General features: G+C 43.4%; 5 protein-coding genes and 1 pseudogene across 10 annotated transcripts; 5 read left to right on the forward strand and 1 right to left on the reverse strand.

Moving 5' to 3' along the window:
• The first annotated feature begins 277 nt into the window (after positions 1–277).
• LOC129829151 (retinol-binding protein 4-A) lies at positions 278–2,103 on the forward strand. The gene is made up of 6 exons (XM_055890723.1): positions 278–363; positions 565–684; positions 849–985; positions 1,090–1,196; positions 1,405–1,617; positions 1,814–2,103. The coding sequence occupies exons 2-6, from the start codon at positions 583–585 to the stop codon at positions 1,831–1,833; spliced, it is 579 nt and encodes a 192-aa protein (XP_055746698.1). The 5' UTR covers positions 278–363; positions 565–582; the 3' UTR covers positions 1,834–2,103.
• A 5,242-nt stretch (positions 2,104–7,345) lies between these two features.
• Positions 7,346–19,926, reverse strand: LOC129829150 (centrosomal protein of 55 kDa-like). Of its 2 annotated transcripts, none has more exons than XM_055890722.1 (9): positions 19,820–19,926; positions 19,051–19,250; positions 18,417–18,689; positions 13,030–13,083; positions 12,764–12,914; positions 11,759–12,075; positions 8,162–8,233; positions 7,900–8,031; positions 7,346–7,769 (listed from the first exon to the last, which is right to left on the reverse strand). In XM_055890722.1, exons 2-9 carry the CDS (start codon positions 19,234–19,236, stop codon positions 7,566–7,568), a joined length of 1,389 nt encoding a protein of 462 aa, XP_055746697.1. In that variant the 5' UTR covers positions 19,237–19,250; positions 19,820–19,926; the 3' UTR covers positions 7,346–7,565. The 2 variants fall into 2 exon arrangements, with proteins under 2 accessions (XP_055746697.1, XP_055746696.1); XM_055890721.1 differs by having other exon boundaries at positions 11,759–12,081.
• Positions 19,927–20,872: 946 nt separating this feature from the next.
• On the forward strand, positions 20,873–43,990 carry LOC129829152 (myoferlin-like). The gene is made up of 53 exons (XM_055890724.1): positions 20,873–21,238; positions 21,610–21,665; positions 21,897–21,988; positions 25,010–25,118; positions 25,809–25,902; positions 26,255–26,421; positions 26,518–26,646; positions 26,788–26,850; positions 26,956–27,006; positions 27,146–27,176; positions 27,543–27,658; positions 27,902–28,028; positions 28,281–28,384; positions 28,479–28,547; positions 28,643–28,686; positions 29,241–29,323; positions 29,550–29,588; positions 30,311–30,435; positions 30,555–30,668; positions 30,860–31,037; positions 31,133–31,257; positions 31,443–31,552; positions 31,701–31,893; positions 32,183–32,470; positions 32,575–32,738; positions 33,058–33,172; positions 33,252–33,354; positions 33,475–33,611; positions 33,685–33,855; positions 33,991–34,084; positions 34,171–34,248; positions 34,362–34,543; positions 34,654–34,812; positions 34,909–35,010; positions 35,120–35,281; positions 35,410–35,572; positions 35,692–35,765; positions 36,496–36,507; positions 36,595–36,693; positions 36,815–36,943; positions 37,125–37,280; positions 38,965–39,056; positions 39,157–39,327; positions 39,477–39,625; positions 39,775–39,914; positions 40,001–40,089; positions 40,171–40,266; positions 42,240–42,381; positions 42,488–42,587; positions 42,725–42,918; positions 43,072–43,181; positions 43,300–43,447; positions 43,573–43,990. Exons 1-53 carry the CDS (start codon positions 21,148–21,150, stop codon positions 43,609–43,611), a joined length of 6,168 nt encoding a protein of 2,055 aa, XP_055746699.1. The 5' UTR covers positions 20,873–21,147; the 3' UTR covers positions 43,612–43,990.
• Positions 43,991–48,397: 4,407 nt separating this feature from the next.
• Positions 48,398–52,605, forward strand: LOC129828519 (NAD(P)H pyrophosphatase NUDT13, mitochondrial-like; annotated as a pseudogene).
• A 14,966-nt stretch (positions 52,606–67,571) lies between these two features.
• Positions 67,572–70,834, forward strand: LOC129829153 (zinc finger protein 501-like). 2 transcript variants are annotated; one of them, XM_055890726.1, is made up of 5 exons: positions 67,572–67,943; positions 68,198–68,375; positions 68,479–68,537; positions 68,710–68,812; positions 68,898–70,834. In XM_055890726.1, the coding sequence occupies exons 1-5, from the start codon at positions 67,752–67,754 to the stop codon at positions 69,944–69,946; spliced, it is 1,581 nt and encodes a 526-aa protein (XP_055746701.1). In that variant the 5' UTR covers positions 67,572–67,751; the 3' UTR covers positions 69,947–70,834. The 2 variants fall into 2 exon arrangements, with proteins under 2 accessions (XP_055746701.1, XP_055746702.1); XM_055890727.1 differs by having other exon boundaries at positions 68,482–68,537.
• A 531-nt stretch (positions 70,835–71,365) lies between these two features.
• On the forward strand, positions 71,366–177,694 carry LOC129829154 (serine-rich coiled-coil domain-containing protein 2-like). Of its 4 annotated transcripts, XM_055890730.1 has the most exons (12): positions 71,367–71,907; positions 101,909–103,438; positions 103,702–103,907; positions 119,514–119,616; positions 121,584–121,668; positions 122,350–122,512; positions 140,904–140,990; positions 142,534–142,620; positions 149,845–149,970; positions 158,671–158,758; positions 160,359–160,398; positions 171,566–171,730. In XM_055890730.1, exons 2-12 carry the CDS (start codon positions 101,950–101,952, stop codon positions 171,633–171,635), a joined length of 2,544 nt encoding a protein of 847 aa, XP_055746705.1. In that variant the 5' UTR covers positions 71,367–71,907; positions 101,909–101,949; the 3' UTR covers positions 171,636–171,730. The 4 variants fall into 4 exon arrangements, with proteins under 4 accessions (XP_055746704.1, XP_055746705.1, XP_055746706.1 ...); XM_055890731.1 differs by lacking the exon at positions 160,359–160,398 and having other exon boundaries at positions 171,566–171,757; XM_055890729.1 differs by lacking the exons at positions 158,671–158,758; positions 160,359–160,398 and having other exon boundaries at positions 71,366–71,907; positions 122,353–122,512; positions 171,566–177,694.
• Positions 177,695–288,358: the final 110,664 nt, after the last annotated feature.

Consider the following 288,358-nt stretch of genomic DNA (forward strand, 5'->3'; position numbering starts at 1 on the left):
GTGAGCTGAAACATGCCTTTTAAAAGTCTGGATCTGGACATTAACGTGGGGCTCGTACTGCTGAAGCGAAACATTTCACGGTTAGTGATTGATAGTGAGTATGTATAGCGTTTCAGATGTGCTCTTGGCTTTACCCACAACAGCTCTTTCATAAGGCAGCAAAAACACATGTGTGGGGCTAGGGTCAAATGGGAGTCTTGTTTGGAGTTATGTAATGTTTGCCCACTTTGAGGGGAGGCTCCTGCTTGGGGGCTGTCTCACATCTGCAGCTGTTCTTACGCAACCCTGGCTGTGGCGAGACCCTACACTATAAAAAACCCTGTCTGGAGAGGCAAAGTACCTCGGCCCTTTTTTTTGGACAAGGTATGTACTACATGGAAATGGGTAGTAGGTTCTACATCTATTCCGCTTGTGGTTTAGTTATTAAAAAAAAAAGTTTTGTTTGCATGCTTTTTAGAGTGAAGCTGTAATGGAGCGGGATATGGCTCTTCTATTTACCTGATGGGATGTACTGGTGGTAATGTTGTGATATTTTCTCATGACTCTGGGCTCTGTCTTCCACAGATCCATCAACAAGGCAACATGCTGAGGATCTGTGTGGCCCTCTGTGTCCTGGCGACATGCTGGGCACAGGACTGTCAAGTTTCAAACATTCAGGTCATGCAGAACTTCGACAGGAGCAGGGTAAGAACACAATTCTAATTTCGGGAAATGTAACTTCTCATAAAGTATCTCTGCTCTTGTCCAATTTGATCTATCAGCCTTGGAATGTTAAATGTTGTAGAATGGAACTGGAATGTCATTGTATGGTATGCCGGGATTGATAGAGCTCTTATTTCATCTTGAAGTATACTGGTAGGTGGTATGCTGTGGCCAAGAAAGATCCTGTTGGCCTGTTCCTCTTGGACAATGTCGTCGCTCAGTTCTCAGTAGATGAAAGTGGCAAAATGACTGCAACTGCCCACGGCAGAGTTATCATCCTGAAGTGAGTTCTGTTTACTTACAAATGATAAAAATTGATCCTGAACTTCATTATGCTTTCACTTTCACCGAACTTCCTCATTTATCCTCCCCTTTTCCTCCCTTTAGCAACTGGGAAATGTGTGCCAACATGTTCGGCACCTTCGAGGACACTCCAGACCCTGCCAAGTTCAAGATGAGATATTGGGGCGCTGCTTCGTACCTCCAGACTGGAAGTAAGAAAGACTACAGGCTCAAACTCAAGACTAATGTCTCCTATTGTTGTGCAGAATATTCCATTGAGTTACTCCACCGCACGTTGAGGATAACTTAACTCTTCCTCATTAGTATTTAATAGCATGCCATTGATGAAGCTGCCTGCTGTCAAAGCCTGCTGTTAAACCAACCATTGCTATGATTCTGTCTCCTCTCTCCTCCACATAGACGATGACCACTGGGTCATTGACACCGACTACGACAACTACGCCATCCACTACTCCTGCAGAGAGGTTGACCTGGACGGCACCTGCCTGGACGGATACTCCTTCATCTTCTCCCGTCACCCCACCGGCCTGAGGCCCGAGGACCAGAAGATTGTCACAAACAAGAAAAAGGAGATCTGCTTCCTCGGCAAATACAGACGCGTTGGACACACTGGTAAGAGTTGCAATAACTACATTTAAAAATGAAAAGTAATACTTTCCAAACAAACGATCGTGTAGCAAGCAATTGTGCGACTTTTGGTCTAACTTTTGGAAGCTAGTGTGTATGACGAACTCTTATTGAATCCAAATATCAGTTATAAGTTCATTATATGCAGCATGTGTATACACGTTCTATTCCTCCGTCGCAGGTTTCTGTGAAAGCAGTTGATCTTTAACTACTCAGAGGGATGTCGCGGGAGTAGAATTCCACAAGACTGTAAATGTAAACCATGTTCCACAACAACGACAAAAACAAACCGACCGTCACGGGCCAGCCCCTTCTAGCAGTTGGGAAACTTTTCCATTACCAAAGATGACACCAATCAACCAAAGCAAATGTGTGTCTGAATGTACAAGGGAATGGGATACTTCACTGATTGGCATTGTATGATGTAGTCTTGAACGTCTTTTTGAAATAAAAAAAAACACACACGTACTAGTTCAGTGTTTATTTTGTATTATTAAGTAGCAATGGTTTCGGTCATAATTGGTGCTCTGATGTCATCAGGTTTGCTTGCTATCCATACGACTGCATTGTACCGCGTGGTTTCCATTCGACTGTGACAAACAGACAACGAATACTCAACGATTGTGTCGATACAGGACAAAGGCTATGATCTTTATTGCAAATGTTTGTAATGTGCATAACAAATAAAGAGCAAAGAAAGCTTTTGTACACAGGCCAAAACAAAAATAGAATCAAAGCTACCCAATTATCTGAAAAAAAAAGGTAAATGATATATGTTTCTCTGACTCTGTTGCAAGTTGTCAAAAAATTGGCATCAAACTGACAGAATTATTCATAACACAGTGCTTGGAACCAACCAGATGAATATTCTGCAGCAGTAACCTTACAGCTAAGACCATGTTGTCACATTCCTTGAATAGAGACACCTCAACCTCTTTTCCACTACCCAGAGGAGCCTCGCTAATCCTTGGCCTTAAATCGTTTCAGTCTGGGTTATAGGATTTGCTCATGCAATCTCATTCGAGCTTTAGTTCTGCTGGTTTGCAAAGTAAGAACTGAGGCGGATGTGGGCCTCGTTCACACATATTACAGTACCTTCAGAAAGCAAGCACAACCCTTGACTTTTTCCAAATGTAGTTTTGTTACAGCCTGAATTTTAAATGATTTTGTGTCACTGGCCTACACACAATACCCCATAATGTGAAAGTGGAATTATGTTTTTAGACATGGTTTAAAATGTATTAAAAATGTAAGGCTGAAATGTCTTGAGTCAATAAGCTTTCAACCCTGTTGTTATGGCAAGCCTAAATAAGTTCAGGAGTAAATATTTGCTTAACAAGTCACGTAATCAATTGCACGGACTCTCTATGCAATAATAGCGTTCAGCATGATTTTTGAATGACTACCTCATCTCTGTACCCCACAAACAATTATCTGTAAAGTCCCTCAGTCGACCAGTGAATTTCAAACACAGATTCAACCACATAGACCAGGAAGGTTTTCCAATGCCTCGCAAAGAAGGGCACCTATTGGTAAAGGGGTAAAAAAAGTTGGAAAAAATCCCTTTGAGTATGGTGAAATTATGAACTACACTTTGGATGGTGTATCAATACACCCAGTCACTACAAAGATACAGGCGTCCTTCCTAACTCAGTTGCCGAAGAGGAAGGAAACCACTCAGGGATTTCACCATGAGGCCAATGGTGACTTTAAAACAGTTACAGAGTTTAATGGCTGTAATAGGAGACAACTGAGGATGTATCTCCACAATACTAACCTAAATGACAGAGTGAAAAGAAGGAAGCCTGTACAGCATGAAAATATTCCAAAACATGCATGTTTGCAATGTGGCAAAGACATTAACTTTATGTCCTTAATACAAAGTCTTATGTTTGGGGCAAATCTAACACAACACATCACTGAGTACCACTCTTTATATTTTCACGCATTGTGGTGAATGCATCATGTTATGGGTATGCTTGTTAACGGCAAGGACTATGGAGTTTTTTGGGGATAAAAATTTACGAAATAGAGCTAAGCACAAGCAAAATCCTAGAGGAAAACCTTGTTCAGTCTGAAACTGGGAGACAAATTCACCTTTCAACAGGACAATAACTTAAAACACAAGGCCAAATATACATGTTTTGCTTAAAATAGACTTGAGAATCTATGGCAATACTTGTAAATGGCTGTCTAGCAATAATCAACAACCAACTTGACAGAGCTTGAAGAATTTTTAAAAGAATAATGTGCAAATCTAGGTGTGCAAAGCTCTTAGAGACTTACCCAGACAGACTCATCTCTGTAATCCCTGCCAAAGGTGATTCTAACATGTATTGACTCAGGGGTGTGAATGCTTATGTAAATGAAATATTTCTGTATTTCATTTTCAATAAATTGGCAAAAAAATTCTAAAAACATGTTTTCACTTTGTCATTATGGGGTATTGTGTATAGATGGGTGAGAACATTTTGAATAAGTCAAGGGGTATGAATACTTTCTGAAGGCACTGTACCATTGACTATTTAACATTACCCAGTGCAGCTGTTTTTATCTCAATATCAAATAATTTCTGGGTAACAATCTAGTAACTTACTGTGATAGTTTTCCATTAAAATTGTCAAAGAGAGAAAAATAGCTATTTTGGAGAAAAAAATTCTCAAGCAAAAAAATTGCTAGGACTAACTGAGAGTGGTCTGAGTGGAGAGCACCAACACGGTGCATTAACCACAGTTAGGATTGTGGTGTGGGTATCAATCCAGCAGTCAGATTTATTTCATACTTTTACAGTGTTAGTTTCATCAGCTGTCAACCAGAAAAACAGAATTTTGACATCCCTGGGCCTTTAACATTTTGATGGAATACAACTTATGGATACAAACATTGCTTATACAGACAAAGTACAACTTAAAAAATATTTTGGCCATACTTGCAAACATTGCAAACAAAGTTTACTTTTAACCTGGACCTCAAAATACGCATCAGCCAATTACAATCATTGACGTAGATGCATATGATATAATGCTACATTGTAGCTGGTCCCATCAGCTAACCTGGCACACCTTAGCCCTATGGTAACATCACCAGTTGACAGTGATTATTTCCTGTAACAAATTCCTCATCAAATACCTTTGACTTTATATCCACCAACCAATGGCATTTCTTAAAGGTCATTCTGAGAAGTAATGTTTCTCTCATGGCTAACTACCAGGAAGTTTGAAAAGGCAGGCTGAGTGGGCGGGGAGCTTATATTCATGAGCTCGCCTTGACTGACAGCTCTTTGAAACACCTATGTCAAGCAACTTGGATGCAGTGAGCAGTGTTGCAATAAAACCATCTCAAGCAAATGTTGTGATACAAAGGAACTCACATAATATTGAAATTGCATCAATGATATATATGTGATGTGGTTCACAGCAACACTGATGCATGTGTTGACTTGACAGCTGTCAGACTTTTGAACAACCCTTCCCCCCGTTGTGTTACATGCTGGCTGAAGACCTAGCTAGCCAGTAACTAGCAAACGCCAGACACAGATGAAGACCTAGCTAGCCAGTAACTAGCTAACGCCAGACACAGATGAAGACCTAGCTAGCCAGTAACTAGCTAACGCCAGACACAGATGAAGACCTAGCTAGCCAGTAACTAGCAAACGCCAGACACAGATGAAGACCTAACTAGCCAGTAACTAGCTAACGCCAGACACAGATGAAGACCTAGCTAGCCAGTAACTAGCTAACGCCAGACACAGATGAAGACCTAGCTAGCCAGTAACTAGCTAACGCCAGACACAGATGAAGACCTAGCTAGCCAGTAACTAACTAACGCCAGACACAGATGAAAGGGGAAACATAAATACTGTAACGACCCTGGGTTTATAAGCGCGGAAATCGACTCTGCCGCTTGAGCATGCTTTTGCGGCACAGTCGATAGCGCGCCGGACCTCGGGCTAGAAGGTCGAGGGTTCGAGACCTGCTCCCTGCCTGTTTCATTACACTGGTGTCAAATGCCATAGATGAATAGGGTACATAAACTCAACATTTGGCACCAGTATAGTAGCTTTCTAGCTATATAAACCACGGCCCTTTGCAAACACGTCTTCTCCGATGTTCGTTACAAGGTGGTACTAATGTAACAGTATAAACTTTACGGCGTCCCCTCGCCCCGACACGGGCGCGAACCAGGGACCCTCTGCACACATCAACAACGGTCGCCCACGAAGCATCGTTACCCATCGCTCCACAAAGGCCACTACTTAAGTCTCAGAGCAAGTGACGTAACTGATTGAAATGCTACTAGCGCGTACCCGCTAACTAGCTAGCCATTTCACATCCGTTACACTCACCCCCCTTTCACCCTCCTCCTTTTCCGCAGCAACTAGTGATCCGGGTCAACAGCATCAATGTAACAGTATAACTTTAAACCGTCCCCTCTCCCCGACACGGGCGCGAACCAGGGACCCTCTGCACACATCAACAACGGTGGCCCACGAAGCATCGTTACCCACGGCCCTTGCAGAGCAAGGGGCAACCCTACTTAAAGTCTCAGAGCAAGTGACGTAACTGATTGAAATGCTACTAGCGCGTACCCGCTAACTAGCTAGCCATTTCACATCCGTTACACTTATTTAAATTAGATAATTTCGATGTGAAATGTATCTCCCTCCATAACCGTTGTGGGTTGTTGGTCTGTAGCTGTAAATAAATGTAATTCTACATTTAAAAGTAGAAAAATACTAATGTGGGATTTAAACCCTTGCCACAATCTGCGACAACTGTGAGCTATATGAGCAGTCAGTCAAATGCATGTGATCCATACTGAACAAAAATAGAAAAGCAACATGCAAAGCGTTGGTCCCATATTTCATGAGCTGAAATAAAATATCCCAGAAAACTCATTCTGATTGGCTGGGCCTGGCTCCCCAGTGGGCGGGCCCATGCCCTCCCATGGCTGTGCCCCTGCCCAGTCGTGAAATCCATGAATAAGTGTTGGATCACGTTGCCGATATTAATTCGCCGAAACGGAATTTGAACCGGATATAATCACGGCCAGCTGTGCAGGTTATCACAGGGCAAAGTCTGACAGGTTATCTGATGGGAACAGCTAATGTAACGTTTGATCACCTGTACATTGACGATTGTAATTCGAGGAAGACTTTGAGACTGAGCAAGTGTTTAAACTTAGACTTTTCTAATGTTCGCAAGTATGGCCTGTAATGGGACATTTTAATTCTGTGTGTCTAACCTTGTGAAACCGTCCTATTATAATCTCCTGTTCTTGGGAGTATCAACCTGCATTGCAATCCAGCATGCACCTTCGTCCTTGTATAGATAAAGTTCTGCCCAAGAACAGGAAACTATAAAGATATGCGCTTATCACCAAATACTTCAGAATTCAGACTGTCTACACTGCGCTGTGTTACTTATACTCAGAGCTCAGAAATAAAGAATTTTGGTTTGACTTGGACTCCAGCAGATCCTTATTTTATAATATCCATTACAGGCCCCAAAGAAACTATGTGGGGAATACTTGTTTCATGTGGTTCTAAATCAGCTTCAGGTAGCCTAATCTGCTCTAAACAAAAACCTTTCCAAAAAACACAATATACACACACTCACCCTTGCAGATAGACAAAGGAAAACCACGTACAAATCCATAAATAACTGTTTTACATAAGTTATATATCAAAACAATCCACACAACATTTTCCATCTAAAAAAAGATTTCAGAAAATAGTTTATTCTTGTCAAAAAGTCACTGATTTCTATTGAAACAAAAGACTGGTAAACAAATCTTCAAGATCTTACAGCGGATCCCTGACGTTTCACCTTAAAAACAACATGACATGAAAAAAAATGTAAAAATAATATCTTAAAGACAAAAGCAAGACAGACTGGACAGATGTGCTCCCTTTTTAATTCCCTATAGGCTGTTCAAGTGAAACAGTAGTCCAGGTGGGCCAGCAGTTCTCTGTGCTGACTGGTGGCGTATGGAGCTCTGCACTTTGGACACTCCAGGAAACTCTCATCCAGGAGGCTTTTGGAGGTTGAGGTGGGGATGGGATCCTCAATGGACAGCCTCTCGAACTCAGGCTTGTAAGAACTTGGCTCAGAGAAACGAGACTCGCTCTGCTGTTTCTATAATAAAAACAAATACATTTGTCGACAATTGCTTATCTGAAGATAGTAAATGTACTCATGACGACTCATTTGAAAAGCAGAAATGTCAAAAGAATTGATGCGTAAAGCAACAGTACACAACGCTTACTTCATTGCTAGATTCTAGTCTTGTGATTTGGTCCCGAGCCTTGCGCAGCTCTTTCAGCACCTTGTGCAGCTGATGCTGTAAACTCAGTCGATCAAGCTTCTCGTTCTCAAAGTCTTTGGCAGACAGCTGGATCTGGGGGGAATAGACAAAAGAAAATCAAGAGAGCACAGCAGATCTTGGATGTTCCATTGCATAAGAGATGTTATATAACTGATTATTTCACCATCTAGAGTCAGGAACGGTCTACGTTGGCAATACATACATGTTGCTCCAGTATAGCAACTCTCCTCTGCTCCTCCTTTTGGTTTAACAGAGTTTTCTGCAGTAGATTCACCTGAAGAGAAAAGTATTTGTCTTAAAAAAATTAAATAAGGTGATTGGAACAGTGGGAAAGTGTACAGGGGGGCGAAGAAGGTAGAAGGTCATAGACGGGAAAGTGGCAGAGAGAAAGGGATCACTCCCTTCTCCAGAGGGTATACTATATATATATATATATATATATATATATATATATATATATATATATATATATATATATCAGTTGAAGTCGGAAGTGTACATACACTTAGGTTGGAGTTATTAAAACTCATTTTTCAACCACTCCACAAATTTCTAGTTAACAAACTATAGTTTTGGCAAGTCGGTTAGGACATCTACTTTGTGCATGACACAAGTAATTTTTCCAAGAATTGTTCACAGACAGATTATTTCACTTATAATTTACTGTATCACAATTCCAGTGGGTCAGAAGTTTACATACTACACTAAGTTGACTGTGCCTTTAAACAGCTTGGAAAATTCCAGAAAATGATGTCCTGGCTTTAGAAGCTTCTGATAGGCTAATTGACATCATTTGAGTCAATTGGAGGTGTACCTGTGGATGTATTTCAAGGTCTACCTTCAAACTCAGTGCCTCTCTGCTTGACATCATGGGAAAATCTAAAGAAATCAGTCAAGACTAAGGTTTGCAACTGCACATTGGGACAAAGATCATACTTTTTGGAGAAATATCCTCTGGTCTGATGAAACAAAAATATAACTGTTTGGCCATAATGACCATCGTTATGTTTGGAGGAAAAAAGGGGGAGGCTTGCAAGCCAAAGAACACCATCCCAACCATGAAGCATGGGGGTGGAAGCATCATGTTGTGGGGGTGCTTTGCTGCAGGAGGGACTGGTGCACTTCACAAAATAGATGGCATCATGAGGTAGGAAAATTATGTGGATATATCGAAGCAACATCTTAAGACATCAGTCAGGAAGTTAAAGCTTGGTCGCAAATGGGTCTTCCAAATGGACAATGACCCCAAGACCTCAATCCTATAGAAGACTTGTGGGTAGAACTGAAAAAGCGTGAGCGAGCAAGGAGGCCTACAAACCTGACTCAGTTACACCAGCTCTGTCAGGAGGAATGGGCTAAAACTCACCCAACTTATTGTGGGAAGCTTGTGGAAGGCTACCTGAAACGTTTGACCCAATTGTAAACTGAATGAGCCAGTTTACAATTGGCTCATTCATCCCCCTCCTCTCCCCTGTAACTATTCCCCAGGTCGTTGCTGCAAATGAGAACGTGTTCTCAGTCAACTTACCTGGTAAAATAACGGTAAAAAAAAAAATAAAGTTAAACAATTTAAAGGCAATGCTAGCAAATACTAATTGAGTGTATGTATACTTCTGACCCACTGGGAATGTGATGAAATAAATAAAAGCTGAAATAAATCATTGTCTACTATTATTCTGACATTTCACATTCTCAAAATAAAGTGGTGATTCTAACTGACCTAAGACAGGGAATATTTACTTGGAATAGATGTCAGGAATTGTGAAAGTACTAATTTTAAATGTATTTGGTTAAGGTGTAAACTTCAGACTTCAACTGTGTGTGTGTGTGTGTGTGTGTGTGTGTGTGTGTGTGTGTGTGTGTGTGTGTGTGTGTGTGTGTGTGTGTGTGTGTGTGTGTGTGTGTGTGTGTGTGTATATACATACACACACACACACACACACACACACACACACACACATAGACACAAAAACATGTGGACACCCCTTCAAATTAGTGGATTTGGCCATTTCAGCCACACCGTTGCTGGCAGGTGTATAAAATCGAGCACACCGCCATGCAATCTCCATAGACAAACATTGGCAGTAGAATGTCCTTACTGAAGAGCTCAGAGACTTTCAAATGTGGCACTGTCATAGGATGCCACCTTTCTAACAAGTCAGTTCGCCCTGCTAGAGCTGCACCAGTCAACTGTAAGTGCTTATTTGGAAGCAAAAACGGCTCAACCGCAAAGTGGTAGGCCACACAAGCTCACAGAACGGGACCGCTGTGTGCTGAAGCATGTTAAAATCATCTATCCTGGGCCTCCCGGGTGGCGCAGTGGTCTAGGGCACTGCATCGCAGTGCTAACTGCGCCACCAGAGTCTCTGGGTTCGCGCCCAGGCTCTGTCGCAGCCGGCCGCGACCGGGAGGTCCATGGGGCGACGCACAATTGGCATAGCGTCGTCCGGGGTAGGGAGGGTTTGGCCGGTAGGGATATCCTTGTCTCATCGCGCTCCAGCGACTCCTGTGGCGGGCCGGGCGCAGTGCGCGCCAACCAAGGGGGGCCAGGTACACGGTGTTTCCTCCGACACATTGGTGCGGCTAGCTTCCGGGTTGGAGGCGCGCTGTGTTAAGAAGCAGTACGGCTGGTTGGGTTGTGCTTCGGAGGACGCATGGCTTTCGACCTTCGTCTCTCCCGTGCCCGTACGGGAGTTCTAGCGATGAGACAGGGTAGTAATTACTAGCGATTGGATACTACGAAAAATTGGGGAGAAAATGGGATAAAATTTTAAAATAAATAAATAAATAATCAAAAAAATCAAAAAAAATCATCTATCCTCGGTTGCAACACTCATTACCGAGTTCTAAACTGCTTCTGGAAGCAACGTCAGCACAAGAACAGTTTGTCGGGAGCTTCATGAAATAGGTTTCCATGGCCGAGCAGCCGCACACTAAGATCACAATGCGCAATGAAAACTTCCGGCTGGAGTGGTGTAAAGCTCGCTGCCATTTGACTTTGGAGAAGTGTTAACGCGTTCTCGATGGATGAATCAAGCTTCACCATCTGGTAGTCCAACGGACAAATCTGTGAATGGCGGATGCCAGGAGATCCCTACCTGCTCTAATGTATAGTGTCAACTGTAAAGTTTGGTGGAGGAGGAATAATGGTCTGGGGCTGTTTTTAATGGTTCGGGCCCTTAGTTCCAGTGAAGGGAAATCTTAATGCTAAACCATACAATCACATTTTAGACGATTCGGTGACTCCAACTTTGTGGCAACAGTTTGGGGAAGGACTTTCCTGTTTCAGCATGACAATGCCCCAGTGCACAAAGCAAGGTCCATACAGAAATGGTTTGTCAAGATTGGTGTGGAAGAGCTTGACTGGCCTGCAGTCAAGCTCTTCCACAACTTTGGAATGAATTTGAACGCCGACTGCGAGCCACCTAATCGCCCAACATCAGTGCCCGACCGCAGCAATTTCCAACATCTAGTGGAAAGCCTTCCCAGAAGAGTGGAAGCTGTTATAGCAGCAAAGGGGGGGGGATCAACTCCACATTAATGCACATGATTTTGGAATGAGATGTTTGACGAGCAGGCGTTTATGTAGTGTATGTGGTCTGGCACAGAAAACTGTCATTAAATCCCCAACCATATTGAACTGCTAAATTAAACTCCAACCTATACCCGGTAACTTTTCCACAGGCCGTGGTTGCGTTATAATTTATATATTATATATGCTTTATAATCAACTCACCTGGTCAAACAACGTTGCATAATAAACACACCAAGACCACATCTCCCTGGCGTATAACTATACCTGCAGCAGCAGCTCAGCAGACCTCTTCCTCTCCTCCTCCAGCCTGGTGTCCATGCTGTCCAGCTCGGACCGCATTCTGTCGGCGCGGTCTTCCGAGCACTTCCTCTCCTCGCCGACTGTGTGTCTGCTGCTGAGGCGCTCGGCCTGGAGCTGCTCCCGGGCCTCGACCAACTCCATGCACCGCTCCTCGTACCGCCTTTGGAGCTCGCCCAGCTCCCCCTGGGCCCGCGCCGCCGCCTCCTTCTGGGCCTCCACGTCCCGCTTGGCCTGCAGCAGCAGCTTGTCGTAGTACTCCTGCAGCTGGGACGAAGCCTTCTCTGGTGCTGGGGGAAAAGGAAGCAGGGTTAGAGTCTTACATTCAACTCTTACCTTAAGAGGTCCGGAGCATGCTGGTTTTCTGTTCAGCCTGAAACTTAATATTTCACCCGCCTGGTGTCCCAAGTCTAAATCAGTCCGTGACTAGAGGGGAACGATTAAAAAAGCAGTGGAACTGGCTTTGAGGTCGAGTTGAGTTTGAGGGCTCTAAGCAACACTTATAAAACAGCCACTAGGAAATACTATTTTCAAGTAGACTGTGCTTTACCAAAGCAAAAGCTAATTAGTAATGCTTAATAGCTAGTTGATAACAGAAAATTAAGTAACTTTCTTGTCTAAACACAGGTTAATAAGCATTAGCCCCTAGAGTAGGGTTATTCAACTCTGACCCTACGAGGTCCGAAGCATGCTGGTTCTGTTCTACCTGATAATTAATTGCACCCAACTGGTATCCCAGAACTAAAATCAGTCCCTGAAAAAACACAGTGGAACTGTCTTTGAGGTCCACAGTTGAGTTTGAGGGCCCTAAAGGATCATTATTTTAAAACCACATGGGAATAAATGTCTAGTGTTGAATCAGCCTTTATAATGCCTTTTCGGATCTGCCGATTTAACAGTGGATTTACTCTCGACAGCAAACGCGTGCCAAATCCCACACTGAGCTGAAGGCTCACAGGCCCCTTTTTTTACCGTCTGAACAGCCTTCTTTGTGTTGTTGTTGGAGTGCTTGGTTGGCTTGATTTAGTTGCTGCTCCAACTCAAGGGTCCTGGCCAGGACTGCCTTGACATAGACCTCTCGCTGCTGATCATAAACCAGCCACTGTTGGTTCTTCTCCAAAGCCTTTTTGTAAACCGAGGAAAAACACATACTTGGGGGAGTTAGGGTTAGATTATACAATTTTCCTTAGCACTCAAAAACAATGGCATTTTTAATCTGGACAAGTTGTTCAACTCACATCTCTCAAGTGATCCTCAACTACTGGAACCTCACCGGTGGGTCCCTGGCCATTCTATCAAATCGTAAAGAAAACACAGGTATTAGCCTATATCAAAACGAGGACATAGGTGTAAACAACCTCTTTCTACATGAAGACTATGTGAGTCTGTGGGATACTATTCTTGGTTGCTAAGAGACCCTTATAATCAAAACATAAAGGGAAGAAAGCTTAACCCAAAGCATCTTCTAGTGACAGTCTGTACTGCATACAATAATCTAATGCATTGGGTGTCCTTTAACCAGTCAGTGACCAGCCAGCCACCTCTTAGCAGCGGCAGTAGTAAGGCTGGCTATATACACTTACCTCCGTATGCATTTGGACAGTGAAGCATTTTCAAAATATATATGTGGCGCTATACTCCAGCATTTTGGATTTGAGATGTTTAAATATTTCATATGAGGCGACAGTACAGGACATAGTCACCTTTTATTAGAGGGTATTTCACACATATGTGTTTCACCTTTTAAAAATGAAATCACTTTATGTATCTCGTCCCCCCATTTGAAGTCATAGGTATTTGGACAAATTCACTTACAGGAGTGTCAAAATTCATTCCATCGTGGGCCTCATGTCCAGTGGTGTAAAGTACTTAAGTAAAAATACTTTGAAGTACTACTTAAGTAGTATCTGTACTTCACTATTTATATTTTCACTACATTCCTAAAGAAAATAATGTATAGATTTTCCCTGACACTCAAAAGTACTCGTTACATTTTGAATGCTTAGCGGGACAGGAAAATGACCCAATTCACGCACTTATCAACAGAACATCCCTGGGAAACTCTACTGCCTCTGATTTAGTGGACTCAAACACAAAAGCTTAATTTGTAAATGATGAAGGCGTGTTTTAGTGTGCCCCTGGCTATCCGTAAATAATAAAAACATTGTGCTGTCTAGTTTGAATAATAAGCCATTTGAAATGATTCATACTTTTTCTTTTGATACTTAAGTATATTTTTGCAATTACATTTACTTTTGAAACTTAAGTATGTTTAAAAACAAATAATTTTACTCAAGTAGTGTTTTACTGGGTGACTTTCACTTGAGTCACTTTTACTCAAGTATGACAACATCGGGTACTTTTTCCACCACTGCTAGTGTCTGCAGGTTTTTGTTTTTTCCTTACAATTAAGACAGACAACCAGGTGAGAGGAGTTCCTCACTAATTAGTGACCTTATTTAATCAATCAAGTACAAGAGAGGAGTGAAAATACGCAGACACTTGGCCCTCCATGGAATAAGTTTGACACGTGACATACAGGGTTTTTTCTGGATCAAAATGGGGCTTAGGTGGTGGCCGTGGTCATGGACAATGGCACAGTCATCGATCCAAAAATGTTTAAAGGCCCTACTGTTGGCCAGTGACAAAATGTAGTTTAAAGCAAATTTCCTGCAATTTTACCCATTTGGATGTGGCTTATGCTACCTGAGTGACTCAAACATAACAAAATGAATGGGGGCCCCATGCCATGACAAAAATAATCCTGAATTTATGGAATTTTTAATTCTCCGACTGTCTAGCTTTTATTTTGGTGATTGATAGTTCTCAAAGATGATCTTATTTAAAAAATATTAGGTCCATTATCTTTTCTACATACTATATATCTGTTTTTCATCGTTTAAGTTCACACTGAAAAAGTTTTCCATCCAAAGTTACAAGCTTGATGTAGTCACCGGGGCCAAGCTTCCTGCCATCCAGGACCTCTATACCAGGCGGTGTCAGGGGAAGGCCCTATAAATTGTCAAAGACTCCAGCCACCCTAGTCATAGATTGTTCTCTCTGCTACCGCACTGCAAGCGGTACTGGAGAGCTAAGTCTAGGTCCAAGAGGCTCCTAAATAGCTTTTACTCCCAAGCCATAAGACTCCTGAACAGCTAATCAAATGGCTAGCCAGACTATTTGCATTGCCCCCCTCCCACCACCTCTGGAACGCTGCTGCTACTCTGTTATTATATATGCATCGTCACTTTAATACCTTTACCTACATGTACATATTACCTCAATTACCTTGACACAGGTGCTTCCACACATTGACATTGACTCTGTACCGTATATAGCCCTGCTACTGTTATTTACTGCTGCTCTTTAATTATTTGTTATTCTTATCTCTTACTTTATTGGGGGGGGGGGGGGGGGGTTGATTTGAGTGCAAGGAATGTGTGACCAAATAATAAACATTTTACTACTTTAATACGCTAAGTGAATTAGTCAAAAATATTTATGACTTCTTCAAATGGAGGGCGGGGGGGGGGGGGGGGTGGGGGGGGGGGGGTAGATACATAAAGTGCTTTCATTTTCTAAACAGTAAAACAGATATGAAAATATTCAAACATAAGGGTGACAGTCTGTACTGTCGCTTTATATGAAGCATTCTATATAAAATCCAAAATGCTGGAGTATAGAGACAAATGTTAAATTGTAGCTTAAATGTCCAAATACATATGTATTCATTCCTGGAGGGGCACCAGAGCCATATTATATTAATGTTACAGATGACCCCAAGGTTGACGTCGGATCCCCTCGTAAGACCCAGCAAACTGATAACCGCGGCCTAACGAGGCAGAATGTCTACAGGTTGGGCCGCTGTATTGGTCTGCTATAGGAATGGACAAAGTCATTGATCACGTGACACCATTCATTCCTATGTGAAGACTCAATAGTGCATTGAAGCCAAATGAAGTCGGTTATAATGGCTTCTCATGGAGACATAACATGCGCAGTTTGGACTACTCCAGGAAGTGACATTGCAGGCTAGCTCAGTCCTGCCCCCTCTCAGAGTACTGCAGGCTGCCATTAGTAACTAAATTATCCTTGTAACTTCTGTTGTGGGATTTTTTTTATAAATCGGTTCAAAGACATACAGTACCAGTCAAAAGCTAAAGACACCTCCACAATCACCCGACCTCAACCCAATTGAGATGGTTTGGGGTGAGTTGGACCAGAGTGAAGGAAAAGCAGCCAACAAGTGCTTGGCATATGTAGGAACTGTTGGAAAAGCATTCCAGGTGACGCTGGTTGAGAGAATGCCAAGAGTGTGCAAAGTTATTATCAAGGCAATGGGTGGCTACCTTGAAGAATCAAAATTATATTTTGATTTGTTTAACACTTTTTGGTTACTACATGATTCCATATGTGTTATTTCATAGTTGATGTCTCCACTATTATTCTACAATGTTGAAAATAGTAAAGAAAGAAAACCCCTTGAATCAGGTGTGTCCAAACTAATACATCTAGTGTATAAGATGCAATTATTAGTACCATAATTGTCATATATATATTTACACAATGATTGACCACTTTTCCATTCACAGTTATGGGAGATCTTGTCTTCTGCTAACAATGCCTTCTGCTAACAGGGCAGTCGTTCTCCCCTGGCTCAGGCCCTTAACTACACTCCGAGAGGAGAAGTCATGGGTTCATAAGCTCATGAACTTCTTCCAGAAGTTTATCCCATCCTGTAATACCGAGACTGACTGATCATATGGATTATGTACAGTATGGTAATGCCGTCGGTGAGGAGGGCCTGTCAGGAGGCGGATTTCCTTGATCATGACCTCATGGATATTCAAAAGTTGAAGACGGAGAGATGTAAAACGAGCTCTCTCTCGATGAATAAGACTACTGGCTTTCCTCATATCAAAGAGCCACCAGATCTGAGAGTAAACAAGAATTATGTCAGACGACATGACATTCAGAAAGCAACTGCTGACATCTAGAGTGTAAAAAGAGAATTTCACCTTGAGATTTGGAATGCCCACAACATTCATACAGGAAACTGTAACACATCTTAATATGGAGGGGTGTGAACTACAGTGTCTTCTTGTTACACACACACTACATGATCAAAAGTATGTGGCCATGTGCTCGTCGAACATCTCATTCCAAAACCATGGGCATTAATATGGAGTTGGTCCCCTCTTCACTGCTATAACAGCCTCCACTCTTCTGGGAAGGCTTTCCACTAGATATTGGAACATTGCTGCGGGGACTTGCTTCCATTCAGTCACAAGAGCATTAGTAAGGTCGGGCACTGATGTTGGCCGATTAGGCCGGCAGTCGGCGTTCCAATTCATCCCATAGGTGTTCGATGGGGTTGAGGTCAGGGCTCTGTGCAGGCCAGTCAAGTTCATCCACACCGATCTTGACAAACCATTTCTTTACAGTTGCCACTATGCATTGGGGACAGTAGCGTTCTCTTGGCATCCGCCAACCCCATTTTCATTCATCGGAATACAAGATGGTTAAGCGTGATTCATCACTCCAGAGAATGCGTATCAACTGCTCCAGAGTCCAATGATGGTGAGCTTTACACCACTCCAGCAGACGGTTGGCATTGTGCATGGTGATCTTAGGCTTGTGTGCAGCTGCTCGGCCATGGAAACCCATTTAATGAAGCTCCCGATTAACATTTCTTGTGCAGACGTTGCTTCCAGAGGCAGTTTGGAACTCGGTGGTGTGTCTCGCAACTGAGGACAGACTATTTGTACGCGCTACAGCACTTGGCAGTCAGGTTCTGTGAGCTTGTGTGGTCTACCAATTAATTTACACTTCAATAACATCTATTTTTTGGGTACTTTTTGCCTCTTTTTCTCCCCAATTTCATGATATTCAATTGGTAGTTATAGTCTTGTTCCATTGCTGCAACTCCCGTATGGACTCGGGAGAGGCGAAACCCGACTTCGCCAAGCCACACTGCTTCTTGACACACTGCCCGCTTAACCTGGAAGCCAGCAGCACCAATGTGTCGGAGGAAACACCGTACAGCTGACGACTGAAGTCAGCTTGCTTGCCCCCAGGCCCCCACAACGAGTCGCTAGAGCGCAATGCGACAATGACATCCCAGCCGGCCAAACCCTCCCCTAACAACGCTGGGCCAATTGTGCGCCGCCCCATGGGTCTCCCGGTTGCGACAGGCTGCAACAGCCTGGGATCGACCCGGATCTGTAGTGATGCCTCTAGCACTGCGATGCAGTGCTTTTGACCGCCGACCACTCGGGAGGCCCCACTTCACAATAACAGCACTTACAGTTCACCAGGGCACCTCTAGCAGGGCAGAAATTTGACAAACTGACTTGATGGAAAGGTGCCACATTGAAAGTCACTGAGCTCTTCGGTAAGGCCATTCTACTGACAATATTTGTCTATGGAGATCACATGGCTGTGTGCTCGATTATATACACCTGTCAGCAACAGGTGTGGCTGAAATGGCCAAATCCACTCATTTGAAGGGATGTCCACATACTTTTGTATATATAGTGTATATTCTCTCCATAACTCAGCCTTGGCTAACAAAATGGATCAAAGTCTAGGCACCCTCAGCAGACTGAAAATTCCTCTCACCCACCTGTAAATCAGGACCCTGTTTCTCCAGTGCCTGACACCTTGCCGACACTGCCACCAATTTGTTCTTCAGATGCCCTGTCTCCTCCGAGAGGGACTGGAACAGTTTCTCTCTGTACTCGGCATCTCTCCTCCCCAGGTCCAGCTGAGCCTGGAGCGAGGCCACCACCTCTCCCCCATTGGAATGCAGATGTTGTCTCAGAGTCTCCAGCTCCTTGTCCTTAGCCAGCAGCTGCTGAGTGTTCCTCTCCCTCAACGTCTCCAGAGACAGAATCCTCTGCAATCAATTGTAACATTTTAATGAATTGAATGAAATGTGATATGCTCATTTAAGCATTTTTGTGCACTATCACAATTCCATCAAGACATAATTTCAAAAGCAACGGTTTACAAAATGACACACCCATGATGCGCAAAATGCTAAACCCAGACTTCCACAATGTCATATGGTCAAGTTTATGAATATATTGAGTGAAAAGGTTGTTTTGGTTTAAAATATTTGCTGTTTATGAATGTAGGCTACATCAGCACTACTATATCAATCCTATTAAATTTGGACTCTATAACTTTATAATAATCATTAGGCTGGCAATACTGCTTAGCCCAAACGTCTGCACAAACTACTACGCTTTAGCTACCTCCAACAGTTTGCTTTTGTCGGAGTCTGGTGGCCTCGCTGTTCGTTTTGATATGTCATCCATCTTCTGCTTCAGATGAGCATTCTCCTTCCTGAGTCTGTCCATTTCTGCTTCTGCCTGTTTGGAGCCACTGGATTTAAAGCCTAACTTGTTGACAATGGTCTCCTTGGTGCCTTTTGATGCCATGTCTGGAGTGTCACCTAGAAAAACGACTTTGAAGTTTAATGTTTATACTAACGTTAACAATTAAATCACTCACATTTCATTCAATGGCACATTTCCAATCAAGTCTAAATATATCTAGTTAGGTAGGCAATAGAACAGGCAATACTAAAGATTGTTTATTTCATTAGGCCTAAATTAAATTCATTTTGCACCTGCAGTGAGGCCTAGTTATTGAAATTAGCATGCCAGACAAAACAGACACTCAAGCATATAACCAACTGAACAACATGCCTAACCGGAAAAAAAGTTGAATGGGTACTATAACTTCACAACTGAATGTTATAGTTAGTTATCTGGCTAACAAACTACAGAACATAATCTTACCAAAAGGATACAGATAATTTGCTAGATTTTGTCGGCTATATATTTTTCTTGAGTTGGTGACTAATGCTAGCTAGTGACGTTACGTTATGTGCCTGTCAAAAGTATCTGGTCTGGCTAACAACACCGCTAACTAGCTAAGCGTTTGATCGTTCAACCCAAACTGTTTTCTAGTGTTAAGAAAACATGTATCTATCTTTAAATATTTATAAATATAACTCACAATATAGACCACTGTTTCCAAAAAAACATTCTAGGACGCTTGACTTTTGAGAATGAAATGGCCACTTTCTAGCTTCCTAGTTGAACAGTTTGAATACAGCGCGTCTGGGCGTCATATCCGGGAGTCAGATCATGACGCTAGCACTCCTTTTTTTATCAACCACCACTAGACGGAAAATTGCTAACAAATATTGTATCAGTAACAAAGTAAAGGAAGTTTCATTTAAAATGTTACATAGATTTTATCCTGTGAAACATGTTTTGGAAAGATTCAAGCTGAATATTGACTATAAATGTGATTTCTGTGGAATGGAGAAGGAGACCATTTTTGCATTTGTTTTTTGCCTGTATTTATAGTCTAATTTTTTGGATTGAAATACAGAATTACAAAAGAATAGGACCGGTTGTACAATGTAATGGTTTTAATATGATGATTTATTTAAGAAATTCTGACATTGATAAAGATGTAGTATATTTAATTCAACTGCTAATAATATTAGGTACATTTCATATTCACAAATGCAAATGGTCTAATTCAAAACCTAACTTTTTCCACTTTATAAATTAATTTAAACAATATGGCACTACTTTAACTAAAATGAAAAACAAAAAGGTAAATAAAAATGGTATTATTAATGAATATGGTTTGTTTAGGATTCCTGGCAATGTAAATAGGTTGTATGTATGCTTGTTTACATGTGACTATTCCTCTTTTGTTTGTTGATATGTTAATTTAAAAAAAAACACTAGATAGAGACAGAGTACTTTTATTGACCAGTCCAATAACAATAGAGCACCAATTAACTTGTCATGGGACAGAAATTAACGGACAAATATGAATGGAAAAATACGATTTGCTCAGTCTAGATTTATTTTTGTCCTATATATCCTGTTTTAATAGCGCCATGCAAGTACTAGCACTTTTTTTTACAGTATTTTCCTACTTATTTCACTGAGCCAATATTTTCCTCTGTCAACACTTTACACAGGATGGCAGCACACTGCCCTTCCCCCCAAAATCCCCACCCACCCAAAGATATGTATAATGACGAGATGCTCATGTCTCCGTCCTAACAATGGGAATCGTTGCCTCAAAGGCGGGAAGGCAGGCAACAAGTTCAGAAACGCATTGGGCTCAATTTTGGCGAGAGTGAAACCTCTCGCTTAGCCTATTCCTCTCTGACCCACCCTTGTTATTTACCTAAATTAAACACGGGTTCAAATTGGTGCTGTTAGCTTTAGTGATGGGGTGGTGGTGATGATGCTGCGCGCTATTCGGGTTTTAAAGTAATTCCAGAACAATACTGATTCCTATTAGTGAGTATCATAATGTTGCGGGTTGTGGTAGAATCTGCTAACGGTCTGCCTAAAACTAAACTTGGAAGTACACCGGATCCCGTAGCATCTATTATTTTTAAAGGTAAGGAAGTGCTCTTACTTTTTATGTCCCAGAGATTATATTTCTGTATTTTGATCCACAAATCTGATGGGCTGCTTTATTGGGCTACTCCATCACCTTACAAATAGAAATGTCATAACGTTTTCTTTTGTTGCATTCATTGAGAAAAACAAAGGTTGTGAGATGAAGAATGATGATGGTTTAACTTATTGTTTGGTTAATAACTTTTCATTGGACCTAAACTGATGAATGTATCAATTCAATATTACCCGAGTTATATTGACTGCACTGGCATTCTTTAACTCAGTACAAGTTGCTAAGAATGGAATACTTTCTTAGCAACTGTAAAATGTGACTGAAAATAAGTGGAAAAAAACAAATGTTACTTTCAGATGAAAAGAAGAAAACCAAATCAATTGACAGTGAAGTAAACCCAGTTTGGAATGAAGTAAGTACTTTCTGTTCAAACAGAGTATTTGTCCTTGGGAAAGTTGTATTGCCAAAGCAAGACTAGATATGCTCAAAATAGCTACAACTCTGACCGTGTACTATTGTAGGCTTCTGTATAATATTGTCATTGCCTGCTCTCTAATAGGCTTAATAATATAATTTGTGTGTACCTCAAACACAAATCAGTGCCCCTGATTTGATAAGTAATACATGTCATGTTTGATTACAGGTCCTTCAGTTTGATTTGAAGGGCTCTGCGCTTGATTCCTCATCTTACATTGATGTGATTGTGAAAGACTACGAAACTATTGGGAAAGATAAGTAAGTGGCCCACACATACACCTCAATGTTCCTTTTTGCAACTAAAACAAGAGTTTCTATTGGACAAATTCAGGTAGGTCCCTCACCGTTCCATTTGCTTCCATTTTTAAGAAAAGTTTTGCAACAGAATAGGTGTAATGAATACAACCCTGCAGTAATAGGAGGGTTAGGAGAGAGAGAGAAACCCTGTTTGCTCCACCTCATTAAAACAGAGCAGAGCCATCCTCTAAATGAAGTTGCAAAGAGCTGCCTAGTCTGCAATGTGATTACAGGAGGTGCTAGGACTTCCTCAACTACTACAAGATCTCTTCAATCTGTTCAATTTTAATGAAGGTATACTGTAGATTAGACCGACCTCCTGCAAATTAACCCCCAAAAGGAAAGGGTCAACTGCAGTCTTGAAACGGTTCAACAAGAGCTACATAATGACATAAACAGATCAGGGCTTGTAGCATGGCATACGATTCAATTCCCAATATCTACTGAGAGTACTACAATGCGTTGGAGGGATAATGTTCATGGGAAAGTAAGTTAGCATAGCCACTGTTTCAGGAGACCTCATTGTTGGCTCAACATGTAGCTCCCACACCCTACTTGCCATGCTCAGACTTCCTTGCAGTGAGTGGGAGAGGTGATCCATCTTAGGCAACAATGAATGAATCCCTGTTTGTTTTGTTGGGATGAGCTGGATGGCACTTGCTGATAGGGAAAGATTGTATTCATGTAGGATGAAAGAGTTGTGAGAGTTCAGGCCACTAAGTATAGACCAAAGTTAAAATGTTGTGGTGTCTGTCTAGTATTCTCCATTCACAGAGGAAAAGACATATGGTAATGATCTGGAGATGTAACCACAGAAAGAGTTTCCACGGTTTGCCAATTAAAATCATGAAAGCTTTGTATGTTATGAAGAAAACACATACTTTACAGAATGTAAATGTTTTGGTGAGATTAATTCAGTAAAATGATCATGTCTGTGAATCCTGTGTATGTAATGTAGATTAGCTACAGTATTCTGCAGCTCAGCACATTTGAAATTGGATGTCTGATTTTCCAGTTTGTCAGTTATATGCATGCATCAGTGCAGGCCATGTGATGTGAGTAAAGCTTTCCATTGAGTTAGCCTAATCTGACACACACTCTGACGATGTGTGGGAGTATAGGGACTCTTCTCTCACATAGTTTTCCAGGGTCTGTTATGGTACTTTGTAACCCTAGCAACTTGGGAGAGAAATGTTTAAGCTTGTGATTCTGGACTTATTAGATTTGGGCAGGAATTCCTCAAATGACCCAAAAAACCCAACATCCCCAGGTTTATTATCCTGCATTCCAGAAGAGTATCAATCTCCAGAGAATTCAAGTTTCAGCCTCCCAGATGTAGAAGAGATCAGTCTGAACACTGCATAGGAAATGTAATATTCCCCATAAGCAGCGTGACCAGTAAAGATAAATTGCAAAGTGTTAAAAGATCAATAACATTATTAACAATAGCCACTCGGATGTCTGTAAAGACATGAATCATGATTGGAGGGTACAAGTTCAGATCCTTGAAAGAGTTGTAACAATTTGTTCATACATACAGTAGGTGATGTGGTGCAGCAAGTCATGTCATAGTATTTTATCATGGTGTCATCACTTGGCGCACGCGTGCCCACTCATTCCCACAGATCACAGCGAAAGCTAGCAAGTAATATACTGTGAAGATGGCGTAAACTGAGGTTTTGTTTGAAACTGCTAGTGAGTCGGGTGACGATAATAGCACAGAGAGTGAAAAAGGAGTGGGTTACAGTGGTGAAGAAGTCAATCAAGAGAAGGAAAGTTGTGGTGGGAGCTAGGAAACCCCTAGATTAGTGAGGGTGTTGGATCTTTGCTACCTGGGCAATCCATTTAACATCACGAGGAAAATCTGGAATGTGTTGGAGGAAAGTGTCACAAGAATTTGTCTTATTTCGATTTTGTTTGTGTATCTGCGGAGCAGAAGAAGCGTGTTTTAAGCCTCAAAACGATATAGGAGTGGAATGTCAAGGGGGTTATTTCTGGGGTGGCACAAGAAGTGAAGGTCTGATATAACTGAAGACATCGATGGAGTGGTTGGTGCACGTTGACTGGCCTGTATGATGGATGGAGAAAAGAAATTGACTTTATCCATACTACTGTTCTTTGACGAAAAGTCTCTCCCATCTCATGTACAGTTAGGATTCATGAGATACCCTGCAAGAGCTTTTGTGCATAAACCCCTTAAGTGTCATGAATGCAAAATATTTGGTCATGTGTCACTTGTGTGCGGAAGGGAAGAGTATCGTATGCCAGATGAAGTGAAAGGCTGCAATTGCGGAGGCGAACATGCGCCCGAAATCCTGGAGTGCCCTGTTAGGGTGAAGGAGACCGAGGTGGCAAGAGCAAGGTGTGTCCAGCGTGTCTCCTATCTGGAGGCGGTGAGAAGAGTGGAAGGAACAAGTGGCGAGGAAGAAAACAATAGTAGTAGAGGCACCACGACCAGTTAAGGGTTCTCATCAAGCGAGGGATTGTGAAATGTTACATGTTAAAAAGGTGGACTTTGTATAATTTATTGCAATGGTCATAAACTGTACATCGCAAGTGGAGAAAAATTCAGAGAAAATGGAAATCATTGTGCATGCAGTTGAACGTTTCTTGGGTCTACGTGATTCTTGGGTCTACGTGATTTCTCGCGAGGCCTTGCGAGAAATCCTGTCTGTGAATGTTTCGCCCTCACAGGCCCCTCAGCCTTTGTAGGGATGTATTTTGGAAGGGACTGTGATTGAATAAGTGGGATGGGTTTTGTTTGTTGATGTGTCTATTTTGTATGATGTCATTTTCCCCCCTTTGCCGCAATGGATTTTTATTTTCTTGACTACCTCGTCCATTTCTTACAGGCACCTGATGTTTAATCAAAGATTGAACTATTCATTATCAAAAGTAATTTCAACCCTCACCTTTGTATAGTATGAAAGCTGTATTTGTTTTTACACCTAGCTGAATCTGACGTTTGCCCTTGTTTTGTAGGTTTCTAGGCTCTGCAAAAATCTCACTGAAAGACCTTGCAACTGGTCAAGTCAAATCCTCTCCATCTAAAGATGTGGCTCTTGTCAATGAAAAGGGACAGGCTATTGGGGTATGTTTTTCACTGAGGGGATTCTATTAAACTGGCCCTGGGTACACCGGTCTATGGCCCTGCTCAAATCGAACAGCAATCTGCGCCGCTCGGTTATGTTGTCAACAAGGCAGCATGATCCATCGTTCAGAAACATACAACATCTCTGTTTCATAAAATATATGCTCTAATTAGTTTCAATTTGGTAGGCAGATAAAGCGTTAAAAAAAAAATAATAAAAAAAAATCACTTCTGCGTGTGAACACAGAATCCTACTCATTACCCTACGTGCTTAACTTTTGTTTTGAGCAGACTTCACCGGAGGCCAGAACGGAGCAGCCAGCTTATGCCCCGGAGGCAGCCCGGTTCCAAAACAAACGCAATCACTTTCCACCCAGTGCAAACTACGCCTACCCAAGCGATGGGCCAGATTAATGCAATCCTCTCACTAGTTAATAATGGCGAGTGCAGCCACTCACCAGCTACCAAGGATATGGGGAAAACAATCATGCGATCAGCTCAAATTCAAACACCTGTTTTCCCTGCAATCCTTTCAATCCATATTACCCAATTTTAATTCAACAGTTATTATCTTAACTACAATAACCACATGAGCATAAAAAAATCTGGTGCAATTTTCCAATCTGAATTTTGATACCAGCATGTTTTAATGAGATGATTGATTGATTCCACCAATTATTCACCTTCCAGGCCACAGTAAGCCTTTTGATTGGCTATGACCCTCCAGCCAATGCCGCTCCAAAGCCAAATTACCCACAGGAAGGAGCTACAGCTGGTGATTCTGGTACGTCATGTGGTCTGAAGTGCCACAGTAGCATTTGTCTTTGGGATCATGGAGGACTTTTGTTTGCTCAGCTCTGTGGATGAATACTTTGATTGCAAAAAAGAGCTGTCTGGTATGCTTGTCTTAATCATCGAAATAAGAAAGAAACATCATGTAGCTATTAGTATTTTTGCTTTGTTTTCCTGTCAACCATGAAGTGGCAGGATTATGAAAGGCCAATGAGTTTATTTGGATCCTTGTATTAGCTGTTACTTCAGCAAAACATCTTTGTGCAGTTGAATATACTTTAACATCTGGTGACTGGATGTGATGTGATGTGTGTGTGTGTGTGTGTGTGTGTGTGTGTCTGCAGTGGAAGGTGGAGGTGAAGAGCGGGATGAGGACTTTATTGAAGGAGGACAGAGTGGCTGTGCAGGGGGAGTATCCTCCAATGGTCAGCCTGGGAACCCTAACCAAAGACTGGTCAGGAGTACCAGGAAACGGAACCGTCCCCTGGCCAGTAAACCCCAGGACTTTCAGGTGAATTCTCCCAAAGCAGTTCTAACATCTCTCTAAACACAGCTGTCATACTGCGTAACATTGTTTTCACTCCCTATTCTCATCTCTTACCCTCAGATCCGTGTCAGGATCATAGAGGGGCGACAGCTCCCTGGGAATAACATCAAACCTGTTGTGAAGGTGAATTTTTGTGGACAGACTCACAGAACAAGGATAAAGAGGGGAAACAATCCCTTCTTTGATGAGGTAAAGGCAGCCATATTGATTCAACTTGACTAAGTACATGGGTGCTTATCAAATTGAGAAATGACTGGAGCACATTTGTCCTGAAGGCTTATGTGGCTTTGCTTTTCTCATTAAACCACGCAGATTCATTTCTCTTTACAGATGTTCTTTTACAACGTCAACATGTTACCATTAGACCTATTTGATCAATATATCAGCTTTCGGGTAAGTTGAACTCAATGTTGGTCATTTGGCACTAACTGATGAACATTCAGTTACTATGTATAGCATTTCATTCTCGCTTGAATTAACACTACTCTCCTTCTGTAGGTGTATGACTCCTTCTCTCTGAGAGCTGACAGTCTCATGGGGGAGTTCAAGGTACTCCTCCTTTCCCCCCCACCTCTTATTAAAACATTCAAGGATTTAAGGACACAAAGGAGTCCCAACTTTACAATCCTTTACTCGATTTATGTATTTTCAGGGTGAGTTATTTCCCATCTTTCTTTGCCTCCCACAGGTTGATATCGGCTTTATCTATGATGGACCGGGTAAGTTTGTAGAGGTGACTTTCTCTGTATTTGCAGTCTCAATGTTTATTGGAAACATAAGTGCTCATTGTGCAATTAAAAATCTTAAATACATTGTTACAGTTGTTTGGTTGTCTAGCTAGCAAATTTGCGCCATATTAGTATAGACATCAGTCAAAACACCTCTAAACAAGACATGGTATCAATAACAAAATACAACTTGCTGAAATGAGCCATCAATGATTCCCCACATGGCATAAGCTTGTCATTGTTGCTAGCTGTCCGAACGTTAAGAATCATAAAAACTCATCGATACGCACGTCATTTCTGGGATGTTATCAGACAACCCGTCCATGGAGGTAAATGTTGTGCCCTTCTGTCTCTCAGCTCACTCTGTGATGAGGAAGTGGCTCCTTCTGAATGACCCTGATGACAACAGCTCGGGGGCCAGGGGATACCTTAAAGTCAGCATGTTCATAGTTGGGATGGGAGATGAACCACCGGTACAGTAATACAACCTTTAGTTTGGGGTTACCTCCCTCAGTCTTACCTCCCTCATTGGCGCACTGCTACTGCTAAATCGTGGTCGGCACTGCAATTAAAAATAAATAATGGATGGATGTATATGCCCCAGGAGGACCCCCATATGCCCCCCCCCCACCCCCCGGTCAGATTTACATGAAAATAACCTCTGTCCCTACCATAGCAAAGTGTGACACCAGTGTGTGTGTTTGTGACTTCTGCAGGTAGAGAAGAGGGACGTCAGCGATGACCAGGATGACATAGAGAGTAACCTGCTGATGCCAGCGGGGGTCACTCTGCGATGGGTCACCCTGTCTCTCAAAGTGTTCCGGGCCGAGGACATTCCCCAGAGTACACCACTCCTATATCTAATGTCGTAGCTATCACGTTCTGCTGCTGTCGTGGTTGATTTGTTATGCTTTAAGGTTCTTCAGCATTGACTTTTTAAGTGCTTGCTCTACGCTTAAGATGGGTGTGCATCTGTGCTAGCTATTCATTTAGTAAAGTGTCTGTATCTCTTGAAACTGTGAGATTCAGATTGATGTGGTATATACTTGCCTCTCAAAACAAACTTAACCAGTATGTATTTGTTTTTTTTCATAGTGGATGATGCCTTTGCCCAGTCAGTGAAGGATATGTTTGGAGGGGACGGGAACAAGAAGAATCTAGTGGACCCTTTTGTAGAGGCCCGCTTCGCTGGCAAAAAGGTTTTCCCATTCCTCTCCACACAACTCAAATCAAGGGGAGGATTTGTTTATTATGGAAATGGTTGTGAAGTTGATATGTGAATGTTTGTTGTAGCTGTGCACCCAAGTCATTGAGAAGAATGCCAACCCAGAATGGAACCAAATGCTGAATCTTCAGGTTAAGGTAAAAAAAAACACACAAAAAACACACTTGTGCACTGGATTTCTGCTTTGTTAAATTGTGATTCAAAACAACGATTTTACAAAATCTTTCTGCAGTTCCCTTCCATGTGTGAACAAATCAAACTGACCATATTTGATTGGTAAGTCAACAGTATCTCCTCTACTGAACACCAATGTATCCATTTTTAAAGCACTTCATTTGCTCTCTGTCAGTTTTGCTCCACCCTACCTCACTGTTTTAGAACAGTATTCAGATGCATACTTTCTAAGGTCCTGAGTTTCTGCACAAATAGGGCCAGGAATTCTTCCTGGTCACATGGGTCAAAAATACCTCAGGAAAACCCCATATGTAAGTAGTGTATAGGCAGCCCCCTTAGAGTGCCTCCCTAGTGCGCACTCTGCTCCCTGCCTGTATGCTGTGTAATGGTGTCTCCAGAGTGTGGTCAGTCAGTTGTTATTTGGCCTGGGAGGAACTTGGCCGTACTATAGTATGAGTGAGTCAACCGCCACTCCCTGTTCCAGGCTGGGATTCTGTTGGCAGGGAAACACCACTGTAGCCTTAGTCTGTTGCTAGTGGGAATGGTGGAGAATCAGTGCAAGTCAAAGGTTAGGAAAACCGTGTGTCCTCTAAATGTGATGAAAGTGAAGTTGACGGTGGATAATGTCATATTGTGATATTGCACTTCTTATGCAGGGATCGCTTGACTCGGAATGACTCAATTGGCACCACGTACTTGAATCTGGGCAAAATAGCGTCCTCTGGTGGTAAAATTGAAGGTATGGTTCGATTGAGGTCTATTACACTACGCCCCACTATTTCACCATCTATAGCTCAAGTATATGATTCATATGCCATTGTAGCTTCTAGTATAACAGTATTGTCTAATTACAATATGTCCATTCACTTTGGTTGTTAAATGAATAGGTCTACTCTATTCATCTCTATATTCTATTGTTATTGTCTAATATACAGAACATGCTTTTTCTTTTTCTCTTTGTCTAGACGAACATGCGGGATATGGGTTCTCTCAATCACGTGAAGGTTCAGTAGATGTGATGAATTATTAAAGTACCATCCAGTGCAAAAATCTTATTTGGCCCAGTACCACTAACAAGTCATGTCAATTTGCTGTATGCATCACATTAGTCAATTCCTCAGATTATAGCCCAGCATGACGTTTCAAAGAATTTAGAATGGATTGAATTTGACCCCAGACAATGATTACTGCACTGAAGTTACTTTGTGACTGCTAAGAGTTGTGCCCGGTCAATTCATTTCTGTAGCCCTTTGAGTACAATAGCATGATATTTGAGTGTAGTGAACACATATCATTTCCAAGTTGTCCATCCTTGGTACTCAAAAGGTTACAGCAAACAATTTTGCTTCCTGTCTAACTCTTCATATTCAGTTGTGGAATTTTGTGACTTTAATATAATTTGCATGCTCTGTTTGTGCTGTCAGTTGCCTGCGCTCCTTTTGTTTGCCAAAGCATGTGTGTGTTGCATTTCTAAGTTGCTGTGTGAGGCTGAGATTCTTTGTGTAACCTAACACTCCAATAAGGGGGGGGGGGGGGGGGGGAGGGAAACACAGCATATTACCCCTGTGAGTTTACCTGGGTAGATGCCCTAGATTTGCTACTGCTGTGTTAGCCATTCTCCATCCAATACATCAGCTTCTGACATGCAGAACTAACTCCACGGCTTTGTGCAGCTCATCATTTAGACACATTAGTAAAAAAAAAAAGAATGCTTTTTCCTCCACAGGGAAGACTGGGGAGTCTGAGGTGGGTTTTCTGCCAGCCTTTGGGCCTTGCTATGTTAACCTGTATGGGAGTCCCAGAGAGTTTACTGGACTTCCTGACCCTTATGAAGAGCTGAACTATGGCAAGGTAGGTCCTACAAGGGAATTGAATACATCTCTAAGCTTGGCGATGTTGACAGTTCTCTACATTTGGACTTTATAAACTAATGTTGACATTCAAATGATCTATACTTTTCTTTTTGACAGGGTGAAGGGGTGGCCTATCGAGGAAGAATCCTGGTTGAGCTCTCGACTAAACTGGAAGGCAAACCTGACAAGACTGTGGATGCGATCCCTAGTGATGACATCTTGGTGGCCCAGGTACTGTAACCTGTCCTCCCATTGGATCTTAATCAATTTTACCTTACCCTTTTCTCCTATAGGTATGTCCTGTTTTGGTGGTTATGGCCAAAGAAAAACAAAATGCATGCTACGTCTTTGAATAAAGTTATTTGAAATGTAAATCAAATATTTTTTTCATCTAAACCAAACACGTTTTATTTTCTGATCAGAAATACCAGCGTAGGAGGAAGTACTGTCTGTGTGCCGTGTTCCACAGCGCCAGCATGCTCCAGGAGCCTGGCGAACCAATCCAGTTTGAGGTCAGCATCGGCAACTATGGCAACAAACTGGACACCACCTGTAAACCACTGGCCTCCACTACCCAGTACAGCTGTGCTGTGTTTGATGGTAAAGGACCAAGCCACCTTAGAAATTAAGCTCATCTGGTAATTGGTACCTCTACAAGAGTATGTAAATTGGACTAATTTGTTTATTTTCAACAGGTAACCACTACTATTACCTGCCCTGGGCTGACACAAAGCCAGTGGTTGTCATCACATCATTCTGGGAGGACATCAGTCACCGTTTGGATGCAGTCAACATCATTCTGTACATATCTGAACGCCTGGTAAGATGGTGTTTTTTGTTTTTTTTGCCATGGCATATTTTATTTATAGTATAAAAATGTATGCACACTACTGTAAGTCGCTCTGGATAAGAGAGTCTGCTAAATGACTAATGTAAATGGTATTTTAATATTATTCATTGAATGTATGAATACAATGTAACATTTTAGACTATTGCTCCTTTCAGCAATCTAACATCACTGCAATGAAGACGGCCATCTTGGCTAAAGCTTCTGACAACCGTCTGGCAGAGATCTGGCTGAGACTGGTGAATCAGGTGATCGACGATCTTGACAGGTAAATGCTTCCTTGATTTTAAATGGGGTTTAGTTAGTAAACACTGGGATAATCTGTTGGGTTTCAAAGAATAACTCCATGCTGATCTAGCTCAAACACAGCGGCGATAACCCAGTATTTGTATCTAACCCAATCCCCATCATACCAGTTTCAAAGTTCCAGACCTGGAGGGCCAATCCAACCTGACTGCCCTGGACATCCAGATCAAGAAGCTGCGTGACGGCGCCCTGCAGACCATCATGGAGGCGGCCGGCCGTATGAGAGAAGAGCCCACCGAAATCAAGGACACCCTGGTGGACATCGAGGGCTGGCTGGACAAACTGAAGCAGCTTGCTGATGAGGTAGGTCAGAGGTCAAGCTGTTTGTCTGGGCATGATATACTTTTGGTAAAATGCTATCAATAATCTGAGATTATAATGGCTGAAAATTGGGGCTGTAGGCTCCTCACATTTAAGTACAGTAAAAGTCAAAAGTTTGGACACCTACTCATTCCAGGGTTTTTCTTTGCATGTTTCCATGTACAATTCCTTCTAAATGACCCTTGAAGGTAGTGCTACAGTTGTGTAGGGTTGTATTAACTGGGACTGTACAGTAATTGACGTTGTGTGTTTTACATGTGTCCCTCTCCAGCCCCAGAACAGCATGCCTGACGTGATCATCTGGATGCTGAGGGGGGAGAAGCGAGTGGCGTACAGCCGCATCCCAGCCCACCAGCTCCTCTACTCCACCTACAGCGAACAGGCCTGTGGACAGTTCTGCGGCAGGACCAGGACTATCCTCATGCAGTACCCTATGGATAAAAACAAGGGGCGGAAGGTTCCAGTCCAGATCAGAGTCAACGTGTGGTTGGGCCTGTCTGCACACGAGAAGAAGTTCAACACTTTCTCTGAGGGGACGTTCAGTGTGTTTGCTGAATCGGTATGGTTCTATGAAAATGACTCCCTTTTGAGTGTTGAACTTAATACAAATGGAGGAGAGTGTTGTATATCAAGTTTTTTTTTTTTTTTCCCCCCCTTTGGCAGTATGAGAATCAGGCCTACATGCTGGGAAAGTGGGGAACTACGGGTCTGGGTTTACGCCACAAGTACACTGATGTGACTGGCAAACTGAAGCTGAAACAGGAGTACTTCATGCCCCCGCGAGGCTGGGAGTGGGAGGGAGAATGGTTCATCGACCCAGAGAAGGGGTAAGACGCATGTTTGTTTTTTACAATGGTAGAATATTTGAAATCTGCCCTCCTTTATCACAATCAAACGAAACCAGTCATGTTCAGCAGACAGGGCACACCATTGTGAAACGTTATTGGATAAGTCTAGGTAGGCCCTCCCTGTTTCTCTCTTTTCTTCCCTTTAGTGCCTAATGAACATGACCCAGCTGCCAGTTCTTTGGTTGTTTTCATTTTTCTCATTCCATCAACCACCCATTAGTGAGGAGTGTTGTACCAGGTCTTTTTGAGGAGGTTTTAAGTCTGTGTAATAATATCTCTTTGTGTGTGTCTGTACAAGTCTGTTGACAGAGGCAGATGCGGGACACACTGAATTCATAGATGAAGTTTTCCAGACCGAGACTCGCTTCCCTGGCGGAGAGTGGAAGCCTGCTGCCGAGCCCTACGCTGACGTGGTTAGGGAACACACAACAACACACACAAGAACACACAACGGTGATCAGGTAACTGAGGTGTTGTTGGCTGTGTTTGCAGAATGGGGAGAAGACCCAGAGCCCAGGGGAGATGGAGTGTCCTGCAGGCTGGAGCTGGGCGACTGAGTGGACTGTGGATGACAACAGGGCTGTGGATGAGAAAGGTCTGCTATCACACACTGCTTGACCTTGCAGTGGAGGACTTGACTTGAAGTTGGGATTTGTAATGTCTACTACTGTAGAATTGACCTGTATGAATTTCTAAGGTGTTTATCTGAATGCAGGCTGGGAGTATGGAATCACCATCCCTCCAGATGAAAAACCCAAGTCGTGGGTGCCAGCAGAGAAGATGTACCACATCCTCCGACGGAGGAGAGTGGTCAGGCCCAGGAAGAGATCAGCTGCTGATACAACAGCTGAGGTCAGTGCACACTGCCAATAGGAAACTGTAATTAAATGTTGTGTGTGTCAAATATATTCCCCTGCCTTTTCAGAAGCGAGACCAAGGAGACCCGGAGGGCTGGGAGTTCTCCTCTCTGATTGGCTGGAAGTTCCACAGGAAGGCACGTTCCACCGACACAATCCGACGCAGACGCTGGAGGAGGAAGATGGCCCCCGCCGACCGCCTAGGGGCATCCGCCATTTTCAAACTGGAGGGGGCACTGGTGAGCAACTCTGGTCCTCACGGCCTGCAGCTTCTGTTGGTTTTCTCTTTTCCCTGGCACGACGACACTCTTGCCCAACAGTTGTCCATCCCTGTTGAGTGATTCATTCTGAGGATTTCTTGATTGTCTTTGCAGGGGGTTGATACAGATGAGAAGAGAAAAGATGATAAGATTGAGGCATCCAAGCCCTTTGGTGTCAATACTCCAACTGTTTCCTGTTCATTTGACAGTGAGTGCTTTAATTATACATAGTTGGCATGGATTTCTCTCTGTCTGATACTGGCCTTAAACTTGGGTGTTTTTTTCTTTCTGCAGGGTCGCACGTCTACCACCTCCGCATCTACGTTTACCAGGCCAGGAACCTTGTTGCCATGGACAAAGACAGCTTCTCCGGTCTGCATATCTCCCTGTCAAAAATCCTCTTATAATTTGGTGGCAGTTGACACGTGAGATATTATGAAAATGTGGACTTATTATCTAACACAATGTGTTCTATCTCTTCCTAGATCCATATGCCCATGTGTCTTTCCTGCACATGAGTCAAACCACCGAGACCATGAAGGCTACTCTGAACCCCACGTGGGACCAGACCCTGATCTTCCATAACATGGAGATCTACGGGGACCCCCAGAACATCGCCCACTATCCCCCCGATGTGGTGCTGGAGTTCTATGACAATGACCAAGTGGTGAGTGTGATCAATGTCCCGTCAGTTACTCAGGTTATCAACACAGTCCCCTTATTGACAGTGATTTTCATCCTGGCTGTAGTTGGTTAACATGTTGCTCTCTGCCCCAGGGGAAACATGAGCTGCTGGGTCGGAGCATGTGTGTCCCCCTGGTGAAACTGAACCCAGGCATGGACCAGACACCCCAACTGCTGTGGTCCCCCGTCACACACAAGGGCGAGTGGGCTGGGGAGGTGCTTGTGGCTGCTGAGCTCATCCTGAAGGATAAGGTGTAGTACCAGGAGGAGGATGTGGAGCAGTATTGGTTAGTGGGATCGGCTTATAGGAAGAGGGTTATGTGTATTGTGTAAACTCTCTGTCTCCAGGGTATTGGGATGGACCTCCCTCTGGTTCCTCCCAAGAGGGCAGAGAATCTGTACATGGTGCCTCAGGGGATACGGCCTGTGGTGCAACTCATGGCCATTGAGGTAAAACTACTATCCTTCAGTAATGTCATAGCATCCCATAGAAATGGCACGTTTACCTGCAATTTCCCACTATATATATATTTTGTTACCCTGTGTGTGTGTGTTCCAGATTCTGGCCTGGGGCTTGCGCAACATGAAGACCTACCAGTTGGCCACGGTGTCCTCCCCTAGCCTGGTGGTGGAGTGTGGAGGAGAGGTGGTTCAGTCTGCTGTTATCAAGAACATGAAGAAGAGCCCCAACTTTCCTGGATCTGTCCTCTTCCTCAAAGTGGTAAGAGCTGCTTGCTTTGGATCTCAGGCATTTTTTTTTTTTTTTTTTGGTAAAATGTTGAGCGTAGGCATCCTCTCATTCCCTCACTCAGGGGATCGATGTCAAAGTTGTCTCGTCTTTATCCTCAGTTCCTTCCCAAAGAGGAGATGTACACCCCTCCCATCGTGCTGAAGGTGATCGACCACAGGCCATTTGGCAGGAAGCCAGTGGTTGGACAGTGTACCATAGACACTCTGGAGGAGTTTCGCTGCGACCCTTACATCATCCAGAAGTCATCCATGTCATCCAAAGGTGACTTGCCTCTATTGTATACTTCCTACACGTGCATACTACCACCCTATGTTGAGATTGAAATGGTTTTCCAACATATGAGATGTACATAAGAAATTGTCTCGACTTGTCTTTGTTAGTGGCTCTGATGGCCGCTTCTCCTCGGGACATCAGAATTGACATGGAAGACAGGAGGCCTCTGCTTGAAGCTCAGGTATACTCTGGCATTTGAATGGGAAATCCCCTCTCATTCACCATATTTTGTTGGACATTACACTCGGAGCTTTTAAGATATATTCTATCTAATAAGTGTCCGAGTTTCACGTCAACGCTTTGACTTGCAGTTTGTAGAGTATGTCAGCAGCAGTCAACAAAATGGCCACCACCTACTTCTCATCCTTTACGTATGGTCATCTATAGTTTAACTCTGTAGGCTGGACAACGACACTGCAAGGTTGAGGTGTATATATACTGTATATAAACATGGATCACAGCTGAGATTTGAGAGAGGCAACCTCAACCTTGCAGTATATATTACTTCCTACACATGCATACTACCACCCTATGTTGAGACTGTGGCCATATATATATATAGAGAGATGAAATGACAGCTGAGGAAGGAGTGAGTATGAGCAGAGTCAAAATGTGATTCATCCAAAGAAGTAAACAAAATGAAATCTAACTTTGAACCAGTTTTTTTTTTTTAAGTTTGAGTTTAATCTAATAAAACAGGATGTCTGTGTCCCATATTTAGAACAGAACAACAACAAAAAATAAACCCTTATTGAAACTATTCTTTTTGATTTTTAATTCTCACATCTTGCCTACTCATTCCTATAATCCAATTGATATTGCACTAGCTGGCATACGAATGACTGTCTGTGATATTGACTTGACACCTGGTTTACTTATCTTTCCTTTCATCCCGTTCTCCTTCCTTAAAGCATGCAGAGAAGGTAAGATATGAAAACTTCTATGCACAGCTCTCTATCACACTGATGTACAGACTTGAATTTGATATTATCTTCGCTTTTTCACATTAGGAGAAGGAGACAGTTGATTGGTGGAGTAAATTCTACGCTTCCATTGGCGATCAGGAGAAGTGCCGTCCTTACCTTCAGAAAGGATATGACACTTTGAAGGTGAAGCCTTGACATCTCACACAGAATACATCTGAAGTAGCTGCACTGATTAATAGGAATATAGTCCCCCCCCCCCCCCCTCTAGACTCAAATATCATTTTCATATCATCTCTGTTTTCAGGTGTATGATAACGAACTGGAAGAGGTTCCTGAGTTCAAACAACTCACCGATTTCTGCAGCACCTTCAAACTGCAAAGAGGCAAGAATGAAGATGGGGATGATGATCCATCTGTCGTTGGAGAATTTAAGGTGGAACAGCAGTTGATCTCCGTTTCACAAAATCCCTACACGTCTCACGCATAACATGCCACATTGGCTCAGTTATACAAATGGATGGAATGCATCAGTCATAAATCAGGCTATTGCTGCGGTCTAGTGGTAGAGTTGATGCATTGCTACCTGTCAGTGATGGCTGACTGTTTTTTTTCAGGGCTCTTTTAAGGTGTACCCTCTATCAGACGACCCGGGTGTTGCTCTTCCTCCTCGCCAGTTCCGTGAGCTGCCTGAAAGCGGGCCTCAGGAGTGCCTGGTCAGGATCTATGTGGTCAGAGGCATCGACCTGCAGCCCAAGGATAACAATGGCCAGGCGAGTCCTGATGTGACCTTGGAGTTATAAGATTCTATCTGTAAAAATGTGATTCTGAGATTGGCTTTAAAGTTCTAACCCCATATTGGTTTGACATTGAATGGTGTGAGCAATATTCATCTCATATTATTTTTAACTTTACAACATGAATTGGGGTATTTTTGACTTATTCCACATGTTGTTGCAGCCTGAATTCAAAATGGATTTAAAAAATGACACTTCACACACTACCCCTAAGTGAAAACATGTTTTTAGAAATGTGTGCAAATGTAGAAATATCATTTGCATAAGTATTCATACCCCTGAGTAAATGCACGTTAGAGTAAGCTTTGGCAGCGACTACAGCTGTGAGTCTTTCTAGGTAAGTCTCTAAGATGTGCCCACCTGGATTGTGCAACATTTGCCCATTTATTATTTTCAAGATTCTTCAAGCTCTGTCAAATTGGTTGTTGAGCATTGCTAGATAGCCATTTTCAAGCAGATTTAAGTAAACTGTAACTAGGCCACTCGGGAACATTCAACATTCTCTTGGTAAGCAACTCGTGTATATTTGGCCTTGTAAGTGCCTGGTGGAAAGCAGACAACCAGGTTTTCCTCTAGGATTTTGCATGTGCTATTCTGCTTATTTTGATCAAATAAACACAACTGTAGTCCTTGCTGATGACCAGCATACTCATAACATGATGCAGCCACCACCATGCTTGACAATATGAAGAGTGGTACTCATTGTGTTGTATTGGGTCCAAACATAACGGCTTGTATTCGACAACGATAATTTCTTTGCCACTTTTTAAAGTTTAACTTTTTGAAAACAGAATGCATTTTTTTTTTTTTTTTTTTACAGGCTTCCTTTTCACTCATTTTGATTAGTATTGTGGAGTAACTACAATGTTCATGATCCATTCTCAGTTTTCTCCTATAACAGCCAGTAAACTCTAACTGTTTAAAGTCACCATTGGCCTCATTATGAAATCCTTGAGTGGTTTCTTGCCTCTTCGGCAACTGAGTTAGGAAGGACGCCTGTATCTTTGTAGTGACTGGGTGTATTGATACACCATCCAAAATGGAATTCATAACTTCACCATGCTCAAAGGGATATTAAGTGTCTTTACATTTATTTTTTTTACCCATCTACCAATAGGTGCCCTTAAATCTGTGTTTGAAATTCACTGCTCGACTGAGGGAACTTACAATTATCTGTATGTTGGGGTACAGAGATGAGGTAGTCATTCAAAAATCATGTTCAACACTTCTTGCACAGAGTGAGTCTCTGCAACTTGTTAAATAAGCAAGTATTTACTCCTGAACTTATTTACGCTTGCCATAAAGGTGTTAATTTACTGACAAGACATTTTAGCTTGAATTTTTTTGTAATTCATTTGTAAAAATGTCTCAAGACATACCACTTTGATGTTATGGGGTAGTGTGTGTGTAGGCCAGAGACAATTCAGGCAGTAACACAACAAAATGTGGAAAAAGTGAAGGTGGGAATACTTTCTGAAGGCACTATAGGTAGTGAACCTTGTTATGTCTGACTGTTTTTCCCAAAATGAAGATATAACCTTGGAATTCTAAGCTCTTGCATTGTCCATTGACGTGTTTCTGCCCTCTTCCATTTTACGCATACTACATTGAATCGCTTTAATGTTGTGACATGTTTTCTCAATTTGCCTTTCCTTTACAGTGTGATCCTTATATGAAGATTGCCCTGGGGAAAAAGTCAATTGAGGACCGAGATAACTACTTACCAAATACCACCAACCCTGTGTTTGGAAGGTAAAAATCACACATTTTAATTTAGATATTTACTTACCCTCAAGATCTTGTTATGGATAATATTGTACATTACACTTATACTAAATCTCCTTTTTTGCAGAATGTTTGAGATGACATGTTTCTTGCCTCAAGACAAAGACCTGAAGATCTCTGTGTATGACTATGATCTGCTGAGTCGCGATGAGAAAGTGGGAGAGACGGTGATTGACCTGGAGAACCGTTTCTTGTCACGCTTCGGCTCCTACAGTGGCCTACCTCAGACATACTGCATGTGAGGATACTTTTTCCTACTGTAAATCTTAATGTGATAGTTCACTACAAAATGCCCCTTGCCTCCTGTTGTATATCTCCAGATATTATTTTATTTTACCAGGCAGGTCAATTAAGAACTTATTTGTTGTGTTGCTCTCCCTGAAACAGCTCGGGAATCAACCAATGGCGTGACCAGCTGAAGCCCTCTCAGATCCTTCAGAACCTGGCCCGCCTCAAAGGTGTCCCTCCACCCATGACAGAAGACAATGGCAACACACTGTCATTCAATGGGGAACAGTACACCCTGGATCAATTTGGTAATTCATAACCAGTTTTTTTTAAATGCCGTTTTTCTTAACGTTTAATGTTCATTTTTAGCGACCTGAGGACAAGATTGTTTTGTGTGACCTGAGTAGAGCCTTTTTTATGTGACTTGAGGTAACCCACTTTTACCATCTACATTTAGAGGCTAACAACGAGATCCACCAGCACTTGGGCCCTGCCAACGAACGGCTCCCTCTGCATGTGCTCAGAACTCAAGGATTGGTGCCGGAGCATGTAGAGACCAGGACACTGTTCAGCAGCTTCCAGCCCCATCTCTCTCAGGTCACTGTCCATGTTGTCTTCCTCTTTTAATATGTCTACCACTGCTTCCATGTATCTGAGACTAACTATTTTTACTCACTGTATAGGGCCGCCTTCAAATGTGGGTGGATGTTTACCCCAAAAGCATGGGACTTCCCGGACCACCCTTTGACATTGCACCACGCAAGGCCAAAAAGTAAGAATCGTTTCTCAATTTCGTATTTCAAAGGAATCTTGTCTATAAATGTCTATTAATGAATACCCTGTCTCCATTTAGGTATTTCCTTCGAGCTGTTGTTTGGAACACCACTGATGTCATTCTGGACGAAACCAGCATCACTGGGGAGCACATGAGTGATATCTATGTCAAAGGGTATCAATCAATCAAATGTAGATTAACATTGAAATGCAGAGAAAAATAATAACATGAGGAATAAATGCACAATGAGTAATGATAAATTGGCTATTTACCCGGGGTACCGAGTCGATGTGCAGGGGTACGAGGTGACATGGGTGGCTGGAGTCTGACAATTTTAGGCCCTTCCTCTGACACCACCTGGTATAGAGGACCTGGATGGCAGGGAGTACGGCCCCAGTTGCGTTCGAGTGCCAAACAGTTGCCATACCAAGCGGTGATGCAGCCTGTCAAAAAGTTCTCAATGATGCAGCTGTAGAAGTTTTGGAAGAGTTGAGGGCTCCAATGCCAAGTCTTTTCAGCCTCCTGAGTAGGGAAGAGGCGTTGTGCCTTCAAAACTGTTGGTGTGTTGATCGTGATAATTCCTTAGTGATGTGGACAGCGAGGGACTTGAAACTCTCAGCGAGGGACTTGAAACCCACTCCACTACAGCCCCGTCGATGTGAATGGGGGTTTTCTCGGAGCTCCGTTTCTTGTAGTCCACGTTCAGCTCCTTTTGTGTTGAGGGAAAGGTTGTTGCCAGGTCACTGATCTCCCTATTGGCTGGCTCATCGTCATTGGTGATCAGGCCTTCCACCGCAAACCTAATGATGGTGTTTGAGTCATGCGCTGCCACGCAGTTGTGTGTGAACGGGGAGTACAGGACGCACGCCCTGTGTTGAGGGTCAACATGGCAGATGTGGTGTTGCCTACTCTCACCACCTGGGGGAGGTTCGTCAGGAAGTCCAGGATCTAGTTGCAGAGGAAGATGTTCAGTCCCAGGGTACTGAGCTTAGTGATGAGCGTGGGGGGCACTATAGTGTTGAACGCTGAGCTGTAGTCAATGAACAGCATTCTCACATAGGTTTTCCTTTTAGTCCACGTGGGAGAGGGCAGTGTTGAGTGCAGTAGAGATTGTGACATCTGTAGATCTGTTTTGGGGCAGTATGCAAATTGGTGTGGGTCCAGAGTTTCTGGAATGATGGTGTTGATGTGAGCCATGACCAGCCATTCAAAGCATTTAATGGCGACAGATGTGAGTGCTACAGGGCGGTAGTCATTTATTTACTATGGTGGTCTGCTTGAAACCTGTAGGTATTACAGACTGGGTCAGGGAGAAGTTCAAAATGTCAGTGAAGACACTTGCCAGCTGGTCAGTGCATGCTCAGAGTATGCATCCTGGTAATCCTTCTGGCCCTGCGGCCTTGTAAATGTAAAGCTGTTTAAAGGGCTTACTCACATTGGCTACGAAGAGGGAGATCAGTCGTCCGGAACAGCTGGTGCTCTCATGCATGGTTCAGTGTTGCTTGCCTCTAAGCAAGCATAGAAGGCATTTAGCTCGTCTGGTAGGCGTGCGTCACTGGGCAGCTCGTGGCTGGATTTCCCTTTGTAATCTGTGATTAGTCTGCAAGCCCTGCCACATCCGACCAGCGTCAGAGCTGGAGTAGTAGGATTCGATCTTAGTCCTGTATTGATGCTTTGCTTGTTTGATGGCTCGTTGAAGGTTGTAGCGGGATTTCTTATAAGCGTTCGGATTAGTGTCCCACTCCTTGAATGCGGCAGCTCCAGCCTTTAGCTTAGTGTGGATGTTGCCTGTAACCCATGATTTCTGGTTGGGCTATGTACGTACGGTCAGTGTAGTGACGATGTCGTCGATGCACTTATTAATGAAGCCAGTGACTGTGGTAAACTTCTCAATGTTATCCGATGAATTCCGGAACATATTCCAGTCTATGCTAGCCAAAACAACAGTGCTATAGTTTGGCATCCGCTTCATCGGACCACCTCCGTATTGAGCTCGTCACTGGTACTTCCTGTTTTTGCTTGTAAGCAGGAATCGGGGGGATAGAGTTTATAGTGTTGAACAATTATCTGTTAAATATATTAGGATCTAACTACTACAATGGCACATTACAACCTAAATAATTTAACCAGTCAGTTTGTCTTTCCAGTTGGATGCCAGGTATGGAAGAGGACAAGCAGAAGACTGACGTCCACTACAGGTCTCTGGACGGAGAGGGCAACTTCAACTGGAGGTTCATCTTTGGCTTTGAATACCTGCCCGCTGAACAGCTATGTCTGGTCTCCAAGAAGGTATGTTGAGGCTTGACCAAAATATTACAAATGGAGTAGTTAGTAAGATACAATTGAGATGCATTTCATTGGCAACAATTTAACCTGTTTTGCTTTCCTTAAACAGGAGCACTTCTGGAGTCTAGACAAAACAGAGTTCAGAATACCCCCCAAGTTGATTGTTCAAGTTTGGGATAATGACAAGTTCTCATTGGATGATTACCTGGGTGAGACACCTCTCTAGCACTGAATTACCATACAATACTTTCTTTCAACCAAAAATGTTCATATGTTAATGTTGCTTCAGCTGATCAATTCTGCTATTAACACACCGTTCTGTGATGTTGTTCTGCTCATTTTATAGGCACAGTAGAGCTGGATCTGCGTAACCTAACCCCTCCTGCCAAGACTCCAGAGAAGTGCAGTCTGGGTATGATGGAGGTGATGTTGGATGCAGGGCCACACAAATCAGACCTGGCCAACTCGCTGTTCGCTCAGCAGTCTGTCAGAGGCTGGTGGCCCTGTGTCATTGAACAGGATGGGAAGAAAGTCCTTGGTGTGAGTACAGCTTAGCGGTCATCAATTTAACAATGACAAAACTAAGACTATAATTCAACTTGGTTTTAGGGTCTCTGCAGTAGATTACTAAATTGCGAATCAGAGGCGTATGTGAAACTGTGTGGAATAAATCTGAATTAACATCTTGTGTAGGGGAAGGTCGAGATGACTCTTGAAATTGTGGCTGAGAATGAGGTGGATGGGAAGCCTGCTGGGAAGGGCAGGGATGAACCCAACATGAACCCAAAGCTTGACTTCCCTAAGTAAGGATGTCCACTAGTCTGTGTAGATTCACCATTTCATAGGCATATCAGAAATGTTTACCTCCAATACTCTATATACCATATTAAACTCTGTTTCCTCCTCTTCCAACATCAACAGCCGTCCCGACACATCCTTCTTCTGGTTCACGAACCCCTGTAAGACCGTGAAGTTAATTTTGTGTCACAGATTCAAGTGGATGTTCATTGGACTGATCCTGCTGACCCTAGTGCTTCTCTTCATCGGAATCCTGTTGTACTCTTTACCGGTAAGAACAAGCAAGAGGGGAGATGGTCAGATTGTGTTAAAGTAAACATTAAGGAAATAACAAACCGATAACCTACATTTTGATGTTATTAATGTTTGTCTAATTGCTATTTTTCTTTATTCTAGAACTACATTTCAATGAAAATTGTGAAGCCATTCGAATGAAAACTCCAGAGGAGCAGAGACCAAAGTTTTCCGATGTATTTTCAACCAAAAAGATCATGACTATTTTTATGTATTCCAAACTGTATGTGTAATAGTTCAAATGTATTAAAAAAATTAACTGTTTGTCCACAGAATGCACAATTGGTATTGTTCAAACCAACTTCTGCCATATGTTCTCTTTTCAGAAGTTAGTCAGAATTCCTTAAACGTTATGCACTTTTTCACTCTTATTTTTGTAATTTTCTGTGCTTTGCAATTCATATATTGTGCTTATGTACACACTAAATGTTCAAATCTGTTTATGTATTTGAGAAATATATATTTGCACAAACACGTTTGTTTTAAAGGTCATAATAAATGATAATCAGTGCAAAAGAAATTGTTTTGTCTTCGTTGTCATTTTAAAAAATATTAATATTCTTAGTTCAGGTGAAAACCCATGTCAACGGTAAAACCTGCAGGTTGTGTAACCCTAACTCCAGCCAAGCTTAAAATACAACTGGTCTCTCTCTCCACATTTTGGAAATGTCAATTAAAAGCAAATGCATGTTTAGTAATTTGAGCTTGGTTTTCCATCAGTTAAAATGTAATCCAAAAGTTAAAACGAAACTACAGTTGAACGGTGCAAAAATAATCTTCGACTCCACCAAAACCATACAACAGAAGTACTGCCGTTGGCCATACCCTCTGTCAGTGCCAGAGGTCACTGTGCTCTCGATCTACAGTATCTGTCTCAAACATGATTGGTGTGCCTTGACGCAATTTGTTCCCTTTATTTTCGGGTGAATTAGAACTGCAAGCAAGTTGGTCTTATTTGTCTTACGGTATCACTTTTGCAGTTTAATTTAGTTTAGGCTAGTAATGATTTGATAAGATCTTGTGGAGACGCATAATATAAATTACGAAACGACTTCCAATTTTAAAGTCAACGAGGCAGTACAAAGTGTACTGTGAGCACTGATATACCTATTCATGAACATAGACGTGAAGGTCAAACGCATAGAATATCACTGCAATAACATACTTTTAGGTAAATTGATTGTGATGTGGTTTTACGGCATTGATTTTAATTGTGTTCCAAACTAAATGTTTCCTAGTTGAACTCAAGACGCTATGAACGCCTTTGCAGGCTCTGCTCCATTGGAACCATGGCATGTGAGCAGAGTTGAGCGGTTGGAAATCTCGATCATGGACAAGCACTGGTCTGGCGCTCCATGCCCTTTCCTACGTCTCCTGTTTTCAGGCTCACATGGGAAAATAACTGCACTCCAAATTCACTCCATTCATTAAAGTTTAACAAACACCCATCTATTTTCGTGACTACCTTACCAATTGGTTTTTAAGTATTGAAACTAATCCATATGGATTTGAATAAACATGAAAAGGTGAATATCATTTCAAATAGGCGACATGTCATATTAAACAGCATATAAACCATCTAAATAGGGCAGGAGCCAGACAGGGAGCCTAAGAAAAAACGAAAATGATTTAGGCTATATTTTAATTATTTAAAGGCTATAGCCTACAAAGAATTACATTGTGAAGCATTTGCGATTGCGACACATTAGGCTGGTAGGGGCATAAAGCGCTCAGCATTTAAACATTTTGTATTAAATCATTATAGTATATAAATTGCCCATATAGGCTGTGACTGACTTAGAATTATATATAAATTAAGAGAAAAATGACCTATTACTGCCTTTGAATTCATTTTTTGAATTAATTTCGGCCTGTTTGTGGCTTCAGGGCCCCCCCTGCCAGAATGCCCCCCCTGCCAGAATCCCCCCCCCCCCTTCTAATTTCCTTAATTTTGTGGCTAGAGTCAAATACTTTCTATAGAACAAACTTCACGTCAGGATAGGCAACCGAAATTAATAATTCATGTGTGTGTGTTTATTAAACATAGAGGGAGTAAAATGTTGGCAAGCAATAAACATGTCAGAACAACTATGGCTGAATTATTATCCTTACACTTTCAAAAATACTAGTCGAATAAGACCTAGGAGAGATAACGAATTTTGGCAAAGAGATTTATTTATAGACTAATAGAAATCAGTAGTGGATTTGGGGGGGGGTTGCCCAGGGCGCCAAACAAGCTAGAACCTCCACATACACTTGAAACAAATAGCTAAACCGAAAACTGCAGACAAAAATGCTTTCTGCTACTAAGATCAGTGAAATGTAGGCTAAACTGACAACGGGGTGAAGAGAGGAAATCTCAACTAGCAAGCAAGTCGCAGCAATGAAGAACGCGAATGTGGGGGGAATTCTGGCAGGGGGGAGATTTTCGGCTCAACACCTGCCAGCAGCGGAGAATATCCTCTCCACACGTGAAGAGCAACTGGGGATGCTAAACACCCTTTTGGACACTCTTGCCAGGCTGGGCAGAGTTGCAGAGTTGTATTTTTATTTTTCTATAGGTAGGCCTAAAGGTTTATAGGCAAAATAACCCAATCAAAACAGAAAGCTCCTTGAACATGGGAATATGCCAGGCCTATTGGGCCAAAATCAATTATGGCCTGTTGTATAGATGATAGAACGAATATTAAGGAACGTTTAAGAGATCCGTTTTTTTGTTTATAAATACTTTGCTACAATGACACACTTAGTTATCTACCCACCTCCTTCCTTTCTGTTAGCATGTCATGCTTTTGGCATACTCGTCTTTTCGGATTCCACAAGGATTCTTTAGTTGTGAACTCTACATCACCGCACTCCCTTTCTTGATATTGGTCCTCATCTTTATCACCAAGTCACCTTGATTTAGCACCTGTGTGTTTTATCAGTTACAACTTCTTATGGCTTAGATCGGGATCGATATGACAACAGCCAGTGAAAGTGCAGGGTGCAGAAATCTCATAATTAAAATTCCTCAAACATAGAAGTATTTTACACCATTTTAAAGATAAACTTGTTGTTAATCCCACCACAGTTTTTCAAAAAGGCTTTACGACGAAAACACACCAAACGATTATATTAGGTCTGCACCTAGTCACAGAAAAACACAGCCATTTTTCCAGCCAAAGAGAGGAGTCACAAAAAGCAGAAATAGAGATAAAATAGAGATAAAATTAATCACTAACCTTTGATGATCTTCATCAGATGACACTCATAGGACTTCATGTTACACAATACATGTATGTTTTGTTCGATAAAGTTCATATTTATATCCAAAAATCTGAGTTTACATTGGCGCGTTATATTTAGTAGTTCCAAAACATCCGGTGAGAGAGCCACATATATTTACAGAAATACTCATCATAAATGTTGATGAAAATACAAGTGTTATGCATGGAACCTTAGATAAACTTCTCCTTAATGCAACCGCTGTGTCAGATTTCAAAAAAGATTTACCGAAAAAGCACACCATGCAATAATCTGAGTACAGCGCTTAGACAACAAAACAAGCCAAACAGATTTCCACCATGTTGTGTAGTCAACAGAAGTCAGAAATAGCATTATAAATATTCACTTACCTTTGATGATCTTCATCAGAATGCACTCCCAGGAATCCCAGTTCGACAATAAATGTTTGATTTGTTCGATAAAGTCCATCATTTATGTCCAAATACCTCCTTTTTGTTCGCGCGTTTAGCCCAGTAATCCAAATTCATGAGGCGCGAGCAGACGAAAAGTCAAAAAGTTCCGTTACAGTCCGTAGAAACATGTCAAATGAAGTATAGAATCAATCTTTAGGATGTTTTTATCATAAATCTTCAATCATGTTCCAACTGGAGAATTCCTTTGTCTGTAGAAATGCAATGGAATGCAAGCTACCTCTCACGTGAACGTGCATGACCAGCTCATGCCACTCTGGCAGACCTCTGACTCATTCAGCTCCCATTCCCCCCTCCTTCACAGTAGAACCCTCAAACAAGGTTCTAAAGACTGTTGACATCTAGTGGAAGCCTTAGGAAGTGCAATATGACCCCATAGAAAAAATATCAGTTACAGTGTATTCGATAGGCAATGAGTTGAAAAACTACAAACCTCAGATTTCCCACTTCCTGGTTGGATTTTTTCTCAGGTTTTTGCCTGCCATATGAGTTCTGTTATATCACAGACATCATTCAAACAGTTTTAGAAACTTCAGAGTGTTTTCCATCCAAATCTACTAATAATATGCATATATTAGCAACTGGGCCTGAGTAGCAGACAGTTTACTCTGGGCAACTTATTCATCCAAGCTACTCAATACTGCCCCCAGCCATAACAAGTTAATGAAAATATAAAGCGAACTCCATGACAGTAGCTAAAACAAGGGGCTGTATCAGCACACAAGTAGACTACAAATGCATGCTGGGGCAGGCATGCCCTGAGCTCATGAAGTGAGTGCTACTGGAGCGAAATTGGAGCCAGTGAGAAAGCCAATGCTCCAGCCTTTGGGAATCTCGCTCCACCCACCTGTCAAATTGGTCAGGCTCTGCTCCAGCTCCGCTCACATACTCTGATTGGAACCAGCCCTCTCTGGTCAAGCCAGGACAGTGCTACAAAGACAGTTTCGACTATCATCAACTTTGTCTTTCACTTTGATCCTTTTTTTTTATTAGATTGTATAATGTAGAATCATTTGTCAACATAGGATGAGGTCAGTTCAGTTTACTCTCAGATATACCACACCCATTTAATAAGCATACCGCAAGTTAAATAACAGTTGAATGGGATTTGTTATATTAATTACATTCATGCTAAAGTTATGTCTTGTCTGATTCAGGCTCCTGAATAAGATAGAGGATGATGACGCATGTCGAGCAGCGTTGCAGTCTGGGAACATTTTCCCTGTGGCATGGAGGTTAGAATTGAGACGAAGACGTTATACAACAAGGACAGCCCACTCCCACTTCAGAATTTCTCATTTGAGAGTGACATTATTGTAATGATATAAAAGAATCAGTCATTTCTTGACATGAACAACTTTCAACAGAGATTTATATAGTAACACGAAGTTGTAGGTTGCACGTCATGGGAATATGCTTGTTCCTCTCAGATGTAGAAGGAAATTCTGGAAAAGCTTGGAGAGGACAAGGAGATTGTGAATGAATCTATTCTCCTCAACTGCACTGAACAGAATGAAGCACATTTCTCCTTTGATTATTTTTATTTGACCCTGTGGGTCATCTATGAACATTTTAACATCTTGGCCATGTTCTGTTACAATCTCTACCTGGCACAGCCAGAAGAGGATTGGCCACCCCTCATAGCTTGGTTCCTCTCTAGGTTTCTTCCTAGGTTCCAGCCTTTCTAGGGAGTTTTTCCTAGCCACCGTGCTTCTACACCTGCATTGCTTGCTGTTTGGGGTTTTAGGCTGGGTTTCTGTACATCACTTTGTGACATCAGCTGATGTAAGAAGGGTTTTATAAATACATTTTATTAAATTTGATTGATGTTGGTAAGAGAACATCAGTACATATGACAAATTATTTCATGGCATCACTGTTCGAACAGTAAATTCCCGTTTGGAATAATAATCCATCTCATTCTCCAATTAAATTGTCCTCTGTGTCTCATGGGTCAGAGTTCAGGTTGACTGACTGTCTCTCTGTGTTGTTGTAGGGTCTATATGTAACAGTATAACTTTAAACCGTCTCCTCGCCCCGACACGGGCGCGAACCAGGGACCCTCTGCACACATCAACAACGGTCGCCCACGAAGCATCGTTACCCATCGCTCCACAAAGGCCACGGCCCTTGCAGAGCAAGGGGAAACCCTACTTCAGGTCTCAGAGCAAGTGACGTAACCGATTGAAATGCTATTAGCGCGTACCCGCTAACTAGCTAGCCATTTCACATCCGTTACATATAGAGCAGGTTGATGTGGAGAGGCTGTGTGGAGGAACCTTCACAGACCTGAGGAAAGCCTTCTTCCTACTGAGAGGGCCTGAGGCACCGCTTGTAGCCAGAGTGGATATTTGAGTCAAGTCTCTCCAATCTAGTGTTTTACTGTATTTCTAGTATTGTACTGTCCCGTGTGTGTCTCTGTGTGTTTGCTCTTATACCTGGGTGTGTGTTTTGATCGTCAGGGGCTTCTGCAGCTCCACTTGGCTGCCCGCCCATAGGAACCAGTCTGGCAGTCAGTGTGTGTCACAGCAGTGGCATCACTTATTACTCCATGTTCAATTAGCTATTCAGCAGATCTCATAACACGATGGGAAAACGTCAGACTTCTGCGTTGTCTGGATCAGAGCTCTGTCCCTTTGGCTGACGTGGCCTGCACGCAGCCGGGGTCTCAGCAGCGCCTCTTCTCAGGTGAGTTCTGAGGCTCTGACCTCGCAATCAGCTTCGAGACACGGCAGAGGCCGGATCATTCCGGCTATTGTGATAGGGAGTTCCATGGTGAGGCATATATCTGTACCTGGGGCAAAAGTTCAGGATATCATCAGGTTACTTCCCGAGGCTGTGCGTCAGTCACCGGGGGCTGATACTGTCATGGTTCATGTGGGGTCGAATGACATTATGAAGGGCAGCTCAGAACAGCTGAAGATGGATTTTAAAGAACTGATTAGGAAGAAACTCGACACCAACAAACGCCCCATAATATCTGGCCCTCTGCCCTCCCTAAATCGTTGCTTCCCAGTAAAGCAAGAAAAACAATCAAGCATGCCAGAAAAGTGTTAAAAATAGCCCACATTAACATATGTAGCTTAAGAAACAAGGTTCATGAAGTCAATAATTTGCTAGTTACAGATGACATTCATTTTCTGACAATCTCTGAAATTCACTTAGATAATACCTTTGATGATACAGTGGTAGAAATACATGGTTATAAGATCTACAGAAAAGACAGAAATGCCAAAGGTGGAGGTGTGGCTGTTTATATTCAGAACCACATTACTGTTAAGATTAGAGAGGATCTCATGTTAAATACTGTTGAAGTAACATGGCTACAGGTTCATCTGACTCACCTAAAGCCCATTCTGGTGGGAAGCTGCTATAGCACACCAAGTGTTTGATAATTTATATGATATAAATAGGTAGGTATATTTTCTGGGCGGTTTAAATATTGACCGGCTTTCATCAGGATGCCCACTCAAAAGAAAGCTTAAAGCTTAAATAAAGGTGTAAAAAAAAGAATGAAATCGGTGTCCAAAAATACCCGAAAATTCAGATTGTTATGAAAACTTGAAATCACCCTAATTAAATCGGCCATTCCGATTAATCGGTCAACCTGTAGTTTGAACTACTGGCACACATCTCGGACACCCATGCATAACCCACAATAAATGCCAAGTCCAGAATCTGTTGTGAATGTATTGTAATGTTTAAAAAAAAAATGTAACTGTCTTAATTTTGCTGGACCCTAGGAGGAGTAGCTTCTGCCTTGGCGGCAGCTAATGGGGATCCATAATAAATACAGTACAATGGGCTTTGGTCATGAAATATGTAGTTAGTACATTACCCAAGCTGAGAGAAAAGTAATTCCGTAGTCTATTTTGTTTTCTTTTACAGATGTTTCCGGTGGTGATCGTACTAGTGTCTGATGGGAAAAGGTGTTTCCTGGGGAGGCAGTACACTGCAGTACACTGCAGCATGTACACTGCACTAGCAGGCTTCTGTGACACGGGTGAGTCTCACATGTCACATATTTTAAACTAATGAAGCATGTGTACTGACTATTTATAACATAGGCTATAATCCAGGTAATATAAATATGCGTCCCAGCTGTAAACAGCATGAAAGATGGAACTTACTTATCCATAACTGTACTCGTTAAGACTATTATATTACTGTTAGCGTAAGCGCTGGTGTAGGTTCCTGAATGTGTTTCCCGCAACAGCTGAGCCCACGGAGGAGACACTCCGCAAGGAGATAGCTGAGGATGTGGGGTTGGAGTCTATCCAGTACTCAGGCTCTCAGCACTGGCCCTTCCCACAGAGCTCCTTCATGATGGCCTGTCACGCCACCGTCAACCCAGAAAAGACACAGGTAAGTCAGTGGCTGCCTCTCTACGCTAGCCCTCTCTGTGTTTAATACATTCATGTCGCTTGAGTGTGTGCAAGACATCTGGACGAAGCCTTATCCACAGGGCCGGACTAATTTAAATCTGTTTTTTTTTTAGGCCTGTTTCTGGGCCGGTGGAGATAACATTTTAGAGTTCTAAAGATTTTTTCCTGCAATTCTACACATTTCACCATGCTTAATGCAGGTATATGCTACAGTATCTGAGTGACACAAACATAACAAAATCAGGTTGGTAACCCAGCTCTGCTTATCCATGGTTGTAGACATGCACATTTGTGGCCTGCTGGAGGTCATTTTGCAGGGCTCTGGTAGTGCTCCTCCTTGCACAAAGGCAGAGGTAGCGGTCCTGCTGCTGGGTTGTTGCCCTCCTACGGCCTCCTCCACGTCTCCTGATGTACTGGCCTGTCTCCTGGTAGCGCCTCCATGCTCTGGACACTACGCTGACAGACACAGCAAACCTTCTTGCCATAGCTCGCATTGATGTGCCATCCTGCATGAGCTGCACTACCTGAGCCACTTGTGTGGGTTGTAGACTCCTTCTCATGCTACCACTAGAGTGAAAGCACCACCAGCATTCAAAAGTGACCAAAACATCAGCCAGGAAGCATAGGAACTGAGAAGTGGTCTGTGGTCACCACCTGCAGAACCACTCCTTTATTGGGGGTGTCTTGCTAATTGCCTATAATTTCCACCTTTTGTCTATTCCATTTGCACAACAGCATGTGAAATTTATTGTCAATCAGTGTTGCTTCCTAAGTGGACAGTTTGATTTCACAGAAGTGTGATTGACTTGGAGTTACATTGTGTTGTTTAAGTGTTCCCTTTATTTTTTTGAGCAGTGTATGTTGAAAACGGAACTAACTGTATGGTGGACACACAGTGGTTCAGCCTTCATGAAGTCCAAGAGGCTCTGAAGATCAAGGCACCACCTTGGAACAAAAAAAGAGAGCCCACTGTGTTCTGGGTTCCACCAAGCTACGGCATAGCTAACAGGCTGATCCAGGAATGGGCCAATCAACAACCGCTCAAATCATAGGAAGATGGGTAGACGGTGGACAGCATCAAAGCTGCAAATGTAACATACAGATGATTTTAAAAGACCAGGCAGCAATACTGTACTGTGTTAACTGCTTGGTGACATTCACAGACGGGAAGTTTGATTTTGATAAAACCAGTAAACATTCCGGGGTCCATAACAGACACTGTGGGGACCAGTGGACAGGAAATACATCTCATTTGTGTAAAAAATGTATGTGCGATAGGGACTTGCTTTAATTTTTTACCAGTATATCAGTAATTAATTGAACGCCTTTGAAGGGCTAGGATAAAATGCAAAATGTTTCGTTCGTATTCAAGATTGCCATATGTAAAACACATTTTTGCATGCATTTTAAGAGATTCTGCAGTACTTTTGTATACTTTTTAACCAGTAGTCCTGAATGTAGCACTCACGAGCCAAAAGTGGTCCCAAATATGTCATACTACGTCACATACAGTGGCAAGAAAAAGTATGTGAACCCTTTGGAATAACCTGGATTTCTGCATAGATTTTACATAAAATTTGATCTGATCTTCATCTACCTAGGATAGGATAAAGAAATCCTTCTGACCCCCCCCCCCTTAAAAGATTTAGATGCACTGTTGTGAAGTGGCTGTTCCACTGGATGTCATAAGGTGAATGCAGCAATTTGTAAGTCGCTCTGGATAAGAGCGTCTGCTAAATGACTTAAATGTAAATGTAAGTCACAACAATAGACAAACACAGTGTGCTTAAACTAATAACACACAAATTGTATTTTTATTGTCTATATTGAATACATAATTTAAACATTCACAGTGTAATGTCATGGAAAAAGTATGTGACCACCTAGGCTAATGAATTCTCCAAAAGCTAATAGGAGTCAGGAGTCAACTAACCTGGAGTCAAATCAATGAGACGGGATTGGAGATGTTGAATAGAGCTGCCCTGCCCATAAAAAACACTCACACAATTTGATTTTGCTATTCACAAGAAGCATTGCCTGATGTGATCCATGCCTTGAACAAAAGAGATCTCAGAAGACCTAAGATGAAGAATTGTTGCCTTGCATAAACAAACTTACAAAAGTATCTCTAAAAGTCAGTCCACGGTAAGACAAATTGTCTATAAATGGAGACATTTCTGCACTGTTGCTACTCTCCCTAGGAGTGGCCGTCCTGCAAAGATGACTGCAAGAGCGCAGCGTAGAATGCACAATGAGGTTAAGAAGAATCCTAGAGCGTCAGCCAAAGACTTATTTTATTAGGATCTCTTTAAGTCCTCATTTCGACTAATCTTCCAGTAGTCCTTAAACATTAAAATACAACTTATAATACGATCACATTTTCACATATAACACACCGTTACAAACAGACATAATACACTAACATATTGACCAGATACTCTAACAGTCTAAAAAGATAGATTGATTCTTCATCTACCATAGTCCAGCACAACTTTCCTATGCATTATATTTAAATGGTTTTAAAGTATTGTTTAAATGTATATAAATTGAAGGTTTCTGGTTTGTTCAGTTAAATTATTCAATTTCTTTATTGCTCTAAATCAAAATGTTATTTTGCCTATTTCTCTTCTCTGTCTGGATAACACATAGATGGAGGACAATCTATTCCTAGTATTTACTAAATGTCTGTCTCTTACCAACTGAATACTGTTGTTTATAGAGTTTGGCCATTTTAAATGGTGTATATTATGAAATAAAATAAACATGTTTCTTTCAATTATCTTGTTGATTGATGACCAACCAAGAGCATTGCGCATGACTACAACAGAAGAACCACATCTCACCTTAAAACAATCCTTGCTGCTTTGTTCTGTTTAATCTGCAGCCTCCTAATTTCACTTGCTGATGCATTTCCCCAGACCACAGAACAGTAGTTCACCTGACTCTCAATTACTGCTTGTGTTATTTGCTTAAGAATCTTTCCTGGTAAATATGTAGCTATCCTTCTGATCATGCATGCAGTTTTATTTTTACATAGATTAGTTATTTGAGACGACCATGATAAGCAGTTGTCTAGCTGCACTCCTAGAAGTTTTGTTTCTGCCACTTCCTGAATTTGTACTCAAATCAAAATCGAATCAAATTTATTTATATAGCCCTTCTTACATCATCTGATATCTCGAAGTGCTGTACAGAAACCCAGCCTAAAACCCCAAACAGCAAGCAATGCAGGTGTAGAAGCACGGTGGCTAGGAAAAACTCCCTAGAAAGGCCAAAACCTAGGAAGAAACCTAGAGAGGAACCAGGCTATGAGGGGTGGCCAGTCCTCTTCTGGCTGTGCCGGGTAGAGATTGTAACAGAACATGGCCAAGATGTTTTTCTTGGTGTTTAAAACAAGTAAGTTTGTTCCGGCAAAACAAGAATGGAAGACGCTAACATCTCTGTTAACGAGTCTACAATATGTAAAACACTAAACAAGAATGGTGTTCATGGGATGACACCAAGGAAAAAGCCACTGCTGTCCAAAAAACCCCATTGCTGCACGTCTGAAGTTCGCAAAAGTGCAGCTGGATGTTCCATAGCGCTACTGGCAAAATATTCTGTGGACAGATGAAACTAAAGTTGTGTTGTTTGGAAGGAACACACAACACTATGTGTGAAGAAAAAAAGTCACAGCACACCAACATCAAAACCTCATCCCAACTGTAAACTATGGTGGACGGAGCATCATGGTTTGGGGCTGCTTTGCTGTCTCAAGGCCTGAACAGCTTGCTATCATCGACGGAAAAATGAATTCCCAAGTTTATCAATACATTTTGCAGGACAATGTGAGGCTATTGGTACGCCAATTGAAGCTCAACAGAAGTTAGGTGATGCAACAGGACAACAACCCAAAAGATAGAAGTAAATCAACAACAGATTGGCTTGAACAGAAGAAAATATGCCTTCTGGAGTGGCCCAGTCAGTCCTGACCTCAACCCGATTGAGATGCTGTGGCATGACCTCAAGAGAGCGGTTCACACCAGACATCCCAAGAATATTGTGGAACTGAAACAGTTTTGTAAAGAGGAATGGTCCAAAATTCCTCCTGACCGTTGTGCAGGTCTGATCCGCCATTACAGAAAACGTTTGGTTGAGGTTATTGCTGCCAAAGGAGGGTCAACCTGTCATTAAATCCAAGGGTTAACATACTTTCCCCAACCTGCACTGTGAATGTTTACACAGTGTGTTCAAGACATGAACAATTATAATTGTGTGTTATTAGTTTAAGCAGACTGTGTTTGTCTAAATGTTATGACCAATTCATGCAGAAATCCAGGTAATTCTAAAGGGTTCACATACTTTTTCTTCCCACTGTATGTGCACCATGTCAATTGCATTGCTCTTTCTCTCTCGCTCTGCTGTGTGTGCATCTTACTAGCTGTCACTACAATGGTGAGGGGCTGAAGCTCATTGGTTGAAACTCAAGTGGCTAATAGCTGGCCCACGTGGCGGAAAATGTTGCCACACAGCTTGTGGCTAATTGAGGTAAAACAGTAATTCTGCTCATAGATTATGCATGTATGAACTACACATTGACATATCCAGCCCAAAGCGGGAGGTTTAAAAAATACTTACTATTCGTGAACGTTCCGGAGCATGTTTTAATTGTTTCATCACTTGTAATTGTTCTAAAAGTGCCTTTATTAAGGTTGTGTTCGTAAATTCAATCTGGAGTGCCAGAGTGTGTTTAGAGTGCGCTCTGAGCGTTCATAAATTCAGAGCGTTGTCAGATTGTCCATTTGTAAATTCAGAGCGTTTTGCTCTCGGAGCGTTCAGAGCGCACACTGGACGCACTGTCCAACGAGTAGGGTTGACCTGAGCGTTCTGACCTCACAATGGCAGTCAAGCACACAAGCTAACCGGCTAAAGTTAGCTAGCTTCCTATCTAATTCCAGACAAAAATGAGAGAACACCTCAATCTGACCATTTTACTTGCCCTAGCAGAGCTGGTTAGGCTATTTTCATATTGTCTAGAGCGTTGGTGACTGTAAATGTGTTGCTAGCAACAATTTAATTTAAAGAAATTGCCAACGTTTACTGACACCGGCCATATTCAACGCATGCTGAGCGTTTGTAAATCTGCCTTTTTATGCTCTTTATCGACCTGGAAACACATTGACACCTGTCACGGCTGTTGTAAGGAGGAGACCAAGGCACAGCGGGGTATGCGTACATTCTTCTTTATTATAAGAATGAACACTGAACAAAACTAACACAATAACAAAACGTGAAGCTATACAAATGAGTGCTGACAGGCAACTACACATAGACAAGAACCCACCAACACCAAAAGATAAATGGCTACCTAAATATGATCCCCAATCAGAGACAATGATAAACAGCTGCCTCTGATTGGGAACCATATCAGGCCACCATACACATATAAATCACCTAGACCTACAACAACCCTTGACATACAAAAACCCTAGACAATACAAAAACTAACGTACCCACCCTAGTCACACCCTGACCTAACCAAAATATAAAGAAAACAGAGATATCTCAGGTCAGGGAGTGACAACACCAAAACATTACCAGCTTAATGGTGATAGATGCATTTGGTGAACATAAAGATGTTCACATGTATCAGCTAGCTACTGTTTGTCTGTGATAAAACTAACTAAAAATACATTTAGAGTAGTAGGTTAGTTCACACACCTTGCGTTGGTGAAAGCCTTGTGAGCCTGCAGCCCCTTGGAGCAGATGGCACTCTTGAGGATGGCTCTGATCCGTGTCTCATCCTCCAGGGTGGCACACAGCACGTTCTCCATGATCCTGTCCATGTCGCCCTTGTGCTCCACATAGACCCGCATCAGATCATGCTTCTCATCCTCACAGTTCTTGTAGGACTTCTCAAAGTTCAGGATGTCTTGCAGTGTGATTTGCAAAGAGAAAGCACAGTCTTGTCACGATCGTGTGGGGGATTGACGGACCAAAATGCAGCAGTTGGAAAGTAAGCCATCTTCTTTTATTTTAAAAGATGACAAACACGAAACACTTTAACAAAATAACAAAACGACCGTGAAGCTACAAACGTTGTGCACATACATACAGGCTACAAACGTTCTACATAGACAATTACCCACAACCAATGAGAGCCTATGGCTACCCTAAATAAGGCTCCCAATCAGAGACAACCGAAATCAGCTGTCTCTAATTGGGAACTCATTCAGGTAACCATAGACTCTCCTAGACAACTACACATACATAGACAATACTAGAAACATGTACTCCACACAAACCCATATACTAACACAACCCCTTTTCCATAAACAACACCCAAAACCAACAAAACAAAAACATTCCCCATGTCACACCCTGACCTAACTAAAATAATAAAGAAAACCAAGAATACTAAGGCCAGGGCGTGACATAACCCCCCCCTTGAGGCGCGAACTCCGGGCGCACCATACACAGTCTAGGGGAGGGTCTGGGTGGGCTTCCATCCACGGTGGCGGCTCCGGCTCTGGTCGCGGTCCCCACGTCACCACAGTACCTAAACATCTCCTAGGCTTCCTCCAAACGACCCCCCTCCACATTAACCCCATTGCATTAAAGGGCAGTTCCGGACTAAGGGACAGCTCCGAACTAAGGGCCAGTACCAGGGTAAGGGGCAGTACCAGGGTCAGGGGCAGTACCAGGGTAAGGGGCAGCACCAGGGTAAGGGGCAGCACCAGGGTAAGGGGCAGCACCAGGGTAAGGGGCAGTACCAGGGTAAGGGGCAGCTCCGGACTGAGGAATGGCAGCTCCGGACTGAGGAATGGCAGCTCCGGACTGAGGGACTGCAGCTCCGGACTGAGGGACGGCCCATGGCTGGCTGACAGATCTGGCTGCTCATGGCTGGCTGACGGATCTGGCTGCTCATGGCTGGCTGACGGATCTGGCTGCTCATGGCTAGCTGACGGATCTGGCTGCTCATGGCTAGCTGACGGATCTGGCTGCTCATGGCTGGCTGACGGATCTGGCTGCTCATGGCTAGCTGACGGATCTGGCTGCTCATGGCTGGCTGACGGATCTGGCTGCTCATGGCTAGCTGACGGATCTGGCTGCTCATGGCTAGCTGACGGATCTGGCTGCTCATGGCTAGCTGACGGATCTGGCTGCTCATGGCTAGCTGACGGATCTGGCTGCTCATGGCTAACTGACGGATCTGGCTGCTCATGGCTAGCTGACGGATCTGGCTGCTCATGGCTAGCTGACGGATCTGGCTGCTCATGGCTAGCTGACGGATCTGGCTGCTCATGGCTAGCTGACGGATCTGGCTGCTCATGGCTAGCTGACGGATCTGGCTGCTCATGGCTAGCTGACGGATCTGGCTGCTCATGGCTAGCTGACGGATCTGGCTGCTCATGGCTAGCTGACGGATCTGGCTGCTCATGGCTAGCTGACGGATCTGGCTGCTCATGGCTAGCTGACGGATCTGGCTGCTCATGGCTAGCTGACGGATCTGGCTGCTCATGGCTAGCTGACGGATCTGGCTGCTCATGGCTAGCTGACGGATCTGGCTGCTCATGGCTAGCTGACGGATCTGGCTGCTCATGGCTAGCTGACGGATCTGGCTGCTCATGGCTAGCTGACGGATCTGGCTGCTCATGGCTAGCTGACGGATCTGGCTGCTCATGGCTAGCTGACGGATCTGGCTGCTCATGGCTGGCTGACGGATCTGGCTGCTCATGGCTGGCTGACTGATCTGGCTGCTCCTGTCTGGTTGGCGGCTCTGGCAGATCCTGTCTGGTTGGCGGCTCTGGCAGATCCTGTCTGGTTGGCGGCTCTGGCAGATCCTGTCTGACGGACGGCTCTAGCGGCTCCTGTCTGGCTGGCGGCTCTAGCGGCTCCTGTCTGGCGGACGGCTCAGTGGGCTCATGGCAGACGGGCGGCTTTGCAGGCTCATGGCAGACGGGCGGCTTTGCAGGCTCATTGCAGACGGATGGCTCAGATGGCGCTGGGGAGACGGATGGCTCAGATGGCGCTGGGGAGACGGATGGCTCAGATGGCGCTTGGCAGACGGGCAGTTCAGTCATCGCTGTGCAGACGGCAGACTCCTGCCGGCTGAGGCGCACTGTAGGCCTGGTGCGTGGTGCCGGGACTGGTGGCACCGGGCTGGGGACACGCATCTCAGGGCTAGTGCGGGGAGCAGCAACAGGACGCACAGGACTCTGGGGACACACAGGAGGCTTGGTGCGTGGTTTAGACACTGGTGGTAAAGGGCTGGAGCCACGCACCATATAGCTAGTGCGTGGAGGAGGCACTGGTGGTACTGGGTTGGGGCGGGGAGGTGGCGCCGGAAATACCGGACCGTGCAGGCGTACTGGCTCCCTTGAACGCCGAGCCTGCCCAACCTTACCTGGTTGTATGCTCCCCGTCGCCTGACCAGTGCGGGAAGGTGGAATAACCCGCACCGGCCTATGTAGGCGAACCGGGGACACCATGCGTAAGGCTGGTGCCATGTACGCCGGCCCGAGGAGACGCACTGGTGACCAGATGCGTTGGGCCGGCTTCATGACATATGGCTCAACTCTCAGTCTAGCCCGGCCGATACGTGGAGCTGAAATGTACCAAACCGGGCTATGCACGCGTACAGGAGACACCGTGCGCTCTACTGCGTAACACGGTGTCTGCCGTACTCCCGCTCTCCACGGTAAGTACAGGGAGTAGGCGCAGGTTTCCTACCTGACTTCGCCACACTCCCTTTAAGGCCCCCCCCAAGAAATTTTTGGGTTGTACTCACGGGTCTCCAGCCTTGTCTCCGTGCTGCCTCCTCATATCGCCTCCTCTCGGCTTTAGCTGCCTCCAGCTCTTCACGAGGAAGGCGATATTCTCCCGGTTGAGCCCACGGCCCCTTACCATCCAGTATCTCCTCCCATGTCCATGAATCCTGTGTAGGTAGGTCCTGTTGCCGCTTTCCATGCCGCTTGGTCCTATGGTGGGTAATTCTGTCACGATCGTGTGGGGGATTGACGGACCAAAATGCAGCAGTTGGAAAGTAAGCCATCTTCTTTTATTTTAAAAGATGACAAACAATAAACACGAAACACTTTAACAAAATAACAAAACGACCGTGAAGCTACAAACGTTGTGCACATACATACAGGCTACAAACGTTCTACATAGACAATTACCCACAACCAATGAGAGCCTATGGCTACCCTAAATAAGGCTCCCAATCAGAGACAACCGAAATCAGCTGTCTCTAATTGGGAACTCATTCAGGTAACCATAGACTCTCCTAGACAACTACACATACATAGACAATACTAGAAACATGTACTCCACACAAACCCATATACTAACACAACCCCTTTTCCATAAACAACACCCAAAACCAACAAAACAAAAACATTCCCCATGTCACACCCTGACCTAACTAAAATAATAAAGAAAACCAAGAATACTAAGGCCAGGGCGTGACAAGTCTCCTATGACATAACTGTAATCATGTCCAGGCCTGAAACCTGAATGTATCAATCAATCAAATGTATTTTTAGCTGATGTCACAAAGTGCTGTACAGAAACCCAGCCTAAAACCCCAAACAGCAAGCAATGTAGGTGTAGAAGCACGGTGGCTAGGAAAAACTCCCTAGAAAAGCTGGAACCTAGGAAGAAACCTAGAGAGGAACCAGGCTATGAGGGGTGGCCAATCCTCTTCTGGCTGTGCCGGGTAGAGATTGTAACAGAACATGGCCAAGATGCTCAAATGTTCATAGATGACCAGCAGGGTCAAATAATAATAATCACAGTGGTTGTAGAGGGTGCAACAGGTCAGCAACTCAGGAGTAAATGTCAGTTGGCTTTTCATAGCCAATCTTTCAGAGTATCTCTACCGTTCCTGCTGTTTCTAGAGAGTTGAAAACAGCAGGTCCGGGACAGGTAGCACGTCCGGTAAACAGATCAGAGTTCCATAACGTGTAGGTATGTACGGCAGGACCAAATCGGAAAGATAGGTAGGAGTAAGCCCATGTAATGCTTTGTAGGTTAGCAGTAAAACATTGAAATCAGCCCTAGCTTTAACAGGAGCCAGTGTAGAGAGGATAGCACTGGAGTAATATGATACATTTTTTAGTTCTAGTCAAGATTCTAGCAGCCGTATTTAGCACTAACTGAAGTTTATTTAGTGCTTTATCCGGGTAGCCGATTGCAGAGAGCATTGCAGTAGTCTAATCTAGAAGTGACAAAAGCATGGATACATTTTTCTGCATAATTTTTGGACAGAAAGTTTCTGATTTTTGCAATGTTACGTAGATGGAAAAAAGCTGTCCTTGAAACAGTCTTGATATGTTCGTCAAAAGAGAGATCAGGGTCCAGAGTAACGCCGAGGTCCTTCACAGTTTTGTTTGAGACGACTGTATAACCAACAAGATTAATTTTCAGATTCAATAGAATATCTCTTTGTTTCTTGTGACCTAGAACTAGCATCTCTGTTTTGTCCATGTTTAAAAGTAGAACATTTGCCGCCATCCAGTTCCTTATGTCTGAAACACAGGCTTCCAGGGAGGACAATTTTGGGGCTTCACCGTGTTTCATAAAAATGTACAGCTATGTGTCGTCCGCATAGCAGTGAAAGTCAACATTATGCTTCCGAATGACATCACCAAGAGGTAAAATATATAGTGAAAACAATAGTGGTCCTAAAACGGAGCCTAAGGGTTTGACATCTTCTACAGCTCCTCACACTGATCCATTAAACCCACATCTGCTTCCCCTAGCATGTCAACTATGTGTGGGAAAGCTGTCTGCCGCCTGAGCTGAGGGAAAGCCCTGATGCTCAGATACTGCCCAAATGCTCCGTCTAAACGCAAATACGCCTAGCATGCGATACAGTTCTGGAAACATTTGGAACTTAATTTTCATATAAGTGAGAAATATTTGTTCAAATACAACCAATAAACTTACTGTACGCAGTTTAGGAAAGTTACACCCGGCTATATTTTGAGAAACACTAGAAATGTGGAATGGAATGGTCCTATGGAAATGCGAGCGCAAGGTAAGAGGATGTGTTGTAGCCTAAGCGGAGCGTTAATACAGCCAGGTGCAACTTTGCTAAACTGCACACATTAAGTATATTTTGTATTTAAAATATTATTTCTGGCTTATATGAAAGTTAAGTTCGAAAGGGTTACAAAACCGTATTGCAAGTAAGGCATTTTTGCGTTTAGAGCATTGGGATTAAACAGTGTCTGGATTGTAGTTGACATGGAGCCAGCTGGTCAGTCTATGTCATGGAAAGAGCAGGTGTCCTTAATGTTTTGTACATTCAGTGTATATGTAGCTTTCAAGCACCTAGTTGTTGACAAGTAAAAGCATCTTTCTCCAAAATTTGGCCTGGTAGCTTTTTGTGTCACCATGTAAATTCATATGAGCGTGCCACAGATTTTCCAAATAGAGCCTCAAAGACAGTGCAGTATAACAGTACAGTGTGTAGGCGATGTCATGGCGATGTTGGTTAGCTAAGGCATGTGTAGAAACCCGTAATCGGGTCTAACGGGCGTCTCGCGCCAAAATGCGCATGTGTAGTCCGTCAAGTCAAAGGCACTCCTTGATATAAAGTCATTTTTGATGAAAATGAAAACATGACAGATTGTCATTTTCACAAGGTTGGAGTAATAACAATCTAAGCTAGATGCCCTCAATCTCACACAAGTTATCAAGGAACAACCCTAAATCTGTAAACACGGGCACCCTCATAGATATCATCCTGACCAACTTGCCCTCTAAATACACCCCTGCTGTCTTCAACCAGGATCTCAGCGATCACTGCCTCATTGCCTGCGTCCGTAATGGGCCCGCGGTCAAACGACCACCCCTCATCACTGTCAAACGCTCCCTAAAACACTTCAGCGAGCAGGCCTTTCTAATCGACCTGGCCCGGGTATCCTGGAAGGATATTGACCTCATCCCGTCAGTAGAGGATGCCTGGTTGTTCTTTAAAAGTGCTTTCCTCACCATCTTAAATAAGCATGCCCCATTCAAAAGAATTTAGAACTAAGAACAGATATAGCCCTTAGGTCACTCCAGACTTGACTGCCCTTGAACAGCACATAAACATCCAGTGGCGTACTGCATTAGCATCGAATAGCCCCCGCGATATGCAACTTTTCAGGGAAGTCAGGAACCAATATACACAGTCAGTCAGGAAAGCTAAGTCTAGCTTTTTAAAACAGAAATTTGCATCCTGTAGCACTAACTCCAAAAAGTTTTCGTACACCGTAAAGTCCATGGAGAATAAGAGCACCTCCTCCCAGCTGCCCACTGCACTGAGGCTAGGAAATACTGTCACCACCGATAAATCTACGATAATCGAGAATTTCAATAAGCATTTTTCTAAGGCTGGCCATGCTTTTCACCTGGCTTCCCTACCCCGGCCAACAGCACTGCACCCCCTGCAGCAACTTGCCCAAGCTCCCCCGCTTCTCCTTCACCCAAATCCAGATAGCTGATGTTCTGAAAGAGCTGCAAAATCTGGATACCTACAAAACAGCTGGGCAAGACAATCTGGACGCTCTCTTTCTAAAATTATCCACCGAAATTGTTGCAACCCCTATTACTAGCCTGTTCAACCTCTCTTTCGTATCGTCTGAGATCCCTACAGATTGGGAAGCTGCCGCGGTCATCCCCCTCTTCAAAGGGAGAGACACTCTAGGCCCAAACTGTTACAGACTTATATCCATCCTGCCCTGCCTTTCTAAAGTCTTCGAAAGCCAAGTTAACAAACAGATCACTGACCATTTCGAATCCCACCATACCTTCTTCACTATGAAATCTGGTTTCTGAGCTGGTCATGGGTGCACCTCAGCCACACTCAAGGTCCTAAACGATATCATAACCGCCATAGATAAAATACAGTACTGTGCAGCCGTCTTCATCGACCTGGCCAAGGCTTTCGACTCTGTCAATCACCACATTCTTATTGGCAGACTCAATAGCCTTGATTTCCCAAATGACTGCCTCGCTTGGTTCACCAACTACTTCTCTGATAGAGTTCAGTGTGTAAAATCAGAGGGCATGTTGTCCGGAACTCTGGCAGTCTTTATTGGGGTGCCACAGGGTTCAATTCTCAGGCCGACTCCTTTCTCTGTATATATCAATGATGTTGCTCTTGCTGCTGGTGATTCTCTGATCCACCTCCACGCAGACGACACCATTCTGTATACATCTGGTCCTTCCTTGGACACTGTGTTAACAAACCTCCAAACAAGCTTCAATGCCATACACCACTCCTTCCGTGGCCTCCAGCTGCTCTTAAATGCTAGTAAAACTAAATGGGTGCACCTCTTCAACCGATTACTGCCTGCTCCTGCCCGCCCGCCTAGAATCACTACTCTGGACGGTTCTGACTTAGAATATGTGGACAACTACAAATATCTAGGTGTCTGGTTAGACTGTAAACTCTCCTTCCAGACTCACATTAAGCATCTCCAATCCAAAATTAAATCTAGAATCGGCTTCCAATTTCGCAAGAAAGCCTCCTTCACTCATGCTGCCAAACATACCCTCGTAAAACTGACTATTTTACCGATCCTTGACTTCGGCGATGTCATTGACAAAATAGCCTCCAACACTCTACTCAGCAAATTGGATGCATTATATCACAGTGCTATCCGTTTTGTCACTAAAGCCCCATATACTACCCACCACTGCGACCTGTATGGTCTCGTTGGCTGGCCCTCGCTACATATTCGTTGCCAAACCCACTGGCTCCAGGTCATCTATAAGTCTTTGCTAGGTAAAGCCCCACCTTATCTCAGCTTGCAGGTCACCATAGCAACACCCACCCATAGCACACGCACCAGCAGGTATATCTCACTGGTCATCCCCAAAGCCAACACCTTCTTTGGCCGTCTTTCCTTCCAGTTCTCTGCTGCCAATGACTGGAACGAATTGCAAAAATTACTGAAGCTGGAGACATATCTCCCTCACTAACTTTAAGCATCAGCTGTCAGAGCAGCTTACCGATCACTGTACCTGTACACAGCCCTTCTGTAAATAGCAGACCCAACTACCTCATTCCCATACTGTTATTTATTTTGTTGCTCCTTTGCACCCCAGTATCTCTACTTGCACATCATCATCTGCACATCTATCACTCCAGTGTTAATGCTAAATTAGAATTATTTTGCCACTATAGCCTATTTTATTGCTTTACCTCCCTAACCTTACTACATCTGCACACACTGTACATATATTTTTATATTGTGTTATTGACTGTACGCTTGTTTATCCCATGTGTAACTCTGTGTTGTTTTTGTCGCACTGCTTTGCTTTATCTTGGCCAGGTCGCAGTTGTAAATGTGAACTTGTTCTCACCTGACCTCCCTGGTTAAATACATGTGAAATAAAAAATGTAAAAATCCATAAATCAGCTACTTAAGACATTGGCTTGAATCTAGGTTGCGCATTTAGATTTTGAGAAAATCAACATCTAATGAAGAATCTTTCATTTCTCTCATCGACTTCTCAAACCCCAAACCCTGGCCTGGTCTGTTGGTCTGTTTTGCAAGCGTTCCCGGAAGTCTTGCGATGTTGCGACTCTGGGTTTAGAAACTCTGTGGCCTTATCATCAAATATTCTCAATGCCCCTGATTTGTCACTTGTTCTCACAGTCACAAAGTCAAAATTGGTTATAATCCAATTTTAAAAATTTGCTTTTTGGTCTTAATTTAAAGTTAGGATTTGGAGTAATGTTAGCAGTGTGGTTATGTTAGGTTATGTTTAAGGTTAGGGTTAGGTTTAAAATCAGAATTGAAGAAGTGCTCCCAAGTGTCACAAACGGCTGTAATTGGGAGTCCCATAGGGTGGTGCACAATTGGTCCAGCATTGTCTGGGGTAGGCCGTCATTGTAAATAAGAATTTGTTCTTAACTGACTTGCATAGTTAAATAAAGGTAAAAATAGGTGGGGTTATGACTTTGTTGCTATTTTAACTAGTGACAATCATGATTACCAGAGTAATTTACAAAGTTCAATTTTTAAATGCCAAGGGGTTTGCTATAATGTAAAGTATTCTGAAAATACCACATTAGCTACGGTGTGTTTGTATCTAGTCATTGGTTTGTATCAATTCAGAGGAAGGCCCAAAAAATTGTCAAAGACTCCAGTCACACAAATCATAGACTCTTCTCTAAGCTCCCAAGTCTAGGTTCAAAAGGCTCCTTAACAGCTTCTACCCCCCAAGCCATAAGTCTGCTGAACAATTAATAAAATGTCCACTTACATTGTCCATTTACATTGACCCTCCCCCTTTCTTGTTTTTACACTGCTGTCACTCGCTATTTATTACCTATGCATAGTCACTTTACCCCTACCTACATGTACACATTACCTCGACTAACCTTTATCCCCGCACATTGACTCGGTAACGGAACCCCTGTATTTAGCCTCGTTATTGTTATTTTATTGTGTTACTTTTGATTACATTTTTGACTTTTGTTTATTTAGTAAATATTTTCGTAACTGTATTTCTTGAACTGCATTGTTGGTTAAGGGCTTGTAAGTAAGCATTTTACGGTAAGGTCTACTACACCTGTTGTATTCGACGCATGTGACAAATACAATTTGATACACACATTTTTCGGTTACTGTACCACAAACTGAATTTTGTTCTGCCGGGAGTACCTCTGAATACCCACTCATGTGCATTTCACCAGTAGCATATGGTTGCATGAGTCTACTCAAGTACCTCCTGTGGATAAGCCAAGTAACGTTACCCCCTGGGGTTGGGAACCAGTTGGTATAAATATTATTTTCACTCCACTTATATGAGTGCTTTTTCGAAGCAGGTTAAGTGAACCTACGCAGCAGGTTAAGATAAATAATTAACGTAGCAGGTTAGAAGACTGAGGTTGGGGTTAGCGAAAATGCTCACCTAACCTGCTACGAAAAGTCACTTCGTTATCGAAGTGGAGTGAAGAGTGTTTCCCATAAAGATAAAGTAGCTGTCTCTTTAATAAACCCACTTCATTTCTAAACCGGAACTACGATTTGGGAGTTTCAAGTAATACTTCCGACTGGGCACAGACACTATTTACGTTGCGATAGTGTGAAGAAGTCTGTGTAGTCCTAATTCATCAAAAGTATTGATGTAGCTACTAGCTCAATACTTCATCAATGCAAATTTGAAAGAGTTGTCAATTAGCCAAAGGCGTGATAAATACCAACAAACAATGTCAAATTTCATCGCGCTGCAGACACAGCTGGCCTCCGTCATGGATACCCTTGTTCGCGCCGCGGTCGCCGAACTGGGTAAACTTATAGAAGACAGCTCTGTCTTCGTGTTCAGCCTGGAACGGACCCAGGGGCATTGGGAGGATGAGAAATTATCTGCGAAACTACAGACTGAGAGTCAGAATAAGATGGTAAGTCACCATGAGTGCGAGAGAGGAAAGGCCCTGCCTAGCAGCTGGTTAGGATACTGAATCGAGGTAGCTATTAACGTTAGCGTTTTGCCCATATCACATTCACAGATCAGCTGACCTGTTGACCCTACCATGTTTATAAACAGATACAGGTGACGGATACCATACATGAATAGAAAAGCCACCCTCTCAATATTCGTTTTTTATTGTTGAAATAAGCATTGCTCATCTTTATTTTGTTTCTTCATTTACAGACACACTTCGCAACACTTATGGAGGTACTGGGCAGTGAGGCATTGGGTAAAATAATGAAAATTGTGGATGATACTAAGTTTTTGATGGAATTTGAATCCAAGACCTTCAAAGGACATGGAGGGAAAAAAGCTGAATCACAAGCAAGCATCTTGAATATTCTGTCAGTTGGAGGAATGGGTAAGTAGCATAGATGTTTATATTGCTTTATCTGTTGCACTACAAGCTACAAGAAGAATGACCTATTTATCTTTCTAATGCTTCACTTCTTTATTTGGTGTAGCAGAGGAACATTCTTATGGCGGAACTTGTAAAACTGTGGAGCAAACTGTTTCAATGCAGGTAAGCACTTTGCAGATTGCTTCAAGAGCCATTGTTTCTGCAAACACGTTTGCTGGTTTCAATAGGCAAAACGTGAAATGTTTGTAGTCTGTGCCCATTCTGTGCCATTTCTATAACATGATCCAATTATGTTCCTAAAGTTCACACCTAATCAATTTGTTTGTGCCGGTAGTCTGCAGATGTGGAGGAAGTGGACACACCAGAATCTCCCCTCGTCTTGGCTGTCTCTGTCAAAGACGAGCATGGACAAATACACCTGGGGGCCATTGCAGAGAGTAAGTATAAAGCCAGTATTTTTGACGGTCTATATCAAATTATCTCCTGCCACCTAAAATTAGATGTTTTATACATGTCTTACAGGAGCTGCTGATGGTGCTTTTGCAGCTAACTCTTCCTCAGAGAACCGTTATTGTATGATTAGCGATGACCCACCGGTGAACCCCACAGACATCCTATTGGAGTCTTTGTTTGCCCAAAAGAAGCTCTTTATTTGCACAGAGTGTGGGAAAAGTTTCTCCACGCAGAGTAACCTCAAATCCCACCAGCGACTTCACACAGGCGAGAAACCGTTTGTGTGCATGTTCTGCAACAAAGCCTTTGCCCACAAACAGAGTTGTAATGATCACATCCGCACGCACACTGGTGAGAAGCCTTTTATATGTGGCGTCTGTGGGAAATGTTTCGGCAAGCAGGCACACCTCAAGACCCATTCGATAATACACACTGGAGAAAAGCCTTACAGCTGCAGCGTGTGTGGCAAGAGCTTCAACCTGGCTCAAAATCTGTCTAGACATCAGCAAATTCACACAGGAGAGAAAATCTTCACCTGTTTGCTGTGTGGGAAAGGCTTCACACGAGCTGTAACACTGAAGACCCATCAACTCATTCACACTGGACAAAAGCCCTTCCAGTGTAATCAATGTGACAAGAGTTTCCGTCATTCTGTCAATCTGAAGAACCACCAGCGGATTCATACAGGCGTCAGGCCATTTAGCTGTGACTTGTGTGGCAAGACATTCCGTCAATCAGTGAATCTGAAGATACACAAGCGCATCCACACTGGAGAGAGGCCATTCGGCTGCACAGAATGCGGCAAGACCTTCAGTCAGCAGAGTAGTCTTATCTCTCACGGACGCACCCACTCTAGCGAGAAGCCTTTCGAGTGTAGCTTCTGTGAGAAAAGATTTAACAACACCAACAGTCTGAAGTTGCACCAGAGAATCCATACAGGGGAGAAGCCGTACAGCTGTGAAATCTGTGGGAAGACCTTCAGTCAGGGCAGTCATCTCCGAACTCACAAGAAGCATGTCCACGCAGGAGGGAAACAGTACATCTGTGATAAATGTGGGAAGAGGTATTCAGACAAACGGAATCTTAAGATGCACAAATGTGTTTATGCCTCAATCTAACATTGTGATGGGCAAACGGTTTCAATCTCTGACAGGCATTTGTTGTCCTTTGCTTTGCTGTTTTTATGCCTGTTGGTTGAATCACCAGATGTGTCTCTGATGAAAGAGCCTTGAAGCCTGGCAGGCTAATCTAGGGAAACCCCTTTTAACTTGATTTTAGCCTGAGCAAAAATGTATAGTTTATTATGGAATAGGACTTGCTGTCAGGGGCTAGGTATTTTAGTTTGTGTTCCCATTTAAGCAATTATGATAAGTAAAATGCAGAAACAAAATATATTTAAGTTAAATAATGTTTTCATGTTATTGTGTACTGTATATAATAATGGCACTTTTGTAAATATGTAAAATGTTATTTAGCTTAACTAAAAGTATAGCTAACATTTTGGAGCCTGATATGTATTGATATCATTTGTAAAAAGCCAATAAAACAGAAGCCAATAACACAGAAACAGCCTGATATGTATTGATATCATTTGTAAAAAGCCAATAAAACAGAAGCCAATAACACAGAAACAGCCTGATATGTATTGATATCATTTGTAAAAAGCCAATAAAACAGAAACTAAAACAGAAAAGTGTTTGGGATACAAAAAAGGCTGTAGATTGTCTTGTTCTAACAGAATTGCTTGGCTGGCTAGTCTGTACTTCCAAAACATCAGTCCATTTGTATTTATTGCTTACCACATGTACTTGTTTCTGAAGGTTTGTTTCCCACAGACTTGAATTTAAAATTAACACATTTGTTATTTTATAGCATTTGTTGTTTTTATATACTTTATGTAAAAGAGACAAATCAACACATGTCTGTATTTAGTGGGATGGAACAAATTGGTTAAAACAGATCACAGAAAATGACAGGAATGTAATCATTAAAGACATGCAATTTTGGCCATTTCTTCTGTGTGAACTTTGTTTGTTATGGATTCACATTCAAATGGAAACCTTGCTACCATGTTGCTTTATTATTGCCCAATTCACTGCTAAACTCAGTTGAAAGGTTGACATTTGCTGTTGCAGCACTTTGAGGCTCATTGTAGTGATTAATTTGACTGATTTTGTTTGCCTCATTGTTTATTTTGTCAAATTTATTTTGTTACTATTATTTAAGGACGTGAGAACTCTGTTTATCTAGTGTTGCTGTTGCAAAACTGGTAACTTGATCTGTTCAATCTATTCGTTCAAAGAAAGCCTTTATTGATTAAAAAAAATATATATATTGCCACCTGGTGGTCTGGCCGAAATAATTTTATTCAAAACATTTGATTAATGGAAAGTAAATTATTTCACTGTGAATCATCAGTATTATAGAAATGCCAGCAAGAAAAGTGTGCTATTTCTCAGGTTGACATAAAATTCCTATTTTGGGGTCAAGGGAAGGGTATGTTTATATTTCTGACGTCAGGGTCAGCTGTGCTTGAAGCGGTGAGCGTGTGGATGATTCAGAGATTCGAGTGAGCAACCGAGAGCACAGTCCTGACAGCGCCGAGCTTAGCAACACCACAAGGAGCCCTTTAGCTAGCTAGCTAATAAACAAGCGGAAACAAACGTTTTTCCAGACAATGTCACTTTGACAAGACATGGAAACGAACACCAGGAGGGAGGCGACGAGAAAATCTGGATGAATTGGTGGACCATACGCCTGGCTGAAGAAAAAAAACGCCTGCTTCAGAGAAAGCACTCTAACGTTAGTTAGCTAATGTAGATTTGACTTTCTCAGTCATATGGTCGTACGTTTTATATTTAATGGATGGGCTTCGTTCAGCAAGCAGTGTAAGGCTATTTAACTGAACATTAATAATTTAGCGAGCTAGCCAGAGTACTGCCTTGAACTTGCTAGTTAGCTAATTTACTAGGCAGCGTTAGCAATTGGACCAGCACTTCATATTCAATCATCCTGCCTCTTCACTTTTCAATTCATGAATTTGCGGTAGCGCAAGCTGATGCGTCGTCTGCTTCAATAGGTAAGTACGAGTTTGAGTCACCTGTGTGTGTCAGTTTTTCAGTGGAAGTCCTGTCTTGTCATGACTAACTAACCCTTCTCAGGCCTGTTCCAAAAGCTAAGTTACAGCAAAGCCTAATTTACAGTATTCTGAGTCATTAGCCAGCAGATTCAGACCCTACCCTTACGCTTGTTTACACGTAGCGCAATAATGGTTTAACGTTGTTCTGAAAGCCAAAACGGTCAAATACTCAATCTAAACGTGAATCGATTCTCAATTGCGGTACGGTTCTAGAAACAAATCTCTCTACTTTAATATCAAGCAATTATTTCATAACTTCTAAATTTTAATTAACCGTTGCAGCCATTAGTATATTTCAGTGACTACACTTTGTGGCGTCCATCTGCTATTTACACATAGGTGTAAAGCGACGCAGATGGCTAATTAGCAAAGAGAAGGGTGCAACTGCAGCCCGTAATTTGGGGTGTTCCTGCATCTGCAGGAACCCCTCTTAATACTGCTATTGGTCCTTTTTTAAAGCTATGACTCCAATACAGTAGATGGCGGTAATGCACTATAACGTTCGATGACAAATGCCGATAAATCCCACAGGAGGAAGAGGCAGGGCCGACAATGGTAGCTAGCTATAGCTAGTACACACCTGTAGAGTGTCCTTCGACCCCTCCTGTTGGGCACTGTTTTTCCACAGTTCTGTTAATGACGACAAGGGCAGGTGTTCGGTAGGCGAGCGCGAAGGACACTGTGCTAGCTTAGCCAGCTAGTCATAGGGATGGCTTCGGTACACAGCAGGTGGGAGGCGGGGTACGACAAAATGTGCTAGCAATCTAACTAGCAAGCTAGCTAGCAAGCACACAGTGTTGCTCCCGCTGTGTACCGAAGTAGCTAGCGGTAGGCAATGTCCTTTGCCCCTGCCTGTCGGGCATATTTTTCTCCGGTACACAGCAGGCGGGAGGCAGAGGCGACACCATGTGATGGCTAGCTATCACACAGTGTAGCTTCATCCCACTGTACTGTCGGCACTGTTTTTTTTCTGCAGTTTTGGTTACGACGGTGAAGGCAAGTGTTCGGCAGGCTGGAGCAAAGGACACTGTCTACCGGCGGGAAAACTCATAACTGTTACACAGAATAGATAGAACGACTGCTAAAAAACTAGCAGCATTTCAATCTTCTTGATGTATCAGTTTGGATATACATTACCAGTCTAAAGTTAGCACACACACTCATTCAAGGGTTTTTCTTTATTTTGACTTTTTTCAACATTGTAGAATCAAAGTGAAGACATCAAAACTATGAAATAACATATGGAATCATGTAGTAACCAAAGAAGTATTTCATATTTGAGATTCTTCAAAGTAGCCACCTTTTGCTTTGATGACAGCTTTGCACACTCTTGGCATTCTCTCAACCAGCTTCATGAGGAATGCTTTTCCAACAGTCTTGAAGGAGTTCCCACATGCTGAGCACTTGTTGGCTGCTTTTCCTTCACTCTGCTGTCCAACTCATCCCAAACCATCTCAATTGGGTTGAGGTCGGGGGATTGTGGAGGCCAGGTCATCTGATACAACACTCCATCACTCTCCTTCTTGGTTAAATAACCCTTACACAGACTGGAGGTGTGTTGGGTCATTGTCCTGTTGGAAAAACAAATGATAGTCCCACCAAGCGTAAACCAGATGGGATGGCGTATCGCTGCTGAATGCTGTGGTAGCCATGCTGGTTAAGTGTGCCTTGAATTCTAAATAAATCACTGACAGTGTCACCAGCAAAGCACCATCACGCCACTTCCATGCTTCACAGTGGGAACCACACATGCAGAGATCATCCGTTCACCTACTCTGCATCTCACAAAGACACGGCGGTTGGAACCAAAAATCTCAAATTGACTCATCAGACCAAAGGACAGATTTCCACTGGTCTAATAACCATTCCTTGACTTTCTTGGCTCTAGCAAGTGTCTTCTTCTTATTGGTGTCCCTTAGTAGTGGTTTCTTTGCAGTAATTCGACCATGAAGCCCTGATTTACGTAGTCTCCTCTGAACAGTTGATGTTGAGATGTGTCTGTTACTTGAACTCTGAATCATTTATTTGGGCTGCAATCTGAGGTGCAGTTATCTCTACTGAACTTATCCTCTGCAGCAGAGGTAACTCTGGGGCTTCCTTTCCTGTGGCGGACCTCATGAGAGCCAGTTTCATAGCGCTTGATGGTTTTTGCGACTGCACTTGAAGAAACTTTCAAAGTAATTGAAATTTTCCAGATTGGCTGATCTTCATGTCTTAAAGTAATGGTGGACTGTCGTTTCTCTTTGCTTATTTGAGCTGTTCTTGCTATAATATGGACTTGGTCTTTTACCAAATAGGGCCATCTTCTGTTTAACACCCCTACCGTGTCACAACACAACTGACTTGCAAAAACGCATTAAGAAGAAAATAAATTCCACAAATTAACTTAACAAGGCACACCTATTAATTGAAATGCATTCCAGGTAATTATCTCATGAAGCTGGTTGAGAGAAGGCAAAGCTGTCATCAAGGCAGAGGTTGGCTACTTTGAAGAATCTCATATGAAACACTTTTTTGGTTACTACATGATTCCATATATGTTATTTCATAGTTTAAGTCTTTACTATTATTCTACAATGTAAAAAAGAGTTAAAATAAAGAAAAACCCTTGAATGGGTAGGTGTCCAAACTGTTTACTTGTTCTGTCGGTCGAATTTGGAGTACAGTGGCACATCCCATCCTTGCATTAAGGTACATTTTTCGCGTTATCTTAATCTAACCATGACTGCGTTCCGACCCCATTGAAACTCGGAATCTGCTGGCTACTGTAAGCATGTAATAACTTGTAACAACACATGTCAAAAACGTAAATGAGCAATCAGCATCAGGCACAAATGGCCCCTTGCTGGCCATGCATGTGCTAATGAGAGCGCTGAGCTAGCCTGCAACGTCACTTCCTGGAGTAGCTCAAACTGCGCATGTTACGTCTCCACGAAAAGACATCTTAACCGACTGAATTTGGCGTCAATGCGTTATTGAATCTTGACATAGGAAGAAATGGTGTCGTGATGGCTTTGTCCATTCATCTATACAGTCATTGGCTTAAAGGCTCCAGCCACATTGGCCCAGAGGTAAAGAATCCCTTGTTTTACCTCTGCACATTCCTCTCTAAACCAGCATGCCATGCATTCTTCAATTGGAAGTGAGTCTAACTGCAACTTGTAAAACACTGACTGATGGTAGTGTCATTGTTGTGGCCTTGTCATTGTAAAATCCCCCACAGTCTCTGACCAGTTGGATTTAATTGTCTGTGTGGTGGTCATCAGAGGACAGCCACACTGGACACTGTGTCAAGGTCTATGCAACGAAACATAATGTTGGATTTCATGTATGGATTTGGCTCCATAATGGTTAAAAAGACATTAAGAACCTTGATTCCCAGAGGTACATTCTCACACTCATGATAAATTCAACCATTACAGAGGGAGATGGAAGGCCTTGCATGGCGTTATGGAGGTCAGTGAGCCCCAGTGGAGCCACGCAGCCTGGGGGTAATGTGAGTCTCCCGGGAGACTTGCATGCCAGAGCACAGAATACAGACGAGGGATATCTGCATGCACTGACGCAGAGAACCATTAGCCCTCAAGCCTGTCCTAGCTAGGCTACTGTATCCTAAGTTGTTAGTGGATATTTGTCAGTCAAGTTTAGGTATGTTGACTCGTTGGTGTTCTCTTAATGTTAGGTGATTACAACAATGTTCGTCAGTGTTTCTGACATGTATGCTTGTCATTTGTTTGTGCATGATTTACAGTCGCCCTTTACAGTCGGCTATACTACCTTCCTAGCTGTTAAATAGTTTAGCCATGGTGTTTTCTTTCCTCTGAGGTTGAGGTGTATCTGGGTTGTGTTGAGAAGGGTGTAACATGTTAAGAATGGTGAAACGCTGTAGACCTAAAATGTGTAGGCTAATTAGGGCTCTCCCGACAAAAAAAGATATTTGTCGACAATCGTCTGTTCTTTCAACCAATCCATTGGTCTAAATTTTCAACAAAAAAATCATATATAGACACGCTATGTTTGAATAAAATGAACTATATGTAGGCTAATGAGCATGTCTGATGCTTTTTATTAAGCACTGCGATTTAAAAATGAAGTATAAAAAGAGGGAGCCAGATCAATATTGCCTAACCAGAAGCAAAAAATCTGTTCCCTCCTCCCGCTGCTGCTGGCCTTCGCAGATTCTGCCGTTAAGCTCCTGATGTTGCCGGTAATGGTCCACACCAGCGGTCGGCAACGTTCTCCATTTGGAGTGACAAGTTATCGTTCCATTTCAACTGTCCTGCAAGCCAGTTATGATTTTCATATGCACATTTTCGTGGAACAGTTTCATTTAATTTATAATAAAGTCTTCATATCTCAGTCAATCTCATGTGGTTATTCTAAATGAAAATGATACAATCTAAAAGTAACTACTATTGCTATTGCCAACTATGTAAAAATAGCCTACATACATAAAGCCAACAAATAAAAACATTGCAGCCTGCAGTTAGAAAATGTCCTCGTCCAGGTAGAAAAAAATCTATCTATCTTATAAATCACATTGGCTAAGCATGGCCTGTCTTCAAGGAACTTGAAACATTGTATTAACCTTTCACGAGTATCTACCCCGGATCCGGGAGCACCCCCCAACTCCCCCACACTGATTAGCATCGCTAGCATAGCGTCACAATTAAATAGTAGCATCTAAATATCATTAAATCACAAGTCCAAGACACCTAATGAAAGATACAGATCCTGTGAATAAAGCCACCATTTCAGATTTTAAAAATGTTTTACAGGGAAGACACAATATGTAAATCTATTAGCTAAACACGTTAGCAAAAATCACCATTTTTCTTGTCCACCATTTTCTCTCAACATCAGTAGCTATCACCAATTCGGCTAAACTAAGATATTGATAGCCACTAACCAAGAAAAAACCTCATCAGATGACAGTCTGATAACATATCTATGGTATAGGATAGGTTTTGTTAGAAAAATGTCCATATTTCAGGTATAAATCATAGTTTGCCATTGCAGCCAGCATCACAAATCTCACCAAAGCTCCTAGAATTACTAGAGACAGCAACTTGTATTACCAATTTACTCATCATAAAACATTTCTTAAAAATACACAGCACATAGCAATGGACATTTCAGATTTTCTAAGTGTTTTACGGCGAAAACACAATAAATCGTTATATTAGCATACCACATACGCAAACGTTACCCGAGCACTGATTCTAGCCAAAGAGTGCGATATCATATCATCGCCAAAATATATTAATTTTTTCACTAACCTTCTCAGAATTCTTCAGATGACACTCCTGTAACATCATATTACAACATACATATACAGTTTGTTCGAAAATGTGCATATTTAGCCACCAAAATCATGGTTAGACAATGACAAAAGTTGCCCAGCTGGTCAGACAATGTCGTGCGCCATATTAGACAGTGATCTAGTCGTATACATAAATACTCATAAACGTGACTAAAAAATACAGGGTGGACAGCGATTGATAGACAATTTAATTCTTAATACAATCGCTGATTTACATTTTTTAAATTATCCCTACTTTTCAATACAGTTTGCGCCAAGCGAAGCTACGTCAAAAAACATGGCGTCCTAAGCCACTAACATTTTTCGACAGAAACACGATTTATCATAATAAATTGTTCCTACTTTGAGCTGTTCTTCCATCAGAATCTTGTGCAAAGAATCCTTTCTTGGGTCTAATCTTCTTTTGGTCGAAAGATGTCCACTTGTCCGTCGAAATGCCCACTAACGTACGACCGGGACCCCGAAATGTGCCCAGCGCGTCAAAGTGCACAACAAAGCAATGCCTCAAAATCGCACTAAAAGGATATAAATTGCTATACAACGGTTCAAGTTAACTACCTTATGATGCTGTTAACACCTATAACGGGTAAAAACATGACAGGAGAAATATTACTGCCTACACTAATGTTTGGAAAAAGAGCAGCGCGGTGTCCAACGCGCATCCAGTGCAGCTGGAAAAGAGTTCCTACCTACAGGATTTTTTCATTTATAGTGGCTGTGATTGCGCAATCGATACCTTTCAAATCGTCATCACGTAAAGGCATCCAGGGGAAGACGTAAGCAGTGTCCGTATCCTGATAGCGTTCACAGTCGCCTTTAAACTGACTCCAGATCAGGGGCCAAAATGTGTGAAATCTGACTCCATGTCAGAAAATTGCTGTAGAATAAGTTCTGTTCCACTCAGAGACAAAATTCCAACGCCTATAGAAACTATAGAGTGTTTTCTATCCAATAATAGTAATAATATGCATATTGTACGAGCAAGAATTTAGTAGGAAGCCGTTTAGTCTGTAATGCAATTATGCTAATGAGAAAACAGCACCCCCTGTAGTCGCAAGAAGTTAACTTGGTCTGTCCTGAAGCTGGTGCTAGCAAACTTGCAACATTCTATACAATATTCTGGGCCCTCTGTTTCCTGTGCCAGTGAGCTCTGGGACAGACAGACACAGCTGTAGGCTGTTTGTGCAAGGGATAAGAAGTAATCAGGTATGTTTCCACCGGATCAGAGCATGACCCCCCCCCCCCCCCCCCTTCATGCTGATTGGTTATCGAAAGGGAGAGTGCTGGAAAGATAAAAAAAAAAACTTGCTGTTTTGAGAGACAAAAATGTAGTTTTAGAAGGTATAGTGATGGTGAGTTAAGACAATCAGAAATGGTATCAGATATCCAAATGGGAACATTTTATAGGCCTACAGCACATTTTGTGCAGGCCTGGTAGCCTAGGCCTACTTCTATGCGTAATGAGGTGCGTGTCGTTACTCAAGCTTGACAGGAGCACAAGACAATGAATAAATTGACGAATGTAATATTCACAAGTGTAGCCTAGGTTGTGCGCCCTGCAAACAACGTGTGCACTCCTACATCAACGGTAAAACTGTAATAATAATATATTGATTGCTTTAACAGAAATGACCGTAGCCAAACAAACATTGTAGACTTAGAAATTATGGGAATTAACGGTAAATGTACTACTGGTGTGCCATCCCCGTGGCTTCGCAATGGATTAGTCCACTGAGACAGGTGTGAATCAGGCAGGTGCCTCGTGACAATTTAAAATATATTTGCCACTGCTCAACAACAAAAGAATCTCGGTTGACCAAGAGCCTACCGACCAAACAATCAACCAGTGGACTAAATGGGGTCAGCCCTAATGCTAATGTATTAGGGCTAGAGCTCACATGAGTGCTTGCTTATTCTCCATGACAAAGAAGAATGTCTGTTGAACATGATATATAGGCTGTTTCAATGTGAAAATTCTATAACGTTGCACCCTCTTGCATAAGCTCCTGAACTCTGAGCTCTCTGGTGTCTCTCTTAATCACTCCGAGGAAGGGATTAAAGCTCCCCCAGTGCTCATTAACAAGATTAACAATTAGCCAGTGCTGATTCTGCTTTAAAATGTCCCACCAGAGTTGAGAGAGTGGACACGAGCCTGATGAACAACTGGACATCCACTGTATATCTTGCCCAGAATCGTTGAAGCTGGATTAGTACATGAGCTTAAATGCTCTCAGCTCTTCTCCAGCAGCTCTACTTGGAGAGCAGGCTAGGCTAATCCTCTTGAAAATAGCATTCAAATTTGTCCTCTGGTTTTGATTGTGATTTGGTTAAAGAATGGCAGCATGAAGTCCTGGAGCAGGGAAAGAAGAACACAAAGGGCAGGCCTTCCCTCCCTGCCCCCTGGCCTGGCACTCCCCATTCTGTCTCTTTTCTCCTCCAGGCTCTTCCCTGTGGACCAGCCTAGCCTATCTGATATCCATAGATAATTAATGGCCCGGGCCTCTGTTCCTGCTGGGGTTTGGCAGTCTCTGTGTGCTGCCAACTCTGCATGGCCTCATTTAGCTAGGTAGGGCTGTCTGTCTGAGTAACACAGCCTGGGCCATTAACACAATATTTTTGGTTATGGAAAATATATTTCTCAGCGGTTTAGATGATACAATGATTCTCTACTCTAGCTTGTTTTGTCACAAACTGAAATTAGGCGAACTGTTAGGATTTTTGCAACCAGGAAATGGCGGAGTTACTTTTTCCACATTTTGTAACCTTGGTCTTATTCTAAAATGGATTAAAAGTAAAAACAGGTTTTTAGAATTGTTAGCTAAAAAAATAAACTATCACATTCACATAAGTATTCAGACCCTTTACTCATTACCTTGTTGAAGCACCTTTGGCAGCGATTACAGCCTCAAGTTTTCTTGGGTATGACACTACAAGCTTGGCACACCTGCATTTGGGGAGTTTCTCCCATTCTTCTCTGCAGATCCTCTCAAGCACTGCCAGGTTGGATGGGGAGCGTCGCTGCACAGATATTCTCAGGTCTCTCCAGAGATGTTGGATCTGGTTCAAGTCCGGGCTCTGGCTGGGCCACTCAAGGACATTCAGAGACCTGTCCTGAAGCCGCTCCTGCCTTGTCTTGGCTCTGTGCTTAGAGTCGTTGTCCTGTTGGAAGGTGATACTTCACCCCAGTCTAAAGTCCTGAGCGCTCAGGAGCAGGTTATCAAGGATATCTTTGTACTTTGCACCGTTCATCTTTGTCTTATCCTGATTACTGAATAGTCTCCCAGTCCCTGCAACTGAAAAACATCCCTACAGCATGCTGCTGCCACCACCATGCTTCACCGTAGGGATGGTGCCAGGTTTCCTCCAGACGTGACTCTTGGCATTCAGGCCAAAGAGTTCAATCTTGGTTTCATCAGACCAGAGAGTCTTGTTTTTCATGGTTTGAGAGTCCTTTAGGTGTCTTTTGGCAAGCTCCAAGCGGAGTCATGTGCCTTTTACTAGGGAGTGGCTACCATAAAGGCCTGATTGGTGGAGAGCTGTAGAGATGGTTGTTCTTCTAGAAGATTCTCAATCTTTTTGTAAATCTTTTGTATTATACCTTTTGTTAACTCCCATCTCCACAGTCGCTCTGTCAGAGAGACAATCGGGTTCTTGGTCCCTGACCAAGGCCCTTCTCCCCCGATTGCTCAGTTTGGCCGGGCGGCCAGCTCTAGGAAGAGTCTTGGTCTGTTCCAAACTTCTTCAATTGAAGAATATTCGAGGCCACTGTGTTCTTGGGGACCTTCGATGGTGTATACATTTTTTGCTACCCTTCCCCATATCTGTGCCTCAACACAATCCTGTCTCAGAGCTCTACGGACAATTCCTTCGACCTTGTGGCTTGGTTTTTGCTCTGACATACACTTTCAACTGTTAGACCTTAAATAGACAGATGTGTGCCTTTCCAAATCATGTCCAATCAATTGAACTTACAACAGGTGGACTCCAACCAATTTGTAGAAACATCTCAAGGATGATCAATGGAAACAGGATGTACCTGAGCTCCATTTCGAGTCACATAGCGAAGGGTCTGAATACTTAAGTAAATAAGGTATTTCTGTTTTTTTTATAGATTTCCCAAACTTTCTAAAATCCTGGATTAGTTTTGTCATTATGGGGAATTCTGTGTAGATTGAGGAAAAAAATGTATGTATACATTTTAGAATAAGGCTGTAACGTAACAAACTGTGTAGAAAGTCAAGGAATCTGAATACTTTCCGAATGCACTGTAAGACATTTAAGGCAATGTTATCAAATCAAATTTTATTTTATATCATCAGCACCCTGGGGTATGTATTGCCATGTTTTTCACAACACTCACAGATCAGGGTCCATTCATAAGTTTGTTGCACCTGTGTGTTTATCTGAGGTGTGAACCTCATAGGTTGAGTCACAATCTGATAAAATAGGAGTGATAATGGGAATGCACACACGCAAATTATGAGACACCTTGTTCTTTCATTATTTAGTAGAGTCAGAGATGAAGTCATCTTTTAAGCTGGTGTTTCTATGTTAAGGGTCATGAACCTGTACCTGAGCTCTCTCAAACTCGCTTGACTGTGTCTTTTTTAGTTGTTCTCTGTCTGTGTTGTCCCAGCTGGTGCTCTAGAGCCTTGTGTATTGTGTGAACACTGATGAGTGCATTGTCATGCGTTTGTTTACGGCACGGGCAGCTGTACCGCTATTGAGTGAGGGCATTGGTTTTGTGGGTAGTGTCTACCAGTTCGTATGGTGCTGTGAAAGAGTACTGAAGACCGTGGAAACTAAGTTTGAGTTGGGGCTGGGATGATGCTAGTAGTGATAATCCATGGTAACTCGCTGTCCTTGGCTTAACCCTGGTTAGGGCCTGGCAGGGTTTTTAATAGATCAAAAAGGGGCTTAGGTGGTTGGCGTGGCATTTTAGAGGCACCTGTCTTGGCCCTGTAGAGACATTTTAGCATTTCAAAGCCAATTTCCTGCACTTCCACACAGATTTTGTTTTGCCGTTTTAAAGCTAATTTCCTGCAATTATACACATTTTGCCATGCAGCTGAGAGGACATGTTTCAGTTTAAATGCCGTTGATAATGCTGTATTCTTTTTCTCAAACATAATAACAAAATGAATACTGCTAAGTATTTATTTAATTGTTTTTGGACTGTCAAGCTTTTATTTTGGTGATTTGTTAGTTCTCAAAATATATTATAAAAAATTGTATAGGTCCATTATCTTTTCTACATACTTTATATCTGGTTTTAAGTTTACATTTAAAGCGTTCTTCCATCCAGAAAATTATAACATTTGTTTACACTGTTTGGACAAAGACGACCAGAAAAAACACTTAGGTGGCCCGCCCATTGATTACAATCAATTACAACCCTGCCTATCTTAACCCCCAAGATTCGCTGCGTCCTTAATTCAGCATATCGCCTTTCTCGTTTCACCCACATTACTGACACCTGTCTGAGGCACTGGAATGCATACAGTAGACCCAAGTGAAATAAATCCCTTTCTCTAGACATTATTCATTGTTCTGTACATGTTAGTCATCTCCACAGAATGAAGTCATTGTCTATTTGTATACATTGTGTCATTGTTTCACAGGCAGGCCGATTTTAAATGAATCTCTCAACAAGAACACACGTTTTGAACACACGAGTAGGCTACCACCTAACACGTTCTTAGTTTGGCACGCCATTCTCGTAAAAGTGCAGCGGCACATGTCTAGCAGCAAACGTTAGGCCTATCGCTGTTGTGGAACTCTAGTGAGAGCCCTTGAGTGGTGGCTGAGAGAACAAAGACTGGCCTCCTTTGTCTGTGTCCAGTGAAGGGGAGTTCATGCGCTAGAGCGCGGAGCCGTGTGAACACAACCCCAACACGAGGGACTTTGTCCAGCTGTGTCTTTGACGACAGAGAAGCTGTGGGTAGTAAAGGAATATGAGTGCCATTTGGAGATCAATGGCTAAGATACAGGCTGCTACCTATTTATTTTTGTTTTATAATTTTTTTATTTTGTATTTATTATTATTTAAAAAAACATTTTTTAGGAGATTTGTAGTCTATTTTGAATGCTAAGTGTCCTGTTACTTGTGGTTCTGTTCCAATGGAAGTGATGAAGGATCTCAGTAGATTGGAGACTAGAGACTGAATTAGTGTGTGGCTGTTTGTGCATGCGACATGCGTGCATCCGTGTGTGTGTGGGTTCATGATGTGTCTAACAAGAAAGAGCATTCAGTCTGTCTGGATCGGGGTCTCTGTGTACGGGTCCTTAGAGACAACTACAGTGGCTTGCGAAGTATTCATCCCCCTTGGTATTTTTACTATTTTGTTGCCTTACAACCTGGAATTAAAATCGATTTTTGGGGGGTTAGTATCAATTGATTTACATAACTTGCCTACCACTTTTGAAGATGCAAAATAATTTTTGGGGTGAAAGAAATTAGACAAAAACAGAACTTGAGCGTGCATAACTATTCAAAGTCAATACTTTGTGGAGCTACCTTTTGCAGCAATTACAGCTGCAAGTCTCGTAGGATATGTCTCTATAAGCTTGGCACATCTAGCCACTGGGATTTTTGCCCATTCTTCAATGCTCCTTCAAGTTAGATGGGATCCTGCTGGTGTACAGCATTCTTTAAGTCATATGACAGATTCTCAATTGGATTGAGGTCTGGGCTTTGACTAGGCCATTCCAAGACATTTAAATGTTTCCCCTTAAACCACTCGAGTGTTGATTTTAGCAGTATGCTTCGGGTCATTGTCCTGCTGGAAGGTGAACCTCCGTCCCAGTCTCAAATCTCAGGTTTCCCTCAAGAATTTCCCTGTATTTAGCACCATCCATCATTCCTTTAATTCTGACCAGTTTCCCAGTCCCTGCCGATGGAAAAACATCCCCACATCATAATGCTGCCACCACCATGTTTCACTGTGGGGAAGGTGTTGTGTTTGCGCCAGACATAGTATTTTCCTTGATGGCCAAAAAGCTCAATTTTAGTCTCATCTGACCAGACTACCTTCTTACATATGTTTGGGGAGTCTCCCACGTGCCTTTTGGGTAACACCAAATGTATGTGTGTGTGTGTGTGTGTGTGTGTGTGTTTTTTTCTTTTTCTTTAAACAATGGCTTTTTTTCTGACCACTCTTCTGTAAAGCTCAGCTCTGTGGAGTGTATGGCTTAAAGTGGTTCTGTGGACAGATAATCCAATCTTTTTTGTGGACCTTTAAAACACCTTCAGGGTTATCTTTGCTTTCTTTGTTGCCTCTGATTAATGTCGTCCATGGAGCACTTTGCCATAAGGCAAAAGTGATAACTAAGTGGCTTGGGGAACAAAACATCGATATTTTGGGTCCATGGCCAGGAAACTCCCCAGACCTTAATCCCATTGAGAACTTGTGGTCAATCCTCAAGTGGCGGGTGGACAAACAAAACCCCACAAATTCTGACAAACTCCAAGCATTGATTATGCAAGAATGGGCTGCCATCAGTCAGGATGTGGCCCAGAAGTTAATTGACAGCATGCCAGGGCGGACTGCAGAGGTCTTGAAAAAGAAGGGTCTACACTGCAAATATTGACTCTTTGCATCAACTTCATGTAATTGTCAATAAAATCCTTTGACACTTATGAAATGATTGTAATTATACCTTAATATTCCATAGTAACATCTGACAAAAATATCTAAAGACACTGAAGCAGCAAACTTTGTGAAAATTAATATTTGTGTCATTCTCAACTTTTAGCCACGACTGTATATCCACAGTCAAACAAGTCCTATATCGACATAACCTGAAAGGCCGCTCAGCAAGGAAGACGCCACTGCTCCAAAACCGCCATAAAATAGCCAGACTACGGTTTGCAATTGCACATGAGGACAAAGATCGTACTTTTTGGAGAAATTTCCTCTGGTCTGATGAAACAGAAATAGAACTGTTTGGCCATAATTACCATTGTTATGTTTGGAGGAAAAAGGGGTGGCTTGCAAGCAGACAGACCATCTGAAAGAGGGCACTGATGTATCCTATTCTCCTCTCTATCTCCTGATGGGAGCATACAACGTGGTACATGTGTTACCTTTTCTGTCTCAGTGGCTATTTAGGGTAAATCCGTCATAGTATTATTAACATGTTGCTCCTTTGAGGTGATATGGAATGTGAACTAGAATAGGGATGCAGGGATCAATTTTCTGTGTTTTCCGAATGTGTACATAACATGTAGATCCACCACAAGGCATCCTGTGTCCTCTTGTTACGAATAGCAGTGTACTCCTCTTTCCATGGCACAGAGGAGAGAAGGGATGAAAGTGTGGACAGGTTATTGATTTACCATAAGCCTGCGTCTCTGAGGTAGAAGATAATTCTCCCAACACATCTCTTTCCTCATCTTGTCTTAGGTGTCTCTTTATGCAGTGTTGTGATGTGTGTGTTGTCCTATATTTACATTTTTTCCCCCAGCCCCCATCCCCGCATGAGACCTTTTGGTAGGCCGTCAGGTTAAATAAATGAACATTATTCTCTCTGCACTGTGTATGCTGATTTAACCCCACAACTACACTACTACACTAATAATCCCCAGCTTCCAATTGGCTCATTCATCCCCCTCCTCTCCCCTGTAACTATTCCCCAGGTCGTTGCTGCAAATGAGAACGTGTTCTCAGTCAACTTACCTGGTAAAATAACGGTAAAATAAAAAATAAAAAATAAAATATGTAACTTACTCCAGGGGTAGGCAACCAGATTCAGCCCCGGGACGATTTTTGTCTGATCGGATGGCCGGGGTGCAGAAACATATAATGATAATAGTTTGTACGCTGCAAATTGACCACATTTTAAGCCCAAAAATAGATTATTTTCAAATTATAATAATTTCATACCTTGATGACATTGAGATACGATCACATGTTTCTTTTTCTTTTATGCGTGTGAATACCTGGGAACAGACTTCTTAAATTAAACTCCTTTTAGCTATATTCTTGGTGATTTGTAATCTTTAATAAAAAATAAAAAAAAACTACTATATTTTATTTATATAAAGTTTTGGCCCTCGGACCGCCTCTTGCTGACCCCTAACCTACTCGTCTCATTTTCAACATGCGACTTGTGTAAATAGCTTAACACCATCACATGGTAGTGCATAACACTGTAGCCTGTTTAAAAGCCTGTTTTTTAAAATTTTATTTGTGCACTTGTTTGACCCTTTTAGTGCATCGTTAGGAGTTAGTAACGTAAGCATTTCGCTGCACCCGCTATAATATCTGCTAAACTGTAGGCGACCAACAGTAGTAGCCTGGTTACATCTTTGTTGTGCTTTGACTTCGGACTCAAAGAAACTTTTTCATGGGTCAATGACCATTTCTTTCTCTCAGACACAATAAACAAACAAGGTTATGCAACAAGGGCTTAGCTGTATCCCACTCCAGTTGCTGAATGTTTACTTCATGGTGCGCACAACTGGACTCTTCTACTACCTAATGGCTTTGGCCAGTTGGCCATGAGAAACTAGGAACAGCAGGCATGAGCAGGTCAATGAGTGGATCAATAACTTAATTTCTGTTTGCTGTGTTATGCTATTGATCAATAGATTAGGATGTAATGTCATTCTGTGCTTGTTATATTTACTGTTGATTTATATTGATGCATTTTGCTTTGTCAACCTAAGAGGTAGAAGCATCCTTCTGCCATCTAGAGCTGCTAGCTGTAGTATGGATTTAGACCCCCCCCCCCCCCCCCAACCCTTCCTTCAGCCTTATTAGAGGTGAAAGATACACACCACTGACCTCAGAACCTGGCTCACTGGTCACTTGTCTGCCGGCTGGCCGGACACAGCCTGGGGTTCTTTCCATCTGCTCCTCAGACCAGGCACATAACCATCTGTGCTTGCCTCAGCGGTGGCCTGGACTCAAGTTCTGTTTACTGTGAAACGCCTTGCTTTCTTTCATTGTTTAGCTGTACGGTCAACATCATCAATAATCAAATGGCTTGGAAAAGGCCGTCTTTACACCGTGACCGTACCATATCAGTTCAAAGATGAAGTCGAGCATAAATTATAGACCATATTGTCGTCATTAACCCCATCCTTTCCAAAAAAGATTATACAAATTGTACATGGCTCAATTCCTCCTAAGGGAGGGGACTTCTGTTACGTTTGCGTCACTGCTGTGAATTAGAGCATGATGAATTCTCTTCCTCAAAGGATGTAGGGTGGTGACGGGGTGGGGTATACAGAATGCTGAGAAGGACTTGCCTACGCTATGTTTTCATCGGCTAACCTGCGTTACAGATTCATATCGGTGTCTGCTTGGATGGACACGACGTGCACGCAGGCCTAGGCTATGTCTGTAGACCCCTAATACATCAGGGCAGGTCCATAGGTAGCCTTGCTTTAGATCCTTACATCCCACTGCTTATGATCCTGTCAGCCCGACTAGTCAGAAACCTCTCCTGTCCAATTCTGCCCGACAGACAAGCTCCATCATCAAATATTAAAGCACCTGTTTTCCTCAGCCTCATGCTGGGATCCCATTCTCCCAGACAGTCTGGCCAACTGGGGAGTCTGACTGGGACAAGACATCCATCATTCATAACCTTTTAAAGTCAAACCAACGTCTCTGAACTGAGGTGGTCAGTCAGACTTGTTTTTCCAGAGTTTGCCACGCAGTCACGTTTCTATTTCTGAAGGAAAAGGGACAGGCAAGGTAATGCTTCTCTAACTCGCCCAAACCAGTGTTCAAGTTTGTAAGCGACAAGACGACAGTCATGAGAATTCAGAGGGGAAAGATTCTCATTATAGCCTCATTTCCACTGAAAGCAGACTAATGAACTGATGCATCAAGTGGAACCCTATCGGTGTTTCTCGCTCTTATTGAATTACAGATAAAGACGATTTATCAAAAGTCACAGCTTCAGCAGTAGTCGCACTGAAGTCAGAAGCCATATGGAGTTCTAGTGGGACAACAGTACAACTAGTGGGCCTGTGTGGATCCGTGGTACATCATCCAGGACGTTGTCTATTGGGTGAAGGAGAGTGGGAGGCTGTGTCTGTAGCTGTAGAGCTGCTAAGGCCCCTTTTTTACTGAGAATGGTTAGAGTAAGTCTTTCCTAACGTCGTTATCAGGCTCTTCCTCGTCTGGATAGCAGCTGGGTGTCTTATCATACTCATATGACGATCTTCCTCTCTTAGACTGAGCTCTTTCTATGGCTTGAGCCTTTGTAGTTGGTGATTTCATAGTTAGTTTGCTGGGTATTTTAGCTTGCCTGATAAAAAAATAAATAATATAAATATATATATATATTACCTTTTTAATTAACGAGGCAAGTCAGTCAAGAACAAATTCTTATTTACAATGACGGCCTAACCCGGACGACACTGGGCCAATTGTGTGCCGCCCTATGGGACTCCCAATCACGGCCGGTTGTGCTACAGCCTCGAATCGAGCCAGGGTCTGTAGCGACGCCTCATTCACTGAGATGCAGTGCCTTAGACCGATGCTCCACTCGGGAGCCCTGAACATCAGAGGCACTTCACAATCCCACATTGTCACACAGTCCCAGAAAGAAAGGTTCCCTAAAATAACATGACATTCACGTCGGGCACATTGCAATGTCTAGTATTAGACACAATGACTCTGTTACAATGCAGAGGATGACGAAGAGGTCTTTTTGATCTATTTATTGAACAAAGACCTGGGTTAAATCCCAGCTGGCATCCCGTTCCCTGTTTTCTGCACTCCTTTTTGACCAGGGCCTATCCTCTGTACTGTTGCGTCGAGTCATTGTGGCCATCGTGGTTTGTGGTTTAAGGGAGTGGTGTGTCTGTTCTCCCGTCCTCCTCAGTTACAGACTAGAAGAGTGCTGCTGCAGTGAACCCTGCGGCCCCTTTTTAAAACTCTGCTTGTGCTCCCTGGGTGACCTTCTCCCTCCGGACTAGAGGGCCCTTTGCCCTGGGGGTGAGAGCCACTTATAGATAGATGTTAGCCTAATGGTCGTGCACGAGCTAAGGATGAGACTTCTGTGATGGATTGCTTATTGTGGCCAGACGGTGTAGTAGGTCATGGAGAAAGGGAGGCAGCCCTACCGTTTCCGTTCTATATTGCCTAGAATTAGGCTCATTTACGTAGATTTCTGTTTTCGTGGCTTCAGAAGTGTCCACTGCAGTTTTGTACATGTCTAGTAGACAAGATGTTCAATCACAGCCACTCAATACATTGAGTTTTTCGTGAGCGAGCCACATCCGCTGATATGTCGGTTGAACCCAAAGTGATACGCAAAGTAAAAAATAAAGATGTCTTAACAATTCTAACCTTGAACCCTGAAGTAAAATGATCTGGTTTTAAAAAGACAAGTCGTTTCACGTCTCTGGTTGACGTGTGTGTGTGTGTGCAGAACACTGTTGAGTCAGTAAGACAGTCTGGAAAAGCATGCTTTAAATGCTCTCTGAAAAGCAGACACTTGGGCATATAAAAAGGCATTGGTCGATAAAATGATGGCTCCAGCCAGGCTGCTCGTCTGCTGCCGCTGGTCTGCTGCTCCTGCGCTCAAGCTGACAATGTGACCAGTGGGAGTCATAGGGCTGAAGGGAGCCAACTGTTCTCTGCCCATGCGGTGCTCATCTATCCATCTTTAAACTTTTCAAGACTTTCTATCCGATATCTAGGCCTAACTCCCATCAGAATATTGTCTACCTCCTGATAGGGACAGATGAATGGTCTTAGTTTCCCTGTGGTTTGGCCGCAGGTAGCCTACACCTTGCTGTCTAAAGACGTGATGGCGTGACTGTCTCTGAAATGAGAATGAAGTAGAGGGCAAGCATTGGTGGGCATCCACACCATTCCCAATTCAGTAGGCTGTTTGTGGTGAAACACTAGTTCAGGTATAAAAACGTAAGACGCCAGGCTGCCTCAAAAGTGCTAATCTATATGCCGAGAGACTGTAGGCCTGCATTTCTCCTCCTCCCCCCGTGCCTATTCATCCATTAACCCATGTATGGATTCATCCACCACGTGATTCTTGTTGCCGTACCACTGGAAGTCATCACTGGGGAGGGTTCATTGGCTAAACAGGGTTCCGAGGAATGTATGAGCATAAAGCATCACATCTTCCTGTGTTGCTGAAAGCTTTAATGTGTCCCACAGTTGTAATAGATCTCACACTGCTCAATAGTACCGCTGCCCAACTGCCTAGACTTCTCAAGGGCTTTCTGTGTGGTGTTCTGGCCCATTCTATGCCGTGTGTGTGCTGGTGAAGCTGTTTCTCCTGCTGTACTGTGTGTGCTGTTTCCAATTTTTTTTTAAGGTGATCTGTCGCAGAGATATTGACATTGATGCCTGTGAAAGAGTGATGTCCCCTGGAATTTCTGTTAATGAGGCTTTGGCTGGCCTGCCTGTGGCCCGGTTTAGTCTGACCTGCTGTTGAAGTGGGGTTAAACTCTGCTGGCTAGTAGGAGGTGGTGGGGTATCGTACGTTGGGCCTTCAATTTAACTTAAGCGGGGAGAAGGCGTGGGAGAGAAGTGGGTCAGTGTGTGCCACTGGAGTTGGCCTCTGGTCACAAGCCAGGTTGGGGTCGGCAAACTAACGATACTGGCTGAACTCCTGCAGCCTTGTCATATGAGAGAAGTGAATACTGTAACGGTAGTCATAGAATCACTATTTATTATATTTCTAACAGCCAAGGTGATGGAAGGGGAGTCAAATTGACCTCTAAGCTCCACATGTACTCATGTTGCAAGCAGTGGAAAAGTGAAGCCTGGACCTGTGAAAGTGTTATAGATGGCTGCAAAAGATCTCACTGCTCATGCAATCCTGTGCTCGTGGGCTGCCTGGAGGTCACTGCAGCCTGGAGGTCACTGCAGCCTGGAGGTCACTGCAGCCTGGAGGTCACTGCAGCCTGGAGGTCACTGCAGCCTGGAGGTCACTGCAGCCTGGAGGTCACTGCAACCTTACTTGATTTGAGGGGTACATTTTTTTCTTCTTCTACCGTTCTCAAACGATGCGTATATCCGCAATGCTTTAAGCTAGAAACGAGCTGTAAAATGCCCGAGGAAGACGCGGCTGATGCACACGGGAATATATTAGGTTTGGCTCTGACATTCAGAAGCTTCTAAATTCGAGGAGTCATAGAAACTGGAATTTGCTCGGGAAGTTATCTTACACAATGTGTGACTGTCGCTCTCAATTTATCTATTCACTTTCTGTAAAAGAGTATGTATAATTAAGTTGAGTTGATATACGTTTTAATAAAACATTTGGTAGCAGAATAATATTTGGGAAAATCAGGTCAAGAATTGATTTCATAATAATAATTTCTTATTATTTATATATTAGCCTATCTAAAAGTTGTTCCCCAAATTAAACAAATGTCAAGCTGGTGGTGTATTTTAATATAGGCCATCTCAATAAACATCAAGTGGCCCTTGGGGGCAAAAAGGTTGGGAACTGAGGTGGAGAGTGTTGGTTGCAGCCAGGTGCCCAGTGTAGAGTGTATATGGAGGCTTAAGCTCATTGGCACCCTGTGCAAACCCATTCATCTGCTAGCAATCCCTGTCCTTGGCCAACCTTGCAGCAACTTTCCCCTGCAGTATGCAGCATAGCTTACTTAGTTTACTGCCACAAACACACACACACATTTCCTCTGTCTCTCTGTCGCTGTCATTCACCCCTGCCCACTGCCATTACTCTTGATGAGAAGGGGCTGATGGCTTTGAGCCCATTGCTAGCCTACACTGATTGCTGAGTGGCCCCCTAATGGATTTCCCCAGTCAGTGAGCACATCTCCTCTGCCGTGTTATATATAGGTCGTAGTGCCTCAGCAGCACTAGTAGCTAATCAAATGTGCTATATAGTTACTACTTGTGCATATTATTAAGGACCTCACAAATGCAACTGAAAATTGATTGTGTAGGAAGCAGTGATAGGGAGATGTTTTGATATCAGTGGTACAAGTTCTCGTTACTGAATCCCTATCGCCTCTCTTTGTAAACAGAGCTCATTGCAGAGTCATTGCTACGAAAATCAAGGTAAACGATGCACAGAGACAGTTTGAGTTTCTCACTGCTGTGGTATTTCGCAATAAGACTCGAAATACGCGACTGCACATAGGCCTATGGATGTTTTGGAGAGTCACCTTCTGATGGGCCCGATGGCCTAATCTTCATTCTCTACTGAATCGATACTTTGTGCTTCGAACCCCTTGGGAATGATTTACCGTCGTCATACGGTGTCTGGCACATCCATGGCCACGTTGTCATCTCGTGGTTTTAGGGGGGAGGACCGCATGCCCCTCTTGCGCCTGGCACATGTACCTTTTTAAATAATAAAGACCCCTGTTTGGTGGTACCCCTGTGAACACATGCCAGCCCCTACCCGCCTGCCTATCATCCTCCATGCCCACTGGGCATCATCCAGCCTATTATCAGTCTCCCGTAGACATAGTATATGCGTCCCAAATAGCACCATATTCCCTATGTAGTGCACTACTTTTGACCAGAGCCGATAGGGAAGAGGGTGCCATTTGGGACGTGGCCGTGGACTTTACTCCTCTCCTCTGTCTTCACTGTATGTCTCCCCACAGCTTCAGGCTGCTCTGAACTTGTCCTCAGAGTAGCAAATCCTGTTCAACCACATCCATCACTGAACTTTCATGCATGTTAGTACATTGAATCTCTTTCGGTGTTTTTTTTTATTTTTTATACTGTAACTTTGACATTGCATGCGAGGGTGACGGAAGGATTTAGCCTAAAGGTTAAGGTAAATACACTCGGGAACTAGGCTCCTGTTGGCTGAGTAGCATTGGGATAATTTAAGGGTGTGGTATCTGGTATGCATGTGTATGTGGAGATGTGGTTGTGCTCTGACAAGCCCTGACTCTGTTCCTTCCCATCCCAAGTCTGCTCACAGCCTAGTCTTTTCAACAGCAGGGTACTTTAATGGGCAAATTATGTTGTTGACTTGTCCTATACTTCTATTTGTTGCCAAAACATAAATGATTGAAAAAACACTTTAAAAAAATAAAACTCAAACTTGTATCTCAAACAGACCATTTCTAAAATGCTTGCTTTTTCCAGCGGTCTACTCACATTAATATTTGTAATGAACCTTTTATAATGGCGCTTTAGGGGATGGCTGCCGTTTTTACGGGCTCCTAACCAATTGTGCTATTTTGTGTGTTCCTGTTTGTTGCTTCTCTTGTAGATAATATTTCTGCTGCTGTCTCTTATGACCGAAATAACAGCTGGTGCACGATCTCTAATATGAACGAAGTCTCAAGGTTTTCCTCGCCTGAGGTAGAGTATGTCATGATAAGCTGTAGACTAAACTATTTTAAGTTTCATCTATATTTTTAATAGCGGTCTATTTACTACCACAAACCGATGCTGGCACTAAGACCGCACTCAGAGCTGTATAAAGCCAACAAGAAAATGCTCATCCAGAAGTGGCACTCCTAGTGGCCGGGGACTTTAATGCAGGAAAACGTAAATCCTTTTCACCTAATTTCTACCAGCATGTCACATGTGCAACCAGAGCAGGAAAAAAACCTAGACCACCTTTACGCCACACACAGAGACTCATATAAAGCTTTCCCTCGCCCTCCATTTGGCAAATCTGACCATAATTCTATCCTCCTGATTCCTACTTTGAAGCAAAAACTAAAGCAGGAAGTACCAGTGACTCACTCAATATGAAAATGGTCAGATGATGGAGATGCTAAGCTACAGGACTGTTTTTCTACCACAGACTGGAATATGTTTCGGGATTCATACGATTTACATTGAGGAGTACCACATCATTCACCAGCATCACCAATAAGTGCATCGATGATGTCGTCCCCACGGTGATGGTACATAAACTCAGCAAAAAAAAAAAATTCCTCTCACTGTCAACTGCGTTTTATTTTCAGCAAACTTAACATGTGTAAATATTTGTATGAACATAACAAGATTAAACAACTAAGACATAAACTGAACAAGTTCCACAGACATGTGACTGAAAGAAATTGAATAATGTGTCCCTGAATAAAATGGGGGTCAAAATCAAAAGTAAGTCAGTACGTGGTGTGGCCACCAGCTGCATTAAGTACTGCAGTGCATCTCCTCCTCATGGAATGCACCAGATTTGCCAGTTCTTGCTGTGAGATGTTACCCCACTTTTCCACCAACGCACCTGCAAGTTCCCAGACATTTTTGGGGGGAATGTCCCTAGCCCTCACCCTCTGATCCAACAGGTCCCAGACGTGCTCAACGGGAGTGAGATCCAGGCTCTTCGCTGGCCATGGCAGAACACTGACATTCCTGTCTTGCAGGAAATCATGCACAGAACGAGCAGTATGGCTGGTGGCATTGTCATGCTGGAGGGTCATGTCATGGTGAGCCTGCAGGAGGGGTACCACATGAGGGAGGAGGATGTCTTCCCTGTAACGCACAGAGTGGAGATTGCCTGCAATGACAACAAGCTCAGTCCGATGATGCTGTCACACCGCCCCAGACCATGACGGACCCTCCACCTCCAAATCGATCCCGCTCCAGAGTACAGACCTCGGTGTAATGCTCATTCCTTCGACTATGAACGCAAATCCGACCATCACCCCTGGTGAGACAAATCTGCGACTCATCAGTGAAGAGCACTTTTTGCCAGTCCTGTCTGGTCCAGCGACAGTGGGTTTGTGCCCATAGGCGACGTTGTTGCCGGCGATGTCTGGTGAGGACCTGCCTTACAACAGGCTTACAAGCCCTCAGTCCAGCCTCTCTCAGCCTATTGCACACAGTCTGAGCACTGATGGAGGGATTGTGCATTCCTGGTGTAACTCGGGCAGTTGTTGCCATCCTGTACCTCTCCCGCAGGTGTGATGTTCGGCTGTACCAATCCTGTGCAGTTGTTACATGTGGTCTGCCAATGCGAAGACGATCAGATGTCCCTGCTGTCTTAGGCGTCTCATAGTACGGACATTGCAATTTATTGCCCTTGACAAATCCACAGTCCTCATGCCTCCTTGTCTAAGGCACGTTCACGCAGATGAGCAGGGACCCTGGGCATCTGTCTTTTGGTGAGTCAGTAGAAAGGCCTCTAGTGTCCAAAGTTTTCATAACTGTGACCTTAATTGCCTACCGTTCGTAAGCTATTAACCTCTACAGAGTACCTAACCCGGATCCGGGAGCACCCCCCCACACCCCCCACACTGATTAGCATCGCTAGCATAGCGTCACAATTAAATAGTAGCATCTAAATATCATTAAATCACAAGTCCAAGACACCCAATGAAAGACACAGATCTTGTGAATAAAACCACCATTTCAGATTTTTTAAATGTTTTACAGGGAAGACACAATATGTAAATCTATTATCTAAACACGTTAGCAAAATGACACCATTTTCTTACTCCAACAGTTTCTTACTCCATCAGGTGCTATCACCAATTCGGCTAAACTAAGATATTGATAGCCACTAACCAACAAACAAATTCTTAAGATGACAGTCTGATAACATATTTATGGTATAGCATAGTTTTTTTTTTTTAAATGTGCATTTTTCAGGTATAAATCACCGTTCTACATTGCAGCTGCAATCTGATATAGTGCTGATGCAGCTAGAACAATTACAGAGACCAACGTTATATAACTAATTACTTGTCTTAAAACATTTCAGAAAAAATACACAGCGTACAGACATTGAAAGCCCAACATCTGGTGAATCCAAACAATATTTCAGATGTTTTATAGCGAAAACAAAATGTAGCGCTAAATTAGCATAACCAGGCCAGCCAGAACCAGCTGGACGCGCGCGACCAGTTCACATGCACGACAGATATATGAAATAACATCGTAAATTGGGTCTTACTATTGCTGGTCTTTCATCAGAATGTTGATCAAGGTGTCCTTAGTCCTGATGAGTCGTTCAATCCATTCACAATGGCAACTTCCCCTCTTCATTTAGCCTGGGTACTGGTCGACTGGCACGGCCCCTGTCCAAAGTTAAAAAACTCAAAGAACGGAACACGGCAAAACTCCCGAAAAAATTCTAATAATCTGATTAAACTATATTGAAAAAACATACATTACGGTGATATGGTCACATGTATCAAACAAACTTCGAGACGGAGATAGTTTTCATCCGTAACGTCAGCATAACAAAAGACAATGGCACCTCTGAAAACGCGCATCTCAGAAACCGGAAGTTGTCGGTCACGCTAAAGAAATAGGTCTTATTTCACGTCAGTACAAGATAAACAAAAAATTTCTCCTCTGACGTCTTCCAGACACCCAGAGGAAGAAGGAAGTGTGTTTCGGGTCATAGGTCGCGTGACCATATATAGGCAGAGCTTTGAAGCGAGCATACACATCTTGCAATCTTCTTCTGGCTCAGGGAAAGTGCTGTGAAATGACCTGTGTTTTACTCAGAGACAAAATTGGAACGGTTTTAGAAACCATAGCTTGTTTTCTATCCAATGGGATATGGTTATATGCATATAGTAACAGCAATAATTGAATAAGAGGCAGTTTTATCTGTAGAGGCAATTATGCTAATGTGAAAACAGCACCCCCTGTATTCTCAAGAAGTTAACCTCACTAGGGTATGTGGGACGGTACCTTGTCAACAGCCAGTGAACCTGCAGGGCGCCAAATTCAAAACAACAGAAATCCTATAATTAAATTTCCTCAAACATAGAAGTATTTTACAGCATTTTAAAGATACACTTGTTGTAAATGCAGCCACAGTGTCCGATTTTCAAAAAAGGCTTTACGACGAAAGCACATCAAACGATTATGTTAGGTCAGAGCCAAGTCACAGAAAAACACAGCCTTTTTTCCAGCCAAAGAGAAGAGTCACAAAAAGCAGAAATAGAGTCACTAACTAAATGAATCACTAACCTTTGATCTTTATCAGATGACACTCAGGACTTCATGTTACACAATACATGTATGTTTTGTTCAGTAAAGTTCATATTTATATCCAAACTGAGTTTACATTGGCGCGTTATGTTCAGTAGTTCCAAAACATCCAGGGATTTTGCAGAGAGCCACATCAATTTAGAGAAATACTCATAATAACATTGCTAAAAGATACTAAAAGTTATGCATGGAATTTTAGATCCACTTCTCCTTAATGCAACCGCTGTGTCAGATTTCAAAAAAACTTTACGGAAAAAGCACACCATGCAATAATCTGAGTACGGCGCTCAGAGACCAAAACAAGCCAAACGGATATCCGCCATGTTGTGTAGTCAACAGAAGTCAGAAATAGCATTATAAATATTCACTTACCTTTGATGATCTTCATCAGAATGCACTCCCAGGAATCCCAGTTCCACAATAAATGTTTGTTTTGTTCGATAATGTCCATCATTTATGTCCAAATATACCTCCTTTTTGTTTGCGCTTTTAGCCTAGTAATCAAAATTCATGAGGCGCGATCACTAGGTGCAGACAAAGTCAAAAGGTTCCGTTACAGGCCGTAGAAACATGTCAAAAGATGTATAGAATCAATCTTTATAATGTTTTAAACATAAATCTTCAATGTTCCAACCGGAGAATGCCTTTGTCTGTAGAATTGCAATGGAACACAAGCTAACTATCACGTGAACACGCGGGGTCAGCTCATGCCTCTCTGGCAGACCTCTGACTCAATCCCCTCTCATTCGCCCCCACTTCACAGTAGAAGCCTCAAACAAGGTTCTAAAGACTGACATCTAGTGGAAGCCTTTGGAACTGCAATATGACCCCATAGACACTGTATTCGATAGGCAATGAGTTGAAAAACTACAAACCTCAGATTTCCCACTTCCTGGTTGGATTTTTTCTCAGGTTTTTTTCTGCCATATGTCACAGACATCATTCAAACAGTTTTAGAATCTTCAGAGTGTTTTCTATCCAAATCTAATAATTATATGCATATTCTAGCTTTTATGGCTGAGTAGCAGGCAGTTTACTCTGGGCATGCTTTTCATCCGGACGTGAAAATACTGCCCCCTACCCCAAAGAAGTTAACATGTTTAGCATCTCCATGCTCCACTCATACAAGCAGCATACAAGCCTCTGAAGTGCCTTTTGGAACATCTACATTTTAAAAAGTTGAGTAAAGAAATTGAATGTACGTAATCACAGTAAATGCATTATTAGGTTTAAAGAAACATGATATGATATTTTTTTTTTTCAGAGTAAGCCAACTCATATTTTATTCCCTGGCTATGCGCCATGCCTTAGGCTGTAAGTTTTGTTCATTTAGCAGACAAGATATGCTTATAAATACATGCCTTTTTATAGTAAGAAGAATATAATTGAAATGAGCTGAAATAAAATAGTTAGGATATTTTTCCCATTCCAGAGCGAGAGTGCGCGCATGTGAAGTGGCAATGTTGAGTGTAAAAGTGATCATTTGAAACAGGTTTTATATGCTAGATTTTGAGTTATTTGACAACTTTTATTTGTGAATGATACAAACCTTAGAATGCCTTAGAAATCAAAAGATATATGGGCTGCATGATGCGTCTATTGGCTATTGCTGTGGCGATTTTTAGCATGTAAATCTTGGTGGGGCAAGAAAATAAAAAATTTATGCATGCCAGCAAAGCCACTACACTACACAACACTAAACAATACATTAATTGCTCTATAACGGTGACAAACTGTGCCCAGAAACTGTCAGGGCCTACATAAAACTGTCCCAACACCTTACCATTGCTACAGTTCATTCAGCCTCATTTACTGCCTTTATAAAAAAACAAAAAAACATGGCTGACTTGCTTAAACAAATGTAGTTTCTACTGACAATTTGAGATGTACAAACTATGGCATAAGGGGACGACGAGCGGATAAGAGGCAATCGTTGAAATGTACAGCGACAGAATTCAGAACATGGGCCGTTCTTAGTGTTCTCCCTGAACACCAAGTCAGAACCGTAGGATAAATAACGAGGCCATATAAGCAGACAATGAAAGCTCTTACAATATTTGGTTACATTTCTCTAAAACAGGCTATAGTCTACATGTGCACCACCAAGTCAGAACACTAGATGAAAGAGGGGAGAAGGGACCAAATTATTAGCGTGAGGCACATGGGCTACTAACAGGTTACTACCAAACATACACTTAATATTACTTTCTTATCGGCAATATACATACCTCCCTGGCATATTACATAATTTATGCAGCAGCATACAATACATTTTTGGACTCACCTTGTTGTGCTCACTTCCTTCCAAACCACTCATTGTTGAATTTGCGATTTCCAACTTGTGTAATGTTTATGGCCGATGAGCGCGATACGGTTTTTAAAAAATCTGTAATTTCTCTGTTTATCTTCGTATGACAATGTTTGAAAAGGTAGGCTTCGCCGATTTATTTTGTTGTGCCACAGATTATATTTTGCCCAAACTGTGTATGCCATGGGCTCTCCAAACCTGTTCCTTTAGCTACCCAGTGCGTCACTTGGGAAACCATGTGAAATCTGTTCGGGAACGTCGATAGTAACATGTTTTCACAATGCTACGTACTGTTGACAGCCCCTCTCTGCGAGCTGGAGAAGGGAATGAAGGAGAGGGGCGGATATGGAAACACGGTGAGAGTTACTCTAGCTAAAAGTAATGTCCGTCTATTAATTATGGGGGAAAAAGCCCTATTACTAGGCTAAATCTGATTTTGTTTCATTTGGGCTAGACAAATTATGTACCAAAGATCTTAAATCAGTATTACATCTTTTTTTCTTCCAAGTGTAATATACTGTTGGCTATGTTACAACGGCATAATCATTATTTTAATAGTTAGTTTTTTCGGGCTCATGTATAGGCCTATGCTTATGCGTGAGCGCTAATATGCATATGTGTGTTGTGAATGAATCATCCACTTAGAAATCGCTGTCCATTTCGTTGTTAGCCCACAACGACCATGTTTTCCACTCTTTCAACCTATTGTTGAACTTCTTTCTTCACATTGATCAATCACAGCATGGTGAGTTTTCCATTTGCATTAATGCATTGGTGTCAGAGTGGCTAGAGGGACAATAGAGCCCTGCGTACCAGTGTGTGTTAAAGGAGATTACCATGACTCGACAGTCATGTAGAATCTTACTGCGTTCATGACTGCCAGGTTGGCGGTAATATGGTGTCCTAAACAGCCCAGTACATCACTGGGGCAAAGCTTCCTGCCATCCAGGACTTCTATACCAGGCGGTGTCAGAATGGCCCTAAAAAATTGTCAAAGAGTTCAGCCACCCAAGTCATAGACTGTTCTCTCTGCTACCGGACAGCAAGCTGCAAGTCTAGGTCTAAAAGGCTCCTTAACAGCTTCTGCCCCAAGTCATAAGACTGCTGAACAATTAATCAAATGGCTACCCGGACTATTTGCATTGACCCCCCTTTTTTACGATGCTGCTACTCGCTGTTTATTATCTATGCATAGTCATTTTACTTCTACCTACATGTACATTTGACCTCAATCACCTCGACTAGCCCGTACCCCCGCGCATTGACTTGGTACTGAAACCCCGTGTATATAGCCTCGTTATTATTTTGTTTACTTTTTTTACTTAGCATTTTCTTACTCTGCATTGTTGGTTAAGGGCTTGTTACTAACAATTTGTCACATGCACCGAATACAACTGGTGTAGACCTTACAGTGAAATCCTTACTAACAAGCCCTTAACCAACAATGCAGAGTAAGAAAATGCTAAGTAAAAAAGTTACAAAATAATGAGGGCCTCCCGGGTGGCGCAGTGGTCTAGAGCACTGCATCGCAGTGCTAGCTGCGCCACCAGAGTCTCTGGGTTCGCGCCCAGGCTCTGTCGCAGCCGGCCGCGACCGGGAGGTCCGTGGGGCGACGCACAATTGGCTTAGCGTCGTCCGGGTTAGGGAGGGTTTGGCCGGTAGGGATAACCTTGTCTCATCGTGCTCCAGCGACTCCTGTGGCGGGCCGGGCGCAGTGCGCGCTAACCGAGGAGGGCGGGTGCACGGTGTTTCCTCCGACACATTGGTGCGGCTGGCTTCCGGGTTGGAGGCGCGCTGTGTTAAGAAGCAGTGCGGCTTGGTTGGGTTGTGCTTCGGAGGACGCATGGCTTTCGACCTTCGTCTCTCCCGAGCCCGTACGGGAGTTGTAGCGATGAGACAAGATAGTAATTAGTAGCGATTGGATACCACGAAAATTGGGGAGAAAAGGGGATTAAAAAATATATATTAATAATAATAACGAGGCTATATACACGGGGTTCCAGTACCAAGTCAATGCGGTCTACACCAGTTGTATTCGGTGCATGTGACAAATGACATTTGATTTATACGCCAACACCATTCTGTTGTGTACACCCACACCTTTCCAACACAGAAAAGCATATTTTTGACATACAATTTGGAAGGAAAACTATTTCACTCTTAATTGTAATTCATTATTGGTCATATTTCATAGAAATCTGGAAACATTGAACAGTTACTTTCACATCTACCTCTGTAAACGTCAATTTGTGTTTAGAAATAACAGGTTTGGGGGTGTTTCATCTTAGCACGACATGTTCTCACAGCTTCATTTCTCTCTTCCCCTTTCTCATTCTTTTTCCTCTTGTTCTCACTTTTCCTCTCTCGTGTCTCACTCCCATTTCTCTCTCTGTCCTTTTGTTGTCCTCCATCTCTCTACAGCTCAAGCCAGCCCAGCACACCCATGGTCCAGCAGGCAGCTGATGGAAGATCCGGTTCCCAACGTGCCCACCATGGTCTCCAGGCTGCCCAAGTTTGGCTCACGCCCTGCGGCTGTGGCTTGCACCGCCCCACTGACCAATGGGTCCCACCACCAACAAGTCTCCAGCACCACTGGCAAAGGGTTACCCACTGCCACCACCAGGCAGAACGGGACAATACGGATGCCCCCCTCCTTCTCACTGAAGTGGAAGAAGGGGAAAGGAGGAGATGCTGTGGAGAAGGGGTTGGAGGAGGGGGAGGGTGGAGGAACTGGAGCTGGGCATCACCTCCGACAACTGCAGCCCTCACCAGCGGCGGTACGGGAGATAAAGAAGCCATCCACCATGCCTGCCACGGCTAAGGTACGGGGGTGTGCTTCTGTGGTACCCTCTACCTGCCCTAGAACTATACCCTCCAAAACTGGGCCTCACAAGGCCATCCCCAAACAGGCTTTGTCTGGACAGAGTATCTGCAACGGCAAAGCGGGCCTCAACGGCCAGGCAGGTGGTGATGAACGGTTTGGGTCTGGGAATGGCTCCCTCAGGCGTGGCCAGAGCTGTGGTTCCCCCCACAGCAACCTGACCAGCAGCCTGTCCCACTCCCAGTCCAGCGACAGCCTGGAGACCGCCTCGGAGGAGAACATGGTGCGCTCCCGGAGCCTCACCCACGTCAAGAGGATCCCCTCCCCCACCCAGCCGCCCATCATCCGCTCCTACTCCTTCAACAGGGCCTCGGAGCTGGCCAAGGAGCTGCCCAGGCCTCTAGCCAAGTCCCGACTGGTCAAGACATCTCCCCTGGCCAGACCGACACCTGTGCTGAGTAGTGCGGGGAGAGGGAACGGCCTACACCTCAGTAAGGGTGGACATGGACTAGCACCAGGTAGGGCTGTGGTGGGAACAGCTAGCTGCATCTTGCCCCCCAACACACTGAGGAATTCCTTACTACCCAGTTCAGCCTCCTGCAACACCAGGCCCTCGGCCCTCAGCTACAGGCTCACACGGCCCTCCCTCATCAAGCAGCCTCGCCCCATCTTGGCAACCTCCACCAAGAAGATCCAGGGCAACACAGAGAAAAGCGAGGGGAGGAAGAACTCGGTGGAGACGCCCTCTGTCACCCCAGACCCATCCAGCAACACTGACAGCCCAGGGAGCACCCCAGAGTGCCTAACGGAAGGCCTGCAAGAGGAGCCTGCGGCCCCCAGCGAGGTGCGTCCCCTGGGGGAAGGCCTGGAGGACATGTCCCTCTCCTCCACCTCCTCCCTGGAGCGCAACGATACCAGCGAGGAGTACATGGACGACTTTGACAACCTGGGGAACGGAGGAGACGGCCTTCTGCTGCTCCCTGCCCGTGGTCGAGCCCTCCATCAATCACACTCTGTCTTGGCAGATGATGACAACGCCGACGTCATCCACCGTCACGGTGGCACCTCCATGGCGGGCCTAAACAGCTTCATGTCTGACAGTGTAGACTGGGCCGGAATGAGACTCACTGGTAAGAGTTCACATTAATCCAAATAATTGACTTTAAAGTCTAAGGGACGGTTTCCCAGACACAGATTAGGCCTAGTCCTGGACTAGAAAACGCAGTCAATGGAGAACATCGACGATGCGCTTTAATCCAGGACTAGGCTTTATCTGTGTCTGGGAAGTCGTCCCTAAATGACATACAATACTAACCAAAAGGAATGAACCAGATGTCCCTCAGTGACGAGGTAGCAGGTGAGTAAAACCTCTTCTTTCTCCTCTCTGTTATAGGGGGTAGAGGGGGCTTAGGGGCGTTGCCTCGGCGTGCTAGTCAGGCCCTGTCCGGGGGTGCAGACTACCCCCTCGGCTCTTCCCTCGACCTGTCTCCCTCAGACTCCGGCTCGGGGGGGACCTACATGTGGGACGAGGAGGGTCTGGAGCCCTTGGGGACCACCACACAGCCCTGTGGGAGCTACAACTCAGACCTCAACAGCATGGTAAGTCTGGCTAGAATACAATGGATTCAACATTTCTAGTGAGTTGACCACAAAGAATGTCATTCTGTGGAATTGACAGCTCTCAACGGAATGGATTAAGATTTAATTCGCCGTTGGAATGGTAGGCGTCGCTCTTCAGTAGTACTTTGGTTAGTAACGTGTAGGAGGGGGAGGGGGGGGTGAAAGCGGAAGTCAAATTTCGGTTGGACCTTGTGCGAAATTGACCAATAGTGATTTTCATCTCCACTGCACATGTGTTGGAAAACAAGTAAAATATGTGTTTCTGTTTTACTGATGGCCTAATCCCCGCTGACCGTCATAATGTGTTTAACCTGTTGGGGATGGGGGCGCTGTTTAGACTATTTATGCTAATTTGGCTAATTTTTTAAACGGCTTCCCACAAAATCCTTGATCGTACAATATGCATATTATTATTATTATTGGATAGAAAACAGTCTATAGTTTCTATAGGAGTTGAAATTTTGTCTCTAAGTGGAACAGAGCCCATTCTACAGCAATTTCCCTGACATGGAGTCAGATTTGAGAAATGTTGGCCACTCTTCTGAAGTCAGTTAAAAGGGCACTGTCGTTGCTATGACTATACGGACACTTCTTACGTCTTCCCCTGGATGCCTTTACGTGATGACGATTCCAACGGGGTCGATTGCGCGTTCACAGGCCCTACAAATGAAAAAACCCTGAAGCTAGTCATTCTTTGGGAGCTGCGTCATGAGCCTAGAGGACACCGGCGCGCACCTGTTCCAAGCGTTAGTTTAGCCTGTTATATTTCTCCGGTCATCTTTTCACTCGTTATAGGAGTTAAAAACATCATAAGGTAGTTAATTTAAAGCGTTTTATAGCAATTTATATCCGTTTAGTGCGATTTTGGGACATTTATTTTTGCAACGATGTGAAAAGTTGGGCACGCTTTTCAGTTCATCCCGAACGCAGTTGACATTTCCACATGGCAAGAGGACAGCTTTCCACCAAAAGACGATTTCTCCCAAGAAAGGATCCTTTGCCCAAGATACTGATGGAAGAACAGCTCAAGGTAGGACATTTTTATTATGATAAATCGTGTTTCTGTCGAAACATTTTAGTGGCTTAGGACGCCATGTTTTTTGACGTAGCTTCGCTTGGCGCAAACTGTATTGAAAAGTAAGGATAAATTAAAAAATGTAATAACGCAATTGTATTAAGAATTAAATTGTCTATCAATCCCTGTCCACCCTATATTTTTTAGTCACGTTTATGAGTATTTATGTATAAGAGTAGATCACTGTCTAAGTGGCGCAAGGACTTTTTCTTTACTTTCTTTTCTTTACTTTCTTTTCTTTATTTTGGTGGCTAAATATAAACATTTTCGATCAAACTGAATATGCATGTTGTAATGTGATGTTACAGGAGTGTCATCGGAAGAATTCTGAGAAGGTTAGTGAAAAAATTAATATCTTTTGGCGATGTTGACTTTTATCGCTCACTTTGGCTAGAATCAATGCTGGGCTGCTAATTGCTATGTGCTAAGCTAATATAACGATTTATTGTGTTTTCGCTGTAAGACACTTAGAAAATCTGAAATATTGTCTGTATTCACAGGATCTGTGTCTTTCGATTCGTGTATGCTGTGTATTTTTACGAAATGTTTGATGATTAGTAGTTAGGTAAACACGTTGCTCATTGTAATTATTCTAGTCCATTTGTGATGGTGGGTGCAATTGTAAACTATGCCATCTACCTGAAATATGCACTTTTTTCTAACAAAACCTATCCCATACCATAAATATGTTATCAGACTGTCATCTAATGAGTTTTTTTGTTGGTTAGGGGCTATAAATATCTTAGTTTAGCCGAATTGGTGATGGCTACTGGTGTTGGTGGACAAATAAAAGATGGTGGATTATGCTAATGTGTTTTTAGGTAATAGATGTACATCTTTACATATTGTGTCTTCCCTGTAAAACATTTTAAAAATCGGAAATGTTGACTGGATTCACAAGATCTGTGTCTTTCATTAGCTGTATTGGACTTTAATGTGTGAAAGTTAAATATTTAAAAAAAATATTTTTTTTGAATTTCGCGGCACTGGTTTTTCAGTGGGGGGGGGGGGGGTGTGCCGCTAGCGCCACGCTGATCCTAGACAGGTTAACCTTTGCCAAATGAACTTTTACTTTAATTTACACACCTTTTTTTAATAGTCAGCGTTTCACTTTCCCCGTTGCTGGCAAGTACTTCCATTCTGTGGAATTTCCTGGCTGATTTGTATTCTAGAGGGGCAAGGGTTGTCCTGCTGGCTTTGACCTAAATGAGCTCACTGCCGGGCACTGTTTCTGTGTGGCTTCTCTGCCCACGGTATCACTGTCCCCAATCTGACGCCAATACTCAGGACATTGAGCTACAAGACAGGTCTTCAACGGTGCTGCTATTTCTCTGCCCAGTGTACTGTATGCAGTCAGGGCTTTTGCCTTGCGCTGTACCACTCTGCTCCTGTACAGCACAGCTGCGTAGTTGTCTAGTTTCCTCTAATCTGATTGAATGCTTTTAAAATACCCACCCTTCCTTCCTCGCTAATCACTGATCTGAAAGTGATCGCATGGTCTCCAGCCTATTGCTTTCACCAATCTCAGCGTGTCAGATCAGTCATTACTGAAGGAGTCAGGGCCTTGTTCTGCCTCCCGAATGTAAGAACCCAATTTCCTGGATTCCAGCCAAAGAATCAGTTCAACAATCTCTCCTTGAGGGAACTCATTGGCTGTTTCCCCATGTGATTTCCCTGCTGTTTCACAGCAGCCTATCACTTGGCCAGAGAGGAGGACGCAGCCTCAGGACCAGAGGCACGCGGAAGGATGACAGTGTGGTTATTCCTGTATGACGTGGCCTACAGGAGCAGCGTATTACCCTTCTCCTCTCATCAATAACATTGGCACTCCTTTTTATATGGAGACAATATGGGGACAAAAAGTACATTTTGAATGAGCTCATTTTGTATTCCTGGAGGCTCATAATAAGTCAGTGACTCAGACAGTGGGTGTTCCATCTCTGAAGCCACCCAAGTACAGGACACAAGCACTTCTCTGAAAAGTGCTGAATCATCTCTCCCTGGTTAGGGCAGTGTTGGAAGACAAGCTCCAGTACACATTGCAGCTCTCGTTTCCAGGCATTTGTTTTAGCTTGGTCACGCAAAAGCCCTTGATTTGCTCCTTCGCTTTTGTTTCTCCGTTGGAAATGAACTCCTTACGGGCCAGCACCTCTAAAAGCTGTTTTTGGGTTCTTAGTTCACAGCTCTCGCTTATTTCCTTTTTCTCAATACTGTGTTTTTTTTTCAGCACAGCTAATCCGCCTCTTACTGTGATCCGGGTTAGGCTGTATTTAGTCTGATAATGTGGGGATTTTCCAGGAAGCGCACCTTTGGACTCCGCAGACATATTATTATGACGCTGTCCACAGTTGTAATCATTTGAGTCAAGGAGTTGTGTGACCCATATAATCTAAAAAACATTAGCCTATAATCATCTCATGGATTGGGATCTCATAATCTTTTCATGTCTGACCGCAGCTAATAATCAGAGCCATAAACACACTGGGTGCAAATCGTTTGGTAGCCTACGTTTTAAAGTGGTATTTGAGCGACCTCTACAGGAGACTGTAAGTACTGCAACGGTTGCACAGTAGGCTTTTACATTTATGCTGTCTCTGTGCAGTGCAGAAGAATCAAGCTAGAGGGCAGCATTGATCAGCAAGTGTATCCACACACAGTAGGCTATTACTGTTAGTAAATATGTCGGAAGGATGAGCGACGTTATTAGTTTTTATTTATTGGAAATGCTGTACTGAACTCGACACCGGAGGCAGTGGTTGAAAGTTCCGGAACTTAATTCAGAGAATTAAACTGAAATAAATCCAATATAGGAGATTCCTTCAATATTCAGGAACATCAAGTGGAGTTAATTTCCCTGCCGTCTGAACTTGAACGGTCAAGGATAGTTTTCCACAAAAGGTGTCGCCACCCAAAAAAGGCGCTGCATAGTCAATCCGACGTCTGCGGTGGCCGTAGAGTACTTACTGCGATACGGCCTCTGCATGCCTCCAACCACATTTACGAAAACGGACTTCGAAGATCGCAGTGAGCTCATTATTAGAGAAATGGAGGGCATGAACAAGAGAGCGATGGAGATGGGGAGAGAGGCAGCGAACAAGACTGTGTGTTAGAGAGATGAGGGGGAGACTGGGAAAGGGAGTGAGCACAAGTGAGCGAGGGAGGGTGAATAGAGTGAGTGGTGAGAGAAAGGAGAGAGTGTGTGTGTGAGAGACTGTAGAGATGTGGGATGCTAGCTAACAGACAGGCAGGCAGATAGGCAGCCCGTCCCCCTGGTGAGTGTTGGAGCCGCAGGACTCCTGCTGTCGGGGAGAGGTGCTAATGCACTAACACAGAACCACGCCAACGCTGCCCAGGTCTAAAACTGTCGTGTCTGCAGCTCCCCGTCACGCTGAGGGAATTGCCTTTCCTGAAGGAAATTAAATGTATTATGAATATCTGCGGGGGTATGATTAAAGTCAAATAACTTTCATTTGGTCTGCGATTGTGACATGATCAGGCCCAGCTCCCTCAGCGGTTTCTTCAGATTAGCTTTGAAAAATGAACGCCCACTGTGCTACTCTTTTTAAAGAGGACAGAGAGCAAGCAGTGCTGCTTCGCTCGGGACTGAGAGAGAGGAGTGCTGCTTCACTCGGGACTGAGAGAGAGGAGTGCTGCTTCACTCGGGACTGAGAGAGAGGAGTGCTGCTTCACTCGGGACAGAGAGAGAGGAGTGCTGCTTCACTCGGGACAGAGAGAGGGGAGTGCTGCTTCACTCGGGACTGAGAGAGGGGAGTGCTGCTTCACTCGGGACTGAGAGAGGGGAGTGCTGCTTCACTCGGGACTGAGAGAGGGGAGTGCTGCTTCACTCGGGACTGAGAGAGGGGAGTGCTGCTTCACTCGGGACTGAGAGAGGGGAGTGCTGCTTCACTCGGGACTGAGAGAGGGGAGTGCTGCTTCACTCGGGACTGAGAGAGGGGAGTGCTGCTTCACTCGGGACTGAGAGAGGGGAGTGCTGCTTCACTCGGGACTGAGAGAGGGGAGTGCTGCTTCACTCGGGACTGAGAGAGGGGAGTGCTGCTTCACTCGGGACTGAGAGAGGGGAGTGCTGCGTCACTCGGGACTGAGAGAGGGGAGTGCTGCGTCACTCGGGACTGAGAGAGGGGAGTGCTGCTTCACTCGGGACTGAGAGAGGGGAGTGCTGCTTCACTCGGGACTGAGAGAGGGGAGTGCTGCGTCACTCGGGACTGAGAGAGGGGAGTGCTGCGTCACTCGGGACTGAGAGAGGGGAGTGCTGCGTCACTCGGGACTGAGAGAGGGGAGTGCTGCGTCACTCGGGACTGAGAGAGGGGAGTGCTGCTTCACTCGGGACTGAGAGAGGGGAGTGCTGCGTCACTCGGGACTGAGAGAGGGGAGTGCTGCGTCACTCGGGACTGAGAGAGGGGAGTGCTGCGTCACTCGGGACTGAGAGAGGGGAGTGCTGCGTCACTCGGGACTGAGAGAGGGGAGTGCTGCGTCACTCGGGACTGAGAGAGGGGAGTGCGTGGGACTGCGTGTTAGTTAGAGCGCCGGCCCGGAGGCGTGACTAATTCAGCCGGAGCTATTTGATTGCCTCCCTCGCTCCAGCAGACAGTGCAGGAAGCCTGCTGTCATAATACAGTGACTGTCCTTTTGAAATAACTTTGAACCACGCTGCCTTATGTGAGAGCAAGGCTGAGGCATTTGATTAGGTTTTTCATTATTACATCGGTGTGGGGCAACGGCTGTCCACCCAACATCATTCACACAACCATCTGCTGGCCAATGGTGATTTTGACGCACGCACGCCAGAGACACGCGCACACACACACGGTCTTGTATAACTAACCTTGTGGGGGGGGGGGGACACAATTCAGTCCCCTTCAAAAATCCTATTTTCCCTAACCTTAAACCTAGCTCCTAAACCTAATTCTAACCCTAACACAACTTCTAACCTTATCCCTAAACCCCCCCCCTAGATATAGTATTTTACTTTGTGGGGATGAAACTGTAACAAATGTCCCCAGTAGGTCAAATGTTTGTTTGTAAGTCCCCACAAGAATAGGGAACAAGTATATAGTCACACACACACACACACACACACACACACACACACACACACACACACACACACACACACACACACACACACACACACACACACACACACACACACACGGAGGCCGGAGGACTGGATGCTCATTCACTTCAGGAGCCAGTGGAGTGTTAAGACCGGGAAGTGACAGTGTGCTGGGCTCTTGGAACTACTGTCCCCATGCTGGCGTCAGTCCCTTCTCCTGCTGTCCCTCTTCACGTGGGAGCGTCCGTTATGCTCAGGCCTAGCCGTCCTGTCTGCCTGCGCTCGTCTCCTCACAGAAGGACAGGCCACATCTTGCTTTATTCGCCCGAAAGGTAACGTCTGAACGTTTCAGTGCACAAGGCTGTGATGCTCCATTTACGTGGGTGTGTTACAGTAGATTAATGGGGACATATAGCATACGGATTCACAGCTCAAATTAGGCAGCAACATGTCGGTATGCGTTGAAAGCCAATTTTAGATGTTGACAATGACGTTGCATGATCACTAGACACTAGACATCCTAAATGCTTATCGGAGACGGCAACTATTGATTTGGCTCTTTTGGTCTTGTTGCCAGAAGGTCTTGTTGCCATGTGTGTCGTTAGCGGAAGATGCAGAGCGTGTTCGTACAAGGGTGCTGTAAATCAACCAGTGTGCAGACAGGCCACCGGGTGGCAGTGTTGGTCCAAGCTGGATGTGACGGCTGGTGAAGGTCTATAGGCCTGAAGGCCCGGTTAGGCCTGTAGGGCCGTCACCAGCGCCCTCATTCATGCTTCTCCTCACAGCTCAGACCCCCCCACCACCCACCCATCCTCTCTCGCTCTCTTTCTGTCTCTCTCACACACACCACCTCGCTCCGCCATAATCATCCCCACTGCTAGAGCAGAGGATATGCAGACGGAGCATGTTATGGCCAGAAGAACGAGTGTACCTGGGGAGACCCTTTGTTGTTCTCCGCATCGCTTCACACTATCTGGAGTTCCTTGGATTTTTATTTTTTTTTGTATCAATCTGAATAAATATAGCCACGAAGTTGGATAGTATTGCCAATGCTCGGAAATGCTGCTGAGGAAAACTAACTGAAAATATGAACACAAATGTGTTTCCTCTGCAGTATACTCCTGTATTTCAACAGCCACTGTAGCCAGAGTCGTATTCATCTGCCCTTGAGGTTTTGTAAAAGACTACAGACCACGTCTAGTAAAGGATACCAAGCACAGTAGCAGCAGACAGTTGTTGTTTTTGATCCATCCAAGGTCTTCAACCTGTTCTCAAGCCCCCAAATATTTCCCTCTTCTTGCAGTGTGCTGATGCCCCAGATCCTCTCTTCCTCCTCCTCCAACTCGCTCTCCCCAGCTTGCTCGCTCTCTCGCTCTCCCCAGCTTGCTCGCTCTCCCCAGCTTGCTCGCTCTCCCCAGCTTGCTCGCTCTCCCCAGCTTGCTCGCTCTCCCCAGCTTGCTCGCTCTCCCCAGCTTGCTCGCTCTCCCCAGCTTGCTCGCTCTCCCCAGCTTGCTCGCTCTCCCCAGCTTGCTCGCTCTCCCCAGCTTGCTCGCTCTCCCCAGCTTGCTCGCTCTCCCCAGCTTGCTCGCTCTCCCCAGCTTGCTCGCTCTCCCCAGCTTGCTCGCTCTCCCCAGCTTGCTCGCTCTCCCCAGCTTGCTCGCTCTCCCCAGCTTGCTCGCTCTCCCCAGCTTGCTCGCTCTCTCGCTTGCTCGCTCTCTCGCTCTCCCCAGCTTGCTCGCTCTCTCGCTCTCCCCAGCTTGCTCGCTCTCTCGCTCTCCCCAGCTTGCTCGCTCTCTCGCTCTCCCCAGCTTGCTCGCTCTCTCGCTCTCCCCAGCTTGCTCGCTCTCTCGCTCTCCCCAGCTTGCTCCCTCTCCCCAGCTTGCTCGCTCTCTCGCTCTCCCCCCAACTGTCTTTCTTTCTCGCTCCATTCCTCCCAGATCATCACAGATATTCTCTCGTCAAAGCTTCTCCTGTGTATTTGCAACCCACCGCCTCCTCCATGTGGGCTTTAAAAGCATACGCTGGTAGTCAGTGCTCTGACACAGGCAAGATTTACTCACTGCGCGAGTGTAGCGCCAATTCCTAATCACGCCCGCGATGGTCCTGACCTTCTTCCTCCACTTTACTGATGCTGCTTGACAATTTCATTACCCTTCAACGCTCTCCCTCCCTCCTAAGCTCCCCCTCCCACACTCACTGCCACACCGCGCACTGATTCGCTAAGCGGCAGATCTCGTCTCCTTTAGTGCGGTCGGCCTATAGTAGGGTCTGGGTTAGGCTTGAACGGACTAGGACGGCCCATACAAAATTCTACAAACTCCGTTTGTTGAACATTTTTTTAAATGTTTTATTATGTGGAATGTGTGGCGTAAACATTGAGGAAGGTTCTCTTAACTAGATTGGTCTCCTTCTCCTCTTATTATCCACCCTGAGCCAGGATGGACGGGTGAGTGAAAAGTTCTGACTGTTGGTGAGTGGCTGTCCGTGTCGCAGATCTCCGTATATTAGCGATTGTGCCACAAACATGGCCCGGGTCAGCATCGTGTGTAGCCTCCAGAGACGTCAGTGTAGTGAGAGAGAACCCCCAGCGCCTCTGAAAAGGGCCCAGATGAGTCAATGATGTTGACGGGGCCAACGCCGCTCTGTCGGACTCTCTTTTATTTCCCTGCGTCCTCTTGCAGTTCAATTTGAACAGAACAACTCCGTCATCAAAAGAGAGGTTCGCGGAGCCTCGAGGTTACATCGCTCATTAAGTTGTCACTTTGGCTCACGACCAGGAGAGGTAATCTGAATGTTAATGTGACGACTCCACCAGACATCAATCCTCAAAGTGGACTCTCTTCTCTCGTCTTCTTCCTCGCTCTCTCGCATCACTAAAGAAGGCTTTGTGTAGTCTTGTACTCTCTCTGTATTTCCTGCCTATTTAGAAACTGTCACGCCATTGTCTAGGTGACCGTCCAGAAATATTGATGAGCGAGAGGGAGAAGCGTGCTCTCTCCCTCAGCCCAGTAACCATATTTAAGGCTGTTTGTGTGTGTCTCCCAGAATAGTGTCACATTGAGGGTGGCTTCAATCCGACAGCTGTGTCCACAAATATTGATGCGAGAGAAGGAGAAGCGTGTGCTTTCCCTCGAACAGTCCTGTGCGTTGGTAACTTAATGTAGAAGGCATAAAAGAAATGCCTGAGTTTATTTCTTTCAGGTCCTGATGATAGACTTGGGAGGTATACTGTATACCCGCTTATTTAGAAATGCCGACAGTATAATTTTCAACACCGTACCAAAATCCATTATTTATTCGTTTTTATGTACAGTACCAGTTGAAATGGATTTCCTTTAACTGTTGAAAGCGAGGAAGGAATGAAGCAACAATAGAGAAGTATGGTAATAACATTAGGGGAAATATTATGAACGGTATATACAGTACCAGTTGAAAGTTTGGACACCTGTTCATTCAAGGGTTTTTCTTTATTTTTACTATTTTCTACTTTGTATATTGATAGTTAAGACATCAAAACTATGAAATAACACATGGGATCATGTACAGTAGTAGCCAAAAAAGTGTTAAACAAATAGCCGCCCTTTGCCTTGATGACAGCTTTGCATACTCTTGGCATTCTCTCAACCAGCTTCATGAGGAGTTCCCACATATATGCTGAGCACTTGTTGCCTGCTTTTCCTTCACTCTGCAGTCCAACTCATGCCAAACCATCTCAATTGGGTTGAGGGCGGGGGATTGTGGAGGCCAGGTCATCTGATGCAGCACTCCATCACTCTCCTCCTTGGTCAAATACCCTTTACACAGCCTGGAGGTATGTTGGGTCATTGTCCTGTTGAAAAACAAATGATAGTCCCACTAAGCCAGATGGGATGGTGTATCGCATCAGAATGACGGTGTCACCAGCAAAGCACCCCAACTCCATCACACCTCCTGCTCCATGCTTCACGTGGGAACTACACATGCAGAGATCATCTGTTCACCTACTCTGCGTCTCACAAAGACATAGCGGTTGGAACCAAAAATCTCAAATTTGGACTCATCAGACCAAAGGACAGATTTCCACCGGTCTATTGTCCATTGCTCGTGTTTCTCTTCTTATTGGTGTCCTTTTAGTAGTGGTTTCTTTGCAGTAATTTGACCATGAAGGCCTGATTTCATGCAGTCTCCTCTGAACAGTTGTTGTGTCTGTTACTTGAACTGGGCTGCAAACTGAGGCTGGTAACTCTAATGAACTTATCCTCTGCAGCAGAGGTAACTCTGGGTGTTTCTTTCCTGTGGCGGACCTCATGAGAGCCAGTTTCATCATAGAGCTTGATGGTTTATGCGACTGCACTTGAAGAAACTTTAAAAGTTCTTGAGATTTTCCAAATTGACTGACCTTCATGTCTTGAAGTAATTGTGGACTGTCATTTCTCTTTGCTTATTTCAGCTGTTGCAATAATATGGACTTGGTCTTTTACCAAATACGGCTATATTTTGTATACCACCACTACCTTGTCACAACACAACTGATTGGCTGAAACGCATTAAGAAGGAAAGAAATTCCACAAATGAAATTAACAACTTTTAATTGAAATGCATTCCAGGTGAAGCTGGTTGAGAGTGCCAAGAGTACAAAGCTGTCAAGGCAAAGGGTGGCTACTTTGAAGAATTTTCAAATCTCAAATATATTTTGATATAACACTTTTTTTGGGTTACTACATGATTCCATATGTGTTATTTCATAGTTTTGATGTCTTCACTTATTCTACAATGTAGGAAATAGTAAAAATAAAGCAAAACCCTTGAAAGAATAGGTGTGTCTAAACTTTTGACTGGTACTGTATGTATGTTAAATATATGTTTAGAAAGAAATGGTGCCCTTTGTGTGCACTGTTGGTAATACCGTGCACCCTGGGATCGTACAGAAACGGTATGAAAGTCTGGATACCGCCCAAACCTAACTGGTGAGAAGACAAATATGCCCAGTTCAACCAATCCAGTAAATTAAAATGGAGTGTCGCCTTGTTAACGTCCAAAAGTGGAAGTCATGTCACAGGCTCTTTCTATTTTCCCTGAAAACCGGATGCATCCAGCTGCTGCCGACTCAGCTGAGGGTGCCTTGTTGGTGCGTGAGTGTGTGTGACTCCCAACAGTTGGGTCAGATTTTGAGGGTGGTTTCACTCCGACAGCTGTGTTCGTCAAGTGAAACATGAAAGCAGCTTTCACAGGCTGCTGGTAAATTAAGTCCAGATTGGGGAGGCATGAAATAGATTTAAACTTGCTTTGGACTTCAACTCCCATCAGCATCTGTGGTGCAATGCCCCTGTGGGATTTTTTCCTGGCTGGGCAGCTATATAACAAGTGGAGTGTCACAAAATGAGATTGGGAAGAGATAAACCTCACCGAGGTTCTGGCAAACAGTTGAGGCAAATCTTTGGCCAATTTTGTGTTTTCACATACAAATGAGCGACTTGTGAACTTCTGGGAAACTTGTGGTGAACTTTCTATTCTTTGCTTCAAATTAGCTTCAAACTCATTATGTATGCAAATTAGATCAGGTTTCACGTTACTTTGTTTATTAACATTGAAATGAATCTACATGAACCAAATCACATCTTTAAATGAACTTGCTTCTCACAGAGCACTGAACTAAATATACTGAACAACATGCATTCGATGTCTAAACGGATACAAATGAAATCCAATACAACTTGAAAGCATCAGCATGCCAATGAAGAAAAGACTAAAGACCTTGAATATTTCCCAAATAACATTTACATGAGAGAAATGTGAACACATTGGGGATGTTGAGCTTAGGATGTTTTAATGGAGTAACTACAGAATTTACATGAGCCAAGTGATGACTGAGCAATAGGTTTCAACCAATAAAGGTTTAAAAGAGAATGAACAAAATGTAACTAAAACAAAATCAACCCCAGTTCAAAACTATTGCCTTTTTTGAGTGAACTTTGCACGTGGTGGCTCCGTGGAAGTCCTTTAGTCCAACGCTTGTTCAAGGGATGCACTGAAACAATCAGAACACACCAAAACAACATTAGTATACTGGAAACAATTACTAAGAACCTTTTCTATTTTGTCATCTTAAAAGGTAGGTTCCGCAGCTGAAGGGTGGGTTTTGCTGTGGAAAAACGGGGTCAGCTGTTAAAGTTGTCTTGATGTTGCTACAGTATGCTTCTCATTGAAACTGGCATTCAATATTTTTCATCAAGTTAAATGTTCATATTGCATTTATACAAGGCAGAAACATTGTAGCTCACAAACTGGGACCAAGGTCTACTAAATCTACATTTTCTAAAAATGTTTAATGTATGGCCAACTTTCTAGAGAGCCACAGTATATTCGATTTTTCTCCAGCCATGCCTCAACACAATTGATTCAAACTAATCAACTAATTGTTTTTAATCGAGACTGGGTACTTCAATCTATCGAGTTGTCTACTAGTTGTCTCTCTTCCTGATCGGTGTATAAGGCTTGGGTTGAAGAAAAGTTAAGACTTGAGTTATGCTTAATATGGCAATTGATATTACATGAGCCACAGGTTTGCCAAAATTGAAATGGATTGTTGAGAGAATTTGTTTGCCCAAAAACGCCTCTGGCAAGCTGTTTGCCACTAATAGCAATATAATTCAGATTCACTCCTGGCAACATTTTTTGGCACAATATTTTGTTGCAGCAAATTTGCCACGAACTTTGCTGCATCAAATACATTTTTGTAAGTGAATGAGTGACCAAAAATGTAGGCGTTTCTTTCTTGTTTTTTTGTTGTTGACCACAAATAGCCAAAAAAAACAATCTCCTGTGTCCTCCGGGAAAACCTAGATGGAGTGACCATCTTTTGCCGGACTCGTCTATGTCAGGACTTAGACAAGGTTGGGTCAGGTTTTGAGTGTATGTACTATATAGTCCAGCATAGTATTGGTTAAATTCCATCCACTTATCGATTTTAGTAGAAAAGTTAGACATTTATGTGGAGAAAATAAGCAAGCTCATATTTGCATTCTCATAGAAGTGTCGCGGTATGAAAGAGAAGGCCTCGGTTACAAGGTTTTCACAGATTGCATGTGTGGAGCTCTGCCATTGTACTCTGCCCGCCGGTTTGAAAAGCCACTCCATTGTGAGGATAAAAATTAACCCTGCAATATGAAAATGTTTTGTAAAAATCCCACGACACAGAGAGAGGAAAATAGTGCAGTCTGAAAACAGATAAAAGATACAAACCATTGAAGAGGAAATAACAAGGCTACTCTAAACCAGGCCTTAGACTTCTTTTGAATAGGATGCTGTAATGAAAACATGGGAGGGGGGGGGGGGGGGTCAGGCCTAGTAGAAGTGGTACAAAGTAGAGGCATCTGATGTTGTCCTCCAATGTTAGCGATAGCGAGGTCAGTGCAATGCTCAGTGTGCCAGCCCAGCTGTCTTGCGTCCTTTTGAGGAAGGACCGTTGAGGATGGAAAAAGCAGAACTGGAAAGGACAGGATCCAGAACAAAGAACCCACGCCACATAGCTTATCTGGCCACCCGGCTCGATGGACCAGAATTGGGTGTAGTGCATTTAAATGAAAGTGGGTGACTTTCAAGATCCATATCTAGATCGGTTTCATGTGTACATGCTTGAGGTCCTGAAGGGACTTCACCCAATTATCTTTCAGAGCTCAGACTTTGGTGAACCTTTTGTACTTAGAATTATTCTCCCCAATTTGGTGATATCCAATTGGTAGTTAGACTTTTCCCATCGCTGAAACTCCCCTACGGACTTGGGAGAGGCCAAGGTCGATAGCCATGCATCCTCCTAAACACGACCCTGCCAAGCCACACTGCTTCCTGACACGCTGCTCGCATAACCCGGAGGAAACACTATCCAGCTGGCAACCGAAGTCAGCTTGTAGGCACACAGCCCTCCACAAGGAGTCGCTAGAGCGCGATGGGACAAGGTAAGGGGGGGGGGGGCCAAACCCTCCCCTAACCCGGACTCATGGGTATGGGTATAAAGAGCCAGTGTTTGGCTGTGGCAGGGCTTATTTATTTTATTTTTATTTACCATTATTTAACAAGGCCAAGTCTATTAAGAACAAATTCTTATTTACAATGATGGCCAATCCCGACTTAACCCGGACGACGCTTGGCCAATTGTGCCCAATGGGACTCCCGTTCACGGCCGGCTGTGTGACACCCTGGGATCGAACCTGGGTCTGTAGTGACGCCTCAAGCGCGGCGATGCCTTAAACTGCTGCGCCACTGAGGCCCATAGAAAATTATTTTTAAGTGCAGCCAATACTTTATGAGTTACTTTCGGTGCATCTCCACTTAGAATATTCCCCACTGTTTTACGTAAAAGGCTCAGACTTTTCTGTTTCCATCTACGTAGGCCGGCATCCATGTCTCACTGGGCCATGTCGCCAACGGACCTGCTTTAACTTGGGGCCAAGGCGAGGCCGTTGGGGCTTTTTGGGAGCATTTACATAACACTGGCTAACTGTGAACACACTCGGCGGTTAACACAAAAAGCAACCTTTTTGATTATGCAGAGGTTGTTGATAATGCGATAATGCGAAGTCCTCGCAACTCAGCGTCTATGGAAACACAATTTCTCTAGTATAACATCAGGTGTATACACCAGTAAAACACTGGCGTTAGTCAAAGCAGCAATGGAGAGATTTCAGTGAGATGCCCCTAGTTCCAGGCAGTTCCACATAGAGGCTGAGTGTCTGTCTCTAGCTATGATAAGTGAGCAAGCCGATAGCGACAAGGCTGCTTAGGGGATCTGAGATCCCTGACAATGTAGCTAACGTAAGACCTTGGCCATTGATCTCTCCTCGGAACGCCTGTGGTGTGTTTTTTCCCCTCTTCTTCTTGCAGGAGATTAGGCTGTAATGTCATGTTACGGATGGATGGGCGCGTGCCATGGGGAAATGTCATTTCCCCAGGAGCGCTGTGCTGTGACTAAGCCCACTCTAAGCGAAGGCGGGGGGCCAGAGCAAAAGGGGAATGGGCCTGAAGATAACGATACTCGATATGGAGACAGACCGATTCTCTTACGGCCAAGGATTGGTTGTTGTTTCACTACCCCCGCCCCCCCCCCCACACACACTTTCATCCTACTATTTGTCTAAAATTGTTTTCTCTTCAATATATATATTTTCTCTCCAGCAGATCTATTGTAGTTTTGCATAAAACAAGTAACCATTTTCAACCTATGTCTTGAGGGGTCAATAAGACATTAAAAGTTTTACCCCATACATTATCGAACAATCTCGAGCTGGCATTTATTTTTTTGCAATAATTTACCATGCAATTCTGTCTTTCAATCTCGTTCTTCAAGGAAATATTTCCCTTGAAGGAGATGAACAGCCCTTTCAAAATCGTTTCCGTCTCTGCTTCTGTTGTTGTAAAAATGAGGCTTCAAACTGACTAGTCTCTCGCTCTCTCATGCTAGGACATACTCAACAACCTGGACAACCTCGAGTCTGGGTGTGACCTGGACGACGATGACCTCATGCTGGACGATGACCTCCCCGAGGATGGCTCCTTGCATGGTGGTGAGTGTGGTTTTTGTCTAGACACGGGATCTCAGCGCAGTTTTGTAGTTTTCCCTTTAATGATCAAGATTAGGTTTGGTGGCGAGTACGCTCATCCTAGTGCTGTGCCGATGGGCAACGTAGTTCTAACCGGATCGAGTGTGGGGATAAGGGGCCTGAACAAGGAGAGCGCTGTTCGGTCAGAAAGACTGCATGGGAATGCACCTCACAAGCTCAGCATCATGTGTTGAAGCATATAGTTACAGTTAGCATGTTAGCAAGGCCATGTCAATACAGTTAGCAAGGCCATGTCAATCTGCCCAAGGTGCCCTCCCTCCCTGTTTGACCATAGTTGGAGTAAGGAGGTCATAATCCCGATTAACTGGGGAGGGGTCTTATAACAGCTTTCTTCAGAGGCACGAAACCCGTATGGAAAAGGGAAGGCCTTAGCTTTCTACACTCTCTTGACAGGAAAAAACGTCAAAGGCACTTTCACTCTTCGCCTCTTCGCCTTTGCCTCTTCAGCCGTATCTGAGTACACACAGCCAGACTAGGGAGTTGGACGTTTTCAAAGCAACAAATTCAGGCTCTCTCAGGTTATTTCTTTCAAGGTCTGTTTTTTTCTATTTTATTCCTTGTCCGTAGCAGTCTTGTTTTGAACCTTAATCGTGGGTGGAAGAAGAATGCATATTTTCAGAGAACCCAGACACAACAGATGCTTAAGGAATGCAGAGAGGGCTGTGTTCGTGGTTTCCTCAGTACTAACCATCTATCTATCTCTGGTAGCAGCATGTCAAGTTTGGGAGGATCAATTTGTTCTCTACCGCAGTCTCTCTCTTGCTGTGTTTTCATCCCACTCAGATTTTCTTGGGAAGCTGTGCTGAGAGACTGTTCTGGGGTGGTAAAAGAGGAAATCGGATCATTTCCAGAAGGTTTCACCTTAAGTGTTCTGTTGTTTGCGGAGTTATAGTTGTGTTAGTGAGACACCTCCAGATAGATGAGCAGATACTGTGTCTCAGGCATCAGATTTGGTGATGTGCTCTTAGTTCAGATAGCTTTCTCGGCCCTGCTCTCGACTGCTCCCAGCAATCTGAAAACACTAGTTATATAGTACATACATTAGTACCTTTTTATGTTTTTTATACTTTATAACCCCTTTTTCTGCCCAATTTTGTGATATCCAATTGGTAGTTAGTCTTGTCCCATCACTGTAACTCCCGTATGGACTCGGGAGAGGCGAAGGTCGAGATCCTAATGTCCTCCGAAACACAGACCTGCCAAGCCGCACTGCTTCTTGACACACTGCTTGCTTAACCCGGAAGCCAGCCGCCCCAATGTGTCGGAGTAAACATCTTACAGCTGGGGACCAAAGTCAGCGTGCACTGCGCCTGGGCCCACCACAGGAGTCGCAAGAACACGATGGGACAAGGACATCCCAGCCGGACAAACCCTCCCCTAACCCGGACGATGCTGGTCTAATTGTGCACCGCCTCATGGGTCTCCCGGTTGCGGCTGGCTGTGACACAGCCCGGGATTGAACCCGCATCTGTAGTGACGCCTCTAGCACTGTGATGCAGTGCCTTAGACCACTGCACCACTCGCTCTTAGTACTTTGAGCATGGGGAGGAACTGAGGAAGAAAAGATAGCATTATTTCTTTAGTGTGTGGCTTGGAGATTGTGTGTGAGTGTGCTTACAGGTGTAGGATCTTAATTGAGCCAGTCTTCTATAGCAGGAAAATAATCCTGCAGCAACAGGAAATATGCATTTTTACATGGATTATAATTAATGGACATTTTTGTAGGGGTTGAGAAACCTTTTCGCAAGGGAAAATCAAGTCTGAAATGTCAAAGTGGAAATTACAAACTTCAGAAGACCTTTAAAAAAAAAAAAAAAAATCAAATACATGACAAGTTGTAGAAGTTCTCGTGTTATGGTCCTCATTTTGACTCCATGCCTTTGTCTCTGTGGCCTTGTCTCCTGTTGTAGATGCTGATGGGATGTCCCATCTGGCCCTGTGGAGGAGACGGCAGCTCTGTTGGACTGTAGACGACCAACTCCACAGCGACAACATGTGAGCTGCTTGGGGCTTTCGGGTTACATTTCTTTGTCACACACATCCTGACCCTCTCTGCCTTTTGCCCTCTGGTTGAGTCAGGCTGGGAATTTCCAGGGACCTCACAATTCGATATTTTCATGATACTTATGTGCCGCTGCGATATGTATTGCGATTCCATATACAGCACGATTCTATATGTACTGTGATTTGGTACTGTGTTTTTTATTGCGATTCGATGTTCCAAACATATTGCTCATCTGCTGCAGAGGGACAAGAGAAAGCCGTGAGGAAATTATTTTGGGTGGTAAAAGTGCTCAAAACATGTTGGAGAACTAGCTTATAGGATGATAAATACCCGAGTTTTGACGCAGGTACACACCGACTAGTGCTAGCTAATGTTAACATCCAAGCAAAAATCACAATACTCTACTGTTTATCATTTTTCCCCCCCACCAACCCCAATTGAGAGACCTACGTCAATGTGAGTTGTGTATGTGTGCACTACTGATGTGGGAGACAGCCACTCGTCCCCTGGTAACCGCGTAACATGTCTCGTCCTCCTACCTGCCACTCACCTGTCCCAGGCTTCCTCCCGTGGGCACTCCAATTCACCCCCGTGTCACGTGCAGTGACTAGCTCGCTCTCGCCCTCTGCCTGTCTCTATTGTCTCTGTCTTTGTTCCCTCTACCTCTCCAGTAGTGACTGTGTGTTCCAGACCTATGATGGGTACCAGAGTCAGGGCACAGGCTTGGCAGCCCCTCACCAGGCTGTGGAGCTGGATGAGCTGACACTGAAACACATGGCAGAGGACTGCTGCTCTGTAAAGGCCCAGCTAGAACACCTGAAGCTACTGCTGCAGGTCGGTCACACACACACACACACACACACACACACACACACACACACCATAACTCTGCTTCTGCTCCACTCATTCTGTGTAGATAGAACACACACTACACGATGGACTATACACTTGAATGCAAACAATCACACTATTTCCATGAATTGTTAGGATTCAAACACACTTACTCACTGATTATACTATTCCTGTCTATTTGTGTCTGTACTAGAGGTGACTCATACTGACATCTATACTATATAAACAAAAGTATGTGGACACCCCTTCAAATTAGTGGATTTGGCTATTTCAGCCACACCCGGTGCTGACAGGTGTTATAAAATCGAGCAAAGTTTGGTGGAGGAAGAATAATGGTCTGGGGCTGTTTTTCATGGTTCGGGCCCCTTAGTTCCAGTGAAGGGAAATCTTAATGCTACACCATACAATGACATTCTAGACGATTCTGTGCTTCCAACTTTGTGGCAACAGTTTGGGGAAGGCCCTTTCCTGTTTCAGCATGACAATGCCCCCATGCAACAAGCGCGGTCCATACAGAAATATTTTGTCGTGATCAGCGTGGAAGACCTTGACTGGCCTGCACAGAGCCCTTGACCTCAACTCCATCGAACACCTTTGGGATGAATTGGAGGTCCGACTGCAAGCCAGGCCTAATCGCCCAACGTCAGTGCCCGACCTCACTAATGCACTCGTGAGTGAGTGCGTGCAGAAGAGTGGAGGCTGTTATAGCAGCAAAGGGGGGACCAACTCCATATTAATGCCCATGATTTTGAAATGAGATGTTTGACGAGCAGGTGTCCACATACTTTCGGTCATGTAGTGTACTTTGATGGATCGTTACACTCAAGGCAGCGACTTGGTGGAACTTTGATATAACCAAATTTTTTCTTTGTGACGTAAAGAGAACATGTTCAACTTCATAAAAAAGCATGTTTTCGGATTTTGAGGGGGGAAAAAAAGTACGATATGAAGTAATAGGGTTGACGATTTCATCTTAAATCAGGCAGAAATCCCCTTGTGACAGGGGGAATGGAAGCTACTTGTGTGCAACAGGGAGTGGCAATTGAATGCAAGCTTCACAAAGAAATATAAACTGTTAAAACATTTCTAGCCAGGGCCTACTGAATGGCACAGCAGTCTAAGGCACTGCATGGTAGTGGTTGAAGCGTGACTGCAGACCCGGGTTCGATCCTGGGCTGTGTCGCAGCCCCCCAAATGTCCTTGTCGCGGGCCGGGTGCGTTTTGTACTGTGTTTCCGCCGACACATTGTTGCAGCTGGCTTCCAGGTTAAGTGAGTAGTGTGTCAATAAGCAGTGCGGCTTGGCGGGGTCGTGTTTCAGAGGACGCATGGCTCTTGACCTTCGCCTCTCCCGTGTCCGTACGGGAGTTGCAGCGATGGGAGAAGACTAACTACAAATTGTGTAGAATAAGGGGCAAAAAATGTAATAAATAAAAAACAGCCTGTCTATCTATGGGAATGTCTATCTATGGCCTGTCTATCTATGGGAATAGAAAGTCGTCTAATAGTCATTTGCACAACTGAATGCATTCAACCAAAATGTTTCTACTGCATTTAACCCAACCCCTCTGACTCGTGGGGGGCTGCCTTGATTGACGTCCACGTCATCAAACTCTATTTTCACGTCATCCAACAAATGTAAACGCTTTGCTAAACAGCATTGCCACTTGATTGGAACCGGGGATTTGGTTAGTTTACATGAAAATAGAGCTCTTTGGCCACGCACACCAATGGTGGGTTTGGCGTCAATGTGCAGAGCAGAAGAGAACCCCATACCTACTGTAAAACGTTTAGAAAAGGGCTCTGTGCCGTTATCCTCGCAAGGTGAGACATTGAAAGGTATTGGAAACAGGGCTGTCAATAATTTTGACCCCTACCTTTTTGAGAGAAATATACATACATACATACGTACGTGCGTGCGTACGTACGTACATGCATACATGCATACATGCATACATGCATACATACATACAGTATTACTAACAGTGCACACAAAGGGCGCTATTTCTTTCTAAACATATATTTAACATATATACAGTACCAGTCAAAAGTTTAGACACACCTGTTCATTCAAGGGTTTTCTCTTTATTTTGACTATTTTCTATGTTGTAGAATAATAGTGAAGACACAAACTATGACATAACACATGGAATCATGAAGTGTTTCATATTTGAGTTTCTTCAAAGTAGCCACCCCTTGCCTTGATGACAGCTTTACACACGCTTGGCATTCTCTCAACCAGCTTCACCTGGAATGCTTTTCCAACAGTCTTGATGGAGTTCCCACATATGTTGAGCACTTGTTGGCTGCAATCGGGTGATTGTGGAGGCCAGGTCATCTGATGCAGCACTCCTTCTTGGTCAATTAGCCCTTACACAGCCTGGTGGTGTGTTGGGTCATTGTCCTGTTGAAAAACAAATGATAGTCCCAGTTAGTGCAAACCAGATGAGATGGCGTATCGCTGCAGAATGCTGTGGTAGCCATGCTGGTTGTGCCTTGAATTCTAAATCAATCACTGACAGTGTCACCAGCAAAGCACCATCACACCACCACCTCCATGCAGATCATCCATTCACCTACTCTGCGTCTCAAAGACACCACCTGTCTAATGTCCATTGCTCATGTTTCTTTGCCCAAGCAAGTCTTCATCTTATTGGTGTCCTTTAGTAGTGGTTTCTTTGTAGCAATTCGACCACGAAGGCCTGATTTCATGCAGTCTCCTCTGAACGGTTGATGTTGAGATGTCAGTTACTCGTACTCTGTGAAGCGTTTCTTTGGGCTGCAATTTCTGAGGCTTCTAACTCTAATGAATTTATCCTCTGGCGGTCCTCATGAGAGCCAGTTTCATCATAGCACTTGATGGTTTTTGCGACTGCACTTGAAGAACCTTTCAAAGTTCTTGAAATTTTCCAGATTCACTGACCTTCATGTCTTGAAGTATTGACGTACTGTCGTTTCTTGCCATAATATGGACTTGGTCTTTTACCAAATATCTTCTGTATACCAACACAACTGATTGGCTCAAACGCATTAAAAAGGAAATAAATTCCACAAGGCACACCCATATTAAGAGATACAATAACAGAGACAAAGCAACAAAAAACAGCACTCACTTACACATACCTGCGCATATATATATATATATATACATACATACATACATACATACATACATACATACATACATACATACATACATACATACATACATACATACATACATACATACATACATACATACATACATACATACATACATGCACACCATGTTCCTCTCCCCTCTTCTCTCACCCCATCCCCATCATTGCGTCTCTCAATACATACATTTTAAACAAACTTACAAACAGAAATTAAACAAAAAAGCTCAGTTTAAACTAAGAAGTTAGGTTCCACACATGGAACGTACAGTGTAATTCTGAAATACATAGATCACCACCATTCTAAGAGAATCCTTGCAGCATAATAGCTGATACCTCAGGTTCTAGGTAATTTAGATAATGTTCCCAAACTTTGTAGAACTGATCTGTTTTAGAATGCATTGTACATGTCAGATATTCCAGAGGCACCCATTCAAAAAGTATCTTATGCCAATCTTTAATAGAAGGAACCTTATCACTAATCCACTGTAAGAGGATGTTTTTCCTTGCTGCGAAGGTCAGGATGTTGTAAAGCCTCCTCTTACCCTCAAAAGTAACATGCCTACTAGGGAGACCTAACAATAAAGAAACTGGGTCCAATTCTAGATCAACCCCTAGGATCTTTTCAATTTCTTGCAGAACACCAGACCAGTATCTTTGTATTTTGGTACATGACCATGAAAAAAAGCATTCTTTCAATGACAGACATATCAGGGTTACCAATTAAGGTGGTGCTCTTCACAATATAATGTCTTACTTGTAGGAAGCGGAAAAAGTCCTGCTTTGGGAGTCGATATTTCTCCATCTGCTCAAATGACAATAAAATCTTATCAGCAAATAAGTCATTTAGTCTGCGTATGCCCTTATTAACCTGTCTAGGATGAGGGTGCCGCTAGCGGCACTCCCCCCCCCCACCCCCACTGAAAAACCAGTGCCGCGAAATTCAATTATTTTTTTTTTTTTTATATTTAACTTTCACACATTAAAGTCCAATACAGCTAATGAAAGACACAGATCTTGTGAATCCAGCCAACATGTCCGATTTTTAAAATGTTTTACAGGGAAGACACAATATGTAAAGATGTACATCTATTACCTAAAAAAACATTAGCATAATCCACCATCTTTTATTTGTCCACCAACACCAGTAGCTATCACCAATTCGGCTAAACTAAGATATTTATAGCCCCTAACCAAGAAAAAAACTCATCAGATGACAGTCTGATAACATATTTATGGTATGGGATAGGTTTTGTTAGAAAAAAGTGCATATTTCAGGTAGATGGCATAGGTTACAATTGCACCCACCGTCACAAATGGACTAGAAAAACTACATTGAGCAACGTGTTTACCTACTTACTAATCATCAAACATTTCGTAAAAATACACAGCATACACTAATCGAAAGACACAGATCCTGTGAATACAGACAATATTTCAGATTTTCTAAGTGTCTTACAGCGAAAACACAATAAATCGTTATATTAGCATAGCACATAGCACATAGCAGCCCAGCATTGATTCTAGCCAAAGTGAGCGATAACGTCAACATCGCCAAAATATATTAATTTTTTCACTAACCTTCTCAGAATTCTTCAGATGACACTCCTGTAACATCATATTACACAATCCATATAGAGTTTGATCGAAAATTTGCATATTTAGCCACCAAAATCATGGTTAGACAATGTGAAATGTAGCCCAGCTGGTGAGAAAATGTCCGTGCGCCACTTAGACAGTGATCTACTCTTATACATAAATACTCATAAACGTGACTAAAAAATATAGGGTGGACAGGGATTGATAGACAATTTAATTCTTAATACAATCGCGGAATTACATTTTTTAAATTATCCTTACTTTTCAATACAGTTTGCGCCAAGCGAAGCTACGTCAAAAAACATGGCGTCCTAAGCCACTAACATTTTTCGACAAACACGATTTATCATAATAAAAATGTCCTACTTTGAGCTGTTATTCCATCAGTATCTTGGGCAAAGGATCCTTTCTTGGGAGTAATCGTCTTTTGGTGGAAAGCTGTCCTCTTGCCATGTGGAAATGCCAACTGCGTTCGGGATGAACTGGAAGCGTGCCCAGCAATTCACAGCGTTTCAGAAATAAATGTCCCAAAATCGCACTAAACGGATATAAATTGCTATAAAACGCTTTAAATTAACTACCTTATGATGTTTTTAACTCCCATAACGAGTAGAAACATGACCAGAGTAATATTACTCCCTCCACTAATGCTTGGAACAAGTGCGGGTCGATGTCCTCCAGGCGCATTACGCAGCAAGAAAAGAGTTCCTAGCTACAGGTTTTTTTAATTTGTAGTGCCTGTGAACGCGCAATCGACGCCATTCAAATCGTCATCACGTAAAGGCATCCAGGGGAAGACGTAAGCAGTGTCCGTATACTCATAGCAATAACTGTGCCCTTTTAACTGACTCCAGATCAGGGGCCAAAATTTCTGAAATCTGACTCCATGTCAGGGAAATTGCTGTAGAATGACTTCTGTTCCACTTAGAGACAAAATTTCAACTCCTATAGAAACTATAGACTGTTTTCTATCCAATAATAATAATAATATGCATATTGTACGATCAAGAGTTTTGCAGGAAGCCGTTTAAAAAATTACAAGATTACCATAAATAGTGACAACAGCGCCCCCATCCTCAACAGGTTAAGCCAAAAGTTAAAGCCAGCATCCAGCAATCCTGGACCAAAATATGGGTTAAGAATTGGGGTAAGAGCCGAGGTTAGTTTGGACCTTCCCAGGAAGCGCTGAACTGACCTCCATACTTTGAGTGTGTTAAGTGTAATAGGATTATTGCAGTGATCTTCTACAGACTTGAAACTTCTGAAAAATAAAAGATCCTGTAAGGATTATTTTGAAAGAGAAGTCTCATTGTCTAACCAAATAGAGGAGTCATCATTTGTGATCCAATTAGAAATATAACATAAGTGGGCACACCACTGATAGAACCTGATATTGGGCAGATCCAAGCCCCCCATAGAACTTGGCAGCTGCAATATTGCCATCTTAAGTCTTGGCTTGCGTTTACTCCATATGAAGGAACTTGGCCATCCATTTACATCCTTTATTACCTTTTTGCAGAGTAATACTGGGATCATTTGGATTGGGTAAAGTAGTCTAGGTAAAATGTTCATTTTCAAGAGGGATATTCTACCCAACCAAGAAATCGGGAGAGTTCCAGCGCTCCAGATCCTGTCTTATTGTATCAAACAAGGGATCAAAATTGGCTTTGTACATTTGTTGGATTTTAGGAGTTACAAATATACCCAGATACGTAAAACCTGAGGGAGACCATTTAAAAGGGAAGGGGGGAGAAGTATTAGGTACAGAGTGAAGGTTACCAAGTGGCATAGCCTCTGATTTAGTTAAGTTAATCTTGTAGCCTGAGAATTTGCTGAATAATTCAATAATATTGATAAGAGATGTAGTTGAAGTCTCGGGACTAGAGATGAATATCAGGACATCATCAGTATACAAGCTTATTTTATGGTGAACATCACCAATGAGCAGCCCCTGTATAGCAGGCGTTACCCTGATGGCCTCGGCCAGTGGTTCCATAACGAGTGCAAATAGAAGAGGGGACAAAGGACAGCCCTGTCTGGTACCTCTATATAGAGAAGCTATTTGACCGTAGCCCATTAGTAAGGACAGCAGCCTGAGGATCATCATATAACACTTTCAACCATTATATAAAGTTGTCCCCTAGACCAAATTTATTTGGAGCAAATAATAGGTAAGACCACTCCACACGATCAAATGCTTTCTCAGCATCTAGGGAGAGCACAAGACCATCCCTAGCACTTTGTTCGATAGGCTTGAATTACATTAAGAAGCTGCCTGACATTGTTGCATGACTTACAGCCCTTAATTAAGCCAGTTTGGGCTCCTTTCACAATTAGTGGCAGTGAGTCCTCTAATTTTGTGGCTAGAATTTTAGAAAGCAATTTTCTATCCACATTCAGAAGGGAAATTGGTCTGTACGAGGAACAAGACTCTGGACATTTTCCCTTTTTGAGAATAAGTGATATGTTGGCTTCCCTCAACATTTGAGGGAGCTGGTCATTTGAAAATGAGTGGTTAAACATATCACGCAATGGCTCAAGGATCAGGCCATGGAACTCTTTATAGAACTCACTTCAAAACCCGTCTGGTCCTGGGGCCTTACCATTTTGCAGATTCTTAATTGCGAACATTATCTCTTCCTCGGTAATAGGAGCATTAAGGAGAGACCTCTGAGCTCCCTACTATCTCCGAAGAACAATCTTAGAAATAAGTTCTCCATTAATTTGGGTGCATCATTTGGCAGTTGTGAGGGATACAGATTTGCATTTATCATTTTTTTAAATTTTCATATAAATGATTGCCATCAGAATCAGTAATAGTAGCAATTGACTGAGTCCGCTCTCTTTTTAGCTAGGTACGCCAAGTACTTTCCTGGCTTATCGCCATGTTCATATAGCTTTTGCCTGACAAATCTCATTTTCTTTTCAGCGTCCTGTGTTAGGAGAGAGTCCAACGTTGATCTAAGAACTGATATTTCCTTTTAATAGGGTAGGAGTGGGAGTTTTAATATAGTCCTTCTCTTTAGTTCTTAATTCACCCTCTAACGTTTTTTGCTTTTCCGCCTCTTAGTGGCTGTGTATGACATTTACATTACATTTAAGTCATTTAGCAGACGCTCTTATCCAGAGCGACTTACAAATTGGTGCATTCACCTTATGACATCCAGTGGAACAGCCACTTTACAATAGTGCATCAGATCTTTTAAGGGAGGGGGGGGGGGGGGGGGGGGGGCAGAAGGATTGCTTTATCCTAGGTATTCCTTGAAGAGGTGGGGTTTCAGGTGTCTCCGGAAGGTGGTGATTGACTCCGCTGTCCTGGCGTCGTGAGGGAGTTTGTTCCACCATTGGGGGGCCAGAGCAGCGAACAGTTTTGACTGGGCTGAGCGGGAACTGTACTTCCTCAGTGGTAGGGAGGCGAGCAGGCCAGAGGTGGATGAACGCAGTGCCCTTGTTTGGGTGTAGGGCCTGATCAGAGCCTGAAGGTACTGAGGTGCCGTTCCCCTCACAGCTCCGTAGGCAAGCACCATGGTCTTGTAGCGGATGCGAGCTTCAACTGGAAGCCAGTGGAGAGAGCGGAGGAGCGGGGTGACGTGAGAGAACTTGGGAAGGTTGAACACCAGACGGGCTGCGGCGTTCTGGATGAGTTGTAGGGGTTTAATGGCACAGGCAGGGAGCCCAGCCAGCAGCGAGTTGCAGTAATCCAGACGGGAGATGACAAGTGCCTGGATTAGGACCTGCGCCGCTTCCTGTGTGAGGCAGGGTCGTACTCTGCGGATGTTGTAGAGCATGAACCTACAGGAACGGGCCACCGCCTTGATGTTGGTGGAGAACGACAGGGTGTTGTCCAGGATCACGCCAAGGTTCTTAGCGCTCTGGGAGGAGGACACAATGGAGTTGTCAACCGTGATGGCGAGATCATGGAACGGACAGTCCTTCCCCGGGAGGAAGAGCAGCTCCGTCTTGCCGAGGTTCAGCTTGAGGTGGTGATCCGTCATCCACACTGATATGTCTGCCAGACATGCAGAGATGCGATTCGCCACCTGGTCATCAGAAGGGGGAAAGGAGAAGATTAATTGTGTGTCGTCTGCATAGCAATGATAGGAGAGACCATGTGAGGTTATGACAGAGCCAAGTGACTTGGTGTATAGCGAGAATAGGAGAGGGCCTAGAACAGAGCCCTGGGGGACACCAGTGGTGAGAGCGCGTGGTGAGGAGACAGATTCTCGCCACGCCACCTGGTAGGAGCGACCTGTCAGGTAGGACGCAATCCAAGCGTGGGCCGTGCCGGAGATGCCCAACTCGGAGAGGGTGGAGAGGAGGATCTGATGGTTCACAGTATCGAAGGCAGCCGATAGGTCTAGAAGGATGAGAGCAGAGGAGAGAGAGTTAGCTTTAGCAGTGCGGAGCGCCTCCGTGATACAGAGAAGAGCAGTCTCAGTTGAGTGACTAGTCTTGAAACCTGACTGATTTGGATCAAGAAGGTCATTCTGAGAGAGATAGCAGGAGAGCTGGCCAAGGACGGCACGTTCAAGAGTTTTGGAGAGAAAAGAAAGAAGGGATACTGGTCTGTAGTTGTTGACATCGGAGGGATCGAGTGTAGGTTTTTTCAGAAGGGGTGCAACTCTCGCTCTCTTGAAGACGGAAGGGACGTAGCCAGCGGTCAAGGATGAGTTGATGAGCGAGGTGAGGTAAGGTAGAAGGTCTCCGGAAATGGTCTGGAGAAGAGAGGAGGGGATAGGGTCAAGCGGGCAGGTTGTTGGGCGGCCGGCCGTCACAAGACGCGAGATTTCATCTGGAGAGAGAGGGGAGAAAGAGGTCAAAGCACAGGGTTGGGCAGTGTGAGCAGAACCAGCGGTGTCGTTTGACTTAGCGAACGAGGATCGGATGTCGTCGACCTTCTTTTCAAAATGGTTGACGAAGTCGTCTGCAGAGAGGGAGGAGGGGGGGGGAGGGGGAGGAGGATTCAGGAGGGAGGAGAAGGTGGCAAAGAGCTTCCTAGGGTTAGAGGCAGATGCTTGGAATTTAGAGTGGTAGAAAGTGGCTTTAGCAGCAGAGACAGAAGAGGAAAATGTAGAGAGGAGGGAGTGAAAGGATGCCAGGTCCGCAGGGAGGCGAGTTTTCCTCCATTTCCGCTCGGCTGCCCGGAGCCCTGTTCTGTGAGCTCGCAATGAGTCGTCGAGCCACGGAGCGGGAGGGGAGGACCGAGCCGGCCTGGAGGATAGGGGACATAGAGAGTCAAAGGATGCAGAAAGGGAGGAGAGGAGGGTTGAGGAGGCAGAATCAGGAGATAGGTTGGAGAAGGTTTGGGCAGAGGGAAGAGATGATAGGATGGAAGAGGAGAGAGTAGCGGGGGAGAGAGAGCGGAGGTTGGGACGGCGCGATACCATCCGAGTAGGGGCAGTGTGGGAAGTGTTGGATGAGAGCGAGAGGGAGAAGGATACAAGGTAGTGGTCGGAGACTTGGAGGGGAGTTGCAATGAGGTTAGTGGAAGAACAGCATCTAGTAAAGATGAGGTCAAGCGTATTGCCTGCCTTGTGAGTAGGGGGGGAAGGTGAGAGGGTGAGGTCAAAAGAGGAGAGGAGTGGAAAGAAGGAGGCAGAGAGGAATGAGTCAAAGGTAGACATGGGGAGGTTAAAGTCACCCAGAACTGTGAGAGGTGAGCCGTCCTCAGGAAAGGAGCTTATCAAGGCATCAAGCTCATTGATGAACTCTCCAAGGGAACCTGGAGGGCGATAAATGATAAGGATGTTAAGCTTGAAAGGGCTGGTAACTGTGACAGCATGGAATTCAAAGGAGGCGATAGACAGATGGGTAAGGGGAGAAAGAGAGAATGACCACTTGGGAGAGATGAGGATCCCGGTGCCACCACCCCGCTGACCAGAAGGTCTCGGGGTGTGCGAGAACACGTGGGCAGACGAAGAGAGAGCAGTAGGAGTAGCAGTGTTATCTGTGGTGAGCCATGTTTCCGTCAGTGCCAGGAAGTCGAGGGACTGGAGGGACGCATAGGCTGAGATGAGCTCTGCCTTGTTGGCCGCAGATCGGCAGTTCCAGAGGCTACCGGAGACCTGGAACTCCACGTGGGTCGTGCGGGCTGGGACCACCAGGTTAGGGTGGGCGCGGCCACGCGGTGCGAAGCGTTTGTATGGTCTGTGCAGAGAGGAGAGAACAGGGATAGACAGACACATGGTTGACAGGCTACAGAAGAGGCTACGCTAATGCAAAGGAGATTAGAATGACAAGTGGGCTACACGTCTCGAATGTTCAGAAAGTTAAGCTTACGTTGCAAAAAATAAGAATAAAATACAAGATCTTATTGACTAAAATGATATAATACTGCTGGCTGGTGAAGTAGCCTGGCTAGCAGTGGCTACGTTGTTGAAAGTGAAGCTGGCTAGGTAACCTCGACAATTTCACTAAATTTCTCTAAACTACACAATTATCATGGATACAAGGACAGGAAAGACAACTAGCTAACACTACGCTAATCAAGTCGTTCCTATTGTAATGTAAGTTTCTACAGTGCTGCTATTCGGTAGAAGTTGGCTAGCTAGCAGTGTTGGCTAGGTAGGAGGACGGCAGCGCGGGAGGCGAAAAATAGCTGGCTAGCTAACCGATAATTACTCAAAGCTACACAATTATCTTAGATAGAAAGATAGCAAAGAAAACTATGTAGCTAGCTAACACTACACAAGTCAAGTCGTTCCGTTGTAATGTAATCGTTTCTACAGTGCTGCTAATCGGTGGCTAGCTGGCTAGCTAGCAGGGTTGACTACGTTACGTTAGGGCGAGAATACCTGGCTAGCGAACCTCAGCGAACCTTGATAACTACACAATTATCACCGATACAAAGACGGCTATGTAGCCAGCTAAGTAGCTAGCTAAGATCGAACATAATCGGACATAATCAGACTCCTGGCGTATGCTTTACAGGTTTCACAAAGGAGCGAGGGGTGATCTGTTGATTGAGAGTTAGAGAAAAATGCTTTAAATTCTGTAATAAAATATGATGTGAATGTATGGTCTTTAAGGATGGTTGTATTCAACCTCCAATGTTTTGACAGATTGAATGCCCCGTTGAGTTTTATGTCCAGGATCACCTCTGCATGATCAGATATGACTATGCTTCCTATCCTAGCGGATAAAACAGACTGCAAAGACGTCCTGGGCACAAAAAAAGTAATCTATTCTAGTCTGACATCCATGAGGTGCAGAGAAAAAAGTGAACTCTCTGTTGGAGGGGTGAAACGTTCTCCAAACATCAGCATACCCCAGATCATCACACATAGCTTTAAGTGACTTAGCTCGAGGAGAGAGTGGAGCTATACCGCTGGGAAACTTATCAATAAGGGGGTTCAACAAACAATTAAAATCTACTCCAACCACTGCAGTGTCTGAGTTTAATTCTGAAAAGTCTAGAAATACCTTAGTGAGGAAATCAGGGGGGTGGGCATGGGGGGGGGGAGTAAATATTCATTATGGAGATGTTCTGCCCTTGTAAAGTACCATTAATTATAACAAAGCGACCAAATGTATCTTTCACACAATTCAAGACCTTAAGTGGTAAGTTATTTTTCACAAGAATTGCTACACCTCTACTTCTGGATGAGAAAAACACTTGACCAAACCCCCCTTGTTGTAATTTCAGATGCTCCTTATCATCCAAATGAGTTTCTTGCAACAGGGCAATATCAATATTTTCTTTTTTGAAAAAAGACAGTACCTTCTTCCTATTAATGGGGTTATGGCTCCCTCTAATGTTCCATGTACATACACGAAGTCTGTTACCTGCCATTGCACTTTGACCATTCAATATCCAGACTGAATCCTACTGTAAAAGTGGGGTGGTACCTTTTTCCATGTGTTGAACTCTCTTCTATCTCACCGAGCATAAACAAACGATATGAACTCTTAACTATACTAAACCCAAAAATTAAACATGTAAAGATCCAAAAGGGGGTTTTCCCACTAGCTAATATGCAGGGGATTTCAACTTTCCAATGTAGACTCTTAAGTCTGCATTGCCACTCAATAGCCTCATCCTTTATATATATATATATCCTTTATATCATCCTTTATATATATTCATTTCCATATATATATATATGTATGTATGTATGTATGTATGTGTGTATGTGTGTATGTATGTGTGTGTGTGTGTGTGTGTGTGTGTGTATATATATGGAAATGAAAATCAATAGGAGATTGAGGCTCTTCCACCTAAAACCAAGCCTGGGCACCTATATAGATTCACCCATATCTCAGCCTGAGCTATAGCGGCAGTTACTTTAGCAAGAAAAATTATAAAAATACAAATATTACTGAACCGGAGCACGTGAGAACTCACACCACTGTTTCATGATCAGATTCAAATAAAATAAAGTTATCCAATGCTGCTGAGGTGCAGCTTAAAGTTATTTACCCGAGAGAGTCAATAAACGCAGCAGCCTCTTCGGGTGTGTAGAGTTTCTTAGGCGATCCGTTGACCATAATCTTCAATGTGGCCGGGTACAGCAGTGCGTAGTCCATCTTCATTCTCTTGAGTCGAGCCTTCGCCTCATCAAACCTTTTGCGTCTTCGTACAACCACTGTGGAGTAATCATTGAAGAATGAGACCTTTGGACCTTTACGTTGACTACCGTCAGAACCGATGTTTCTAGCCGCATCCATGACGCGCTGCTTGTCGGTGAAGTTGTGGAACTTTATAACCACTGGCCGTGGGCGCTGGTTGGGACCGGGTATCGGTGCTTGAAAGCGATGGGCTCTGTCCAGCTTCACACGGCCATCCTTAGTGTGCATTTGTAGGTAGTCAGGGATCCATTCCTCAAAAGGTTTTACTGAACGTGTCCCTTCAGAATTTTCCGGAAGTCCCACAACACGAATATTGCATCTGCGTCCTCGATTATCCAAGTCGTCAATGTGCTCCGCCATTTTGCGCACCTGTTTCTCAAGTGCTTTTATCTTAGTGTCCATAGATGTAGTTGAAGCTTCCACTGTAGCAATTCTTCCTTCCGCCTCATCAACAAGTTTGACAACCCTCTGTAGTTCAGCTGAATGGCCTGCTATTTCTTCCAAGACCGTTCTTATCTTAACATCGATCACTTTAGTAATGTTATCCGTCATCATCACCAGGTCCATTGTGCCTGAATCCGCAATGGTGTTAGCTTCGCTAACGTAAGCTAGCTCCTCCTGCACATCTACAGGGATGGTGGTTTTGGTCGAGTTCTTAGTAGTTCTGTTGGGCATGTTGTCGGAGATTTGAGAAATAGCCGTCAAGACTCATTGTAGGATAACTAATTTAGCCAATTCTACCACTTTTTCAAGCTAGGATATTAATGAAAAAATATACATTTACGAATGCCACGGGAGCTCGCTGAAACGGTGTTCTCTCTACGGCGCCATTTTGTCGCCCCCCCGCACACCTGTTAATTGAAATGCTGGTTGGTTGAATGAAGCTATTTGAGAGAAAGCCAATAGTGTGTAAAGCTGTCATCAAGGCAAAGGGTAGCTACTTTGAAGAATTTGAAATATAAAATATATTTAACACTTTTTTTTTTTTGGTTACTACATGATTCCATATGTGTTATTTCATAGTTTTGATGTCTTCACTATTATTCTACAATGTAGAAAATAGTTTTTAAAAAAGAAAGAAAAAAAAATATTTGACTGGTACTGTATATATTGTTAAACAAAATCTATGTTTTAAGAGTAATCCTATTAGTATAAAATAATATACTTTAAAATAAAAGTTGAGCATACAATATACCAAGTGTATTTATAGGGCGCTGGGGCACCATGAGCCAGAACTGCTTCAATGCTTCTTGGCATAGATTCTAAAAGGTTGTCAATTTCAGACCCCACTGTATTTTGATGAGACAGTTCCAGGCTGTAACTATTATCATCTGTGTACTATCAACCGTGTTCCTATTGGTTGGTCATCTATCTCCCGCTCCCCCGTAGTACCCAGAGAAAGCAGGGGGGGCAAATACTGTATGTGTCCCAAATGGAACCCTATTCCATATGTAGTGCACTACCTTTGACCAGCAGTGTACTATATAAAGTGTCTTCAGAAAGTATTCATAATCCTTGACTTATTCCACATTTTGTCACAATTCAAAATGGATGAAATAGATTTTTTTTCTTCTCACCCATCTACACAGAATATACCTAAATGACAAAGTGAAAACAAGTTTTTAGAAATGGTTGCTTATTTTTTGGGGAAATTAAATACAGAAATATCTCATTTACATAAGTATGCACACCCCTGACTCAATACATGTTAGAATCACCTTTTGCAGCGATTTACAGCTGTGAGTCTTTTTGTGTAAGTGTTCCACACCTGGATTGTACAATACTTGCACATTATTATTTTTTTAAATTCTGAAAGCGCTGTGGAGTTTGTTGTTGATCATTGCGAGACAGCCTTTTTCAAGTCTTGCCATAGATTTTTCAAACCGCTTTAATTCAAAACTGTGTCTAGGCCACTCAGGAAAATTCAACATCCTCTTGGTAAGAAACTCCAATGTATATTTGGCCTTGTATTCTAGGTTATTGTCCTGCTGAAAGGTGAATTTGTCTCCCAGTGTCTGTTGGAAAGCAGACTGAACCAGGTAAAATTTTGCCTGTGCTTAGCTCTATTCTGTTGTTTTTTTGTCCCCCAAAAAATCATTGCCAATAACAAACATACCCATAACATGATGCAGCCACCACCATGCTTGAAAATATAAAGAGTTTTTCCCCAAACATAACACTGTGTTTAGGGCATGAAGTCAATTTCTTTGCCACATTTTTTTGCAGTTTTAAACAGGATGCATGTTTAGAAATATTTTATTCTGTACAGGCTTCCTTCCTTTTCACTCTGTCAATTAGGTTAGTATTGTGGAGTAACTACAATGTTGTTGATCCATCCTCGGTTTTCTCCTTTGACAGCCATTTTAACTCTAACAGGTTTTAGGTGCCCTTCTTTGCGAGGAATTGGAAAACGTCCCTGGTCTTTATGGTTGACTCTGTTTGAAATGCACTGCTCGACTGAGGGACCTTACAATTATCCCTATGTGTGAGGTACAGAGACGAGGTAGTCGTTCAAAAAATCATGTTAAACACTATTATTGCACATCGAGTCCATGCAACGTATGTGACTTGTTAAGCACATTTTTGCTCCTAAACGTATTTAGGTTTGCCTTAACAAAGGGTTACTGACTCAAGACATTTCAGCTATTCATTTTTTATTAATTTGTAAAAATGTACTAAACCAATGACTTTGACATTGTGTCATGGGCCTACACACAATACCCCACAATCTCAATTTAATCAATTTTTTAGTCGAGGGGTGTGAATACTTTCTGAAGGCACTGTTGAAAATAGGGTTCCATTTAGGGTGCAGACACTGTTTTGTACATATCTGCGGTGTTAAGTTGGGACATAGTATCTCAGCCAGTGAGTTTAGAAGGAGAGTGACTGGCCACCAACATCTTCTGTGACATTTGGGGATCTGGTCCCTACTCTGTGTATAACAGTTGGCTCACTACAGTAACGACTGGTCAAAAGTAGTGCACTATATAGGGAATAGGGTGCCATTTGAGACTATTCCAAGGATCACAGCCTGATAGGAGGGCTACTGCTCTCCTATCATTGATATATGTTTGCATCGAAACAGTGTTGTTCTTGGCCCACTGCAGTTCCGTAGGGCTATTGTCAACACTCACATCATAGATTTACACGGCCCCATCCATGTCCCACAGATAATTATTATCTCGGTTTGACAATCTGACAGAATCAATGATGAAAGCAGCCGAGTTCCCCAACGCTCCAGCCACGATATCTAAGGCGGTGGTGAGATTTCGGATGCCGCTAAAGGCTAATGGGTCTCTGTCTGCGAGGGATGGGAGATACATGTGGTGGCAATCGGAGGCGTCTGATTTGCGCGAGGCTGTTATTGGTTGACGTGCGGCTTGTTTTCTGGCCTACCGTTAAAACCGCCTGTGACGAGCAACGGGGAGCCAGAGGAGGAGACACTGAGTACATTCCAAATGGCACCCTATTCCCTACGTAGTGCACTACTTTTGACCTGGGCCCTATGACCCCTGGTCAAAAGTAGGGCACTATATAGGGAAACGGGTGCCATTTGAAACGGCCTGACTCTGATGGGAGCTGGACTGGACACACTGACTGGACAAATATTGATGTGGATTTCATTGATCCTTTATTTCAACAGGCCCTTGTCTGTAGATTTTATTCTTCTTATTGTATTCTTCTAACATTTCTCCCTTCTCGACATATGTCTCCCAATTATAGAAATAGCATGATATGGGTGGTGTCTGTATCTACATGTCTGTAGCGAATAAACCCCTTGTCTAAGGGTTCCATGTCACGATTGCAAATCTAATGTTCATCAGAACTCTGATCCAAAAACCCTCAGAGCTGAGCTCCGTTCGTGGACGCTGGGCAGTGAAGTCCAACTGAAAAGCAGCTTAGAGACTCCCTCCCGTCTATGCGCTGGGATGACACAACCCCATGTAGACTTTCTTGACACTGATCCCTCTCATGATGCGAATTCATCCTCTTCTCCACAGCTCCATCACACGTTTAGTAGCTCTAGTGGGTTGTTGAAATGTGGATCGCGGGACAATTTGTGTCAGAATAGCTTTATTGAAAGCCTGATTTGACATGAAGAGCACTTTGAATGTAGCGGCTGTAGGCCATGTCATTACTCATGCACCATTTTTTTTTCTTGGCCTCTCTGTTGGTTGAAACGTTGCCATGGAAATGGCACAATCTCTATGTTAATGCTAAGAGGAACGATAAACTCGCGTCCCTAGACATCAAGACGTCTTAAAAGAACAATTGAAAGCGAGGAACGGTTTAGTGTAGGCAATAGGCCGATTTTGTAAGTCATGTAAAAGAGCTTACGGCTGGCTCATCATTGGTTTCTTCATAGAAATATAAGGGATACATTTTTTTTTATGAAGTCCTGTGAACTGCTATTAACTGTCGATTTGTGAGGCAGGAATATTTTCTTTTTGCTCGAGCCGCTATTAAAAGAGAAGAGGGTTATCGAAAAAGGCCATTGTCGTGGTAGGAACATACGGAAATCTCAGTGATCAACTGACATCACTCTTCATCTCCAAGGCTCTATCAAACTGAGGGTGTTCTCTAAAATTGGCCCCTGTCACTGTGTTAAATTGCATTTGATGCCTTCAAACTGCCGGCCCTCGCTGGCTCACTGAGCAGTGTGTGAGCACTCTGAGTGCTTTTGTTAGCTTGACGCGCTAAAACCACTCCTGGCATCGTTTGGCCCAACCAGGGGGTGGATTGAAGGCGGTAGGAGATTTGGAGAGTTAATTCAGTTCAGTGTGTAAGAGTCACGAAGATACATACGCAGCTATCATAATGTTGGGTTACAGTTCCTGTTGTTGGTCGAGCCAGCGTTTAGCCTTCTGTTATAAGCCCTGCCACAGCCAAACACTGGCTCTTTATACCGAAGAAAAGAGAGCTCAAAAGTATATGGTAGTTGTCCAACATGAATATTACATATGACATTTTAGTCATTTTTAACAGACACGCTCTCTCTCTCTGAAATCTGAGTTAGCCAGCAATTCACAAGCCTAATATGAGCCGTGTATGTTTTGGTGTCCTTGTATAGATGGAGGATGGTAGTGATATGGACGACACTCTGATTCTGGATACCTTGAGTCCAGAATCCAGACGGGACCCAATTCAAGCTCGACAGGTAAGACTCACTGTTTAACACCACACACACACACACACACACACACACAGTAGTAGGAAGTGTACTGTCAAACAAACCCCGTGTAGACAGTGGATTATGCCCATGTTATAGATGTTTGTCCAAGGCCCTGTTTGTCCTCGTGCTTCCAGTGCCCATCTTCTGTTTGTGTTCACATGGCCTGAGCGCTTTGGTCTGTTTTCCTTCTTGTTGTTTGTGTGCATACCCTGTTTTTGTCCGCTGTACGTTCTCCATTCTCAGGTTATCTTTGTTGCCGTGTCAGCTCTAGGTCTGTTTGTGTGTGTGTATGCTTGTTTGCCAGGCATATTACGTTTTTGAACCTGGAATCCAATTTCCTGTTATTGTGTGTGTTTTATTGTGCGTGTTTGCAATTGCCTGCGTGTTTGGGGGAACATTGCTTCTTTTTTTTACCTTGAATCTCTCTTGAAGGAGTCAAGCAAAGGGTAGTCTGTTCTGTTCCTTCTCCTCTTGACATCACAATGGCCATGTCTCAACCTCCTCCTGACCTAACCTGTAAACACTGCAAACCTGTGTACAGCTGGGCCAATGTTTCCTGGCTCTTCCAGCTTAGCCTTGCCCTCCCAGCATGTCTGTCTGGGGCAGTGGAGGGGGAGGGGGGGGGGGGGGGGATTAACCACCCTGAACCACAAAGACATTAAGGACCCTAACAACCTGGCGGAGCCCAAACCCACACCTCTCACCCCTGTCCCTGGAAGCGAGCAGAGCCCTGCTGAACGATAGCATTGACATGGATGGTGAAGGCTCCAAAACGGGCTCACCCTGAGTGCTGTCCATATTATCTAGCATCCACTGTCACACAGTGACAGAGAAGAGGGCATTGGCGCCAGCAGGCATTTGCAATGCATTTCTGCATTAAATTGTATAGCCATTTATACACACATTTTTCAGTCACGCAGGGACTGTGTGTGATTGTCTGGGCCGGAGTGCATGGAGTTTAGGGACCGGGGAAGGGTGTGGGTAGCGGCCGGGCCAGAAGGAGCCCGGCTGGGCTGGGAGCGCATCAGAATGCAGCGTGTCTGCCTGGTCCTAGGGTTCCCCCTCTGTGTTTGGCTGAGGCCCATTAAAGATGCAGGGTACCTCCGTGGCGCTGAGCCTCTGATGTGCAGCCTTTGCCCACGGACCGAGCTTATCATCTCTCTCTCCCATCCCGACAGGTGTTTTGGATTCTCATTCGAGGGCATGTGCCTCTCTCTGTCGTCTTCTAGCTTTCCAAACATGCGCTCTCGCTCTCGCATTCACTGGCTCCCTCCATCTCTCCCTCCTGCAGGGAGACATCACAGCCGGGTTCATGGTTTGTGACTCTGGCCAGTGATCGGCTGATCGACCTCCCCCTTATTCCGTGCCATCCTCTGGATGAATTCACAAATTGGATTCTGGCTCAGATCTTGGCAGCCCTGCAGTGGACGGGTGGAGATGAGTCAGGAATAGAAATGTATGTTTAAGGCCGTTAGGGGTCAAATAAATCCGTACCGGCTGTACTGAACTGTCTTGGTTTGTGTTCTAGGTGGAGGAGCTGTTGAAGGAGATGCAGGAGCTGAGAGAGGAGCTGAGGAGTAAAGACCGGACCATTTCTCAGCTGACCCAGCAGATGGTATGTGCTTATTATTGTTCACGTGTTGACGCCGTAAGTACAAACTCTATTTCATCGCAATGCACTTCAACGGCTCAGACTTCCAACCTTTCTCACCCCATCTTCATGTCACTCTTCTAGCTAGTCGCTACCACTGTGACCCATGCACAGTAAGTGTTGTCAAACCCCAGGATTTTACCAGCCTCTTCCAAACCCACAGCCCCTTCAGCCAGGTCACCCATTATACAAGTCCGTATTCGACGTCCATCTATGTCGGAGGAGGTCTGGAGATGACTAGGAAACCGGTCACTAGGGGCAACCGTTTGTTTTAAGCCTATCCCAAACCTTAACCTTTCCCTTAACCATTCGGAGTTGATGCCTAAACTTAATCTTAATCACTTTGAAATTTGACGTTTGAGAAACATGGATGAACATCTAATTCTGACGTGAGACTGTGAGAGCTTGTTGGCCACTTATAGATCCAGCTCCTATTAGTCTATAAGGCTCTCCTCTGCCATCAACTCACTGTGGGGATCATGAAGTAACTATGGGCTCCATAGGGCCCTACTGGGTCTGGGTGAAGACTTGACAACTGCAGGAGCAGCTTCTCATGTTACTTTGGACCTAGTGTGGGAGAGAGCTGTACTTGTTTCCATGCCTCTGTGTCTTCCAGGGCCTGAGCCACTCCAGCTAACTGCTACTGCCCCGGAGGTAGAGTGGGAAGAGGGCTGTCATTATCGGACCTGTCCTGTGTGGGTAGTGTGGTTCTTACTCTGTGGGTAGATCTGTGAAATTAGACTTCACCTTGCGTGGAGTAATGTCTCTCATTGTGGCTCTTATCCTCTCTCTCTCTCTCTCGCTGTTGTCATTTTCTCTGTCTCTCTCTACACTGAGAGTATACAAAACATTGAGAACGGCTCGTTCCATGACATACTGTATGTAGACTGACCAGGTGAAAGCTATGATTCCTTATTGAGGTCACTTGATAAACCCACATCAATCAGTGTAGATGAAGGGGAGGAGACGATCGATTTTTAAGCGTTCAGGCATGGATTGTGTATGTGTGCCATTCAGAGGGTGAATGGGCAAGACAAAATATTGAAGTGCTTTTGAACGGGCTGTGGTAGTAGGTGTCAACTGCAACGCTGCTGGGTTTTTACCCCGCGAAACAGTTTCCCGTGTGTATCAAGAATGGCCCGCCACCCAAAAGGACGTCCAGCCAACACGACACAACTGTGGGAAGCATTGGAGTCGACGTGGGCCAGCATCCCTGTAGAATTATTTTTGTATTGTTGTCTGTGTCAAGTTTCAACTGAACGACACGCTTGAATAGTCTGCCCCTGACCATGCAACGCTTGTGCAACTCAATATTAGGAAGGTGTTCCTACCGTTTGGCATGCACTGAGTATCTTTCTCTCGTCTCTATCTCTCTGGGATCTTTTCCAGCTCCCATGCCTGATCAAACTGAATGAAAATGAGACCGTTGAGCTTCTGTAAATGTCTTATTGATTGAGACTTACTGCTTTAATTAGACTTTTTTTATTTATTGATTTTTCAACACTTTGTTAATTTCATGGTGCTGTTTCGATGCTGTTTACATGTTATTTGTTAAACTGTTTTTCACGCCTTGTGATTAACATTGAAAGAAACATTTGGAAATATTGGTTTTTCTAGTGTTCTGTAGTTTCCTTCTGTTGCGTCCCGAAGTAACTACTGCATAATGTGACTCCAGACTCTGTATCATCCAGTTATTTACCAGCAGCATTTCAAATACCCTGAAATCTACCTTTTACATGACCATATCACAGATATGCTGTTTAAGTTGAATTATCTACCTTCTGTTTTGATATTATCTTCTCTCTACAACCCTACTTCAAGCCATGCATTCTTATTGTTAGGGGGTGAATCAGCTTTAATTTTGAAGATGGATTGTGGCTTCCATCAATATAATTGTATGCATCATTTCCAATCCCCCTTTTTCTTTTATTGTATTTTTTTGTAATTGTATAAAATATATATATTTTCCTTTATTTTCCCCTATCCCTACCATACCTCCCCTAATTGGAGTAAACTAATGGACAACTTTTTAATTTATTGAATATCCGAAACATACAATATACTTGCAGTGAAGCCGCTCAACAACTACACCACACCAGTCATCCAACAGACTCCCATTCAGAGCGACACACAGAAGTATCCAGGGTCAACGCCCTGCTCAAGGGCACCTCGACAGATGTCCCACCAGGCCAAAAAACGGGGACCCAAACTCTCCAAGACCCCCCCCCCCCACACAGTTCCCCAATAGCTGACCCTCAACCACTTGAGACCCCTCCCCAAGAAGAAAATAAATGCAATGAATTCCATTCCCCACCCCCAAGAACCCCCCCCCCCCCCAATGCATCAACAACCAAGAAAATGAACTAAAGAGAAAAAAGAAAACAGCAAACGACAATGCAAGAAAAAAAAGACATCAAGGACAACTAAAATCATAACAGCAATGCCAACTGTATATGTTTGAGTGCATGTCTGGCACTATTGCATACGTGTGTGTGTGTGTGTGTGTGTGTGTGTCCCCGCCGTGTATGTGTGTCCTTGAATGAGAGTGTGTGTGTGTATATGCATGTGTACAAACACCGGACAGCATCAGCCTCAGGCAAACCGGCATTAGCTGAAAAAAACACTACTCCTCAGTGTCATTCAAACTTTGTCTTATGTTTTATTTTGACTTTATTTTTGACTTATCTTAGAATGAAGGTCAATCTCCCGCACAGCAACTCCACTCCCACTTGTCTCCAATTGCACATTCCACCTATCTCTGCTGGCCACCCTTTTCCGAATTCTACTCAACTAATATATCTTTCAACTATTCTGTGATGTTTAACGTATAATTTCAATCTGTTTAATCAAATATAATCCACAAATTGCGACAACTCTTAGGCTTCTGCTTCTTGCTTTAACATGCTATGTACATTTTATGGACACAGTTTACAATAGTTATCTTTTTGTTTGTTTTTAGTCCTGTCCTTCAGCTCCACTCAACCCCTCCCATCTATCCCAGAACACATCCAGTTTTGATTTCTATTTGCCATATATTTTTCAGCTGTGATGTTTCACAAAGTTCTGCACATTTCTATTCAACATATTGTAAATTAAAGACACATTTTTGCCAAGAGTTATTGTATTATTAATCGATTTGACCATGACTTTTTAAATCACCCAGCAGTGCTATATTGCAGAGTTGGCTCCAGGTAAATGTTGCAATTCTTAAGCCATTCCTGAACCTGCGACCAAAAACAAGCTACGTATGGATAGTACCAAAACAAATGATCTAACGATTCTGTCTCCTCACAGCAAAATCTTCAGAGCTGGGATGATTGTATTCCCCATATACACAGTGCCTTTGGAAAGTATTACGACCCCTTGAGTTTCTTCACATTTTGTTAGGTTGCAGCCTTATTCTAAAATGTATGAAATAGTTTCCCCCCCCCTGATAAATCGAAACACAATACACCATAATGACAGTGCAAAGCTATAAGCTTGGCACACCTGTATTTGGGGAGTTTCTCCCATTCTTCTCTGCAGATCATCTCACGCTCTGTCAGGTTGGATGGGGAGTGTTGCTGCACAGCTATCTCTCCAGAGATGTTCAAATCCGGGCTCTGGCTGGGCCTCTCAAGGACATTCAGAGACTTGTCCCGAAGCCACTCCTGCGTGGTCTTGGCTGTGCTTATGAGACACACTTGCTATGAGACTCAAAATTAAGGTCAGCTGCATCCTGTTAACATTGATCATCCTTGAGATGTTTCTACAACTTGATTGGAGTCCACCTGTGGTAAATTCAATTGATTGGAAATTATTTGGAAAGGCACACACCCTTCTAAATAAGGTCCCTGAGTTGACAGTGCATGTCAGAGCAAAAACCAAGCCATGAGGTCGAAGGAATTGTCTGTAGAGCTCCGAGACAGGATTGTGTTGAGGCACAGATCTGGAGAAGCGTTTCAAAAAGATGTCTGCAGCATTTGAAGGTCCCCAAGAACACAGTCGCCTTCTTCCATTCTTAAATGGAAGAAGTTTGGAATCACCAAAACTCTTCCTAGAGCTGGCCGCCTGGCCAAACTGAGCAATCTGAGGAGAAGGGCCTTGGTCGAGGAGGTGACCAAGAACCCAATGGTCACTCTGACAGAGTTCCAGAGTTCCTCTGGAGATGGGAGAACCGTCCAGAAGGACAACCATCTCTGCAGCATTACAACAATCATGCCTTTATGATAGTGAACAGATGGAAGCTACTCCTCAGTAAATGACACCCGCTTGGAGTTTGCCAAAAGGCACTTAAAGGACTCTGACCATGAGAATCAAAACTTTCTGGTGTGATGAAACCATTTGAGTCTTTTGCCTGAATGCCAAGCATCACATCTGGAGGAAACCTAGGACCATCCCTACGGTGAAGCATGGTGGTGGCAGCATCATGCTGTGGGGATGTTTTTCAGCGGCAGGGACTGGGAGATTAGTCAGGATCGAGGCGAAGATGAACAGCGCAAAGTACAGCGATCCTTGATGAAAACCTGCTCCTGACCGCTCAGGACCTCAGATTGGGGTGTAGGTTCACCTTCCAAAAGGACAATGACCTTAAGTACACAGTCAAGACAACTCACGAGTTGCTTCGGAACAAGTCTCTGAATGTCCTTGAGTGGCCCAGCCAGAGCCCGGACTTGAACCCGATCGAACATCTCTGGAGAGACCTGAAAATAGCTGCGCAGCGACGCTCCCCATCCAACCTGACAGAGCTTGCGATGATCTGCAGAGAACAATGGGAGAAACTCCTCAAATACAGGTGTGCCAAACTTGTAGCGTCATACCCAAGAAGATTCAAAGCTGTAATCGCTGCCGAAGGTGCTTCAACAAAGACCTGAGTAAAGGGGCTGAATACTTATGTTTCCGTTTTTTTACATTTTAATACATTTGCAAAAATGACTCATTATAGGGTATTATGTGTAGATTGAGGGGGGAACAAACTATTTAATCAACGTAACAAAATGTGGAAAATATATCAAGGGGACTGAATTCTTTACGAATGCACTGTATATTATGTCAAAAAAAAGTAAGTTATACTTTATTCTGTCCTGAATAAAAGCCATGCATTCTTAGCAACCTCTTCCCATTCCATAGACCATTTATTGATACATGATTTAAGACTAATACTCTTTATTAGTAGAATCAGCCTGGATGCATGATTCAGGCCCAGAGGAGCTGTGTAGGCAGCAGTGGAGATTCATTAAACAGCTCTGTCTTTCCTGCTAATTTCACCTTTGAAGTTGAACTAGCATATCAAACAACAGAGCACTGTTTTTATTTCAGGGAATCATGTTGGAATCCTATTGGTTTATTTCAGCATGCCATAGCTGATATTCTTTATGACTGGAATCAGCCTGGATGCATGATTTCAGGTCCAGAGGAGCTGTGGAGGCAACAGGGGGATTCATTATTATTTCTTCACCACAGGAACACACCTCTCTCTCTCTCCTGCTAATATCACATTTGAAGTTGAACTAGCGTATCGATCAAAATAGAGCAATGTTTTATTTCAGGGACTCATCCTCCTGTTGGTAGTATGCAGACACAACGGGGCGTTAGAGCCTGGACAGACCCTGATTTGGTAGGGCTTGTATTCCTCTCCTTTACAATAACATGTACACTGTTTTAATAGTTCAATCTTTTCTGGTTAGAGTTTCCACCCTTTATGCTAAGAGCCACAGTGATTGAAATGTTGCTATTCATTGTGGGAGCATTCAAACACTTGTGCCTGATACTGTAGGGCAGAGGAGTCAAACTCATTCCATGGAGTGCCTATTGTCCTCAGTGTTTTTTTTTATTTTTTATTATTTGTGTCCAATTAAGACCTACACGACCAGGTGAGAGGAGTTCCTAACTAATCAATGCCCTTTTTAATTGATCAATCAAGTACAAGTGAAAACCTGCACGCACTTGGCCCTCCACGGAATGAGTTGGATACCTGTGCCGTAGTGTCTTTTTACTCTTTTGCCTTTTGTGAAAGCATATTTCTGTTTTAAGATGGCCGTGTTGTATGGTGCTTTCAGTCCTCCCACTAGCTGTAAGAGTGGAGCATCCGTCAGTCTCTGCTTGCGTTTCCTGGAATCTATAAGCCCTTAAGAGGCCGATAATTGTGTGTGCAGGTAATTGTATGCGTGTGTAATCAGAACGATGAGAGTGAAGTATGGGGATGAAAGGTTGTGTGCGTGTGTTTTTAAAAAGAGCCCTGGGGTTTTGAAGAATGCTTGAAAGAGTACAAACACAAAGCTGGTCTGTCTGGTCCTAGAATAGGTAATGGAAGATGAGGGAGTCCTAAGAGAGAACACTGCTACCGTACCGGTACATGATGATTTAGAGTGGCTGTGGCTTAGGTGTCTCAACTGTCCTGTGTGTGTGCGCGTCTGCGTGATAGTCTGCATCTGTGCTTTTCTGTGTGTGTGTCATACTCGGGGCCACAGCCAAAGGCCACCCTTGCTCTCCTCTGAGGTTGTGAGATGGAGAACCTTGCAGGGTTTAATTTGTCTTCTGGGCTGTGGGGTGTTTTCTTTGGGTAATAAAAGGGCTGCAGTTGCAGGCTTGTTTCGAGTGGGGCCAGTGGCCATTGCAGAAGTGTTCATACCATTCATTGTTCCTGAGTGTCCCTGGCCTAAACAGAGGGCTAGAGACGGGCATAGTATGAGCAGACACACTAATTGCTTTATTGCAGTTTATGGACTTGTTACACTTCTACTATAAATGTTATAAAAGGTTCTGTCCTCTCATCTTGTTTTTAGGATATTTTATATGATCGCTCATATTTTATTTTAGCCCTGAAGGGGTGTGTGTTTGTCATCGTGTCCCCAACACCCTGGTCATTAAAGAAGTACTCCAACAGATAATTAAGATTTAGGAATATTAAACTGAGTAGTTGTAATTTAAAGTGTTTATTTACACACATGCAACCAACTCCAAAAGCACACTGCACCGGCAACTCTTCTTGGCAACGCAGTTCATTTTGCAACTAACCAATAGGCCTACATGATTGAACTGAATGATATTGTATTGGTATCTGTGTGTAGTTTCAACTGAATGACTCTCTTGAATAGGCGATCCCTGAAACTCCATTTGGAACTAACAAACAACATGATTGAACTGAATGACAGTGTGTTAGTGTCTGTGACGTTTCAACTGAATGACGTGTGTGTCTCTCTTGATTAGGCTGTTCCTGTCGAGGCCACGAGATGCCACTGCCAGCAGTACAGTCCACCTGGAAGAGATGTGGAAAGAGTGACGGTGACCTACCATGACAAGGCCACACAGACTCCACCATGGAGGGGACATGCTGTGAGTGCTGCTTCCTGTATGTCTCAGAGAGAGAGAGCGAATGTCCATCCCACTGTCATGTTCTGATCATATTTACTGTTGCGCACTCGACTTGTGACTTTTTGTTGTTGTTGGATTCTCACCGTGCAAGTGTTCTCTATTCCAAGTCATAATCTCTGTAGGAGCTGTGAAACGTTTATAGCTGTTCTATAACATATACAGCACCTTTGGCAGTATTCAGACCCATAGACCTTTTCCACATTTTGTAAAAACCTTATTTAAAAATGTATTGTTTTTCCCCTCAGTCTACACACAATGCCCCATAATGACAAAGCAAAAACTAGTTTTTAGAAGTTTTTGCCAATTTATAAAAAAATATCTTAAACTGAAATATCACATTTACATTAGAATTCAGACCCTTTACTTAGTACTTTGTTGACGCACCTTTGTTAGCAATTGGACATGACGCTAAAAGCTTGGCACACCTGTATTTGGGGAGTTTCTCCCATTTCTCTCTGCAGATCCTCTCAAGCTCTGTCAGGTTGGATGGGGAGCATTGCTGCACAGCTTTTTTCAGGTCTCTCTAGAGATGTTCGATTGGGTGCAAGTCCGGGCTCTGGCTGGGCCACTCAAGGACATTCAGAGACTTGTCCCGAAGCCGCTCTGCGTGCTCTTGGCTGTGTGCTTAGGGTCGTTGTCCTGTTGGAAGGTTAACCTTCGGCCCAGTCTGAGGTCCTGAGCTCTCTGGAGCGGGTTTTCATCAAGGATTTACCTTTATTTGGCAATGTTCATCATTGCCTTGATCCGGACTTGTCTCCCAGTCCCTGCCGCTGAAAAACATCCCCACAGCATGATGCTGCCACCACCTTGCTTCACAGTAGGGATGATGCCAGGTTTCCTCCAGACATAACGCTTGGCATTGAGGTCAAAGAGTTAAATCTTGGTTTCATCAGACTTGTTTCTCTTGGTCTGAGAGTTTTTTGGGGCCTTTTGGCCAGCTCCAAGCGGGCTGTTGTGCCTTTTACTGAGGAATGGCTTCCGTCTGGCCCTACCATAAAGGCCTGATTGGTGGGGTGCTGCAGAAATGGTTGTCCTGGAAGGTTCTCCCATCTCCACAGAGGAACTCTGGAGCTCTGTCAGATTGACCATCGGTTTCTTGGTCACCTCCCTGACCAAGGGTCTTCTCCTCCGATTGCTCAGTTTGGCCGGGCGGCCAGCTCTGGGGAGAGTCTTGGTGGTTTTAAACTTCTTCCATTTTAAGAATGATGGAGGCCACTGTTCTTTGACCTACAATGCTGCAGACAATTTTTGGTATCCATTCTCAGATATGTGCCTGTACCCGAATCCTGTCTCTGAGCTCTAAGGACAATTCCTTTTGACCTCATGGCTTGATTTTTGCTCTGACATGCACTGTCAACTCTGAGACCTTATACAGGCAGGTGTGTGCCTTTCCAAATCATGTCCAATCAATTGAATTTACTTCAAGTGGACTCCAATCAAGTCGTAGAAACATCTCAAGGATGATCAATGGAAACAGGATGCAGCTGAGCTCAATTTCGAGTCTCATATCAAAGGGTCTGAATAAAAATCCCAAAACCTGTTTTCACGTTGTCGTTATGGGCTTATTGTGTGTAGATTGCTGAGGATTATTTTTTATTTAATACGTTTTAGAATAAGGCTGTAATGTAACAAAATGTGGAAAAAGTCAAGGGGTCTGAATACTTTCCCTACGGCACTGTATAACTTTATACTGTAACTGCTGGAGGACACCTAATAGTGACTTAGCTAGGTAGGTGTCATCTTTCCACACTGACATCCAGCGCTCTGGTCAAGCCAAGCAGCCAGGAGTCTCTGGCCTCTGCCACTTGGACAGACAGCACGTTCCACCAGTAAGGCAGCCTGGGGGCCTGTTGGAGCAGGATGTTGTGTGGGCTGAACAATGCCAGTTTAGAGGGATGACTGGGCCCATTGCCCCCCCCCCCCCCTTTACACTGGCAGCCTGCTTAGGAGACCGGAGCATTTGGCTGTTTAGCCACCTGCCTGTCTGGTACACTACTGCTATCTTTCTGTGTTCTCTGATGAAACAGGGCCTCAGCCCTCCCTGGGCAGCGTAAATCACAGGACTATCACTAATGACAAACAATAATGCATATCCAGGGGGTTAGCTGCCCTTTTGTTTGCCTGGCCCAAATAAGGGCACCTCTAAGCCCAGCGTAGAACAAAGTAGCACCGGCAATAACGCGGAAGTCGCTTTTGCACGCCGCTAGCCGCTCCGTTATGTTATTGTTTTATGTTATGCTTGTTGGGTTAGGCAGCAATTTAGATTTTAAAAAGAAGGCTCCGCTTGAAATATGCGCCCCAGTAACGCAGCACAGGGGTCTCATTTTTACACCTGGCCAAAGGACACCAGCATATACCGGTGAGAGGCGCCATGAGGTGGACGGCGGGGAGACATGGTGCTCAATCATAGACACCCGCACCCGGTGGCGGTGCACTTCTGGTCACTTTTGTATCCCGCCATGATTTGGATTTATTCACCCTCCTGCTTTGCCGTTTTGGAATAAGGTGTGGATGGGGAAACTGTAGGGAAATTGGTTTGGTTCAGATTTACAGCTTGGGTTTGTACTTCACCTGAAAAAGGTAATGGACAAGTTGTTGCTGGTTGTGTGCAGCGAGTGGGGTGATACGGGGGACAGGGGGGGGGGGGGGTGATTTGGTGCTGGGACTAGGGCTGGAAACATGCGCTTCCGGGGTGCAAGAGGAGATAAGAGGACGGGGCGAGGCTGTAGATGCGTTCACCAAGGCACATGCCTTGCGCCACTCTAATTGAATTCGCCAGCGTTCAGATGGTCAGACACACAAGTGCCCATCAGCACACAGATAAGTCAGGTGCCACCGAAAGGAAAGCCTTTCCCGTCTTCTTTAATTGTTTCTCCTTTTGTATGTAAGCCGCTGCAGTTTTTGTTTGAAGAGGAAACGTGATAGCTCTGACATTTGATTTTTCCGTTATGAGGGAAACGGTCACAATATTCTCCCAGCTGTCTCGAGATAAGGAAAGTGTAGCGTGTGAGCGTCAGCACACAAGCCGACAGCGGCATAATGTCAGTGGCTTGAGAGTATCTCTGTCTCAAAGGCACGGGATTCATCACACCATGCTGTCTCTTAGTGCCGAGCTCCAATCATAGTTAGTATTTCTAGCTCAAATCCATCTAATCGTATTTGTCACATGCTTCGTAGACAACCGGTGTAGACTAACAGTGAAATGCGGGCCCTTCCCAACAATGCAGAGAGTGAGAAAATAGTAATAACACGTAAAAATAATTATAAATACCGACTAATAACTTGGCTATATACATGGTTACCAGTAGCGAGTGATGCACTACCCTCTGTAGCGCCTTGCGGTCGGATGCCAAGCAGTTGCCGTACCAAGTGGTGATGCAGCCAGTCAAGATGCTCTCAATGTTGCAGCTGTAGAACTTTTGGAGGATCTGAAGGCCCCATGCCGAATCTTTTCAGCCTCCTTAAGGGGAAGAGGTGTCGTTCCCTCTTGACGACCGTGTTGTTGTGTGTGGACCATGATCGATCCTTAGTGATGTGGACACCGAGGAACTTGAAGCTCTCAAACCGTCCCACTACAGCTCTGTCAATTTGAATGGGGGTGTGCTCGGCCCTCCGTTTCCTGTAGGTAACGATCAGCTCCTTTTTGTCTTGCTAACGTTGAGGGAGAGGTTGTCGTCCTGGCACCCCACTGCCAGGTCTCTGATCGTCGCCGGTGGTCAGGCCCACCACCACTTCCGTATTGGGTACTTCCTGTTTGAGTTTTTGCTTGGAAGCAGGAAGCCAGAGGACAGAGTTATTGTCAGATTTGCCCGATGGAGGGAGAGCTTTGTCTGTGTCTCTGTGTGTGGAGTAAAGGAGATCTAGAGTTGTTTTGCCTCTAGGTACACAGGTGACATGCTTGTAGAAATTTGGTAAGACAGATTTCAGTTTTCCTTCATTAAAATCGCCGTCCACTCGGCGCGTCGTCTCTGATTGGACAGGCATTGAGGTATTCGGTTACTGTTCGACTGATCGTTAGAATGGGAAAACGAGTGACTTGAGTGTGGTATGATCGTCCTGTGCCGGGCGCACCGGTTCCAGTGTCTCAGAAACGTCCGGGCACTCCTGGGCTTTTCCCACGACAGTGTCTAGGGTTTACGGGGAATGGTGCGACAAACAAAAAACATCCAGTCTGTGGCAGTCCTTGGGGCGAAAACTTGTTGATGAGAAGTCAAAGGAGAATGGCATGAATCCTGCAAGCTAACAGGCGGGCCACAAACAGACAAATAACGGCGCAGTATAACCGTGGTGTGCAGAACAGTATCTCAGAACGCACAACTCGTCGGTCCTTGTCACGGATGGGCTATTGCTGCAGAGGACCACACCGGGTTCCTCTCCTATCAACTAAAAACAAGAAAATGACTCAAGTGGGCACATTATCACCAAACCTGTACAAATGAGTCCTGGAAAAACATTGCCTGGTCCGACGAATCCGGTTCCTGTTGTGTCAGGATGATGGCAGAGTCGGGATTTGCCATGAGCAGCATGAGTCCATGGCCCCATTCTGCCAACGGTATAGGCTGCTGGTAGTGGTGTAATGGTGTGGGTAATGTTTTCCTGGCACACTTTGCTCAATTGATATCAAGGGACCTAATGTTTCCATTCCCCAAAGAATTCGGGCTGTTCTGGAGGCAAAGGGAGGGGGGGGGGGGGGGGGGGGGCAACCCAGTACTAGATGAGTGTCAGCCAATCTTGCGCTGTCTCTTCTGAGTCTCTGGGATTAGCAGTATGTCCTGCGCCACCGACTAGGTTGGAAGTAGCAATCTTCATTCAAATGGAGGTTAGTGATCGCTGTTCTGAAGTCCAGAAGCTATTTTCATTACCGGAAACAATGGCATAAACATTATGTACAGAAAAGTTCAGATCAGTGCAAACAAACACACAATATAGCGGAATTGGTCAGGAGAGCCCGTAAAACTTGCGGCTATGCATTTCAGCCACATTCTAAAATGTGTCTTTGGTTCCATCTTTGGCATCCCCGCGCGACAGGCTTGACGGACCAATGGGAAACGACAAGATTGTCTTTGCGGTCTGTGTGATGTCACAAAGTCAAGTCGGTCTACTGCGTATCAGGCTGTATGTATTCAGAAGCTAAGGGACAATGTTCCTCATTGTCACAGCTACACCTGTTTACCATGGCAACGGTTTCTAGAACAAAAAGGTTTTTTCTCTCTAAGAAAAAGCTGATCCCTAGCGGATTAGTCATAGTCCTATTAATCAATACTGATAAATGGAACAGGCAACAGTGTCTTGGAGAAATACTGATGGTGTGTTAGAGAGAAAGAGTGATGAAAGAGGGGGGAAGGTTGAGAGAGGCGACATTGTAATGAGCTCGTGAAATTATGCTGTCTATCCAGACTGCAGAGAAACTGGCATCAACCATAATGAGCACAATTGATCTGTAGTGGCAGTACACAAATGACGCATACCCCCCCCCCCCAAAGCAAAGGTAAGCTCAACACCCAACCAATCCCCTCTCACTGAGCCTCTTGCAGCTTCAATAACAGTACCTGTCACTGTCATGTCAGGTAGCTATGAGTTTAGAGGTCACCCTAGTCGTCTACATTTCTCATCTTCCTCCCCCATGTCAAATCACTCCCTGACAGGTGCGTCTGAACCGGTGGAGGGTGAGTGTGATTGTATTGTACAGGGAGACATCGCAGGCACCTTGTCTAGGAATGGACTGAGAGACAGTGGTGCCACATTTAGTGTGGGTGTAGCAAGGGGGGGAATAGGCTAGTGGCTGCACCCCATCCCAGCATGTTTTCTCAATTTGAGGCGCTGGAGAGAAATGTCCATCTAAACTAATCCCCCCCTGTCTCCCTGGTCCTCGTGTCTGAGTGACCTGTGTTTGAGAGTATGGTGCTCTAATCTACAGCAGCTTCAGAAATTATTCATACCCCTTGACTTATTCCACATGTTGTTGTTACAGCCTAAATTCAAAATGTATTAAATATAGATTTTCCCACACATCTACCCACAAGACCCCGTAATGACAGAGTGAATACATGTTTTTAGAATTTCGTGCACATGTTTTGAAAATAAAATACAGAAATCTCATTTACCTAAATATTCACACACCTCTGCTAATATGCTCCAAATTGAGCTCAGGTGCATCTAATTACCTTTGATCATCCCTGTCAATACAACTTGATGGTAGTCCACCTGTGGCAAATTCAGTTGTTTGAACATGATTTAGAAAGAAACACCTGTCTATAGAAGTTCCCACAGTTGACAGTGCATGTCAGAGCAGAAACTAGACCATGAAGTCCAAGGAACTGGAGCAACCGGGCAAGAAGGACCTTGGTCCGGGAGATGACCAAGAACACAATGATCACTCTGACAGAATTAGAGTTCCTAGGCTGAGATGGGAGAACCTGCCAGAAGGACAATAATCTCTACAGCACTTCACCAATCTGGGCTCTATAGGAAATGCCAGATGGATGCCACTCCTGAGAAAAAGGCATATGACAGCGTGCTTGGAGTTTGCAAAAAGGCATGTGAAAGACTCTGAGAGCATAAAGGCAAAAGATTATGTGGTCTGATGAGACACACATTTGACTCTTTAGCCTGAATGCAAAGCGCTATGTTTTGAGAAAACAATGCACAGCTATGGGGATGCATTTCAGCAGCAGGGACTGGGAGACTGGTAAGGATAGAGGGAACAATGAATGGAACCAAAATGAAGGCAAATCATTGAGAATGTGCTTGAGTGCAAATGACCTTAAACTGGGGCAAAGATTTGCGTTCCAACGGGACAATGACCCCAAGCATGCAGTCAAAGCTATGCTGGAATGGCTTCAGAACAAGAATGTGAAAGACCTTGAGTGACCCAGCCAAAGCCCAGACTTGAATCCCATAAGAAATCTGTGGAGAGACTGCTATTCACCGCTACTCCCCATCTACCTTAACAGAGCTTGAGAAAATCTGCAAGAAAGAAAGGAGAATATCCCCAATTCAGATGTGCAAAGCTGACACAGACATACCCAAGACGACTCAAAGCTGTACTCGCCGCCAAAGGGGCTTATACAAAGTATTGACTCAGGGGTGTGAATACTTATGCAAATTAGTATTCACAAAATGCAAAAAATAAAATATAAACACAACATGTAAAGTGTTTGTCCCATGTTTCATGAGCTGAAATAAAAGATCCCAGAAATGTTCCATAATCACAAAAAGTCTATTTCTCAAATGGGGGAAAAATTTTGTTACATCCCTGTTAGTGAGCATTTCTCTGATGCCAAGATAATCCATCCAATTGACAGGTGTGGCATATCAAGAAGCTGATTTAAACAGCATGATCATTACACAGGTGCACCTTGTGCTCGGGACAAAAGGCCACTCTAAAATGTGTAGTTTTGCCACACAACACAAAGCCACAGATGTCTCAAGTTTTGAGGGAGTGTGCAGTTGGCATGCTGACTGCAGGATTGTCCACCAGAGCTGTTGCCAGATAATTGCATGTTAATTTCTTTACCATAAACCGCTCCAATGTCGTTTTAGAGGATTTGGCAGTATATCCAACCAGCCTCACAACTGCAGACCATATGTAACCACGCCAGCTCAGGACCTCCACATCCGGCTTCTTCACTTGCGGGATCGTCTGAGACAAGCCACTCGGACAGCTGATGAAACAGAGTTTGCACATCCAAAGAATTTCTGCACAAACTGTCAGAAAACTTCGGCGAACGCTCATCTGCGTGCTCGTCGTCCTCACCAGGGGTTTGACCTGACTGCCGGTATCGTAACAAAAAAGGCTGAAATCGCGAATGCTCATATTCCTGCCATCTTTCTGAGCGATACAAAATGAATCTGTACAGGCGCAGTCTGGTTGAAAGGCCCTAACTGCAGGTCAACCATTGAGCATGTTTGGAATGCTCTGCATCAACGTGTACGGCAGCATGTTCCAGGTCCCGCCAATATCCAGCAACTTCACACAGCCATTGAAGAGGAGTGGGACAAAATTCCACAGACCACAATCAACAGCCTGATCAACTCTATGCGAAGGACATGTGTTTCGCTGCATGAGGCAAATGGTGGTCACACCAGATACTGACTGGTTTTCTGATCCACACCCCTACCTTTTTTACATTTATTTTTAATTTTTAAAGGTATGTGTGACCAACAGATGCAATGCTGTATTCCCAGTCATGTCAAATCCATAGATTAGGGCCTAATGAATTCATTTCAATTGACTGATTTCCTTATGAACTGTAACGCAGTAAAATCTCGTTGCCTGTTGCGTTTTATTTTTGTTCAGTGTATATTTCATTTTCAATATATTTTTTACTTTGTCATTTTATAGGTTATTTGTCCATTTAATTATGAATCCATTTTGAATTCAGACTAACACAACAATGGAATAAGCCAAAGGGTATAAATACCTTTCTGAAGACACTTTACTGACACACTTGCACGCACGCACGCACACACACACCAATCCGTGATCCTTAGTTGCCAGGAACCTCTGTTCCTCTTAAGATTCCATCCCTGTGTGTGACTGGAGACCAATCACTCACTTACCAACTCCACGGAGGGATGGCTGAGTTCGATCCTCTCTGTCTATCTCTTTGTTCTCTGGTGTGTGTCATTTCCTCTGGTGTTTGTCTTCTCTCTGCACAGGGTGTTCTGCCTGCTCCTTTCCTCTCTCCCTGGCAGCGCTCTCACCAGGGGACCCTGCGGGCATGCATGCCCCACCACAGCAGACAGAGTGAGTCCCTAACAGCGCCCCCCCCCATCCCTACCCCTCGCCACCCATACCCTATAGAGCCTCGCATCTGTGTCCCCATGCCATTACCCTGCCACCCTGCTTCAGTCCCTAGAGTCTTAGAGCATCAAGCAAGTGCAAATTCTCTTTTTCCCTTCTAGTTATCATTTTATATCCTCTCCAGTTAGCTCTCTTTTTGCTGCCTCAATTGGTCACGGATTTGTTTTCTCTGTTGCTCGCTACATGTCGGCATCGCAACCCACTTTTCTAGTTTTCAAATTGGCTGACATGTTGAAAGGCTCTTCCAGTCCGATACTTGACCTGTAGAGCAGACTTGAGACCCACAATCTGCCTTGGTAGTAATTTCTCTAGCACCCACTGTTATTGTGTAGCCTTGGCATTTTCATTGTAAGAACTCTCTGAAAAGTCTAAGTGCTCCAGTCTCCTCACTAGTCTCTTTAAATGCAGTCCAAAGCACAGTGACACCTACAATATGCTGAGAAATGGGTCAAGACCAAAAGGATGGAGCGATTCAGTAGAAGAGAGAAAATGACGACGAAATGGAGAGCGAGAGAGAAACTCCGCTAATTCATTCCGTTTTGCCCTTTGATCTCTATCTTTGGGACTTGGTAGACGCCTGTCGCCAAGGACTATGGGGCCGTATCACCTCAGGCCCAAAACTTCCCCAGCCTTTGTTTTTCTCCCTCCCCTCCATCCCCTCATCCCTCTCTTCATCCCTGCCCCGAATCAGCTGTTCTCTCCGTCATGCTCGACAGAGCGGTGGTGCTTTGATCCCACACATTTCAGTCAAGAGACATTCCACGCGCATCTGCTAATGAGTGAATAGTTCCCTCTGTAATTGAACTCATTTTTTAATGAATTTTATTCACCCTCCATTGGTTGAGTGATGCCATAGCTCTTTTTAGGAGCAACCGGGAACTAGAGGGAGTAACTGAAGAGGATAACTGCTGGTGACTGTGTGTTCTATGCATGGTGTGAGTGTTCCAGGTGTTTGCGCTGTGAGTAATTGAAGGCTGTCAGTGTGTCATTAGTCTCGGAAACACAACTAAAATCTGGAGTAATTGAGTCAGATGCTTGATTCGGTTCTGGGGGGGAGATGCATGAGAAACGAGACTAACGAAGTCTCCACCCCCCCTTAAAGTAAACTGTCAGCCATGGCATGGGCCAAATGTCAACTCCCCCTCCGAACTTTGAAAGATTCAAACACCCCTTCCGAAATTGTGATTTGCCCAAATGATCAGTGACAAAGTTCCTTGTTAGTCTTCGTATCCCACAGTCTGTTGAAAGACGCTACAATACCTGCCTCTGTCCACGAGAGATTAGTGTGTCATTGAACTGCACAGAACACGTCTATTTCTTAATGAACATGCTTGTGTGTGTATGGTACACATGTACCAAACATGCCTCAGTCTCTTTGTGTAGTAAAACATACCCGTGTGTGATCAACCAATTAATGAAGACTGGACTGATGACCCTCCGTCCATTCTGGACTTCTCCATCAACCTAACCTAAATCGCTCTCCTCCTATTTCTCTTCCTTGTTGTTTCTCTCCCTCTGCCTCTCCCACACTGACCTTGGCAAGGAGTGGAACAGCTTGTGCATTACATCAGCGATACAGCGTGGTACAGTACCCTTTCATATTTCTCTCAAAACCATCCCTCCTTCCTTTCCTCTGTTCCCTCCATCTATCCCATCTGCATGACGAGGAATGCCTGGTCCTGGTCTGATGATGCCCGTATCTATCCTTTGTCTGGTGTTGTTCCCTCCCTGGTGCAGTTTGACGTGTTTCTTTCGGGTCATCCTGCATCGCCCGCACTCGGACAACAATTCACATCTTCTTCCTTCCTCCATTCTTCACCCTCCACCTCCTCCTATGCTCTCTATCTCTCGCGCCCCCCCCCGAGCCACTCCACCTTTCCCCCTACAGGTCTGGCTTTGCATCGACCACCTTTCTATATTTGACTTTGTAGTTATTTAGCAGCTGCTTCTTTCCAGAGCGATTTATAATCCAGTCAGATTAGTTAGATATTTTTTTGCCAGAAAAGCAGTCGAATCAATCAGTCAAATGTATTTTATAATGCCCTTTTTACATCAGCAGATGTCACAAAGTGCTTATACAGAAACCAAGCCTAAAACCCCAAAGAGCAAGCAATGCAGATGTAGAAGCACGGTGGCTAGGAAAATCTCATTAGAAAGGAAGGAACCTAGGAAGAAACCTAGAGGAACCAGGTGCTGAGGGGGGGCCAGTCCTCTTCTGGCTGTGCCGGTGGAGATTATAACAGTACATGGCCATTAAGGCTAGATCATTCTTCAAGATGTTCAACCGTTTTATAGATGACCAGCAGGGTCAAATAATAATCAGTGGTTATAGAGGGTGCAACAGGTCAGCACCTCAGGAGTAAATGTCAGTTGGCTTTTCAAAGCCGATCATTCAGCGGTCGAGACAGCAGGTGCTGTGTGTGTGTGAGAGTGGCAGAGAGAGACTCTCTCAACAGCAGGTCCGGTGAAAAGGTTAGGGTTCCATAGCCGCAGGCAGAACAGCAGAAACTGGATCAGCAACACGACCAGATGGACTAGGGATGGGGACAGCCAGGTGCCTTGAGGCCAGGTAGTCCTGAGGCATTGTCCTAGGGCTCAAGTTCACTGGAAGGGGAGAGAGGGAGCATACTTAAAATCACACAGGACACCAGATAAGACAGGCGAAATACACCAGACAGGGCCAACCAGGCAGGATAAAACTCCACCCATTTTTCCAAAGCACAGCCCCCACACCACTAGAGGGATATCAATAGACCACCAACTTACTACCCTGAGAAAAGGCGGAGTATAGCTCATGAAGATCTCCCCCACCACACGAGCCCGATGGGGGCGCAAGACCGGATAGGAAGACAACATCAGTGACTCAACCCACTTAAGTGGAGTATAGCGTAAAAAGCCTGGCAAGACGTGATGTATCCTGCCTAGGGAAGGCATGGGAGAGCACCAGCAAGCCAGTGACTCAGCCCCCGTAGTAGTGTCAGAGGCAGAGAATCCAAGTGGAGAGAGGGGAGCAGGGCAGGCAAAGACGGCAAGGGTGGTTCATCACTCCAGTGCCCTGCCGTTCACCTTCGTACCCCTGGGCTAGAATACACTCAATCATAGGACCTACTGAAGAGATGAGTCTTCAGGTCAAACTTAAAGGTTGAGACAGAGTAAGACCTTAATCAGTCCTAGCTTTAACAGGATGCCAGGCTAGCACTGGAGCAATAGGATACCTTTTGGGGGGTTCTAATCAAGATCCTAGCGTCTGTATTTAGCACTAACTGAAGTTTATTTAGTGCTTTATCTGGGTAGCTGGAAAGTAGAGCATTGCAGTTGTCTAATCTTGAAGAGAGAACATCATGGGTGAGCTTTTCTGCATCATTTTTAGCCCAAGTTTGTTTTTTGCAATGTTATAAAGATGGGGGGGAAGCTACTCTTGAAATATTTGTGATGTGTTCGTCAAAAGCGAGATCAGGGTGCAGAGTAACAATGAGATCCTTCAGGGTTTATTTAAAAAAAAAAAGACTGTACAACAAACGAGATTGTCAGATCAAACAACATCTCTTTTGTCCGAATGTAAAAGTAAAATGTGCCGCCATCCATGTGTCTGAAATACCATGTTTCATCAATGTACAGTTGTGTGTCATCTGCACAGCAGTGAAAGTTGACATTGTGTTTCCAAATGACCTCATCAAAAGCTAGCAATATATATTGAAAACAATAGTGGTTCTAAAATGGAACCTTGAGGAACACCGAAACTTTGCATTGACTTGTCAGAGGACAAACCATCCACAGAGACAAACTGATATACACTGCTCAAAAAAATAAAGGGAACACTTAAACAACACAATGTAACTCCAAGTCAATCACACTTCTGTGAAATCAAACTGTCCACTTAGGAAGCAACACTGATTGACAATAAATTTCACATGCTGTTGTGCAAATGGAATAGACAAAAGGTGGAAATTATAGGCAATTAGCAAGACACCCCCCAAAACAGGAGTGATTCTGCAGGTGGTGACCACAGACCACTTCTCAGTTCCTATGCTTCCTGGCTGATGTTTTGGTCACTTTTGAATGCTGGCGGTGCTCTCACTCTAGTGGTAGCATGAGACGGAGTCTACAACCCACACAAGTGGCTCAGGTAGTGCAGTTCATCCAGGATGGCACATCAATGCGAACTGTGGCAAAAAGGTTTGCTGTGTCTGTCAGCGTAGTGTCCAGAGCATGCAGGCGCTACCAGGAGACAGGCCAGAACATCAGGAGACGTGGAGGAGGCCGTAGGAGGCCAACAACCCAGCAGCAGGACCGCTACCTCCGCCTTTGTGCAAGGAGGTGCACTGCCAGCGCCCTGCAAAATGACCTCCAGCAGGATGTGCATGTGTCTGCTCAAACGGTCAGAAACAGACTCCATGAGGGTGGTATGAGGGCCCGACGTCCATAGGTGGGGGTTGTGCTTACAGCCCAACACCGTGCAGGACGTTTGGCATTTGCCAGAGAACACCAAGATTGGCAAATTCGCCACTGGCGCCCTGTGCTCTTCACAGATGAAAGCAGGTTCACACTGAGCACATGAGCACATGTGACAGACGTGACAGAGTCTGGAGACGCCGTGGAGAACGTTCTGTTGCCTGCAACATCCTCCAGCATGACCGGTTTGGCGATGGGTCAGTCATGGTGTGGGGTGGCATTTCTTTGTGGGGCCGCACAGCCCTCCATGTGCTCGCCAGAGGTAGCCTGACTGCCATTAGGTACCAAGATGAGATCCTCAGACCCCTTGTGAGACCATATGCTGACACATGCACATTTGTGGCCTGCTGGAGGTCATTTTGCAAGGCTCTGGCAGTGCACCTCCTTGCACTGATGCGGAGGTAGCGGTCCTGCTGCTGGGTTGTTGCCCTCCTACGGCCTCCTCCACGTCTCCTGATGTACTGGCCTGTCTCCTGGTAGCGCCTGCATGCTCTGGACACTACGCTGACAGACACAGCAAACCTTTTTGCCACAGTTCGCATTGATGTTCCATCCTGGATGAACTGCACTACCTGAGCCACTTGTGTGGGTTAAGACTCCGTCTCATGCTACCACTAGAGTGAGAGCACCGCCAGCATTCAAAAGTGACCAAAACATCAGCCAGGAAGCATAGGAACTGAGAAGTGGTCTGTAGTCACCACCTGCAGAATCACTCCTGTTTTGGGGGGTGTCTTGCTAATTGCCTATAATTTCCACCTTTTGTCTATTCCATTTGTCTATTCCATTTGCACAACAGCATGTGAAATGTATTGTCAATCAGTGTTGCTTCCTAAGTGGACAGTTTGATTTCACAGAAGTGTGATTGACTTGGAGTTACATTGTGTTGTTTAAGTGTTCCCTTTATTTTTTTGAGCAGTGTATTTGCGACAGATAAGATCTAAACCAGGCAAGAACTTGTCCGCCTTCTCTCCTCCTCTCCATTGCTACGATGAGCTGTGTCACCTGTCGTTAGCTGCCACTCCCTAATCCCCTTGAGTTGTCATCCATTATTTATGGAGCCTCGTCCAGGGGCCAGACCCCCCCCCCTCCCCTTCAGTCAGTCTGCAGACTACTAAAGGAGCCAGGGGCCCCTCTTCTCTCTTCATCTACTCTCAGGTCCCGGACCCTGCTGACTGAACCTGTCCCTGCTGTACCTGACTATCTGGACTCTAGGGGAAAATGTTTTTCCTGTTGAAATAGCCCCAGGGCCATCAAAGCAGCATTGACATTAAAGCCAGAGATCGGCCCAATACATAAGGGGGAGTGTGGTGTGTAAATGATTCTAAGCACAGTGCCAGAGGATGGGCTAGGTCTAGTGGCAGTTAGCCTAGCGTTTTAAGAGTGTTGAGCCAGTAACAGAAAGGTCGCCGGTTCAAATCCCGGTGCGAATCTGTCTGTGCCCTTGAGCAAGGCACTTAATCTCAATTTCTCCTGTAAATCGCTCTGGATAAAATGGTCTGCTAAGTTACTTAAATATAATCTGGGCACGGTGGTGTAGTGCAAAGCGGCGGCCAGCGGATGGCAGTGTCGACTACTGAATTCATCTCCATAGTCAATGAATGGTGGTGATAAATTGAGGACTGGTAAGGCTAAACTTTGAGGCGTCTGATCTGCTGAGATGTCGAAGCTCAAAGCTATACATGTGAACATTTATGTACACAGATCACTGTGCAACGGATCAAAAGAAGAACTGCATTTACAGTTATTCTTATTCCACATTTTGTTACAGCCTAAATTCAAAATTGATTGAATTGTTTCTTTCACCCATCTACACACAATACACCTGTCACGATCGTGTGGCGGATTAACGGACCAAAATGCAGCAGTTGGAAAATAAGCCATCTTCTTTTATTATAACACGAAGATGAACACGACACAAAAACACTTTAACAAAACAACAAAATAACAAAACGACCGTGAAGCTACAAACGTTGTGCACTTACACACACTGGCTACAAACGTTCTTACATAGACAGAATTACCCACCATAGGACCAAGCGGCATGACCAGCGGCAACAGGAGCAATACAAGGATTTATGGACATGGGAGGAAATTTTAGACCGGGAGGTACCAGGAGAATATAACCGCCCCAAAGCTGAGCTGGAGGCAGCGAAAGCAGAGAGGCGGCGATATGAGGAGCTAGCTCGGAGGCAGGAAAAGGAACCTACAAAGGATCTGGGTTACACTACGTGGGAGGAGATCGACAGGTGGGCGATCAACCCAGGGAGAGTGCCGGAGCCCGCCTGGGATTCTCTGGCGCAGTGCGAGGAGGGATACCGGCGAATGGAGGCAGCACGACGAAGCGGTAGGAAGCCTGTGGGAAAACCCAAAAAATTTCTTTGGGGGGGGCTTAAAGGGAGAGTGGCGAAGTCAGGTTGGAAACCTGCGCCTACTCCCTGTAATTACCGTGGAGAGCGAGAGTACGGGCAGACACCGTGTTACGCAGTAGAGCGCACGGTGTCTCCTGTACGTGTGCATAGCCCGGTGCGGGTTATTCCACCTCCCCGCACTGGCAGGGCTAGATTGAGTATTGAGCCGGATGTCATGAAACCGGTCCTACATATCTGGCCACCAGTGCGTCTCCTCGGGCCGGGTTACATGGCACCAGCCTTACGCATGGTGTCCCCGGTTCGCCTACATAGCCCGGTGCGGGTTATTCCACCTCCCCGCACTGGTCGGGCAACGGGGAGCATTCAACCAGGTAAGGTTGGTCAGGCTCAATGCTCAAGGGAGCCAATACGCCTGCACGGTCCGGTATTTCCGGCGCCACCTTCCCGCCCCAGTTCAGTGCCACCAGTACATACACCACGTAACAGGCTTCCAGTGTGTCTCCAGAGCCCTGTTCCTCCTCCACGCACTCGTCCTATGGTGCGTGTCTCCAGCCCGGTACCACCAATTCCGGCACCACGCACTAAGCCTCTTGTGCGTTTCCAGAGTCCTGTGCATCCTGTTGCTGCTCCCCGCATTAGCCCTGAGATGCGTGTCCCCAGTCCGGAACCACCAGTTCCGGCCCCACGCACTAGGCCTAATGTGCGTCCCCAGGGTCCAGTATGCCCTGTTCCTTCTCCCCGCACTAGCCCTGAGATGCGTGTCCCCAGCCCGGTGCCACCAGTCCCGGCACCACGCACCAGGCCTACAGTGCGCCTCAGCCGGCAGGAGTCTGCCGTCTGCACAGCAATGACTGAACTGCCCGTCTGCCAAGCGCCATCTGAGCCATCCGTCTCCCCAGCGCCATCTGAGCCATCCGTCTCCCCAGCGCCATCTGAGCCATCCGTCTGCAATGAGCCTGCAAAGCCGCCCGTCTGCCATGAGCCTGCAAAGCCGCCCGTCTGCCATGAGCCCACTGAGCCGCCCGTCTGCCATGAGCCCACTGAGCCGTCAGCCAGACAGGAGCCGCTAGAGCCGCCAGCCAGACAGGAGCCGCTAGAGCCGTCAACCAGACAGGATCTGCCAGAGCCGTCAACCAGACAGGATCTGCCAGAGCCGCCAACCAGACAGGATCTGCCAGAGCCGCCAACTAGCCATGAGCAGCCAGATCCGTCAGCTAGCCATGAGCAGCCAGATCCGTCAGCTAGCCATGAGCAGCCAGATCCGTCAGCTAGCCATGAGCAGCCAGATCCGTCAGCTAGCCATGAGCAGCCAGATCCGTCAGCTAGCCATGAGCAGCCAGATCCGTCAGCCAGCCATGAGCAGCCAGATCCGTCAGCCAGCCATGAGCAGCCAGATCCGTCAGCCAGCCATGAGCAGCCAGATCCGTCAGCAAGCCATGAGCAGCCAGATCAGTTAGCCAGCCATGAGCAGCCAGATCTGTCAGCCAGCCATGGGCCGTCCCTCAGTCCGGAGCTGCAGTCCCTCAGTCCGGAGCTGCAGTCCCTCAGTCCGGAGCTGCCATTCCTCAGTCCGGAGCTGCCCCTTACCCTGGAGCTGCCCCTTACCCTGGTGCTGCCCCTTACCCTGTTGCTGCCCCTTACCCTGGTGCTGCCCCTTACCCTGGTACTGCCCCTTACCCTGGTACTGCCCCTGATCCTGGTACTGCCCCTTACCCTGGTACTGGCCCTTAATCCGGAACTCCCACTTAATGCAATGGGATTAATGTGGAGAGGGGTTATTTTGAAGAAACTAAGGAGGTGGTTAGGGACTGTGGTGAAGTGGGGACCACGACCAGAGCCGGAGCCGCCACCGTGAAGGGAAGCCCACCCAGACCTTCCCCTAGACTGTGTATGGTGCGCCCGGAGTTCGCGCCTCAAGGGGGGGGTTATGTCACGCCCTGGCCTTAGTATTCTTTGTTTTCTTGATTATTTTAGTTAGGTCAGGGTGTGACATGGGGAATGTTTATGTTTTGTTGGTGTTGGGTGTTTATATGGTAAAGGGGTTATGGGTTGTTGTATAGTATATGGGTTTGTGTGGAGTACAAGTGTCTAGTGTTTTCTATGTATGTTTAGTTGTCTAGGAGAGTCTATGGTGGCCTGAATGAGTTCCCAATTAGAGACAGCTGATTTCGGTTGTCTCTGATTGGGAGCCTTATTTAGGGTAGCCATAGGCTCTCATTGGTTGTGGGTAATTGTCTATGTAAGAACGTTAGTAGCCTGTATGTTTGTGCACAACGTTTGTAGCTTCACGGTCGTTTTGTTGTTTTGTTAGTTTGTATAGAGTTTTGTGTCGTGTTCATCTTCGTGGTGTTAATAAAGAAGATGGCTTATTTTCCAACTGCTGCATTTTGGTCCGTCAATCCGCCACACGATCGTGACAACACCATAATAAAATGTTTAGAAATGTTTGCACATTTATCGAAAATTAAATACAGATATTTACACTTAACAAAAATAGAAATGCAACAATTTCAAAGATTTTACTGACTTAGTTGAAATATACGGAAATCAGTCAATTAAAATACATTCATTAGGCCCTAATCTATGGATTTCACATGACTGGAAATACAGATATGCATCTGTTGGTCACAAATACCTTAAAAAAAAAGTAGACGTGTGGATCAGACCACTATTTGCCTCATGCAGCGTGACATCTCCTTCGCATCATGCAGCGTGACACATCTCCTTCGCATAGAGTTGATCAGGCTGTTGATTGTGGACTGTCCAACTCTTCAATGGCTGTGCGAAGTTTCTGGATATTGTCGGGAACTGGAACACGCTGTCGTACACGACAATCCAGAACATCCCCAACATGCTCAATGGGTGACATGCCTGGTGAGTATGCAGGCCGTGGAAGAAATGGGACACTTCCAGGAAGTGTGAACAGATTGTGACATGGGGCCTGCATTATCACGACAATGGGCCTCAGGATCTCATCATGGTATCTCTGTGCATTCAAATTGTCATAGATAAAAGGCAAATGTGTTTGTTGTCCGTAGCTTGTGCCACTCATTTCACAACATTGACATCAGCAAACCGCTCGCCCACACGACGCCATACACGTGCTCTGCGGTTGTGTGGCCGATTGTACGTACTGCCAAAATCTCTAAAAATAAGTTGGAGGCGGCTTATGGCAGAGAAATTAACATTCAATTATCTGGCAATCGCTCTAGTGAACATTCCTGCTGTCCGCATGCAAATTGCAAGCTCCCTCAGGACTTGAGACATCGGTGTAATTTTGTTGTGACAAAATTGCACATTTTAGTGGCCTTTTATTGTACCCAACATAATGTGAGTCTTTCTGGGTAAGTCTCTAAGAGCTTCCTACACCTGGATTGTACAGTATTTGCCCATTTTTATTATTTTCTAAATTCTTCAAGCTCTGTCAAATTGGTTGTTGATCATTGCCAGACAATCACTTTCAAGTCTTGCCATAGATTTTCAAGCTGATTTAAGTCATAACTGTAACTCAGCCACTCAGGAACATTCACTGCCTTCTTGGTGAGCAACTCCAGTGTAGATTTGGCCTTGTGTTCTAGGTTAATGTCCTGCTGAAAGGCGAATTCATCTCCCAGTGTCTGGTGGAAAGCAGACTGATCCAGGTTTTTGCCAGTGCTTAGCTGCATTACGTTTATTTTTTACCCTAAAAACTCCCCACTCCTTAATGATTACAAGCATACCCATAACATGATGCAGCCACTACTATGCTTGAAAGTATGAATAGTATGGTACTCAGTAATGTGTTGTATTTGATTTGCCCCAAACAACCTTTTTTATCGATACCAATTATTGTAGGACCAGAAAAGCTGATACCGATTAATCAGACGATTCTTTTTTAAACTTATTTTTTATATATATATTTAATAATGACAATTACAACAATACTGAATATTTTAACTTAATATAGAACATAAATACAATCTAATTAGTCTCAAATAAATAAGGAAACCTGTTGAATTTGGTTTAAATAATGCAAAATCTCGGGAGTTGATAGGCTTGAAGTCATAAACAGCGCTGTGCTTCAAGCATTGCGAAGAGCTGCTGGCAAACGCAGTAAAGTTTGAATGCCTACCACCGTTCAGTTAGACTGCTCTATCAAATATCAAATCATAGACTTAATTATAATATAATAAACACACAGAAATACGAGCCTTTGTTTCTGGATTTGACCATATTAATGACCTATCATATCGAAAACAAAACGTTGTTTCTTTCAGAGAAGTACAGAACCGTTCCATATTTTATCGAACGGGTGGCAGCCCTAAGTCTAAATATTGCTGTTACGTTGCACAACCTTCAATGTTATGTAAAATTCTGGCAAATTTAATTACGGTCTTTTTTAGGAAGAAATGGTCGTTACACAGTTCGCAACGAGCCAGGTGGCCCAAACTGCTGCATATATCCCGACTCTGCTTGCCCTGAACGCAAAAGAGAAGTGACACAATTTCCCTAATTAATATTGCCTGCTAACATGAATTTTTTTTAACTAAATATGCAGGTTTAAAAAAAATATACTTGTGTATTGATTTTAAGAAAGGCATTGATGTTCATGGTTAGGTACATTGGTGCAACGATGGTGCTTTAGTTAAATCATCACCCTTTTGGCGAAGTGGGCTGTGATTGAGTGCAACACAGGACAAGCTAGTTAACTAGTAATATCATCAACCATGTGTAGTTAACTAGTGATTATGTTAAGATTGATTTTGTTTTTTATAAGTTTAAAGCTCGCTAGAAACTTACCTTGGCTTCTTGCTGCACTCGGGTAACAGGTGACCAGCCTGCGACGCAGTCTCCTCGTGGATTGCAATGTAATCGGCCATAATCGGCGTTTAAAAATTACCGAAAATGAAAACTTGAAATCGGCCTTAATTAATCGGCCATGCCGATAAACGCCCCGAAAAAGGCAGTTAAGTCCTTACCTTTCCTCTCCATGGGGATTTGTTGTCGTGTTTTCAGCTGTGATAAATACACACCTTCCTCTTGCCCTGGCCAGCCTCCAACTCCCACCCTCCAAACAAACGAGTCATCTGACAGAATAATTCCCTTTGAGTCAGCTAGCCTGTCTACTGCTTCTCTCTCTTTTATTTATATATATATTGTGTGATGGTTTGACTGACAGGTAGGTGTGTATGAGGCCGGGCAGCCGCCATCTTCCCCACCCAAAAAGCAGCGTTAAATGTTAATGAGCGGGCTGAAGTAGGCCCCTGATGCCCTGGCGTGCACGCTAACCTTTACACTAATTAAGGATGTGCTGGCATGGCGGCACGCCAGGGCACCTTGGTACGCTGGTGACTGGTGGCCAGACACAGCCCGGGAGAGCTACTGCCATCCTATGTCAGCCTTATTTGTCATTGGAGGAAGCAACGTGCAGTCAGGCGAGCGAGTCTGCAGGCAGGAGGAGGGCTCTTTTGATGGTGCTGGTGACCTCTCCTACCCAGCCTCTGCAGCGGTACATCATGGCTAATAAGTGCAGAGAGACTGCGACTACTGTACTGGAGCACGCAGCAGCACTGTGACAAGCCTGGCTGCAGACTCCAAAGAGTCCCCGGAATCAAAAGCGCCATCTCCAACGGCGTTTCATGTGTTGAATGTGGCGCAGTTTGTTTCTTTCTCTACCTTCATAAGAAAAGGGAGAGGCGTTACGGTACACATTGTACAGCCTCGTGGGAATTGTGGGCTTGTTGTGCAACTGTCAAGAGACTGACACTGCTGTTTTGGGAAAAACATTGCTTAGGCATAATAGACTGTACAAAATATTTGTCTCAAAAGCCAAAGAACAGAAATGATTTAGAGTTGATTATTTTTGTTATGATGGAGTACAATGGTTCTAGCTATAGTTTTGTTTATATACCGTTTTAGATGCTTAACGTATGTTTCTCTCCTCCCCTAGCCTCAAATACTACAGCCTTCCAGGCCATGGCCCAGCAGGCAGCACCAACCCCACTCCCAGGAAAGATTAACAAACTCAGCCCACACCGAGGCCCCCAGTGAGCCAGCCTCCTCTAACCCTGGCTGTGGCTGGGGGGACAGTCTGGCCAGCAGGGCCCAGCACAGCTCCTGCTCTGGCCTGGCTTGCCCTAGCCCTGCTTCCACCCCTCCTGCTGGCTGTGTCCCTGGCCCAGAAGATCTCAGCCTTTTGCTCAGCACCCAGCTGAAGATCAGTGACTCCGAGGGTCCGGAGGGCCGGACATGTTCTCCTCCTCACCCTGGATCAAGACTCAGGCTGGACTCAGCCAAAAGGATCCCTCCCCCTCGTCTCCCGCAGTCCCCCGGCTCTCTGAAGAAAGCCTCCATCCCTGAGAGGCCACATGAAGGCCCCACCACCACCACAACCACCACCACCCAGATGTCCATGGCAGGCTTCCCCAGGGTGGTGAGAGGAATCCAGGGTGGGGGTGGTCTCAGGCCGGGCCACATAGCTCCACAGTTACGGCTGAGTCTGCTCCCTCCTGCCTCCAGAGGTCAACCCTGCTACAGCTCCGCACCCCAGTCCTCTGCCTCCTTTCTGGGCCCTGCCCTGCCCACCTTCCCCCGGACCAGAGCACCCAGACAGACTCCAGGCCTCAGAGAACCAGAGAGTGGTGGGCTCAAGGCCAGAGGTCTAGGCCCTCCCAGCCTCTTACGACTCCCCACGCCAAAGGGCCACTGATTGCTCTCTCAAAATTCTCAAACAGTGCCCTCTAGTAAGGCCATTCAGCACCACCCTCTACCCACTCAGACCCAAAAGATCAGACTTCTTCTAGAGGCTTCCGACCTCCCCTTAGTAAGGTTACCATGTCTACCCTGTGAGAAAGGATGACATGCAGACTTATAGGTTATGTCCTTTAATAGATAACCCAAAATAATATTTTATCTAACCTCTTCCAATAAGAATCATTTGAGGTAAAAAAAAAAAATTGTTCCATGTACACATTTGATATCGTCTCAGATGAAGAAGTCAAGCAAAACAGCTTATTGTTTATCCCCTCAAAAACTTGCTTCAACACTATCTGTCTGTGCGCAGATAAATAGATTGTTTTTGTGAAGTTCTGTTTCAAAGTGGGAACTGGCAGGATGCTTAACTTTCTATTCCCTCCAGCCCCAACAAGCTACAATTGCAACTTTACTTTCTGGCCCAAACTTTTCCCAAGATAATGAACATGCGTAGGAACACATTATTAGCATTATCTGGCCTCAATATAGCATTTAGGGTTACATATACATACTCAATTGGCTTGAACTTTACAGGGCTCAACATTAATGCTTGTCCGCTTTCCCGGGGCAAGTAAGAAAAAAGAAAATTGGTTATGAAGAATATAGATTTAAGTTGTCTGAATGGACACATAAAAAAAATCACTGAAACAATTAGGCGAATCCGATCAGAATTGGACCAGTGTCCTCCTAATCTCTGCAGAGCGCTTTAAAGTATAATTATTGTAGGCCTGCATTGACAGGCACAAGCGATCTTTCAATCATGCAGTCACGAGATGCGTTTTTGAGATCAAAGCAAGCCGCATGTGCACATGTTGATATTCATTGCTAGTTAGTGAGTTATTTGCCCAGTTATAGCTCATTTTTGGTCGAGAATGAAAATGCGTGAAAAGTTTGCATCACCTTGTCAGAGGAGAGCTGCATTTGCGCAGCAGGTAAAGTAATGTCATGCAACAGCCATTTTGTGTAGATTGGCTTGTTCTCTACTTAACTATTTAGCTATTAGCATGTATTAATGTGATGGCCTAAAATATATTTCCACCTGCGCTCGTGTATAACCGCAAATGTCGGACACGCAGTTGATAGGGGCGCGCAGTTGATGAAACCAATGCTGCATACTCCGGTTGTAAAACCGTCTCGCAAGCGCTAAAATCCTCTCCTATTCAATACTGGCCATGTAATTCTGCCAAAGTCTTAAGAAAATATATTTTTTAATAGCTTAATTGACAAGTAATTCCTATCCTGTCAAGATTTTCCATGAACACTGAATATTTTAACCTTACAAATAGATAAACACTTGAATTTTCGGACAAGTAAAAATCAGTCTTGTCTGAAGGAGACGTGGCTTAGAAAGTTCATGTCAAGCCAAGCTTTACTTACTGCCTGTATGTAGTGGTTGGGCTTAGTATAACTTTGATTTCTCTGTAGACAGGAACTTTAATTTACCTGATATAATCTCTGTGTAACAGTGTGGTAGAGGGATTAAGACAATATAACACAGTGGAACGGTTACAGGAACAGAGAATCCCTTTTGACTTGAAGGGGAACATTTGGTTGTATAGACTAGAGAATTTAGTTAGTTACATCAGATGTTGTCCCTCTGGCTAAACTGGGGGGGGGGGGGGGGATTCTACTTGCTGAGTGATGTTTTAAAGTTCCCCTCGCTACACAGCCAGTATTATGTTGGTGGCAGGAGGTTGGTGGCACCTTCATTTGGGGGGGAAGGGCTCGTGGTAATGACTGGAGCGGAATCAGTGGAATGGTATCAAATACATCAAACAAATGGTTTATGTGCCGTTCTCCCCTCAGCAGCCTCCTGTGTTCTCTGGTTTTGAAACACCTTTATTATTTCTGCCTTGTACCCTGAGAATGCCTTACGCTTTTAAGTGCACTCTCAAAAGTAGCTTTATGTTGCACTGTACCCTTCTGTCTACCGTGAGTCTGTATCTGTCTTTGTCTGTGTGGTGGTGCAGTTTGATTGCGACACGGGGACAACAAAGAGATCAGAGGAGCCATCTTGTGCAATTGGTGCTCTCTGAGCCTTCTTTGTTCCCCTCGTGCTTCCATCATGAGCACGTCTAGTTTGGTCTGTGGGTAGAGGGTCACCCACATGCTACCTTAATGAGGCTGCACCAGAGAAGAGCTCAGCCTCTCAGCCCAACTACACAGCAGACGTGCTTCAGGCCAGGTCCCTGAATGGAAGGGGACAGAAAGAAAGATAAATAATTTCCTAGCATGAAACAATGTTGCTGGTGTAATGCAGAGGCTGGTGGCGTGATTCCGTAATGATTCTGAGTCGGATCCAGTTGGCATGGTAACACGGCTGAGTGGCACGGTGGAGGGGTGTGAGGATCTCGAGTGGGTTACGTACACGCTCAATGTGTCCCTGTCGATAGCAGGGCCAGGCATGCTCCTTTGACATCCGCTGAGACTTAACCCTCCATTTTTCCCCCCCCACTACTACTTCTCTCACTCCTTCCTCAAAAGGTGATTGACCCACCGTGATGCACTCATTGTAAGTCTGAGTGTCAAGCAGGGTGGAGAGGGACACAATGACTCATTTGCTTTTCTTCAAAGCCATCATGGTCTGTTACTATGTTAAGTCCTTGAGAGCTTTAAGTAGTAGACAACGGGCACCATTTGTACCCTTGACCTATCAGGTCCTTACTTCCTTGATGTCATAGCTGATCTTTTGATCCCAATTCAGTTGGCTGCGTGTACGTTGTAGAATGAGCGGAACGTCACCCAGTCAAAACGGTCTCAAAAGACGAGAATAGAAATGCCTATTTCTGTAACTTAATTTGGCATTTCGTCTTCCCCCAACTAAAGCTTTAACATGTTTTTCTATGCAACACAGTTGTGCTCTAGTCATGGAAGATAAGTCACAGTGGTACATAGTCATGGGCAATGAGCTGGTTGCCTCCATGAACCCTTCTCGTTATGGGCATATGTAAAGCCAGATGTAAGGGTACTTGATATCTGAAGCACTTGTTTTGCTGCCACCAAGTATTTGTCTTCCCATTCCTAAATGATTGCAAGCCATGCCCCATAATGGCCATCACGAGGATTCACCTTATCGGTTTTTGTCAAGCGTTTTGAAGTGCTTTCCGCAGAAACCCTACAACGCATGCGTACAACATCACCTTGGTCTGAATCTGCCTCAGGACCTGAAAAACGTCACCCCAAATCAACTCTGCTATTTGGAATGCACGGCTGCTTCCAATCCCACCCCGATAAGAACCAAATACTTTTTATACATTTAATCTCTTCAATGATGAACAAACAAACTATTTGAGGTTTGTCTGGATGAGGAAGAGATTAATTTAATCAATTCCTGTTTGACAGTCAGAGTCCTTGACTTAAAGGATTTAGAATGTTCAGGGGGAAGGAATATAAAAAAAAAATATATATATTAACGAGATCTTAACAGAAGCCCTAACATGTTTGTCTCTGAGAAATTCTCACCCAAAACCCCCAAAATTGGAGTGAATTAAAGTTATCGAGAAGGGTTGTGATTTGTTAGTCATGCATTATTATTTTTTGGTTGTCTAGCTTTGCTTGGCTTACCATATTATGGTATGTAGATTAAACAAATGTCAAATAAATAACTTGCCCTCAAAAAGACTGCATTGGGATAGCATCACGTAGCAGTATTCACCGTAAAGCACTCTTGCTGTTGTTGTGTATTACAGAAGTGCCTGCTTTTGTGACTTCCTTTCCCGCAGTCCTGAACATAACATTTTGTTATGTAGATGAGTGTGGTTCTGGAGCTTGGTCCCACTGCCCGGCTGTGTTGCTGAAAGAGGAAGGAGGTCTGCCTTGGGTTCACAGGTGAATCCCACTCCTTGCTGCATCTGGCTGCCAGTGGGGCTCCCTCCGCCCCTCTACAGGGTTCAACACAGGGATGTATTATGCTCTCCCAGGCTATCAGATGTTAGCAAGCCGACCTCACTTAGTATTCACTGTCCCACACAGACAACCCGTTCTGACTGGGAAGGGCAAACCTGTTTGTGTCTGTCTCACTACAGAAGCATCCTCTGTATTCAAAAAAGCAGGCCACGCTATGCTTCCAGTGTTGTCTCAGCTCTGACGTTTTGAATTTCAAGTGTTCAGATTTGCTTTGCTGCCGTCTCAATGCACTCTGGTGTGCCCCCTTGTCCTTGTGAGCAGTCTTAAGTAGATCTGCCGCTGTGCTGTTCGTCTCTTCCCGAATTTAGAACAAATCTCAGTTTTAAGCTCTTAACTTTTTTCCTCTGTTTTTTTTAACAGTTTAATTCATGAAATTACATTGTAAACAGAGGCATGTGTTTGCTGCTCATTACGATCTGTTCAATTCATGTTTAATGTTCCTCATTATCTCAAATGGCACCCCATTCCCTTTTATAGTGCACTAAATTTGACCAGAGCCTTATGAGCCCTTGTCAAAAGTAGTGCACTATATAGGGAATAGGGGGCTATTTGGAAGGCATTTGTCCCCCCCCCCCCCCCCCCCCCCCCCCCTCCTGTGCACTGCTCCTTAATTCTGGAGAAGTAGGACTCTCCTTAAGTAAATCACCATTTCACAGATGTTGGGGCCGAGAGTTTTTCCAGACCTTGTGACCTGCCAAAGAAAAATTGGGCTATCACTACCCCAGTTTTTTAAATGTATTCTATTCTTCTGGTCAGGTCACTTGGTAATTAGAAAGTCCTGGCCACTTATCTTATGGACAGTGAGGACTGGGTTCAGGTCCATAATCTTCTGCTTTGTTGTCGTCTGACATCACTGCGGTGAACTTAAACTCCATTCCATGAGTCTGTTTTGAATATACTAATCAATATGGCAGATGTACTGTATGACTACTGTCCTGTTTCTTTCACCTCGCTAGCATCACATTGACTGTACATTGTACTGTATAACTTATTTTCCTCACCTATGACAGGAAATTAAAACGGAGGGACTCTGCTCAGAGGATCGGTTGTGTTTCCTCATGTATTTTGTGTTCATCTTCCTGCCACTTCTGTTTTAATTCCATGTTTGCTATACTGTTATTTAATATGTGCAATACGATTAACGATTGAGAGCATACTGTTGTACACAATACTAATTATTTATGTCTATGATATCCAATATCTATATCTGTGTAATTGTCACTGAATTCTTGTGAGCTTGTCAAAAAAGAAACAGCTCAATCTGAAATGCACTTTAAATGGTTGTGTTGAGACTGAATATGAATGAATGAACTTAAACGTGTTGAACTACTTCTTGTTTTGATTCTGCTCCCCACCCTATTTGCTGTGATGTCTCTGAGGCTACGGAGTGGCTGAGCGCTCAAATAAAGACTGCACCCAATCTACTGTGTGTGTGTGTGTGTGTGCACAGTGATAATGTGGTGGGAAAAGGAAGTGTTTAGGTCTGGGGTTGGCATGAGAGGGTAGGAGCCAAGGAGAGATGCAGTCAGTGGTGGTTTGGGATGGGGATAAGGGGACGAGACGCTTGGATAAGAGAGACATGAGTGGTTTGTACAGTAAGAGAAGTGGTGGGACATGAGTGGTTTTGGGTGAGGGTGGTAAGAGTGTAGGGATCGACGGGCAAGGATGAGATGGGTCTAGGGGTAGAGATGACTGTGTTCATTCACTCAAAGGGAAGTACAGCCGTGAGCTGTCCAGTGACATGAGCCTACCAGGTGAGCTAAATCGCTTTGAGGCAAGCATGAGAGCCTCAGCTGTCCCGGACGACTGTGATCACGCTCTCCGTAGCCGACGTAAGACCTTTAAACAGGTCAACATACACAAACAAGGCTACGGGGCCAGACGGATTACCAGGACGTGTGCTCCGTGCATGTGCTGACCAACTGGCAGGTGTCTTCACTGACATTTTCAACATCTCCCTGATTAGGTCTGTAATACCAACATGTTTCAAGCAGACCACCATAGTCCCTGTGCCCAAGAACACAAAGGCAACCTGCCTAAATGACTACAGACCCGTAGCACTCACGTCCGTAGCCATGAAGCACTTTGAAAGGCTGGTAATGGCTCACATCAACTCCTTTATCCCAGAGACCCTAGACCCACTCCAATTTGCATACCGCACACACAGATCCACAGATGATGCTATCTCTATTGCACTCCACACTGCCCTTTCCCACCTGGACAAAAGGAACACTTATGTGAGAATGCTATTCATTGACTACAGCTCAGTGTTTAACACCATAGTACCCTCAAAGCTCATCACTAAGCTAAGGATCCTGGGACTAAACACCTCCCTCTGCAACTGGATCCTGGACTTCCTGACGGGCCGCCCCCAGGTGGTGAGGGTAGGTAGCAACACATCTACCACGCTGATCCTCAACACTGAGGATGATCCTCGCACCCCCAGGGGTGCGTGCTCAGTCCCCTCCTGTACTCCCCGTTCACCCACGACTGCATGGCCAGGAACGACTGCAACACCATTAAGTTTGCAGACGACACAACAGTGGTAGGCTTGATCACCGACAATGACGAGACGGCCTATAGGGAGGTCAGAGACCTGGCCGGGTGTTGCCAGGATAACACCCTCTCCCTCAACGTAACCAAGACTAAGGAGATGATTGTGGACTACAGGAAGAGGAGGACCGAGCACGCCCCCATTCTCATCGATGGGGCTGTAGTGGAGCCGGTTGAGAGATTCAAGTTCCTTGGTGTCCACAACAAACTAGAATGGTCCAAACACACCAAGACAGTCGTGAAGAGGGCACGACAAAGCCTATTCCCCCTCAGAAACTAAAAAGATTTGGTATGGGTCCTGAGATCCTCAAAAGGTTCTACAGCTGCAACATCGAGAGCATCCTGACTGGTTGCATCACTGCCTGGTACGGCAATTGCTCAGCCTCCGACCGCAAGGCACTACAGAGGGTAGTGTGTACGGCCCAGTACATCACTGGGGCTAAGCTGCCTGCCATCCAGGACCTCTACACCAGGCGGTGTCAGAGGAAGGCCCTAAATATTGTCAAAGACCCCAGCCACCTCAGCCATAGACTGTTCTCTTTACTAGCACATGGCAAGTGGTACCGGAGTCCAGGACGAAAAGGCTTCTCAACAGTTTTTACCCCCAAGCCATAAGACTCCTGAACATTTGCATTGTGTGCACCCCCCCCCCCCCCCCCCCAACCCCTCTTTTACGCTGCTGCTCTGTTTATCATATATGCATAGTCACTTTATCTATACATTCATGTACAGTGTGCTCCAGAATTACTGGCACCCCTGACTGGCAATGCACAAACAATGCTTAAACAAATATAAACAATATAATTATAGAGAAAGTCGTTTCTCTATAATTATATTGTTTATATTTTTTAAAGTATTGTTTGTGCATTGCCAGTCAGGGGTGCCAGTCATTTTGGAGCCCACTGCACATACTACCTCAATTGGCCCGACCAACCAGTGCTCTGGCACATTGGCTAACCGGGCTATCTGCATTGTTTCCCGCCACCCCCTCTTTTACGCTACTGCTGCTGCTCTGTTTATCATATATGCATAGTCACTTTAACCATATCTACATGTACATACTACCTCAATCAGCCTGACTAACCGGTGTCTGTATGTGGGCTCGTTACTTTTATAGCCTCGCTACTGTTATTTTTCAGTCTTTTTACTTCTTTACTTACCTATTGTTCAGCTAATACCTTTTTTGCACTATTGGTTAGAGTCTGTAAGTAAGCATTTCACTGTAACCTGTTGTATTCGGCGCACGTGAAAAATTTACTTTGATTTGAAAATACAACAACTGCACGAGGCCTGCACACAGCCCAGAGAGCAGCAAAACTACTCACACACAGTGACGCTCTCCTCTCTCTGCAGCTCTATCTGTCAGCTCTAATGAAATGGCGTGCTGACTGCCACAGGCGTAAGAAGTTTATATAGTCGTTTTGCATTCAGGTCAATTCTTTACTATGTCGGGAAGAGGGCAAAGTTTCAAGGGGGACTCAGCTGTTGCATATTTATCTCGGCATAAGAGGGGAAGTTGTCATTGAAAACCCTCTCTTTCAATAGAGTGCTGTAGGGTTGTGGCAGCTTCATTTCCCACAGGTTATATACAGTCCTCTTTTTAACTTTCTATGTTCCCAAAAGTTCCCATGAGTGTGGTGTGCCAGTGGAGATCTCTTTTCACCACGCCACCACCTCTGGAAGTAAACCAATACCTAGGTGTGATGGGAAAAGGAATTATACTGAACAAAAATATAAACGCAACAATTTCTAACATTTTACTGAGTTACAATTTATATAAGTCAATTGAAATAAATGAATGAGGCCATAATCTATGGATTTCACATCACTGGGAATCCAGATATGCAGCTGTTGGTCACAGATACCTTAAAAAAAAGTAGACTGGAATGTTGTCCCACTCCTCTTCAATGGCTGTGCGAAGTTGCTGGATATTGACGGGCACTGGAACATGTTGTCGTACACGTCGGTCCAGAGCAACCCAAACATGCTCAATGGGTGACATGTCTGAGTATGCAGGCCATGGAACAACTGGGACATTTTCAGCATCCCGGAATTGTGTACAAATCCTTGTGACATGGGGCTGTGAATTATCATGCTGAAACATGAGGTGATGGCGGCAGATGAATGGCACGACAATGGGCCCCAGGATCTCGTCACGGTATCGTTGTGCATTCAAATTGCCATCGAAAAAATGGAAGTGTTTATTGACCGTAGCTTATGCCTAAACATACCCTAACCCCAATTCCACCATGGGACACTGTTCACAATATTGACATCGGTAAACCGCTCATCCACATGACGCCATACACGTGGTCTGCGGTTGTGAGGCCGGTTGGACGTACTGCCAAACTCTTTAAAACGATGTTGGAGGCGGCTTATGGCAGAGAAAGGAACATTCAATGCTCTGGTGGACATTCCTCCAGTCAGCATGTCAATTGCGTGCTCCCTCAACTTGAGACGTCTGTGGCTTTGTGTTGTGTGACAAAACTGCACATTTTAGAGTGACCTTTTATTGGCCCCAACATAAAGTGCACCTGTATAATGATCCTGCTGTTTAATAAGCTTCTTGATATGCCACACCTGTCAGGTGCATGGATTATCTTGACTAAGGAGAAATGCTCAAACAGGAATGTGAAAATAATTATAAACTTTGTGCGTATGGAACATTGCTGGGATCTTATTTCAGCTTATGAAACATGGGACCAACACGTTACATGTCGATTTAATTTTTTTTGTTCAGTGTAAATCTGGTTTAACAGAGCAAAGCCATCAGCCACCCAGGCACCACACTCAGCAGTACAGGTGATTTACAAGAGGCCAAGCTAAATGGAGACCTCTGAGCAATAAAGCCCACATAGTGCTCCCATTACTCACTAGCTTTATCTTTCTCACCATTGGCCACAGCATAGCAGATGTACTATGGGCCTTAAAGGGCCAATGCAGCCGTCTTTATCTCTATAGCAATCATTTCTGGATAACAACTGTGATTGTTTTAAATGAAAATGGTCAAAAAGAAACAAAAATAGCTTCTTAACAAAGTGCAATTTCTCAAGCAGTCTGGGTGGTCTAAGTGGGGAGGGAAAACTCAAAAGTAGCTGCTATTGGTTGAGGTTTGGAACTATTTCTTATTGGTCAATCTAAGTAACATAAAACAATCCATCAAAATCCTTCAGTTTAAGCTAGAGATATCAGATATTTGTTGCATGGGCTGCGTCTCAATCCACCACATTCGCCTATGTCGGCCTTCCGCATCTGCGGTGGAAGGTGGCCGAGCTACAGCGGTATTTGTCAGACCATGAGTCATCTCGAAAATCTGTCTTCTCATGAAAACGTCTGTAGCATTCAAACTATTACGACCACTCTATGGAAAGGGAGACTCATAAAAACGATGGTGTTCTCTGTTTGGTCTCCGACCCCCACAAGTGTCACAGGACTTATCTGAAGGTAACCCCTACAAACAAATAGAAGTATGTCAACAAAAATAAGGGCTTAAAGAACTAAAATAATTCCTCAACTTAATATCTCCAAGATATAGGACAGACACTTCAAAACCTTATTCCTTATGATGTATTTTTTGACTCTCTTTTTTTGCCATTTATTAAATGTGTTAGTTATTCAATGCGTTTCTATGGGCTATAGTAGTGAAGACCAAATTCTATATTTTATCAAATAATAATAAATAATGGATACCTAAAGGGGTCCCCCCCGGCTTAGACTTTGAGGTTAACATATTTTCTGATGATGATATTTTCAAAACAGCTCTTACACTAAAAGAGCATTATCATAATTGTCACAATTTCACAGTATTATTCCAACCTCATAGTGTGGAAATGTATATAAAACACAGAAAAAACACGTTTTTGACTGGACTGGGCCTTTAAAGATTGATCTGGTCTGGGCTCCTCAGTTATATTAAATAGATTGACATGAGAAACCACATTTCGTATTCCCTGCTCGATCCCAGAGAGAATCCGTGTCCCGAGAGTTTCAGTTGAATTATATGCTTTTAAAGTTTCAGTGGATTGGAGATTTAGTTGAGAAGTCAGCGATATTTTTGATAGGTTACTGTGGCACAGTAGTGTTGAAAGAGTCATGAGTGAGTGCTACTGTATGAGGGCCCACTTTTCGTTTTGCTGTAAATTTCAGAAGAGCAGACATGGGAATTCAGCCCTGCAGCCCAGTCATTCACTGGTAAAGTCAGTTTATATAACGCCTAGGTAACTGACATGTAACAAGACAGTCACACACACACACCAAAAATAAATCGGCAGATAAACCATGAATATATCTATGTCTTTACAGAAGGCAAAGCAGGTTGTTTGGAGTAAATCACAAACCTGAAAGAGAATGTTCTGGAATGCTTCACATCCAGTCTGGAAATAGAAAATCTCAAGTCCCAGAATAAGCCACTTCTTAACCCAGAACTTGAATGGATTTTTGGGCAATTAAACCAAACAATTTTCATGATTGCAGCAAATCATGTTTCAAAGAGGCCAAGGCGTGTAGCTCCCTCCTCTCAGCAGCATGAGAGGGAGACTTGAGATACAAACACACATAATTATCATTAACTCAGACTAACAATGGCATGTATTAAAGCACTGTGCCGTTTCCAAGAAGGCTAAAATGGATTTTAAAGATTTGTCTCCGTTAGGGGATGCATGATGTACTCAATTAGCCAGTCTCCCTTTTTGGTGAATCCAGTGCAAATATCAAATGATTCCCCATAGTCCACTCCACATACAGCACATATACAGTACCATCATATAACACCAACAAACAATCATAACCGTGTCATCCACCACAAGTTTATATGAAGCATTCGTCAGCCATCTGTCGATCAGTCTCCCTTTGTTCTCGACGCTTGTGACATGAGCACTTAAAACCCCCCTCCTTAATCCTCACCCTTCCATACATTTCCCCTTCCCATTAGGGCTGGGCTGGCTATCGATCGCCACCGCCGCACGGCCCCACATCCACTTTAATAACTTTAATGCCCCTCCGAGATACCAGAGGAGACAAGCTGAAGAGATTGAGATGTTCTGGGGCTGACGGTGCCGGCACTGACAGATTGAGTTCAGGGCCTGCCTGTGCCCCTCCGCCTATCTCCCTCTCCACAGTGTGTCTAGGAGGCTATCAAGAGGAGGGTAGGACTCCAATAGAACTGTGATGAAGCTGTAATTATTGTGTTTAGGCTAATCAGTAGCGCCCCTTGGGAAGTACAGTTACAGAAAGATCCTGGAGTTCATTTCTCATTTGTGGTAGAAGAGAAGATAATAAGATGGAACAACAGGAAATAGGAGGTTCTGGTTACTGAAGTAGCTATTCTACTGCCATTTTTACAGCCGTTTATTTACACACACACACACACACACACACACACACACACACACACACACACACACACACACACACGGTAGTTAAAGCAATTATGCATGCAGTGTGGAACTGGAGAGAGAGGTTAGAAACTCAGACAAGATGCTTTTTCACTGTGACTCAGAGCCTCTGTCTAGACATGCTGGTCATCCAACAACAACACGGTAGCCCTACATCTTATGATGTCCCTAATATCTCACCAAATTCTGAAAAATGCCTCAATTTTGCTGTGACGGGTTGAGGATGACAAAAAGCAACGGTTATGTGTCCTGGCGCTCCATCTGGCTGGCGCCCTTGACAATGTTGAGTGCAAAAACGTTCATCTCGCTAGAGCTTAATCTTCAAATGTTTTGAACCCCTTCCCCAACATCACAGCTGTTCATTTACGCACGCACACACACACACACACACCTTAGCAACTGCCTCTGTTTTGGCTATTCTCTGTGAATATCCTCATCACCTGCAGCGTGTACTGTATAATTCTGCGCCGTTGGAATAAACCCCCAGATCTCCAATACTACCTTCTGGCTGTACTTTCAAATATTCAGGCGGCTGCAGGCAAACTGCTTCCACAAGTAGCGCTGAGCAGAACAACACGTCTATAATCATCTCCCAAGATATAACTGCCAGGCCTCTCCTTCCTTCCCTCCTTATTATTTCAACATTTCCCTCGTTTGCTTGTTCTGCAACTTTTGCACATTGACCTATCTATCCTGTGGAAGGTGAAGGGAGGGGGTGCTTAGTTGGTAGATGCTGTTTAGGGAGGCAGTGTTGTGTGAGGGAGATAAGAAAAGTACTGGCAGTGGAAACTTTCCATCAAGTAAGCATACCGGGGCAGAGACAATCACAACACAATATTACACAGATTAATCCTTGTCTGGCTATTTCTCTATACAATGATGTTGCGTATAACAGCTCCCCTGATCCCCGCAGAACCATGAGATAGCCTAGTGCTACTGTACATAGGAGCGAATGTGGTTGACACAATGAGCGAATGTGTTTTAATTACATCTGTTTTGCGTCTTGGCGAGCTGTCATCCACACAGGGCGAACATATATTATGTGAATCTAAAGCATATGTAAAATGTCTCGAGTCTGAACATGAAACAAAAGGTCATTGTAAAGTGTCCATCACATGAGCTTAATTGGCAGTGCAAACTTAAGTGATAATGCCCTCGAAGCCGGTGTTTGGATATATATCCTGCTTCGAGGGCATTATCACCGGCTTCGAGGGCATTATCACTTTTATACAACGAGTTACCAACATATTCAAATAATGATAATGGATGTGTCCAAACAACACATAACACAATCTCTTCAAACTGAAGCTGGAAAGACTGCAAACTAGCTGCACTTCGTTTCGTTGGACCTTTCTTCAATTTACATTTCTTTGTATATATCCATAAAATTATGCCAGCTGATTCATGATTTCGACTGGCTGAGAAATTATGCCTGAAACAATTTTGCAAATGTCAGAGAGACAGACAGCAAGGTTTATACAAATCTAACTAAATGTTAGTCTAAAAGAAATGTGAGATAATGTCTAGATGCTTTTTATAGTGGAGATCAAGTTTATAAATTGCCTGGCTGGGCTGGTGAGACAGTGGATTGCGCAGTCAGGTGGAACAGAGTAAATAGGCATTTTAACGTCATAGATTTACTGTAGCTGATGGTAACTTATGGAATAGACACCGGAATGCGGTTTTAACCAATCAGCATTCAGGATTAGACCCACCCATTGTATAAATAGCATTGATTGGTATATGTAGCATTTGGGCAGCCTAGTGGTTAGAGCGTTGGGCCAGTAATTGAAAGGTTGCTGGATCGAATCCCAGAGCTAACAAGGTATAAATCTGTCTTTCTGCCCCTGATCAAGGCAGTTAACCCACTGTTCCCCGGGCGCTGAAGACGTGGATGTCGATTAAGGCAGCCCCCCGCACCTCTCTGATTCAGAGGGGTTGGGTTAAATGCGGAAGACATTTCAGTTGAATACATTCAGTTGGACAACTGACTTAGGTATCCCCCCCTTTCCCCATTTTGGAAGAGTGCTCATTCACCCAGTGACAATCCATCGACCTCATCAATCCATCGACCTCATTGAGATGTTTTCCATAGAGCAGCGGCACATGAGGTAAGATAGATGTTCCCCATTTCCCTCCTGCATTCACTCATTCACCCAGAATCAGTCCCCTGGGCTGTGGATCTAATCCAGTGTTTCCCAAACTCGGTCCTCAGGACCCCAAGGGGTGCACGTTTTGTTTTTTCGCCTAACACTACACAGCTTGATGATTAGTTGGCTTATTTAAATCAGCTGTGTAGTGCTCGGCCAAAAACTAAAACATGCACACCTTGGAGTCCAAGGACCGAGTTTGGGAAACCCTGATCTAGTCGGCATGTACCTCCATGTGTTGGTAGGCTTAGTGGTTAGTGGCCAGGCCCATACCGTTTCAGAAGTGCACGGATGGTCTTGTCAAAATAAGTTATTTTGAGGTATTCCATCCATGCCTGGCGAACAGACAGACAGGCAGACCCACTCTGCTTTCCACTGTGTCTTGGTAGCCGTTGTGGCCTCTGAAGCGCCCAGGGAGTGAGGCAGGTTACATGCTCACCTTCCCCCAGGCTGCGATGGTATCCTGCTGGACTGAAATCACACACACACGCACAACCTTTACAGCCTCTGCCACACACTGCAAGCCTATACCACAGACCACTGTAAATCATCTACAGAGACTCCCACACTCCTCTGTTCAATATCACCCTGATTCATACCCAGTGTCCATGCGCCTCTCTCCCGGCTGCACCCTGCACTAATGAAGAACCCTGTTAATGATGCTTTCTATTCTCATCTCATAAGCTTGATTGGGTATAATTGGCCTCACCTCAGCGGGACTAGCATTAACACCCCAGATCCGGCAATAAAACGAAAGGTAAAATATGACGATAGTAAAAACTGTAAGGGATAAATATTCCGGAGTTTGATATCACAGGCACAATGTGGGGAAGGGACGTAGGCGCAGTGATCCAAATAGGGGACTCTCTCCAAGTCGTTAATGGACCCTTAATATTCAAGTCCATATCTGTATTACAAACGCATGAAGCCTGGACTAGAAATCGTTCCCTTCTGTCTGTGTTTTTCTAATGAGTAATTTTCTTCCCCTGGAGTATCTCTGAATAGAAAATAGTTTCAATACATGTTTTAAAGAGCTTATTATTGTTTGTAGGCTGTGGCTTTTATCTAGTGGGTTTAAATAATTGATCACCTTCATACAGTACAGTGTCATTGTGGCCTCCTGGGAACTGCTGTATGCTGACCCCTGGAGCGTCAGAGAATATAGCTAGGATGTTATGAGTGCGAATGTCTGGATCGGCTGGGTGGTGGGTGTTGTGTACCATAGGGCAAAACACCATTACAGTCTTGGTTAGATTAATGCGATTGATGCGAAAACAGCTCCTCATATGATGATGTTCGCAATCACACCTCATGTTTGATGTTATGTATGGAATGAATGCATCTCCGGGAGTGAGCCTCACAGTCAATTCCAGAGACTTTTGGAACCCACTGCGGAAACAGGTCCCAACTCTTGTAATGCTGCTGTAATCAGCGCCCTGGGTGCCAGTTCGCTCGTCTTTCCCTGCTTATCGAATAGATAATCCACTTGTTTATTTGGGGAAAACAAATAATGCCCTGGGAGCTCTTCTGGTACAAACACTCTTTTTTTCCCCCTCCCTGACTCTCTGATTGAACAAGCAGCGACAGACGAGCCATGCTTCCGATGGTTCTGACAGCCAGCATTCCCAAAGGAAAACCAACCGTAACACCAAGTACCAAACACGTACGATGCACCGCTCACACAAACTCGGTCTCCTTCCGAGCCCATCAAGAAGCCTCCATGTGGATACCAAGCGCCTCACATCCCTAATTTGGGGGTGGGGTGACGTGGCCGCGTGCATTGTTCAGGTGGAAGTCGTCGATGCACAATGAAATGTAATTACGGCGTGTAATTACACAGCCCGCAGTTCTGTATGATCTGATGAAGCAGTGTGTAACTGCGACGAGCGCTAATGAGAGCAGGATTGAGACCGAGGGAATCAAGCCGTAAGGAATCAAAAGGAACATTCAGAGGCTCGTAAACTGGAACACACGGCACTGCATGTAGCACTAATTACTCTACTGTACTGTGGAGGAGGGGAGGAGGGGGATGAGGAGATTCACTCTGTTATAGGAGAATTCTCTAGCTGCACAGATGTCTTGTTATGATGGCTACATCATAAGGGTTCCACGCACTCGCGCTCATTTGTAGGGGTTGGGGGAAGGGAAAAGGGAGGGTTTATATGGAAGAGGAAACCTCAACAGCTTGAGGATACTTAGCAATGTTCACTCTGGTTTCTCAACTTCTTTGTTGGCTAACTTTTTTTTCTGCCTCCAAAATAGTCTCCACACAGACACCATTCACTGTGATCCCGGCAAATGCCACAGAGCTTCATTTACTGGTGCCTCTTACTGATACGAGTTTAATGATGTGACTCACACGGTGGCGGTCAGTGCCGTTTATGATGAGGGAGGACGATTATTTTATGAGCATGGCCTTATTCTATCACAGCATGTTGGATGACTGTCATTCATATTCCATTCACCCAGCTAAATGTAGGTTTAGGCTACTATATGAAACTCAAATTTTCCATATACCCATCATGAGGTTGCTACAACCGAGGTTATGAATGAAAGTTTACAACGTAGGTGTACACAGGTCGAGAGAAAATGTGAGATGACAGACAGTGACACATGGAGAGACCGTGACACATTCAATCATGCCTTGCACACACTTGCCTGCATCAAGCTTATCTGGGGTGTAATCATTTTTACAACAGTTGCAAACGAGAGTTTCTATTGGAAAAATGCAGGTATTTTTGTTTGATCCCTGTTTCGTTTGCTTCCGCTTAAGAAATGTTTTTCAACTTAATCGGTGGAATGAATTCACCCATGATCACGCATAGACACAGTTCAATTTCATATCAGCCACATTGTATTCCTTCTCACCTCTATGCACTCTCCTCCTCTCACCTTTTCCCTTCGTTTTTTTGACTTCAATGAACAACACATCAGCTGTATGTGACCAGGCGAAAAACCTTTCCAAGCCAAAGCAGGTCATAACCGCTACACACAGCCAACATCGTTGTCCCCATATCAGCTAAAGTAACGTCCTAGTCAACATATCTAATATAACTAACTCATTAGTAAACCCGCTACAATCATGGAGTAACGTTAGAGTGTAAAATCAGTAAGCAGTTACACCGGCGGGCCCCGGTGGCAATACATTTAGAAAACCAAAAGCTTACATTGACTTGGAAGAGTTCCAGTGTTGTGTTGGATAGTCATAGCCAGCTAGCTAAAATAGCGTCCCTCTGATTGAGCCGGGTGTTTGAGTAACCAAACTAGCCAGCAGCATTTGCTGGCTAAGTAAGTGAAACTGAAAACAAATGACACTCTTTCTCTCTTGCTCTCTCTCTTGGATTCTCCTTTATTTTTTAATAAATACATTTGTTGAAAACTGTTCAACTATTGTCTTTCTCTGCCTCCCGGGTGGGGCAGTGGTCTAAGGCACTGCATCGCAGTGCTAGCTGTGCCACCAGAGATTCTGGGTTCGAGCCCAGGCTCTGTCGCAGCTGGCCGTGACCGGGAGGCCAATGGGGCGGCGCACATTTGGCCCAGCGTCGTCCAGATTAGGGAGGGTTTGGCCGGCAGGGATATCCATGTCTCATTGCGCACCTGTGGCAGGCAGGGCGCAGTGCACGCTGACCAGGTCGATAGGTGTACGGTGTTTCCTCCGACACATTGGTGCGGCTAGCTTCCGGGTTGGATGTGCATTGTGTCAAGAAGCAGTGCGGCTTGGTTGGGTTGTGTTTCGGAGGACGCATGGCTCTCGACCTTCATCTCTCCCGAGTCGTATGGGAGTTGCAGTGATGAGACAAGACAGTAACTACTACCAATTGGATACCACGATATTGGGGAGAAAAAGGGGTAAAAAAATATTAAATAACTTGTCTTTCTCTTTGAGTCAACTACTCACCACATTGCAGTGCTAACTAGCTGTAGCTTATGCTTTCAGTACTAGATTAATTCTCTGATCCCATGATTGGGTGGACAACATGTCAGTTCATGCTGCAAGAGCTCTGATAGGTTGGAGGGCGTCCTCCGGAAGTTGTCATAATTACTGTGTACGTCTATGGAAGGGGGTGAGAACCAAGGGTCTCCTAAGTTTTGTGTTGAAGTCAATGTACCAAGAGGAGGACGGAAGCCAGCTGTCCACCGGCTACACCATGGTGCTACCCTACAAAGTGCTGTTGAGGCTACTGTAGACCTGCATTGCAAAACAGTGTGTTTTAATCAATTCTTTGGTGACATTTGAATATATTTGTTATAGTTTTATCAGTGTTTTATAATGTTTTACAATAAATTTTAAAAAATGAAATTCACTTAGTTTCTCCTTGTCCTCCTCTGAGGAGCCTCCACTGGACTGACAATGTACTAGATGGTGGTAGACATAAAACTTCCCCTAAAGACCTAGATTCTGAAAATATTTCCATCCCCATTTGCCGAAACATCGGAAATAATTCAGCTTCACACAAAATGAATCTTGTTTAAAGCCTCTCAGGCCGTGAAGTAAACTCAAGTGCTTCTTATTCCTGGCTGCTAGAAACACTTCAATACACTTCAATCAGTGGTTCACAAGGTTCTGTAAAGTTTAAAATTGGAAAATGTCTTCAATGTCGACACACTCCAGTCTGACAGTAGTGCTGGACAGGCAGGGGAACTCTGGGATTTAATAAAAATTCCACCCCACCACTAATCGCCAGGTGACAGGCTCAGCACGATTCCCTTTGGAGAGGAGTGCTGAAATTGTCCTTGGGTGGTTGAATATGTCATATTATGCTTGATTTTCAACCCATCTCTATACTGCAAAACTATAGGCGTAAGGGAGAGGTTATATTTTTGGGGACTCAGATTGCGTCGTTCTTGCATTACACAAGCAGTGTAACATATTAGGATGTATTGCCTACTGTAGGCTTCTTTCAATAAATGTAGGTCTTGGAGGTGTGGTAAAAATACATGGAGGTTGGTGAGGCATGTCACCTATTCCCTTTGAAACGCTGTAGCAGATACAGTGCCTTCATAAAGTATTCATACAGTACCTCTTGACTTATTCCACATTTTGTTGTGTTACAGCCTGAATTCAAAACTGATTCAATCGTTTTTTTTCTTCACCCATCTACACACAATACCCCATAATTACAAAGTGAAAACATGTTTTTAGAAATGTTTGCACATTTATTGAAAATTAAATATAGAAATATCTCATTTACATAGGTATTCAATTGTTTTTCCCCCCTCAATCTACACACAATACCCCATAATGAGAAAGCAAAAACAGGTTTAGACATTTTTGATAAAAAACATAACAAAAAAATGGAAATATCATATTTACATAAGTATTCAGACCCTTTACTCAGTACTTTGTTGAAGGACCTTTGGCAGCGATTAGCCTCAAGTCTTCTTCAAATCAAATGTTATTTGTTACATACACATGGTTAGCAGATGTTAATGCGAATGTAGCGAAATGCTTGTGCTTCTAGTTCCAACAGTGCAGTAATATCTAACAAGTAATCTAACAATTCCACAACTACCTTATACACTGGAATAAGAATATGTACATATAAATATGGATGAGCGATGGCCGAGCGGCATAGGCAAGATGCAATAGATGGTATATACATATGAGATTCTTAATGTAAGATATGTATGCATTATTTAAAGTGACTAGTGATCCATTTATTAAAGTGGCCAATGATTTGAGTCTGTATGTAGGCAGCAGCCTCTCTGTGTTAGTGATAGCTGTTTAACAGTCTTATGGCCTTGAGATAGAAGCTGTTTTTCAGTCTCTCGGTCCCTGCTTTGATGCACCTGTACTGACCTCGCCTTTTGGATGGTAGCAGAGGGAACAGGCAGTGGCTCGGGTGGTTGTTGTCCTTGATTATATTTTTGGCCTTCCTGTGATGTTGGGTGCTGTAGGTGTCCTGGAGGGCAGGTAGTTCGCCCCCTGGTGATGCGTTGTGTAGTCCGCACCACCCTCTGGAGAGCCTAGCAGTTGTTGGTGGTGAAGTTGCCATACCAGGTGGTGATACAGCCCGACAAGATGCTCTCAATTGTGCATCTGTAAAAGTTTGTCAGGGTTTTAGGCGACAAGCCAAATTTCTTCAGCCTCCTGAGGTTGAAGTGGCGCTGTTGTGCCTTCACCACACTTTTACACCTTCTCCACTGCTGTCCCGTCGATGTGGATAAGGGGGGGGGGGTTCTCCTTCTGCTGTTTCCGGAAGTCCAAGATCATCTCCTTTGTTTTGTTGATGTTGAGTGAAAGCTTGTTTTCCTGACACCACACTCCGACTGCCCTCACCACCTCCCTGTAGGCTGTCTCTTCGTTGTTGGTAATCAAGCCCACTACTGTTGTGTCGTCTGCAAACTTGATTATTGAGTTGGCCACGCAGTCATGGGCGAACAGGGAGTACAGGAGGGGGCTGAGCACGCACCCTTGTTGGACCCCAGTGTTGAAGATCAGATAAGTGGAGCTGTTGTTTCCTACTTTCACCACCTGGGGGCGGCCTGTCAGAATGTCCAGGACCCAGTTGCACAGGAAGGGGTTGAGACCCAGGGCCCAAGCTTAATGATGAGCTTGGAGGGTACTATGATGTTGAATGCTGAGCTGTAGTCAATGAACAGTATTCTTACATAGGTATTCCTCTTGTCCATATGGGACAGGGCAGAGTGATAGCGATTGCATCGTCTCTGAACCTGTTGGGGCGGTATGCAAACTTCCGACTTCAACTGTATATACACCTTTCATAATAATTCCCCTAATGTTATTAGCATACCTCTTTCTCTCTCTATTGTTGTTCATTCCTTTCTCGCTTTCAACAGTTAAGGACAACAAAACATATTTAATTTATCTTAATCATTCTAATGACATCCTTGAATAATGTAGGACTAGAATTAGATGCAGAAGGATTTCACTTCTCTTCACGAAGATTGAAAGGTCATAGGTCTGAATAACTTCTATAGCCTACTGCCATCAAGTGTTCACTCTTCTTTCAAACTACCTGTAAGTTATATTGACTGTTGTATTTGTGGGTCTAGGGTGGCAGGTAAGTTGGAGGTGATATGATCCTTGACTAGTCTCTCAAAGCACTTCATGATGACATAAGTGAGTGCTACAGGACAATAGTCATTTAGTTCAGTTATCTTTGCCTTCTTGGGTACAGGAACAATGGTGGCCATCTTTGAGCATGTGGGGACAGCGAGCGATTGAATATGTCCGTAAACACACCAGCCAGCTGGTCTGCGCATGCTATGAGGACGCGACAAGGGATGCAGTCTGGGCCAGCAGCTTTGTGAGGGTTTTATTTAACCTTTATTTAACCTTTATTTAACTAGGCAAGTCTGTCTGGGCCAGCAGCCTTGCGAGGGTTGCATCCCTAGACTCGTCCTCAGAGCATGCGCAGACCAGCTGGCTGGTGTGTTTACGGACATATTCAATCAATCCCTGTTCACAGATGCTTCAAGAGGGCCACCATTGTTCCTGTTCCCAAGAAAGCTAAGGTAACTCAGCTAAATGACTATCGCCCCGTAGCATGAAGTGCTTTGAGAGACTAGTCAAGGATCATATCACATCCACGCTACCTGACACCCTAGACCCACTCCAATTTGCTTACCGCCCCAATAGGTCCACAGATGACGACACTGCCCTAACCCATCTGGATAAGAGGAATACCTATGTAAGAAAGCTGTTCATCGCTTACAGCTCAGCGTTTAACACCATAGTACCCTTCAAACTCCTCATTAAGCTTGAGACCCTGGGTCTCGACCCAGCCCTGTGCAACTGGGTCCTGGACTTTGACGGGCCGCCTCCAGGTGGTGAGGGTAGGAAACAACATCTCCACCCCGCTGATCCTCAAAACTGGGGCCACACAAGGGTGCGTTATCAGCCCTCTCCTGTACTCCCCGTTCACCCATGACTCTCTGTTCACCCATCTCCAACTCAATCATCAAGTTTGCAGACGACACTGTTAAAATCCTTAGCTACAATAAATGCAGCCTCAGGATATATGGTTTCCAGTTTACACAGAGTCCAGTGAAGTCTGACCAGGAGGCCGCTCCGTCTACCTCTCCTGCTGTGATTTTGTTTTGGGTCGGCCTCTGGGATTAGATCCAATGTCCTGGGTGGTGGTCTGAACAAAGTATCCGCTTTGGGAAAGTCGTATTCCTGGTCGTAATGTTGGTAAGTTGACGTCGCTCTGATATCCAATAGTTCTTCCAGTCTGTATGTAATAACACTTTAGATTTTCTGGGCTAACAATGTAAGATATGATACATTAAAAAAACAAAATACTGCATAGGTTCCGAAGTACTCGAAGCGAGGGGACCATCTCTGTCGGCGCCATCTTGCTAGTCACCATTGTTCTCATGGTGAAATCCCTGATCTGTTTCCTTCCTCTCAGGCAACTGAGTTAAGAAGGACGCGGTATCTTTGTAGTGACTGGGTGTATTGATACATTATCCAAAGTGTAATTACCACGCTCAAAGGGATATTCAATGTCTGCTGAAATGTATCGCTGAATTCCAAAGTGATTTCCTTATGAGGATGTCAGAATTCATCACACAAATTGTCAAGGAAGTGGGGCAGAATGGGATTAATCACGGGAGTGGATGGTTAGTAAGGGGGCACTTCATAAAAGAAAAAAAGCAATATATCAGATGTTTACCTGTATGAGCTGCATGATGATGGTAATAAGATCAACTGCACTACATTCATTGTTGTATATTCAGAGGAAGGTTGTGCAGACTGTAAATACCTGTACAAACAAACTGTCCACTTATTTACCCATGTAACTCATTATCATACTGTAGCCAACTGTACTGACATACTGCAGCTAACCTTAACTTTACCCTGAATTATGGTAGCCTTTTTTTTTTACAATGACAGAGTCACATGTCACAGGTTATAAGGTAGAAATAATATGTAAATGAGTATCTGGTGGTTATACATTTTTATAACAGAGTGTATTTATTTGGGCTGAAGAAAACTCAGGTTTGCTGTTAAATAGCAGAGCCCTCAAAGCTTTTACAGTCCAAGCTCCTCACTGCCTGTGCATGAAATGGGGCGTTCACTGTCACAAATGTACGGAGGAGTGTTGCCTGCTGCACGTTTATCTGAAATTCAAATCAAGTTATGGCACACTTCAGTTCAGCTAAATAAAAGGATCCCGAGATAAGAGAGAAACAATGCTCCAGAAAATCAAAGCCATGGCCGAGATGAGAAACCATTTGAAAATGGTTAGGCTATTTATTGTGAAAAAAACTGAATTTTACAAATTGTGGCAGACTCTTTATATCATTATATTTAGGTAGCAATAATATTCCCCAAACCAGAACATGATTTCATGGTTATATTCCACTTAGATATGCCTTTTTATGTCTACAGACTATATAGTAGTTCACTGTAATATTCTGTATCACTTTCCAACTCACAAAATGATGTGTTCCCCATATTATCACCCATGGATAGAATTCAATAGAAAATATGTAGTCTATAAATATTTAATATAAGGTAATATATTTAAAACCTGTATATATATATTATATTAAACTCCTCAGCTGTCTGTGTTTCTCTTGGGCACTATCTATTGGTCTTTTATAGGAAAGAGGCTAGCAGATTATTTGATTGGCTTGTCTGAAAAGAAAGATATGGCTTGGATCTGAATGTTTGTCCCTAGAATTTGACCAAAAACAATGACAAAAACAAAACTCTGGCTTGTAATTTGAGCACACATCACCACTGTGTGGCTCTATTATCTTCAAATGCCGTATTTTACCCCCATAAAGAAGACAGACTGAAGAACTACTCAGTACTTTTAAGAACCATAAAAGAGAGGCCCAAACCTCCTCAGAGCGCTGTCGTAAAAAGGGCCCAGAGGATCACAGAGGGGACTAGTCATCAGTTTTTGTCGGCTCCAAGTTAAACGAGAAAGAGAGACCAGTGATCAAAAGGGCATGGAGTTTGTTTGATCTATGTTTGATTTAGTGTATTACTTCATGAATATAGCAGAAAAACCTGAAAAATTAAAATAACACTTCACTAGAGTGCTAGATTAAGAGTATAGAGCGTATAAATTCCTTTTGGCTTGTTTACAAAAACTCACATTGTCAGGGTCTCTTTTCTTTGGTTCAACCTTAAACCACAGCACAGTGCATGCAGAGCATGCATATGGATCCATCTGCAGAGACGTTACAGTAAGTGCTACCTTCAAAGGAGGTTTCATCTGCTACGACACCACAGCCAGTCCTTTTAATCTTTCATCCCCCTGGCTCAGTTCGCTAAATCCCTAAATCCAAAATGCTGGATCCCTAAATCCAAAGTTGTGTTGCTACCATGCGGTCGTGTGTTGTTGCCATGCTATGTTGTCGTCTTAGGTCTCCCTTTATGTTTTTATCTAACTAGGCAAGTCAGTTAAGAACTAATTCTTATTTACAATGACGGCCTACCCTGGACCAATTGTGCGCTGCCCTATTGGACTCCCAATCACGATGCAGCCTTGATTCTAACAAGGTATTGCAGTGACACCTCTTGCACGGAGATGCAGTGCCTTAAACCACTGTGCCACTCTGGAGCCCTAATGTAAGGTAAGCCGTCATTGTAAATAAGAATGTGTTAACTGACTTGCCTAGTTAAATAAAAAGGTTAAATAAAATGTTGAGATAAAGCATGGTCATTTATTGCACCCTGTGGTTTATTAGGTACACCACCCTGTTCACGAAAATGATTTGCTCCTACACGTGGCTGTGTCTTGCTACATAAAGTACACAGACAGGCATCGAAGCATTTAGCTACTGTTTGATTGAACGCTAGAATGGTCAAAACGAGTGACCACGAGTGAATATAGCTTATATTGTTAGCTAGCTGTTCATGTTTTATGTTTACATTTAATACACAGGCCTCTTCTATCATTTGTACAATTAGCACTGTACAATTGATAGAAGTACAATTATAACTTGTACAATTAGCACTGTATAAATAGAGTGAATGAGATGTACTGTTGTTGTCCATACAATGCATGGGTGTCATACAGTAGCTACATACACATCTAGTGAGACAAGGCTTTGTTTACACTGGAGAAAAAGAGTGAAACTCACAAAGGTATGTTTAATGCCCTTTTTACATACGATAGCAAGGCGATTCACTGGTTTCCTGGCCACCAAAACAACATCAAATTAACATTTTGCTTATATCCATGGCAGGTTCTTGTGCCACCTATTACGAGATTGTGAAGCGGGCGCTTCTCTCAGGTTTACCTGAGCACAAAGGGGACACAATCTTGGAGAAACATGCAAAGAAGGATCACCAGAGGAGAAAGCGGATAAGCCTTTTGTACAAGTAGCTTCTGTGTAACACTAGGTTCATTACTCCTATATTACTCCGGGTCTTTAGAATACAAAGTGCAAACATGGCCCTATTCAATGTTTCAAGTTATATATTTGAGTCTAGAAGAGTAGAATGAAAAGACGTTGAATTCCACCCACCTGGTCTAGAGTGGCTGCTATAGCCCCCGTAGTTCCATTATTAATCACCAAATTGCTGGACTTTGTTGGAACACAAATTGCCTCTGTATCAGAACTGCATTGACTGTTTTACTGAAAATAAAATGTTATATTTGAATAATTTAGCAGATTTACAGTTAGTGCATTCATCTTAAGATAGCTAGGTGGGACAACCACATATCACAGGCATAGTAGGTACACTTTTCCTCCATAAAGTAGCTCTCAGCAAGGAGGTGAGCAGGGGGATTACGCAAGGAGCCAAAAGGCCTGGGAATCCCCTTTCAATCAGGTCGATGGTATTCAAATATTGTATTTACAATAGTTCAATAATCTCACCCATTTCACAAAATATCAAAAATTGTTTTCGGGGAACTACCATCAAGGTCAGAATGCTATATGTCAAAGGTTGGAATTCCCCTTTTAAAATCTCTCAATCTGGGGTTAGTGGGACTTTAAAAGTAAAGTTCAGACTTTAATTATATTAATATGCATGACTGGAGACTGAAGCATTTGTGTACTGTTTTCTATTGTTTTCTTAGAGAGTGCTTCCGGAAGATGTTGACCTGCTGAGTGACGAAGAGTTTGGCAAAATGGCTAACCAGTGCGGTTTGTCAAGCCCCCCTACTTCCCGGAGTGGGGTGCTCAATTCCCTTAGTCAAGAACTACAGTGCCGCTTGGAGAGGGACCAGAGCTACTCGGCGAACCACACCACACGGATCATGTCTGAGGAGTTTTCGTCAAAGCAACCTAGATCCCATGGACCCCTCAAACCTCAACACTATAGCACTGAAGTAACCCCAATGGAGGCTCGCCCTGGGCCAAGCTGGATGACTCCTGCCAGTATTGTGCTTGATTCTTTTGAAAACCTTCTCAAATTTTGAATACGCTCCTTCACACCCATGTAAGCACCATATTCAAAATTCAAAGATGAATTAACTTTGTTTCAAAAGGAAATCAAGCAGAGTGCTGGCAGGAGTCATCCAGCTTGGCCCAGGGCGAGCCTCCATGGGGGGTTACTTTAGTTTCAGGCCCTGCTTAGCCTAAATACAGATAGTATTACTCACTTTCTCCTGCTCTACTGAAATTAATTATAATCCTTCAATAAGTGATTAAGTGGATTTGTGTGCTTTATTCAAGGAACTAAGAGATGTTTAGCGATAGTATAGTACAGTATAGTATACTATAACAATGTCGTGAGGTGATGGGCAAATCTTGATAGGTGAGGGAAAAAAATATTTGGAAACGGTGTAGGAAATCTAATGTGTGATATTATTAATAATAGAAAAGTATTCAATAATGAATTAATCAATTCATAATTCACTGTAGTTCAATCATTCAATAATTAATTGTGTTTGTAATATGCCAGTGACAGCCACTAAGGTAAGCTAGCAATCACTAGCATTCAGTGGGATGAATAAGTATGAGCAGCCTTTGTCACGTTCCTGACCTTATTTCCTTTGTTTAGTATGTGTTTAAGTGGTCAGGACGTGAGCTGGGTGGGCATTCTATGTTATGTGTTTCTATGTTGGGTTAATTGTATTTGCCTGATATGGTTCTCAATCAGGGGCAGGTGTTTTACGTTTTCCTCTGATTGAGAACCATATTAAGGTAGGCTGTTTCACACCGTTTGTTTGTGGGTGATTGTCTTCCGTGTTAGTTTATGTACCACACGGGACTGTTTCGTTTGTCTAGTCTGTTCCTGTTCGTGCGTTCTTCGTTTTATGTAAGCTCTCATGTTCAGGTCGGTCTACGTCGTTTTTGTTATTTTGTAATTTATTCAATTGTACTTCGTGTTCGTCTTGTCTAAATAAATTCACCATGTCTTCACAACACGCTGCGTTTTGGTCCGATCCATGCTCCTCCTCAGAAGAGGAGGAGAACATTCGTAACAGCCTTGAACAAGTGCATGGTCATTTACTGACATTTATGGAAGAGACGTGGACGGAGATGTGATGCAACTGCTGTCGAACGTGCAATGGAATATCAATTTGTGTCCTGGTACGTAGGTGGACTTGTGTGGTCATTTATGGGGTTTCACTGAACCGTTTCCAGACATACACTACAGTTCAAAAGTTTGGGGTCACTTAGAAATGTCCATGTTTTCCATGAAAACATACATGAAATGAGTTGCAAAAAGAATAGGAAATAAAGTCAAGACGTTGACAAGGTTATAAATAATGATTTTTAATTCAAATAATAATTGTGTCCTTCAAACTTCGCTTTCGTCAAAGAATCCTCCATTTGTAGCAATTACAGCCTTGCAGACTTTTGGCATTCTAGTTGTCCATTTGTTGAGGTAATCTGAAGACATTTCACCCCATGCTTCCTGAAGTACCTCCCACAAATTGGATTGGCTTGATGGGCACTTCTTACGTACCATACTGTCAAGCTTCTCCCACAACAGCTCAATAGGGTTGAGATCCAGTAACTGTGCTGGCCACTCCATTATAGAAAGAATAACAGCTGACTGCTTCTTCCCTAAATAGCTATTGCATAGTTTGGAGCTGTGCTTTGGGTCATTGTCCTGTTGTAGGAGGAAATTGGCTACAATTAAGCGTTGTCCACAGGGTATGGCATGGTGTTGCAAAATGGAGTGATAGCCTTCATTCTTCAAGACCTCTTTTACCCTGTACAAATCTCCCACTTTACTGCCACCAAAGCACCCCCAGACCATCACATTGCCTCCAACATGCTTGACAGATGGCGTCAAGCACTCCTGCAGCATCTTTTCATTTTTTCTGCATCTCACGACTGTTCTTCTTTGTGATCCTCAAACTTCGATTTGTCTGTCCATAACACTTTTTTTTCCAATATTCCTCTGTCCAGTTTTTGTGTTTTTTTGCCCATCTTAATCTTTTATTTTTATTGGCCAGTCTGAGAAATGGCTTTTTCTTTGCAACTCTGCATAGAAGGCCTGCATCCCGGAGTCGCCTCTTCCCTGTTGACGTTGAGACTGGTGTTTTGCTGGTATTGTTTAATGAAGCTGCCAGTTGAGGACTTGTGAGGCATCTGCTTCTCAAACTAGACCCTCTAATGTACTTGTCCTCTTGCTCAGTTGTGCACCGGGGCCTCCCACTCTTTCTATTCTGGTTAGGGCCAGTTTGCGCTGTTCTGTGAAGGGAGTAGTACACAGCGTTGTACGAGATCTTCAGTTTCTTTGCAATTTCTCACATGGAATAGCCTTCATTTCTCAGAACAAGAATAGACTGATGAGTTTCAGAAGAAAGGTCTTTGTTTCTGCCCATTTTGAGCCTGTAATCGAACCCACAAATGGTGATGCTCCAGATACTCAACTAGTCTAAAGAAGAACAGTTTTATTGCTTCTTTAATCAGAACAACAGTTTTCAGCTGTGCTAACATAATTGCAAAAGGGTTAGCCAATTAGCCTTTTAAAATTATAAACTTGGATTAGCTAACACAACATGCCATTGGAACACAGGAGTGATGGTTGCTGATAATGTGCGCCTATGTAGATATTCCATTTAAAAAATCTGCCGTTTCCAGCTACAATAGTAATTTACAACATTAACAATGTCTACACTGTATTTCTGATCAATTTGATGTTATTTTAATGCACCAAAAATGTCTGACCCCAAACTTTTGAACGTTATCGTATACACGCCGTGCACGTTCATGCGCAACAGTGGTCCGTTATTGGAGATATACGGGACGTGCGTAGGCCCGAACACAGCTGGACACTTGACCGCAAATTTCCAGAAACTACATGTTTTTGTTATTGTGCACTGGAGTGTTCGACCCTTAAATTGGCATTTTCATGCAGTGGGACGGACTAGTTCTGACCAACATTTTTGTGTAAAGAATGCTCGGTGAACAAAATCAATTGCTGTGCACTCCGTGAACGCTCTGGTTGTCCCGCTTCACGTCGCTCTCCACTCTCATCTGAGATGCAGTATGTGAAATCTGACACCACATTTGCACAGAGAGCGCCAAGTCTCATGTTCTGGCCTATCCAGACAAAAATATACATTTGTGAATCTCCCAGCTCCGCTTACAATACGGCATATGAAACAGGAGACCCTAGCGATTGCAGAAAAGCAGTTTAATCTCGCAGTGATGTTCTCAGAGGGATTTAGAGATTTCAACATGAAACAATATAAAATCATTTCGTAGAAACCAGAACATTTCCTGTTGTTCAGAGGGACGAAATCACGTTGTGCTTAAAGCGTAAGTTGTAAGCCATCAGCAGGCTTATAATCGTTTAGAACTTGATTGTTACTATATTTAGAAAGCATTTAAATCATTTCAAGCCCTATTCCCCCACCTTTATTGAATACCATATTTGTACTGTGTTCTTGAACTTGTGTCCTCGAAATTGACAACACTTCAGCAATTTAAAGTACAACTATTTTTTTTCCAGAAAGCTGAGATTATAATATTTCTAGCAGTATAAGAATTACTAGGTATTGTTTACGGTCGTCTCATCATACATCACTACTTTTGGGTATGTCTTTTGGCAGAAATCTACATTTTGACATTTACATTTAACAGTAGTTAAGGTGTGCAATTTTACTTTCTGTAACAAAACCTTACACATCACTTCACCTGGCTTTCCTACTTATTCATCATCTCATTACCGAAACCAAGCAGCACATAACAGGAAGATTACTCCCCCTCATTAACCAGTTAACACTGGTGACAGGACAAGAGACTCGTAAAAACACAAGCCTCCACAGGTTCTTCATTCTCCCGCCACAGTTAATCGTTTGGGCGGCAGCAGGCCCAGTTATCAGAGACCACAGGTTACTGTTGCTCTGCCCAACTTCCAGCATCCTCCACCTGCCCAACGTAATTCAGAAGTCCAGGTATGTAATGTACCTACCCAGCTAGGTTGGCTGGCTCGCTCATGGCTTTACATCCTGACTGGCTTGCTCTCTGCCTTTCCAACATACATCTGCTCCGCCACCTTGGGTGTCTAGGTTCACAGAGCGCGATAATAATGACTGGCCAGCTCCCAAATGTCTTCACCCTCCTTTTGTCAATCAAGTAAGTCAACATCCCCTCTCCCTTTCTGTGCTTATAAGGATTATAATGTGATAAAGTCACACAGAGGGCTAGAGATAATTACAGAAACCTGTAGTAATCTGAAGTACCCAAAAATGCCCCTAGGTGTCATCTGAAAATTCCATATATTCCTTGAAAGTTAAAACATTTTGGGTAGTTTACTGGTAAATTTTTCCAATAATTCAGTGCATTCTGAAAGTTTTCAGACCCCTTAACTTTACCACATTTTGTTAAAATTGATTAAATCGTTTTTTCCCCCTTCATCAATCTACACACAATACCCCATAATGACAAAGCAAAAACAGTTTTTTAGAAATGTTTGCTAATTTAAGAACATAAATATTACATTTACATAAGTATTCCGACCCTTTACTCAGTACTTTGTTGAAGCACCTTTGGCTGCGATTACAGCATCGAGTCTTCGGTATGACGCTACAAGCTTGGCACACCTGTATTTGGGGAGTTTCTTCCATTCTTCTCTGTATATCCTCTCAAGCTCTGTCAGGTTGGATGGGGAGCGTCACTGCACAGCTATTTTCAGGTCTTTCCAGAGATGTTCGAACAGGTTCAAGTCCAGGCTCTGGCTGGGCCACTCAAGGACATTCAGAGACTTGTCCCAAAGCCACTCCTGCATTGTCTTGGCTATGTGCTTAGGGTCGTTGTCCTGTAGGAAGGTAAACCTTCGCCCCAGTCTGAGGTCCTGAGTGCTCAGGAGCAGGTTTTCATCAAGGATCTCTCTGTACTTTGTGCTGTTCATTTTGCCTTGATCCTGACTAGTCTCTCAGTCCCTGCCGGTGAAAAACATCCCCACAGCATGATGCTGCCACTACCATCCTTCACCGTAAGGATGCTTGGCATTTAGGCTAAAGAGTTCAATCTTGGTTTCATCAGACCAGAGAATCTTGTTTCTCATGGTCTGAGAGGCTGCCTTTTGGCAAACTCTAAGTGTGCTACCATGTGCCTTTTACTGAGGAGTGGCTTCTGTCAGGCCACTCTACCATAAAGGCTGGGGCCACTCTACCATAAAAGTTGATTGGTGGAGTGCTGCAGAGATGGTTGTCCATCTGGAAGGTTCTCCCATTTCCACAGAGGAGCTCTTGGTCACCTCCATGACGAAGGCCTTTCTCCCCCGATTGCTCAGTTTGTCCAGGCTCTAGGAAGAGTATTGGTGGTTTCCAACTTCTTCCATTGAAGAATGATGGAGGCCACTGTGTTCTTGGGGACCATCAATGCTGCAGACATTTTTTGGTACACTTCCCCAGATCTGTGCCTCGACACAATTCGTTTGACCTCTTGGCTTGGTTTTTGCTCTGACATGTACTGTCAACTGTGGGACAGTGTGTGCCTTTCCAAATCATGTCCAATCAGTCGAATTTACCACAGGTGCACTCCAAGTTGTAGAAACATCTCGAGGGACAATCAATGGAAACAGGATGCACCTGAGCTCAATTTCGAGTCTCATAGCAAACGGTCTGGATACTTATGTAAATAAGTTTTCTGTTTTTTATTTTGAATACATTTGTAAAAGTGTCTAAACTGTTTTTGTTTTGTCATTATGGGGCATTGTGTGTAGTTTGCTGAGGAAAACATTTTATTTAATCAATTTTAGAATAAGGCTGTAACGTAACAAAATGTGGAAAAAATAAAGGGTCTGAATACTTTCCAAGGCACTGTATGGCCTCCCTTTGTAACCCCACCCTTGTGTCTTTTGGAAGGAGCTCAGCTTAACATTTCTTATTGCTCCCTCTCACCCTGATCATCCATCATGCACAGTATGTCACATCTCAAACACCATTCTATGCTTAATTATGTGTTTGCGTAGTCTACTGCTTTTCAATTGCCAATCCTATGACTGCAAACAGTAATTATATATGGATTGCTTTCTTGAGTGTAAAGAGGTTTGACAATACATCATTTATTTCCTTTGATAGGCCTTATTGCATTAATTACCCCATGAAACTTTAACAAAAATGTGTTACAGTTGAACTGACAATCTCTCTATTCAACATTCCTAAATGAAATGACATATGGCTGATTTGTAGAAGACACTGCAATTGGATGTCGTTGTATCCTGCAATCTAATCCTTAAGAAATGTGAATTATTCGAAGTAGCTCAGCCCACAATTGAATGTTTTTCCACAGGCCTCTGTTGAAGATAACGAGAGAGGAACCTTGTCATTATTTCTAGCAGCATAAACATTGAATCACTGAGGTGTCCACCATTTCCTTCAACAAGCCTGTGAGTCACCGGGGAGATGTAGCAACATGCAAATGTACAGCCCTTCTGTGACATTGTCTGGAACCACTAAAGTGTCCCCAGTCTGAGTTTTCAATGGAGACCCTGCCATCTGCGTGATTGTCAGGGAGGAGGACAGATGTCTGTTCCAGTTTTATAATGTTGCTCTTCCAAAGCCTGACAATCCTGGACATGATGACCAGGGAGGGTTCTATCTAGAATGTCAGCCTTTGCCCTACTGATGTGATCTCCTGTCCTGTCTGTTTCTGTAATGATGTGTCTGTTCGGGTTAGATCTAGATGTTTCAGCTGACAGCTGTGCAGCTTGGGACTGGGTCTCTATCACATTGGCACCATAGTTACAGCTCCCATAACAATGCATTAAATCTTAGACATTCAAATGTAGCCTACCTTGTAAAAGAACAATAACAGAGATTGTCAATATAAAAACAGATGTGTCGTTATTTGAATTTAAATGACATTGAATGTGAGAAATGTTGAACTGTACATTTACGGTTGGCACACAGAAAGCACATCATTCCTAAGCTAAAATGTACAGGAAGTGCATGGTGGCCATTCAAATTCAAACTTTTGTGAACAATGTTGATGAATAAACAAAGTCCTTTTTTAAAGTCAAACTGCAATTCAAAATTCAAAAGGCACTCGCACATCTGAGCTATCTTTTTTGCAGGTGCATGGTAACAGTTTGACTAAAATTAGAAAGAAGAAGGAACCAGCTCTTGATAATAAAGTCAAACTGCAAAATATTGTGAAACAGACATAGGCAATTCTTAGTTTTTGTTAACTACACCCTACAAATGTCACAAAATAATACAATTAGCGCAATTTAGCGAAATCACATACCGCTAACTGGCAAATGATGGAACATTGGCAGCTCATTTAGATTTTGGCGCCAGAGATTGGTCAACTGAGGAACCAGAAGAAGAAACCTGTTTGTGAAGGTGATTTAAGTCGGGATTCAATTAGCTAGTGCTTTTGTTGACAATGCTCCTGCGTTCATTGAGACTACGTTCACGGTAAACGCTGCATACATTGGCTCAATCGGAAATAACCTTTAAAATGGCACATAGCTGACAAAGTGCGATCGGACTGAATCCCGGCCATACTCACTTAAGAATAAATGATTTAACACATTTGACCTGACTTGGTTACACACAACGTTTTTAGCTAGATATTTAGATGACTAAACTAACCTAAGCTGGCTAGCAAGTGTTCTCACCAGTTGGCTAGTTAGCCACCACTAATGTATAATGCTAGCTAGCTAAAATGTTCTCATATCTCAGGAGGGCTCAGAAATTAGAGACAATGCTAATCAGTTATTCATTTGCGTAAGTAAAAATACTATTTGCCAGTATCAGTATTCTAAACAGGAGTACATCACAGACAACCCATCAGTGCCTCCTTTCCTCATGCAGAGGAGTGTGAGGTGAGCAGGGGGGGGGATGACACAGACACCTCTTCATTATTTGGAATGTCATGTAGTTGCTCTGTGCTTTAAAGAAAATAATTGTATGTAGTGTGACAGAAGACCTGTGTGGCTTGATCATCCTGGTGTGTGAGGTTGGGAAGCATGAGGGACAATCAACAACAGGTGATTATACGACTGTCCGGCAGAATAACTGTCGCTGCGTCCTCCATAGCAATGAGGTAGGTACAGCTGACGGACACAGACAGACAGACAGACAGACAGACAGACAGACAGACAGACAGACAGACAGACAGACAGACAGACAGACAGACAGACAGACAGACAGACAGACAGACAGACAGACAGACAGACAGACAGACAGACAGACAGACAGACAGACAGACAGACAGACAGACAGACAGACAGACAGACAGACAGGTCTTAAATACAGTGACAGTGCCACTCAGTACTCAGCGATCCATAGGAGGCTTCAAATATACGGGAGAGCATTATGCTCGACTTTGAGCCTCTTAATTCTGACGCGGTCCTGTCAGGAAATCACACGTTCAGTATGTACACATATTCAAATTGCAACTTGGCCTGCATGTGTCTTTCTTGTGATTTTGTCATAAGGATGGGTTGTACAGTACAACAGGGATGGGATGTACAACCAGTATTAGAACTGCCCTTTCAGTAGCAATACATTAGCAAACAGTATCACATTACTGCAATATCAATTCATTGTGCATTAGCACAAGGTTGTTTTAGAGCCAATACACTCCGAAGACCAGGGTTAGTGGTAGTGTCAGTGGGTTGATGTTCCCAGTCCCCACCGTGGTCACTGATTGGATAGGAGCTCTGTGGAGCCAACTGTGGGTTAGTGAGATTCAAGTTTAACTCTCTAACTCGATCTCCGAGGCTCATGGCACACAAACCGCTATTTTCCCCCAGTGCTGTGTGCTGTTACCAGGCAACCCCTGTGGCTAACGTCTGAGGGCTGGTCTTCCAAGGGAAGCAAAGTGGAAATGTAAGACTTTAGAAATATCTAAATTAGGCGTTTGCAATGTGGAGACTTATCCACCCCCACATGACCTTCTGCTGGAGCTGTCAAACGTATGTAACAATGCTGGAGAAAAGGCTGGTTCTGTAAAGATTTGTAAATACAATCCAACACTTGAGTAGTGCAAAAATATGTGCAGAATGAATGGGCATTATGGGATAAATCCTAACTTGAGGGGATATTCTCAATTGGGCAAAAGTCCATCCTCTCCTCTCTTCCGGAAACCGATGGGTGGTCTAAATGGGACCAAAATTACGGTTAAAAAAACAACAATATTGGTCTAAAATGGCTAGCTGCTAGCTTTTCTCATAGGCCAACCTGACCAAATTAGCCAGGATGCCAAGGATGAGCAATTAAGTATATACTTATATTTGGTAACAAATTCCATCTCAGCTTATTAAAATAGTGCACATAGTTGGATGTGATCCAACACTTTTTTAAAGCATCCTTACTCTGACAATTAAATTAAATGCATTACATGCAAAAATGTGTCTGGAAAATTTGCTCTTAGTATACGATGCCTAGTTCATGACACTTCACCACTTTGCAACATAGCTTTGAATCCCAGTGAGGGTCATCGTTTCATTGTGGCATTGTGTTGAGAGGGAAAGAGCAGTCATCACCTTTAAAAATGAAGATTAAGAAAGCATTTCCTAAGGAGATAGGCCTATGACTTTCTTAACCCTTCTTCACAAATAAACTGCTAGGTCCTAATAATATCTTGGATGTGTGCTTGGCCTAGATATAGTTTACGCCTACAGAGTTTCATATAATCATTGTCTAGCCTACCGTGTCACGTGTGTAACAACGTTTAAATTGACTGGTCAGGCTAGGTTCACCAACTGTCCAATAGAGGGTGCAGCTACTCCAGGAATCCACTGAGGTGAAGCCTAGCCTCCTCCTGGCTTCACGAGTTATTAAGCCGATGCAGTAAAATACACTAAATCTAACCGTTTCCTGGCGATTTTGTAACACATGCAAAATCGCCAGGAAACTGGCCAAACCAATAAACATTCAGATCAACAATAGAGCCATCTTCATTGTCTTGGATGTGTTATTAGCTGGGCTAGCGTTGACTGTATGTTTGTTCTACTCCATGTGTAACTATGTGTTGTTGTATGTATCGAACCGCTTTGCTTTATCTTGGCCAGGTCGCAATTGTAAATGAGAACGTGTTCTCAATTTGCCTACCTGGTTAAATAAAGGTGAAATAAAAAATTAAAAAAATAAATAAAATATCAACACCATTTTTGGACTAGCGTATATCAACACCATTTTTGGCCTAACATTGGTTTAAAAAGTTGAGCTATGCACATCTTTCACTGACATGCTACATCACATTACACATTAGATTGCTGTATTTATCTAGCTACAGTATCATTCCCCTTTCATCTGTGGTATCATAGCTAGCCTGGCCTGCTAGGATGATCAAATAATGTTCTTTAACAAAAAGTAGCTTGTTGCTAGCTAGTACCAGCTATCTACTTAGCTAACGTACTCACCAACAACAGTGGTTTGACGGGTGTTGGATGTAATCTATTACTGGCCAACTGGCAATATTGTTGAAACGCAATGGGAGTTTGCACCAACTTCATGGAAGCCCATTTTCACTCCTATTTGCTGAGCGAAATGTGCATGCTTTGGTTGCATCCATATGCAGACTTGAAAACAAATGTCCACATGGAAGCGTACCACAACGTGTGTCTCTGGGCAATTGGGAATCATTGGCAAAAGTAAGTAATCCATACCCAACCCTCCATTAAGTCATGGCAAGCTGTGTTTTGGACGAGACAGACTTCATCCTAGATATACTTTGTTGTTAATTTTAACATTGGAATACATGGTTTTTGACTCATATCGATGCCACTCAGGCCGTTTAAAACCAGAGAAGTTGGTTCTCAAGGGATAGTTGACCTTTAAGGTCTGATTGTCATGGTTCACCAGAGGGCTGCACAGACTGTCCTCGAGACATTAACGACACTCAGAAGTGTCCTATTTACCTGTTATAATTTCCCCTGTGTTTTCTGTTGTCCTTTGCAGAAGCTTAAATTGTTTATGGCGCACGCGGTTGTTTTCTGATTGAGTTTGAGACTTAGTGGTTGTTTTTCTAGTGTACTGTGATCCTGCGGCTACCGGTTCTCAGTAAAGTATTTATGTTTATCCTTAACCACTGATTCCTCTTCTGGTCTCTTCTCTGCACCTGGGTCCAACCTCACCACGTCATACTGATAGGTTGATTTGTTGCCAGATATGATTATCTGTTCAGCTGGTTGTCCTCAGGCCAACCTGGCCAAATTAGCCACAATGCTATGAGCAATAAACCATGGTTTAAACAAAAGTTCACAAGTATGACCCCACCATATGTCAGAGAGTGTCAATTTGTTTATAGGCGAATGAAAGATGCCCAGGTGTATCCTACCATGGATGAGTTTTGAAATCTGCCACACCCCCTTTGAAACAGCTGTTGTATTTTGGGGTAAGAAAAGCATGCACACATTTATATAACAATATGCTACTTATCCATAACATTTCTAACACAACTAGCTACATTTATTTTGACCAATTTACAGATGTATTTGGGGTTTCCACATCTGTAAAAGTCATTTTCCTGATGAGCGCTAGTCATTTCATACAAGCACATTTGTTTCCACATTTCTTCTAAACAAAAGCACGGTGGACAGAGAAGAAGACGTGAGGAATCAAGGAAATCCAATTGAGTTTCTCCTGACATTCGCCTGCATAACTGTATCAGCTTGTGATTTAACACAAATCTCCAATTGACATCAATACAAAGATTTTGCATCTCAAATTTTGTTGACTTAACAAGCTAATCACAGAAGACTTTCAGTCATCTCTGTGTGAAGTTAGCCATAACTCTACCTCATGTTAGCTTTTTCGCTAATCCCCAGATTTTCTGTCCAACTCTGCTTAGCTTTTCCTTAGCCTCCCTGAGCAACCTGGTATGTTAAAGAGGAAGGGAAACACTAGGCTTCATTTAGAAAGCCAGCTAACTGTAACTAAATCACCATATTGCTATTGTCGCGCCATTGGTATGAGAGAGTTTTGGAATTCCCAAAATGTTCCTGAATTTACAGAGAGCAGCAGTAGCTCTGAAAATGTATTAATAGTTAGGAAATAGTTAAGGAGACAATAAACCTGAAACCTTTCATGTTTGAGCTGATAATTTCCCCATTTTGAGGAGTTTGTGTTTGTGGCTAGAATAGAAACATAGATATGCCTGTAACAGCTCAGATAATGACCAGGGAGGATGAATGTGTGTTTTGTGAGAGGCTTTCAAAATAAAAGCCCCTTGTTTTTGTGAGATCTTCAAAAAAATAACAGGAATTTCGCATTAAAATGAAAAGTGTATACTAAAATCTGAAAATACTACATATGGTTTCTCAAAATCGATATCTATCTTACCTCTATATTGTTTTATATTTATATATTTATATATTTATATATATTTATATTGTATATTGTCCTGCGGATTCGAGAACGAAGATGAGTTCAACGGGAAAGTGAGCCTTTCAGGTTATTTATTCTGGCACAGCATCAAGCATATCTAACCCAATGGTGTGCAATTTTTCTTATTTTTGACACACTCTTTGATAGAAACTCCTGGCTCGCACTGCGATGATTGTGATTCTGAGCTGCTTCTCGCAGACTCATACTGTGAGTCCTGGGCCTTACTCTCGCTCTCAGTCAGCTCCTCAATGATCTGTGGTGGAAAGGGGCCGGACTTGGTCGTTTACAGATGGACGTGAGCTCAGTCTAGCTAGGCCTTCAGCTCTGTAGTGATGGTCCTGGTGGTCCTCTTCTCAACTAAAGCACAAGGACACAGGCACACAGGGGTCAGTTTGGCAGGCAGTATTAACCCTTTTTTCCTCTTGATAGAAGAAAAATTAAGGCAGTAGTACTAAGCTCACGATGAAGCATCTATATATTAGGCTATAGCTATTTTCTTCAACAATCACTGCATATATAGTGTACATTTTATATTCAAAATGGCCTCAGGAATGACAGATTGGGGCTTGAAATGAAAAATAGCCTCACACTTACATGGGGTTTACGTGTACCACCTTCGGCTCTTACAGCACATTCTCCATGGTCTCCTCTAGGATGAAAATCTTTTCAGTGATAACGGTGTTATCCTGAAAACAAACGTTTTGTTACGTCAACCCAAATATATCAGTTCGCGTTGACTTGGTTGCAAATCTGTTACACGCACACCACACAGCAGAGCAAACACAGGAAGCGACATTTATCCTTCAGCAAACATTGTTACCATCAGTCTAGCTATCTGAGGTGGAGCTAACAAAGCCAGGTAGCTAGCTAGCTAGCAAAACTTCTTGACAGCTAACGGCAGCTAGCTAGCTGCAGCAGGCCAAAACAAACCTCTGTCAGCATAATTAGCTAGCTATCTGAGGTGGAATCAAGCTAACAGGTTAACACAGAGCAACTTTGTTGCAATTTTAGATGCTCTTGATTTGCTTGCTAACATTAGTTGCTGTGGGTGTTAGGTACACAAAGCACTTGAGACGCAATTTAGTTTCCTTCAACTGAGTTGCAACAAAGTCACCCTGTGTTACGCTAGCGTTAGGCCTGATCACCGACAATGATGAGACAGCCTATAGGGAGTAGGTCAGAGGCATGTCAGTGTGGTGCCAGTACAACAACCTCTCTTGAGCAAGACAAAGGAGATGATCATAGACTACAGGAAAAGGCGGGCAGAACAGAACCACATTAACATCGACGGGGCTGTAGGGGAGCGGGCCGAGAGTTTCAAGTTCCTTGGTGTCCACATCGCCAAAGAACTATCATGGTCCAAACACACCAAGACAGTCATGAAGAGGACACGACAACACCTTTCCCCCTGCAGGAGACTGAAAAGATTTGGCATGTGTCCCCAGATCCTCAAAAAGTTCTACAGCTGCACCATCGAGAGCATCCTGACCGGTTGCATCACCGCCTGGTATGGCAACTGCTCGGCATCCTGACCGGTTGCATCACCGCCTGGTATGGCAACTGCTCGGCATCCGTAAGGCGCTACAGAGGGTAGTGCGAATGGCCCAGTACATCCCTGGGGCCAAGCTTCCTTCAATCCAGGACTATTATATAATAGGCGGTGTCAGAGATTCCAGTCACCCAAGTTATAGACCATTTTCTCTGCTACCACACGGCAAGCGGTACCGGAGCGTCAAGTCTAGGACCAAAAGGCTCCTAACAGCTTCAACCCTCATGCAATGAGTATGCTGAACAATGAATCAAATGTCCACCGGACTATTTACATTGACACCCCTCCATCTGTTTTGTACACTGCAGCTACTCGCTGTTTATTATCTATGCATAGTCACTTCACCCCTACTGTACCTACATGTACAAATTACCTCGACTAACCTGTACCCCCCGCACATTGACTCGGTACCGGTACCGGTACCTGCTGTATATAGCCCCGTTATTGTGATTTTATTGTTACTTTTCATTAGATTTTGTTTATTTGGTAAACATTTTCTTAACTCTTCTTGAACTACACTGTTGGTTAAGGGCTTGTAAGTAAGCATTTCACAGTAAGGTCTACACTTGTTGCAATCGGTGCATGTGACAAATAACATTTGATTTGTCTCTAGGTTTCTTCCTAGCTTCTGGCCTTTCTAGGGAGTTTTTCCTAGCCACCGTGCTTCTACACCTGCATTGCTTGATGTTTGGGGTTTTAGGCTAGGTTTCTGTACAGCACTTTGTGACATCAGCTGATGTAAGAAGGGCTTTATAAATCAATTTGATTGATGAAGGGTCGCATGCAGGAGTTCCCAATTGGAAAGAAGTCAAACATTGAACCCCTCTGCTTGCCCCTCCCATCTTCAATATCTAGGGTTAGTGTGTAGGGGTTACTGACCGACCATTATAAACAACATTGATGAGTCTCAGAGTCAAGGAATGAACGAAAGAGGCAGTGAGAGTAAGTGAAGGTAATATTGTCAAGGCTATTCAAATCAGGAACCAGGCTATGAGGGGTGGCCAGGACTCTTCTGGCTGTGCCGGGTGGAGATTATAACAGAACATGGCCAAGATGTTCAAAAGTTTATAGATGACCAGAAGGGTCAAATACTAATAATCACAGTGTTTGTCAAGGGTGCAACAGGTCAGCACCTCAGGAGTAAATGTCAGGTGGCTTTTCATAGCTGATCATTGAGAATATCTCTACGCCTCCTGCTGTCTCTAGAGAGTTGAAAACAGCAGGTATGGGACAGGTAGCATGTCCGGTGAACAGGTCAGGGTTCCATAGCCGCAGGCAGAACAGTTGAAACTGGAGCAACAGCACGGCCAGGTGGACTGGGGACAGCAAGGAGTCATCAGGCCAGGTAGTTCTGAGGCATGGTCCTAGGGCTCAGGTCCTCCGAGAGAGAGAAAGAGAGAGAGAATTAGAGAGAGCATACTTAAATTCACACAGGACACCGGATAAGACAGGAGAAATACTCCAGATATAACAGACTGACCCTAGCCCCCCGACACAAACTACTGCAGCATAAACACTGGAGGCTGAAACGAGGGGTCGGGAGACACTGTGGCCCCATCTGAACGATACCCCCGGACAGGGCCAAACAGGCAGGATATAACCCCACCCACTTTGCCCAAGCACAGCCCCCACACCACTAGTGGGATATCTTCAACCACCAACTTACCATCCTGAGACATCCTGAGACAAGGCCGAGTATAGCCCACAAAGATCTCTGCCACGGCACAACCCGTGCCACGGAACCAAGGGTGGGGGCGCCAACCCGGACAGGAAGATCACGTCAGTGACTCAACCCACTCAAGTGATGCACCCCTCCTAGGGACGGCATGGAAGAGCACCAGTAAGCCAGTGACTCAGCCCCTGTAATAGGGTTAGAGGCAGAGAATCCCACTGGAGAGAGGGGAACCGGCCAGGCAGAGACAGCAAGGACAGTTCGTTGCTCCAGTGCCTTTCCATTCACCTTCACAATCCTGGGCCAGACTACACTCAATCATAGGACCTACTGAAGAGATGAGTCTTCAATAAAGACTTAAAGGTTGAGACCGAGTCTGCGTCTCTCACATGGGTAGGCAGACCATTCCATAAAAATGGAGCTCCTTAGGAGAAAGCCCTGCCTCCAGCTGAATGCTTAGAAATTCTAGGGACAGTAAGGAGGCCTGCGTCTTGTGACCATAGCGTACGTGTAGGTATGTACGGCAGGACCAAATCGGAAAGATGGGTAGGAGCAAGCCCATGTAATGCTTTGAAGGTTAGCAGTAAAACCTTGAAATCAGCCCTTGCCTTAACAGGAAGCCATTGTATAGGCTAGCACTGGAGTAATATGATGAAATTTTTGGGTGGTCCTAAAACGGAACCTTGAGGAACACAAATGTACAGTTGATTTGTCAGAGGACAAACCATCCACAGACAAACATATCTTTCCGACAGATAAGATCTAAACCAGGCCAGAACTTGTCCGTGTAGACCAATTTGGGTTTCCAATCTCTCCAAAAGAATGTGGTGATCGATGGTATCAAAAGCAGCACTAAGGTCTAGGAGCACGAGGACAGATGCAGAGCCTCGATCTGACGCCATTAAAAGGTCATTTACCACCTCCACAAGTGCAGTCTCAGTGCTATGATGGGGTCTTAAACCAGACTGAAGCGTTTCGTATACATTGTTTGTCTTCAGGAAGACAGTGATTTGCTGCGCAACAGCTTTTTCAAACATTTTTGAGCGGAATGGGAGATTCGATATAGGCAGATAGTTTTTTATATTTTCTTGGTCAAGGTTGGGCTTTTTCAAGCGAGGCTTTATTACTGCCACTTTTGAGTTTAGTACACATCCGGTGGATAGAGATCCTTTTATTATGTTCAACATAGGAGGGCCAAGCACGGGAAGCAGCTCTTTCAGTAGTTTAGTTGGAATAGGGTCCAGTATGCAACTTGAAGGTTTAGAGGCCATGATTATTTTCATCAATGTGTCAAGAGATATATTATACAAACAAACTTTAGTGTCTCCCTTGATCCTAGGTCCCGGCAGAGTTGTGCAGACTCAGGACAACTGAGCTTTGGAGGAATACGCAGATTTAAAGAGGAGTCCGTAATTTCCTTTCTAATGATCATGATCTTTTCCTCAAAGAAGCTCAAAAGATGAAAACATTGTTTTTTTTGTTGTAAATTGAAATTTGCTATCATAAATGTTATCAACACCTCCGCCTTTGGGGGATGTGCGGAGGATATGGACACTAGTGTAACCAGGAGGTGAGGCCTCATTTAACACAGTAAATTCATCAGGCTTAAGCCATGTTTCAGTCAGGTCAATCACATCAAGATTATGATCAGTAATTAGTTAATTGACTATAACTGCCTTGGAAGTGAGGGATCTAGCATTAAGTAGCCTTATTTTGAGATGTGAAGGATCACAATGTCTTTCAATAATGGCAGGAATGGAGGAGGTCTTTATTCCAGTGAGATTGCTAAGGCAAACACCGCCATGTTTAGTTTTTCCCAACCTAGGTCGAGGCACAGACACCGTCTCAATGGGGATAGCTGAGCTGACTACACTGACTGTGCTAGTGGCAGACTCCACTAAGCTGGCTAACAGCCTGCTGCCTGGCCTGCACCCTATCTCATTGTGGAGCTAGGGGAGTTAGAGCCCTGTCTATATTTGTAGATAAGATGAGAGCACCCCCCCAGCTAGGATGGAGTCCGTCACTCCTCAACAGGCCAGGCTTGGTCCTGTTTGTGGGTGAGTCCAAGAAAGAGGGCCAATTATCTACAAATTCTATCTTTTGGGAGGGGAAGAAAACATTTTTTAACCAGCCATTGAGTTGTGAGACTCTGCTGTAGAGCTCATCACTCCCCCTATCTGGGAGGAGGCCAGAGACAAAACTCGATGCCGACACATCTTTCTAGTTGATTTACACTCTGAAGCTATGTTGCCCTTGGTGACCTCTGACTGTTTCATCCTAACATCGTTGGTGCCGACGTAGATAATATCCCTATACTCTCTACACTCGCCAGTTTTAGCTTTAGCCAGCACCATCTTCAGTTTAGCCTTTACGTCGGTAGCCCTGCCCCCTGGTAAACAGTGTATGATCGTTGAATGATTTGTTTTAAGTCTAATACTGCGGCTAATGGAGTCGCCAATGACTAGGGTTTTCAATTTGTTAGAGCTAATGGTGGGAGGCTTTGCCGTCTCAGACCTCGTAACGGGAGGAGTTAGAGACCAGAGAAGGCTCGGCCTCTGACTCCGACTCGCTGCTTAATGGGGAGAACCGGTTGAAAGTTTGTCGGCTGAATGAGCGACACCGGTTGAGCATTCCTACAGCATTTACTTCCAGAAGCCATGAGAAAGTTGTCCGGCTGCGGAGACTGTGCAAGGGGATTTATACTACTATCTGTACTTACTGGTGGCACAGACGCTGTTTCATCCTTTCCTACACTTAAACTACCCTTGCCTAACGATTGCGTCTGAAGCTGGGCTTGCAGCACAGCTATCCTCACCATAAAGCGATCGTTCTCCTGTATATTATGAGTACAGCGACTGCAACAAGAAGGCATAATGTTAATGTTACTACTTAGCTTCGGCTGGTGGAGGTCCTGACGAACCACGTCCAGATGAAGCGCCCGGAGTGAAAAGGTTGAATGAAAAAAGTTGAGCGAGGGAAAAACTAAAAATATAAACAGTAATTAAAAAGTAAAATCCGTAAAGTTGGCAGGTAGCAAAGTAAGGTTAGCAACAAAACGCACAGCAGCATGTAAACAAGTCTACATAGCAAAGCTCTCCTCCACGAAGTGCTGACTGCAGGCCCTGCCTCGAGCTGGCATATCCTTCCTCTTCAGGACCTGGAGCCATTTTTTCTACTTTTGTGGGTCCTTGTGTAGCTTATGGTATCTTACACAAGGACTGTTTTTGAAGCAATTTGTACAGTCTGGGGCTAAACTGTTCACATTTGAATTACTTGTTGCCACCTACCCCGTCCGCTGCTCATTCTTTGATTCACTTTCCGCACCACAACTCACTACCACAGACCATTTTCTCACTCCTACCAATACCGCATTGGCTTCAGTAATTATTATCTCAATTTAAAATGGCGCTGACTTTAGCTCAAGTAAACCTTCAAGATCAAATTACTAAAAATAAATATTACATGCACATGTTTAGTATTAGTGGATGAAATACATCTCGTTGCTTAGCTTTACTTTCTAAAGTGTTTCCGTTTCTAGGACACACGTTCCGCTAGTGGAACCCCTCGACAACATTCCGCTGAAAAGGCAGCGCCGGAAATTCATTTATTTTTTTGTTGAAATATGTAACTTTCACACATTAACTTCTTTGTGATAGAGGGCAGCATTTTCACTTTTGGATGAATTGCGTGTCCATAGTGAACTGCCTCCTACTATGTCCCAGATGCTAATATGTGAATATTATTATTACTATTGGATAGAAAACACTCTGAAGTTTCTAAAACTGTTTGAATGATGTCTGTGAGTATAACAGAACTCATATGGGAGGCAAAAACCTGTGAGTGAGAATTCTGAGAGTGGTCGATGTTAGTCATCTCCTATTCAATTCCCTGTAATATATGGATCTGTTTGCACTTCCCACGCCTTCCACTAGATGTCAACAGTCAGTATAACGTGGAATGAAGCTTATGCTGTGTTGTGGGACCGGATGTGAGGTGTTTGAGTCAGTGGTCTGGCAGGGTGCCAGTTCTTGGTCACGCACTTTCCTCATGATATCGCCATGCGTTCCATTACTTATAGAGACTGAAAATAATGCTCTGGTTGGAACGTTATTGGATATATATGATAACAACATCCTGAAGATTGACTAAGTTTGACCAGTTTATTCAACTTGTAATATAACTTTTTGAAGTTTTCGTCCGACGTTTGTCTGCATCTGCGCGAGCGTTTGGACACGTGTACTACACATGCTAGTAAAATTAGTTAATTGGACATAAGTAATGGACATTATCGAACAAAACAACAATTTATTGTGGAACTAGGATTCCTGGCACTGCATTCTGATGAAGATAATCAAAGGTAAGGGAATATTTATGATGTAATTTCGTATTTCTGTTGACTCCAAGAGCATCATCTCAGATTATTGCATGGTGTGCTTTGTACGTAATTTTTTTATTTTATTTGACACAGCGGTTGCATTAAGAACAAGTGTATCTTTAATTATATGTAAAACATGTATCTTTCATCAAAGTTTATGATGAGTATTTCTGTTATTTGACGTGGCTCTCTGTAATTACTCCGGATATTTTGGAGGCATTTTTGAACATGGCGCCAATGTAAACCGAGATTTGTGGATATAAATATGCACATTATCGAACAAAACATAAATGTATTGTGTAACATGATGTCATATGAGTGTCATCTGATGATGATGTTCAAAGGTTAGTGATTCATTTTATCTCTATTTCTGCTTTTTGTTATATGCGCGTGACCAGGACCCGGCTCTCTGCCAAACCACTGACTCATTCCCCTCTCATCCGGCTCCACATCACAGTAGAAGCTTCATTCAAGGTTCTACAGACTGATGACATCTAGTAAAAGTCGTAGGAAGTGCCAACAGATCCATATCCCACTGTGAATTCAATAGGTGATGAGTTGAAAATAGACCAACCTCAGATATCCCACTTCCTGGTTGGATTTTTCTCAGGTTTTCGCCTGCCATATGAGTTCTGTTATACTCACAGACATCATTCAAACAGTTTTAGAAACTTCTGAGTTTTCTATCCAATAGTAATAATAATATGCATATATTATCATCTGGGACAGAGTAGGAGGCAGTTCACTCTGGGCACGCTATTCATCCAAAGTGAAAATGCTGCCCCCTATCCCTAAAGTTAAAACCGACAACACATGACTGAGTTGCCATGGAAACCACCAGGTGAACTGAACACCAGGCTCAGCTCGACCTATTGAGCCAGTGAGCTAATTACAAAGTCAATGACATTTGCTAACATTACAAGTGGGAAAGCTTGGCTCTGAGACAGGAGCCTGTACTTAAGTGATGATGCTGCTGCTTTGGCCTACCAACACCAGGGGGGGACAGTGAGTTGTGATTCCCACTTTGGGAGTGTGTGCAGTATTTTTGACATTCACTACACCACATTTTCACAAGCAGCTACCATAGCAACCAGGCCATTATAGAAAAGGTGTACATGTCTGAATTTCTTTCATTATTATGAGGTTGTACAGAATTATATGTTTTCACTTTAACCTTGGATTTATTGAACAATTAACTTCAGTAGAAGCAAGTGAACATGCTCATTTTTATAGCAGAGAATAACAGACAGATGTGCATCAACAAGAGAGGAGCAGAAGAGACAGAAGTATCACACAAAGCAGACCGGATGAATTAATTTAGTGCTTCAAAAGCAAGACCAAGAGCCTACCATACATATAAAAATAAGCTTTAAATTTCAGCAATGTGGCTGAGTAGGACATACGTTATTATTCTCCAGTCATGAGACATTGATTACAACAATAACCTTCCTACCTAATTAACAAGTTCTCTAATGTCTTTTGAGGGCTGCCTGGTAGACGATTTAATCTTTTTCCCAACGTGGTATTGTTCAATAGAAGACGTCTCAACAGGCCAATGTTAAAAAAGTGTTGCAACACAACATTGAGAGAGTGCAGACAGACGGTAACTAAATATTCTTTATGAGATAACAAAGACTTTGTTTCGCATTGGGAGAGGTTTTAATTAGTTCTGTTCTAAGCGATCAGCTATCAGTTTTAATATTATTTTAAGCCCCGTCACCGAGTCTACAACTACGGCACTGTAGTAAAACTAGATAAAGCACAACACAGAAATCAATATCAATTCAGTGCACATGCTAAGGCATTTGAGTTGATAGCACACTCGGCGAATGTGTATTCAGGAGGTGGGCTAAGGTGATTATTTTTCGCCACACAAAATTAACTTTTTTTTGTGACTGAATAGCACAGGAAGACAGGATTTAATTTTGTTGCAATTATAATATAAATGTGATGTTTGACCTAACAGAGTGCCTGGTGCCTGCGTTGGTTTCTAATTGACTCTGTCTGCAGGAGGCTGATTTTAGAGGACCAATGAGCCCTCCGGAGACTCAGACTGGCATTTTAGTAAGGGCCTTCATCACCCTCCTTTAGGGGCCCTTTCACAGACACAGTTCCCATTGTTATCAAGCTGTTGCTCTGTCTTTCTGAAGATAGGGTTGTCATTAACCAGGTTTCCATCCTTTCTATGAAAGTAAAGTACGTTGGATAAAAAATGTCACGACAGGCCTGATGGAAACAGCAAATGTGCCAGTAAACTTTCCAAATGTCGACAAACAAAATACTCTAGACAAGGTGATCTTTTCGTGTCGATTAAAATTAATTAGGCGAGAAAGTGGTGGAAACGCTTTTATGCATAGATATTGATATATTATACAATGGGTGGGTCTAATCCTGAATGCTGATTGGTTAAAATCGCATTCTAGCCGGTGTCTATTCCACAAGTTACCACCGGCTAAGTCTATGACGTTAAAAAGCCTATTTACTCTGTTCCATCTGACTGCGCAATCCACTGTCTCATCAGTCCAGCCAGGCACTTTATAAACTTGATCTCCACTATAAAAAGCATCTAGACATTATCTCACATTTCTTGTATAAACCTTGTTGTCTGTCTCACTTACTGTTTCAATATTCAACTGTCCCAAAGTAATGAACGTGTCGGGAGTTGGGACGAGACAGACAGGCAGGCAGAGTTTCTCAGCCAGTCGAAATCATGAATCAGCTGGCATCATTTTTATGGATATATACAAAGAAATGTCAATTGAAAAAGAAACAAAGTGTAGCTAGTTTGCAGTCTTTCTAGCTTTAGTTTGAAGTGGTTGTGTTAGCTATGTTGTTGGCTAGCTCCTCTGAACAACAGTGTCCTGACGAGTGAGCACATTTTCAATGCCAGGCAAAATCGTGCCTCATTAGCTCATTGTTATGGATGTATGCAAATAAATGTCACTAGAAAACAGCTTAAACAAATGCAAATGTGGCTACTTTGCTGTTTCTTTCTTTCTTTCTTTTCTGGTTATATTGACGTGACTAAGTTAACTGTAGTTGGCTAGCTAGCAAGCAAGGGATAAGAATGTTGCCAGCCAGTATGGCAATGGAACCAATAGAACCAACGACCAGCCGGCTTGGGTAGCAACCCTAGATTTGTGTCGGGACTATCTCTTTTGTCAGGATGAAATAGTATGAATAAATGTATCAAAAACATTTTTTGAAAATAGGTCAATTGTTATTTGAATATGTTGGTAACCCGTTGTATAAAAGTGATAATGCCCTCGAAGCCGGTATTTGGAGGATATATTGGCACCGTTTGCCAGCCCTCGACTTCGTCTCGGGCCTAACACCCGTGCCAATATATCCTCCAAACACCCGCCTCTGGCATTACCGCAGGGGTTGTTGCTGGGACCTGTTCTCTTTACTATTTATATAAATAATATTGGTCTGTTAAAACTGTAATATTCATCTGTATGCAGATGACACTTATGATTGCCATTGCCCCCTAGTAACCGGAAGGTTGCAAGTTCAAATCCCCGAGCTGACAAGGTACAAATCTGTCGTTCTGCCCCTGAACAGGCAGTTAACCCACTGTTCCTAGGCCGTCATTGAAAATAAGAATTTGTTCTTAACTGACTTGCCTAGTTAAATAAAGGTAAAATTAAAAAAAAATTAAAAAAAACGTTGACCAGGCTATGTTAGAGCTGCAATCTGACCTTGTTACCTTACAGAAAGCCCTGGTTCGTTTAAAATGTGTACATTAATGTGAACAAGACTGAATATATATTGTTCTCTAGTTCTCGCAAGAATGTTTCAGATAGACATTTATTCATCGGATGGTTCCTCCATTGATCGGGTTCTTTTTTTAGAAATAGCTCTTGCCTCTCTCAAAATCGGAGGAAGCAGATTGTACAGGAAGCTGCAATTATTGATTGCAGCGACACTATTTACCAGATTGCATCAACCACTGCTCTTAATCCTTTGGATGCCGTCTACCACAGTGCCGTTCGTTTTGTCACTGCTGACCGTTTAATACTCACCATTGCATCCTGTATCAAAACGTTGGCTGGGCCTCAATAAAGTCCCGTAGATCAATGAATTACTCCCTTTTTTGTTTACAAAACCCTACTACACACGCTTCCAACTTACCTAACTTCGCTGCTAAAGTATAAAAGAACGAGACACCAAACATGTTCACAGGCTTTTTTAACTCTTCAGATTCCTTGGGTCTCCGCAGAATTAGATAAAACCCGCTTTTCGTTTTCACGCTCCACATTTTTGGAATAATTTACAAAATTCATTACATTTGGATTCGCTGGTGCCATTAGGGCATTTTAAAAATTCAGATGATAAATGAGTTCACCGAGGTGTGCAATTGTTTTGATTTGATTGATTTAATAACTTGTTTATTATGGCTGTGATGTTAGTGATGTTCTAATGTAATGTACTCGTTCGTTTACTTCATGGTCCCACGGCACTCTTGAAAATGAGATCCTGTTCTCAATTGGCCTCCCCCGATTAAATAAAAGTGAATAAAATAAATATGTTGTGTGGTCCTCTCACTAGGACTCCCTAAAGCATGCCGTTTTTTTAGGCTCCATATGTAATAAGTAATGATGAACTTCACACGGTGATTAGCTTGATGCTCCTTTCCAATAAATATTGAGGGTCTTATTCTGGTGATTATTCTGGTGATTATTCTGGTATTCTGGTGATGATCGATGCTTGGTTGCCGTTTGACAAATAAAAATAATCTCACTCATCTATCCATAATGGCCTAATCTCATCATGTAGACTACATCAAATTCAAATAAAATTAGATTTGTCACATGCGCTGAATACAACCTCACGTGAAATACTTACTTACAAAACCTTAACTCTATTTCTTGAACTGCATTGTTAGTTAAGAAAATATTTACTAAATAAACTAAAGTAAAAAATAAAAAGTAACACAAAGTTACTTAACAATAACGAGGCTATATACAGGGGGTACCGGTACAGCGTCAGTGCGGGGCTACAGGTTAGTCGAGGTAAGTTGTACATGTAGGTTGGGGTAAAGTAACTATGCATAGATAATAAACAGTGGGTAACAGCAGTGTAAAAACAAGGTGGAGGGGAGGTTCAATGTAAATAGTGGCCATTTGATTAATTGTTCAGCAGTCTTATAGCTTCGGTGTAGAAGCTGTTAAGGAGCTCTGGTACCAGAGAGAACAGTCTGTGACTTGGGTGAGTGGAGTCTGGAGCCTTCCTCTGACACCGCCTAGGTTCTGGATGGCAGGAAGCTTGGCCCCAGTGATGTATTGGGCCGTACGCACTACCCTCTGTAGCGCCTTACGGATGCCGAGCAATTGCCATACCAGGCGGTGATGCAACCGGTCAGGATCCTCTCGATGGTGCAGCTGTAGAACTTTTTGAGGATCTGGGGATCCAAGAGAAATCTTTTCAGTCTTCTGAGGGGGAAAAGGTGTAGTCGTGCCCTCTTCACGACTGTCTTTGTGTGTTTGGACCATGATAGTTTGTTGATGTGGACACCAAGGAACTTGAAACTCTCGACACGCTCCACTAAAGCCCAGTCGATGTTAATGGGGGCATGTTCGGCCCGCCTTTTCCTGTAGTCCACGATCATCTCCTTTGTCTTGCTCACATTGAGAGAGATGTTGTTGTCCTGGCACCACACTGCCAGGTCTCTGACCTCCTCCCTATAGGCTGTGTCATTGTTGTTGGTGATCAGGCCTACGACTGTTGTGTCGTCAGCAAACGTAATGATGGTGTGGGAGTCGTGCTTGGCCACGCAGTCGTGGGTGAACAGGGAGTACAGGAGGGGACTAAGCACGCACTCCTGAGGGGCCCCTCTGTGTTGAGGATCAGCGTGGCAGATGTGTTGTTGCCTACCCTTACCACTTTGGGGCGGCCCGTCAGGAAGTCCAGGATCCAGTTGCAGAAGGATGTGTTTAGTCCCAGGGTCCTTAGCATAGTGTTGGACTTTGTGGGCACTATGGTGTTGAGCGCTGAGCTGTAGTCAATGAACAACATTCTCACATAAGTGTTCCTTTAGTCCAGGTGGGAAAGGGTTGTGTGGAGTGCGATTGAGATTGCGTTATCTGTGGATCTGTTGGGGCGGTATGCGAATTGGAGTGGGTCTAGGTTTATCGGGATGATAGGTTTGATGTGAGCTATGAACATTCTTTCAAAGCACTTCATGGCTACCGACGTGAGTGCTACGGGGCGGTAGTCATTTAGGCAGGTTAACATTGCATTTTTGGGCACAGGGACTATGGTGGTCTGCTTGAAACATGTGGGTATTACAGCCTCCGTCTGGGTGATATCAGTGAAGTACACACCCTGGTAATCTGTCTGGCCCCGTGGCCTTGTGAATGTGACCCGTTTAAATGTCTTGCTCACATTAGATACGGAGAGTGTGATCACACAGTCGTCTGGAACAGCTGGTGCTCTCATGCATGCTTCAGTGTTGTGTTGTGTCTGGACTATCATTTAAATGTGAAGACTTATTTATATCAAATCAGTTCTCTAGGTTTAATTATTACATGATTAAACTAATAATGTAAACATTAATTAACTAGGAAGTCGGGGCACCACGAAAAATGTTAAAATTAAAGTTATAATTTTCCGAATATAAATCTTCAGATATTTTAATATCTGATCAAATAGTCTTCTATTAATGAATTATTAATTGTTACCTCAGTCTCCAAACGTTGTAAATTCTTGGTTATCTGCACGAACCCTAGCTTCCATAATGAATCAGCAATATACAAATTGGCTTAATTATTTATTTACTAAATAATCACAGAAATATATCACAAACAAACAGTAGATATTAGTTACTAACAATGATAGAAAAGTCCCTGGTGGGCTAAGCCAATATGATGGCTTGGTAGACAAAAGAAAGGGGTGGGGACTGAGAAAGAGCGGGAAAGACAAAATGGATTCACTACACAGTCTATAATTTTATTAATTGAAATGCTAATCCTTCGCACATGAACGGCCGCTCATTCTGAAAGAAATTGCATATTTACGCCTGGATGTCGTTGTTGTCTCTCCGTTGAAAACACTTGATCGTCCTTTAGAGTTCATCAGAGTCTCTGGTTAACTTTCCCAGAAGTCACAATGTCTTTCGTGGTTGTAGGTGGTTAGAATGGACACTTCAGAGTACCATTCGGAAATGTTGTCATAGAATAGATGCTTCGGCGGTTGTCGGTATTCTCGTTCTAGACTTACGTAATTTCAAGCTGCAGACTAGTAATTATACGTCTAACATTTCTCTTATTCTGTAGTGATCGATTGTCTCAGAGTTGAACCATTTCCAGCCATGTAGCCAAACTACAGCTGTATGGTCTCCGATGGCCTATAGAATTGTAGCCATTCCAATGTGGGGACATCGTCCCGGCACTCCCTGACTCCTTACCCATTCCTGACGTCCGTGAGTCTCTTTGGCATGAAATGTACATTTCATCACGCGTGATTTAATACTCTGGAGTAAAACAAGGGCGGTTCCATGACGCCGACGTAATGTCTATGCTCACGTGGGCGTGGCCATAGATTTTTTTATATGAAAAGCCATACTCTTATTTAGACGTTTAAAATCACATTACATCTTTTCACAAGTTCCATGTTTAATCACATACGTTTCACAATATTTAGATGTAAACCTGACAGCTGGGAAATGTACACTTTCAGAGATACAGTTATGTGTGTTTCCTGTCCTTCATGAGATCACCAAATGAAACACACTCGTTATGACTGTCCCTTAAGTGTCCACGGACCATTCCCACATTCTCAAAAGTAGAAATATTGTTTAGTTCTCCCATTTTGGGGATAAGGAGTTTTGAACAAAATTAGATCTTTGTTCTGGTAGACTCTCAATACTGCATGGCAGTTTCTACCAGGTATTTATGACCTGTCATAAAGTCATAAAACTGTGGAGAGAGAGGGGGGGCTATGATCCTCCCCTCAGGGCACGTCATGACAGTTGCTTGCCTTGAAGTGATCATAAAAGCTTGTCTGGTAGGCTCGCATCACTATAACAACCATACCTACACTGTATCTGCGAGCTGTTGGCAAGAGTGCATCAGTAGAGTTCAAATTCACACTTTTGGCCCAGTCCCAGCTAACACACCTGCATCCAATAATCAACTAATCATGATCGTCAATTTAAAACACAATTAGTTTAATCAGCTGTGTTTTCTAGGGATGGGGGAAAGGTGTGACACCACTCTGGCACGAGGACAGGAGTTGCCCAACCATGATTTAGGACATGGTTTAGTAGTTTGCGTCTTTGTAGGTGTAGTTTTGAACTAGATCGGTTTGATGAGGTGTAAAACAGATGCTTTTACTAATGGAACATGCACGGATGAGAATTATATTGTCCCGTCAGGAGCCCAGGCTTTTTGCCGTAGATAGTAGAGTTCTCTGGACCACAAAATCTCAAGGATGCATTCCGCTAAGGCACTTCTCTCTCTACATAAGTTGGTTACATTGGTGACTAGGGTGGGATCCTTTCAATACACATATAGGGCCTGTGCACACAAATCCTCCTAGAGAGTGAGGGGGGGGGGGGATGCTGAAGCATGTGTTGATGGCCATTCTGTCTCCATCAGAGGCTCAGGCTTTTGACAGATGGTAAAGCTCTAATTTCTGGACTGTAACATTGTAAGATTGTGTCCCGTATGGCACTTCTCTCTATATGGGCCTTTCTAGAAACTAGGGTACCAGTGAGGATTTCCAACACTGGCTAACTTGTTACAGCTGTTGATAATAATCTGCCAATTTTTTTCATTTAATTAAGATATAAGGGGATCATAGCTATATTCAATCAAATTCACGAGTCGATTTAAAACCTGTTATAATGCATGGTTGGTGTCTTGACGGATTTGTCCAATCATGTGACAAAACATTACTTTTCTGTCCTTGCATTTATATCAGAAAGCATTAATCAGTTTAATTAGACCAGAAATGCAGTGTAACTACATAACATGTGTCCTTATGTTAGAAACCAGTTTTTATGGGCACACAAATCCAAAATAATAAATGTATTTGGAAAATCGAATGCTTTTAGTCCGAAAGAGTCACCTGACCTTGATTCTTAAAACCTAAATTAACGTGGTTCTTCAATAATTCTTGTCGGATTTTAATTTGGTGCTGAGTGGTTTAATATTACTCGTGATATTTTCATACATCTGATCCAAGAAGGAATTCTCCAAATGACCACGAATTGACGAACAGCTGTTGCGATCGCACATGCAATGCAACAGCCCAAGTGCTGGGAAAAAAGGTGTTCGCAAGGAATGTCCAGAATATTTTGGATTTTCAGTAGTTATGCCGGTGAATACAATTGTGCCTGGGTCCACGTTAAGTATAATATCCCTAGCAAATTGAGGTTGATCTGTTGTTTGCTTGATTTACAGGGGTCTCGTTAGATTTAACAGAGAAAGGTAATGAGTTCATGTTTTTGTGCCTTGGATTGGACACCGAGTTTACTGTGAGCAATTGTGTAGGATAGAATATAGCGCAACACCTAAAGGTCTGCCAATTAATTATTCTAGAAATAATGACAAATGACATAGCCTAGTGGGCTTATTCACAATTCGAGCTTCTACTTTTAAAAATCCACCTTTCCAGAAACAAGTCTCTCACCGTTGCCGCTTGCTAAAGACCACCCTCTGCCCCCAGCTGTGCCTTGGACACCATATGTGAATTGATTGTCCCCCCATCTATCTTCAGAGCTCGTGCTACTAGGTGACCTAAACTGGGACATGCTTAACACCCCGGCCATCCTACAATACAAGCTATCAATCTCACACAAATTATCAATGAACCTACCAGGTACAACCCCAAATCCGTAAACACGGGCACCCTCATAGATATCATCCTAACCAACCTGCCTTCCAAATACACCTCTGCTGTTTTCAACCAAGATCTCAGCGATCACTGCCTCATTGCCTGCATCCGTAATGGGTCTGCGGTCAAACGACTACCCCTCATCACTGTCAAACGCTCCCTAAAACACTTCAGCGAGCAGGCCTTTCTATTCGACCTGGCCGGGGTATCCTGGAATGATATTGACCTCATCCCGCCAGTAGAGGATGTCTGGTTATTCTTTAAAAGTGCCTTCCTCACCATCTTAAATAAGCATGCTACATTCAAAAAATATAGAACCAGTAACAGATATAGCCCTTGCTTCACTCCAGACCTGACTGCCCTTGACCAGCACAAAAACATCCTGTGGTGTACTGCATTAGCATCGAATAGCCCTCGTGATATGCAACTTTTCAGGGAAGTTAGGAACCGATATACACAGGCCGTTAGGAAAGCTAAGGCTAGCTTTTTCAAACAGAAATCTGCATTCTGTAGCACAAACTCAAAGTTCTGGGACACTTAAGTCCATGGAAAATAAGAGCACCTCCTCACAGCTACCCACTGCACTGAGGCTAGGAAACACTGTCACCACCAATAAATCCACTATAATTGAGAATTTCAATAAACATTTCTCTACGGCTGGCCATGCTTTCCACCTAGCTACCCCTACCCCGGTCAACTGCACGGCACCCTCCACAGCAACCCGCCAATACCCCCACCATTTCTCCTTCACCCAAATCCAGATAGCTGATGTTCTGAAAGAGCTGCACAATCTGGACCCCTACAAATCAGCCGGGGTAGACAATCTGGACCCTCTCTTTCGAAAATTATCTGCCGAAACTATTGCAACCCCTATTAATAGCCTGTTCAACCTCTCTTTCGTATCGTCTTAGATTCCCAAAGATTGGAAAGCTGCCGTGATTATCCCTCTCTTCAAAGGGGGAGACACTCTAAACCCAAACTGCTACAGACCTACTGTATATCTATACTACCCTGCCTTTCTAAGGTCTTCGAAAGCCAAGTTAACAAACAGATCACTGACCATTTTGAATCCCACCATACCTTCTCCACTATGCAATCTGGTTTCAGAGCTGGTCATGGGTGCACCTCAGCCATGCTCAAGGTCCTAAATGATATCATAACCGCCATCGATAAGAGACATTACTGTGCAGCCGTATTCATCGACCTGGCCAAGGCTTTCGACTCTGTCAATCACCACATACTTATTGGCAGACTAAACAGCCTTGATTTCTCAAATGACTGCCTCGCCTGGTTCACCAACTACTTCTCTGATAGAGTTCAGTGTGTCAAATTGGAGGGCCTGTTGTCTGGACCTCTGGCAGTCTCTATGGGGGTGCCACAGGGTTTAAATCTCGGGCCGACTCTCTTCTCTGTATACATCAATGATGTCGCTCTTGCTGCTGGTGATTCTCTGATCCACCTCTACGCAGACAACACCATTATGTATACTTCTGGCCATTCTTTGGACACTGTGTTAACTAACCTCCAGACGAGCTTCAATGCCATACAACTCTCCTTCGGTTGCCTCCAACTGCTCTTAAATGGAAGTAAAACTAAATACCTGCTCTTCAACCGATCGCTGCCCGCACTTGCCCGCCCGTCCAGCATCACTACTCTGGACGGTTCTGACTTAGAATATGTGGACAACTACAAATGCCTAGGTGTCTGGTTAGATTGTAAACTCTCCTTTCAGACTCACATTAAGCATCTCCAATCCAAAATTAAATCTAGAATCGGCTTCCTATTTCGCAACAAAGCATCCTTCACTCATGCTGCCAAACATACCCTCGTAAAACTGACCATCCTACCGATCCTCGACTTTGGCGATGTCATTTACAAAATAGCCTCCAACACTCTACTCAACAAATTGGATGCAGTCTATCACAGTGCCATCCGTTTTGTCACCAAAGTCCCATATACTACCCACCATTGCGACTTGTACGCTCTCATTGGCTGGCCCTTGCTTCATACTCGTCGCCAAACCCACTGGCTCCAGGTCATCTACAAGTCTCTGCTAGGTAAAGCCCCACCTTATCTTCTTGTCAATAGGGGGTGCTGTTAGCACTTTTTTTTCTTGACTTTGCCAAATTAAACTGCCTAGCACTCAATTCTTGCTTGTACAATATGCATATTATTATTATTATTGGATAGAAAACACTCTCTAGTTTCTAAAACCGTTGGAATTATGTCTCTGAGTGAAACAGAACTCATTCTACAGCACTTTTCCTGCCAGGGAGTGAGATTTCAGAAATCTTGGCCTCTGTTCCCAGGTCAGTTTTTAGGTCCCTGTGAATGCTATGGGGATACAAACACTGCCTATGCCTTCCTCTAGATGTCAGTAAGTGGCGACAATTTGAATGGAGTCGATTGCGCAATCTGGGACTTTATAAAAGACCAAAGGGCGGAAGTACATTTCTTTTCTTCCCTGCGCTTGACGCACGATGGACGTCGGACTGGCCTCCTTCCAAGCTTTGGTTTAGCCAGTAATATATCTCCGGTCATGTTTTTACTCGTTATAGGTGTTAAAAACAATATAAGGTAGTTAATTTAAACCGTTTTATAGCAATTTATATCCGTTTAGTGCGATTTTCTGGCATTTCTTTGTGACGCACTTCCAAGAGTTGGACACTTTTCCAATACATGCCGAACGTTAGTGGCCATTTCGACAGGACAAGAGGACATCTTTCGACCAAAAGACGATTAGACCGGAGAAAGGATACATTGCCCAAGATTCTGATGGAAGTTCAGCTAATAGTAAGAACTATTTATGATGATAAATCATTGTTCTGTTGAAAAATGTTAAACGCATATTCCGCCATTTTCTTTGGGGTAGCTTCGCTTTGGCGCACCCTGTATTGCACAGTAAGGATAATTAAAAAAATGTAATTCAGCGATTGCATAAAGAACTAATTTGTCTTTCAATTGCTGTCCACCCTGTATTTTTTAGTCAAGTTTATGATTATTTATTCATTAGACTAGATCACTGTCCAAGATGGCGCCCAACATTTTCTGGCCAGTTTGGCTACTATTCTCATTGTATAACCACGTTTTTCTGTGGCTAAATATGCACATTTTCGAACAAACTCTATATGTATGTTGTAATATGATGTTACAGGAGTGTCATCGGAAGAATTCTGAGAAGGTTAGTGAAAAAATTAATATATTTTGGTGGTGATAATGCTATCGCTCTTTTTGCCTTGAATCAATGCTGGGGTAATGTTTGCACATGTGGTATGCTAATATAACGATTTATTGTGTTTTCGCTGTAAGACACTTAGAAAATCTGAAATATTGTCTGGATTCACAGGATCTGTGTCTTTCAATTACTGTACGCTGTGTATTTTTAAGAAATGTTTTATGATTAGTAATTAGGTAATACACGTTGCTCTGTGTTTATTCTAGTCGAGTTGTGATGGTGGGTGCAATTGTAAACTATGATTTCTACCTGAAATATGCACATTTTTCTAACAAAACCTATGCTATACAATAAATATGTTATCAGACTGTCATCTGATGAGGTTTTTTTCTTGGTTAGTGGCTATCAATATCTTTATTTAGTCGAATTGGTGATAGCTACTGGTGGAGAGAAAAAATGGTGGACAAAGAAAAATGGTGTCTTTTGCTAACGTGGTTAGCTAATAGATTTACATATTGTGTCTTCCCTGTAAAACATTTTAAAAATCAGAAATGATTGCTGGGATTCACAAGAAGTGGATCTTTCATCTGGTGTCTTGGACTTGTGATTGAATGATATTTAGATGCTAGTATTTACTTGTGACGCTATGCTAGCTATGCTAGTCAGCTTTTTTACTGGTGGGGGTGGTGGGGGGGTGCTCCCGGATCCGGGTTTCTGAGGCGGTAGAAGTTATCTCAGCTCACTGGTCACCATAGCAGCACCCACCCGTAGCACGCGGTCCAGCAGGTATATCTCACTAGTCACCCCCAAAGCCAATTCTTTCTTTGGCTGCCTTTCCTTCCAATTCTCTGCTGCCAATGACTGGAATGAACTGCAAAAAAAATCACTGAAGTACGCCATTTCGATGGAGTACTGTCATACTTCCCCGGAAGGGACTGTCGGGCATCGCTGACCTGGGCGGACGGCTGGATAGGCTGGGGGACTGGCTCACTGTGACGACCCGTGGTAGGAGGTCCTCTGATAGGGGCATGGAGAGCCTTGCTGGGTGTGTCGCGATGATGGAGAATGCGCAGGACCTCCATGGCCATAACCAGTTGCGCCAGCTGGTCGTGGAGTTGGTGGAGTAGTTGACCCTGTTCTTTGACCGTCTGGAAGATGGTTTTATCCTCTGCTGCATCCATATTGCAAGGTAGGGAGTCGCCGGGAGTCAGGAAGCAGAAGGTGAGTCTAATAATGAAATTATGCAGATGACCAGGACATGAGCAGAGTACAGAACGTAAGAGAAAACAATACTACCTAGTGACTTCTGTCTACTGATGGCTAAATAAAGGGGGAGTAATCAAGGAGGTAATGATGACCAGGTATGCGTAATGATGGGGAGAAGGTGTGCGTAATGATTGTTGCTGGCAGTGTGGTTCCAGGGCAAGAACCTCTCCCTCAATCCCTCAAAGGAGCTAATCGTGGACTACAGGAAAAGGCGGGCTGAACAGGCCCCGAACAGGCCCTCGTCAGGGCTGTGGTGGAGCGGGTCGAGAGTTTCAAGTTCCTTGTTGTCCACATCACCAACAACTATCATGGTCCAAACATACCAAGACAGTCGTGAAGAGGGCATGACAAAACCTTTTCCCCGTCAGGAGACTAAAAGGTTTTGGCATGGGTCCCCAGATCATCAAAAAGTTCTACAGCTGCACCATAGAGAGCATCCTGACCGGTTGCAACTGCTTGGCATCTGACCGTAAGGCGCTACAGAGGGTAGTGTGAATGGCCCAGGACATCACTGGGGCCAAGCTTCCTGCCATCCAGGACCAATATACTAGGCGGTGTCAGGGGAAAGACCATAAAATTGTCAGAGACTCCAGTCACCCAAGTTATAGACTGTTTTCTCTGCTACTGCACGGCAAGCGGTACCGGAGTGCCAAGTCTAGGACGAAAAGGCTCCTCAACTGTTTCTACCTCCAAGCCATTAGACTGCTGAACAATTCATGAAGATCGCAACCGGACAATTTACATTGAACCCCCCCCCCCCTCTTGTACACCACTGCTACTCACTGTTTGTTTGTTACCTATGCATAGTCACTTCGCCCCCACCTACATGTACAGATTACCTCAACTAACCTGTACCCCCGCACACTGACTCGGTACCGGTGCCCCCTGTATATAGCCTCGTTATTCTTATTGTGTTACTTTTTATTAAATATTTTTTTATTTTAGCCTACTTGGTAAATATTTTCTTCTTCTTGAACTGCAATGTTGGTTAAGGCCTTGTAAATACGCATTTCATGGTGAAGTCTACACTTGTGGTATTCGGCGCATGTAGCAAATAAAGTTTGATTTGATTTGCCAGGGTCGGTGGTTAGTAGTCCGGCGACGTCGACGTCGAGCGCTGGAGAGCAGCAGGAGTGACAGTGTGCCTGCGTCGGCCACACAAACTACAGAAAAATCACCATGCACGCATCCAATCTATTTAGTCAGGGAATGTCCACAGTATTCTAGAATGTAAAAAATTGCTTTTATATAAAGGCCTAAAATATTAATTATTCCTAATGTGGTAATGGCCTACTTTTTCTTTTACACTTTTTGCTTGCTTTTTTGTGGGAATTCTATATTAGGTTCCGCTATCGATCTACCGCAACAACATCCGGTGAAATTGCAGAGCGCTAAATTCAAAATACAGAAATAGTCATAATAAACATTCATAAAAAATACAAGTGTTAAACATCGGCTTAAAGATGACCTTCTTGTTAATCCAGCCGCTTTGTCATATTTCAAAAAGGCTTTACGGCGAAAGCATACCATGCAATTATCTGAGGACAGCGCCCTGCTTACAAAAGCATGAAAAACATTTTCCAACCAAACAGGTGCATCACGAAAGTGCGAATGACCATGCTTGTCATTTATGAACATTTTGAAAATCTTGGCTCTCCCTAATTTTCTCCTTCTCTCTTTCTTTCTCTCGGAGGACCTGAGCCCTAGGACCATACGTCAGGGCTGCCGGGCATGATGGCTCCTTGCTGTCCCCAGTCCACCTGGCCTTGCTGCTATTCCAGTTTCAACTGTTCTGCCTGCGGTTATGGAACCCCTACCTGTCCCAGACCTGCTGTTTTCAACTCTTAATGATCGGCTATGAAAAGCCAACTGAAAATTATTCATGATTATTATTTGACTATGCTTGTCACTTTTGAACATTTTGAACATCTTGGCATAGTTCTGTTATAATCTCCACCCGGCACAGCCAGAAGAGGACTGGCCACCCCTCATAGCCTGGTTCCTCTCTAGGTTTCTTCCTAGGTTTTGGCCTTTCTAGGGAGTTTTTCCTAGCCACCGTGCTTCTACACCTGCATTGCTTGCTGTTTGGGGTTTTAGGCTGGGTTTCTGTACAGCACTTCGAGATATTAGCTGATGTACGAAGGGCTATATAAAATAAATAAACTTGAAAGTCAGAAATAGCGATAAAATCAATCGCTTACTTTTGAAGATCTTTTTGCAATCCCAAAGGTCTCAGTTACACAATTAATGGTCGTTTTGTTCAATAAAGTCCTTCTTTAGATCCCAAAAATGTCAGTTTATTTGGCGCATTTGATTCAGAAATACACCGGTTCCAACTCGCCCAACATGCCTACAAAGGATCTAATAAGTTACCTGTAAACTTGGTCCAAACAATTCAAACAATGTTTCTAATCCAACCTCAGGTACCCTAAAATGTAAATTAATCAATCAAATTTAAGACGGAATAAACAATAAACTGTAAACTGTTTCTAATACCGGAGAAAAACAACACGGAGCGCGCTCTCATTCACACGCAACAAAAGACTAGAGTCCACCTGAGTGAATACGACTACTTCTTAATAAAAAAATAAAAACATTGAACAATTTCTAAAGACTGTTGACATCTAGTGGAAGCCATAAGAACTGCAATCTGGGTCCTAATAATTCCGCTTCCCCATAGAAAAGCATTGGAAAATGCTTCACGGTGGGAACCACACATGCAGAGATCATCCGTTCACCTACTCTGCATCTTACAAAGACACGGCGGTTGGAACCAAAAATCTCAAATTTGGACTCAGACCAAAGGACAGATTTCCACCCGTATAATGTCCATTGCTCATGTTTCTTGGCCCAAGCATTTCTCTTCTTATTATTGGTTTCCTTTTAGTAGTGGTTTCTTTGCAGCAATTTGACCATGAAGGCCTGATTCACGCAGTCCCCTCTGAACCGTGGTTGTTGAGATGTCTGTTACTCGAACTCTCTAAATAATTTATTTGGGCTGCAATCTGAGGTGCAGTTAACTCTAATGACCGTATCCTTTGCAGCAGAGGTAACTCTGGGTCTTCTTTTCCTGTGGCTGTCCTCATGAGAGCCAGTTTCATCATAGCGCTTGATGGTTTTTGAGACTGCACTTGAAGAAACATTCAAATGTATTGACATTTTCCACATTGACAACTATGTCTTACAGTAATGTGAGAATGTTGTTTCTCTTTGCTTATTTGAGATGTTCTTGCCATAATATGGACTTGGTATTTTACCAAATAGGGCTATCTTCTGTATACCACCCCTACCTTGTTACAACACAACTTATTGGCTCAAACACATTAAGGAAAGAAATTCCACAAATTAACATTTAACAAGGCACCCCTGTTAATTGAAATGCATTCCAGGTGACTATCTCATGAAGCTGGTTGAGAGAATGCCAAGAGTGTGCAAAGCTGTCATCAAGACAAAGGGTGGCTACTTTGAAGAATCTCAAATATATAATATATTTAACACTTTTTTGCTACTACATGATTCCATAAGTTTTTTTTCATAGTTTTGATGTCTTCCCTATTATTCTACAATGTAGAAAATAGTAAAAAAGAAATTAAACCCTGGAATGTCCAAACTTTTGACTTGTACTGTATATGCGTGAAACGTACATAATGGAAAACCTTTCATGTTCTTCCTTCATCTAGTGTAGGCTGCGTCATCTAGCCTATTCCATTGACTCAAAACATGCTGTACATCCCCATGTTATTCCAGCTCACATTGTAAAAAAGACGACCAAAGAAATAAGTGAAGCACGGTGCTCCAAGTTCCCTTTTCCTTTAAACCAATATGTCATCGGGTGCACAGCCTCAGAAGGGTTCATCAGCACCTCTGATCATGGCACCCGCTCCACTCTCCCCACAGACACTGCGAAGTCTGTGGGATTAGGGGGGCTAGTGAGTGAGTTTGTCAAAAGGCGATAAGTGCGGCCGCTTGGGCCTCTGTAGTTCCATCATCCTGACAGTGTCTCTGAGTCTCCCATTGATCTCAGCTCTAACTGGGAGACAGGAGGCCCTCTGGCGGAGCTGCATCGCTGAGAGAGCTAGGGATGCAGCTCAAGGGGCATGGTCAGAAAAATGGCCACCGTTTGTTCACGCACAGGGAGCGTGCTCTTATGAAGAGATTCCTAGGATGGTGTGTGTGTGTCTGTGCATGCATTCTTGTGTGTGTGTTTGCCTTTGCACAATAATGTTTTCTTTGTTTCAGTATGCCTAAAATCAAGATTGAATCTTCACATTGTACAATGTATTAGCATACATAGTGTAAGGACATACTTAACATTGTTTGTTTTCTAATGAATGACACTATTTAGCCAGGCTTTCATACCATGACGCATTGTCATGCCCTATGTGACACACTGTCACTGTAGATGTACAGAACCACAGGGACCGAGTCATGGTGTGCAAGACTTAAAACGTAACAGACTGGTAGAATCGGTTTAATATTCAGAGGCGCTACCCATTGGCATGAGTATTCCGAGGAGGGGGACGAAAACAGTGGACACTCCACAGGGTTGTTAATTTAGATGCCAAAACAAAAGTAATCAAGCGTGATAGTAGATTAAAGACATCTGTATCGATTGTGCCCAGTCCCAGCCAAGGAGACAGGGCTTCTACACACACCCCCCGGGTGCCGCGGCAGGCAGACAGGGAGAGAAAATACAACCAGATTCTCCTGTCACAACAGGCTTTGTGGAGAGCTGTGAGGTGGCTAGTTACAGTATATCTACAGCGTAGCCGTGGCCCCAGCCGAGCAGTGTAGCAGCAGCCGCAGGCGAGCGTATTAGAATGCAGAGGGTGGAAATGGAGAGACACTCGACAGTGTTGGATGACATGAGGAGGCCTTTCAAAGGAGAGGGTGTGGGGATGGGGATCTCAGCCTAGGCAGTAGAGAAGGGGCATGGGTGGGACGCAGAACGGAAGGGGAATCTCAATCCGCTGCACTGCTGTCATCACTGTCATCATAAAATTTGTGGTGGCAATAAAGGGGGCTGACACTTAAGAGATTTGCAGTGACAATTTTACGGCCTTTTGTCTTGGATTCCTCTGCAGGCGCTCCAGTCGGCAGCTGTGTAGGGGCCGCTGTCGCATGAGGAGCTTCGCTCAATCGGTCTCTGAATTGGAAGATTATATTTGTTTCCTGTTCAAAAGTTTCCCTGGAATAACCAACGTCAATTATGAATCCTCTGTTCCAGTTTACTGGCTGGCCTTATATTCATTCCTCCTCTTATGGAGGAAGACATTAAGACATGAGAAGTCAGTATGACGACAGCTGTTCCTAGAATTGTCTTTGTCATGACTGTGGATCAAAGGACCCATCAGCTAGGTGAATGGTTTGAAGATAGCCAGACCCCCTCTCTCCCACAGAAGAGAGGAAGGGGGGCTGTGCCGGTCTTGACACCTTAACACTGGATCGTATATTTAAGCAGGAGGGAACTTTCCCTCTCTGCCTTTCAGTATCCACCAAAGGAATGCCTTTGTCTAGAGCGAGTGTGGCCCACCTAAAAACTCTAACGTCAAAAGAGCAGACATTGGAACATTATTTGGAATGGTTGGTGGGGTTCTAAAGAATAATCGTGTCATTTTTTATTATTTTGTGATGTCATTAAGGATGGTACAACAAAGTAACTGTAACTCTGAAAGTGTGCGTATTCTATGTATCAGGTTCACATCTAAATGTTGTGTAAAATATATGATTAATTAAACTCAGCAAAAAAATAAACGTCCCTTTTTCAGGACCCTGTCTTTCAAAGATAATTTGTAAAAATCCAAATAACTTCACAGATGTTCATTGTAAAGGTTTTTAACACTGTTTCCCATGCTTGTTCAATGAACCATAAACAATTAATGAACATTCACCTGTGGAACGGTCTTTAAGACACTAACAGCTTACAGGCAATTAAGGTCACAGTTATGAAAACTTAGGACACGAAAGAGGCCTTTCTACTGACTCTGAAAAACACCAAAAGCAAGATGCCCATCTTGCCTTAGGCATGCTGCAAGGAGACATGAGGACTGCAGATGTGGCCAGGGCAATATATTGCAATGTCTGTATTGTGAGACCTCTAAGAGAGCACTACAGGTTAGACAGGATGGACAGCTGATCATCCTCACAGTGGCAGACCACGTGTAACAACACCTGCACAGGATTAGTACATCCGAACATCACACCTGCGGGACAGGTGCAGGATGGCAACAACAACTGCCCGAGTTACACCAGGAATGCACAATCCCTCCATCAGTGCTCAGACTGTCTGCAATAAGCTGAGAGAGGCTTGTAGGCCTGTTGTAAGTTTGCTGAAAATAAACGCAGTTAACAGTGAGAGAACTTTTTTTTTTGCTGAGTTTATGAGAATATTTTTGTGAAGATAGCAACGGGATTTTAGCCTTCTAAATGAGATAACTGTGCCCAAGTAATCGTGCCCAAGTGAGCACATACATTGTGTCGGTGTGATGGAATGCCCTCTTTTTACCCGAGGATAAAAGTCTTGGTAACGAAATGTACATTAGACCAAGCAGACGGACGTTATGAGCCGGACTTTACGAATGGTTAACCTCTCTGGGATATGTGGGACGTTAGCGTCCCACCTGGCCAACATCCAGTGAAAATGCAGAGCGCCAAATGCAAATAAATTACTATAAAAATGTAACTTTCATGAAATCACACATTCAATATACACTGCTCAAAAAAATAAAGGGAACACTTAAAAAACACAATGTAACTCCAAGTCAATCACACTTCTGTGAAATCAAACTGTCCACTTAGGAAGCAACACTGATCGACAATAAGTTTCACATGCTGTTGTGCAAATGGAATAGACAAAAGGTGGAAATTATAGGCAATTAGCTTGGTTAGCGCCCACTGCGCCCAGCCCGCCACAGGAGTCGCTGGAGCGCGATGAGACAAGGAAATCCCTACCGGCCAAACCCTCCCTAACCCGGACGATGCTAGCCCGATTGTGCGTCGCCCCACGGACCTCCCGGTCGCGGCCGGCTGCGACAGAGCCTGGGGGCGAACCCAGAGACTCTGGTGGCGCAGTTAGCACTGCGATGCAGTGCCCTAGACCACTGCGCCACCCGGGAGGCCTACATTGCATTTCTTATCCGAATGAGCGGTGTTGTTGATGCTAAGTATTCGTCTTTCCGTGAGCGTAGTTTCCAAACATAACAATGATAGTTTGAATCTCTTTATCTCCCTTTCCCTCTCTTTCTGACCCCTCCCCTTTTTATAACCAAGTAGTCATGCTGTTGTTAGTCCACTAGGGACCTGTTTCATTGTATAATGTTTCTAATAAATCATCTATACCGTGTGTGTGTTCATGTATTCTGTGTTATTATTTGGTTAGTTAGTAAATAATTAAGACAATTTGTGTATTGCTGATTCATAAGTAAGGTTAGGGTTCTTGCGGTTTCAAGATGTATACAACGTTCATAATGAGACTGATATGAGGTAATGATTAATAAGTGACTGTTATTGATGTAAGAGATCTATATATCTTTCGAGTTTACTTCGGGAGATGTTAACTCGTTAAACAACTTTTCCCGTGGTGCCACAAATTCCTAATGAGTTAATCGTTACATGATTAATTTAAATTGAGTAACAATTAACCTGTTGGGGATGGGGGCGCTGTTTAGACTATTTATGCTAATTTGGCTAATTTTGGAAACGGCTTCCCACAAAATCCTTGATCGTACAATATGCATATTATTATTATTATTGGATAGGAAACAGTCTATAGTTTCTATAGGAGTTGAAATTTTGTCTCTAAGTGGAACAGAGCCCATTCTACAGCAATTTCCCTGACATGGAGTCAGATTTGAGAAATGTTGGCCACTCTTCTGAAGTCAGTTAAAAGGGCACTGTCATTGCTATGACTATACGGACACTTCTTACGTCTTCCCCTGGATGCCTTTACGTGATGACGATTCCAATGGGGTCGATTGCGCGTTCACAGGCCCTATAAATCAAAAAACCCTGTAGCTAGCAAGTCTTTCCTTGCTGCGTAACGCGCGTGCTGGACACCGACCCGCTCCTGTTCCAAGCGTTAGTTTAGCCTGTTATATTTCTCCGGTCATCTTTTCACTCGTTATAGGAGTTAAAAACATCATAAGGTAGTTAATTTAAAGCGTTTTATAGCAATTTATATCCGTTTAGTGCGATTTTGGGACATTTATTTTTGCAACGATGTGAAAAGTTGGGCACGCTTTTCAGTTCATCCCGAACGCAGTTGACATTTCCACATGGCAAGAGGACAGCTTTCCACCAAAAGACGATTTCTCCCAAGAAAGGATCCTTTGCCCAAGATACTGATGGAAGAACAGCTCAAGGTAGGACATTTTTATTATGATAAATCGTGTTTCTGTCGAAACATTTTAGTGGCTTAGGACGCCATGTTTTTTGACGTAGCTTCGCTTGGCGCAAACTGTATTGAAAAGTAAGGATAAATTAAAAAATGTAATAACGCAATTGTATTAAGAATTAAATTGTCTATCAATCCCTGTCCACCCTATATTTTTTAGTCACGTTTATGAGTATTTATGTATAAGAGTAGATCACTGTCTAAGTGGCGCAAGGACTTTTTCTTTACCAGCTTGTCTACATTTCACATTGTCTAACCATGATTTTGGTGGCTAAATATAAACATTTTCGATCAAACTGTATATGCATGTTGTAATGTGATGTTACAGGAGTGTCATCGGAAGAATTCTGAGAAGGTTAGTGAAAAAATTAATATCTTTTGGCGATGTTGACTTTTATCGCTCACTTTGGCTAGAATCAATGCTGGGCTGCTAATTGCTATGTGCTAAGCTAATATAACGATTTATTGTGTTTTCGCTGTAAGACACTTAGAAAATCTGAAATATTGTCTGTATTCACAGGATCTGTGTCTTTCGATTCGTGTATGCTGTGTATTTTTACGAAATGTTTGATGATTAGTAGTTAGGTAAACACGTTGCTCATTGTAATTATTCTAGTCCATTTGTGACGGTGGGTGCAATTGTAAACTATGCCATCTACCTGAAATATGCACTTTTTTCTAACAAAACCTATCCCATACCATAAATATGTTATCAGACTGTCATCTAATGAGTTTTTTTGTTGGTTAGGGGCTATAAATATCTTAGTTTAGCCGAATTGGTGATGGCTACAAATAAAAGATGGTGGATTATGCTAATGTGTTTTTAGGTAATAGATGTACATCTTTACATATTGTGTCTTCCCTGTAAAACATTTTAAAAATCGGAAATGTTGACTGGATTCACAAGATCTGTGTCTTTCATTAGCTGTATTGGACTTTAATGTGTGAAAGTTAAATATTTTAAAAAAATATTTTTTTTGAATTTCGCGGCACTGGTTTTTCAGTGGGGGGGGGGGTGGTGTGCCGCTAGCGCCACGCTGATCCTAGACAGGTTAAACATAGTTAGTTGATAAATTAAATAATAGTCATCAGATTCCAACTGTCATCAGATTCCATAGGAAATCCTGTAATATTACAGTGAAAAATGGTATTACCCCACGAGTGATTTAAACACCAGGGCCTCTCCTTAATCAGCAGCATCGTTTACTTTGTGACGCAAAAGGCTAATCTGCTGTCATGCATAAGGCTAATCTGCTGTTTTCTCTCTCTCTGTTAACCTATAATGGGATTTCTGTATTAAATCCATTGACTCTGAACTACTTTCTTTCTGAGAAAGAAACACAGCAGACACAGTCAGTGTTAAGCATCATTTGTGTGGTAATAAATAAGCTGTAGCCCCTTCTCTGTAGCCCTAAAGCTGGGCTCTCCCTCCACTCCGTCTACTAATCCTATGCCGGTTGATGAGTGCAGAAGTGATTCACAGCTGTTGATCTCCCACTAATTATATTTTACTGTCATGTTGGAACCCAGCTTATGATCAAAAGGAAGAGAAGGAAGAATCAGGGTGGAAAGCTAATAGGAAGACAAGTTGTCCTGGCGGCAGAGGTATGTTCTACTGTTTGTTCCGAACCGCAGGTCGTAATGGTAAAGAATATGAGTGTAGGATGTGTGTGTGAAATAATTGCCAGTTTCAGAGAAAGCGAATCAGATGGGGAAATGGCAGCAGTTGCTACTGAATAACCTTTTTCATCAGCCATTTTTTGACAGTGAAGTATACATTTCATAGATTTGTTTATCATCAGGTTGTTTCCTGCCAGTCTATTCCATTTACTACAATAGCCCACTGTCAAATGTGCTGCCCATACACCCCCCCCCCCCCCCCCCCCCCCCACCCCCCACCACCCCCCAAGGCCTCTTGCTGGACATAAAAGGACAATAAGCCAGTGCTAATCAGGAACTAATGAGACAGAATAGGTAGCCTAATGAATCTGGCTACAACAGGAGAGGGAAGAGAGGAAAAGATGAAAGTCGCCAAATCTCTGGTTCTAGGGGGGCCTCTCTAACTCACATCACCAGAGGAGATGTTTGGAATGGGATGGGCACAGAGCCAAAGTAAGGGCTATCATCCCACTGAATATGTATCATCACACACTCCCTGATTGTGTTATGATGAAAGTAATAACACAATGCTATATGCCCCAAGTCAAGACAAGGGTTGTGGGAAGATATATTAATTGTCTGGCGAGAGATTTGATTAGACCAATTGCTTAATCATTGCAATTAAAGCAATAGGCATAATTAATAATGAGTGAGCACTTTATGTTTTGGGAACAAATATGCATAGGATTATTGATAAATGGGTCACCTCGTCAACATCAGGAAGGAGTTTAAAACAACATCACGTGAAAAATATTTTGGACCACACTGAAGAGTGGACATTTTCAGTCCAACATTTACCAAGTTGATATGATGTGAGACAGCTCTAAGACTTGATATCGCTCAGATCTGACCGCTAGTGTCGTTGATGTTCAGACATGAGGGTTGTGCACACATCCTGTCCGCAATACTGTGACATACCATAGATCTGTCATTAACATGGTCCTCCTGTTTTGGTAATGTGACAAATGCTAAATTATTTCTCATAGGTCTCCCCAGCACTCTGTTCATCACGATGCTGGTCGTCACCATTCACCACTGATTTAGTACAACTAGCCTAGCCCCATCCATGACTTTGGAATTCTTCAGTGCAATCAAGACACTCATGAGTGGCTGTCTGCGACTCTGTGTGTTTAGGAATATAGGAACATGTTGGAACAGGCGGAGACAGAGCACATAGCTGGAGGTTTACTATAAACAGTTTTCCTCAACTGTGACTTTAATCAGATTTATTTCCTATTTGTGTTTGTAGAGAGGAGATCACGCTGCTTGAATGAGAGCAGTGTTGCCCAGTGCTTGGGCCTCATGTGCTTCCTACATTGAAGATGTGCCAACAACGCCATTCTGATTCTCTATATCACACAACTTTAACTATCCTTTTGATCTGGCTAATGATGCCAAAAACGTTTGCTTGCTTTGAGTGCAGAAACATGGGAAGTAAATTCCCATTTGACTCAGCCATGCCTACTTGTTCGTCCAACATTTCCTCATCTCCTACTCCTTCTAATGCAACTAGCCCTGATGCTCCTCCACCTTTGTCCCCTGCTCCGCTAGAAAGTTTCTCCCTGCAGGTGGTCACTGAGTCAGAGGTGCTAAAAGAGCTCCTTAAACTTGACCCCCCCAAAAAATCTTAGTTTTTTTAAGGTTGCTGCCCCTATCATCGCCAAGCCCATCTCTGACCTTTTTAACCTGTCTCCTCTCTGGGGGAGGTTCCCATTGCTTGGAAGGCAGCCATGGTTCATCCTTTATTTAAAGGGGGAGATCAAGCTGATCCTAACTGTCATAGGCCTATTTCTATTTTGCCTTGTTTATCAAAAGTGTTGGAAAAACTTGTCAATAATTGTCACGATCGTGTGGAGGATTGACGGACCAAAACGCAGCTTTAGGAAAATAAGCCATCTCCTTTTTATTGAAGAAGAAGGCAAACGAAACAAACACACTTACGAACTAAACAAAACAAGAAAACGATCGTGACAGAACTACTCACCAATACAGGACCAAGCGGCATGGAAAGCGGCAACAGGACCCACCTACACAGGATTCGTGGACATGGGAGGAGATACTGGATGGTAAGGGGCCGTGGGCACAACCGGGAGAATATCGATATGAGGAGGCAGCACGGAGACAAGGCTGGAAGCCCGTGAGTACAACCCAAACATTTCTTGGGGGGGGCCTTAAAGGGAGTGTGGCGAAGTCAGGTAGGAAACCTGCGCCTACTCCCTGTACTTACCGTGGAGAGCGAGAGTACGGGCAGACACCGTGTTACGCAGTAGAGCGCACGGTGTCTCCTGTACGCGTGCATAACCCGGTTCGGTACATTTCAGCTCCACGTATCGGCCGGGCTAGACTGAGCGTTGAGCCGTATGTCATGAAGCCGGCCCAACGCATCTGGTCACCAGTGCGTCTCCTCGGGCCGGCGTACATGGCACCAGCCTTACGCATGGTGTCCCCGGTTCGCCTACATAGGCCGGTGCGGGTTATTCCACCTCCCCGCACTGGTCAGGCGACGGGGAGCATACAACCAGGTAAGGTTGGGCAGGCTCGGCGCTCAAGGGAGCCAGTACGCCTGCACGGTCCGGTATTTCCGGCGCCATCTGAGCCATCCGTCTGCAATGAGCCTGCAAAGCCGCCCGTCTGCCATGAGCCTGCAAAGCCGCCCGTCTGCCATGAGCCTACTGAGCCGCCCGCCAGACAGGAGCCGCTAGAGCCGCCCGCCAGACAGGAGCCGCTAGAGCCGCCCGCCAGACAGGATCTGCCAGAGCCGCCCGCCAGACAGGATCTGCCAGAGCCGCCCGCCAGACAGGATCTGCCAGAGCCGCCAATCAGACAGGATCTGCCAGAGCCGCCAGCCAGCCATGAGCAGCCAGATCAGTCAGCCACCCATGAGCAGCCAGATCCGTCAGCTAGCCATGAGCAGCCAGATCCGTCAGCTAGCCATGAGCAGCCAGATCCGTCAGCTAGCCATGAGCAGCCAGATCCGTCAGCTAGCCATGAGCAGCCAGATCCGTCAGCCAGCCATGAGCAGCCAGATCCGTCAGCCAGCCATGAGCAGCCAGATCCGTCAGCTAGCCATGAGCAGCCAGATCCATCAGCTAGCCATGAGCAGCCAGATCCGTCAGCTAGCCATGAGCAGCCAGATCCGTCAGCTAGCCATGAGCAGCCAGATCCGTCAGCTAGCCATGAGCAGCCAGATCCGTCAGCCAGCCATGGGCCGTCCCTCAGTCCGGAGCTGCAGTCCCTCAGTCCGGAGCTGCCGTTCCTCAGTCCGGAGCTGCCCCTTATCCTGGTGCTGCCCCTTATCCTGGTGCTGTCCCTTACCCTGGTACTGCCCCTTAGTTCGGAGCTGCCCCTGACCCTGGTACTGCCCCTTACCCTGGTACTGCCCCTTAGTCCGGAGCTGCCCCTTAGTCCGGAACTGCCCCTTAATGCAGTGGGGTTAATGTGGAGGGGGGTCATTTGGAGGAAGCTAAGGAGGCGGTTAGGGACTGTGGTGACGTGGGGACCACAACCAGAACCGGAGCCGCCACCGTGGATGGAAGCCCACCCAGACCCTCCCCTAGACTGTGTAATGGTGCGCCCGGAGTTCGCACCTTAAGGGGGGGGGTTATGTCACGCCCTGGCCTTAGTATTCTTTGTTTTCTTTATTATTTTAGTTAGGTCAGGGTGTGACATGGGGAATGTTTGTGTTTGTTGGTTTTGGGTGATTCTATGGTAAAGGGGTTGTTGGGTGTAGTATATGGGTTTGTGTTGAGTACATGTGTCTAGCGTTGTCTATGTATGTTTAGTTGTCTAGGAGAGTCTATGGTTACCTGAATGAGTTCCCAATTAGAGACAGCTGATTTCGGTTGTCTCTGATTGGGAGCCTTATTTAGGGTAGCCATAGGCTTTCATTTGTTGTGAGTAGTTGTCTATGTGATACGTTTGTAGCCTGTGTGTGCACATCGTTGTTTAGCTTCACGATCGTTTATTGTTTTGGTTAGTTCATAAGTGTGTTTGTTTCGTTTTTGCCTTCTTCACCAATAAAAGGAGATGGCTTATTTTCCTAATGCTGCGTTTTGGTCCGTCAATCCTCCACACGATCGTGACAATAATCAACTGACTGGCTTTCTTGATGTCTATAGTATTCTCTCTGGTATGCAATCTGGTTTCCCCTTAGGTTATGGATATGTCACTACAACCTTAAAGGTCCTCAATGATGTCACCATTGCCCTTGATTCTAAGCAATGGTGTTCTGCTATTTTTATTGACTTGGCCAAAGATTTTGATACGGTAGACCATTCCATTCTTGTGGGCCGGCTAAGGAGTATTGGTGTCTCGGAGGTTTGCTAACTACCTCTCTCAAAGAGTGCAGTGTATAAAGTCAGAACATCTGTTGTTTCAGCCACTGCCTGTCACCAAGGGAGTACCCCATGGCTTGATCGTAGACCCCACGCTCTTCTCAATTTACATCAACAACATAGCTCAGGCAGTAGGAAGCTCTCTCATCCATTTATATGCAGATTATACAGTCTTGTACTTAGCCGGCCCCTCCATGGATTTTGCGTTACACGCTCTACAACAAAGCTTTCCTAGTGTCCAACAAGCTGTCTCTGCCCTTAACCTATTTCTGAACACATCCAAAACAAAGTTATTGTTGTTTGGTAAGCATAATGCCTCTCTCCCCACAGGTCTGATTACTACCTCTGAGGGTTTAGAGCTTGAGGTAGTCACCTCATACAAGTACCTGGGATTATGGCTCGATGGTACACTGTCCTTCGTTCAGCACATATCAAAGCTGGGAGCACCCCCCCCTATCCACATTGACGGGACAGTAGTGGAGATGGTAGTAAGTTTTAAGTTCCTCGGTGTACACATCACGGACAAACTGAATTGGTCCACCCACACAGACAGCGTTGTGAAGAAGGCGCAGCAGCATCCTGTCGGGCTGTATCACCGCCTGGTACGGCAATTGCTCCGCCCACAACCGTAAGGCTCTCCAGAGGGTAGTGAGGTCTGCACAACGCATCACTGGGGGCAAACTACCTGCCCTCCAGGACACCTACACCACCCGATGTCACAGGAAGGCCATAAAGATCATCAAGGACAACAACCACCCGAGCCACTGCCTGTTCACCCCGCTGTCATCCAGAAGACGAGGTCAGTACAGGTGCATCAAAGCAGGGACCGAGAGACTGAAAAACAGCTTCTATCTCAAGGCCATCAGACTGTTAAACAGCCACCACTAACATTGAGTGGCTGCTGCCAACATACTGACTCAACTCCAGCTCACTTTAATAATGGAAATTGATAAAAAAAATCTATCACTAGCCACTTAAAAAAATGGCACTTAATATAATGTATATGTATATACTGTACTCTATATCATCTACTGCATCTTGCCATCTTTATGTAATACATGTATCACTAGCCACTTTAAACTATGCACTTTTATGTTTACATACCCTACATTACTCATCTCATATGTATATACTGTACTCTATACCATCTACTGCATCTTGCCTATGCCGTTCTGTACCATCTGTCACGATCGTGTGGAGGAGAGACGGACCAACACGCAGCATGAGGAAAATAAGCCATCTTCATTTATTTGATGACGAAGGCAAAACGAAACAAAAACACTTACACACTAAACAAAACAAGAAAACGACCGTGAAGCTATGAACGAAGTGCACACACAGGCTACAAACGTATAACATAGACAATTACCCACATCAAACGAAAGCCTATGGCTACCCTAAATATGGCTCCCAATCAGAGACAACAGAAATCAGCTGTCTCTAATTGGGAACTCATTCAGGCAACCATAGACTCTCCTAGACAACTAAACCAACATAGACACAGCTAGACACATGCACTCAACATAAACCCATACACTACACCCAACACCCCCTTTACCATATAATCACCCAAAACCGACAAAACACAAACATTCCCCATGTCACACCCTGACCTAACTAAAATAATAAAGAAAACAAAGAATACTAAGGCCAGGGCGTGACACCATCACTCATTCATATATCTTTATGTACATATTCTTTATCCCTTTACACTTGTGTGTATAAGGTAGTAGTTGTGGAATTGTTAGGTTAGATTACTCGTTGGTTATTACTGCATTGTCGGAACTAGAAGCACAAGCATTTCACTACACTCGCATTAACATCTGCTAACCATGTGTATGTGACAAATAAAATATTTTATTTGAGCTGCAGGCTAAAGTCAAATCTAGACTTGGTTTCCTCTATCGTAATCACTCCTCTTTCACTTCAACTGCCAAACTAACCCTGATTCAGATGACCATCCTACCCATGCTAGATTACAGCAGGTAAGGGTGCTCTCAAGCGGCTAAATGTTCTTTACCATTTGGCCATCAGATTTGCTACCAATGCTCCTTATATGACACATCACTGCAATCTATACTCCTCTGTCAACTGGTCATCTCTGTATAAACATTGCAAGGCCCACTGGTTAGGCCTCACTCCCCCCTATCTGAGATATCTACTGCAGCCCTCATCCTCCACATACAACACCCTTTCTGCCAGTCACATTCTGTTTAAGGTCCCCAAAGCACGAACATCCCTGGTCGCTCGTCTTTTCAGTTCGCTGCAGCTAGCAATTGGAACGAGCAGCAACAAACACTCAAACTGGACAGTTTTATCTCAATCTCTTCATTCAAAGACTCAATCATGGACACTCTTACTGACAGTTGTGGCTGCTTTGCGTAATGTATTGTTGTCTCTACTTTCTTGCCTGTTGTGCTGTTGTCTGTGCCCAATAATGTTTGTACCATGTTTTGTGCTGCTACCATGTTGTGCTGTTGCCATGTTGTGTTGCTACCATGTTGTTGTCATGTGGTGTTGCTACCATGCTGTGTTGTTGTCTTAGGTCTCTCTTTATGTAGTGTTGTGTTGTCTCTTTTTTTGTGATTTGTGTTTTGTCCTAGTTTTTATTTTTATTTTACTCCCAACCATCATTGTAAACAAGAATTTGTTCTTAACTGAATTGCCTAGTTAAATAAAGGTTAAATAAAATTTAAAAAAATAACCATTCACACCAAGCAAAGAACAGCAACAGCAAGAGTGGCAACAGAGGTTCATCATGTCCATGTGCTGAAGGATAGCAAAAAAATAAGAACCCTTCTCACTGGTGATAGTGCTTTGGCTAACTTGCCTTTGATTTAAAACTCCACAGAGGAGTCAATTTAGGAAATCGTTTTTTCCCCAATGAAGTTATTACTATTATCTGAGTTTTGTTTTGCTTGAGATGGTTTGTTTAATTGAAAGACTGACAATGCAAGCAGCATTCTCTTTCTGTTCTTCCGTTCCCCCCTCTCTATTTCTCTCTCTCTCAAGCTGCATGTCTTCAAAGGTACTCCTTGAGCAGCAATGAGAGCGGGATCATTTTATCCCAGTTTAGCCATGGGTTTGAGCACCAAATTGTACACCCTGCTCCCTGCCCCACCCAACCCGACCTCCACACAGAACATACCCACACAGATGAAGACCTCTTCAGTTTCCCACTGATTAACTCTTCACCTAAACCCCAGTCAAGGGACTATCTAATTAATGTGGATGAGAAGTCTGGGAGTGGAACAGCAACAAACAGGTTTGATTCTGTGGAATCGTACTTTAAAGCCAGGTACTCACAACATTCACCAACTGTACTTTGTCTATTTCAGCACCACGGCCAGCACCCATCAGCCCAGTGATTTCTCTCCTGTTGCATCAAATATCATCACTTTCCCCCACTTAACTGGTATAGGTCAGAGGTCGTTTCAGGTTAGAAAATGGTAGGCAATTCACTGTATGCTACATTCGGTGGTCATTTAGTTTATCATACAACGGTGAGTAAATACCGTTTAATAAAAAAAGAGAAGAATAGAATGTGGTGAGAATGATATTCATGAACTTTCTGCTTTCTTTCCCATGGCATGAATTTTTTATAACACAAGCATTTCCTCCCAAGGGCAAATATGTGCTTTCTTAACATAACAGTCACATACGGTATAGTTAGAAAACACCCATTCGCTATGGTTTCCACTCATACCTATCTGTTCTGTTTAGTAATGCATGAAGGATGAACGAGAGGAAACGCTCACTCTCAGAAATGAATGCTCAGGGAAGCTGACTAAAGCAGGAACACCATATGTATACGATTTCAGAAAGAACAGAATACACTTGCAGACATGTATCTATTCATCTTCTACAGGTACTGTACATACTTCAAAACAGCTTCATAAATAATGCTCAAAAGAGGAAAGCCAGCAGTTGACAAGACTTCAGAGTAACGTTTATGCAAGCTCTTGCTGAAATAGCACAGAAAAATTGTTTTCAGTGGGGTTGACAAATGGTCGACAACTTCTTAATTAGATATGCACAGTGTTTTCATTTTAGTTTCTGCAAACAATTGAATTGTGTCGTCCAAATAGCTGTTTTTATGGGTAACAATTTCTGGATAACAATGAAGTACCTTACAGTGATTGTGGTCCATTAAAATGGTCAAAAAGAAACAAAAATAGCTTCTTTCTCAAGCAGGAATTTTCTACGACTGTCTGGGAGTGGTCTGTGTGGGGACGGGAAAACAAAACATTTGCTGTTATTGGCATAGACCGAGAGCAGTGGTCACCAACCAGTCGATTGCGATTGACTGGTTGATCTCCAAGGCATTCCTAGTCGATTGCCGAACATTTCTGTAAAATACCCCACGATAAGCCTTTGCGATCCTATTTCAAAAATGTATTCTCGAGCTGTTAGCGATAGCTGCACCCGATTCAAATGCCCTGTGCGCTGAACGGTAGATCTCGGCTTGCATTTTGACTCAGAAAGTGATCTTGACTCAAAAAAGTTTGGTGAGCACTGGCATAGAGGTCTGGAACTCTTTCTTATTGGTCTATTAAGTAATTTACCACCTGGTGATGTCACCAGGCAGGCCAAAACTCCATCCCACCAAAACAGGTTGAAATTTCAGTCAGTTGTTTCAAAAAGTTCTTACACTAACATTTCACAGTATTATTCCAACCTCATAGTGTGGAAATATATATAAAAATATATATAAAACACAGGAAAACCATATATATAAAACACAGGAAAACCACATTTAACTGCATGGGGCCTTTAATGTTTTCTCCACCATTATCTGAAAAATGAGACCTGGGAAATAATTCCGTTTTTGAAAGTTAATGCATTTATGAGGCTAATACCACAGCTCATGAATTAGAGTAAGTGATCATATTTGGTCTTTGTCATATTTTCAATTAGTGGAAGGCACAGCGAAAAACTAATTATGTTGTGTGATTGACAATAAAAGTAGCAGTGGCCTTAAATTAATTGTAAATTCAATCCAACTGCAGTTGCTATGACCTTCACTTTCTTCGTGATTGCTGAACCTTTTGAGGTGTAACACTGTAGTTGTGTGCGCCAGGCATAATTTCAGATTGGTTTTGGTTGAATGAATGTCCAATATTGTGCTTAAGCCAAACGAATGATCACAACTTACCAAGAGAGGGAAAACCCTTGCTTATACAGCTACCATTTCTGTAGTTTTCTCCACACGGTTCCAAAAGTAGTTTTTTTTGTAATAAAAAAAAAAAAAATTTTGCTTCAGGATGTGAAATCTTAACTTCTGTATCGGTGCTGGATGTGGCGAAACAGAGAATGTAGGAATGTGTTTAGATGTCAGCAGCAGAGAGTATCAAAGGGAGAGCTGGATGGGAGGATGGTTTGATGAGCCTGAGTACAAGCTTTGGAATAGTGGGAATGCTATTGAAATTGGCCTGGAAAGCCTTGATTAGATGTATGTGTGCTGGGAGCAATCTAGCAAAACAGTGTCTGAAAAAAATTGAATATAATTTTATTTGTCACACGTGCCAAATACAACAATGCTTTAAGAAGTGAAGGAATAAAAATGTAAAAAGTGTTAAGTAAAAAATAGAAGGTAAAAGAAGCAAATAATTAAACAGCAGCAGTAAAATAACAAACAAGGCTATATACAAGGGGTACCGGTACAGAGTCAATGTGTGTTAGTTGAGGTATTATGTACATGTAGGTAGAGTTAAAGTGACTATGCACAGATTATAAACAGAGAGTAGCAGCAGCGTAAAAGAGGGGTCTGGGTAGCCCTTTGATTAGCTGTTCAGGAGTCTTATGGCTTGGGGGTAGAAGCTGGTAAGAAGCCTTTTGAACCTCGACTTGGCACTACGGTACCGCATGCTGTACGGTAGCAGAGAAAACAGTCTATAACTTGGGTGACTGGAATCTTTTAACCTTTTTAGGGCCTTTCTCTGACAGCGCCTGATATAGAGGTCCTGGTTGGCAGGAAGCTTAGCCCCAGTGATGTACTGGGCTGTACGCACTACCCTCTGTAGTGCCTTGCGGTCAGAGGCTGAGCAGTTGCCATACCAGGAGCCACCCGTCACAAGAAAACAAGAAGTTCTGCTTTTTCGTGTTCTGTTCTCCCCCTGACACCCACCCCCAACTGTTTACTTTTCTTACTGGCATTTATATACTGTTACTATTTTGAGAAAAAACCTTAACCCCAAAAATGTAAAACACAGATAAGGTCCAGCCAGTTCTCGGGGACAAACTGTCACCGCGAGGGGTACCTGATGCTGGCCCCAGCTGTCTCCCCAGGTTTACAAGGTAACAAGAGCAGCGTGACAGTGGTGCATATCTCCAACGCATCTTCATTAATGGCCCTGTCCATACTGCTTACTGGAGGTCAGCTCAGCTCCATGTCCAAGCCTTCCTGTTGACCTGCTGTCCCTCTGGAGCGCTGCATGGCCCCTGGAGGCCCCTGGGTGTTAGTGGCTAGCCTCCCTGTCTGTCTGGCTCGATTAAATCCTGCACCTAATGTGCAGAGGCTACACTTCTCAGATGACACTGTGCATTGAGGGGATAGATGGCAATTACACAGGGCAACCTGCCTGATCAGGGTTTTGGCTTCATTCTCATATCCCTCCACACAGATCATCACGAATCTGTCAGAAAGACTGCAGTGGGAAAAAACAGACGGCATTCAAGTGGAATAACTGTCTGGATTTTGAATCATAGTGTGGTTTAATCTTATTAAGAGAGAAGGAAAGAGGCCATTCAAATCATGCTTTTGAGCAACTGTAGGTGTACAGTTTTCTGAATTGGCTGCGAGGGTCACACGTCAGCGTGTCAAGTAGAACATTGGGTGTTTGAGTTCAGCAAGGTCACTAAGCTCTCATTTTTTACATGCTAAAGGTCGGTTCCTTTCTCCCTCAATGAGCGCAAGCAATCCATGTTACATTAGGTTTCTCCATTTCAGCTTGAGTGTTCAGCCGTCAGTAACCATACAGAGCTGGTGAAGCTCATATCCATTCCAATCAGGCCTGAGTAGCTAACTGGATTGACAAATCCACTATTGCAGCTTTTTACCTAGGTTTTTTCCTCTCTCTATCTCTCTCTTCCTATGAGGCATACAGAACTCCAATGTTATCTAAACAGAGAAACGTTAGATGCCTTGAGTGGTAGCCCTCTCTCTTCTTTGAAACAAGATAAAACCCCAATTCTACCATTCAAGATGTACTAAAAATCCTGTAAAACACTGCAACATTGAAAATGAAACACTACCTAAAAAACCACAGTGCATGGAGCTGAAACTCAGACCCTCTTTGAAAGATTTGTTGCTTGACACTTGGAGTTTGTATTGTCCGGTGAGGGACATGGCAAGCACTTTAGCTGTGCTGTATATTGCTTTAGAAGGCTAGTCAATGTGCCTCTGGAAGCGGGCATCTCAAAGAAGGCAGACCATGTCCAAGTTGTTAATGAAGACTGTATTCACAGCTCAGGTCATTACACCCGGGTTCATTTTTGTGGATCCTGAAGTGGCCTGAAAGTTAGCATGTTACTGTATAAGCCTCCTTCTGCAGAGAGCGAGAGAGAGACCAGCATCATGGCAGTGCACAGAAGACAGCAGCTGCTGTGGCGTGTTGAGGGATTGTCACAGTTGTGACTTACTTGGATGTAAAATTATATCATGAGTGCAGCCAATGGTGTCTCTTTTTGCCTCGTCTCTCCTCACCATGGGACACAAACAATCGATCGAAACAACTTGTGTTCAGAAATGGATAACTAAAAATAGGAGTCATGGATCATTCTGAGGTAAATTCAGTATGTAAGAAAGTCTGTCTCGCCATCTGCGGCAACTTCATGCCATTTACTGTGAAAGCAAGCTGTGATGTGTCCCTTCTCCTGGAAACAGGATGCTGCTAATTTTTAATCCACAATATTTATAGAACAAACAGACAAAGATGAAAGTGTTTCAGACTGAAATATTTGCACAAAGAACCATCATTTGGCAAGAAAACGAGCTAAGCAATTATTTATGCATTTCTGTTTAATCAGCTGTAATCAATGTATCACCAAACAATACAGTAAACAAATGGTTCATGTAAAGACATTCACTGGCCAAGTGAAATACAGACTTCAAATCACCTGTAGATCTATGTCATGTACAGACTGTTTCCAAATGAATAGCTCATACAGGAAGAATTCTTAAAAGCCTAATAAATGGCACACATTTTCCTGCTTAAATGGCATTATAGATCTGAGCCCGTTTGCAAAGGCTTTATGACTCTTGAAATGGTAATATCTCTCTGTCCACCTACCCTGCAGAGTTTATGACCCGAATGTTGACCTGCTGCCAAAAAGCTTTAGAGTAGCTAGCTCTTCATTGATCTGGGAGGCTGAAGTTTGATTTACGCTACACTCACAACACGTCCTGTGGTTCCAGGAGCATTCAGAACCAGGTTTTCCTCCCCTTGCCCTTTTCCTTCTCCTTTTTTTCAAACATCATTAGCGGCAGTAGATCTTGCTTTTAATTTGCAGTGCAATTACCTTTTTTCCGTTGTGTTCTCTGCTCATTCAGTACATTAGAAAGGCGGTCAACGTGACACAACCTGTGATAGGACCAGGGTACACTCAATTCTCTTTATCGTCCAATAGGGTCTACTGAGTTTCCAATATCTGAGTTCTTGGACAACTTTTAACAACCTAGAAATATCTATGAGTGCAGTGACTGACTCGATCCTAGAGGACAGAATGGAGAGAAAAAATGGCTATATAGTTACAATTTTGTATGGACCACAGAATTACAGAACTTGTGTATCGTATCTCTATGATGTGGACCATTTCGGGAAAACACTTCTACAAGATGTTGCCATGTTGGACAGGATGCGGGTGGTGAAAGACATATTAGCATGTAGCGCTCTTCTCCTAGGATGAAGTGCTCACTTACTCTCTGTCTGTCAGCCTGCCCGTTCCTGAGGACTGTTTGGCTCACTCCTGATGCCTACCTTCGTTCGGTGCCAAATCATGTTTATAGGACACACTGAAAAGCAGTCAAAGTGACAACCTGATTATGCAGAGCGAGTTGGGTAAGCTAATAGAGAGACATCTGACAAACATCCCCCGAGAGGCATCATGCAAATACCTGGTGTTGCCAGCGAGTTTTAGACAGAGACCCTGATCCACCACAATGAATATGTCTCGCTCTGTTCATTGTCATTTCTTAACGTGTCACCATTCCTGAATGTCAATTATTATTGGAATAAGTATTCCTGAGGTGGTTGGGTTGGTGCCATAAGCAATGGAGAGATCTCAGCTACATCCTTCGGTTTGATCGGCCAGGCTTTGTGATCTGTATCACAAAGGTCATTTCAAAGGATTTTGAGTTCAGTTCCGATAAACAGTCAACACACTGTTTGAGACACACAGACACGGCTTCTGTATTCATCCAGGGTGCTATCGTTGTCATGAAAAACATTTTATCCTTGTGCCTTTCTCTGTCCATTCAAGCCATTCAAGCATTCAATGCAGTCACATCACCGTCGGGGACAGACTTTTACAATTTCGTTGCAGCCATGACTACCAAACCGTAATCATAAATTGATTTATGCAAGTTGCCGACGCCCACCCAGTTACAGAACCGTGCAGGGCAGAGCTACTTCCTCATCTGAGGTGGGCTAATTGTACAGCCTTACTTTAGTCTTTATTGTATTTTCTCTGAACTTTAACTACTGTTTATCAAAAACTTCCAGAATTGAATCTCTCCTGTATTCATGACAGCGTTGGAGGAGTTAACTGGAACAGATGGTGATGGGAGGCGAGCAGGGAGCCTATAACTCAGACTCCTGACGCCAGTGACATTTAACAAAGGCTCTAAGCGTTACTTCAGGGTTATTTTGCTGAAGTTTATGGGTGTGAGAACTGTTATTTTTCTGTATTTTCAATATATTCACCATAGGTTGAATAATTCAGGTTCCTGGAGAAAATTTAGACTATAATATATATTTTATTATAAACTGTATGGTTCGAGCCCAGAATGCTGATTGGCCGACAGCTGTGGTGTATCAGACCGTATACCACGGGTATGACAAAACATGTATTTTTACTTCTCGAACTACATTGGTAAGCAGCTTATAATAGCAATAAGGCACCTTGGGTGTTTGTGGTATTATGGTGTTGCATCGTGCTGAAGAATATTCCTTAGTCGTTGTATATTGGCCATATACCACACCCCCTCGGGCCTTATTGCTTAAATATATAACCAACATCTGTGCCAGAGTTTGGTGTTGTTTTGTACCCAGCCAACTCTGGTCCACATATGACCCTCTGCGACGGGGGTTGGAATACCTGCTGTGCATCTTTCTACTCATCCCCTACTGTCTGTGTCCCACTTACCTCTCCAACTGTCTGAGTGTACCATGGCGCAGATACTGGAAGCAGGTCCCATGATCATGAACGTGAGAGGGCACCCTTGTGTTTTTATCCCTGCATACTTAAAATCTCTCTGCTTATGAAGTTACAAATATTAAATACGTTCTTAAAATAGGCCTCATTAATTGTACTTTCTCTCAAATGTAAACGGCTGGCACATCAACAACAACAAAAAACGTTGAAAATTTTATTTTGACATCTTAGTGATCTACCAAGGCACGTACTCTGGCGTCAACTACTGTTCATCGCTTTGTTCTTATTTCCTGAAAGGCAAGTTTTTTTCTGGTGTCGTGTAATATGGTGCGTTCATGTAAAACTGACTGGTTTGATTGTTTTATTAGAAATTACCCCATGTGGAAGCATGTAGTGGTTAAACACGCACATCAAATGTGGTAATATAGTTATTACGCATTTATCATACAGTTAAATACCCAATTAAATTAGAAATGTTGTTATTACCAAGCTTATGTGTGTGACAAGCCTGCTATTGTGGTTTATGTTGTAGCCTGATACAGTGCAGGAAGTCTGTCCAATAATGCCATTTCAAACCGGGCAGCTCCACTCCCTGCTCCCTGTGTGTAACGTCTCTCGTCGGAAGGCATGGACCAAAGCGCAGCGTGGTAAGGGTTCATGATATTTTATTTCTCAAAAAACACTCAAACAAAATAACAAAGTGAAAAACCGAAACAGTTCTATCAGGTGCAGACACTAAACAGAAACTAACTACCTACAAAACACAGGTGGGAAAAAGGCTGCCTAAGTATGATTCCCAATCAGAGACAACGATAGACAGCTGCCTCTGATTGGGAACCACACTCGGCCAAAAACAAAGAAATAGACCACATAGAATGCCCACCATAATCACACCCTGGCCTAACCAAAATAGAGAATAAAAACCTCTCTATGGCCAGGGCGTGACACTGTGACTGCATTACGTCACTGGATTTGGGCATTGACGGCAACACTACCCCTTTCAAGAAACAGAAGCCCTGTTGACAAGTAAGGTATTACCCTTGAATAGCAGGTTAATGTTTTTTGTCATGAATCTTGTTCTGGAGGCAGCTCTGCAGAGTGGTCACTAGCTGGCACAGCCACAAAGTAATACAATCTGATTTTAAACCTAACCTTAACCCCACTGCTAACCCTAATGCCTAACCATAGCCTTAAATTAAGACAAAAAAAGCCCACTTTTGTTTTCATGAATTTTTACAATATAGACAATTTTGACTTTGCAGCTGGCCCATCTCGCGGAAATCGCTCAGTTCGGCCTCGAGGTGATTCATATGGACCATAGACGCCAACCTGCCTCTGAATAGGGTATTTTGGCTTTTGCCTGCTAGATTCCCCAAGGGAGGCAAGAGGGATTTCAAGAGCCCTATTGTCATTATGCTACTGAGATTTGCAAATTGAGAACGCTGCAGTCAAATCTTAGTCACAACGCTTTTTGTACGTCATTGTACCATTCATTTGGCCGTGGAGGGAGAAAAACAGCATTTCAAAATGGATTAGAGATTGCTCGCCTTCTGGGTCCCCAGGAGAGGAGGGTTGAAGGACCAGAGAGAGGGAATTGGAATAATGGCAGGCTTGAAAGGAGGGAGGATCAAAGAACTCCTATCCACCTCTGAGAGAAGGCTTCATCAGTGACAGACATTTTTTTCGCTTTAAAATCTAGATGTAACTTACCATTAGATGAAAATGCTAACTATTACGGAACATTTATTAATAGGCAGCCCCTGGAACAGAGCCTCAATTTCAGACTTTCCACTTCCTGTCAGGAAGTTTGCTGCAGAATGAGTTCTGTTTCACTCACAGATATAATTCAAACGGTTTTAGAAACTAGAGAGTGTTTTCTATCCAATAGTAATAATAATATGCATATTGTACGAGCAAGAATTGAGTACGAGGCCGTTTGAAATGGGCACCTTTTATCTGGCTACTCAATACTGCCCCTGCAGCCCAAACAGGTTAATGATGGATGAAAACAGGTGCAGAATGTACCTTTGTCCTCAGAGAAAAACAGGAACAATACGTCTGATCCTCCCAACTAGCATTTGAAATCTGATTTTGACCATTTACATTCTCTGCTATCGACAAAAGCCATTATCATCCAAAGAAACTGCTCAACAAAGTGGCAAATGGTTACCAAAGAAAGTGGCTCGGCAGTTAGATCATAAGGATTGGGATAATACACATTGGATTCAGTCCAGAGAGAGCGTACATTGTGAAATATTTCTCCCGAAAGGACAAATTCAGTTTTTCTTCTTTCCCCCCCCTGGACTGAAAATATAAAAGCACCATACAAGCAGTCTCGCAGCCTCAGTTGAGTAATCTGGTTTAGTTTAGAAACTATCATTGTAATCAAAGGTAATCACTGATGCCCACCAGTACATCATGTGGAAAGACAGGAAGTTATACAAAAAACATGAAATCCTAAAATATTAATTCTGTTTTCCTATGTGCAGGATATGTGCAGCCTACAGTGGGGGTGGTTATAGGAACAAAGGCATGCTGAAATGGTGCCATCAAATAAGGGATTGTTTGGTTGGCACACTGGACAGCGTGTAACCACAACTTACTTCACTCGCCATTAAATGTGACTAAATGGGATCACTGATCATTTCTGTCTTGTTGACCTATTTCAAAACCAAACCACATCTTGATGATAACATGCACTTTTCTGCCAATAACGTACTGTAGTCTATCATCCTTTATAAGAACGCTTTATGGCATGTTAATCCACAAAATGGTGGGGTTTCTGATGATCCAAGTGAGTGATGTGTTGTTGGCTCAAATACAAAACTTCAACCTAGGAGGGAGTTGGGGAGTTTATACAGTAGCTACTAAAATGACTTACAGTACTGTCACATAGGCATTTATTGTGTTTTGTAAGTAAATGAACTAGGTAGGATTACCTTGGTACGGAATTGAATTTGGAATTGAAAACAACGTTTTTAAAATGGAGTAAATGTGATTGTCTGATACGCATTGATGGAGGAAAACTGATAGAGCAGGCTACTTCGGGATAAAGGAAATGAGAAAAGAGGTTCTGAAGGGCACTGGGCAGAATGATGCTACAAGAGGATAGATTGCTTGATGAACAAGATCATGCCTGTTCACAGCTGAAATCAAACAAGTAGCAGCAGCAGCAGCAACCCTGAGCTTTTACCTTAGAGTGCCATCCCCCTCTTACCTTGATAGAAATGACTCAGGATGTGCAAAGTGACTCTCATTGTTGACAAAGCCTTGATCTCCCAGTGGTTTAGTTAAAGCGAGGAGCATGTAGCTGTCGTGTCTTTTTATATTGTACTTTCACAAGTTCTGTTTCAAAATGTTTATCACTATTTGCTCAGAATTTGCTTCTCACAGGTAAAAGGTCTCTGCAGACAGAGATCGGAGAGGCTTGCAGATAAAAGGAAGTATTTCTTATCGGTAGAGATGGAACTCTGCTGACAATCCCCTGTCTGCCTCTGGGCTCCCCAGCTCTGGGCCGCGCACTCCTGTCGGATGTGTGTCTGATAATGCAGAGAAGATGGGAGAAGAAGAGTTCCTCTCTACATCACTTTTCACTCCTGTTCATGACAAACACCTTGCTCTCTGTGTATATAATGTGTCTCGAGGCAGATAAAGAAAAAAAATAATGACTGTTTGTCTCGATTCACACATTTAAACTTGGAAGAAGTTTGTCTGAGGGGGATCTACGTTATGGTATAAGTTATGTAACACACATTATTGAGAAATATCTACTTTATTATGATATAACAATATATGAGTTCCATTAAAGCAGTTTATTATTGTACACTCTTAGAAGTAAAGGTGCCTGGAAGAACCTTTAGGGGTTCTAAAAATGTTGATATTGTCATTTTCACTTTTTCATAAAGTCATAGAATGTTTGGGAATGACATATACAAAGGCATCTGTGAAAATTCTTTAGCAATATAGAATGGGAAAACAGCTGTGCGCTTGGACAATTAATAGACACTGCAGTATATAAAACCCAATAAAACCTGCGTCTACACAGATCGGTGCGTCATAGCCAAGGAGAGCTACAGTAGGTCTATATGAAAATAAGCCATTTGCCACACGGACCTGTCATTATTCACTTTGAACTGGACTGGGTGTCTACAGGCAGTAGCAGCAGCGCAACGTTAGATCATTAGAACACATTCGCCAAAAGCCACAAAATACACCTGAATGGATTTCTGCAAATATGTAAATACCACAGGAGTCCTCTTACATTTGGGAACGTCACAGTCCTATGGATCAAGCAACCATGGTAAGAATGGCTCTCTCCCTCAGTTGCCTATACACACCAACAACAACAAGACCCACAACAAATGCTAGCCAGAGTGAGATGAGCTAAAACCAACGAGGGAACACTACATGTAGATCAACACTCACTTTGTTCATCTAGTTGTCCGTCAAAATTGCACTGATAAATTATGGGGAATAGTAGCCTGCTAACGTTAGTCCTTCTTGTAAAAGGTTGCGTCAATCGAATCTGGTATCAGGATAAAATGTGATTCAGAGTCACCGAACATAATTGAATTATTTTAATTTAACATAAGCGATAAATGGTAAATGCAATTTCCGTATATACGGGTTCACTGTAATCACCACGCAGGGTAAAGCAGAGAACTGACTGAAATAGTACGGACATCTTCTTTTATACTGTGACAGATGTAGTTCCAACTTTAGAGTTGGCGTGTCACAGTAGAGGCTTAGCGTGGTTTAAACTTGCTAGCCTATCGGTGGTGCCCAGGCTGGTCCCAACCTCACAGCACACAGGATCCAGATATCCGGAAGTGTTTGTTGTGAAGTTTGAGCTGAGTTGTCGGTGGCTACACTGCTCAGTTCCTGTTTTCTTGTTATTCAGCATTTTTCCATCTTCCATCTTTAGATTAACAACAGCTTTTCTGCAGTCACGCTATGCTTTGTGATTAACATGTCCTATTTCTATAAGGCATATATTTATGTTAAAAGGAGAACAAAACCATCCTTCACATTCTGTAGCTTGCCTGCCAACGCATGCTTGTCCCAACTCACGTTTTGACAACTGAATGGAAACTTGCCTGTCTGCCTTCCAAATACATTTGACATACAACTAAGAGATATGCTAACTGTGGATAACAGTAGTTCAAGTTCAGCATAGCTAGCCAGCTAGCAAAGCGATTCACATTTCTTGCTAGCTAACCTAATGACACCTGCATCTCTAGCTGTAGCCACTCAAAAACTATATGAGGGGAAAAAGTCAGTCACTCACCCAGTCCTCCAATGACATGACTTACTCCCACCAGCTAGTTCGCTAGCGAAAGTTATGCTCCGTGTTTTTAGCTTACCAAATAAATAGCTAGCTACATAAATAGATACGCTTGCCCAGGGGTGCCAAACTCAATCAGCGCACGGGCTGTATGAAAAAAAGACAAGGAATTCGTAGGCCATTTCATAGGCTATTTGTTTTGTGCAACTGCGAGCCAAACTGGCCAGTGTTTTATTTTTAAAATGATGCCCCTTTATAATGTCCACTTCTGGACATAGGATGCTATATATAGCATTTTAACATATTAAAACAAAAGAAGAGATAAATACTATTTCTCCAGCCTTTGCTGCTAGGCTTGCAGATGTTAATACTATCTGCAACCATAATCAAAGTATTTAATAACTCCAAATAACAAAAATGTAGCTAGAGGTTGTTGTAACATTTAAAGTTAAAACAGGTTTTTCCTTTTTTTTTTTTTTTTTTGTACATTGAATGGATCACCGGTGCGGTTAAATGCAGCATTGATGTATGGTACACTCAAAATATCTTGTAGTTGAGTAGCCAGCCTAGGCCATTGCTCAAATGTTGCTGTAATAGGCCTACATGTTTCTCCTTTGCATGGTGTTTTGTTGCAGATTATGTTTTCTGGTTATTCATTGTCATGCTTTAAAAACCAAAACCAGACTGCAACATTTTAGTAGCCTAGCTAGGATTGTGGCATGTGTCTGTACACTCTCCCTCGAGTAAACGGGACAAATTAAAGCTGTTCAATTGAAGTTGAATTCACCGATGCGAGCACATCAGGCTGTAATTTCATAAAGTAGATGAATCAACTGTTGACTCGTTTTTGTGTCCTATTCGGCCCGCGGGCCTTGTGTTTGACACATACGCTAGCCTATTAGCCGCCTTATGACTGACTTGTGATCATTGCTAGGGCTGTTACGGTGACCATATTACCGCCACAGTGGTGGACAAGACACATGACGACAGTCACATTTCACGGTAATTAGGCTTCTCCAAGCTCTGATGATGCTGATGATCATTAGTAGCCTACCAAATTTGCTAACTGCCTGATACTCTCTAATTACTAAGTACTCTGACATCAATGCAAAAGTGATCGAAAATTGAATCAAACATTTCTATAGGCTATGCAATTGCGTGAGAAACCAGTGATGGCCTCTATTGAAAAGGGGAGGATCCTATCAGCATTCAATAGGCTAGGCCTACTATATTTATTTGTCAACTTTTCTAATAACAAGCACATTGCTTCTCTTTACAACAGGAGCATATCTACCTGATTGGCATGAAAATGAACTACGGGAAAAGCGTCCTCCATTCGCTAAGTGCACAGATGACATGTATTTTTTCTCCCCCTGCCCGTTTAAAGACAGGTGCATGATAATGGTCCATTCTAAATCAGAACAAATTTCACAGATATATTATTTAGTATATGTAAAGACAAAATTAAATCAAGAATAGTCTGATGGGTGACAATATTAGCCTATCACTTGTGAATTATACATTATCACTTGTGAATGATGCCCAGCTTTTGTGCACATTTTTCAAATCATCGTTGCATCGTTTTGATAAGGTTTAACAAAAAAATTAACTACCATATGAACCATTGACTAGCAATGGTTTCTTGATGAACTCCAGAGGTTCCTTGAGGATCTCCAGGGTTCCTTGAGTCACCACTGATTCCAAGAGTTTAAGTCCACATTTACATTCCTACTACCAACCAGTAAACTGGTGTAGCAATTTTGACTTTTCATGTTGGAGCAGAGATTTTGATAGCCACAGAAATGTCACTCTCTTTTCCTCTTGCTAAAGGGATCCATTTTTTCTTCTCCGACTCGGTTTCCGCCGAGTCTAACTTCCTGCTCTCGCCCAGACACCACGCATGTCTCCATTTTCCAGTCCCCTAGCAGATTAAGTTAACAAGCCGAGCGGCCTCATGGCGACACCCTGTTCTGTGGGAGCCAACCTCTGCCTCTAAGATAAATGTGTTATCGCCAACCGCATGACCCATGACAAATGCAACCCAGCTGAAATAGAGCAGTTACTTGCTGACCTGTCAAGTGAGGGTGAGAATGTCACCATGTGCTATGTCCCTCCTTAGTCTTCTAATTTCCAGTTGTTTGCCTCTTGTTATTTTAGACACTGGAATATGTAGTCGGTTTTGAAATAAGAGCACTTGATACATGGGCTAATGCTTCGTTCATATGTTGGTAAGTACGAGTTGGGTGCATTCACATGCTTTGAAGTTGGAAATACCATCACTCATGGAGATCATTAGAAAGCTTGTGATTGTTTGGCAAACTTTTTCTCCATAAGAAGTATATCTAGAGCTGCTTTCACTTTCTGAATCAAAGGGAAGATGAAATTAACCATATCATTGACTAGCTGGCTACAGAACCGTTTTACCTATCAAGTCTAATGTTTTAATGTCACGTGCACAAGTACCAACTCGCTCTCAGAGTCGTGTCAGCATTAGACGTTCATCCATGTTTCTCAAACGTCAAATTTTGAAGTTGTTCCAAATGTAAAACGTTGAAGTGTTTAAGGTTAAGTTTAGGCATTAACTCCACATTTTTACGGTTAGGGTTACGTTGAAACATTAACGCCAAAATCTTAAGGTTAGGCTTTAACTCCGAATGGTTAAGAAAAGAGTTAAGGTTTAGGATAGGCTTTAAACAAAAATAGCAAAAAAAACTTTCTAGTGCTGAATTCAAACTTGCTGCATTTGGAATCAGAGGCAGATTCTTAAGCCCGTTTCCGATCTCCTTCCACAATGCCCGAGCAAAACTGAAACCTACTTGAAGGTAACAGCACTCACTGTTGCCCCTATTGGCTGGTTTCCATGTCCTCTCCCGACGTCCTCAGACATGCAAACCCAACAATGTAGTAATCAATATCAATGTAGTACTAAAAATAGCATAAGGTAGAACAGTGCAAAAATTGAAATAAAATATAGGGGTCAACTCATTCAGTCTAGCCATTTTATTAGCTATTTAGCAGTCTTATGGCTTGGGGAAGCTTTTCAAGAGCCTGTTGGTGTCAGACTTGATGCACCGGTACCGCTTGCCACGCGGAAGCAGAGAGAACAGTCTATGGCTTGGGTGAATGGAGTCTTTAACGATTTTCTTGACCTTTCTTTCACACTGCCTGATATAGAGGTCCTGGATGGCAGGGAGGTCGGTCCCAGGGATATACTGGGCTCTCCGCACCACCCTCTGTAGCCCCACATGATTGAGGGTGGTGCTGTTGCCATACCAAGCAGGGATGCAGCCAGTCAAGATGCTCTCAATGGTGCAGCTGTATAACTCTGAGGATTTGAGAGCCAATACCAAACATTTTCAACCTCCTGAGAGGGAAGAGGCGCTGTCACACCTTCTTCGCGAGTGTGTGTGGACCATTTTAAGTCCTTAGTGATTTGGACACTGAGGAACTTGAAGCTCTCCACCTGCTGCACTGCAATTAAAAATTGTGTCTCAGCTGTTAATTAACCTAAATGCGTGTCACCATGCTAAAAACATATATTTTTGTTGACATCAGAAAACTGCAAGTGGGAAACTCAGAGCACAGGGATGATATACGAGTATCCCACTAGTAATTACAAGATGGAGTGGTGTTCAAGTGGATTTTTCCCCATCGCATGCTACTATTTATGAATTTACGAGATGTCATTAATTTTTACGCAGTATATAGGTCAGAGGTTCTCTCAACAGACATTCAGCTGTGAGAATGATTCTCCTCCATGGTGTGAGGAAATCAGGTTTTCCCGAGGCTGCTTTATTTTAGCAGTGCATGTTCTGATTTCCGTTTAGGTTTTTCCAAAACCAGAACTGTTCTTATTAGTATAGATTTTAGAGAAGGAGAAAAACACATTCTCAAAGAGAGAATAATGATCTCCAATGGTTTATAGTAGTTTTACTTTCTTGTATCAGAATTGTTCAGGTGGATCACCAGTAACAAAGACTCAATCATTCACTATTTTCTCCTTACATAGTGTAGCGATGTGTCTTTTAATGTTGAACAATATCTAAGTTTCCATCCAATTGGCAACAGATTTTCATGTAAATATTCTAAAATATTCTAAAAATAAAATGCACATTTTCCCACCAGAGACGTGTTTCCATCAAATTTAGTTGTTACAGATAATAGGCGGTGCGTGGTGACGTCGCGCAATTAAAATACATTTTGCGGTTAAATTCCTATGGATCTTATAAAAAAATACAAGTTAAATGGGTTTCTATCGCATTTTCAACTCTACTGATGTTTTTCAAAAATGTTGTGTTATATAGCAAGTGTGCACACTCTGGTATTGGCTTGTGCGCTCTAGCTCTATCAGCGTGCTGTTGGCTAGAGTGCACATACTGTATAGCCTACATGATGAGATTATTATTATGGACAAAAATTCAAGATTCTTTTTATTTGTCAAACGGCAGCCAATCATCGATGATCATGTCAGCAGAATAAGACCCTCAATATTTATTGGAAAGGAGCGTCAAGCACTTTCACCTCCCTGTAAAGTTCATCATCATTTATTTCATCTGACACGTCATCGCGTGACTCCAAGTTCACTTTGGCATGATGGTTATTATATCAATATTTGCGAATAAAAGCGGTTCCACCTACATTTTTTGCGTTATTAATTTTACCCACACAAAAAGATCACACCTTGTCTAGTATATGTTGTTTTGTCGACATTTGGAAAGATAACCGAAACATGTTCTGTTTCCCTCAGGCCTGTAGTGACATTTTTTTAAAACTACATGTACTTTACTCGCATAAAAAGGTTGGATGGAAACATGGTTATTGTTGAACATTATCTTGAATTGACTTCAACCAACTTTAAGTTTACTCCCCAAAGACTTTCTCTACCTCCAAGACAATAAGCTGTTAAAAGGCTCTTCACACCTAGATGCAATACCAAGCACAAGAACATAAACTAAAGAACAAAGGCCTTTCATCTTCCCCTTTTTTCTCCTTCATGTGGCCTATCCAGTGCCAATATCAACAACCATTTAAAAATATATATATTTAACCTTTATTTAACTAGGCAAGTCAGTTAAGAACACATTCTTATTTACAATGATAGTCTACCCGGGAAAACCCAAACGACACTGGGCCAATTGTGCGCTGCCCTATGGGACTCCCAATCACAGTTAGTTGTGACACAGCCTGGAAATGAACCAGGGTCTGAAATGACACCTCTAACACTGAGATGCAGTGCCTTAGACCGCTGCGCCACTCGGGAGCCCCAGAGCCAAGATCAGCAACAAACACTTTTCTCAAAGACTGAGTATACCGTCCTATAATAGTCAGATATCTCAAGGTCTTTTCTTATCTTTCATTCTATCACCTACCTTTTTCCATGATCATTCTCATTATGTTTTGTAAATATTCTGGTTAGTGTCATTTAATGTTGATGGTAAACACACTAAGAAATGAGGGTTCTTCAAGGGTATTTTGGTAAGGGTGCTAGTTCTTTGTGGAACCATAATGACTCAATGTTTCTTTGCAATTCACAAAAGGGTTCTTTGATCTTTCAGTGATAATGAAAATGTATGGGTGGTGGCTCATTCTAATGTTTTGGGGCGTGGTTTGCGCACAGCTCTTGTTGTGCAGCCGAGAGTGAGAGTGTAATTCCAGCTGATCTAATGTGTTGTGTTATTCTATGTAACTATGGCCAGTGATTGTGTCTTGTGAAGGACTCATGTACTGTACAGTATGGCCTTGTGTCAATTGAGAATAGTGGACTATGTCAGTAGTTCTTAATTCTCTGCTCAGGGACCCCCAGCTGTTCCAGAGCTAGCACACGTTTCAACACATGATTTAACACAATAATAACACTTTTTGGAATTTTTGCAATATAATATGACTAACTATAATAAGAAACCCTTTATGGTTATTCAAAAGGATCTACAAAGAACCTTGGAGATGGAGAAAGGTTCTAAATATAAATATAAAAGGGTTCTATATAACCCCAAAAAGGGTTGGAACTGGTGATGGGAAACCGAGGCTTTCTGAACCCTTTGGGGCTTTCACCAAACTGTACCGAAAATGGTTATGTATTCAGAGCTTTTAACACAGTGCACATTGGGAATACTTATATTATATCAGCATGTTTTATGTTTATATAGGTGTGAGCGTCGGGTAAACAAAATGCTGTTAGAATGTGAACATCCCACATCCTACTTACTCCATTTGCCTCCAGGTTCGCCATTTTTTTCAAAAACTGTGCCCCCTTGAAATTGTTGAGCAGAGGGTGGCGCTCTCATGCCGCGTTCAAAACAACTGGGAACTCCGAAAAAATACGGTCAAATCATGACGTCGGTGATTTTCAGGTCGTAAAGTCGGAGCTCTAGACAAATGCCCAAGTTCCCGAGTTGGATTTCCTAGTGAGATGACCGTTCAAAGCGCATTTTCCCAGTCGGAGCTAGTTTTTTTTCCAGAGTTCCCAGTTATCTTGAACGCACTGAAGGCTGAGACTTCCTAATTCTGAGTTTCCAGTTGTTTTGAATGCGGCAGAAGTCATGCTGGATTGACAGCATGGCCAATGTATTCAACCTTTTCTGGCCCATGTTGTTATCCTTATAAGCTTGAAAAACAGACCCTTAAACCCAGACTTGGAACACACACCCTCTCCAACGAATAACAAGCAGGGGAAGCAAAATAGGGATTGCTTTGCGACTCTTGCCTTTAGCCAGTGATTCCTTCCAAACAACTCATTGTTGAATTTGTGATTTTCCGACTTGTGTATTGTTTATGTCCAATGGCTGATGAGCACCGATACATTTGATCTGTAATTTATTTTCATATGACAAGGATTGAAAAAGATTTTCCTGTAGATTGTCAACGTGAATCATGATGAAAACTGCTTGTCTAGCTTGCTAGCTAAGATTGTGAAAGTATGTTGACATGATCAGTCCAATCAAAGCTACAGTAGATATAACGAGATTTGACCACAGGAGGCCGCTGAGGGGAGAACGGCTCATAATAATGGCTGGAACGGAGCAAATGGAATGGCATCAAACACCTGGAAACCATGTGATGTATTTGATACCATTCCACTCCTGCTCCAGTCATTACCACGAGCCCATTCTACCCAATTAAGGTGCCATCAACCTCCTGTGGATTTGACCTACATTTTTCTGGGGGCTTGAACTGCCTAGCTCTCCCTGTAGATTCGGAGGTGACGTAGTGTCCCCACGAGTGACAGAACACTGACCCAATCACGGCGCAACTAGAGAAGATGACCAACCCCTCTGTATTTTCGCTGGCTGCCCCTCCACCACAGAAAGCACAAGGCTAAGCTGAAATACCTGGATTTTGGAGCTGCCTTACTCAAGAAAGAGACCATGCTTGCATTAACTCAATGATTATAATTTTTTTGCATTGTTTGCAAACATATTAAAGAATTAATTAATTCCACAAGAATTAATTAACAAGAATTAAAATAATTAGAATTAAGACAAGAATTAATTCCAAAATAACATACACAACATGCTCTGCCCCACCTGCCCTGAATGACAGGTCGCCACTGATAGCACCATACAGGTTCCATCTAGAACCTTGTGAGCATGGCTCTTTATAGAGCCTTCAAAAAAGGTTCTATGTAGCAACAACAAGGTATCCAATATGGTTACGAGCCAAAGAACCCTTAATTGGCAATATACAGAACCATTTGTTTTTAGTGTGTAGGGAAATTGTGTTGTCTTCTATTCTGGAAAAAGTGAGCTCCAATGATTAAAACAATTATTCATACCTTCAGATAAACAAATTATTACTATTGTTATAATTTTAGTCTTAGAGAGTCACGTCTTCTTAGAAGACAAATTTTGTCCAATAACGGACTGCTGCCCTGCTTTCATATTTGTATAGCAATAACTGTACACACTCCCTTACAATAGATACCAATGAAGATATTTCCTGATGTTTAATGCAAAATTGTAATTATTTCGACTTCTTCTACCTCCCTATTTATTGCCTACCTCCCTACTCTTCTACATTTGCACACACTGTACATATATTTTTCAATATTGTGTTATTGACTGTACATACTTTATCTTGGCCAGATCGCAGTTGTAAATGAGAACTTGTTCTCAACTGGCCTACCTGGTTAAATAAAGGTGAAATAAAAAATGTAAAATAAAAAAATTCAGGTCTCTCCTGACCTAAGCAGGGCTTAGGTCAGGTATTGACACACAATTCTTATTCTGAAAACAGGAAGCATCTATCCGTGAAGGGAGTCTTCTACCTGGTTGGTAGTATTAATGGGTTTTTGGCATAAGGTCTGGGTCAGCTATTGCATTTTTTACAGACTTCGAACTTTGGGGCTCTAGGGAGCCTGTCAGAGTGATTTGCTAGCTAGCCGTGCCAGAACAGGTAGATCTGTCTAGTCCAGCCACACCATAATGGGAGGGAGGCATCCTGCTGTTTCATTGCGCAGGGAGGACTGGATTGTGAGATTGGAGATTACTCCTCAAATGGAGACTCCCTTGAAGGAGAGTAATACCTAGCTCACATGCTTTGACATTGCACTGAGGTGGCATATACAGTCGTCAGTGAGTCTACACACCCCTTGCACAGTCTTCACATTTTTCTGCCTTAAAATTACATCTCAAAAGGGAATAAATGCGATGTTTTCGATACTGATCTACACCGTCTACTCCACAATTTCAAAGTGAATGAAACATTATAGAATGTTTTAACCCCCCCCCCCCCAACTTGCAACAGATACTTTGTGTCTATCTTTCCACATCTACCTAAACGTATACACCAACACAATGTCTAATTCACATAACATTACACTACATTATCCATTCCAGTCTTTTCAAAATACAGTATAATCACAGTACTGCCTATTATCCAAAGGAAATGATGTCCCTGCAATCCAAGTTCCAAGAGAACTACCAAGGGAGATCTAACAATAGCCCATCACTGGGTTCTAGAAAGTTCATCCACTGGTCACCATTTAGAAATCACCCTTATGGCTGCGTTGCACACAGATACCCAAACACCAGCTGCCTCCACCCGCCTTAGGAATGACCCTGTGATTCTAGGTCTAAGTGAAGAGGAGCGCTAATCCTTATTAGATTGTTTGATCTCCATAATAAAGAGGCAGAGCTCAGGGGAGACAGGCGATGTTTTCAATATGCGTGTTTTCACTGGTTTACTTCTCACTGGGAATCGCGATTTTTGGAAATGCAAAGCCTGTACATTGAGGTAATGACAGATGAACGAGTAGGAATTCTTCCCTGTGATCCTCTGAGGAAATTAGGGAACAATTATGTCTGGAATACCCTCTTGGTAGCACTTTATAATAACTCCATGTGGATTAGTAAATAGTTTATTCATCATTTATTAAACCTTACTCCCACATGTGTAAATGTTAGTAACCTAGTTATTCACACATTTATAAAACAACCTTTAAAATATTTCATAATGATTCACAAGATAATTCATGAGATGTTTAATATAGGTCCTTATAAACAATTTACTACTTGTTAGTTAAGCATTTTTGCTTGGCCTCGTCTGGAGAAACGATGTCCATAGGGGGAGCAGCAAGTCAGGGAAGTGAGAGATCAGGGTATGGGTGGGTTAGTCATTATTTAGAAGATGCCATATGGCTGTTTTAATGATTCAAACAGCATGTTGCAAATGAATGGATATATTTCAGCATGTTGTAAATTAATGGATATTTCATTTGTGCAAAATAAAAAGGCTCTCAGGACAAGCTGAACCAGTCCTGCATTCATCAATGGGATCACGAGAAGGAGAGAGCATACCTGCATGGACGATGCTGGGTAATAATGGGACGCTGAATCTGTAGTGATATTAATATAGAAGACAAATCTCGTCTGAACTGGAAACTTTTAGGGAGTATTTTTCTAAACTGGAAACTTTTAGGGAGTATTTTTCTGAACTGGAAACTTGTAGGGAGTTTTTTCCTAAACTGGAACTTGTGAGGAGTCTTTCTAAACTCGTGACTTGTGAGTAGTCTTTTTTCCAAAGTAGTGTGTTGCGGGGAGTCTTTCTCTAAGTTGTTGACTTGAACGCTACAAAAAAGGAATATTTGTCTCTCCCCTCTGAGGCCTGCACAGAAACAAGATAAATTGGAGGAAAGTCACATTTGTAGATGTATCTATCTCTTTGTGTCCCCAAAAAATATAATAACTGTAACTGATAGTGACTTTTCTCCTTTTTATTGAAAGCTTGTGAAGTGAGAAGCTGTATCTAACTCACATTGTGTCTGTGGAAAAGAGATTAGGACGGCCTCATTTGTCAGCTTTATCTCATATCTTTTGTCCCCAGGGGAGTTAGAGCACCGGGAGTTCTTTGAACAAAAAAAACATTAGTCATACATTTCAAAATGTGGATTTCACTGACATCAAGCACAGATCAAAAGTATAATACACAATGTTAAGGCATTTGTGCTATTGGACAGACTGTATTGGTAAAAGTTTCAGTTTAAATATACTCTGATATCTTTGCTAATCACACAATGAGATATGGTGCAGGCCAGGCAGCAGGCTGTTAGCCAGCCTGCCAGCTTAGGGGAGTCTGCCACTTGCACAGTCAGCTCAGCTTTCCCCATTGAGGCCGTGTCTTTGCCTCGATTTAGATCAGGGGAAACTAAACATGGAGGTGTTCACCTTGGCAATCTCAATGGAATAAAGATCTCCTCCATTCCTGTCATTATTGAACGAGATTGTGATAATATCTCACATCTCAAAATAGGACTACTTAATGTTAGATCCCTCAGTTCCACGGCAGTCATAGTCAATGAAATAATCACTGATCATAACCTTGACGTGATTGACCTGAGTGAAACATGGCTCAAGCCTGATGAATTTACTGTGCTAAATGAGGCGCATCCTGCAAAGGCAGAGGTGTTGCTAACATTTACAACAGCAAAAAAAAGAAAAAGACTGCGTTTTCGTCTTTTGAGCTTCTAGTCATGAAACCTATGTAGCCTACACAATCACTTTTTATAGTTACTGTTTACAGGCCTCCTGGGCTGTATGCATCATTCCTCAATGCGTTCCCTGAATTCCTATTGGATCTTGTAGTCATGGCAGATATTATAATTTTTGGTGACTTCAATATTCACATGGAAAAGTCCCACAGACCCACTCCAAAAGGCTTCTGGAGCCATCATCGACTCAGTGGGTTTTGTCCAACATGTCTCCAGACCTACGCATAGCGACAGTCATTCACTGGATGTAGTTTTATCCCGTGGAATAAATATTTACTATCAGACCACCATTTTATTACGTTTACAATCACAACAAATAATCTGCTCAGATCCCAACCAAGGAATATCAAAAGCTGCGCTATAAATGATCAGACAATCCAAAGATTCCTAGATGCCCTTCCAGTCTCCCTCCACCTACTGAAGGATGTCGGAGTACAAAAATATGTTAACCACCTCATCGAGGATTACATTTAACCTTGTGTAATACCCTAGATGCAGTCACACCTTTAAAAACAAAAAACATTTATCAAAATAAATTAGCTCCCTGGTATATGGATAATACAGAGCCCGTGAGCAAGTTTCCAGAAAATTGGAACGGAAATGGCGCTCCACCAAACTGGAAGTCTTCAGACTAGCTTGGAAAGACAGTACCGTGCAATATCGAATAGCCCTCACTGCTGCTCAATCAGCCTACTTTTCCAACCGAATTGAAGAAAAAAATCTCAAAAGTATTTTTTATAATGTCGCAAAGCCAACTTAAAAGCAGCATTCCCCAAGAAAGAATGGCCTTCACTTCAGCAGTGATGAATTCATGAACTTGGAGTGACTCAAGTTTTTAATCTTGTATCTCTCGACACATTCACGAAAATAGTCATGGCCTCTAAACTTCCAGCTGCCTACTCGAAAGGCAGGGCTTTCGCCTGTAGAGGCAGGGCTTTCGCCTGTAGAGGCTCCATTTTATGGAATGGTCTGCCTTTAGGCAAGAGAAACTCTGACCCTATTACGGAGTCACAGGCTTACTATTGCTCTTCCATGCCATCCCTAGGAGGGTTGAGTCACGTCGTGCCAGGCTTTTTTCGCTATTTTCAACTTGAGTTGGTTGAGTCACAGACGTGATCTTCCTGTCCGGTCTTGCGCCTCCTCGGGCTCGTGCGGTGGAGGAGATCTTTGTGGGCTATACTCAGCCTTGTCTCAGGGTAGTAAGTTGGTGGTCTGTTGATATCCCTCTAGTGGTGTGTGGGCTGTGCTTTGACAAAGTTGGTGGGGTTATATCCTGCCTGGTATCGTCAGACAGGCCCACACTGGTTCCTCTCTAGGTTTCTTTCTAGGTTCCTGCCTTTCTAGGGAGTTGTTCCTAGCCATCGTGCTTCGACATCTGCATTTTTTGCTGTGTGGGGTTTTAGGTTGGGTTTCTACTGATGTAAAAAGGGCTTTATAAATGCATTTTATTTTATTTTATTTATTCCACCTTACTGCCTGGATGCATCGTGTTCAGAATCTATTGATTTAAATATTGAGTGAGAAAAATAAACTCTATCTTGTTGATGTCCCCTAGAAAGAATAACATCTTGCGGTGGTTCCATTTGATTTCAATCACTTTTGGACCGCATCCCTTTTGATTTGAACAAAACTTTCCATTCATATTTGGTCAGTGGTCACATATTTCATAAGTGGTCAGAAATGTACTTTTTTGACCTGAATGCCAAAACATTCTAATGAAATGAAATACAATTTTATTGTTCACATACTGTCACGACTTCCATCGAAGTCGGTCCCTCTCCTTGTTCGTGCGGCGTTTGGCGGTCGATGTCACCGGTCTTCTAGCCATCGCCATCGCCGATCCACTTTTCATTTTCCATTTGTTTTGTCTTGTCCACACACCTGGTTTCAATTCCATCGTTACATGTTGTGTATTTAGCCCTCTGTTCCCCCCATGTCCTTGTCCGGTATTGTTTATTGTAGTGCTTGTGCACGTTATGCTGGTGTGTAACGGGTTTTGTTTACCCATTGATTTATTGTTCTGTTTATGGTGGTTTTGTTTATTAACTGCACCGTTGTAAATCCGTTTTTGCTCTCCTGCGCCTGACTTCTCTGCCGCCAGTACGCACCCCCTACACATACAGTATACGAAAATTTAAAAAAACCAACAACAGTTCAAGCGTTTTTAGATAATTGTAGTTAAAGGTTAAAACAACCTTGTTTGTAAGCTTTTAAATTATATCAAACTCAACCGTTAATCTTTTCAAGTGATGAAGACATGGATGTCTCATGGTATGTTGTGGCAGGCAAAATGGGTCAACTTTGATTGAATCTCTCTCTCCGACGGGGCCGCAGTGGAGAAGGTGAAACGCTTCAACTTCCTCTGCGTACACATCATTGACAATCTGAAATCGTCCACCCACACAGACAGTGTGGTGAGGAAGGCGCAACAGGAGGCTGAAGAAATTCGGGAGGCTGAAGAAATTCGGCTTAGCCCCTAAGACCCTCACAAACTATTATAGTTGCACCAGTGAGAGCATCCTGTTGGGCTGTATCACCGCTTGGTACGGCAACTGCACCGTCCGTAACCGCAGGGCTCTCCAGAGGGCGGTGACGTATGCCCATTGCATCACCGGTGGCACACTTGCCTGCTCTCCAGGAGATTTAGGGCACCTGGTGTCATAGGAAGGCCAAGAAGATCATCAAGGACCTCAGCCACCCGAGCCACGGCCTTTTCACCTTGCTACCATCCAGAAGGGGAGGTCAGTACAAGGGCATCAAAGCTGGGACAGAGAGACTGAAAACCAGCTTCTAACTCAAGGCCATTAGACTGTTAAATAGTCACCACAAGTCACCAATCCACCCAGTACCCAGTACCCTGCCCTGATCTTTAGTCACTGTCACTAGCCGGCTACCACCTGGTTACTCTACCATGCACATTAGAGGCTGCTGCCCCATCCCCCTTGGTGTTTATCCTATTATATCCTGTAATTTGAAGTAATTTGAAGTGAAAAGAAGGAACCAAGGCTGTTGAGTCTGCCAATGAGGATGTGATCTGTTTGTTAAAACCTGTTTGGGATAGGGGGCAGCATTTTCACTTTTGCATGAAATGCGTGCCCAGAGGTAACTGCCTGCTACTCTGTCCCAGATGCTGATATATGCATATTATTAGTAGTATTGGATAGAAAACACTCTGAAGTTTCTAAAACTGTTTGAATGATGTCTGTGAGTATGACATAACTCATTTGGCAGGCGAAAACCTGAGAAAAATCCAACCAGGAAGTGGGAAATCTGAGGTTTCTAGTTTTTCAAAGCTTGGCCTACCGAATACAGAGTGTCTATGGGGTTAAGTTGCACTTCCTAAGGCTTCCACTAGATGTCAACCGCCTTTAGAAACTTGTTTCAGGCTTCTGCTATAAAGGAGGGGGGAATGGGAGCTGAATGAGTCAGTGGTCTGGCAGAGTGTCTCAGGCTCGTGACGCGCACTCCCGACAGAGTTAGCTCTTGTTCCAATGCTTTGCTACAGACGATGGAATTCTCCGGTTGGAACATTATTGATGATTTATGTTAAAAACATCCTAAAGATTGATTCCATACATCGTTTGATATATTTCTACGACCTGTAACGGAACTTTGAGTTTTTGTCTGGACCAAGTGCTCATGAAGATGGGTTACTGGGCTAAACATGCTAACAACTAGTGGCTATTTGGACATAAATGATGGACTTTATGGAACAAATCAGTAATTTATTGTCGAACTGGGATTCCTGGGATGAAGATCATCAAAGGTAAGTGAATATTTATCATGTTATTTCTAACTTCTGTTGACTCCAACATGGCGGAAATTTCTTTGGCTGGATTTGGCTGGATTGGGCTCTGAGCGCCGTACTCAGATTATGCTTTTGCCGTATAAAAAAAAAAAAATCTGACACAGCGGTTGCATTAAGGAGAAGTCTATCTTTAATTCTGTGAATAACACTTGTATCTTTTATCGATGTGTATTATGAGTATTTCTTGGATTTCTGTGGCTATCTGCAAGATCACCGGATGTTTTGGAATCAAAACATTACTGCACATAATGCGCAAATTTAAACTGAGATTTTTGGATATAAATATGCACATTATCGAACGAAACATACATGTATTGTGTAACATGATGTGCTATGACTGTCATCTGATGAAGGTTAGTGATTAATTTTATCTATATTTCTGCTTTTTGTGACTCCTATCTTTGGCTGGAAAATGGCTGTTTTTTTTTGACTTGGCTCTGAACTAACATAATCATATGTTGTGCTTCCCTGTAAAGCCTTTTTGAAATCGGACACGAGGAGTAGATTAACAAGATGTTTATCTTTCATTTGCTGTATTGGACTTGTTAATGTGTGAAAGTTACATATTTCCCCAAAATATTTTTGAATTCCCCTCGCTGCTTTTCAGCGGAATGTTGTCGAGGGCTTCCGCTAGCGGAACGCCTGCGCTAGAAAGGTAAAAAAAAAAAAAAAAAAAAGTACAACTGAAAAGTGGTGCGTGTATATGTATTCATCTCCTTTGCCTATGAAGCCCCTAAATAAGATCTGGTGCAACCAATTACCTTCAGAAGTCACATAATTAATTAAATAAAGTCAACCTGTGTGCAATCTACAGTAAGTGTCACATGATCTGTCACATGTTCTCAGGATATATACACCTGTTCTGAAAGGCTCCAGAGTCTGCAACACCACTAAGAAAGTTGCACCATGAAGACCAAGGAGCTCTCCAAACAGGTTAGGGACAAAGTTGTGGAGAAGTACAGATCAGGGTTGAGTGAAAAAAAATATCTGAAACTTTGAACATCCCACTGAGCGCCATTAAATCCATTATTAAAAAATTGAAAGAATATGGCACCACAACAAACCTGCCAAGAGAGGGCCGCCCACCAAAACTCACAGACCAGGCAAGGAGGGCGTTAATCAGAGAGGCAACAAAGAGACCAAAGATAACCCTGAAGGAGCTGCAAAGCTCCACAGCGGAGATCGGAGTATCTGTCCATAGGACCAGTTTAAGCCGTACACTCCACAGAGCTGGGCTTTATGGAAGAGTGGCCAGAAAAAAAGCCATTGCTTAAAGAAAAGACTCCCTAAACATATGGAAGAATGTACTCTGGTCAGATGAGACTAAATTTAGCTTTTTGTCCATCAAGGAAAACTCTATGTCTAGCACAAACCCAACACCTCTCATCACCCCGAGAACAACATCCCCATCCAACATACTCTATTATAAATAACAGATACCAAGGTTACTAATGAACCTAGTGTTGCTAAACAACTCTACAAAATGCAGGAATAGTCTTTGTTTCAAAACATAACTTTTTTGTTAAAAAAATATTCCATTATATTTGTGCTGTAAAATATATGTGTGTTGACTGTGGTAGGGAAGACCCTTTGATTTCTGCTAAATGAACAAGTTGATTTTATTGGCATGGTGCAGCCGTAGATTGGCATGTGCATAGCCTTTGTTCCTAAGCACAGATAAATAAAACTCAAAACATGCCATTCTGTTCTTTTGAAATAAATGGTCTTGTATCATGTTTTTTATGACCTTCCTAAATGAAAGATGAATGGATTTATTTGTGTTTGTGTATAAAATAATACTAGAAAGGCAGAGAGCATTATAATGAATCAAAATTCATTTAAATGTTGAATTACTCTGCCATCTGTAAAGTCATGTCCCCATCATCCTTGATTTTTCCTAAATAAGTACAACACACTGTCGTTAGAATTGTAATATCAAACAGAACTGGAGTTATAACCAGTGTTAGGAGTGCATGTCATTTTTTGATGGTTTTCCCCGTTGCCCCTGACTTCTCCCGAGAGTAGGGCCTGCTCCGCTCCTTCTGCCGATAGTTGATAATCACCTCGACTGAACCTAAACTATACCGATTTCACACATATAACAACAGATGAAATAAAAGTAAAGTATGATGGGGAGAAAGGGGGAGAATGGGTGAGTTGATGAGTGAGGGGAAGCGAACGATACATAACTATGTCAATCACCAATTGTGAATGAAGAACAGGGCGGGCCATTCTATTGTATTCATCTATTTTAATTATCACCTCAAAACAGTGCACCCTATATCAGTGCACTGAATCAAAACAGTTTTATTAGTCTACTGTAGGCCTACTTGGTGTAGGGTACACAGTGAGAGCGTGCCTAATTTACAATGCACCTGCTGCGTTAGCGTTCCTAAAAGATCTGAAAGAAAATGACTCAGACGGCGAGGAAGAAATGGATCATGACATCTCTGATCATTATTATTCTGATGCTGAACGGCTTTCCATTTCTTGGAAAGGATCTATATCGTGCAGCAGGTGAGCCAGTGTCCGATAATGTTTCAGATCAGATGGCACGGCTGTACTCCCTGAAAGGATGAACTTGCGGCTGGCCTGTTGCTACAACATGCTTGACTTGGCTGCTGTCAATGCACACGCAGGAGAGACTCCATCATGAGTCTGGCACACGGGCTACGTGAGAGACATAAGGGCCAAGGCAGCAGCAAAGATTCCATGTGAACCAAATTGCGCCTAGCTTCCGGGGAGGAGAGATGCAAATGGCACAGAACCCACAACACCTGTTTCAGCTGCAAGCAAATTGTTAGCGGGAAGTGTTGCAAGCAAGTGAAAATGACGAAGATTTGTGGCGACTGTTAGGACAAGCGATAACAGCTAAATGAGATCCATCTGATGTGTGAAGACGCACACCACACTGTAAGCACGAGCGAGGCCACGAATAATGTGTCCAATAACTGACAATAATATAACATTTTTGATCCCGGTCATATTGACACTTATATTCATTATAATGCCATTATTGCTTGTGTGCTGGTTTTCTCTATTCACTAGCATCCTTGTTTTTACATATAGCATATAGTAACATAAACTAATGAAATGTTATTTTGTTCTTTCAAATATTTACTTTCATGTTCCAATGTTACCTAAGACTTTCATAAACACAACCAAATGACATTGGCACGAAGTGGGGTCCAACAAGGCCAGGCTTTTCTAGTTAAATAACTTTATTAGACTGGCAGCTATTGGTACTCCTCGAGGCACGGCTATTCTACTGTTGAATATGCATACATCATTTTGACCGTCATGGCACTATGAGGATGAAATGCTCAGAAAGTTTTTGTCCTTTATGATATTTATCTCAAAGAAATGAGATAGTGTAAAAATAAACATTTTTAGGAAAACTCAGGCACAAGTGAAATCAAAGTTTTTATTGAAATGATTTTATTGAAATGACAACATTTGAAAACGGTTAAATTGACCATCGTGGCAGCTCTTGAGTTAAAACAACTGATATTCCCATTCAAGTCAACATTCTCTGATGTGTGGACCTCCAACCATCTTTATTTCAATTTCAGTACATTTATCAGCCAAAACATGACACCCACCCTGTATTCAGGAGCATGCTGTGTCTCAGCTGATGGCGAGCACAACACAAACATGTCAGATGATGTAAAATAGGGTCTTAATTACAACATATGCAAAAACACAGTCTGAGTTTTTAAATAATTGAAGTTAAAAATTACAATTTTTATTAAATATATATATCTTTTTAAAGAAATTACAAAACAGTTTGACAACGCTTTTTCTAAGCTTTTAAATTATATCAAACTCAACCATTTATCTTTTCCAATGATGAAGATATGGATGTCTCGTGGTAGGGTGGGTATACAAAACAGATCAACTTTGGGCACCTCTATCTCCTGAATGTTTTGGCATTTAGGTCTAAAATGACACTTTCTGACAACTTCTAACATGGGCAAATATGTATGGAAAGTTTATTTCAAATCAATAGGGGGAGGTAAAAAAATCGAATCAAATGGAACGACCCCTTGAAGACTGTGACTGACTGAGAGAAGATGGATGGCAGCTAAACTTGACTGCCCCCTAGGGGGCCTGCTGTGGTCCAGAGCTCTTCATACAATCAGCAAGAAGAAAGTCCTATACAATAATATCATATTTAGAAGGATGGTGTTAATACACAGGTGTAAGAGTATCTGGTGTGTTACTGAAGAGTCATTAGACATGGATTTTCACCATAATAACCCTTGTGTGGAAATGTGAATCCATCCATCCTCTCCCCAATGTTTAAATCTGACGACACAGATGGTTATTACTCTCTTTTATTTTCTAAAAAACATGAAAAAAATCACGTGACAAGTACACATTAAAAAAACAGAAATTATTCAGACCCCTTCCCCTTTTCCACAATTAAGGGGAAAGAAAGTTACAGCCTTATTCTAAAATGGATGAAATATGTTTTTTCTCATCAATCTACACACAATATCCCATAATGACAAAGCAAAAACTGTTGTTTTTTTAGAATTTTTAGCAAATTTATAAAAAAAAAAATAAAAAAAACTGAAATACCTTATTTTCATAACTATTCAGACCCTTTGCTATGAGACTCGAAATTGAGCTCAGGTGCATCCTGTTTCCATTGATCATCCTTGAGATGTTTCTACAACTTGATTGATGTCCACCTGTGGTAATTCAATTGATTGGACATTATTTGAAAAGACACAAACCTGTCTGTATAAGTTACCTGAGTTGATAGTGCATGTCAGAGCAAAAACCAAGACATGAGGTCAGAGGAATTATCCGTAGAGCTCCGAGACACGATTGTGTCGAGGCACAGATCTGAGGAAGGGTACAGAAAAATGTATTCAGCATTGAAGGTCCCCAAGAACACACTGGCCTCCATCATTCTTAAATGGAAGAAGTTTGTAACCACCAATACTTTTTCTAGAGCTGGCCGCCCAGGCAAACTGAGCAAAGTGACTTTTTGGAGCCTTGGTCAGGGTGGTGACCAAGAATCCGATGGCCATCTGCAGCACTCCACCAACCAGGCTTTTATGTCAGAGAGACCAGACGGAAGCCACTCCTCAGTAAAAGGCACATTACATACTTTCCGAATGCACTGTATATACTGAACAAAAATATAAACGCAACATGTAAATTGTTGGCCCCATTTTTCATGAGCTGAAATGAAAGATCCCAGAAGTTTCCATCAGAACAGAAAGCTTATTTCTCTCAAATGTTGTGCACAAATTTGTTTACATCACTGTTAGTGAGCATTTTTCCTTTGCCAAGATAATTAATCCACCTGACAGGTGTGGCATATCAAGAAGCTAATTCAACAGAATGATCATTACACAGGTGCACCTTGTGCTCGTAACAATAAAATGCCACTTTAAAATGTGCAGTTTTGTCACACAACACAATGCCACAGATGCAATTGGCATGCTGACTGCAGGAATATCCACCAAAGTTGTTGCCAGATAATTTATTATTAATTTCTCTACCATAAGCCGCCTCCAACATCGTTTTAGAGAATTTGGCAGTAAGTCCAGACGGTTTCACAACCACAGACCACGTGTATGGCGTTATGTGGGTGAGCAGTTTGCTGATGTGAGTGCAGAGTGCCCCATGGTGGTGGGGTTATGGTATGGGCAGGCATAACTACAGACAACGAACACGATTGCATTTTATCGATGGCAATTTTAATAAACAGAGATACCGTGACGAGATCCTGAGGCCCATTGTCGTGCCATTCATCCGCCGCCTTAACCTCACGTTTCAGCATTATAATGCACGTCCCCATATCACAAGGATCTGTACACAATTCCTTGAAGCTGAAAATGTCCCAGTTCTTCCATGGCCTCCATACTCACCAGACATGTCACCCATTGAGCATGTTTGGAATGCTCTGAATCATCGTGTACGACAGCATGTTCCAGTTCCCGCCATTTTGCACAACCATTGAAGAGGATTGGGACAACATTCCACAGGCCACAATCAGAAGCATGATCAACTCTATGCAAAGGAGATGTGTTGTGCTGCATGAGGCAAATGCAAGTCAATTGGGTTGAGGTCGGGTGATTGTGGAGGCAAGATCATCTGATGCAGCATTCTATCACTGGTCTAATGTCCATTGCTCATGTTTATTGGCCCAAGCAAGTCTCTTATTATTGGTGTCCTTTAGTAGTGGTTTCTTTGTAGCAATTCAACCATGAAGCCCTGATTCACACAGTCTCTTCTGAACAGTTGATGTTGAGATGTATCTGTTACTTGAACTCTGTGAAGCATTTATTTGGGCTGCAATTTCTGAGGCTGGTAACTCTAATAAATGTATCTTCTGCAGCAGAGGTAACTCAGGGTTTTACTTTCCTGTGGCGGTCCTATGAGAGCAAGTTTCATCATAGCACTTGATAGTTTTTGCGAATGCATTTGAAGAATAGTTCAAATTTCTTGAAATATTCCTTATTGACTGACCTTCCTGACTTCAAGTAATGATGAACTGTCGTTTCTCTTTGCTTTTTTGAGCTGTTCTTGCCATGACATGGACTTGTCTTTTACCAAATAAGGCTATCTTCTGTATACCACCCATACCTTGTCACAACACAACCGGTTGGTGCAAATGCATTAAGGAAAGAAATTCCACAAATTAACTTTTAACAAGGCACACCTGTTAATTGAAATGCATTCCAGGTGACTAACTCATGAAGCTGGTTGAGAGAATGCCAAGAGTGTGCAAAGAAGTCATCAAGGCAAAGGGTGGTTACTTTGAAGAATCTAAAATATTAAATATATTTTGATTTGTTTAACACTTTACTACATGATTCCATATGTGTTATTTCGAAGTGTTGATGTCTTCACTATTATTCTAAAATGTAGATTTAAAAAATAACATTTAATGTGTAGGTGTGTCCAAACGTTTGACTGGTACTGTATATATACACTTACTGTAAGTATGTGAAATACATATACTTCACGTACAGTACCAGTGAAAAGTTTGGACACACCTACACATTAAATGTTTTTTTTTTAAATCTACATTTTAGAATAATAGTGAAGACATCAAAACTATGAAATAACACATGGAATGAACTTTTATGAGTCAGACTCTTGGTTTACGGACGTGAAGTTTCTCGTGAATTTTGTACATGCTAAATATATATATATTTTTTTTACATGTTACCTTTTCACATGTTACTTTTCACATGTACATTTTTCATGTGCCTCGTCACCTTACCACTATACATATCTACCCCTACTACTCCAGTATCTTTGCATATTGTAAATATGACATTGGCACTGACCTTGGAACTGACACTACATATAGCTTACTTACTTTCTTGCGTTCTTATTTCTCATGTGTTTTTGTTCTACTTTATTGTATAGTACTACTGATATTGATTACTGCATTGTTGGGAAAGAAAGAACTTGCAAGAAGGGCATTTCACTGTACTTGTGCACATGACAATGGAACTACTGTTTCATTTGCTGCTGCGATACCATAGCAAGAGCTATGGTCCAGAACATAAAACAGTTCAACTGAAAGTTTGATGCCTGAATCCAGGGAGAAGAGTGGAAAAGGGAAGTGGAATGGTCCAAGTCTATCCAAATGAAGAGGGAATCGGAGAGCGACATCCCAATGATATGATTGCCCAAGCAAGGAGGGCAAGTGCCGGTGTTAACGTAGAGTTGGCATCGACGATGGTCGAGACATTGTGATGTAAATTGGATGAAGCGAAACATAATTATGCCAAACTTTACAAATGTTATGATTTATTTTCTCTTTACGAATCAATACAAATGTTTAAAGTTTATGTTCACCCTTCATCTTTACGAATTTGCAAATATTCAGAGTTTACAAATCTATTCAAATACTCAGATTTGTTACGATCTTTAAGAATTTGTAGCTCAGATTTATTTTACATTAGTCATTTACCAGATTCTCTTATCCAGAGTGACTTACAGTTAGTGCATTCATCTTAAGATACAGTACTGTAGCCAGGTGGGACAACCACATATCACAGTCATAGGAAGTAAAGTAGCTATCAGCAAAGTCTGAGCTGTTGGCAAAGTCAGCCAACAGCGAGTTGCAGTAGTCCAGACGGGAGAGGACAAGTGCCTGGATTAGGACCTGCGCCGCTTCCTGTGTGAGGTGGGGTTGTACTCTACAGATGTTGTAGAGCATGAACCTGCAGGAGCGAGTCACTGCTTAGATGTTTGCAGAGAACGACAGGGTGTTGTCCAGGGTCACGCCAATGTTCTTTGCACTCTTCTGGTAGCGGGACACCGTGGAGTTGACAACCATGATAAAGAGGTCTTGGAGAGGGTAGGCCTTCCCCAGGAGGAAGAGGAGCTCTGTCTTGTCGAGGTTAAGCTTGAGTGTCCTCAGCATAGCAATGATAGGAAAGACCATGTGAGGATATGACAGAGCCGAGTGACTTGGTGTATAGAGAGAAGAGAAGAGGGCCTAGAACCGAGCCCTGGGGGACACCAGTAGTGAGAGTATGGGGTGCAGACACAGATCCTCTCCACGTCACTTGATAGGAGCGGCCTGCCAGGTAAGATGCAATCCAAGAGTGTGCAGAGCCTGAGACGCCCAGCCCTGAGAGGGTGGAGAGGAGGATCTGATGGTTCACGGTGTCGAAGGCAGCAGATAGATCTAGGAGGATGAGAACAGAGGAGAGAGAGTCATCTTTGGCAGTGCGGAGAGCCTTTGTGACACAGGGAAGAGCAGTCTCGGTTGAGTGACCCGTCTTGAAGCCTGACTGGTTAGGGTCAAGAAGATCGTTCTGAGAGAGATAGCAAGTGAGTTGGTCAAAGACAGCTTGCTCAAGTGTTTTGGAAAGAAAAGAAAGAAGGGATACTGGTCTGTAGTTTTTGACGTCAATGGAGTCGAGTGTTGGTTTCTTGAGGAGGGGAGTGCTCGCAGCCAGTGGTGAGGGATGAGTAAGTGAGGAATGGAGGAAGGTTTCCAGAGATTCTTTCTCTTGCTCATTTAAAAACAATGGCTATTGAAAATACGTCTGCTGATTTTATATACTGTACCTGTACATCGTTTGGTAAGTAAACATCCACACCTTGATGGTGTCAAGTGTAATGACACCTGCGCAATGAGGAAGTGGGAAAGAAATGGCAACATCTGACTGATGCTGCATTCTTAACCAAGTGGGAAGTGCAAATTTACCACATACGACTGGGAGAAATCCACTTGAACAAAGACAGGTTTAGCCACATATTTAAATGCAAAAAGAAGATCTTAGCAATTCCACTAAGAAAAACCAAAACACCAATAGCTAATAATGTCAAAACTTCATATATAGTACTCTTCGTTCTTGGTTTACAAACAGGTCTTGTTGATCAGGAGCCACTCCCTTTCAATAATTGATGTGCTAGCTGAAATATAAACAGTAGCAGTCTACTGGGGCAAACACACACATCTTCAGTAAATGCCCCTTTTATAGTTGAGTCATATTTATCTTACATTGAAGTGTTTACTTTGCAGGCTGACTGCCTGAGTTGCAAGCTCCCATAAATGGAATGCCCAAATCAACTTGAAGTATCTACAAAAAAAAAATCCAAAAGGAAGGCTACAGAAAATCTGTTTGTCTGTTGACAATGCACAAATGGTTCTGTTGATTCACATGATTCAATACAACGTGATTGCACAAAATCCCAACTACTACAATGGCGAAGTGAATTGTTGTTTTTTAACATGTGAAAATGCAAATCCACGTGTGAAAGTTACATTTTCACGTGGAGTTTTTCCACATGCGAAACTGCATATCCCATTTTCACATGAACGTTTTTTTACATGTGAAACCGCAAATTTCACATGTGCAACTGCAATTCATGTATGAGGTGAAAACATGTTGTTCCCACGAGAAAAGGTGGTGTTAACATTTGTACTCTGAATAGGGGAGAGTTTGGAAATAACTGTTACATATTTCAAACTACAAAACAATGAAAAGTGTTGCAATTTTAAAATACTGCCACATTCTGCATAAATATACAATACCCCATAATGACAAAGCAAAAACACGTTTTTAGAAGTTTTTGCAAATGTATTAAAACAGAAATACCTCATTTACATAAGTATTCAGACCCTTTGCTATGAGACTCGAAATTGAGCTCAGTTGCATCCTGTTTGAAAGGACCGATGCTGGAGACGAGAAGCAAGCACAGGGAGTGAAGATTAAATGGAAAACGGAAATGAAACAAAACAAGAACAGTATCTGGACGGGGGGGAACAAAATGACATTATGACAATAATGCTGACACGGGGACCAAAACTGAGGAACAGACAGATATAGAGGGGGCAATCAACAACGTGAAGGAGTCCAGGTGAGTCCAATGAGCGCTGATGCGTGTAATGATGGTGACAGGGCAGCCTGGTGCCCTCGAGTGCCAGAGAGGGGGAACGGGAACAGGCGTGACAGTACCCACCCTTCTAAGGGCGCCAACCGACATCACACCTGTGCAAGCCTGACGGGTCGAACGAGGCATGGGCGCTGGACAAGCCGGCTGAGGCGTGAGATCCCGACGATCCCGCTGAGGCGTGACAGCCTGACGATCCCG

Source organism: Salvelinus fontinalis, chromosome 30 (assembly GCF_029448725.1).
Source record: "Salvelinus fontinalis isolate EN_2023a chromosome 30, ASM2944872v1, whole genome shotgun sequence".
Taxonomy (NCBI): Eukaryota; Metazoa; Chordata; class Actinopteri; order Salmoniformes; family Salmonidae; genus Salvelinus; species Salvelinus fontinalis.

Excerpts from the sequence above, each read along its gene's own strand:
- LOC129829151 (XM_055890723.1), top strand. The coding sequence starts at position 583 with ATGCTGAGGATCTGTGTGGCCCTCTGTGTCCTGGCGACATGCTGGGCA. Across the intron at positions 986-1,089 it reads GGCAGAGTTATCATCCTGAA|CAACTGGGAAATGTGTGCCA; the intron begins GTGAGTTCTGTT and ends TCCTCCCTTTAG. Across the intron at positions 1,197-1,404 it reads TTCGTACCTCCAGACTGGAA|ACGATGACCACTGGGTCATT; the intron begins GTAAGAAAGACT and ends TCCTCCACATAG.
- LOC129829150 (XM_055890721.1), bottom strand. The coding sequence starts at position 19,236 with ATGGCATCAAAAGGCACCAAGGAGACCATTGTCAACAAGTTAGGCTTT. Across the intron at positions 12,915-13,029 it reads TTGAGGATCACTTGAGAGAT|GCTTTGGAGAAGAACCAACA; the intron begins GTGAGTTGAACA and ends GTTTACAAAAAG. Across the intron at positions 12,082-12,763 it reads CAAAGAAGGCTGTTCAGACG|CACCAGAGAAGGCTTCGTCC; the intron begins GTAAAAAAAGGG and ends CTTTTCCCCCAG.
- LOC129829152 (XM_055890724.1), top strand. The coding sequence starts at position 21,148 with ATGTTGCGGGTTGTGGTAGAATCTGCTAACGGTCTGCCTAAAACTAAA. Across the intron at positions 33,856-33,990 it reads TCAAACTGGAGGGGGCACTG|GGGGTTGATACAGATGAGAA; the intron begins GTGAGCAACTCT and ends TTGTCTTTGCAG. Across the intron at positions 34,544-34,653 it reads TCTATGACAATGACCAAGTG|GGGAAACATGAGCTGCTGGG; the intron begins GTGAGTGTGATC and ends TCTCTGCCCCAG.
- LOC129829153 (XM_055890726.1), top strand. The coding sequence starts at position 67,752 with ATGTCAAATTTCATCGCGCTGCAGACACAGCTGGCCTCCGTCATGGAT. Across the intron at positions 68,376-68,478 it reads TCTGTCAGTTGGAGGAATGG|CAGAGGAACATTCTTATGGC; the intron begins GTAAGTAGCATA and ends TATTTGGTGTAG. Across the intron at positions 68,538-68,709 it reads AGCAAACTGTTTCAATGCAG|TCTGCAGATGTGGAGGAAGT; the intron begins GTAAGCACTTTG and ends TTGTGCCGGTAG.
- LOC129829154 (XM_055890728.1), top strand. The coding sequence starts at position 101,950 with ATGGAAGATCCGGTTCCCAACGTGCCCACCATGGTCTCCAGGCTGCCC. Across the intron at positions 121,669-122,349 it reads CAACTCCACAGCGACAACAT|TAGTGACTGTGTGTTCCAGA; the intron begins GTGAGCTGCTTG and ends CTACCTCTCCAG. Across the intron at positions 142,621-149,844 it reads CTCAGCTGACCCAGCAGATG|GCTGTTCCTGTCGAGGCCAC; the intron begins GTATGTGCTTAT and ends TCTCTTGATTAG.